General features: G+C 46.7%; 6 protein-coding genes and 1 non-coding gene across 12 annotated transcripts; 3 read left to right on the forward strand and 4 right to left on the reverse strand.

Annotated features, from left to right (window-relative positions):
* Positions 1-4,131: 4,131 nt before the first annotated feature.
* LOC119442724 (beta-arrestin-1) lies at positions 4,132-37,869 on the forward strand. 2 transcript variants are annotated; one of them, XM_037707707.2, is made up of 10 exons: positions 4,132-4,422; positions 28,062-28,169; positions 28,651-28,742; positions 29,126-29,498; positions 30,004-30,224; positions 31,739-31,811; positions 33,532-33,675; positions 34,475-34,561; positions 35,132-35,263; positions 36,366-37,869. In XM_037707707.2, the coding sequence occupies exons 2-10, from the start codon at positions 28,090-28,092 to the stop codon at positions 36,448-36,450; spliced, it is 1,287 nt and encodes a 428-aa protein (XP_037563635.1). In that variant the 5' UTR covers positions 4,132-4,422; positions 28,062-28,089; the 3' UTR covers positions 36,451-37,869. The 2 variants fall into 2 exon arrangements, with proteins under 2 accessions (XP_037563635.1, XP_037563634.1); XM_037707706.2 differs by lacking the exon at positions 4,132-4,422 and adding an exon at positions 4,885-5,103.
* LOC119442723 (pyridine nucleotide-disulfide oxidoreductase domain-containing protein 1) lies at positions 35,999-46,819 on the reverse strand. The gene is made up of 11 exons (XM_049662341.1): positions 46,551-46,819; positions 46,277-46,357; positions 45,948-46,071; positions 45,611-45,678; positions 45,471-45,527; positions 45,311-45,384; positions 43,609-43,799; positions 42,892-42,971; positions 41,516-41,731; positions 38,989-39,252; positions 35,999-37,789 (listed from the first exon to the last, which is right to left on the reverse strand). Exons 1-11 carry the CDS (start codon positions 46,659-46,661, stop codon positions 37,544-37,546), a joined length of 1,512 nt encoding a protein of 503 aa, XP_049518298.1. The 5' UTR covers positions 46,662-46,819; the 3' UTR covers positions 35,999-37,543.
* A 2,755-nt stretch (positions 46,820-49,574) lies between these two features.
* LOC119442725 (rho GTPase-activating protein 15-like) lies at positions 49,575-86,812 on the reverse strand. Of its 3 annotated transcripts, none has more exons than XM_037707708.2 (15): positions 86,511-86,812; positions 80,371-80,608; positions 79,478-79,777; positions 78,420-78,641; positions 77,786-78,166; positions 74,389-74,760; positions 72,082-72,222; positions 70,988-71,083; positions 70,242-70,340; positions 66,049-66,381; positions 63,286-63,388; positions 57,899-57,976; positions 56,688-56,816; positions 54,333-54,438; positions 49,575-51,874 (listed from the first exon to the last, which is right to left on the reverse strand). In XM_037707708.2, the coding sequence occupies exons 2-15, from the start codon at positions 80,563-80,565 to the stop codon at positions 51,703-51,705; spliced, it is 2,727 nt and encodes a 908-aa protein (XP_037563636.1). In that variant the 5' UTR covers positions 80,566-80,608; positions 86,511-86,812; the 3' UTR covers positions 49,575-51,702. The 3 variants fall into 3 exon arrangements, with proteins under 3 accessions (XP_037563636.1, XP_049518299.1, XP_037563639.1); XM_049662342.1 differs by lacking the exon at positions 86,511-86,812 and adding an exon at positions 85,098-86,436; XM_037707711.2 differs by lacking the exon at positions 86,511-86,812 and having other exon boundaries at positions 79,478-79,793; positions 80,371-80,496.
* A 1,983-nt stretch (positions 86,813-88,795) lies between these two features.
* Positions 88,796-91,457, reverse strand: LOC119442728 (60S ribosomal protein L7a). The gene is made up of 5 exons (XM_037707718.2): positions 91,308-91,457; positions 91,097-91,214; positions 89,732-89,881; positions 89,190-89,541; positions 88,796-89,010 (listed from the first exon to the last, which is right to left on the reverse strand). Exons 1-5 carry the CDS (start codon positions 91,320-91,322, stop codon positions 88,836-88,838), a joined length of 810 nt encoding a protein of 269 aa, XP_037563646.1. The 5' UTR covers positions 91,323-91,457; the 3' UTR covers positions 88,796-88,835.
* On the reverse strand, positions 89,623-89,693 carry LOC119443261 (small nucleolar RNA SNORD36). Its single transcript, XR_005190220.1, has one exon. It is a non-coding gene; the product is annotated as a small nucleolar RNA SNORD36 (small nucleolar RNA).
* Positions 91,458-91,546: 89 nt separating the features above from the next.
* Positions 91,547-129,038, forward strand: LOC119442727 (calpain-7). 2 transcript variants are annotated; one of them, XM_037707717.2, is made up of 19 exons: positions 91,547-91,639; positions 91,737-91,889; positions 94,021-94,129; positions 95,153-95,388; positions 102,210-102,277; positions 103,238-103,522; positions 109,027-109,240; positions 110,198-110,283; positions 112,695-112,788; positions 112,882-113,028; positions 113,658-113,888; positions 117,819-117,963; positions 119,383-119,482; positions 120,087-120,216; positions 120,285-120,360; positions 121,975-122,183; positions 123,926-124,068; positions 124,983-125,075; positions 128,572-129,038. In XM_037707717.2, the coding sequence occupies exons 2-19, from the start codon at positions 91,779-91,781 to the stop codon at positions 128,714-128,716; spliced, it is 2,622 nt and encodes an 873-aa protein (XP_037563645.2). In that variant the 5' UTR covers positions 91,547-91,639; positions 91,737-91,778; the 3' UTR covers positions 128,717-129,038. The 2 variants fall into 2 exon arrangements, with proteins under 2 accessions (XP_037563645.2, XP_037563644.1); XM_037707716.2 differs by having other exon boundaries at positions 91,548-91,639; positions 95,153-95,310.
* A 6,298-nt stretch (positions 129,039-135,336) lies between these two features.
* LOC119442729 (uncharacterized) lies at positions 135,337-241,581 on the forward strand. 2 transcript variants are annotated; one of them, XM_037707719.2, is made up of 12 exons: positions 135,337-135,681; positions 173,602-173,887; positions 178,806-178,885; positions 179,167-179,242; positions 180,182-180,340; positions 220,047-220,211; positions 220,824-220,973; positions 225,254-225,557; positions 227,277-227,633; positions 228,127-228,318; positions 229,374-229,656; positions 233,129-241,581. In XM_037707719.2, the coding sequence occupies exons 2-12, from the start codon at positions 173,683-173,685 to the stop codon at positions 233,423-233,425; spliced, it is 2,268 nt and encodes a 755-aa protein (XP_037563647.1). In that variant the 5' UTR covers positions 135,337-135,681; positions 173,602-173,682; the 3' UTR covers positions 233,426-241,581. The 2 variants fall into 2 exon arrangements, with proteins under 2 accessions (XP_037563647.1, XP_049518300.1); XM_049662343.1 differs by lacking the exon at positions 227,277-227,633 and having other exon boundaries at positions 135,338-135,681.
* Positions 241,582-264,742: the final 23,161 nt, after the last annotated feature.

The raw sequence follows: 264,742 nt of genomic DNA on the forward strand, positions 1-264,742 counted from the left end.
CCGAAGACGCCGCCAGAAAGCAAGGGCTGGCCGCCGTCTGAGGAAGGGGAGGCCTCGGGTTAGTCTCCCAACCCCCGCCGCCCCCAGACCCCATCATGGACAAAATAAAGTTTTATCTCTCTCTCTCCATGACTGCCGGTTATAGCTGCTTTCAGGGAGCACTGATAAATAGTCAAATGCTGCGATGCGGTTGTAACAGGTCACACAAGTACTGAAAGTTATGCTACATAAGACGGATAAGAAGAGACAAGACACCCGGCACTAATATACGCAAAACATCCAAGCATAACGTCGTCCAGCTCAGTGGAATGACTGGCCCGCCGGGCAGCGCTGTCTTTTTTTCAGAAATTAGGAATATTTGGCTCGCGTATATGAGATCTGTCTGCCTATACACTTACGTGGGAAGTGAAGCTCAACTGACGGGTTGAGGATTGTATAGAAACGAGCAAATTCAGTCACACCGAGCACGTGTTCCTCATCTCCCCTCCCCAAAATTTCTGTGTGCCAGAGAGGTAAAACGACGCGCACCAACACCCGTCTGTACCCCCCCCCCCCCCCTTTCCTTTATTTTGTAAGCCTTCTAAATGTGTACTTTCTTTCGATGACGCAGATACATTTGCATTTTAATTTATTTGAAATATATTAATCACGGCAGAGAGAGCTGCCAAAATACTTGTTAATGTATTTTAACAAGTATTGAGTTAATCATGTATATTAAGGAGAAGGATGTATACAGGGTATATGCTTCCATGACGCAACCATATCGGCTGTACCCCACTTCTACACTTTCGGTGAAACAAAACTGCAGCTGCTGTTGGGAGCCCGTGTTCGAAGACCTTACTTTGTGGCGACCGAAAGGTTTACATTGCTGTATGTGTTGCTGTATCGCCATCCATCTTGTGGCCAAAAATATTACAATCTCCATAGTAAACATTTCAGCACTTCAATTCATCAATCAGTAAACGCCCCAGAAATGGTCCATCTCCTGCGATTCCAAGGCACGCACGCACGCACGCACGCACGCACGCACGCACACACACGCACACGCACACACACACACACACACACACACACACACACACACACACACACACACACACACACACACACACACACACACACACACACACACACACACACACACACACACACACATACCGAGACTGAAAATTCATCTCAGTTCCGGCAAGCAGAATGTACATATACGTCCATCATGGCCCCCAGAAAAAAGATCTCGATCCACTTTGGGGTGATGACGCGCAGTTTGAGAAACACTATAGTATATAGGAACTCAACTCTCGCGGACATGTGTCAATCATAGACTATAATTAAGTAGCCGGACACCCTCAAAATGCTTAGCATAACATTGCTTCGCTGTTCGCGGGCCTTATTTATTTATTTATTTATTTATTTATTTATTTATTTATTTATTTATTTATTTATTTATTTATTTATTTATTTATTTATTATTTATCTATCTATCTATCTATCTATGTAGGCGATTTCGACGTGTATGGACGGTGATGATCCTAAACAAGAGAGTAGAGTAATGTTGCTTGCATGCGTGTCGAACGTTGCGCCGCATGTTTATACAGGATAGCAAAAAAAAAAAAAAAAAAGACTATTTACTGTTTTTATAACGCACCTACAGGCAGAACGCTGCAGCATGATCACACGTTACAGCGGACGCCGTTATACATAGATTGTCGGAGAATAACAACGCGTGTAGAAACGACTTCGCCAAAACGAAGTAAGTGGATGGACCAAACCTGCAAACCACATCTTGCGCACGCACATATTAAAAGATAGAGAGAGAACCAGCGATGGAGATAAAATGTACAAGTGGGCATGCTTTCATTTCACCGGTATCTCATGAAGCGCACTTAATTTTGTAGTTTATTTTTTGCCTATTTCCTTTTACGTAGCGCGCACGCGCGTGGCTACATGGAACGACTCGCACAATGAGACAAAGTAACCTGGATACCGGTATGCTTTGTGCGCAGAGGCACTTTTCCTCGCCATTATGCAAAGGAAGACACGTTCACGTTGCGCGCGATCGTGCTCGCGCCGTTCTCCGCCGCTCAGATCCGTATTGCGAGAGCAATAAGGAAGAGGAGGGGGAATCGTTATTCAAACAACTTGCGTCTGAGATGGAATGATCTGTCGCCAGCTAATATTAGTTGTTGTCTACGGCGCGCACAACGCCACATGCGAAGATCAGGCAGGATCAAAAACTGACACACATGCTTGTTAGTGCACGGGCGATGCCTGTCAGGTGGGACGCGTCCTTCGACGACGCGTGTAAATCGGTCTGGCGCGTTCTTTACGACGCGCTTTCTTTTCTCTGTGGCGTGTATTTACCCTTACCACCTTACCACCTTACCACCTTACCACACCTTACCAAAACCGATGTTTTGGTAAGGTGTGGTAAAACATGTACTAACCAGCCCAATTGTCACTTCTACTGAACGTAAATACCAATATGTGCGTTGGGTCAGCATATATATATATATATATATATATATATATATATATATATATATATATATATATATATATATATATTGTAAAGACGAAGTGAACTTGGCCGCGGGCGCTCGCAATGAGGGCGCTGGAAGAGAAAGACGACGAAAAAGCGAATAGAACAGCCGGCCCAGTGAACGGGTGCTGTCTCTCTTGTCTCCTGTTCTTTCCTTTACAATATATATATATATATATATATATTATTTTTACTTGCAGGCTTCTATCTATTAAGCTAAGATTGTTAAACCATCAAGCTAACCTAAAGCTATCAAGCTAAACTCGACTATTGGCAGTGGTATCAAAGAGCAAGAACTAATCAACTCTTAGAATTCCCGCTCTCCTGTGTAGCCACAGCAATAGCTGCGGTGCATTATGGAACCATCATTCATATGTATTCTGTAATAAAACTGCGACCACCACATGCGATTAATTAAGTTGTGTGAAAGTGTGAATTCTGTGCACTAAGACCATAACAGTTATCGCTAGTACATCTTATAGTATACTATAAACATGTTTCTAACGCTAGCTTCAGGTATGTGAATTCAGTCGTTGATTTCTTGCCATTTCAACAGTCTTCAAATTTTCCATCGCCTTAAAGGCAATGAATCAATCATGTCCACCAAGGCCTGTGAGAGAGCCTTTGCCCGCATTTTGTCCCATGACGCTGCGAAATATTACATAGCGATTGAGCCAGTAGCGCACACAGGATCTCTGCCAAAGGAGGGGGGGGGGGGGTTGACAGTTTGCTTAGTTTGCCAATACCATCCAAACAGCACTAATTTCAATTTCTTCACGGAAAATTGTCAAAAAAATGCGCTTTTTGCGCAAGTTTGCGAGTGTACAGGCGATTGCGCACCTTACATCTTAGTTGCAGTACTCAAAGGCGCAAGGAAAGAAAAGGGGTTAAACAAAAGAGGCGGGGAGGGGGGGGGGGGGGGTTACAACCCCCGAAACCCCCCGTCGGTGCGCCACTGGCTTGAGCTAACGAAAAATTTGCTTTCTTTCACAGAAGTTCCGCCATTGCGCAAAGCAAGATGCAAGCTTTGGTTATTCGCGCAAAAAAAAAAAAAAAAAATAAAGCACTGCAACATTCCAGTGCCTTTCGTGCACGCTACTACACCTCTAAGTGTTTGTTTCTAGCGAATACAAGTCAGCGAACAAAGTTTGCGTGTTTATTTGACAAGTACGAAATAAAACAAATACGTCATTCAAATAGTACAAGATCACAATAACATCAGCTTGTTTCATATGTTCGCGCCATGAAAAAGACCAACGTTCGCTGATAAGCCGTTCATTATTCCTGTTTCTGGCCGTTCATTTGATGGGTATCGTTGAATTTCAAAGAGTTCTATGTTCAAGTTTACGTGAATTGTCAAAAAATTATTGCAAGACATGTATTTAATGCAGCGATAAATTAGTACCTGCTTGGATAATCCCTGTTATTTTCTTCGAGCGCGCACGACGTTTGGCACGACGCGCAGCCAAAATTTACAAAGATGGCGAACTTGGTCACGCGACACAGCGTGGCCAATCGGCGCAAACAGCAGCGCGTCGCGCGAGTAGCCGTGCTCTCTCTCTATCCTGGTGTTTTCCGCAGCGCCCTCTGTCCGTCCGAGCGCCTGCGCGAGACTCCGTCCGCGCTTGATTTTTGCCGCTGGGAGTGTCGGATGCGCGAACGAGACGCCGCCCGAACCGTAGCGTGTGTTAACGTGCGCGTCGGGCGCGGCTCGCGGGCCCTGTGAGCAGCATTGATGCGGACCTCCGCCTGCGGGCATCCACACCCGAGGAGCCGGCAAAGCACGCCTCGCCCCGACTGACAAGCATCCGCCATTGCGCCGAGCCACTTTGCCGCTGCGGCGCCCACCTCGGAAGCCATCCGTCACCACCTGCGGATCTCGGGTACGACAGCTTGCTCTTCACTCTCCAGCACGCTCCGTCAGGTCATTGTTGCATGACGGCCCGAAGACAAGCGCGCGATTTGCACGGCGCTTCGGTTGCGAGCCGTGTGTGTGTGTATGTGAGCGCGCGCGCGCGCGCGTCATTTTTTTTTTCTCGGGAAGAGAGCAGACCGCGGCCCGGCGGCGGCGGTGGCTTTTGCTACGATTTCCTTTTTTTTTTTTTTTTTTTTTTTCCCGTTTCACTGCGCGCTGACCAAGTAGGTAGGCCCAAGGCCGGCGCTTTAAACGGATGTAACCTTCGACTCCTCTGCAACAACAACGTACCGCGAAACCGGCAATTTATGCCCCTCCTCCCTCGGCGGCTTTCGAGCGTTGCGGGCGAGGAAACGGCTCGGGACCGGAACCATTTGACGGCAGGGCGCGTGCGTCACTGACGACGAGCGAGTATTTTTCAAAGACATCGGGCCGCGCGTTAGTGCTGCAGTTGGTCTGGTGTCCCTGGAAGGCCTTCAGCGTGCCTTGCGACGCCTGCGGAGGATCCACTGGCGGAAAAGAAGCGATTAAAACGTCCGCTCGGCTCTGCAGAGAGAAAACGCAGCAAGCCGGTGAAGCCCCGGTGCTAGATATGTCAAAATGCCGTGGAAATGAATGGACAAGAAGCTTTGTTTGCTTCGCTCGCAAGGTAAACTCTCAGCGGTGCGCGCAATTTCCTCCTCCATTTGCTCGCGCTAGAGGCTCTTGAGCACGGCTTAGTGACTTGCCCGAGGCGAGAGCGTAAAAGCAATGACATATGCTTAGCGCACGGATTTTTTTTTTTTCGTTATGCATATTTATCCTGTATAAGTGCTCATACGTAGAAAGTCTGGTTATCTAAACCTATGCGTGAATGTGGAAGATCGAAACATATTCGCCCGCTGCTGTGTCGGGGCTGAGTTGTGCTTGTAACAAGTGCCACAGTCCGGTTCCCGAGATACGCGAAGTCTGCATTGCGGAGAAAGCGCTTTGGATCCCACGAACAAAAAAACGTAGCTTGAACCGTTTGCTTGCAGATTCCGAACGAAGTCCTTCATCAGGATCATCTTGGTCGTGCCTTGCACATTTTTCCATGTTGATAGGGGTAAAAAAAGGAAAGTTGCTTAATGTCCTTATACATTGCTGCTTACTCGATGGTTGCTAAAATTATGTAAGTACATTCGCTTCGACGGTAAGATAACTAAAGCTGTTGTGAGTCGTCAAAATATCGAGTCAATGCAGTCGAGCCATTTTGACAAATAATACAAGAAAAAAAGCATCGCGATTCCGCACGTAACGCTGTTTCGACCTGCTAATCTGTAGCCCGCTGTAAAATGTGGGCTCTATAAATGAATATATATATATATATATATATATATATATATATATATATATATATATATGCCGAGCCTAGTTTCGTAACAATCACGAAGGAGTTCAGCTGTGATGGGGCTCGTGGGAAGCAGAGGTATTTTGCGCAAGAGCCCGGTGGGGACGAAGCAGATGTTTGTTCCTTTCACTGCAATAAAATTACTATTGTCGCTTCTTGACTGATTGCAAAGGTTTATTGGATTTGCGCTCTCGACATCCTCACGCCGGATCGACTCTTTGGGATGATTACCGTGCCGTGACTTAGCGCCTCTTAGCAGGGAAAAAAAAAAAAAAAAAAAAAGCTTCGACGGCTTTGTAGCAAACTTTCAGAAGGCTGAGATTCGCTCGCAAAACACGCGCAACAACTTGGAGGAAGTCACCTGTCATTAATGTCGAAAAATTTATTGTTGGCATCCGAGCGATGTTTTTTTTTCTTTTTTTTTTTTTTTTTTTTTCTGCGCACTACGCACGAGAAATTGGATGACATTTGTTGAACACCCGTGGAATGCGCATAAACTCGGCCGAACCTGCAAAACAAGAAATTTCCTGTTCGTATTTCGCTCTATCGTTTCTTTTTTATGTTTTTCCTCGGTCATATATAGTCGTTTTTTCTTTTTGAGCTTGCCAGATTGTTTCACGTTCGGTCGCGCTTTGTGCACCGTCGCGCGCGCGTTGTGTTTCGGATTGGGTTCTGCTGCTGCTCTCCAGCTGCTGACGTCACTACCAGCCTTGAAACGCTGCCTGCACGTGCTACGAACGCGGAATGAAAACACTTGTGGAGTGCCAAGAATCTCGGCACCCCGTCAGTGTGCGGAGCTCATACCGGCACGTTCAGGTGTCAAGGCAGGTCACTAGGTTTGAAAAAGCCCTGGAAATGCGGTGCATAACGGACCGAGCGCTAACAAGGAGCGCACTTTTCTCACTGGCGCTCCCTTCGACTTATATACGGTTTTGTTGAAACCTTCGTTGCATTCGTTCCGAGTACGACCGGCCCGCAAGTGATAAGGCTATAAAGTGAGAATATGTAAATCCGCCGCGTACACGTTACATGCAAACATTGTCCGCATACGCCTTTGTTTTAGGGCTGCTACCGTATTGAACTGATAAGTATAATCGATGAGGCCATGTAAGTATACGGCGGTTCCCGCAGGATCACCGAAGCGATAAGCAGCACCTGTGCTCGGTTACGCTCAAAAAATTATTTACACGCTTTTGCACCCAAATAATAATTTCCATGTAAATCCTCCTAACACCCCTTGTACAATACATACATTGCACATTGCCTTCGAAAATTTTTCGAAATTCACTCCGAAGTTATTGCGCAAAATATTCATTCCGGGTATGAGGTATACGGTGCATGTATAACTGCAAAGAAGCTGTTTACTCATATTCTTATCATCCGCGTTCGAGAAATTTGACACTCAATCGATCTAGACCTCTGTGGCGTCGGAGACGGCCGAAAGCAACCTTGAGGTGTGTTTCGAAATCATGCGCGAAAGTACCGCTCGCTGCAGCAACATGGTCATGTACTACACGTAGTTCCATCATCTCTGCGTTTAAGCAATGAAATGCAGTTTTTACCTTAGGAAACATAAGTAGATGACGAAGATTTTTTTTTTTTTTTTTCACGTACATAGAGACGCAGCTTTTGGCATCTAACCGTGGTATTTAAATTTAAAAAAAAATGTTTTTCAAGCTCATAACAGCAGACAATGAAAACCACCTTGAGGAGCTATTATATCCCATAGTTGTGTTCGGGTCCCGAGAGGATATATCTAAAACTCTGGCTCGCTGCTTTCTTGTCAAGAACGCTGTGTCACGCTGATACGCGCATGCCTTTCGAGACCTGAAAGTATAGACCTGAAAGACACTCCGGATAGATGATTGTTGTTTGGGGACAAGATAAGCCCCAAAGGGCGCGAATTTTTCTTAGTGTAGTCGTTTCTATAGAAAAGCCGTCTGGAAACGTTGGTGGCGCCTCTTCATCTGCTGTGGGATAAAATACAGGTGGCTTGCCCCTGCATAAGCGAGACAGTGGTTGGGGATTCCCCCGCACCATTAGCAACCATTCCACTACGTATAGTACAATCCAAGAACCGTTGCGTTCGTGGCGAGGTTTTGTCGCAACACACGTCTTTGCGTTATCTCGTGAGCGCAACGTTTTGATGCGCATTTATAACGTTGGCGTGCCTCTGTTGTCACGAATGCGCCAATTCTTAAAAGGTACGCTTTATAGAGAGACACTAAATCACTCTGGACCACGGTGGTTTTAACTGACAGTCAGCTTTCAAAACTTCAGTTTTAGAGTTAATTTCGCAGCAATAGCGTCATTGTGACGTCACGGATTTCAAAGTACTCGTATATTCTCGTGTCTGGGGGCCGCGGTGGCACAGCAAATGTTCTCGAAACTTGCTACACTTAGTGTTTGGCTCTCTAAGGACACAGTGTAGCCAGTCTTTCACCGGTTACAAATTACCTATCTTTAACATTAACGAATTAACCGAGCAGACGACGTCAAAATTCATGACGTCATGGCGAGCTGGTGCGAAAACTTCACGGCGGCGACGTCACCACCACCAGTTTTTTCGTTTTTGCATCTTTTCTGGGGTCTTCTTTTATACTGTATATATACAAGGGTAATTTACTAATACAGCCTAATACAGCACGCCGTATTTTTTTATGTTTAATTTCCATTTAACATCCAAACATTTTCACAGACCTATGCGTAGGTGCACGTTAACGAACCCCAGCTAATCAAAATTAGTGCGCTATCCCCCACTATAACCCGTAGCATCGGGTCGAGGTTTCGAGTCAATCAATAAAATCAATCAGTTGGTCAGTCATTCATTCATTGGCTTTCAGAAGCTCTGGCCGTTCACAAGCTATGGCCGAAATGCGTCTTCGACACAAGTATTTTGTCGCTGTAGGCTGCCGTCGGTGGTGGTAATCTTGCTACGAGAGGATCTGGGCTTGGTATATTTTCTCAGAGTCGTTTTTAAATTTCTCCAATCGTTTGCCGCGGTTTTGGGCGCCTGGCTGTTGGCTGTCGGGTTATTGTAGTACCAGAAATTGTTGTATGTACGGAATCGCGATTAGTTTCGCATAGGCTGCATAGCCAAATTTTCAGGTAACTTGGATTATTTAAAAAGAGCAACCCCGAGACTCAGAGATACTATCAGCTATCAGCGTCTCTGCTTAGCGCACGGCCGCTATATATATATATATATATATATATATATATATATATATATATATATATATATATATATATATATATAAAGGTAGGGGCTCGCGCCAGCGGATACAGAGGGAGCCCGGGGCACCTTGCAGTATCGCTTTGGGACGTTAACACCCTTCGATCACCTCAATCATGGTGGGGGAAAAGTGTAGCGTTAAATCCCGTTGCCGAAACCGTCAAACCGACAGACAAAGAGAACACCGCTGTCGTGCATTGAAACGATTGTATGGTTAAAGCTTTAATTACTACGATATGCGTAACTTCGGTTTCCGAGTGGTTTGCTTGTGCACAGCATCACGAGGTGTTGCTAAATGTTCGCGCTAAATGCTTGGCGAATTGGTAACTGAAATGGTGAAACACATTAAAGCGCTAATTGAACAGTACAAGGAATTTGATACTATTAACTGGACGAAATCCCATTCTGCATATGCCTTGGAGTTCCTTGTCCCGTCGATTTAGGGCTATTAATATGTTGCCATGCAGGAGTATACTGCTGTCCCCGGCTACATTTCGGTGCCACCTTAGCGGTGGAACTTTAGCGGAAACACGCGTACGTCAGGCTTAAATGTAAAACTGGAGCTATGTATGCCCTCAGTTCATTCCTGTACTATAGAGCGGGTCTCGCCGATTTGTAGCAACAGGAGGGCTTAAACATATCGAGTTCTCCGTATTTAATGGTAATGCCCCGGAGCACACTATGCTCCGCACTTTTTAATCCCTTCTAGCATCCCACCTTCCCTTCCCTGCAACTGGGAGAGCTAGACCGCTCCACCGCAAGAGATGCCTTACACTATATGGTCGCTGCTGTTGGTCCACATCAAATACATCAACACTTCCATGACAAGCGCACTCACCACTGAGACCGGTGACTCAGCCGCGCTTCGACACCGAGGACTCGCACTAACCCCCGTATCCAGAAATGCATCTTAACTTGATGCTTGACTTGATATAAATGAGGTTTGTCGTGAACGCACCTAAGAAAACGCAGTGAGCGGCGCCCTACGCACGTTCACGCCAGGCGTCATTTAGATCCAGTCAAGCATGGGCTTCAAGTTGCATTTCTGAATACGGGGGTAAGAGTCGTTAATAGATTCTCTCTCTCTCTCTCTCTCTCTCTCTCTCTGAGGCATGACATGCAGAAATCGGTTTGTGAAATACGTGATGGAGACATACTATGAGTTCACAGAAGATGACTGCGAGGTTTGCGCGAGTCAGCTCAGTGTTGCTTCGTTTGTGAAGCAGGTGTCATATTGACGCTGAATCATGGTTTTTAGCGCCACAATTCAAATGCGGAAAAGGGAAAAAAAAAAAAAAAAAAAGAAACTAGACAGCAGAAGAGAAAGATCAAGCGCTAACATAACATGCCAGTATGACATGTTATGTTATATATGACATTTCATGTTCTTTTTATTTTGTTGATATGTTTGACCTGTTTTCCAATAAAGCGCGTATAGTTGCGAGGCAGTGCCGCTCTCGTTATGCGCGCGCACGAGATCAGTACGAGGGCGAGAGCATCGCAGTCGGGCAGCGACCCGTCGAAGCAGACACCTCGCACTCCACCCTCGGCTGTATTCGGCGGTGTCGGACGTCGTTCTAGCTGAGGGTTCCAGCGATGCCATTAGAGCGCGTTCCTTGGCCCGGTTTATTGGGAACCACGGGAAATGGGAGGAGGGAGGGATTCCGACCAACTGAACGCTGCCGCACCATCTGGTCTTCAGATTGCGACTGTCCCGAGTCTCGTAAAAGGCGATAGCCGACTCGGCGGGATCCAGAGTGATATCGGAGAGAAATGGGCCGCCGGCGGAAGAAAGGGTGCGAAGGCATCGTGTATAGCTCATACGAGGCGTCCAGGTTGCGCGCAGCAGCATTTCACGATGTGCCCCTCTGATGGTGTTGGCCGCACGTCTTTCTCTCCGGGAGAGTGCATCGATCCGGTGGAGCGCGTCGTTATTATCTTCGGAGTCCTGCGTCGGGAAGAGGGCGGGAAACAAAAAAAGAAAATCGAGGATGAGCCGGCTGTCTCTCTTTCTCTCTGTCGGTTCGTCACGTTTCTCATTGGCACAGTGCGCCGGTGACAACAGTCGCGGGAAAAAGGATAAATCGGGAAAAGACGGGGGAACGACGGGACCGCGCTCTGTGATCTTGATGACCGCGGCAAGCGGACGCTCTGTATATATAAGCGGCAGAGATATTTCAATCTGCACAATGGTTGGTGCGGACTGATTGAGAAGTTTTTGGGGGTCTGCCGTGTCATTCGGTTTACTGCGCTGGTATGTCGCGCGGGAGGCAATGAAAAGAACGGGAACTAAATTGGTCGTCCTTTCCATTGTCTTTTGTTCGAAATGCCAGCGCAGTAGACCGGTCGTACCGCAGTTGATAGCCCTACCGAAGGTTGTTTCTCGTGGGAACAACTTACCGTTTTCTTTGTATCCACGTTTTTTTTTTTATTATTTTGCCTCATCTTGTTAAACTCAAATTACAACCGCATGATTCCAACAGAAAATAATCCATGGAAAGCATGGGAGAAATTTGTCATCTCAATAAAAAAAGAATATTATTATTTTTTTAATTGAAGTATAGAAATAGTAAGGGAAAAAAGCAAATGAAAGTGGATTGAAAGACAACTCGCCGCAGGTGAGACCCGAACGCACATCTCCCGCATTCGGTATCCCTGTGCTTCTCACGGCTTCATTATCTGTTGTTTTCACGTGGTTGTAACTATAACTGAAACTTAAGAGAAAGCAAAAAGTGAATGTCAGGCTCAAGGAGGTTTAAAAATAAATGCGTGAGTCTGCAGAGTGAAGCCGGACCGCCGGCTTCTTACCATATAGGCAAGAGGCAACGCTAGCGAATAGCGGAAGATATACGAATCGCTCACTTCCCTCCTCGTGCTATCTAAGGCGGGTAATTCTGCAATACAGATATTGTTCGATGTCTTTCTTTCTGTTACTGGTTTAAAACAAAAGCCTAAACTCTGTCCTCAATTAAGTTTTAAGGCACATCATGGTATTACTACGCAGCCAAACCTAATATTTAGCGAGAAACCGCGAGATTTTATTTTCCTACTAGCCTAGCATTTATAATGGGTGGACAAAAGCAAGTGAGCTGTGAGCGGATTTCAGCTGTCGCAGCCCTCTCTGAGTACAAGTATAGGCAAACTCTCGCTTCACCTGTACTGGTAGAGCGGGGACTCCATCAATCTCTTTAAACCTCCTTGGTCAGGCACCCGTAGTGGGTACGAGCCACGTTATGAAGGCGCATGATCATCATCATCAACCAGGAGCGCGTGCGCACGTGAGCTGCTTCCGCGTGACCCGAGCTGTGGACCGAACGCCCTGTAGCTATACCAGCCCTCTTTGGCAACAGCACCACCGAAACATTCCTGCCCGAGACCGTCAGCTTCCGAAGCTCGAAAGCGTAGTCGAGGACGTGGAACAAGTAAACTGCGAGTCAGGCTAGACCCGGAAGCCTCTTCTCTTTTGTCGCCACAAAACGTCCGACGGCGTCTACCAAGACGGCAGACACCGCGCCACTGTCCAGCGACGAAGAGCTGGGAGTTTCTGCGCACTACACGTGTCACGCCTTTGGTTCCCCCGTCCGGCGTCCTCCCCATACGATGATGAAGAGGACAGAGAGACCGTGCGATGCTCTGCGTCCCTGCGAGCACATCTTCGGTGTGGAAGCCATGGCGGGCTCCTTCATGTCTGACTTCTTCCCTGAGGTCGTGGCCCCTGGCAGTACGGTTCGCCATGGTGCGGGCCCCGGAATTCCACGATGGTCGACGGCGGGGTGCCCATCGACATGATGTCCTCACCCACGGTATCCTTTAGGACTGTACCGGCAGATGCAGCTGCGCGAAATGAGGAATCATGGCGTACACTTCAGTGGGTGCCTGCCACGTCGCAAGAATAAACAAGATTCAACCGTCGGCGCTTTTTATTTCTGCTTTTTATTAGCTTTACCACTACTTCGCTGTATTATTTCTAACACAACCTCATCAACTGTCTGTCTCTGTTGTGTCCTTAACGGCGGTTGCGCGATCGATTCCTGTCGAACGTGCCGAGGCCGCGTTCCTCAAAGCCGCTCAGCTATGATAGTAGTAAGTGGTTCGTATGGAAAGGGAAAGGTTGGCGCTATCTTCTGCAGCTCTTGAGGGAGCACGGCTCAGCGCCAGCTAGAACGCTACTGCGCGTGCGCACAACCCTTATGCCGGCAGCGGAAGGCTTAACGTTGCCCTTGCGCTTCGCTGCAGATGTAGAGCAGATTGCGCGGAGCTTCATTATGCGACCAGTTGATTTTCTTTGTCGTTTTACAGGCAAGCGGCAAAGCCAGCACCACCTAGAGCTAGTCTAGAATTACCATGTGTTGCGTCGCAGAGCCAATTGAGCGCAGCACGACGATGCGTCTATTTGGCTTCGTCGCTTTTGCTGCCAAACGCACTGCGCGTCTGTCGTCTTTTCGTTCGCAGTGTTATTTAAGGTGTCTTTAGTACTTTTCTTTTTCTCTCTTTTTTTCAAGTAAGCGTTTGGCGGTGCTTTCCTTTGCCTGTCTATTCGTCTGTTCGCGCCGTATCGACATACAAAATTTTGGGGAATCGTTTTATTCTTTTCATAGGCCCATGGAGCGCAGCAAAAGCCGTTCTGCTTATATTTCTGCACGACTGTTCACTGATGAGTACGTCAGTCATGCAAAGACGATCCGGTGAAGCAGACGCATTTCCAATCCAGCCAAGCCCACTGAACGCTGAAAAAAATAGAACGAGACGCAAGTGAAACGCAGTTCGAACTTGCCTTTTCTTTTTCTTTTATTTCAGGCTGCGTATGCGCATGGTTTTCATTGCATCTTTCTTCTGCGCTGCCTTGGCACGATATCGCGTATTATTGAAGGAAACTTCAGAGGCCTTGAACGAGACAAGTCCCCTTGTCGGAACATCGACTCCCATCTGAGACACGCCTTGTTCGACCACCGTTGGGCTTCATCTTCCTGCGTATCTCGTGTCTTGTTCCAAAGTAAACAAACATTTATGAGCGGATTGACGAGGACACCAAAACGCGTAGATCAAAAGTCACTCTCGCAGACAGATGAGCGGGATCGCGGTAGCAGAAAATAGATGAACGAAAGTCCGATTTCGCAACAGGCAGTGGAGAGGCAAAATTCTCGGAGCGGAGCAAAGGTTGTTGCTCTAAACGAGAGCAACAGCGAACATTTTGTTGACATTTCCGCCGGCAAAGATCGGCGCAGTGAACCATGCATAGGACGAAACCATTGTGCTTGGTTTTCATTCCCCCCCCCCCCCCCCCCCCTTCTCAGCTCTTTCCTTTCTTTCGCTGTCGTAGACCCGTCAATATAAGTTTCCTCAGCAGCCTACGAGAATGAACGGAAAGGAAAATGATGCCAAGCACGTAGAAGACGGCGGGGAAACGCAGCCTATCGTCTTCGTATGTCGTCGTCTGCACGTACGTACATCATCAGAGGTGGAAGCTAAAGAGGAATATTAAGTTAAGCCGACTTGGTAAATTAAAGTACGCTTCTGGAATAACATAAAGGTTCGCCTTTGTTCCGGCTTGTGTAAAGCCAAGAAAGATGCAATATCTAAAGGCGATCGTGGCGAAGCATTCACGAAGTACTCTCGCTAGCTCTCCGTGACGTCACCGATTTTTTTTTTTTTTTTACAGCGTCTTGTCAAGACTAGGGAGCCTACATGCAACGTTGTTGCATGTAGGCTCCCTAGCCGAGACTAGATTATATTTAATTATCGACAAAAAGTAGTCGGTGTGTTTCAATTCTGGCCAGCAACGGAGACAGTCTACGTAGACAGCTAAGGAGACAGCCGAGACAGCTTCGTGGCCATGTAATGGAACGAGTTTCCAACCGTCTGGATGACGTATGGAAGACGCTTCTGCGACGTGACGCCACCTCGCGGCGACAAGGAAACGTTGAGAAAAGCACTCATTATTTCGATCTGTGTTTTAAGTCTTTGCTCCTGCGAACCTATGGGGAAAAAAACACGATGCGACTTGCATTAAGGGCACAGGAAAGCGGGTCTACGTTTTCTTGTGCGCCTTCCAGTTGAGTTTCCAAGCGTCCTGCTAAGCCGCCATCTTGTTTAGACAGGAAAGTATAGCCTACATCGTTTTTTACTTCGATGCTGTCCTCGCGAAGCTGGGCACTTTGACGTCTTCGTGAGAATTGGAACGAGACTTAAGCTGGCCGCTGTCCGCTTAGCCGTCTTCACGTCTACTTTGCCGCAAAACCTAAAGGCGATCGTGGCGAAGCAGCCACGAAGTTCTCTCGCCAGTTCTCCCTGACGTCACCGATTGTTCTACAGCGTCTTGTCGAGACTAGTTAATTATCGATAAAGGAGTGTTGCATTGAAAAAAGACTCGGGCTGGCAAGTCATTGTGGACTTTTTTTATGCGCGTAGACGGTCCGAGAAAATACATTGAAATCCGTGACGTCATACTGAAGGTAGCAGCTACGGTGCTGAGATTTAGCTGCGAAATAAAAAAAATTCTAATGAAAACAAAAGTTTTGTGCCACGCCTGAGCGAAGTCGCTCAGCTTATCATGAGGTCGCTATAGCATTCATTATAAGCCGCCATAGCGTTAGTCGAAGTACGACCTTCTAATTTACTAATGCTGCCTATGTGAGCTCTTGACGGCCTTTATCTGCTAACACTACCTACCTGCTCCTCACGACCTTATGATGCACTGATTCAGTCTACTCACGATGTATCAACTATGTCTCTACCACAGGGGTGTCACAGACCCCGTGAATGAGGCGCCAACGCCGGGCCAAATCCAAAGCCCACTTATCGGCTTCCGAAAATAACCCCACGAAAGCACGGACAATTAATTAATAAGAGGCCCTCTGGTGCGCCAGCGAACGCTGGTTTCACTTGCATGGCGCTCTTTGGCCAGACCTGGCCCTTGCGCCTCTAAACATCACATATCATCATCGAACGCTGGTGGTCGAAAGACCGAGTCAGAGCCCAGAGTTGTCAAAACTCAACAAAATATATTCTTCAAACAAGGCAGTTACATGCACATGTGTACACTAGGCACATCACAATGCAATTCAGATGGGTGTTAACAAAACATTGGAAAATAATTAACGACAAGCACTAAGAGTTCAACACGTACAATACAGAATGAATAGGAACACAGTGTTCGCTCGTATTCACCCGTGCTGGTCTTGAGCCGGACGACCTCGGCCTAGCTCGAGGCAAATCTCGAAGAAGGAACTTCCGGAAATGCAGACACTCGAGGAACTCGTCGACTAGCTTGCCGGGGAATCCCCTTCTTCTGCAGACGGTCAGTCTTCACGTCAAATCTCTTCAACGGCGCGTTTTGATCCCCCTTGCTGATTCCCGCACGGCGCTTTTTTTATTTAAAAACCTTACAGGCCCATTTAAGGGCATTGGGTCAGGGGGGACACAAAGTATTTCAACAGGAGTAATCAATGTAAATATTAATACAGGCAGGCACAAAATAAGTAAGCGAAAGGCGTCACGATTTGTTAAGCACGCAATGTTATCAGGAAGTCTGTTCCATACGGTTATGACACGTGGCAGTGCTGATGCGTTAAATGAGTGCATTGCCAAATATGGGCATGAAACTATGGCTATTGTTGAGGCGACGTGACGTGCGTGCTGGTACTTCAAGGGGCAACACATGAGGTAGATTACCGTGAACGTATCTATAGAAAAGGCAAAGAAGACATCGTGCGACGAGTTTCAAGTGGCTGGAGCGAAATATCTGCTTTAATCTTAGTTACGCTACCAGTTCTGTCGTAGTTACTCGTGATGAAGCGCTCTGCTCTATTTTGAATTGATTCCAGCATACAAACTAAATATACATGCGGTGACCGTACAGATGACGCAAATTCTAATTGTAGGCGTACAAAAGTCTGATATGCTAATTTACGAACTGTAGCAGGGGATTTACGCAAGTTCCGTCAGAGATAACCCAGAGTTTATGAAGCTTTTGCGCAGGTAGCTGTTTTGCGTGTGCTCCAGGAAAGATGAGTTGTAAGTTCAATGCCAAGGTACTTATAGGACGATGTCAGAGGGACGACGGTGTTATTTATGACCTAAGAAAAGCGAGAGTTTTAATGTTTTCGCGCGAAAGACATAACTTTAGATTTGTCTGAGTTCAGGGTCATCTGTCCACCACCATAAACCACTGCACCAGAAACTGACAAGGTTAATGTCATTCTGTAATAATCAATGGTCGTCGGATGTTGTTATCGTACGGTATAAAATACAATCGTCTGCGAAAATTCTTATCTGCGATGATATGTTTTGTGAAAGGTCATTAATGAAAATTAAGAAAAGAAGAGGACCAAGGACACTGCCTTGCGGTACGCCAGCAGTAACCTCAGAAGGAAGCGATGAGTGGTTATTAACAACAGTGAACTGCTGCCGCAAGAACAAAGTTTCGGAGCCAAGATAAAGTTACTGTATCCATGTCTGAGTGCGGATAATTTTGAGACGAGGCAACAATGACCGACACGATCAAATGCTTTCGAAAAATCTAAGAATACACAGTCAGTCTGCTGTTTGTTATTCATGCTGGAATGTAATTCTGTTGTATATTCGAGCAACTGAGTTTCACAAGATAAACCTTTTGTGAATCCATGCTGGTTAAAATAAAAGAAGGCGTTTGATTCTTTTATCAGTAGGACGTTCTGGTGGGCTAGTTGGTTCATAGCTTTTAGACGTTTATAAACTGCGCAAGAAAACGAAGACACAAGAAGGAAAACACACACGACACCACGAGTTGGCAGTTGGCAGTCTGCGCTCGTGGTGTCGTGTGTGTTTTCCTTCTTGTGTCTTCGTTTTCTTGCGCAGTTTATAAACGTCTAAAAGATTCTTTTATCGCCTTCGCCGGCGTTTCTCGAACTTTCTGGCGGAGTCAGGCTCCCATAGCATGAACAAAACCTGCGAATCTTCTAGACATTTCTCGCGTTTTCGACCGCGGCCGCCCAATCGCCTTCGAGGAGGGTGGTGACTCATCCGTTGGCGCACGCTCGGGCTGTCGCTCTCGTCTCTCTCCTCTCTCTCGACACCGTAGCCTTCGCGCATATTGCCTCAATCTCTACTACTACTACTATTGTCGAAGCTTCTAGTCTCCGTTGATCACGTCGTCTACCTGTGGCGTGTGGCGTAAGAAATATATATAATTTTTTTATGGAGCGCGCGATTTCACTTCTGCTCCGGCTGCGCACGGCTCGGCTGAACGCGGCCGCGCGCGTCCTGTCTTAGCGATAATGCGCGGCGGGTTCGAAGGTTAGCAGGCCTGAGGAAGCTGATGGCTTCGTGTGCGCTGCGTTCTCGCACGCCTAGTGCGCGCGTTGAAGCGAGAGGCAGCGCAAAGGGGAATTCGGCTCGCCGCTGCTGCCGCTCTTCATCACGCCAGCATTCTGACATCGAGTGTACACGCTCATCGAGTGAATTGTGTTCATGTTTGCCTGTGCGGCGCGTGACACCGTGCTTGTCAATTTAGTAAGAAAGCCAATGTTTACAGCAGTTGATGCAGATGATAAAACTACTAAACTTACTGCGTATAGCTGTCTAATAATTTGCTGTCGCGATCAATGCTTCGGCTTTCGGGCGAGACTGCGACTTTTTCCTCCAAATAAACGCAGATATATTCTCGAAACAATGATTCACCGTGGTTTCAACTGATTTACTGTCGCTCTTCAGTGTTCCTGTAAATAACAACAGAAGCGCGAGTCGTGGTGTGGAAGCTGTCAGAGCCGCGGTTCGTATGACGGACGCAGATGCGCGCAAGACGGACTGCGAGTAGCTGTGACAGTTACGTGTGGTTTAGGGATCGACGCCGCGTGGTGTGACGGCAGATGTTGTTGTATGCCCGGCTTTTCCGTGACGTGTGTGTGCCGCAAGTGCATCACTTTAGCACTCGCGCGCTGCTCTTTTTTTGGACTTCCCGGAGGTGGCGGGCACAGTGGGCCTGCGTGTGGCAACTCCTTTGACGTTGTGGCGGTGAATGTTGACTGCTCGATCGTCGCACGGCGCGGGGACAGATATGGCGTCAGAAAATGCGAGCTCCGTGTGTGTATGTGTGTCTGTGTGTGTGCGCGCGAGCAAGAGAGCGAGCGAGCGCGCATGCATTCGACCGGCGTTGCGCTGCCGTATAGGACAGCAGGTCCTTTGTTGGCGAGCATTTCGTACACGCGCGCTATGTATGGCAAACGGCGCGCTTGTCGCTTTGTTGTTGTTTGCACACAATGGCGTAAACTGCTATGAGGGATGGACCGAGCATCGGAAGGTGACCGAATGAATGAGAGAAAAAAATCGAAACAGGCACACAGAAAGGAAATGTCGGTGCTATATAGACTGCTTCCTTTCTTCCGTGCCCTTTTCGTCTGCTTCCTCACTGCCACTTTTTTTATTTAGTTTCGCGCTGATTTCGTGGCAAGAGTGGCGGCCGGGTATTCTTTATTTTGCTTCTTCTTACGCCCGCTGTTCACGTGTGATTGCACGTCTGCTGATTCTCCTTCTTCGTCGTCTGCTCAGTGGGACCGTTGGCTTTTCACTGGAGAAGCCGGCCGGCAGAGGAAGGAGTGAGGGCGTAAAGGCAGCGAGCAGTGTCGAAGGAATAACACCCTCGCAGGAAAGCCAGAACGAAAAAGCAAAAATCAGTGAAGCGCGCTTTCCGAAATCGCGATGTAAACAACTGCAGTGAATCTCGAGCTTGCTGAATGACAAGTGCGGCGCATAGTGCCGAGTGGGCACATCCTGCGCCGCCTTTTATGCAGCGGCGGGAAAAGGCTGGCAGCCTGAAAGGCGAGCGGGCATGGTGGTGGCAATGGAAAACGCTGGGAGGTGACTCCTATAGCGGCTGTGCGGTAATAATAGGAAGCGAGAGTGCCTCGAATACAACTCGGTAAACGCATAAAGAAGTTCCGCCGTGGCACAGTCAGGAGTGAGGGAGTAACTACGAAGAAAGCCGACGGCGGTCGAAGCCAGGAAAGGCCGCGGCTTCGATGTTTGCCGCGGACATCGCTGTGCGAAAAGTGGCGGTAACTCTAGTGAAGAATTTGCGGGTACGCGCATTGCGGGCGTTGTGCTTTCCTACTGGTCTGACCGCGAGACGAGATTTTTTTTTTTTTTTTTTTTCCCCGGAGAAGTATACTGTTTTTGTGAGTGAGACTGGGCTTGGGTGGAACACGGAAATATCGTTAACTTGACATGCGATGTGACATGACACTGGTCTTTCGGCGCGTCAATCTGTCAGCGAGTCGTCTGGCATCGCGCAGCTGCCGCTTTGAACTTTCCAAATTGCGTGCATGTGCTTTTCAGGACGTCACACAAACACACACATTTGTCGGTGAGCGCTGAAACAGTGGTGGGAGCTTTTTCACGCCTTTACGAAAGGCCTTTTTTTAGTATTTAGTTTTGCGCTGAGGTTTGGACAACGTGCCCCGTGCGGGCGGGCCACGTGGTTTTTATTTCAAGCTTTCCCCTCGTTTATACTCCATGCATGTACTGAGCTGTACGACATTGGTGTTGACTGATCCGTGCTACCACAAGTGCGTGAGGTCCCAAATCAACTTCCCAAGTCTGTACCGTCTGCAAGCCGCGCCTAAATAACCTTTCGCGTCAGCAGAAGTGGTACTTTGAAGACAGTGGAAAGGGAGAGTGATGTTTCCAGCGCGTGGACGCGACAAATGAATGAACCAGACGGTACAGCGCGCTCTAGTCTTGTCCTGTCTATATTCGTTTGTCGCGTCTTAGCACCGGATATCACAATGGTCATTCAACTAACCTAGCAGCATATTCTCTCTAATGGAAAGACGGGGGAGCGTTCCTTCTCTTTCGTCCTCGCTTGCTGGTTTAATAGACTGCATTTCAGAGTCGGCGTTTTTCGTGTGCATTTGCGAACGAGGTCTCCTTTTCACGTGTGCTAATGTATATTGTGCTACCTTTTACCAGGTACGCATACCCACATATTGACACAGACTTCCTTGTTTGTGTATATATATGCTGTCAACGTTGAACTCAACGTCACCAGATGGCGCCATCAACAGTGCTGCGCACGTCTACGTTTCCTTCCGGTAACCGCGTATTCCGCGAAAAGTGTAATACGTTTGTGGGCAATCTAAAACTTTAGCCGAAATACGTGTCACGCGGTTTCCGCTCGGAGTGGACTTCGGTCGACATCACTCCCGCGCCTCTGTCATTTGCTTGGCGTATAAACGCGCTCTGCATGAGACGCCGAAAATACGTCGGAAATGCGCTCCCTGTGGGTTTCCGCAAGTTACGTCCCTCGACAAATGTTGTTTCAGACCTGAAACGCGGAAAAAAAAAAAAAAAAAAGCTCTCTGCATGCCCTCTGCATCCTGGGGAGGGATCGAGGCGCTTGGTATATACGCGTGTTCTCTTAGCGCGGAGCGCACCGCCACCATTCTGCAGGCTGGCGAGTGAGCGACCTGCAGGCCTCGTCCTCTTGTTGACGCCGCGGAGCCCAGATGAGAGCCAGACGCCGGCAAACTGAATGTTTACGCCCGAGACGACGTAGCCGTAATGGAAACACGGCGCATCGGAAATAACGCGTCCTCTCAAGCGCTCACTCTGGACGCTGATTGAGAAGCGAAAGGTTGGAGGGGGGGGCGAGAAGGCCGCGCGCCGCTTCCGCACAGAGACCGCGTGATTGCTGGCACGCGCATGGTGTTGTGGCTTGTCTGTGAAGCAGTCCCCCTGGATGCGCTTTTACTTTGAGCTCTTATCTCGCAAATGTCAGATATCGGACCGTGTTAGCAGAAACATGGCGGGAGGCGGTGCCTCAAAGGTTGGGTACTCAGCTTATCGGGGGAAGCTTATCTCGGGACATTATTGGTGAGGTGATCCGACTTTTTTTTTTTTTTTTTGGTCTTCCCTTTTTCAACATATATGTGCTCTCTCAGCTACGACGCATTGCTTACAGTGCGAAGCTTCGCTTCTGCGGAATTTCAAGTCATCTGCACTGCGCTTGCTGCATGCAGTGACATTGCGGTATGCCTGAGTCGCGTACATCGAATTTCGCCATACATCGAACAAATTTTGAGACTGTGAGAAATGTGATCCAGCTAAGAGGAGAAAGTAAGGTGGGATATACGAACGCAAATGCGCCGCACGCGAGGTATGTATATAGAACGAACGGCACCACCGTATGACTGGCTTTTCCTTAAAAAAAAAAAAAAAAAAAAAAAAAAAAAAACATGGCGCTTCAGCGCGAGAATTCGATGTAAATGTTTAAGCTGGCGACCGTCTTTATGCCGTTTTTTTTTTTTTTTTCCCATATCGCGATCCCACTGAACACGTGTTCGCGGGCCTGGTGGCTTCGCATTTGCATCCATGAATTTGTCCTTCCTTGATTGCCTCCTGTAATTTAAGTTCCTTACCGTTTTCCACTGAGCGTCAAATAATCCACAGTGCGGAACAGGAAGCGTCTCCGCGTTACTGCGCCATGAGTTAAAGAACACGACTGTTCGCAGATTCCTCTTACTGCTATCTAGAGATGCGGCGGTTTCACTGTAGATAAAGTGCAGTGAATGGTCGGCTGCATAGCGAGTTTTTCTACGGCGGCTCTCATTTGCCAAATAACATGGCTTTCGCAAATCTATCGCACTTTTGAAATACCCAGATGTTCGATATCCAGAAACATTAATATCAGTGTTGGTAACTTTGCGAGCAGGTCGCTAAATTTAGGTAGTTTTTAGCCACGTAAACGACAAAATTGCCGTTTTGAAGTGTTAGCGACTTTTTTTAGTGACGTAAATGGCCAGTGAGTTGCCCTATAAATATTTCTCAGAGGACTTTGGATGTAATGCTTTGTCTCTAATTTGATATGCGCCTTCATTGGTCGCTGCTTCATATGCATAGCGAAGAGCTTATTAGTGAGCCATGTGGGTGCAGTAAAGCTGCTTTTCTGAGCAAACAACCATCTTATAAGATGCGACACCGTTGTAGAAAACCGGGGTTACTTTCCCTTTTCATACTCAAACCGTTGACTCGGCACCGCGGATGGTAATTTGAAATTATACAGCGCAAAATGTTGAGGACGTACGTCTAGGAACAATGAAACGCGGAACAAAATTTCAAGGAAGTCATCACCTAGCGACTTTTCGCTGAAAAGTGGAGTGTTTTGGACCGCGACCTCGCGACTTTCTGTTAAGAAAGGTTACCAACACTGATCCACATCAAGAGCAGTTTTGTCGAGTTCACTATGTCCATGTCAACTCAATACATGAATGGAATGGCATTATTAGCGATGTTACAGAAAATTCATTGACCTTACCTGCGTCGTGCTTGTTCTTTTCTTCTTCCTCATTTGTTTCCAGTAGAACGTGTTCAGTTCCTGCTTTGTAGCATGCAGTTTTGTACTTCTGTCAGCTTTGTAGCGTCTTCTCTTTGTGTGCACTAATCTACCGGAATCCCAAAAGAAGCAACAGCGGTATCAATTCATTATTTAAAAAAAAATAGTGCCGATTTAGCGATAAATGCGAGAAAAATCCGTTGGCATTACGTCGCACCTCTTCGAGGTCCCGGATCCATGATTTAAACTGCGTTCACCACATTGCAAAGTGTTGTTCAGGAGCTCACTCGATACGCGTCCTGCCTCTTCGAGGAGCGAAGTGCAACTGACGGTGATCCATAGCCGACCACCGTCATTCGCACCGTACGTACGTACACGCACACGCACACACACACACGCGCGCGCGCGCGCGCGCGCCGTTTTCTAAGTTCTTCCATCCCCCCCTCTACCGCGTGCCCGGCTTCCCACCCTTCACACACGTACACTTTTTTCCACTTTGACGCTCCTAATGCGAACGCATTAATGCTTCTGTGGCTTCACAGATACGGACGGCGATATATCCTAATCCCGACGTTCTGGACTGCACTCAGTTGAGCGCCTGTCTTAGTATATCGAAGGGGGCCATTTTCAAACTCGGGCTGATGCCCGTTTGTCAGTTTATTCACGGCGACGCTTACCGTTACCCTTGTGGCGTTCATAGCTGCACCTGTACATAAGTGTTAACAAGACAAAATTTACAAAATTTATCGCCCGTACAACGAAGTGAATGAGTGGAGCGGGCTTCTCCGCACAAAACGTCTTACTGCAGGAGAAGTCAGCTTTGACGAGCGTTCTTTGGCGGGTAAATTAAAACACCGCCTATAGGTGACTTGCCTGGTCTGCGCGTCATGTGACGTGGCGTATAAACTAGGCAGGCTAACGTTGCGATTGAAAACGATGTTTTGTAGAAAAGTTGAACGCGCCAAGCGTAGTCGGGGTGTCCAGCTTTAAGTGTATGGGCCGATGGCTTTGCGTGTACGTGTGCCGCCGCTGCTCAAAGCGTACTGGCCTCTTGCTATCTACGAAGGGATTCACTACGCACGCAGGCAAGGACCGACTTTGACGGCCGCTAGTACCACGTGCAGGCCTGGAATGTTAATGAAGCACGGGGGCTGTAAACAGCACAAAAAAGCGGATTAATGTCGCCCGGAATTAATATTCACTGCGGTAGTCGTACAATCACGTGAAGCTCAACATCTCACGTCTGCGTTGTGCGCCAAGATGGCTGTATATAATTAGACTTGCTTCAGACTCCACCTTTCGTTTAGCTGGTGTACTAGTGAGGTACTGTCATGCCCTTTGAGATCGCGCGTGCAGGTACGGACACGGTACGGCTTTTGAAGCAGTCTTTTTGCTTCTTCGACATATTTTCTCATACGCTTTCTTGTTATACGTACATTGCGCGGGATGGTATTCCTCTGAATCTTCACCTCATCCTGGCGCGCGCGTTTAATTCTACACCATACCGGTACCCCAGGTCTGGTAGAGGAGAGAGTCCGGTGCATGATCCTGTGTGGCGCCCGGCGGGGTAGAATTTTTTTTTTTTTTCTACGCATTACGGCTCCGTATATATTTTCTTTAGCGCAAAGTCCGTGGGCAGAAGAGCGCTCACTGCTGTCACAACAGAGAAAAAGAAATGCTAAATAAAGACTCCGTTTTCGCCAGGCGTCGTACATGGCGCCTCCGCCTTCGCCTTGTCTCTCTCCATAGCTGAGCAGTCATAGCCGATATCGAATTATCGACTTTCTTTGCAGACGTGTGGGCGCGGGCTGTCGTGTTTACTCCGTGCCTATCTGAAAGACAGCCAGCGGTCTCCAGGGGCTGTGGTAGGTCCGCGGGACTGAAACCGCCTGTCACATCGACGCGAACGTATCGCATACGCCAGCACACGCGTCTGTCCTCAAAATAGATTACGTATACGCCCGAGACACTGGCGATCCTGCGTAAGCTCTGTGGACGCGCGAACGGCGGATAAGCTTTAAGCGAAATATCTTTGCCTCGCTCGCATTCACTCATTTCACTCTCACCGCTGTCTGAAAGGAACGACAAGAAAGCTAATGCGAAGGCTCGCAGAAGATTGAACCCGCGCACGAGCCACAAGATTGAACCCGCACTGTAGCACATCACAGATTGGCACGGAAATGGCGTTTCCGCTTCGGGTTGCGTGTGCGCTGGATACGATGTGGGCGACGTGCTGACGCCCGAAGTGAAACGGGGGGCCGCGGACGAAGGGCTTAGTATTTACGAGACGCCTCCAAATGCAAGGACGTATGCGGCCACCGAGTGACGTGTCAGTCACGAACTGTAATCCGACTCAGTCGCAGGCGTTTTAGAAACAGAAAAAAAGAGTTGATCGTAGCGCTTGTCCTCGTCTGTTAATTCCATGTGTCTTTGCCAATTTATTCGCGCTTTTCCAGTCAACATGTCAGACCAACTAGCCCAACAGTTAGGCCTTCTGTAGAAACACCTATAGTCACTGCCCGAGTGCAGCAATATCGACGATCACACTGCAAGGTGTACACGAGCTTGAAGATATTTGATTCACGGCATCTGCATGGGAGCGATCGAGCTCGCCGCCCCCTGAGGTTCCAGCAACCGCGCAGTTGCTTCGGTGCTCGTGCAGTTTGGCATTTCAAGGGACTGCATGTATAACTTCGGTAAGATGTTGTAACGAGAGTCTGTCAGCCTGGATGTGGGATGTGCCACAGCCGGCTGTAAATCGCTGCTGCATGTTTTACATTGCCAGTGTTCAGTAGAGAGAGAGAGAGAGAGAGGGAAGGGGGGGGAGGTTATGTAGGCTTTGTACAGTTTGCTACCCTCCACGCGGGTAAAGGGAGGTCGGAGTGAAAGAGAGGACACGAGAGTTCAAATTAAGTACGTGCACTGGATGATTCCCAGCGGCTGATCGTCGGTTACCAAAGGCGCGAACAAGTCGCAAACATCACTGCGTTCCATTTCCAGGTTTGTCTGCACTTGTCACGGTGGCTTAGTTCAGATCTCTCCAAAGTCGTAGGAATACTACAACGAATACTCCTAAACCAGCCAAATAGAGATTACACATCCCGTTTTGATCAGTTGTTTCATGTTCGCGTTTCAATTTATGCGCTGATGGTACTACCGATGGTACTACTGTATGCCGCGAACTATGCCGTGCAGCCGGTGCTGCACGGCACATGGTTCGTGAGATGAGGCATTTCTGGTCAGCCAACTAGAAAAGAGAACCCAGTAGGAGCAGCTTTTCCAATGTCCGCCTCTGATTGGCCTTCGCCTGCCTCCGCGCGACGCCGTCCGGAAGACACAGCCGGTGTGGAGTACGCGCTTGCTAGCGCGCGCCGGCCGGCTGATCCGGTTCATAATGCGCGCAGACCACTGAGGAAGCGCGAAATGGCATCGCTACAAAATCGCGGCCCAGACCGGCAATGGCCGCACGTAATTCGGTACAAGCGAGCGTGTTTTCTGGTGGAATCAAAGATAGAGCGGAACTCTCGCAGCGGAAAAGGGACACCGCCACGCCAAGAATGCGTCGTCGATAGGTTCCATGTGCATGAAGCAGAGGAACCAGATCGCTGCTTTGTTGACATCCTCGTGATGTTCTTTTCGTGATGTCTCGCAGGGCAGCGTTGTATGGCGTTTTGTTGCTGTGCAACGAGGTCGAAGGTTCGGATCCCGACCTCGGTGGTTGGATTGTAAAGGGGGCGGAATACAAAAACGCTCGTCTGCCGTGCATTATGTGCACGTTATAACAGAGAACTCCAGCTGGTAGGCATTATTCCAGAGTCGTCCTCCCATTCCTTATTCTCTTGATACATGCTGCCACAAGCATAAAAATTGGCACATATGTATGTGCCCGATAGTATGGTGCGCGAGGCCTACTTGAGAAGTAATAGCATCAGAAGGCACCGGCGAACAATTTCCGTGATGATAGATGAAGTGGTTTTAATTTTTCTGGGCTGCAAAGTTTAAAAAGTACCACGTGGACTAGGCACTTGCATGCAGCGACATTAGTACCCTCAAACTTACTACCAATGAATGATTAATGCTGCATGCATACCAAAGGCATGAAGGCGCAAGCAGTTATGATAGGCAATAGCCACACCAGTCATCTCTGATAGGTTGCCATTCGCCGCCAAAATCTTCTTGCCCTTTACAGTGTTCGTCAACCTTCAACAGCAAGACTGCTGACAGAGCTTCAAGAATTTTCATGCATTACGTATAGCACTTCACCTGGCTCCATTTTCCTCATTGTTTCAACAGACATGAATTATTCTTAATTACCCTTGCTCATAGTTAAAAATACTTTGAGTTCCTCACGAGGACAGTGAACACTACTGAGTTGGTTTCATTCTTGTAATGCACATGTAGAATTTTCAAAGCTTGGTGTGAATTAGCTGAAACACCCTGTATAATGCAGTCAGGCATTTGCTTAACTTTGCAGCAGCATCTGTAGACAACTGCACTGTACTGTGGCTGTTGTCTGAATAAAAAAAATCAGCTCAGTTCATCGACTTCGCGCTTATTGTTCATTCTCACTATGGCCTTGTAGTCATGCATCTGTTTCAGCACATGCCAGAATGCATTTTCTGTTACAATGAATTTCAGCTTAGTGCAGCCAGTCTTGCTGTTGACAAATGGAGTTCTCAATGGCAGCATTATTTCCAGATTTCTCGCAACGGTCAGCTTTGTGAGCATGGACGACACACCGGCATGCACAACTGGAACGGAGGCTGCTGCTGCAGAAGAGTCAGCCAAGAGGCAAGGGGGCACACGGTATGTGCATGAAGCAGAACAAATTGCTCAAAAGTGACCGTGGTATTTACTACATTGCTTTTTGTAGCATGTGGTGCTCCCCTTTAAGGGATTGATAGTGAGTACTGGAATCTAGTTCAGGCAAATTATTTTGCTCTACTTATGGCTTAGCACAGAAAGTTACGACTGCGCAAATGGCCTATTTGGCTACATAGCAAGAACAACATAACCCAGTGATTTGTACTATGCATTATGCACAAAATCTGTCCAGAAATTTAATGAGACAATATAGCACTGTGTAGTCTCAAGGTTTAGTGATTTTGCTTGTAAACTTCATTGCCTACTTAGTTATGCAGTGAGGGTCATCACCAATACTGGGGCTACCAAACCATTACAGACATTGTCTGCTGCTCAGTGATTTGAATTTAACATGCATACAGTTTTCTCAGCTGCCTGTACCCATCTGGCTTATTTGGTGTATGGTAATTTTTTCTCTGTGAAGGGTATTCAAGAAGAGCTCACCAAATGGCAAGATTACGATGTACTTGGGAAAGAGGGACTTTGTGGACCACATCACCAGCGTTGATCCAATAGGTGAGTGCCCGTGGCACTTTGAGCTGCAGTAAATAACCTCAATGCAGGTTTTGTATTTGTTTGAATAATTCACACCTTTTGCTGTATAAAACAGCCTTGCAACGACCATCATCATTTTGAGATACTCATACTGCCTGCAGCAGTACTTGTTCTACAAATGTAGACACTGCACTTCAGAGGTGCTACTTTGGGACTGAGGACTTTGGAAAATTTTGCCTTGACTCATTGTGCCAGGCCCTTGTACTAAGTTCACACAATGGCCATATCCTGTACCAATTATTCTGCCGACTGTTAAATCAGTGGAGAAGTCATTTTGACTCAGCCATTTCACATCCTCAAACGCAGCGCTGGAGAAGGTACTGACAATGCCACTTGCATTTCAGATGGCGTAGTCCTGATTGACCCAGACTACGTGAAGGAACGAAAGGTATTTGGACACGTACTGGCAGCCTTCCGGTATGGCCGTGAGGACTTGGATGTGCTGGGACTGACGTTCCGCAAGGACCTCTACCTGGCCTCAGAGCAGATCTACCCACCTCTAGCAGAGACTGCAGGACGACCACTGACACGGCTGCAGGAGCGACTACTGCGCAAGCTGGGCCCCAATGCGTACCCCTTCTACTTTGAGCTGCCGCCACACTGTCCTGCTTCAGTAACCCTTCAGCCCGCTCCGGGGGACACAGGCAAGCCCTGCGGAGTCGACTATGAGCTCAAGGGCTATGTTGCAGACAGCCCCGAAGACAAGCCTCATAAGCGGTGAGCAGAGCTTGCATCAACGCCATGCCACCGTTCCACCAAGCATGCCATAACAATAACTGTGGCATTCTGCTTGTAATTCTAGGTGTGGATAATTGAGTGCCAGCTACAATCAAATGTGAAGCACAAAATTCACACTGTGTACCAAAATTTGACTACATGAAGGTGATACACGAACAGTTTATCTGGCACAAGGGTATTTTGTAGCTGAGGCTATGTGATGCCCAGCATGCAGCATATAATCTTTGTGCATGATGCCTTACTAATGATTGCACTGCTATTCATGGATCTATGTGACTGCACTCTGAATTCTTATTATGATGATTAAGATCAATGAGCTAAACATAATATATGGGTTCTTTCTTTTATGCTAGAAATAAGGGGGAACAAAAATCGACAGGTCTCTAAGGGTAGTGCACTTTCAATTTGTCATTGTGAGAGAAACACAACTTTGGCACAAGGTTACTTTTTTTTTTGTTCTAAATTTGGTAGTATGCTGGTGCAGGAACTCTGTGCGCTTGGCCATCCGCAAGATCATGTATGCACCCAGCCGGCAAGGAGAGCAACCCAGCGTGGAGGTGAGCAAGGAGTTTGTCATGTCACCCAACAAGCTGCACCTGGAGGCCTCCCTCGACAAGGAGCTCTACCATCACGGGGAGGACATTGCTGTCAATGTTCACATTGCAAACAACTCCAACCGCACTGTGAAGAAGGTCAAGGTCTCTGGTACGTTTCACATTCATTCCCCAGCAGGCGTCGGACAGTTCCACGTGTTCATTCCTCACATAGCTATAATATACCTAAGCTACGTATGCACCATGGTGAAAATGGCCCCTTTCAGCATAGCATCCGAGGTGTTGAGACAGTGTCATAACTCACTGCAGTCACTTGGTGGCTGTGATGTTGTGTGGCTGAGCATGAGAACACAAGTTCATCTCCCAGCATTCCAATGGGGGTCGAACGCAAAGACATACATCTACCGTGATTTGGGTACACGTTGAAGAATCCCAGGTGGCAAAGTTAATCCGGAGCCCTCTGCTACGGCATATCTCATAACCCACTGCTCAGTTTTGGGACTTTAAACATCAGTCTAATTTCAACATCATACACATTCAGCTACATGCCTTCATAAAAAGGGTACCTACAGGTGCATTGCTGATATAGCTCTCATAGTCGAGCAACCAAAACCTTCTGTGGTATACTTGCATGATGCAACGCCCTGCATGATGCCTCATCACAGTGAAAAGAGTATGTCGACAGCACCATGCTATTTTTACCTTGTTCTGCCACACACAACACATTGAACATGTATGTTTGAACTCTTGAGAGGTTTGATTTTCACTACAAAGTTGCTGTCTGATGCTTTTAAAACATGCGAATTGCCCCAGCAATTGGAGCATTAGCTGAAGCACTAAGGATGAGGCAAAGAAAAAAGAAAGACAACAGTTTATTCCCCCCCCCCCCCCATCTTATCCTTGGTGCTGCAAGTTACCGTGCGAACATGAAACTTGCCCTTCAGTATGTCACCATCAGATCCTCACATTCGTCAATGCGAACAACATGAAGCATTGACAGGGTTTGCAGGTTGTTTGCCTTCTAGGGTAAATTGCTGGAGAGTGTTCAGGCCCTCACACCCCTGTCAGTGCACTTTCTTGCACACCATCTTGTGTAAAACGAACACTTCATTGAAAAAATGCCCACCTACAAATTGCTTGCACAGATTGTTTTTCCCAAAGGCACTTTTGCACATTTGCCAATCGACAAGTTCTGAAACTGACATTGACGAAAATGATCATGTCAAAATACACCCAACGTCTCTTAATGTAAAATGTGAAGGCGACTAAAGTGGATTACAACCAGACTCCATTTTTTTTTTTTTTTTTTAAGAACAAGAATCTCGTGGCTGCGCTCCATCAAGAACAATTTTTTTTTCTTTTCCCCCCAATGAACATGTCAACTGTCAGTGCAGTGCAGCTAACATGAATCGGGGGTGTGGACTTTATTGCTGTGAGCCTGTGTTTGTGATCAGAAAGCTTGAATGAAGGCCATTCCAAGTAGATTAGGTGGCATCAATGTAAAATGCCTGGATGATGAGCCTCTTGTAGCTTGGAAGCCATGTGCATGTGATACAGAGAGAAGATGCATTCCATTAGTGTTCTGTAGCCTTGCAAGTCATGCAGATTGACAAAACAGCTTGAAAAGCAGCAGGTAAAAGGCTGTTGCTCTTCTTTCTGCTGCAGTGCGCCAGTTTGCGGACATCTGCCTCTTTTCAACGGCACAGTACAAGTGCACAGTGGCCGAAATCGACTCCGAGTGAGCATTCTCTTTGTTCTTGCACAAGGAATCAATGATGCATGTGTCTTGTCATTTCCTCACCATCCCCCCCCCCCCCCCCTTTTTTTTTTGCACTGTTCACGCCACAACAAAAACAGTGTCTTGCCATGCCCCTTTTCCCACTTCCTTCAACATAGTAGTGCACAAAGGAATTATGGCGCTAGTCCAATATAAAGCCATGATACCATAATTAATTACATCTAATTCTGCTCAGTTCTTGCCATCCATTACTTCGGACTAGTCGATTTTGATATAACATATAGGTTGGAACCAATGAGGAAGCGTGAAAAGGAATGGAATGGTATTGGAATCCAATCATTACATTTTTCCAGCTGTGACACGTTAATGAAAGTAAAATTCCATGTGCCAATGTCCCTCTGACATTGAAGCTGCACCTACAGCCATTCTTCCAGCTGTAAACTAAAGGTATTTATTTAAGATAAGCTTGTAGATTATGCTTCTACAGTACTAAATGCACGAATTTTACAATGTGGAAGCTTGATATGCCAGAGAAACAGGTGGTAACAGCACTTTGAAAATTCTGTGGACACTCCCAGTGCATTACAGACTGTGACAACATTCGGCCATAATTAGTTAGTGTTAAAAGAGAATTACGTTATTGCAAAAAAAAAAAAAAAATGTGGCAGTATGGAATAAATTTGTATAGGCTGTTTCTGCAGAAAAACACCTAAACATGTTAAAAGCTGTGAAGTAATTTGACCCTAAATTGATGTCATATGTGGTATAAAATTCAAAAGTAATGTCTGGCCTTCATTTTCTCTGCTAATATGCCTAATTTATCTGCTGGACAGATGTACAGAGGCTTCTGAATTAGTATCTGAGGACAGTGCCTGTTATGAGCCTCAACTCAAGACACTTGTGTTTGGAAGAATATTATATTACCAGCCTAGCCATCCAGGGCAATGACAGGCATTTACCATTTTGCAGTGCTGGAGACACACGCTCTTCTGGCTATGGCAGTCGCCATTGGGAGCCTCATGTGCGACAGCGTGTTTCCGTGCTATCAGCAAGCGCTTGCCAGAGTGTGGTTACGAAACTGCTGTGCCCATAAGCTTTTAAAGGAAAGCTTTCTTTTCAAAGTTAGGCAAGTTTTGATGCTGCTGAGGTCAGACTGTGAGACGAGATGGAATGTTGAGAGGAAGTTTTGTGGAAGGGGGAAGGTGTATGTAGGCACGGCGCTGAGTGATTGGTTGCATCACTGATGTCATTCCCGCCGCAGTGGATGCACACCTGCGCTCTGTCACAGCAGAACAGACACACCTCAGTGCCGTGCATTGCTGCGTCAGTGCGGTTGGCACATTCTGTAACACTACTGAGATGTCTCCAAATGGAGCAGGCCCATTGATCACCGACGAGTGAGGCAGCATGTAGAGCTGCTTTAGCCAGAAGACAAGAGCCTCGACAATGGCGAGATGACCAAGACAGTCGAACAATGAGAACCTTCACTCACTTCGACAATTATCTTCAATGGCTTCTGCATAATTTTGTGGAAAGTTGTATACCATAATGCTACTTGCTTTCTATAAAGTGTTTCCTTTTCCTTGAGCGCACCCTTCTAGAAGTTTTCTGTCCCCGACCCTCCTCTTCACGTGCAGTAGCATATGCACATAAGTGATCATGCACATAAGTGGCAAAATATGCCACACCAGTAAAAGAAATCCTCTCTCTCTTTTCCCAGGGAGGGGTGTCCAGTGAGTCCGGGCTTTACACTTTCCAAGGTGTACTACCTGCGGCCCCTGCTTGCTAACAACAAAGACAAGCGGGGTCTGGCGTTGGATGGGCAGCTGAAGCATGAAGATACCAACCTTGCTTCATCCACCATGTGAGCTCATTTTTGTTTCTTGAAATCAAAAACAGCCACTGCATCCTTTGTAAAATGTTGTCCTCCCCAAGATTTTTTCTCGTAAGCTTTGTGTAGGTATGTGTACAGGAATGACATGCATAAATATTATGTTCCAGGACAGTGCCTACATGTGTGTGGATTTGAAATTTTGAGGAAACTGCCAATTCAAAGATCTCGCAAACATGTTAATTTATCACAGCAGAAAAAGGTTTCCAGCAAAAAGCACTGTCAAGGACAGAAAGGGACGATGACACACACTGGACTGGCAGCTCATTTGCTAGCCCAGTATGTGTCGTCCTTTTCTGTCCTGGTCAGTGCTTTCTGCTGAAAACCAGTTCGTGCTATGTGCAGCCAACAAGCTGAGGCAAACACTATTCTGTAATTTATCACATTTACATGTGCACAACTTTTCCGCTACCCACAGTGCCACAAGCGGATGCTGGTAGAATGTGGATTCAAATATTGAAGGCATGCTGCTCAGTCGGAGAAAAATAGGTAAACTTGTCAAATGTGCGGACAAGGAACATGTGTCACATGTGTAGTTATGTACAAGAATAGGAGATACCGAGGGGCTCAATTTTTTGTTGGGTACAGCCACACGAAGCGGACATTTCATTTCTCCTATGCTTTCCTTGGCATCATTTGATTTTCAATAATGTACATAGTTAGAACTTTATACTAAAACTCTCGTCTTTCTTTTTTATGTCAAACTGACACCAGTTTTGCAATACGTGTTTGTAGCACAATCCAAACTGGTTGCACTGAAAATTGTGTGCAGAATCACAGACCCAGCACAGAAAGAGAACCTTGGCATCATCGTGCAGTACAAGGTCAAGGTGAAGCTCTGCCTGGGGCCACTTGGAGGGTCAGTTTTTACATTTTGTCTTTTCCTATTGCTTGTAAAGTTCTGGTGAAGGTTAGAGATTTACTTGAACAAAAGTGTGGTAGGTCAGTTTTATAAGGGCAACCTAAGTAACTTTCAAGCTCTTTCATTATCTCGTTAGGTCAGACAAAAATTAAATTTCGTGACATTTTGATCAGAAAGTACCATGCTTTATGACACTCAGGTTTACAATGTCAGCATTTTATCATTAACATATTTAATGGAACTAGTAGAGCGAGAACAAAGTGCAGCAGGTAGTCTGTGTCTCAACATAGGAGATAACAGAATGAGTACACGTTGCCTGTTCCTCATTGGTGCAAATAGTGGTTATAATAGCTGCAAAATGTCACAAGTGAGATTCCCCGCACCCCAATTGTCACGAATGAGGTAGTGAGCTTTCGCTTGGAGCACTGAGAAGAGGCCCACAAGAAATACTTGCGCATTGCTTGTGCTTGAAGCATGAGACTGGCTACGCTATGTCAAATGTGTGGAAAATACAACTTCTGGATTTTTGCATAAGGTCTTCTGCAAACTTTTCATTGTCTGCCCCAGGGACCTGGTAGCTGAGCTGCCTTTCATCCTGATGCACCCGAAACCCGAAGAGTCAAGCCCGATTCGAGTTGTCAGTGAACCCAAGGCTCCAGGCCCCATACCACTGGACACCAACTTGATTGAGCTGGACACGTGCGTTTCTTGTCAGTTCTATTTTAGAGTGCAGTGTGCCAGAACAAGATATGTCTGCACAGGTGGCGACTCATAGCTGTGATACCAATGCTTTGCTAATCAAGACAGAGAGCTCTGCGAAGACACGTTTTGGTTTTCAAGCTTTTGATCCGAACTAACCCAGAGCTAGCCACCATAGTTATTGTAGTTTTCTTGATGGGATTTCCCATGCAGCTTGTGCTGTCAAGATGGCATAAGTGATACTGGTAAAGGCACCTTTTACTTTCACAGATTCCTGAGACGGCTCTTGATAATATAATGCAATGACATTTCAGGGCTTGTAGTTCACTTTATGCGGATGAGCCTCTGTGATTTTTACTTATCTACATGACCTGTGTGTAGAAAACATGTACGTTAAACACAAACTTATAAAATACAAGAAATTTGTGATGCCCCTCATTTTTTAATTAGCCATCGTGCTTATGCACTTTTGTACAGTAAACTGATGGGAGTGCAATATGCAATCTGGTGCAGTAGCTATTTCAGTGAAGAAATGTTTACGAGTTGCTTTGTTGACAGAAGCAGGAAATAGCACATTGGTAAAATATGCACTCGCACAGGATACATCTTTCAAGTACTCATGGTAGAGAAAGTATGGGATAATATAGGCTATATCACCGAGCAGCTTTGCAGTGTCAGAAAACTGCATAGCTTTATTTACAACGGATTACCAAACATTGGCAAGCATAAAACATGTTTAGAACGAAATACAGAATATTCAGAATCCACATGTAAGCTTTTTCAGCAATGCATAATGTTGTAAGCAAAATGGCATAAGTTCACAAGATCCCATTTTCTCCAGTGTGCTAGTTTTGTTTGCCTGAAAAGGTTTCTTTTTGAGGAAACTGTATAGATTTCCTCTGTAGTCTTGTGCTACTTTCAGATAAATGCATAAAACTGTTGCCACCCTGCAGATTTCTCAATTCATTTGCTTACTCAGTGTTTTGCTCTGTGTCAGACCATGCTTGCAACATCCAGAATATCCCCATTGCCAGATTCACTGTTGTGCAGTTGGCTTTACTAACACTGCTCGTCTAAACAAGCTTTTTGTTCTGTTTTGCAGGGATGCTGCGGCCAGCCTAGATGATGATGACATCATCTTTGAAGACTTTGCACGGCTGCGGCTCCGCGGTGAGACGGACGCCTGAGGGGACTGCAGTCTGTGCGCTCCCTAAGTGCCAAACCGTCGACGAGCTTAGCTCCCGTCCCCCACCTGGACTGGCGGCTCCACTCCCTGGTGCACCGCCTCTGCAGGGTCTGTGCAAGAAGGCAAGGCTGCGGATCGACAGTCGCCCTCCCAATGTTCCCGTCCCTCATTGTGCATCTTGTCCGAGGCAGGTCACCAAGCACCTTCAGGCAGGCAGTTCCAACAGCCGAAGGCGTTTGCGACACCTCCCATTTGTGCTCCAGCTCCCTTCAGCAGTGTCCACTTATCCGAGGCACACACCTTCTGAGTGGACTCTTGCGATCATGCAAGCTATGGACGTCCATCCATCTATGTTTTGGTGTAGAGCTTACTGCAGTGCGGCTGGAGAGGGAAAGGTGCCGCTGGATGTACCGTTAAAGTGGCTGGCTCCTCTTTGACTGGAATAATACACACATCTCACATTTCGCTGAAGCACTTTGGCTGCATTAATATTCTTTGGCTAAGGAATTGGATAACACTCGATGCCATGCTTGAAAAAAAAAAAAAAAAGACTAGCTTTAATGTCCCGTCCTGTACACGTGCGACAGTGTTCAACGTCATTCAAAGTCTTATGGCGTATGCATGCTGCACGTGGTGTTCAGCAGCAGGCTTCCCTTCAGCTGCGCTGTAGGGAAATGTGTGGCTTGTGAATGTAAACTTTAGTCCCTTTTGCAAGTGGTCCTACGGCTGGTGGGCGAGAGCGCCACCTCTGCCTGCACTGGCACTTTCATACTGTATTTTAGCGGCCATGCTCAAGCTCACACCAGGTTCATCAGGGTCCTTATCACCGGCCGCTTGAGCGAAAAACCTGTGATGGAAAGCAGTGTAGCACTGCGTGCAACAGTAGTAGGCTCTTCAGCCGGCCATGCGTGGTGTCGTTGAGTGGTTTCTGAAAGCACAATCCTTGCTTGTCATGTTTTTCCAGCTGAAGACTGTGCTTCACTGTGGAACTGTTTTGGCGTCGTGCAAACTGGCCCTTTGTGAAAACAATTCTGTGAGTGATGAATGAGCATTTTCCAGTCATTTCAAGCAGACGTGGGTGTCTTGACAAGAGGTCAATCGAAGAAGTCTTCAATGTCCACTTCGGGGTCAAGCAGGTGATCAGCAAGTGGACCCAGGTCAAGTTGGTCAAGCAGGAGGTTCTCACAAGTTTCCTCCAGATCTGTATCGCCAATCAGCACGGCTCCCTTAAGCCTCCCATCATGGAGAAGCAGCTTGATGTACTCCTGGCCTGGGTTCACGCGCACAAGGGCTCGGCATTCAGCTAGGCCTTGGCCATTGAAGATGCCCAGAAGGACCACCTGCAAGACCATCTCTCTGAACCAACTGGCAGAGTGAGCTAACGGCAATGCTGCTGTGAATAAATGCCCACCATGGACAATATGCCTTCCTTAGTCTTTCTTTAAGGCTTTCATAGCTATGACTGCACCTATGGCAGTGAAATTGTATGCAAAAAGCAGAACTGGAAGCTACAGGGGACATACCCAACTTTATGATCCACTGGTTTGATTACAATGTTTACAGCAGTAATACATATACTATAAGGCTCAGAGCTTAATTTTCAGGAGTTACGATTGTAATTGCTAACAAAACCCATAGTTGCAAAATTATGAGGAAGCTTGGTCTCCCATTGTGTATTGCTGCAAGAGGGACCAAAGTGCACAATTGTGGAGCAGTGTTTCTTATCAAAAAGAAAAAAAAGTTATAAGACCATTACACCTGCACTTACATCGTGAACTTTTCTGAAAAATTGATAACCTTAGTATGAAAAAAAAAAGCAAAATTCAGAAATACAGCTTCTCAATGGTATTCTGCGAAAACATTAACCCCAGAAAACTCCTTAAAAGTAAGTCTTATGTAATGTAGAAACAATAGGAGGTTTTGTAAACACTGCTAAAATGACTTTCAAAACTGCACTATTTGTGCTTCACATATGTGGGGCCTTGTATTCTGCATTCTTTAGTCGTAATTGCATTGAGCTTTCAAGTCTTTGGCCACTATTGTGCACTCTTCAAAGCTTTTTTCCTAATTGTATGCTGTGTATTGGCATAATCATGACGGGAATCCACCATGTGCAGGGGCAATTATTGAGGGGGCCAAAGGTCCCTACAGTGCCGCTTTTCTACCCCTCTCCACTGTTCTCTCATACATTTAAAGTTTGCTCCATACCTGCTCTCTGCAAAACCTTTGAAACAGCCACATCTCATAAACATACTTTAGACACGCATAAATGTAAAGTGCATGTTTACTATTTTGCGCTCCTAAATTTACCAAGGTGTATGGCGTCCAAATTACGTGGCTTTCACAGCCATAAGTCTGTGTACTCTACAGGAAACAAAACACTGAGCCAACTAGTGCCTCCTGGTTATTAGGCCAGAAGGGTGTGGAATTGCCCCCTTCTCTGCACATGCCTATTGTTGCAGGCACAAGATAGTGCCTCCCGACTCATTTAAATGCAGTTTTCCTGCAGAAGAGCTTGCCAAAACAAACAGGTTCTCACCCGGTATCCAAAGAAGCGCGTCACATGGGAGAAAAGGTCGAAACGGGCATCTGCAAGGGGATCAGGCTCGGCTGACCAGTGGGCTGCCATGCAGGTGCCTGCCCAGTGGCCCATCTGCCGTGCTTGTGTCCATAGGCGCCGCTGGAACCATAGCTCCGCAAGCTCCCAGCCTGCCGTACAAACGTCACCTGCTGCATACACGCCTGCCAGTGAGGATCTCATCTGCCGGTCCACCAGGATGCCTCCATCTGTGGCTACTTCCAACTGGAGTGAAACATTAGAATGATTACAGCTGAATTCTCATTAGCTTGATTGCGGAACATCCAAACAAGCAGTGACTAAATGAAATAAATAGTTAAACTTCAGTATAACGAAGTCGATAAAATCGGCAATTTCCTTTGTTATATCGAAATATCTCTAAGAAATTCAACCATTTATAAAAATAAGTACCAGGGTGCCGATGAATTTTTCATACACAAAAGGGGCCACAAAATTTCCTGAATTATCGGGCAACGAAAAAAAACCTAATTCGAATGAGAAAAAATAATTTTGTTTAACTTGAGAGTCGGTCGAAAGAGACGCTTTCACTCCGTGTCGACAATATCTTGACATCTGCGGTGCGATGCTAGCTGCGCTTTCGTGTCCACTGCAGCCCCACAGCTAATAGTGTGGTGGGCACAGTGGGATGCCGCTATCGTGAAATGCGCTCGCAGTAGGGAACCAATGCTCCGTTTGCCTCTGGCTTCAATGCCTCTCCGAAACTCGAGATTATGCAACCTCCAGTACTAAATGCGGGGGAAGACGCCACATATGATGCCATGCCATCTTGGCACGCCCACTCTTTGCACACATGGCAGATTACCTCTAAAACAGGGCGCGTGGGCTGCGTATGCGCTCAGCCGCGCTGACAGCCATGTGGTGCCACTGCCACACTAGAAAAGGAGATGCGCACCAATCTGCCACCCACTCCCCTTGCGCAAGCTTGCTCCCCTCATTCCATTTCCCCTTGCTTGGGTGAGAAGGCGGCCATCCTTTTCGGCTCACCCTTGCACGCTTTAACTTGCACCTAAAGCATACAGTGTGCAGCGCACGATAAGATCTTATCACACTCGGACGTTATACGGAACATGGTGCTGCTTGGCTTCGGCAATCACTCTTGGTCGCGCGGCGTGCGATACCCCAAAGACAGCAAAGGTGTTTAAGCAAGTTCTCACATCCTTCGGAAGTACCAGGGTATGTGTGTGCTGGCTGTTCCTAGTGATGATTCATCACCGACACCCTGGTGATATGGCTGTGTCGGGGCTCCTATACAGACTGCGTCGCTGGTTGCTCTTTACCATCACAGCCGTACAATCTCCCAGTTGACCTTGCGGAGCAGCTAAAACAACACGTGAGAAACAACTTAGAGTATTGGCTAAAAAGAACGGACAGAAATGTGTTGTCAGTTCGTGTGTGGTAAACCAATGAGAGGAGGCACTGGGTGTTGTTGCGAAGTCCGAGGGGGTCCGTGCGGCCACGAAGGTTCCATGGATGGTGTCGTGCCAGGCGCCGGGAGAAGGAGAGGTCCAGTGAGATCAGAAAAGGGATTTATATACAAATGTACATTATTTCACAACAAGGGCTCCATGACATTTGGAGCCATCTACATGCTAATGTCTCTGCACGTCTTATCGTTTACATCTCCGAGCGTCCACAACACTGAAGTCCCGCTTGTTTATCCCTTTCGTTTCCCTCTTTCACTCGACAAGGGAATGCACTTTAGTTTTTCTTAGCCAATGACCATCTTCGACCAGTTCACCATAACCCGCCCATGTGTCCTCGTAACACCGGGCACCACCTCCAATGTTGCCTATCGCCCCCGCACACAAGGCAAACGGGTGACACCTTGAGAACCAAACGTTGACGTGTTTCCCACGGGAATGCTCGACGCTGGCCCCTTGCAGGAATTAGTCGCCTCTCGCTGACAGTCATTTCGCGGAAGCCACCAGGGCGGTGGCTGTTGTCTCAAAAGGGGCATCTGGTTGGCGCATCGCAGTGGGCGCCGGGCCTCGTCGTAGTTCGGGTGGGCGCTGGTGATTCACGGAAACACACCAAGAGCGACGTTGCTGTTTTAGCGACACACTAGGCCGATGACCCATTTCAGCCTGGGGACTAATTGCTCATCCATGAGTCTCAGGTGACGGTGACGCTACCCGGCCGCGAGAAACGACAAGCGCGAAGAGCACTCCGCAGCTTCACATCTGTCGGTGAGGCCTCCTTTGTCCCAAAGGACCGCCAGACACAACAGTGTATGCAAGGTGACATTTATTTTACAATCATTTATAATTTTATCTAAAAGCAAAAATTTGGAACTCTGACATAGGTTGCATTACTGATTGATACCGAGCATCCAGCCGCACACCAGTCCTCAGCACCGCATGAAAATGGCCGCTAAACTCCCCTTAACAGCTTCGCTGTAAAAACATAGTGGTTCATCAGAGCACTTCTTGAAGGCTGCACTAGTACATTTTAAGATGCAGTTTCCCACCTGAGGCGCAGTGATGGTGTCTACATTGGGTGTGACACCAGTTGCACTGACAATGAGGTCAACACCAAAGCACTTGTCATTGGTCAGGAGCACATAGATGGGCCAGTTAGAGCCACACTTGAAGTCGCAGCTGGCGTCGTTGAGACACTTCTGCTTGAATTCGGCAGGTGTCAGCAACAGACGTACCTCACAGCTGTACTCGATATGCACATTCTTCTGCAAAGAGGCATATTTTACAGAACCCGTAAGTGTCATCCAGGCATGCAGAAGTACATTGCTCATGGGATGAAACGGGACAGGGAAACTTAAGTAGAACACTCCACATGTGAACACTCCCAAGTGCCAGTGCATTAAAGACACCCCCTAAATTCGCTTAGTCATCCCCCTTACTCATCCTCTTAATTTGCTTACTCATAGTAGACGATGACGACGGTGACCCGCACTCCATCAAAATTGTTGGGTGAGCGTTTGCATATATGTAAGACACAATGCCAGGTTGGTATAGTAAGTCGCTGAGAAATCTGACGTCAATCTGAGCATTTTTTGACGTGTTTTTACTTTGCTTACTCATAGAAGACAATGACTCGCACGCCATCAAAATTGTTGCGTGAGCGTCTGCATATAGGTAAGACACGATGCCGGGCTGGTGTAGTAAGTACACCAACATGGCATCGTGTCTTTACTCTTATCGCCGTCGGCCATTTTTGTAACTTGCGTGTAGTCACTGCATTTTTCCTCAAGGACTTTGAAGGTCGACTGAACGATGAAATATAATATAAGGCTTTCGTCTTAATAACATTCTTAGAGCTGAAGCCTCGCAATCACAAATATAGATTAAGTGTTAGCAAGACAAATGCACGAAACATTTGGATAATAATGTGTTCAGCATAGTATTAAGAAAATTTTATTGTGGATTGCTCAGTTACACAATGAACTTGGTCTCAAGCACGTTTGTACAGATTTGCAAACTCTGGCTGCTTCTTAGTCTATGGCTGCTTGTTTACACAGGTAAGTACATGGATAGAAGAAAAGCTCAGTGGTGTATGTTCTTCACAAAGATTCAGAGTTCTTTTGTTGGCCCATTCAGTCCAATCGGCTTCTTTAATAAAGAAATCTTTAGTGCTGGATGGACACCTTGTCAGGTACTGCCATGTGTGAGCAGTGTAACGGATTAGCACATCTCAAGCTCTGAAAAATGAGATGCGCCTGTTACTGGCAGAGTCATGCTCCACTACTCATAAGAAAAACTGGATCAAGATCGCCTATGCTGTGTTCACAAAAATGCCAATCAAAGCACACTTGCTGACATATGCTACAATAAATGTTATAACCATAGTGCACTAATCAGAAGTCTTGTGAAATACTCAAGCTCTAACCTGAGTTCCACCTTGCAATACATGGCCTTTGGCCCAGTCTGGCCCCAAAGCACTCCCTGGAGGCAAGGAATCCTGGTTCGCTGCACAAAACAGGGCAGATGTTCTTGGTATATTTACCACAAAGTAGCTTGCCGTGAAGGAACTATATATTCTAGTAAGGTTTACACCAGGTTTTAAGCCTGCAATACTGCAGCTTTCAAGAGAAATTATAGTGCTTGTTATGTGTATGTATCATACACATTCTGCTAAAGCTACATCTCGTGTAGCACAAGTGTGAAAAATAGCTCATGCCAGTTGGGTTATTGATGAATAAAAATCGAAGAGGACTAGTGTAAGCGAGATACTGGTCTTTCTGGTCTCCCCTGGTGTTAACATTTGTGGTCTATCTGTTCAAAATTTAAGAATCTGCAAGGATTGACAGCACTTTCAACCTGCTCTGCAGACTTCTATACTGCTAATACTAGCACCACAATTACAAAGGCTAAAGAGGCTGTTAATGCACAAGGATGGGTCATGGTGAAGAATTTCTTGCTCTAAAAAGCAATTTCTACGGTCAGTTCCAAAAGTTTAAGGAATGTGGGTCCTGCGAAAATGTAGTTTTTTTTTTTTTTAGTATACTGGTGTGGAGTGGTGCTGGGCTGTGACAAGAAAAGGCTATTGATTTCCCTCGCGCACTGAGGGTTTGTAGAGGCGGAGCTGTGTATTTTGGGTACTAACCTTGTCTGGGACACTTGGAGTCTCCGCAGCCTGTGGCATCTTGCTCTGCTGTGACAGAGCTTGCGGTGCCTTCACTGTTCTCGGCACTCAGCTGTGGCAGAAAGAACTGTGCAGCTCCGGGGTCAAAGAAGGTAGCACCAATGCTGTTTTCTCGCACAACCCAAAGGACTTTGCAGCCACACAGTTCATGTCTGCACACAGTAAAATGCAAACATATTTTTTTCACTTCACATGCGAGAAGAGCTAGGGGACAACAGATGGAACCAGATTTCATGCTTGATCAAACAGTCAACATCGTGAAGCATTTAAAAAATATTTGGATTTTCGAGTGGTGACTATTCGATTCGAGGACCAAACCAAATATGTCAATATTCAATTCATTATTCGAAAGTTATGAATATTTGCTCACCCTGAACAGAAACTGATAGGTGTAACAGTAAGAGACAGGAATGGCAGTACATATTGCAGAGCAAACACAAATAGCTTATATTTTAAGGAGAGAAATGAGGAAGAAGTTTAATTGGGAAGGACGTGCAACATATAGTACAGATAACTGGTTCTCTATGGCATTAAATGCCATGGGAAGAGAAACATAATCGTGGGTGGCCAAGGATCACGAGACTAGAAAGAAGCAAACATAGAAGGAAGCTTGCTACCACAGCAAAGGATAACTCAGGATTGCCAAGCCTTCATCCTACTGTGACTGACGATGATGATAATGATTCAATAGACAACGACAGAAGTGCCTTTGCAATTTCTCTCCAGTCAGCCTGGCTCAGTAGCAGCATAAGGCTGTCTGGACATTAGGGCCAATAATCCCATTCCTGTGTACCTCTGCATTCCGCAACCACTCTGTGCCTTTTCTGTGAGCTAATTAGTCGGCCCATTTCATATGCCATGAACCATAAATGACCTACACGTCTCTAAGGACTGTAGCCGGCAGCAAATGAAATATGTTATGCCAGTCTATGCCACAGTACCTGCCCATATGGCTGATTGTTAATGTTTCAAATAAACAGCCACAATTAAAGCTGGCACCCATCTTTGTTGTTGCTCTGTGCTTTTCACTGTCCTCCTTTCACTTTGCACTATTCCAACACTCACACAACAATATTAACTACTCAATCTAGTCCCTAATGTATCAATTTGTGTTCAACCGTTATTTGAAAATTCAATTCACATGATAGCCGAGACATCTGGGAACGCAAATTATTTGCTTATCTAAAGCACAGCTACTGCAGTGTTTCCATTTTTCTTTCGAGGTATGATTTTGTTAAACCTACAGTGACTTGTATTCACGGTAGGCTTTTACATTTTTTTTTTTTTATAAAGGCTGCCCAGAAATGTTTTCTTCATAGTTTCATTGAAATACAGAGGAAGCAGAAGGGTCTGTTGCTGAGCCTGTTGGTACATACTTCTAGAAACGATGGAACCCAGCCTTTAAGACGCAAACACCAGGAGAGGAAGTGTTGATAACTGCTTTGGAATAAAAGTGTAACTTCAGTGGAGGAAAGCTGAAGAGCACCATGCAGGCCACATGATTGAGACCTCATAACCACAATGATGACCAGTACGGCCAGCCAGACATTGCAATAAAAGATGGCAGATATAAAAAGTTGTAATTATTTTTGCCATTTTGCTACATTCACAAAGCCACACAATGTGTGCACCTGTGAGCATGCTTATTTGTAACAGCGCTTACACCAATTCTGTGGCAATTCCACCATTGCCAATGACAGCTACAAGTCTGGCACCACCAAGTCGTTTCTGCAGCATCTGAAAAGAGAGAACAGAGCCCATGTTCTAGCGCTATGTGCTTCAAGCTGGAGGAGGGCCTTCCAAATGTGTAAATTTGCTGTTACCTGCACAGTCTCAGTGTCCCGAATGCCCAATACCAGTGGATTGTCCTTGGAAATTAACTGAAAGTGGACAGGAAAACAAAGTCATACATTAAGCAAGAAGAGCCACCACTAAATTTAAGGAAGTACTTAAACCGCTATACCTGAGGTCTTGCACCCATGCAAAGGCAGATCATCCCATAGCTGACCACACGACCACTCTTGAGCAATGCTTTCTGAAAAATACATCCGTGTTTAGCAGGAGTCTAAAATTCAAAGCAAATGGCACCAAGAACTCTACCTAAAGCAAATAAAAGTTGCCATGTATCATTTCCAGGTAAGGAAGAATAGCGAAAAACAGGCCAGAACAATAATTTTGAAAGCATGCAAATGAGAAGTTATGAATTATGAAGCGACAGTACTTCCGACTTACTGAAGTAAGAAATTAAGTCGACCAATGTTTTTCGAGAAAATACGAGCAACAATGAAGATGTGCAATACTTGCTCGTGCACTGGCATCCAGAGAGATGAGCACATCTTGAAGCACTCTGATGTTGCTGTACTGCTGCTCTAGGTAGCTCAAAGAGCGCTCTTCGATGTCGAAACTTTCCATGACTCTGCGAAGCTAGAAGTGGGCACAATTAACAGATGTATTAAGAACACGAAAATTTTTCCGTGAACTGAGCGCTCTGCAACCCAAGGGCGCTCACATCTATTTTGAATTAAACGATTTCTGGGGTCAGTGGCTTGGTAATCCTGCCACGAATGCTGGAGATATTCCTAGGTGCAAGCACTTTTGACAAAACCACTTCAACTAATTTACGACTTACCTTTACAACGTTCGTTGCGGCTTTTACAATAGGTGACGCCGTTATGAGTAGAATTGGCTCCTCAGGAGAATGAACAGCGAGCTGGAAAAGTGTGACAGAGAAATGAACACTTTAATTACTGCCCGTTTGGTATGCCGGCTTGGACAGCGAGCGAACAGCGCAACACGTATTCTACACTTGTGCGTAAGCGAAACGTTATCAACATTCTACAGCATGACAATTTTTTTTATTTTAGATGTCAGCCGATGCATCAATTATCAGGATCACCCATCACCTGCTCGGCGCACGACACGCCTGCAATGCCGCCACCGATGACAACAAACGTGCTTTTCAGATCCGATACTTGTCCTGTAATAACACCACTGACATTTTTTAAAGCTTCCATATTGCTGGCGTTTTGTTTCTCGCGCGTAACTCTATGACTCCTTACTCGTGGTTTTACAAGAGTAGTAAGTGTTGTCTAGGAACACGCGACAATCAAATTATCCAAGCGCTGAATGAACATATCCGAAACCGTCAAGCACACGAGCTTCGCACGCTTTGTTATTGGCTACGGCTGGCAGCGGATCCAAATGGATTTCGTTTGTCCCCTGAAGTGCCTGAAGTTCAATTCGCGTTTTCCCGGCTTTTTGGTTGGTTGGGGTTTTGGGGTCTTTGCGGTGTGTTATTTTTCTATCTAAAAATACAGACGACGAGTTTTGACAACGTGACTAACCGCCGTCTCAGAATGTCCACTTCTTTGCGCAGTGTAATGCCTTTGGCAAAGCATAAACCCTCTCTTTTTTTCTTTTTTCTTTTTTTCTTTTTTTTTTTGTCCCAGTTTGCCGTAACTAAATGCGTGCAGCCGCAGTCCCTACAATAATGGAAATGCATTGAATGCATTAATGCAGCGCAGCGCTGCATTAATGGAAAATAGCAGCATCATGTTCAAATCAGCAGACAGACTAACAAGGGAGATTGTTGAAGCCCTGGAAATAAAAAAGCTGGATGAGTCCTGTGTTAGCATATCAGATTCCTTACTAGAACCCCATTTCGCGCGGAGTAGGCTTGGCCATGTGATGCAAGTGACAGTTTCCTTTTTGTTTATTCATGTTCAGATATTCTGCGCTTTTTGTGAATAAACCTTCAGTTGTTAGTGCGCCCTGTGTCTGTCTCGTTACTCGTCGTTTGGTCCTGTGCATATTCTGGCGCTGTCTTTTACTTGATGATGAAGAACCAACTAGCCCAAAAACACGTCCTTACTAGAAACACACTGTTTTCCTAGGATGCACAGAAAATGTCTTTGAATAAATGTTTTTCTCTTTTATTTTTATTTTTGCTAAGAAGCAGGTGATGCCTTGAAGCATGCATCGATCATCTCTTTCGAATTTTGAATATGTCATTTGATAGTGTATTTAACCAGCAGATGGATGTTTAAAGTGTGAAATGACCGTTGTTGTGTTTAGGGACAGTATTCTTCATCAAGCCCACATCTCTATGAACAGCTGCTGTCCATGCATCCAGTGAAATCCAATTTTGCTTAATAAGTGAGGTTGTGGAAAAGCAGAATAAAAGCATCGACATACAGTCATCCAACAAAACAGTGCAATATTGAAAGTGCAGTAAGATGGATTGTGACTTGAGCCTGATTCTTGTACCTAGCTGACTCGAACACACACACTTAAAAATAGTGAAATCTCCTTCTTAGCAGCAATTTCTTGCAGCTAAGCAGCTGCCGAGTTCGGCATGCACTTCAAGCTCTTCAGGTGACTTTTCAAAGTTGATTTTCCCATTGTAATGATGTCAATCACCTCCTGACATGGTGGCTAGTAGTGTTCAGCTTGGTGCTCATTGTGTTAGAGCAAGTGGCAGAAACTTACTAAATAGAAACTTATTTTTCTGGGGCCTAGGGTCTCAGAGTCGCTCCTCAGGACCTTAATAAAGTTCATTGTCTGTCTGTCTAGGGCTCAAATATAGTGCCATGAAGGCTGCGATGTGAACGAACTAGCAAAACAACAAAATGCACCACTTAGTCACGTGATCTGGCCTTGTCTAGCCCTACAGAGGTCATGGCAATTTAAACAGGCCTGTTGTGGCTGTAGAAATGCCTTATTAAATGGTTTAATGGCACTCTCAAAAGAAACTACCTAGGATTGTTTCCCGATAGAGTTTCCCATGGCATAGCTCCTATGCGGAGTTGTGTATCTTCAGAAATAACCCTCAAACTCAGCTTTCAAGGAAATCAAGGAGCTCATTTATTTTCAAAGAGTTAAAAGGGCCCTTGAATCTCTTTTTCCAAATTCAAAGATTTAAAGGTGTATGAACCCTGCTGTAACCATGTCTATGCATGCTCATTGCTCCAATTGATGAGGCATTGCATTGAATGCCATTGCTATGTCATATGAAAGTAGAAGTATCCCTGAAACTGATTGACTGGGAATATAGCCACTGGGTAACGAATAGCAGCACATCAGCTGTTGCATGACAGGCAAAGTGTCCTTGGAGAAAAAAGTCAAAGGAGACCCAGCAGCTTGATTCTTAACCCTTGCAAATGCATTTTATATACTCCCAAGACCTGAAGACAGCTTCAAGACATAATTGCAGTTTTAAGTCTGGCTGGTATGTTACTAACATCAAAAACCAATTTTTTGTTTGTCACTGTTAAAAGTCAGAAGCACCATCTCCATGTGCATGGACATGTAACTGTCTCTCATGTTTCATATGGTAAAAATTAACTGCTTTCTTTTGCATCAACACAGAGATGAAGGCGAGACATCACACGGTGGGTCGCCATGCTGGCACTGCATCCCAGATTTGCACGTCACCTCGCAGTACTTGAAATGTACTTAACGGTTACTTTTTGTCATCTGTGAATACACTACAGCTTGTATCAAACTTATCAATTTTCTCGAAAGCTGTGGGCAGGAACATGATATAACCACTTTCAAGCAGTTCAGCATGCATCTGACATTGTATCAGGGATGAATATGTTATGTAATCACTTCCTAGTTAATTTTGAGGAGGATTGAAAGTACTAGTGTGCAATATAATGTACAAGGGGCTTCAGGACATCAGGAGGCTCCTTGTACCTGGTTTTTATGTTGGTGTACCACGTATACAAACACTTTCAATGACCATTGAAGTTAACAGTTGTTGTAAAACTCTATTTACAGTTGTGCGAGTTTCGGTGTATCTGTCACAAAGCTCACTCAACAGGGCCAATGGAGCTTCTGGATTTCACTGTTGGTTTCAAGCGTCATCTAAAGCACAGTGTGACAGGGATAATAACAAATGAAAACAGAACCTTCGTGTGTGACTCAAAAATCAACTTTATTTGCTATTAATTTATAATGCTCTCTAAATTCAACAACACAATGGCAAACCTGAAACACCTTCAAAAACTGCATATCATTGATTTTATCTTAAGGCACAGAGCATACCGTGAGGAATGTAAATAAATAAACCTGATACGTGCTCCTTTATTCACAAGCAATGGCATGCCTTTTTTTAAGTCAAAATTGTACACACACAAAAAGAGGCAGCACTGCTATACCTTTTCAACGGGCTGTAATACTGTCATAAAATATCACAGAATTAGCAACCACATTTGCATGCCTCATGAACCATGATGTTACACACAATTCCCAACATTCTCTTAAAGCAACAAGTATCAAACTAAACTACAAACACCTAACAAACGTGCCAGATCTCTTTTTACTGGATGCTCAAAAGTACCCCCAAAATTGTTGATTGTGGTGTCGCGCATTTACACAGAACAGCCTCCTTCGCGGAAGAGAACTAAAAGAGACAATGCAACTGGTTTCACGCTGACCAGCATCTTGCAATATTCATGGTACTCCTGCGTTCAACTGAAGAACAATAAATTACAAGGACTGCAATATGGGCACGTGACATTTGCACCTCTAACAAACAAAATATCTAAGAAAAAGAGAGAGTACTCCGTTTTGTACAGTGTATCATGACTTGCTTAAGGTTATTGCCACCACACTGCCAACACAACTTTCTGGCACATTTACCAACCTTTGTACACTTTGTTTTGTGCAGCTCTGTCTGAAATTTCACCGAGAAAACCAGCCAGCTCTCAACAATGGAGCAAGAAGGCAAAGGTGTGCGGGAAGGTGCAACAGAAACTCTGACTTCCGGTCAGGTTGTCATTTTTAAACACTCAGCTGACTATAACGGCCTAATTTGCCCACTGCTGCTCAAAAACCACAGGTACAAGACGCATTTTGCAGTCAAAGATATAGATAGAAACAACCTTCCAGCTGATTGCGCTCGAGTGCAACAAACAAGATGCTCGCCACAGTTGGCGCATTATCTTCAGCTAAAACGAGGAGCCCACTAGCCTTCCTAGAAAAATGAACAAGAGTTTCAGTACACAGTAACTGCAGTTGCTAATGCAATGGCTGGCTCAACACAACTCTGCATGTCAGCTGATATACTTCTCATATTATTAGGACATAAACATTGTGGAATTGCACACAACTTCTTTGTTGAAGACCTAATATGGGCTTCTATAGAATAGATGTCTTTACCTTGCATATTAAAAGTTTTTCTAGGCACACTAGCCCCATCTGTCGGCTTGCTTTCCCCTGGCTTCCTTTCACAAGGGCAGTGAATTATTCATGAGGGAAAATCCACTTTAGTATTCTGACGATGTTTGCAGAACCATGAATTCTGTTCAAGCTGAGCAGCAAGAGCTGCCACTTCCATTCGAGCACTGCTACGGCTACATCAAGGCAAAAAGAAAAAATAATAGTAATAATAATTAAAGGAGAACAGATACTTTCAGTGATCCACTACAGATGAGTTTGGGCACTTGGAATGATAACATTAATCTATTCTAGCTTAAAAGCAGGCCCAGAGAGTTCAACCTCTGGCCTCAAAATATTTCAAACACGGCTATCAGCTAAACCAGTCTCGAAAACATGGTGTCTCTTGATGGTGAGGCCAACCATGATGACGGCACCATGGCCGTAACGGCTGATGGATGATGGGCATGCATCCGGAGCGACCAAAGCACAGTCTTGCAGCAATTACTCGGAACCATGGCACCTAGTGGCAGGCACGAAGCAATGTCACCATTTATAGGGCACAGCATGAGCACAGTGTCTGCAACTTCTCCGAGATGTATTTTAGCAGGTCGACGTCCCGAATAAGCATGCAACTGTTCTGTTGTCATGCGGCAGGAGATGCCATCCACGTGGAAGGAATGGCTAGGAATTACCCGAGGGGGGGGGGTTAACAAGGGCACAACACTCTTCTTCTGCTTGCATGGTGCAAGCGGAATTCTGGACAACTTTAGTGGGTGCTCCGCGTGTCACGACCACAGTGCAGCAGTGCCACAGCAGTAGTAGCGGTAGGAACTGAAAACTGCAGGGGTAGATTTCCCTGCTCTTTGGGAGTATGAAGAAGAAGAACAGTGTTCAAGGAAACAGGAAGTTGAACTCGAGCAGGAGGAACTCGATGACCTGGTTCTGTTGCATCATGTCTAAAGCCAGGTTTCGGGGCTCCTCGCCTGACGACAGCAGTGTTGGCCCAAACACGATGGCCAGGTTTTGGATGTGCATGCGGTTTTTGTCGCTGTGCTCTGTCACCCTGCGCCATCATGTCAATGTCCCAGATTAAGAAACAGGAGAAGAAAAAACTAATTATAACTAACAATGATTCATTACATTTGCAGTTATAAAATGTGCAGTAGACTCCCAGTAAGAAGAGCATGGAGGGACCTTGGATATATGCCTGTACTAACAGAAGTACACTGTACGCAAACAGAACTAAAAAATGGTTTCTTGAGTTATGCTTACCAGGGAACTGATTTACGAGACTTTGTCTTAAAAAGAGTCGACTGTTCAATAGGCAAGGCCTGTGCAGGACATTCAATTGAAAGTTCAAGAAAGGTAAAACAGACTTTATTTGTATGTATGACTGGAGAGACCTTAATAGCGGCTTACTTCAAGAAGTTATTATTGTTATTACATATTGCTATTGCCTGCCCTGTCGGTTAAGGTGGAAGCACAGAGACATGAAAATAATGCTGAATGGCCATATGCTTGCTAACCGCAGGCTTGTCTGTTCACATGCATTACTGCTGGCTTAACCAATCATTGTGCACTAATCTGCATAGTAGACACTTTCAGTTTAGTGGGCTTAGCGGAATAGCAGGATCGAAATGCGCACACGTGGAATGCTAAACGACCCAAACCGTTTACCATACACACGCTATTACTCAGATTTAATGTTACCGTCTTTGCATGGTTTACATAGTTTCCATAAAACATGGCGGCGGTCCCGGCCACCTGCTTCAAACTCAATTTGGCGTGGCTTTTGTAAAATTCACTTCCTTCGTAGCAAATGACTGTGTAAATGGCTTTTGATAAGTCTCAGGCCGCTTCGACAACAGAGTATTATGGATAACCTTGAAGAGTTTTCGTGATCGCTGGAAGCCAGGAGCGCTCGAGTACAAATACAGCAGGCTCCTGGCTCCCACTGTGATGCCTCTCACACTTTCCGGACGCACACAGAGATAGTACGCGAAATTCAAGGCATAATGGAATAACGTCTGCACGTAAACTATGCCATCACGCTATACTAAACGTCTCTTTCTGCAAAGTTTGTTTGCGGAACGGTCAGGCTATTTCCCTTAACCCCGCTATTACGCTGATTTTAAACTAAAACTGTCTAGTGTTGGTGGTATTGGTGCTGGTTGTTTTAAAGGCACAGGCAAATCTGTCCCAGCAGAATGTTCCCGACAGGTGCCTTGGCCTAAAATAACTGCAGCAGACAACGCTATCATTGGCATATGAAACCAGTGCTGTCTAAAAATTGGAACAGCCTATGTGCCATTGAGTGTCTATCTATCCCAAAGAGAACATCGATTAGGATGCATTTTCAGAGCAGTACAGTAATCTCCTCGACACAATACACAAAAGAGCATATCTCGCTCAATGAGAGGCTGTGCAGTTAGTATGCTGATAAAATGAGCATAGTCCCCTCTAATACCACAGAGCAAGCAAATTGTCCCTTTGAATATGATCAACAGCAAATAGACCTGGTTGACTCCGAAACCCAGAACAGATCTACAGTTAAACCTGCTTATAACGAACCTCTATATAATGAATTCCTGGATATAATGAAGTTTTTCTATTCCCCGCCATTACTCCATAGAAGCACAGTGTATTTGAGACCTCTACGTAACGCAGCGGGAGACCCCCTCGAAATAACGAATTTTCCCCACCGACAGCCTAGAGATTTCACCCCAAATTTTGTCATTTTTGCGCGAGCAGCAACCGGAAGCACCTTCTCCGCCGCGACAGAATGCGAAGCGGCGGCTTCGCGCTTGGCGCGCCCAAATTCACTGCAACTGCGAGGCGAGAGCGAGTGCGAGGCGGGCCTGCATCCCTCGACCCAGCGATCTTGCCGCCGCGGGCGTGACCTTTCCCCCTCACTTCATTCAAACCTGATCCCGCCACTTGCTGCAGCTGGCCTAGCCCGCCAAGCCGGCACTCTCCTCTTCCAGTTGATGTTGCCGAAGAAAAAAAAAAAAATGTTTTTTCTTTTTTTTTTAACTCGCTGGCAGCACCACTCTTTGGTTACTGCACAAGTGTCTGCGCTTCACTTCACTAAGCTGGCACTAGGTGACACTATACGACGCCATCGTGTCGCTCGCTCTTCATTTCCGCCGCCTCGTGCTTGTGCGAAACGGCACGCGTCCACGCATCCAGTACCTGGTGTGACCTTCCAAGGATGAGTCCAGCTCCTTCTTCGCGGAGGTGCTGGACGATGACGGAGCAGCATTGTGTTCATTGATGTTGTACGAACGGTCAGTGCTGCCGTCCATCATGAACAAACAACAAAGCGAAATCACTCAGTTTTTTACCACGAAATAAATGTTTTGGGTGAGCTTTGCCGTCTGTTACACTTTTGCTTACTTAGGTAAGCGTTTCCTTTTCGAATTTTTGTGCCGAACCTGCATATAACGAAATCCTCCTTATGGCGAAGTTTTGCGGGAATTTGTCAATTTCGTTATATCCAGGTTTAACTGTATCTCCCTTACCTCAGGAGATGCCTAAGCAGGTACTTGAGTGTGTCATAGTTTGGTCGTGGCAGCTCAGACAGGAGATCTCGAAACATGGCCATCTTAGTCGTTCTTGTGGGCTGACCTGCAGTGACAAAAAATGCCTTCAACTGAAACAAGCAGCGCAAAATGAAAGCAAGGCCCCTTACAAAAATGAGTACAACTCTGCCTACTAATACATGAAGCTCAGTAAAGCCAGCACAGTCCAACTTTAGTCGTGTGGTAGAGCAACAGCTGTAAAATCGGCAGGCTTTTTAGAAATGCAAAACTATACAGTCGAGCCCGCTTATAACGAACCTGAGCGTCATGTGGCGTCTGTTCGTTATATTCCGAAGTTCGTAGCAAGTGGACCACAGCTAAAAAAAAAATAATGTGCTACACATTCTTTTTTTGCAAAAAAGTCCATGATGCTCGTCTGTTTCTGCAGTGCACATCCGATGAGGGTGATCTCTAGCTTAAAATATTTAAAGCGGAAGCGTGCTCTTCGCCGAGGCCCTTGGCGTAGACAAGTTACCTGAGACCCTCTATGTAGCCAATTGCTACAGGCGCGCTTATGAGTGCTGGCTCTGAACTTTCATCGTAATCCGATTCCTCTGCGTCGCTCTCGGCCCGCACTTCACGAACGATGCCTCGTCCGTGCATGGTTCCGCAATGTCAGTGTTTTTATCAGCAGGAATAAAATCATCTCAGCCAATGTCATGGCCCCCCAGGTCGGAGTCAACGACGCGCTGCCACAAATCGCTGCCGGACTGATCCTCTTCGGAAGCGTCAGGCTCGCCATCAGATACTACGTCGACGAAGCCGGCCTTGCGGAAAGAGTTCCGCACGCAAGCAGCAGTCACCTTCGCCCAGGCTGCCTTCACCATCTCAACGGCCGAATAGAGTGAAACTAGAAGCGGCAAGTTGGCGGCCGGGCGGTCAACAGCGATGAGCAAGCGCTCCACAATGCGGCACCTATACGATGCCTGAAAGGCATGTATTATGCCTAAATCAAGCCGCTGCACTTTCGAAGTTGTATTGGGCGACAGGAAAAGTCGAGTCACTGTTATCAGAGAAGTTAGAACGTGGTGCGCTGAGCAGTTGAGCACGAGCAGCATGCGCCTGCCTTGCCTCTGCATGTTGCAGTGGAACTCGCCCCCAGCCACTCTGTGAATAAATCGCGCATCATCCACGCCTTAGCAGTGTGCCTGTAATGCAAAGACACATAGTTCCGAAACCTACGCAGCCTCCCCCCCCCCCCCCCCCCGAAGCCTTGCTGCCCGGCGCGCGCGCGCAGTTGCACGGGCGGAGCAGAGACAGCGCTTGGCGGCTGGGAGAGGGCGCGTGGATGTGGGGAGAGGGTAGCTCGCTTGAGAGGGGCGCGAAACGGGTAGTTCACCCTGTTCGCCTGCGAGGAGGCTTGGGAAAACAGTCTGCATGTGCAAAGGGGTCAGAAGCCGTCATTATATCTCGCATTGCGGCACCGGGTTTACACCGTCCGTTCGCTGTAACCGATTGGCAGGGCTCAAAAACGTTCGCTGTACGTGCGATTTTGTGCCATTGAAATAATAGATATTTTGACGGTCGCATGGGTTTCGTTCGTTTTAAGCGAAAGTTCGTCTTAAGTGGGGCCGTAATATGTGGGCTCAACTGCATTATACTTCGTTTGGATGCAGTGAATGCGTAACTACAGTATTGTTTTCTAATCTAAGCTCTAGCAGCCACCGTCACTTTCCTCGGCCGCCTTTTATATTGCTACGTGTAACTGATGCCCAAGGCTATTTACACTTTATTTACAGGGAAGATAACGGAGGCCAAAATGGCGACGCTATCTCAAGCGGGAACCCGTCGTCTTCCTTCTCCACAGTGTAGCCACACTGTGGCGCCGGCTGTTCCGTATCATCACAGTGTGGCTCTTCAGTGTGGCTAGACTGAGGAGAAGGAAGACGACGGGTTCCCGCTTGAGATAGCGTCGCCATTTTGGCCTCCGTTATCCTCCCTGTAAATAAAGTGTAAATAGCCTTGGGCATCAGTTACACGTAACAACATATGGCTCACTCCGGCACGTGTGTCTCGTGCCTCGTGCTGCAAGCTGGGAGGTTAAAAGAAGAATAAAAAAAGAGCTTCCTTCTGCTCCTGCCATCGGTCTAAATGATTCTCAGGTCTTTTGCTTGCCGACTCACACATTGTTGTAGTGGGCCTAACCTCGGTCCCTATATAAGCCATTCTTTCTGATTCATGGATGGAATAGCCAAAAGAGAACTGGTGCAAATCAAACTGACAGTTATTATATTACAGGCAAATGCACTATTTTTGTGTGTGTGTGTGTGACATCATGAAAAACATCAGACGCACCAATTGCCTTGAGGAACTTGAGGAACAGATTGTAGGGGAAAAGAGGCTCTTTCATGTGCCGGAAGAACATCTTGAGTGCTCCTGTCAGCACATGGATGTCTTCTTCTTGTGCTAGGATGCTGTAATCATCTGCAGGTAACAAAACATAGCCATAATTACCTGCTCTGGCATCATGTGATCAGTGACCGCACTGCAACTATGTACACTCATGTCCATTTGCAGTGCACAGCACATCACTGCAAAGTCACCAAACCACACTGCCATGAACACCAAAGCCAAATACTACACCTCTATGTACAGTAGGGAAACAACAGCTTTTCTAAAAATGCAGTTTGTCCTGCCTGTCTCCAACAGCTTTTAAATTCCCACCATCATTGACACTACAGGGTGGTGTAAGCCAGTCATAAAATGGCTACTAATAGTAGCTGTATTTTCTTAGACGTCTTGATTTCATTGATGACGTTGAATTTGGCAGTGAAGAGAGAACAAGACATATAATTGATGCAAATGATACAATAGTTGTCTCTTCTCCATTTAAAGTAATTTTTAAGCAGATGTGTCTTAGGAACATATGTACTTGATACGAGAGTGTCGTTAACTCATGTGCATGCTTGTATGGAACGCTTATTTCTTTCCTTTTTGACTTGAACATAAAGAAGTTGTGAGTATCTATATGGTCTACAAATTATGATTGTCCAGTTTATGCTACTTAGAATTCTTTAGACATTTGTCTTCCCATGTGCATACACCTCTGTTCCCTACTCTGTCATTGAGGTGAACATCTAGCTTGCTGTACTTTCAACACCTGCACCTTGCGATGACTAAAACAATTGCATTGTCATTCGAGCAGGGTTCTTTAATGTGCGCCTAGATCTAACTAGCATTTTTGCATTTGGCCCCCATCGAAATGTGGCTGATGCAGCCGATACTTAACCTGCCACCGCGAGCTTAGCAGTGCAACGCCATTGACACTAAGCTACCACGGTGAGTCATTACTTTTGAGAACAAATGATTTTGAGTGCACATGTATATAAAGTGATAATGCTAAAAAAACAAATAATATTAAGGGCCTATGAATTTTACCCCGAATGATGCTGAAATGCACAGAGGCCGTACAGGTAAGGAACAAATTTTATTTTTCTAATCTGTGGCCTTGCACGCACAAAAGTGATATGCAGAAAACAAAAGTGTAAAAGGCCATGAAATCCTACCTTGATTGACATGGCACCGGACCTTCTGCACTTGAGAGAGGTTGCCACTGGCACGATAAAGACCATCAGCCGTCATGTCTGGAATAAAGAAGACACTTAGTTCACAAACATGCCATGTTTGTTCTTGCAGGAAGACTAAGAGATAGTGAAATATACTGTGGCAGCATAGCACTAACTGATGGATTGGTATATATCGTAGGGGCGTGAGAATAACGAATACTAGATTTTTATTCAAATACTGAATCAAGAAAAAAAAAAAAAGGCCAAATTAGAAATCAAACATTGAACATAAGAAAAATTTGCACAAAATTTAATGCTTAATGCAGCGGTGGCATCTGAGAGAGCACTGGTGCGTGTGCAGTCATGTGCAATCTCAGAAGCCACGACGGCAGCACCCTCGTTTTTGCAGTTCTTCGTGCGGCACCGGGTGCACTAAGCCTATTTGGACAATTTGGGCCATTTTGGAGAGAGTTGCTATCTTATTGTTGCTGTCGATATTCACGCGGCACGAGTCGGCATGAATGCGGCACAACGAGCCACTGCCATGCAAAGTTGCAAAGAGATGGTGGTTATGTGTGTTACTAATCGCCGTTATTGGGAGACCACAGTTCATCAGCGCTTCGTTTACGTTGTTGCCGATAACGGCTCGCAATGGCACTCTACCTTTCGAACTTCATACTTTTCCAGTCAAACTGACATAGAAAACGTACCTTGCGGCTCCTGGTGCGCACATGGCTGATGCTGCAGCTGTAACGGCAAGACCTTTACAAAATACCAGCATGCCGCAGTAGTTTCCGCTTCCAGCCAACTAGAACCGCTTCGCTAGTGTGCAGAATCCACTCGTATCCCGCTGATAGTAAAGTATATTACAAGCACTCGAAAAAAGGGCAGCGGCTGCCCTTGTAGTTTCGAAATGACAGGTGATTGGAACTGGCCTGGCGCCATTTTGAAAGAGCTACAACGACGCATTTCGTTATTTAGATTACATTTTTAACGGGAACTTGCAGATAGACACAGGAAAGTGCCGGGCGCATAAATATACTGAAAATCCAATTTGTGAACCCAGGTAGTGTCGAATCATAAGTGCAGATGCCAGCTTTAGTGTAATTAATTTTTTTTTGCGTTTTGAAGGGTGAGTTCACATGTAACGAACTACTGATACCACGATCACTTATTGTGGAACTACTGAGTTCATTATAAATGGGTTTGACTGTATGTGGACACAATGATACGCATGAAATTGATGTGATTTTACGCCCTAAAAAAGCCACAATTTGTCTATGAAGGGCGTCATAAGGAAGCACCCACCCCTGTGTAATAGGACGGCCCAGAGTTCTCATTGTGCACTTAGACCTACGCATGTTGACGTTTTTGCACCCTCCCCTTACTTTAAAGCACTCGCTGTGGTTGGGATCTCACAATAAGCAGCAGAATGCCAGAGAATGTAAAGTTCGTGCCAAAAGTTTTACAGACCATGGGATTTGAAGAAAAAGCTGAATACTTGCGCAGTCTGGCCATATAGCTTAGTATTCAGATTTCCAGTCAGTGCCAGCATATGCAATATACAGTAGGGGTATGCCAATACCAAATACCAAATAGTAAATTTCAAATGGAATGCCGAATCAAATCAAGAAAAAAAAGTCCAAATATCAAATCGAATATTGAATATCAGAAAATTTATCACAAAGTTTAATGCTTGCAAACCATGGGCAAGAAACAGGGTGCTGCGCATACTCTGGACTCTCATAGCATTACATAACAGTGTAGAAAGATATCAGTAACTTAGGTACATAGAAATCAAGATATACAGTCTACTCAAAAAGGGAGCTCCAAATTAGTACGCCAGCACTGACTACAGCTGAGCTCTAGTAAGTGAAGGCTGAAAATGTTATTTCCATCAATAGAATGTCAAATAGAACCAAGTGTTATATCCCCTTTGACGGTAAAAAATTAGTCGCATTTTGATGTACTGAATACCAATGAGGTTCTCAGTTACCTGCGTTTTGTGGTAATCTTTTATTGCATAGAACGTTTTGCTTTACAGTCTTCCTCCAAAATTTGCCACCTGTCAAAACTTCTGAAACCCGAAGGGCCACGGCTAATTCACCCTCTTCCCTCTATGGTCCCGTGTCACTTTTGCACGTGCCGTTTAAATCAAAAGCTAGTTTTGTGACAGGTAGCTCGAAGCTTCAAAAGAGACCACTGTCGTGTCGACTAATGGCATTGAGAACGAGAGGCCACCATACGGTGCGTCGCAATGATGATGGCAGTGAACATCATGTATTGCCTACCATAGACTTGCTTTCTTTTGTGAGGCAGTTTGTCCGCTTTCCGAGCATTGCACGGCTGCTGCGAATAGATCTGTATCGATTTGCCCCCAAACCATAATTTTAGTTGCTGACGTGCGATGAAGCAGGGACGATTAGGCCTAACGGCCTAGTCAGTGCCCTCTGTCCGCACCGCGTTATTGTCTCGATTGAACCTGTCGTCTGGACGAACCTAGCATGTAACTGACAAAGGCGGCCCCGGCTGATGTGGCACCGTTATGTGAATTGCGGCATTAGGGCACTTTGTGTGCAATACTCGCATCAGGCCGACGCTGAGGATCACATGCAGTAGGGCATGTGCTTGCAGAGACAAAGTTCGCAAACGCGTTAGCCGGAGCGTCTCATCCGCGGCATGCTCAGTGCTCCGCATGCGTTGAAAACAACGAAGTAAGGCACGGCATCGAGCACGAGAGCTCTGCGACACACGTGACATGTGGCACTGCGCGGTTTTCTATACCGAATATACTGAATACTTTAAAAAATCAAACAGATATTTGATTTGTCAATCGAATTATTTGAACGTTCATTATTCGATCTGATTCGGCGATAGTTTTCGAGTATTCACCCTAGCAAAAATTCGAATAGAAGTTTGTATTAGTCGAATACAGTTTTGTATTAGAAAAATAGAAAGTTCTATTAGTCGTACTGATTTACCTATAAGACCATGAGGCCCTGTGTATTAGACTTATTAGTCTTATACAAACAGTGTTGCGTGTCTACTAGTTTCTCTATTAGACTAATAGGTCCTATTGGCCTTATACAGAATGTTGCTGGTCTGATATAACATGCATTGCTGGATTCAGAAGTTCTTGTTTGCTGGTGAAACTTGATGAAAAAACTAGACTAGCGGATCGCTTGCTTGAAGGAAGAGGTGTTTCTAATTAATCACTGAATTATTAAAAATTCTGCTGTACAAGTGTGCAGTAGACTGCGTTCGCACGTTTGCATTAGTTTCAGCGCACTAAGCTAGTGAAACTGGCCATCTCTCAGCGACAAACACAAAAACGAAATGCTACATGGTCTTGCCAATTTTGCTTCAGTGAGCCTCGTCACGATGAGTCGTTGAGGAAAAGTTAGTGTTTACAGCACAGCAAATAATACCCCATGAAAAAAAAAAACTACCAACCAGCTGTAAGGTGCCCAATCAGCTTACGAACGACGATGCAATAGCACCAACCGTATTTGTTTGCCGCTGAAGTTTTGTCAGTGTCATATTTTCTGTTGACGTGCACATAAAGTAAATGGTAAACTTGTAACCTAAATTGCTAACTTGATACCGCATATAGAAGGCTGCAATATTTATTGACATCAAAGAGCAGTATTGCAGAGAAGAGAACAAGGCAGGTGGGAAGGTGGGAAGGACATAAAACTGCGACCATAGTCAGCCGTAGTTGCGCACAGCCCGTGTGCAGTGGCGGCTGCCATATCAAGGCGAGGCGTCATGCGAGGTGTGCGTGTTAGTGAATGAACAATGTTTTTTTTACCTGTAGTGTTAGCGCCTGCGCAATCTCATTCGTACAGTAGTATATTTGGATAGATTTATCTATAGCTGCTGTTGTGACTTCAAAACAACGCAAGGCAAATGTTTTACCCTTGTCCTTCGCGGCTTTGTGGATCTATCAGCGTGCATCGATGTGCAGCGTTTTCCCCGGCGCCGATTTACCATTTCGAGGTTATTATACTTATTGTTTATGCTTCTATAGTACAGTATGAAGTGTTTTCTTCCTCTTTTTTTTTTTTACCCTGACGATGGACGTAAGTACTCCTGTACAATGCCGTCAGGCTGATTGCTGTGTGCAGTTGCAGCAATGACATGCCTGTTTCCGACAACGCTGTGCAAGATTTCTGTCTAGAGTTCCTTATATCTGCCTACAGTTTCGATGAAACACACATCTTATGCTGATTTTGTGTGCTTTATAATTGTCCTGTCATGCCAGTACGTGGCGTCATTTTTTATTATGATAAACGTTTGAGCTAGCATATATTACATTGTCCTAAAATTAGTTTGGTAATTGCGGAGCCACATTGTTCTAATTTGGAAGCAAATATTGCCAGCTTAAACGTTTAGTGGTAGAACTAGCACCTCTGCTTTTAACTGTTTCTTCATGTGTGTATTTTTGTGCCCAGGTTCTTTTAACCACTATCCCAAAAAGACATCCTTTGGTCAAAGTCAACGAAAAGCCTTCAATCAAGATTGCTGACCTGACGATCTCGAAAGAGGAATCTGTAAAAATACATGCTGTGCTAATAAATGCTTCTAACAATTTTAGCAATTTTACCTGTTTTTCGTTCTGTATCTAGTGCATTGCACCATTTTCTTTCACACCAATAGACCTATTAGACTAACACTAATAAGCCTATTAGACTAATAGACCTATTAGACTAATATAGACCTATTAGACTAATAGACCTATTAGACCAATAGGCCTATTAGACTAAGACACCAATATCTATTAGGCTAATACACTAATAGACCTAATAGAATGTATTAGTGTGAATAACCTAATAGGCTATTAGTTTTTGAATTAGAATTTTTGCAAGGGCACACACCGTTAATATACAGTTTTACTAGGTATCACAAACTGCTTGGAAATTCTAATGTTTTCTCAGATCACATGGCCTGTAAACTTTTGACATCGACTGTATGTGTGCACAAGTAAGGAGATTGAGGTGCAAGTGGCTGGTGTAAGCAGCAAGAATTTTAGACAGCCCTGATGGCATGCAACAGTGTGCCAACATGTACAGCATGGTCATTTAGAAGCAGCCAGTTAGCGTTCCGCCACTGATTACACTTGAGATAATGCATAAAGGTGGGCAAACTATTTTGTGATGCATGGTGGTTGCTGAACACAAGGTATCACCCACTGTTGACACCAACAAAGTTGATGAAATGTCCAGTAATAATATCATAGGATTGATTAGCAGTAGGGTGTTCATTTTATGAGTGGACACAACGTCCATGCAGCCATGCTACTGAGACACATTGGTACATTTTTAAAGCTTGTATGACACCAGCCCCGGTACTCAAACTGATGCAATCCAAGTGGTAATGCTACGCACCTCTCCTCTCGATCTCGAGGATACATTCCTGGACAAACCGAGGCACGTTTGATCGGTCCTTCTCACACAAGTGTGCCAGTGTGCAACCAAACACAGGCTCATCCTGTTAAGAAAAAGAAGTGCACAATGTTTACAAGTGAACAATCAGGACATAGCAGATGAACAGTAAGTGTTACATAGCTACGACCACTCATAAGTGAAGAGCATTTATAGCTAAAGAAGTACTGACATATTTTCGAAGTTGTAAAAACCCTACCCCACACTTCTTGCATGTAAAGTATGACAATTAACAAGCATGAAGGTTAGGGAACACCACCATAAGGTATTTAAATTTAATAATAATAATGGGGCTGGAAATGCCGGACCTGGCATCATTGCCATTATCGCGACATGGCACAAAGCAAAATTTGCTGACTTCATGTAGCAGTAAGGCTAGACATTATGGTGTTCCTCATGAAAAAGTAGGTAAAGGCTTAGAGTGCTTAGACCTTCATGTAAAGGGACACTAAAGGCAAATATTAGGCAAAGCTAAAGCGATAGATTAATGCTCAAGAACGGCAACCACATGCACGCAATATTCGAGCGACGGGACAGGTCGCGGCATGGAGCAACCACATGGACGCAGCATTACAAAAAAAGTTGCGACAAATTTATATTGTTGTATGAATAAATGTAATCGTGCACCCTAAAGAAATTGAAAACGTACCACAAGGCCAATGTTTTAACCAAGGTGTATTAAATCCAGCTTTAACACGCTGTCATCGCCAGTGAAAATCCGTTCCATGTCGCCAGCGTGAAATGTCTAGCACCATCTCGTGAGCAAAGCTCAAAATACTTTAGCAGCTCTTCGTGGCATCTCAGGCCTAACAGCGTCAAAACAAGCAACCGATCTCAATGATATCGACAAGACAGCGATTTTGTCCTCGATACTTTGTCTTCAGCGTGAGATTATATTATTTATTTTTATCTTTAAAATACTTAAGCAGCTCTTGGTGGTATCTCAGGCCTAACAGTGCCAAAACAAACAACCGATCTCAATAATATCAACAATACAGCAATTTTGTCCTCGATACTTTGTCCTCAACATGAGATTTTACTATTTATTTTTTGCTGTCACGGCAGAGAGTAAGTTGCAAGAGCGAATTCAGATTGAAGCGGGCCGGCTGGTTGCTTCAATGTTGTGGTGCAATCATGCTGTCCCCGGCGCAAGTCGCCTTATGGACTTCCAGGCAACAAGTAAAATTTTCTGGCTGGCAAAAAACTGGCGACGCAACAAGCGAAAGCAACGGATTACCCTCCATGATGGCAAAACCTGTCGCTTGTCGTTGTCGCTTGAAAATCGCTTGCATGCGCTTGTGCCTTTATTTGTGGCAGCCGCACTGATCAACACGAACGGAGCCAGCCACTTTATCGTGACGTCATGACTCATGCACCTTCTGGGTACTGAAACTGCTTGGGAGAAATATATATTTTTGTAAATTATTCAGGATACGTGGCATTCCTCAGTGTTTTGCTTAAGGCTTAGAGTGCTTAGACCTTCATTTAATAGGGCACTAAAGGCAAATATTAGGTAGAGCTAAAGCGATAGGTTAATGCTCAAGAGCGTCTAAGGAGTCAATATAATTGCGAACAGAGCTTTAGTCGAGGAATTGAGATAAATGCAGGACACAATTTTGCAGGACACGATTTAAGACTCCCTTGCGACATTGAGGTATAGCCTGATGATGTAGACACTCATAATTTTGTCCCTAGTACTCAACCACTGGTAATAAAAAGATCATTGCATAAGGTGGAAGTAAATGCAACTTGTACAGTTTTATTCCATGTTTAGAAAAAAGAACTCATTGAAGTTACCCTTCACAACGACATGGGCGGTTGAAATGTTTCGTTTTCACTCGACTCTGCGCCGCCCGCGATTTCATGTTTCAGTATTTTCGTTAGTGCATAGTGCTACGCTAGTATTGTTGGCTCGCGCAACTCATACAAACTGCAAGTAGCAGAGAATGGCACGTCTACATGATGTTGTGGGATGCCAGAACGGTCCACCAATACTGTCTTGGTTCGGTTTCTTGGCTATTTTCTCAACTAAGTATTTTCTTGGCATGAAACAAGCACTTCGAGGTTTCTGGAATGGTATTTTAGCAGTTCACGTTGACTTAAAGGAGCCCTGAAATACTTTTTGAACATAGTAAAAAAACATAGCAAAAATGTTACATACTCAGTAATAGATAATTGCTCATTTTGAGTTAAATAAATTTAAAATGTATATGTCTGCGATCTCTGAGAGAGAAAAATCATTATTTCATTTTTGCACGGCGCGTAGCGGCGTCTGCTGCATGCGGCTTCCGAGATGGCAGCGGCGTTCTATGTAGTCTACCACGGTCGCCACGACGAGCCCTTTCCTTGCCACGACACTTAATTTTTGGCCGGGGCTTTGCCCTCCTGGCTTCTCCACGGCGTAGCTTCCAGCGTGGTAGCAGAGATGAAAAGAGAGAGAAAGCTGGGTATCGATGTAATAAAGCCGCTTATAGTTGAAGGATTTGACAAATTTTTGTGGCATGAGATTCATAGGACGACATGCTTTAATAGTGAGGCCATTCTATGATTAGCTAAAGAAGGGTTTAAGGGCGCCTTTAATATTTGCTTTTAGAGCCCCTTTAATGCAAAGAAATGAAAAAGTCAACTTTCATGTCAGTACTCCTTTAAGCAGGAGAGCAGTATTGCATATATTATTAGAGCATGCTTTCAAGACACTAAACAAACCTTAAAGATGCCTTTCTCCTGAAGGCTTTCCAGTGTTGGCCTTCGAACAAAAAACTGCCGAAGCTTGTTTCGAATGCGGTTCTTTCGCTCCTGGGGGCTCTGGCTTCCACAGGTGTCCACCACACTAGTAGCTTGTAACTGTGGCTGCTGTGCAACATCAGAAGTCGGTGCAGGCGGTGATGCTGGCTGGCGAATGGACTTGGATCGGCTAGCCTTCTTGCTACGCCGAGATGCAAAGCTGGATGAAGGTGGAGGTGCACTTTCCTCGGGAGGGGGAGGTGGAGCGGGAGGCTGTTCCGGCTGCCAGCCCATAACGAGGCCCAAACCGTTGGGCTGTAAAAGATGACAAAAACTGTAACTGACAAAAGTACTCCTATTTGTCCTATTTTTGTTTTACAGCAGTAGCTATTCTTTCAGTGCTGGATGTGTCTGTAGAACTATCTAAAGGCTGTTCCACAAGACTAGCTGCCCTTCATTACAGCATTAATTGCTTTGGGTGGCTGACTTGCAATTTCTATAAATGTTTCCTCAATATTCTTAATAGTTATAAACCACTAACAGTGGCAGTAATAGATTCCAGCACAAGCACGTTTATTTTAATTTAATATAGTATTACTATAACTGCAAAGCTGGGTTCTGTGTTTAATATTGTAAGCAGTGTCAGTTGTGGGGTCTCAAACGTGCTCTGGGGACAAAGAAATGACAACACAGTAGCGGAAACAACCAAAAGGGCATTTATTATGCCTTCTATACACCAATGTCTGCTAGCCGAATCACAACCAAAGGAACATGCTGATGGGTGCTAACAAATCGCGGAAGTCTGACACACCGTGACAGGATATCGAGCCAATATATTCACCCCAAGCCGGACACCAACCCCTAATAATTCGCGTGTAGTCACGCAGAGACACATTCGAACAATCGAGCTCGTCCATCCCAATGGCCCGCTCCGAAGCCTCTCGCAGGTTGGTCCCGCGAAGAGTGTCAGCGGGCATGCAAAACATCCGCACATGGCGCCGACCTCAAGCCAAAGAGGAAGAGACCACTTTCTTTTTTATGCCTGAGTAACCCCACCGTTACGTCGCGCAACACTCGTGCGATCTCTTGTACTATTCCACCATTATGTGTGCCGCTGGCGATTGGTATACCAATCGCCCACACAGCTACACGGTGAAGCAGGATCACAGGGGATGCGAGAGCCATGTGGGAAAAACATCGAGGGACACGTGACAGTCGAGCATCCCCACACAGTATGTTAAAAATAACCCTAAAAGTAACCCGAAAGGGGCACCAACGAGCGACTTCATGGTAATCAGAATTAAAAAACTATTTTAACAGAAGCAAATGCACACATACATCTTGTAAATAATGTGACTATACTGCAGCACACTAAAAGGGCACACTAACTACACCACATAAACCACATTTGTAGTTATAATAACAAGAAAAAGTGTTTGTAAACATATAGGCCTCCTCCTGTTTGGGCAAAATATGAGTGGTTTTTCATTAAAGCTGCTTAATGAAAGCTGCTAAAGGTTGAAAGTAAAACATAAGTTTGCACTCTACACATGTCAGTACAGGAACGTTTGCAACTGACAATGCAAGAAATGACCCAACACAGCCGCGCTTCTTTTTTACTGGTTATTACGTTCCTGAAAAACACAATCTTTTGTCAGGAATGTTCAGTGCATTGCCAAATTGCAATCATATGAAGCATTTTCCAGCCGCTAGATTTAATGTAAACAAGAAAAGGTGCGAGGCACGCGCGATCGAGAGCAGTAGGCGCCCACAATGACAGCTTTCTCATAGTACATGCCCGCCCATGTCACGTGATAATGCCGCCACGCATTTGGTTTTCTGTTCCGATACCAGAAAATCTCTTTGTACATCGTCATTTGCAGCTATCACCTCTAATGCAATACGATAAGCATCTTCTCCTATCCATTTCGCAGTGCGTATGGCATAGTGCCGTTGGAAGCGTACTGCACACTTTTAAAAGGTGATAGACGAAACGTTCGCGTCCCCTGCTACAGGCGGCACGAATTCAGCATAGAGATGTAAAGGAAACAGAAAGACTGGTAAAACAACTCTTCCCTTTTCTCTTTGTTTTTCAGCACAGAAAATGTGGGAAAAAGCCAATAAAATTTTAACATACAGTAATACGTGCTGTGCATTGCATACAATTCTAGAAGCGATGACGACAGCAAGAAAAATGCAGCACAGTTTACAAATGTTTTCGTTATATGCTTTCTGTTTCGTTTTGAAAAAGTAGCGTAGCATGCGTAAATACAGGATGCCCTCAGAATCCAGGACTGGCGTCTGGGACTCTGCAAGGCACATGGAACCGTCAACCTGGTGGCAAAGCCTTTGCGCTAATCAGCTGCAGATACCTTGGCCATCTGCCAGTTGTGAATGAAACTGGTCTTTGTTTGGAAATGTTCTTAACTAGGTTCGCAATAGACTCACAAGTAAACATGCTTGAAAGCTAGGCTATGTACAATCAAATTTGAATGTGGGAGCAGCGGTGATCGATTCTATGCGAGAGTGTGTCCAGTGAGAGTGACTCTGACACTGAGTGAACCTTATCTCAGTTATCAGATTAGAAATCTCTCATAGAAGAGAAGAAGGCTGTCATTCCGTTGCATTCACGTTCTCTGTATAATTATTGCATGTCCTGTGTAGAACATACGTGTAGCAGTAGCGCACCCAGGATTTCTGCCAGGGGGGGTTGACAGTTTGCCAATATCATCTAACCAGCACTAATTTCGATTTCTTCACTGGTAAATTGTCAAAAAAATGCGCTTTTTGCAAGTGTGCAGACGATTGCGCATCTTACATCTTAGTTGCAGTACTCAAATGCGTAAGGAAAGAAAAGGGGTTAAACAAAAGGGGGGGTTAAGTCGGCCTCAGGGGGGGGTTACAACCCCCGAATCCCCCCCCCGTCGGTGCGCCACTGACGTGTAGATATTGAAACTAGTCAGCAACTTTCGTGTAAGACCTATGCAGAATACGAAAAGCAGGGGGAGCTATTAAGCCACTGCAGGATGGAGCTCTTGCATAAGTGGGACATGGCAGTCAGGCCAACATAAAGTGATGGCGATATGGTGTAGCAGCATCCGAACAGCCAGTTCACCTTGCCAGCAAAAAACAAAGATTACACACATCAACGCAACTTCAAGCTGATATATTTGTGCCTCAGGACAGTTTGAGCTGGTGCTTGACAGGTTCAATCAAATTGACAAAGCAACCCAGAACATGCGGAACATGCGTGTACATGCCGACGTCTCAGCCACGCTACCGTAGCCACAAGTAGAAAGTGGCAGCGAACCCTTCTTTCTCCTTTATGCTTCCTCTACTTTCTAGTCACGTGTTGAGCTTGCACGCTGCAGCTACGGCGCAGAGGGAAGCAGCGGCGCTGTCCCAGGCTGGCCAACGAAACTGCCCCACGCCGGCAAACGCCCGCTTCCCGATAACGGCAGAAAACGAAACTTTGGGGGAGCTGGCGCTGGGCCAGCTGGGCGGCGGGCGCGCACTGTGACAGTCGAAAGTGAGGGAGCTACGAGGGAGGGCGAGGGGAGCCACCGAAGCGGCGGAGTTGCCGAGGCGAAATCCGCTTCCCTGCCGCCCTCCTCCCTCACATTCCACGGTCTCCGCGTGCACCCTTCGCCGTGATGTGCCGGCGCCGCCCGCTCCCTGAAGTTTCGTTTACTGCCGTTATCGTGAAGTGAGCGTTGGCCGGCGGCAGTTTCGTGGCGCTCGCTCGCTATGCGTGCCGTGATATTTCAAGACTCGCACTCAAGATTCTGGTTTCAGCCTCACTGGCTGTTCGTTTGCACCATGTGCCCTTCTCCTCCACTTCGTCTCTCCTTCTTTCTCGAGCACTCCTTGGGGTGCTCGTTTGAGGGGAGCGTTCGTCGTCTCCGCTGACTTCCGTACTCCCACGTAGCCGCACTGTAACTGGTATTTCGTTTCCTGCAACTGCACTATAAGTGATACGTATATACATGGAGTGCTATGGGAAAATTAACAGGAGTCTGAAAAGACCGCACTATATCCGGTCCTGCACTATAAGCGGTTACATTATAAGTGGTCTATACTGTACTATCCTGGCTTTGACCCTCTAATTGGAACAAAATCCACAGTGTGTTAGAGCAATGCGTATCAGATACAAGCTGGGAAGAAATCTCACATACCAGCCTCTTGATAGCTGCACTGATGGTGTCAAACCATTCCTTGCTCGTTTGGACATTGTCATCTTGGAGGAGCACCTTTTGCCCAGCTGTAGTGCTCAGCTGTAACGGAGACCCCAAAAAATATGTTCAGTGCATTATCGTGTGGGGAGCACACGCTGCCACCTTCTCCCGCGGGCTCTCGCCCGTCGCTTGCGAACGGAGCGCAGGAACTGTCAATACAATGGACAAGGCGAGCATCCTTCACAACATGTGCACAAATGAAAGCACTGACTTAGCACTGAAAGCGCTAATTAAAACAAATGAGTTCTGCAAAAACCGATAACATGGAGTTAGGTTCACAAAAGAGAAAACTGGATTCACTGAAGTTTCCTTTTACTTTTTAAAGGTGCTACAAATGCTGGGAGACCACTGCAACTTCAAGCTAAAGTGCCATTCAAGCTATACTTACTTAAAAACTTGGCTGAAACAATCAAGACAAATCCAGAAGTTGGCTTAATTAAACAGTAATGAATTCATGAAAAAAGAACGAAATAAAAGAAAGAAGGAACGAAGGAAGAAAGAAATTAATCAAAAACAGCAAACAACAGTACTTGTACAGTATTATTGTTGTACGCCATGTTGTGGCTGAAAGTTCAGCTGCTTTGATGAACAACAAACACTTCATAAGAATCACACCTTGATGCCTGCCAGTTGATAATACTGATCTAACTGAAATTTATTTTTACATTAAGGACAGACACCCTTACCTGAAAGACATTTCGACGTTTAGACTTGTCGGGGCACCAGTCAATGACTGCTCCAGCCAGGTTTATCTGAAGTTCAGCACTTTTCCCGGCTGGTTTCTGAGTGGAGATATATCACACTCAGAAAAATCAGCAGAGCTATGCGCACCTAAATACAAAATCCCAGGTGTAAATATTTAAACTCTCGCCTTACCTTACCTGAAGTCAACAATCCCAATCGGGAACATATTAGAATCTTAATTTCATGTGCAGCTTCTACCTGCCCTCTTGTAAATGTTTTCATGCTCGCTCTTCTTGCTGGTCCAGGAACCCAACAATTTGCGCTTTTAGTACACTGTTCTCATTATTCAACCAAATATTGCAAAACTACATGTTGAAACTCAACAAAAAGCTTGGAAGTGCAGTGGCTATTTAAATTTCTGAAGTTTCCTTCATTACCTCCTCATAAGCTGTTTGCAAAAAGCTTCAGAAACAATCACCATGGTACAGCTTCAAGTAAATGGAGAAACAATGAAGCCGGCTAACGCATAAGGGATATTAATTAGGTTTAATTGAAATTGTCTAAATAATGAGGTAAAGGGAAATGATGACTTCTGCAGGTAAACTCATAAACACTGTGTCACAACTTGGCTTTTATAAAGCACATGACAGGCCCTTGTCTGGACTAACATGGCTAATAACAACGACAAGTGACGACTAAGTGCAAATGCTACACAGGCTGAAGTGTGCAAGAACAATGGTCAAAACGCAAACAGGTACATTACAGAAATGGGGTAGACTGCAGGCTAAAGTGCAATGGTGTGATTGATTGTGTGACAGAAAGAGTTAAACAACTGAAATTAGCAATTGGGCTATTCGAGCTACAGCAATAAGAGGCTCCAGATTAATTCTGAACACCCAGTGTTATTCAATGCATACAATTGTACATGAGTGTTTCTGGATTCCACACCAACTAGAGAGCAGCCACTGTGGCTGGTAATCGAACAATGATCTCATTTTCATGCACTGTAATAAAAAAATATATTTGGGTTCTAAAGTAACTTTAACAACCATTGGCTTGATCTGCGACGGCAGCTTTGCCACTGGAAATGGCTTACCTCCTGTGCCGTATTGATGTCTTTGTAGAGGAACAGGTTTCGGTTGGTGAGTACCACGTATGCAGGTGACCAGCTTTTCTTCTGCTTCTTGCCTGCTCGTACCAACTCTGTCTTGTTCAGCGTACCCTGACGTGTCACCAACTGGCGAGGAGCAGAGAAAGAAGGGCTTTCAAAACAAATGCACACTGTCAGAACAAGCATATGCATGCAACAAGTCTAGGGAACATTCGTGAAGCATGTCTCAAGTTGATGGTGACATCCTTCAGATTGCGTAAACAGTAAGCAAGAAATAACAAAGAGCAGGCTCTACAGATATGAGCATGCATCAATATACAAAAAAAAAAGTGTTCAAAGCACATGATAAAAGAAAAAAAACTGAAAAAAATAATTGCATAGGCCAATGTATTTCACGCAGAATTAAAAGGTGCAGTGTATTTTCTCCCATGTGACCATCATACTGCACTATGAATTTTATGCTCTCAGTGATATACTATATGTATGTGTGTGCGTATGTGTGTATGTGCGTGTGCGCATGCGTGCGTGAGAGAGAGAGAGTTCCGTGCTTCAAAAACATGCGGTCAAGTGGTGATTGACATATGGGAAAAGGTTCGAGACAAATCCTGTTGACTCACTCAAGCACGATTGTCAGGTCTCTGTCTTTTTGTTGTTGAATTTTAATGTGAATTCTAGTGTATTATAGCTGTAATAAAGAGGTGGGGTTTGCAACTACTGTTGCGTGTGCTGGTATGTCTAAGTGTGCAAGGGAGGTTTATACAGTGTTTGTCAAAAGTTCTAAGACCACAGTACAAGTGATGATTTGTCACTGGGAAGCTTAGATCATTAGATGAACAGCAAATCAGGGCATGGATAAATGGTTCAGTGCTTCTAAACCGGATAGTGTGAACAAAAGCACAGACAAGAAGACCGGATGGGATGGGTGACAGGTGCTATCCCGTCGTTTGACAGTCACATTGTCCTTCTCTTGTCCGTTTCTTTATTTGCACTAGCAATGCCAGAGACTATGTGCGAACAAGTTCCAGATAATAGGCCCAGAATGTCATCATCTTTAGTGGGAATGCGCGCGCGTCCCCTGATGTTGTTTTCTCCGCATAGCTCGCGTCTCCTGTAGTCCGGCTTCTCCGCGTGGCTAAGCGTCGGAGGCGATCGTAGTGGTTGCGGCGCGTTACGAGAGATGGCACGAGTGTCGCGATGCTAACACCACCGAACGGCGGGGTGACTTGGAAGAAAAAGGTCGAAGGCGCTTCCTCTTTAGCTGGGGATCGGCGACCAACACGCACGAACGCTTCGCGCGTGCGGTCGCCCGCTTCGCGGGACCGTCTCGCGAGGCTAAGAGCAGGACACCGGTATGGACGAACACGGATCGTTCGAACGCGCCACCGTTCACGTGACCGTACACGTGAACGACTAGGCGATGGTGTCACAGCATGGGGCGAACATATTCGCTCGCTATCGGGTCGCGGTGAGTCGGACTTACTTGATTTGTCGCGCGCCCATGTGAATTTTCTTTGCATTGTAACTCGGCTAGTATGTATTAGTGTATGAAATGTGTAATAAATGCCCTTTTGATTGTTTACACTACTGTGTTGTCATTCCTTTGTCCCAAGAGCATGTGTGCGACCCCACACTTTCCAAAGAAACAGCTGAATAATATAGTTAGTCCTTTGGAATAACTAATTGTTCAGGTGGTCCCTTAAAATTGGGTTTTAGTCTAGTGCAACACACTTTTCAGAAGTATAAGAATGTTCAGTTCATGTGCTTTCAAGCTGTTCATGCGTGTCTGACCTGACACATTTTAGTGCTGCTTTTTTTCTATGTTTTCACCAGTGTTAAAATGGGTGAATGCCAGCAAATGCAGATAGGCTAAGTGCTTCTCTGCAGATTAATTATGGTGCTGTAATTCTGATGTGGGGAAAAAAACTTGAACACAGAATGTACAGCCTTTACTTGTGATATGCTTCACCAAGAGAGTTTTAAGCAGAGTGACTGACTGGTTAAGTGTCATAATGCTTCGCCTTTGGTGTCCCCTGCAAGTTACAAGTTGCAGTTGACCACAAAAGTTTACAAGACACAGGTTCTACGGCAAACATGAATTTCTGGTCTGTAAAGGTACAGCACTTCTAATTTAATGGAGAACTGTGCAGGTCGCAAACGACAATAAAACTTTGAATTCGAGGCTGTGTACACTAACTTCGCAGGAATGCAACTTTTTCCTAAACTCCATGCCGCGGAAACTTTTGTTGCCGACCGTACATACATGCACTAATATAAGTAAAGCGGCACACTTGCCTCTAGTGTGTCAAAGGTCTCTATGGCTTCCGCCACGGATGGACCATGCAGTGGGTAGTCCTCAGGCAGGATCATGGAACGCGTCCTCATGGCCCTGGCATGCTTTGCCTCAGAGAGGGATGAGGATAAGGGAAGCACCGGTGGAGGCGTGGGCTTCAACCGGTTCAGCTTCGGCGTCAACGTCGGCGCAACCCCTGTGTAATGGCCGCCGCGTGCGCCGCTGCTGCCCTCGGCCGCGGCTGGCAGTGCTCTGCGCTCCCATGGTGGCTGACTGTCGCAGCAGGAGTCGGTCTCCTCCTCAATAGAACTGGTTGGAAGCAGACGCGGTCTGTCACCAGTCACCTGGCTTGGGTCCTCTGCTGAGCTGTACCACTACAGGAAAAAAAAAAAACAAGTTTGAAGAGTTTCACCGAAATAAGACAGCACCAAGTGATATAAAATGAGTAAAGGACAAAAGTCTTTTGCACAAAGACACAGTCATAGTATCATGTGCCGTGGGAAGAGGAAGAGTTGGCTACTTGTTTAACTGTCAAGACAGAACGTTTGGCAATCACCTGAATGACTAGAAGTTGACATGATTACTCTCTCTACTACTGACTTCTCACACCCTGGAAAATAGAATGCCGGATACCTCAGGCCATTGATTTGTCCATCTGCACATGTTCTCAATGTGTGCTACTAAAGCCTACAGAGAATGACTGAATGCACTAAGCTCAGCAATGTAACTTTACCGACACTTTTCCTAAAGACTTGCAACAGCTCGAAAAATTCCTTAATCTGTATAAGGCTTGCTTATCAATGCAAGTCAAGAAACTTGGACTGGTTATGCTCAGACGTGGCAGTACCTGGCAGTATGATTCCCTGCTACACCTAACTGAATTGTGAAGTTCGGTAGGAAGGTAGGGTATCATACCATGACATAAGCAATAAAATCAGTGATTAAAATATGGCTGGAAATCACAGCAACGCAACAACCAGTCTTACACACACATAGGTTCTAATGAACACTATAATAAAACACTGTGCAACTGTACTGGAAACAAAATTATGTGAGCCTCCAAATTCAATGCTGTCATGCACTGCAAGCATAGAATGGGGCATGTAAATGCACATTAGGAGAAGTACGCTCTCTTGATATGGAAAATTTATCACTTGCTCTTCTATACCTCTAAAACAGAATATGACGGTGACAAAAAGTAGTCTGCAGATGCAAATGCACAAGAACAGGAACTTGCTGAATATGGTGGTGTAAGTAAACAGACAAACATGAGGCAGGAAAATGGGTGTTTCCCAACTGAGATACATTTAGGTGCAGGGCATACTAGGGCAACAACATCAGGACAAAATGTAACTTCACCAGTACTTCTTCCTCGGAAGATGTTAATGATGACAATGAGGTCACGTCAGAAGGTGGGAAGAAGCAGTCGGTCTCCGAGCCTGTGCTATATGGTGACTCCAAAGCCCTCGTAGCCTGGCACAATGAAGACGGGAGGCTCTCCAGTTCGTAAGAGAAAGCCCTGTTCAGCTTGTTCTTAAAGAATAGGTCCATTACGACGGAGGGCCTATCTTGGCTGTCGAAAAGGAACGACCGCTCGACATCTCATGAGACCCCCTGCCTCACGGGAAACCTAGCCGACACGACACAGGAAGTGAGAGTGGCAGCGTTTCCTCTCCAAGGAGAGAAAGAAGGAAGTTGCCAGGAAGTCTACAGGAGGTGCCAACAACAAACCCGCCCCAGTTGGAGCGAGGTGCACTTCGATTTCACCTCCTTTTTTTTTTCTCGCAATGTGCTACAATACACCGAATTGCTGCCATTGCAGTGATCCAAGTTTGATCTCCAAGGTGAGTCTTCATAAGTTGTGTTCTTCACTGACTTCAAATGCACAGTTATAAAATAGATAAAGTAATGTTGCCAGCATTATCAGAGCTTGAACTAACATAAAAGAAGAAAGCTAGTGGGGCTTACCAAGATTCTTTCTTTATAAAAACTATGGCCATCATTCAACGATAAAGATATGTCAAGTCTTCGCCTCTGCTTACTGTATTGAGCTAGTTCTACAGTCAGCTGACAAACTTTGTCTGTAACCTGATAAGGCTGCTCTCTTCAAGCTTTAAAAATAAAGAAAAAAAAATCTCTTGACATCATTATATGCAACATACATTATATCCAACAATGGCCTCCTCTTAAAAGGAGGGAATACCCATCTACCAGAAAATGACAATTGTTCCCTTCTCTCACTAAAATGGCATCACTCTCACCAGGGCAATCTATCACTCTGTACTCAACACAATTCACTTTCCCAGTATAATCTTCCACAATGACTGCTGTTGAATACTAATACCATGCAGCTTGTGGCACACTTGTCCCAATCACTGCTTTGTGTTGCTCTCAGCATGCCTGTAGCCAACCGGACTCTTGACTGGTTAACATCCCTGCCTTCCTTATATATATATATCCCTCCCCCCTCTCTCTCTCTCAGCAAGCCAATTTCAGTTAGCAAAATAGTGCCGATCTATAATAATTTTCATGTGTATGTATTAGTGTCACGCACAGTAGCACCACAAATGGCCTTGATGGCCCCAGTAAGAGCAACACCAGAAAAGGAGGAGGAAAAAGAAGGTCATTGCCCCATTTTCGTGCACCACAAATCATTGTGGCTAACACTGTGGACTACTGCATGAGGCTTAAGCCATTCTGGATTTGCAGCAATGAGCTAACGAGGTCACCGTGCTACTGTTTATAAGCGAGAAGTTTGAATGATGCAGTAGCACTCCATGAAAAAGCCGAGAGCACCCGCATTTTAGAAGCGCTTATCCCCCAGCCACAGAGCTTCAATTTAATTACTAAGAGAAAGATTTAGTGCTGGGATCGTACAGTCACTTTGGCAATCATTGCTAGCAAATGTATTTTTCTATAATTTGGCAAGGGTCCATTGAGAAAGCGAGCTGCAGCTTGTTTTTATTATTCCCTACTGTTCAACAGTGTTGCATCCTAGCATCACAACATTTCTTAAGAATAATTAAAATTTATTACATAGTTTTCAGCATATACGCTATATACATTGGTACACATCTCAGTAAAAAAAAAAAATATTATATCCTGATTAATTATTTTTGCTCGTGACAGTGAAAACTACTGAATGCCCAAAATTAAAGCCCCAACAAATTAATTGTGCCATACAACAAATTTTCTAGAAAGAACTAGCTTTAGGACGACCAATCAAAAATTCACAAGGTTGTTCGAAGCCAGAAGGTCAATGTTCAGGCAAGCACATGTACTGCACATTATTTCTACGCTGGCATAACAGCAATACTGGTGACGCATGCACACACTAACGCCGAGTTTGCCTTTAGTATTCTTAGCATGAAGCTCTACGATTCCAGCCTTATAACCTACCCTGTCTGTAGCAGACTGGTAAGCTGTTGCCAGCCGACTGCCACGAGCAAAGTAGAACTTGCTGTTGCCATTGTGCTGGACGGGTTCCTCACTAGTGTGCTCTCGTGGAAGGGAAGAAGAACCAGGATGGTTTAGAGCAGGACGGCTACGGCCAGTTGCACAGGACTGTGAAAGGCTATCTCGGCTGCTGGACAGGAGGTCCTCTCGACTAGAGGACAACAAGCTGTCTCGGCTGGATGACAGCAAACTGTCTTGGCTCGACGACAGTGGATTGCTTTGGCTGGGTGGCTTCTTTTTGGCTGGTGGAAGGGGAGGTGGACCCTTGCGTTGGGAAACCCGTGGCGAGTCCGACGGAGGAGCTAGGTTGGCATGATCTCGTTCCTGGAGAAGACATAAGTGTGCCATATTACACTATGCTTAGCAGCGGCAAGCCAAGAGTTCAGTTACAAGTCTTTAGAACATAGTCGTTTTTATATTTTCTGTTTTCGAGACCTAGTAGCCTGATATCTACAAACTAAAAGGCAGCTATTATAATTGTTTTATTACAGACGTGCTTTCTGCAACATTAAAATTAGCTGAAACGCACTTGACGACACTGTACAGAAAGCAAGTTACATTGGGCACTTCAACTAACATGAGCAGCAGGCAGCTCCCCTCGGCGCCTGGGAGGCTTCCACGAGCGCTGTCCCGTATGAAAGTTGTAATAGAACTTTCGGCCAACACCACGAGCATCAAATTCAGCCCAGTGGTCACTCAAAAAACGCAGCGGTTGCTCCTCAGGTGATGGGTGTGGTGGGCTCGGAGGACATGGTAGCGGTGGAAAGTTGGCGTAGATTGGTGACCCCCTGTCACGCCTCTGCAAAAGGAAAGGAAGAAAATGCCCATCACAAATAAAACACAGTGCTGGCTGTGTCTTTTTGTGTCTTTGTTTGTCCCTTTTCCTACGCATGCCATTCCTCTAGACCATTATGAACTACCAACAAGTCCATCTTGTTACACTGGCTGACGTAAGTGAAATTTGGATCAGCACATGCCAGACAGACTAACATGTGCCACTTCATTAAATGTGCACTATTTTACTGACAGTGAAATTATCATGACATGACGTAATTTAAGTTGACAACCTTTCCAACAACACTATTAGGACAAACTAGACTTCCCTAAACACTCTGAAGAGTCCTGGAGGGGGAGGGGGGTCAACAAATTACAGCCTGAGAAACATTACAGAGAACTAATAACTAATAATGAGGAAGCATATGCTAATTAAACTGGCTTTAAATGTTTAACTATGACAGTGCATTTACAGGATGTGTTCATGCACACACACTTGCCAGACACGAGACAACCCACTGCGCTGACCACCAATGTTTGGGCAAGAAGGATATTAATACACCTAGAGGAGCACCGTCACAGACCATGATGAACGAGAAAAGCGATAGTGAGAGAAAGAGGCCTTAACAGTGAAAAGGGTAAAATGGTTGGCCAGATGTGTATGTATACGTCTAACTTGCTCTCAACGCTGCGACATGGGGATGAGAGGAGACCTCACATTCTTCATGAGGTGACAATGCAATACTACATGCCACAAGGTGCCAGCATTGCTCTTTGCATATCCCATGAATTTCCTCAGCTTAATGACCTATGTCATCTCTTTCTAATTAACTGGAATGAGCGCTGGTAGGAATAACTCACGAAGTGATGGGATGACGGCTCATTGAAGGCGGTTTCTTTGGCAGCATCAGTACTGGAGGACTCCTCATTGTCCGAATAGTCAATCTCAGGCTCATCCAAAGACTCACACGAGCGTGAGATGGAACTTGCTGCATCTGCAGGCGAGTCCAAGGTGTCACTAGGCGAAGCATTCAGGCTACGCGACTGCCACTGGTCGTCTGCGTGGTTCAGGGACGAGTTTGACGCCCGCTGTCGCTGCCGCATATTAGACTGGATGCCCAAGGGCTCACCAGACAGCTCTGAAGGCACCGGCTTGTCAACCTGCATTGCGGGGCATCTTCAAGCGAATGAGAAAATACAGAGGCATGCAGTGAGGCAGGACATACATTCACACCTACCAACAGACACAAATTATGTAGCGCAGCTGAACATTTTGGAACTACTGACAAGTTGACCAAGAATGTACAAAATCTGAAGAAAAATACAAACAAAGGAAAGGACTAGGCCCTCGACCTTTACAATCAAAGTGGTATGAGCATTTAAGGCATAATAACTTTTCTTAACACAGTCATGCGACTCCTCTTTTTAACTCCTCAGTTTTGGTGCCCCATCTGAAATAACCATAACTGGGCAGATTTTCTCTATATTATTAAGCCTCATGATGAGATTGATTATTATTGGGGTTTACTGGCGCAAGAGATTATTAAGCCTCACAACTAAGGAGTGTGGTGAATAAGCCGACTTAATTCCTTTCTGTCAACAACCTTCTCTCCATATGTTTTCTGACATAAATTTGTTCTCATTCTTAAAGCCCTCCTTCTAGAACCCTTTACCAAAGTTCTATTTCCTTCCAAAAGGGGAGAAACCAGGGCTGGCCACTGGGTAGATAATAAAGTGATCCATCCAAGGCTTACATGAGGCAGGCTTTTGGCCAGTGGTTTGATAGATGCGTAGACACCCTCTGCAGTGCTGGCTTGGCGTGCCGCTGCGTGTCGGCTGGGGCCGGTCAGCCGCCACCACAGGCTGCTGCTCTTGTCCAGTGGGTCTGCACGCCGTCTGCTCGCCTGGCAGCCCCCAAACTCTGGCAGTACCCGGGTCTGCTCACACATGCTTCAGCTCGCATCATCTATGGCTGGCTTTGCCCATGCCACCCTGCAATGTTTACGCGAGGCACATGTGAATGCTGCGACTCAATTCAGTTGTTGGTGGCAGTGATGTTGGAAATAGGAAGGGAGAGAGGCAGTCCATCCTTCCTCATAGTGTGCATAGTGTGTCCTGCAAACATTTGGGTGCCTTAAAGGGACACTAAAGAAAAGGATTAGCCTAAGCTGTATTGGAATATTACCCTTCTGCACAAGCAAATCTTATTATTTTATTAAACTTATTACTGTGAGAGGAAGCTTGGTAAGCCGGAAAAGACGTAAAAAGAAATGCTGCCCTGAAGTTCCTGTGCCAGCTTGTTGTGACCCGTCATGGGTTTCAACAGCACCTACTCAGGCTTAGTTGCCATTTTATTGGTGAAGGTTGGCTACATTGCATTCTAATAAAACCAAACACATATTCTAGCAAATTTTGAAACCGTTCCTTGAGCTAAAACAGCCCGAATATGGGAAAATACTATGAAATTCATGATGTTGCTCTCATGTACAGAAGCTGAGGACTTGCCACGAAATTTTGGAGGAGTGGAAGTCCAGCCCTCATTTTCTTCCCTAATAAACTGATTTTTACAAAATGGATAAAAACACTGTTTATAAAGGATAATTTACTTGTCTAAACTGATTTAGTGCTGTTCCTTGGTGTCTTTTTAACATAGCTCAACTACATTACCATTTCGCTACACCATAATTATAAAAGAAGCTAAAAGTAACATTAAGTTAAGCTGGGTTATTAAATTACATTTCTAGAATTCCAGAAATGTCACTCTTACCATGAGTGGAGCCTTGGTAAGCCAGAAAAGATGCAACACAAGTGAACTGAAGTTCCCATGTTTGCATCTGAGCTTATTGAGTTTTGAGAACATTTCCTGAACAAAAGTGGCAGGAGAACACAAAAAAATACTGTGGATCTATAGATCCACAGTATTTTTTTGCACAGCACAGGTACAACTTCATAAAGTTGTACCTGTGCTGTGGTATAGGTGCAAATTTATAAAGAGGGCAATAGGTGCAAATTTATAAAGAGGGCAATTCGTTCTTCAGATCCTCCTTTATTCATAAACATTTTTCTGACAAATAGATGTCCGTCAATTCCACAACAACCATAATTCTTGAAGTGCACAGTAGACATAAGGAGCTTATTTTTCTTTTGTGACATTTCTTTCTCCGCGTCATGACATCCAGATAATGTTGATGATGCCAGGTCCAGCTTTTCGATGCTAACTTTGGTAAAGTGTTTGCTAACCTTCATAATTGCTCAGCGTCAGAGCCTTATAAGTGCAAGAAGCGTTTAGCAGAGTTTAGAGAACTTCCAAAACACGTGTCAGTAGAACTCCTTTAATAGAAAACCTGGGACTTGCACCATTTTTGAGATATCCGTCAAACCTGCATCAAAATGGACTGGACTCCCACTTAACATTTTCCCATAAAGCTTTCCCTAAGCAATGTGAAACAAAACAATGTGAAGCATTAGTGCATCTTGTCATCAACTTTTTTAGCTGTCTTGAAAGTGACGAGAGTGCCATGATTTGCCCTAAGTGAACATGCCCTGAGCACCAACCCGTTATATTCAGCACTTGCGATACATTCGTTGAAGTAAACAATTAGGAAGATCATTAGGAAAGTTCAGTCAATTAAAAACTGTGCTTGCAAATATTGCACACCTTTTGGCATCTGCCATTGCTATAAAGTTTTGTCTGCAAGAATTATTATAATAATCTCAAATTCCTTTTTCTTTTGAAACGACTGCAGATAGCCATCAATGAAGTACCCTGTACATTCTATATATGACTTTCACACACATATACTGCCCACTGCGTACCCAAACTCTAGTTCGGAGTCGTCCATGAACAGAAAAAGACTTCGAAGTCTCAACCAGCTGCTAATGTAGCATTTTTCCATTTCTTTATCGTGAAAAATACAGAATGAAAAGAATCTCAATACAAGCCAACATGCAACGAGATAGGGAAGGAGAGTTAAAGTATGTCAAAAACAGTAATGCATACATTAAAAAAAAAGGAAAAAAAAAAGGGAGGGTGACACAGAATGCAGACTACAGTGCCAGTGCTGAGCTTGCTGTAGGTGTATGTTTGACAGAATGATATGTAGCACTCGAAGGGCATGAGTCATGCAAGAGAATGCAAGAGGACACCACATCTGCTCATCTTGCACAGAAGCCGCAAGAAAGCTATACTTTGGCAAAGGCAATGATGAATACGTGAGCAAGGGTGAATCATATTAACAGCCATAAATTCTAGCTACAGGTTTTGTTTTTCTGTTTGTGCAAGTTATTAGCAAAAATTATTACTGGTTTTAAGAGCAGACATTAAATTTAGTTACTTTCAAAATGAACCCTTTTAAATCCCAAGTTCTTTCGAAAAGAAAGTTTACAAATGTTACCGATATTTTTTATTCCAGCAAATGATTGTGCATTGCATCCAAATTTTAAAAATACATTATTTGTGCGGTTTATATCTTATAACGACCCAAGATATGAATGAAAGACATCTGATAAGAGACTTTCCCATAGCATACATGTAAAATTCAAACGTATTTATCCAAACAGCTGATAACCAAAGGAATTGAATGCATTGAAGAAATTCATCTGAATTTCAATCGTTGAAATTCAAATGTGAACAGAGTTGATGAGCGCAGCTCATCTTCGACAAACAAAGCAAAATAAACTGTAGCCTGGACGAGCCTTGCTCATTTTTGGAGATAATGGTACAAACAGCTAGGACGAGTACAGCTCAGGCTTGGCAGTTAAGGGTTAATTCAAATTAGTAAGGGCCTATAGCCACTCATTAAAATAACCATAGGCCAAGATAAATGTAACAATTCTATTCAAATTCTTTTCTTTTTTTCCTGCTTAGCCAAATGTTGCAAATGGCAATCCGCTTACATTATCTCCAGGATCGGATGGTCATGAGTGGTGGATGATAAATGAAAACAATAGAACTGAGCGAAAGGAATCGCTATATCGGCCATGCATTTACATTCATACAATTACACTGAAAGATTAAACGCTTATTCAGCCTGTGAATGGCTACACGCAGAAAGCTTATAAATTATCCTTCACATGAGTGCAACTTTACTACATACAGATGTTAAAATGCTGATGAATAGCTTGTAGCAAAAGCCTATTCACTAGGCTATCTACAGGTGGCCGTATGCTCAAAAGAACTTTTTAAGTGTATTATATTTCTTGGTGTTTATTTTAAAGGACTTACATTCTGCTTATCCTATATGTTTTTTTCTAACGTTTATGTTTGTCAGCTCGTGGCAGCGAATGCAATTTCATTCTGGCAGGCAGTGACGAAGCAATAAGCTAAAATTAAGCAAATGTTCAAATGAAAATAACACTACCACGCGAGACGAAACAAGGAGGAGCACACAGGCACGGCACGTTTTCATCTGATCATGAACCAACTAGCTCAACAATCAATCGCCACTATGCAAATGTGACAATTTTTAAATGTCAACATTAGTTCTTCCTTATATGCAAGTTCTACTAGGTACATGTATCCAGAGAGCATGCGTTGAGTTTGCAAACTAAATAAAGCAGGAAAATAATAATGATGAAGCTCTGGCATGTTATGTTGCTTGGCTTAAGATGTGTCTCGGATTGGCTGCAAACTAAACTTATACACAGAAAATAAATCTCTGTCATGGCTTTAACAGGGAAATGTAATGTCACAAAACATTACTAGTGGCTGTTAACATGACCAAGTTTATCGCTTGCAGTGCTTCTTCCTTTACGCTGAACGTAATTATGTGCGGCATAAATAAAAATAAACAGGTGTTCTCTATGCCAAACAAGTAATTTTTCCACTAAAAGGAATAGCAGTTACTGTAGAGTCTAACAACACAACAACACAAGTTAAAACATGTCTTTTGTACATATTCAATTCAATGATAAAACAGTAGTTGATAAATGCACTGTCACACAGTGACAGCCATGAGAACTGGGGTCTTACTGGCTAGTCAGAATGTGCCTACCTACATAGCATTAAGAGAAGAGCTGTTCACCTATACATTCAAATGTGTCCGTAGTTCTGTTGATCAAAAGAACCAGCTTTCAAGAATTTTATAGTTGTTTCAGTCCTGAGAGGTCACTGAGAATGAAGTGCAATAATTCCTAAACACTCCATGCCGAGTATGCCAACTTCTTTAAATCAGCAGGGCCAACACCAGCAAAACAAAAAGCTACTGGCTCACATGCCTCCATACAATGCTCCTCAACCACACTCGTGCTTACCTTGTCAAGAATAGAGCCGCAAAGATGCTGCAAACATATCTCACAAGCTTCACTCCGTAAAACAATGGCGAGGTTCACTTTAGACAAAACTAGATCGACAAGCTGGGCCCTTTGTTTGTACAGAACGGCTGAACCTGTTCTATGTGGCAACTTGAAATGACTCAAACTTATGGCATGAAGACATACGTGTCAATCATAGAGAAAATAAAATCACAAAATGGTAACGTGCCTGTTCCCGTTGCTCTGCCTGGGGCATGTCACATGAGAGCCAACTCGTAAGAGCAATACTGCGTACGTCTGCAATATACATCACTGCACTGCGATAACAGCTGCAAAGTTCTGAACAAAATGCAGCATGGTGTGCATCGGCATCATAGCTACAAAGCAGAACATTGTGTGCAGTCTGTTTAAATGAGGAGCAAAGGAATGAGAAACTTAAACTTATAACTGCTTAATGGCCCTTTCGCATGCAGAACATGCATGCTGTAAGCAAAATTGTATGATGCCACAGCTAAAGCTACAGCTGTAAAGCACTTATGACACTACTACTGATATGACTTATGGCACTGTTGATACTACAATAAACAGTATGCTACTTGAACACGTTTATTAATCAAGGTCATTAGGATGGCAAGAGCAAGGACGTTTATATTTATTTTTGGCCTATGTGCAATAGCATCCTGTCCGACAGAAACAAACACTATAGGTCAAATTGTGTGCCTTTTGGGGCACGTTATGTTACAGAAAAGCCAGCACCATGCTCAGTAAATTTGCTCTGCCATTCCCACACACCCAATATGTCAACATACGTCCAATAAACTAACATCTGCGGGAACGTATCACGCGCGACTTATTATTCACTCTGCACGCGTGACGTTGCAAAAACGCAATTGTTTCTCGAGACTGGCACTCACGCCTAGCTTGCCAGTGCAGATCGCTCAGCTGCCTGCGGACGCCGTCACGGAATTCTTTTTCACGCAACCTTGGCAATGCACTCTTTTCGTCTCTTTTGAGCACTTTTGACACGCGTTTTCCGAGCGGCACGAATACAATTAACGTCGCCTCCGGCGTGCGAAACGCGGTTACACGCCGAGGCGAGCATGCACGCGCGTTCCACTTTCTACCTTGCTGCTTTTCGCTCATAGAACGATTTGAAATGAGCAACGAATAAAGGCTACCGCGACCGGGCAATGGTCAAGTGTTGAAGGCAAAGCGAAATAATGCGTGTCCAGCTTATTCCGACATGCACAGCGCGCGTGTCCTACTTGCAAAGTGATTCATCGACTTGGAATAAACGATGCACATGCATACAACGGCGTGTTAACGCCAAACGACAACGCAACGATAATGTAAATCACGATAATTGCCGATTCGACCTTCGCAGCTGGGATTAAGGGGATGGCCACAAAGTTCACCCAGGTACCAAATATATTCTTTTCCGGCGACGCCCGCAACGAAGCAAGTGGTTGCGCACACTGCTTCCCGCACTTTACGGACTTGTTGCACGATCCGAGCCTCCTAAACGAGACTCAATGTCACGAGCTTCCTCTTTTCAATCAAGCGGTCGCCCCGCCAGCTGCGGCAACGGCGAAGCGACACTCGACAGTATATGACACGAGAAGCGAAAGCAAAACAAATTCACCTCCTTCGTGGTAGCGAGGGGACGGGGTCAATCCACAACAAACGCGACACTTCGTCACGACGATACCACCACGGACGATAGGGAGCACACAACGTTCCCAAACCGCGAAGCACGGCCGCGATCAAGAGACACAGGAATGCAACACTGGCGTGGACACAGCTGGCATGCGTTCGTTTAGACAGCAACAGCGCTCGGCTGCGTTAATTGTCCAAGGCGTTCGCCATGAGAACCAAACAAGCGATGCAAACGTAATAAACGAAGAAAAAGGAAATGTTTACGCAGGACCGGAACTCTATCCCAAGTTGAAGGGTTAACGGTGAAAAATAAACCAGTTGGAAGCTCGATGGGTGGTGAGATGTAATCTATGTTATAAAAAGTTATTGCCTCCGAGATTCCATACCGTGCACTGCCGTTTCCATAACGGTGGTTTTCATATTACGGCAAAACAAATCACATTTTATGCTCATAATTGTTCAATATGACATTTGGCACGGTTACTTACGTGGCTTGTAAAAAAAACTGCGAATTTTTTTTTGTTCACGCCCCTGGCAGTGAGTTATATTTAAAACATCGGAACTATGTCCCTTTCAGGAACTACACTACGGCAACGTAAGGCCTTCGAGATTTGTTTTTGTCAACTGCTCGAAGGCGCATCAGAGAGGCGAAGGCAGTTTTTCTTGACAAACCAGGCAAGTAACAGTGCTGAGTGTTATATAGAACAATTGGAATCGTAGAATGCGATCTTGCTGGTAAACTTGAGCATAGCCTGAGGAGGCTATGACTTGAGGCTATGACTTTTTTTTTTTTTTTTTTTTTAACGAGCTAGGCTGATAACGGCTTGCTGCGCGCATCATGCACCGCTCGGAGTCCCAGACCGGACCACCCCGGATAGGGCGCCGGAATGAAATAAATGTTTATCTATAAGTGCCTAATCCCAGTTGCAAAAAACCAGCGTCTTCCAGTGCGAAACCAATGCGTTTTTTGATACTGGATCGCACGGGCGCTCGCTGGGAGTCACTGGGACAGACCGCTCGAGTCCCAGACCGGACCACCCCGGATAGGGCGCTGGAATGAAATAAATGTTTGTCTATGCTTATGTCACCGTTACGACTAGTAACGACCAAATACAATATTATATTATAGTGAGCTTTGTTGACCTGGCATACAAACAAAGTTTAACGGAACATGTCACATGCGACGGTTGGGCTAAAGTAGAACCCGTACGTGCCTAGAATATATTCTAGGCACTATAGTTGAACCATAAAGCTTCATAAAGGATTTTCCTACGGTAATTCTATGAAACATAAACGTAGATCTACTTTCCAGGCAGAAGTGTTTGGCACCTCAGTACGAAAAGATAGGTGCATGAACCCTAGCGAGAATTTCTAACAAGTTATATGGAGCTTGTTGGCACAAACCGATAGCCTGTTCAATAAAACGTTGGGATTTCCAATTGGACAGGTACGACTAATACAAACATTCTCTCTTTCAGCACAACCGGCGTGTCATCTCCTCTCCAGATCAGTTGTTCATGAACAGATGTGATTGCAGTAGTCATCAGCATCCCTCAAATCAACAAAACTTCCATCTAAACAGACTGCCTCAGCGGAATCAATTAAGGGAGTCACCGCTCCGCCCTCACTGCAGGATCTCCTTCCCTGGCTTTTATGCAATTCTGCCGCTAGGCAAGCCACGTGAGCCATGCTGACCATGTTTGACAGCGTCCAATATTAAAGGAGCCTCATCGTCTATGAGGTGGTTGACAAAGCCCAGTGAATAAGACGTTGGGATTTCCAATTGAACATGTAAGATACGAATTCGTTAAGCGTATGCGTGTACCAGATAACATATCGAACCCGTTTAAGATTTTTCGAGAAAACTTTTCGCAAAATTTCTTTTAGTCTCTTGGAATTGTCTCCTGCTCCACAGACACTGGCCTAGGTCGTTCATATACCAATATCGTTATCAGGTACAAGCACTCAAAGCGCCTGGTTTTGCTGACCAGCTCTGGAAATTCATACTCAATAGAAATACTCATATTCATAGAAATTAATTCACCCCACAAGTCGTATCAGTAACCGATTATGGACCCTTCTGCCCGTAATACAGGTTCCCTAACCCTTAAACTAGACAAGTTCTTGCTGTGCTAAGTGCAGTATATGTAAATTAATACATACCTCATGGCTAACGTGTGGCATGGATTCCAACAAGTGTGTTGCGTGTACACAAGTACCCAGAAAACAGTTCCGTATAGCATACAAATGAAGGCAGCTGAACACATTAAATACTGAGGGCAGACCAACTTTATTTGACACAGCAAGATGGTTAGGCCACCTTCTGGGCCAGCTCTTTAGCTCGTGCCCTCTCAAGCTTGGCAACACGAGCAGCAGATTTGTTGCCCATGACTCCACCTCCCCAGTGTTTGCGGATCTCCTCGTAGCGCTCATTGAAGTTGGTCTTGATGGCTTCCACAAGCTTGGAAAGATTGGATCGATCCTCCCTGCAAACACCAAGAGCAAGGTTAAGTAACAGTGCAGCTACCCCAGTGTGCAGTTGTTAATAAACATGGCTCAGAGTTAAAAAGCTCGTAAATAAAACACCCTCAGTTGTGATCAGGCAGTGATAGGAACTCATCACAGCAAAGCCCAGGAGACTAAATACTACCAAAAAGCCACTCACGGATTGGTCTGTGCCAGGGCAAGGCAAGTGCAAGTTTTGCGCCGTACGACACGCCCCAGTCGAGACTTGTTCTTCACAATGCAGTAGGGCACACCCATTTTCCGGCAGAGAGCTGGGAGGAACAGCACCAGCTCAATTGGATCCACATCATTGGCAATAACCACAAGCTGGGCTTTCTTCTGCTCCACGAGAGAGGTTACGGTGTTGGTACCCTGGCGAACCACAGGAAGACGCTTGGTGGGAACATCCTCCTTTCCTTTAGCCTTCTGCTCAGCACGCTGGAGCAGCCGCTGCTTTTTTGCGGCCTTAGACTCTGGCTTGTATTTGTCCAGAAGCTTGAACAAATTAGTGGCTGAAAAAAATGCACTACGATGAGTTCAACGGCACAATGAAACCGTCACACAAATGGGACTAGAATAGCACATTTATAGAGTTAGCTCAGAAAAAGTATGTTTTTCTACAAAAAACAATTCAGGTGAAGAAATTCAAAAACCATCACTGCAAAGCACCCTTGACAACTAGAAACAGCAGTAAAAACAAACCTGTTTGCCTGTCCAAGCATTGGGTGAACTGGTTGATGGGAGGTGGAACCTTGATACGCTGGTACAGGATAGCCCTCTGGCGTTGAATGCGTACGTACTTAGGCCATTTCACAAACCTGCTCAGATCACGTTTAGGCTGGATATCCTGGCCTACGGAAGGTAAATAGCAAACAGCATTAGTAATAGATGCATCACGCACATTTTGAAGTCTTATACTGAATATGGTTCACTACAAACACTTCTATACTCTTAACACCAACTTCGTGCAGCTAAGGCTAGGGGCGCATGCCTGTCTATCAGAAAAACCGGCTGCAATTAGAAGCAGACAATGGAGACATGACAACCCTCCTTTTAGTATTGTAATGGGGCCGTATTCTGAAACGTTTCCCTAGGCGAAATTTCTTTTTTCGCTTTCAGGCGTGCGCGCTGATTGGCTGGTTGAGCAAAATTAAATGACGTCGGGCTCAAACACCCAATCAGCTCACGCCTGAAACCGAAAAAAATTTCGCCTAGGGGAACGTTTCAGAATACGGCCCATACCTGTCGCTGCACGGTACGCCTCGCACTGCAGAATTAACGAATGTGCATGTTAAGCGTTTTCTTAAACATTTTCGCACGCAGATGTTAAGCTATGGGATTTAAATAATTTTGAATGAAAAGTGGCGTGCGTCCGGTACCACTGTCAGCAACACGGCATTAGGCATAAGACCGGTCGTAGGGCGTGTTTGATCACGATACGGAATACGTTAAAAAAGCATCCAAAAGGCACGTAGTACGAGACTAATAGAGCTTGCGCTGTGCACTCTCGTCCGTGTCTTATTTGTGCTCTTCAACTTACTCCACTAGGCATAACTTGCGCTTGATTATCAAGCGCACGTGCTCACGTGGCCTCCCAACAGTTGGGGGTGAGCAAATCAAGAGCGACGCTACGGGATTCTCGTTAAATTTTTTTTTGCATTTCTTCGCCATGCACCACTGGCTAAACGAAAAAAAAAAAAAAACCAATGAACCACGTATCAAGATCTTTCGAATGTCTGCAACGAGATCTGAACGTGATGGGAGTACAGGCCTAAAGGCTCATGGCATGCCTTGACTGCAAAACCTCAGATACAGAAAAACCTGGCTTTAGCACTGAGCCAATCAAGGTTCCGCGGTCAACTGTCTGCACATTACACAATACAGTACTGCGTGACCGAAAATATTTGTCTTTAACAAAGGAGGCATTGCGTTAACATAACAAAGAACATTCATCCATACCTGAAACGCCGGCTAGGGCCTAGCCTCTACCAGTGCGTTCCGAGGAACTCATGGTCTCCACGAGGCATCATAGGCCATATGCCACAGGCATTCTAGCAAGTGACTCACCGATGCTGAAATTTCTAGGACGCTTTTCAAAAAGCGGGTTTGTCACTTTCTTCTGTTCGGGTTTCTTCACAGACAGCGGAGCTGCTGCGATCTTCTTCTTGCCCTTCTTCCCTTTAATCTAAATATGATTAACAGAAAAAAGAACAATAAGCTTTGTCACTCTGCTAAAACACCTCACTAGTAGCAGAGTTAAAAGTAGGCACAAACTTACCTTCCTCTGCACCATCTTGAGCGAGTCGGGGGTAGCTCGCAGCCAAAAACTACGACAACTCGGCACGATGCCGTGCACGAAAAAGAACGCGGTCGGCAGGGAAAACGCTTATAAAGTGTTCGCGTTGCCAGACGTGAGCTATCTTTCTCTGCTAATGTCGATGGCGTAAGGCCCAAAAAGAGTTTCTATGCGCAAAACGGCACGAACAACCGACCGCGAATATGTTACGAAACGTATGCAGCCAAGTCGAAGCCAATCAAATCCAACTGGCCAGCTGCTCGCTCGCTCGGAGCGTCCGACGGTGAAGTAGAAGGGACCGAAGGAGTGCCGAGGTTTGTAACTTGCGTGACACCTTTTTTTCCATCACAAGAATATATAAAGCTCGTTGACAAGTCAGAGCTTGGGCGACGTCATTGTCACCTCTTCCAGGCACAATCCTGCATCGGCAGCCACTGGCATGAGTCAGTCGTCATGGGCGAAACCAGCAGAGCTCAGTTCGAACGTGATGCCGTGGAGTTTGCATCTCGGGCTGTCAAATTCGACCTGGAAGGAAACCCTGGCCCCGCTGCCTACTACTACAGGGTGTGTTTTCAGTCCTTCCTAACTGACATGACACCCAACGCACGCTTCTTGCTGTAGTGAATTGTGGGCTGAAACGAAATTGATCCACGGTATTGTCTATCGATGAATTCACGTACGAGTAGGGGAGCAAATTCGTGCGCTAATCAGTTACCGCGCGTTGTAGGCACACACAGCGTAATGCCGTTGTCTGTGAGATGCGGTTTAGTATTTCTGCTAGTGTGTGTCAGCGGCCATATCTACGAAAAAGTTATTGCGCTATAATAGTAAGAGCAGCTAGCTGCCAGCCACTCGTGATATCGTATATATCATTAGCGCAGGCGCCTGGGCCCCGGCCAGTGGCGAACAGCACTTGGCGAACGAAAACGGTTTGTGAATTACAAACGCACGCAGAACTGACGCCTGGAAAAATATATAAGTAATGAAAAATGATATCAGTGTGTACTGTGGTTTGGTGAATGAGCAGCTAACCGCTTAGGCACCTGGTGAACGGTATAAAATTTTGAAAATTCAGACGCCTATTGCCGGCTAAATGAAGCTACAGCTTAACTAAAGCTTAACTCTATTTTTATCGCTAGAAATGTGCGCACTTTCGGTGCTTTTATGTTTTAACCTTTTATTTCAAGATGTAGTAGTCGCATCTTATACCGGGATACATAAAATCATAGCTTGATCATTGGTGAACTTCGAACAAGCACCTCAAGGAAGATGAATGAAAGTAACAATTTGGCTGTTTTAGTAAAAGTACTGAGAGTAAAAAAAAAAAAAAAAGTAATATACAAAATATGCGCCTGGCTCCTAGTTCCCAACTTTTCTGTGCAAAAAAATTATGCAGATTTTTTGGTGTCAATACTAGCTCTATATAGTGATGCTGATGCTATGCAGGAAAGCAGTAGCTTCAAGAATGTGAAAACGGGTAAGTTCCTATTGTGCTGGGAACATTTGTTTTTACTCATTGCAGCAGGTCCCTGCTTCGTTTTTTACTGCATTGTTTAGGCTTGCGAAGCAATGGATGTGGGGTCGGGAAGCATGAAGAAGCCTCCTCAGGCTTGATTATTGTGCTTAATCAGCTTTTCTGTGCAGTCAAGCTGGTCTAGTGTGTATTGAACTGGCGCAGGAGCCTCCACGTGCTTTGTACAGTTCCTTCACAGTGCTGTAATGTGGAGTGTTGCACAACATGTAATGAATAAGGATACTTGCACAGGCAGTGTTCAAAATGTAAGAGATTAGACAGCTAGTCAATCTTCAGTCGAAGGTCAGTCTGAAATGGACTCTTAAGTTCTTCTGTGAGTGGAAATCCCACACAACGGGAAGGATTGCTTGTAATAATTTGTACTTATGCTGTGGAAACACTGAGTGGGAAAAGTAAATTTGCGCGTGATATTAGTCAAACACAATTATCATAATAATGCGCACTCATGAGCACCTACCATTGTTTGAGACATTGTTAAAACAGCCCAGATGTCAAATTGGAAAATTAGACAAACCGATAGAAGCTTCTGTGTCTTCACTGCTGCTCTCATTTAAAAATTTTGTTGCCGAGTTGATTAAAGCTTAAATTTTGCATAATTTTATTCAGGAAGTGCTAGGAGCACTGGAGACTAGTTTCGACAATACCTTCAGCAGAATTTTTATTTTTCCAGACTCCCCAATCTGCCAAAAATTGTAAAATCCGACCGATTGTTAAAGTTCGGTCGTCATTTCAGTAGGTGCAAGGTGTTGCTAGTAGAAAGATTCCAACGGAAATGTTTAACAATGTGTAGAAAGGCTGTCGATCACACTGAGCTACTTCCATGGGCCAGATAAGGAAAGAATTAATATATTTTCATCACTAGGAATATAAAGATCTTGCCTTTTAACTCGGGTATGATGACACACCAACTTTTGTGACGCTTTGGTAATTGCAACACCACACACATTTCATCAGTTACAAAGGCTTCTGAATGTGTCACTGGTGACTGAAACAGTCATTTCTTTTATAACTTACCATAGCCATGCCACTGTAGATTTAACGTGTTTCTATATGTTCTTTGTTGTAAAACACTTTGCAGTTATGAGATCCACACTTCTATGTTGTTGTTTCACTCCATTCCAGAACCCTGTTGGATGTGTTTGACCATTCCTTTCCTTTTAGGAAGCCGCTCAAGCATTGCAGTCGGCAATGCTCTCTGGGTCACAGGTAGCCTGCATTTCTGACAAGGCAAATGAATATCTCAACCGTGCTGAGGAACTTGTGAAGCTAAGTAAGTTTTGCCTCCATTTTATTAGGTCTTGTATGCTCAAACCCACATTTGTTGTTGAACTCTATTCACCATGAAAACATCTAGGATAGCCACATAGGAAACTGAATATTTTGAGAAATTGAATATAATTTTTTTAACACTCCAATTTGAAACATATTTGAAATTATGAATGTTTCCAACCCCTAATAATAATTTTAATTTAATTACAAATATTCTTACAGTAATGAATGTAGAATCAAAGGAAGAAATAACGTTTATTAGTCCCATAGAAACTAATGCCCCTGTCTGGGGCTCCTTGGTAGGCTCAGCCCTTCTGGCCCAACACATTCTTTATTCTGCATAAAATGTTGCCACCGTATATATATATATATATATATATATATATATATATATATATTTTTTACCATTTGCGGTAGGGTCATCCACTCCTTCCAGCTGCCACTGTGTTTAGTCGGTGGCAACTTTGAAAGTACTACAATCGAACCCTGATATATCGAATCTGAAGGGGATCACAAGAAAGTTTGTTATACAGGTAATTCAATATATAAAATCTAAATGTTATAGAAACATTTTCATGGGGATTTTACTGCTGTTCGTTATACACAATAATTCATTATATGTGGGTTCGATTTATCCTGGGTTCGACTGTAGTACATTTTTGAAAGAGGAGGTGGTGGGGCACTTCCACAAGGTTTGTTTTATAGATAGGCTCTACAGTGTTTGCAAGTTCAGGAGCCTGGGTCTCTGTTAATATATGTATAGTGGAGCGTCAGTAATGTGTGTTTATGCTTTTTGTAATAGTGAGGCTTCATGTCTTGTGTGCATATAAGAGGCTGTGTGGAGAAGTGTGAATGTGCGCACCACATTCGTGATGGAATAGGGAAAACATTTTTTTCTCTAGTCTGTACATGTAATCTGTTTACATGACCTACCTACAGTGGTGTTGACATCTCCACAAAAGCTTTTGCCTTTTCTTAAGCTGTCTTTCTCATAATGGGTGTTGTTCTTGTGTCGTGGCCACAGCATCAAGCACGCATATCCCCGTCACGAGCAATGCCCAGCAGCTCCAGCTGGACAGGGCCAAGTTCCTGCTGTCACAAGCGCTGGATGAGGATGAGGCTGACAACTACCAGGAGGCGCTGGAGCTCTACACGCTGGCAGTTGAGCTCTGTCTGCAGGCGGTGAGGGCACTTCGTTCCACGTGGGGGCGCCATCGCAGCCCCAAAGGACACTCCTCTTCCCCATCCCCTGTCGGCCAAGTACAGTACAGAGACAAGCCCTCTTTCTCGTAGCATAACTGCACTGTAGCTGTCCTAATTGAAACGCCATGAAACAGGAATGGGGAGGCACAGCAAAAGAAAAAACAAACAAACAATGCTGGCAGCGATAGCTATGTTCATTTCCTACCTTCTTTACTTGTCCCTCATCTCTGTTGTGCTGCTCTTCAGAATGAATTCAAAGCATTTAGCCTAACTTACTACAGTCTAGAAGGTAAACAGTTCGGCTGATTGCTTCTGATAACTTTAATGGTGCTGCTTACATTCGGCTGGTCAAAATCAAGCATTTGAAATATGTTTGCCTGATTCTTTCAGAGTGCCACACTCAAGCTCAAAGCACTTGGAAGCATTCTCCAGTTAGAGCTGGGAGTGTGATTGAGGTGTGACTCAATTCCTTTCACATGGCTGCTCCGACTGCTCTTGGAGCGGCTTAGCATTAGGTTTGGGCAGGCTTTCTCTGACTCCAATCTTGAGAGGGCTCCGTGTTGTTGCAAACATTTGGAGCATGGTAGGAACCAATTGAATGTGCCATAATTAAACAACCACCAGCCAAGTAGGTTTAATAAATTCTAAACTGGACATTTTGCAGTTCTGTTGACTCCTTCATTGGGGGTGACTTCAGGAACCTGCAGGTCCACTGGGACAATAAACTGATAGTTGGCACTGTTGTCACCCACTTATTTACAGGGCCTTTGCAAGGTCAGTCAGGTCATGAAAAAACAACAACCAGTGGTGCAACCTGTATCAATAAAGACCTGCTGCAGCTTTCTAATGTTGCTCCTAAAGGAGGAGTTGAAAGGACTCTGAAGCAATTGGTTAAATTAAAAAAATCCCCGTAGGGTCGGTGTTTGCTTAACTAGCATCCTATTAAAGTGCAGCTAGACATCCATTTATATTCAACAGCATTGTCATGAATTTTTAGTGCACATACTGTAGCCAGCTTTTTATTGCAGTAGCAAGTATATGGACACTCCAAGCGAACTTTTGCCGTCGCCGTGAGGTTCCGTATATATTTAGGTGTGTGTATGCTTTATGCCATGCCATACTATAGGACATGCGGCATATACGGGTTATATAGCCCCACCATGCTATCACTGCAGGTGCTCATAGGAGGCCTTACATTCTTGACAAAATTTATCCTCAGTATTTTGAGAATGGCAGCGCACAAGCAAATGTCGTGAAACAAAACACTGACAGTGCATGCTATTTATCTTAAATCTTCTCAGACTTAAATATTAAAGGTGCGAAACAATAACAGACCTCAAACCTGAAAATGATGTCATTTTATTGGCGGGGCTGTGCTCTGCCTCTGGGATCGTTGCAGGAAAGAGGTTTAAAACATACCCGATTTGGAAAAGTGGTGGTAAAGTCGCTGAGAAAGACGTTGGCTTTAAACAATAAACAAAAGTGAAATTGTGTGATGGCAGGATTCAAACAAAGGACCTCTAGCACAACAGCTCGTTTTTACCTAGTCAGCTTATTACGAGAAGACGAAACAGCGCTGAACAACAGGACGAAGGGAGAGCACAGACACGGGCGCTGACTAACAACCATATGTGTTTGTGCAGTCGTTGTACATAAGTAGACAGCCACTATCACAAGGAAATGACAGAAAAAACGAAATCAGCATGTGCAGAATCTAACTTCAAATTAGCAACTCAGGTACAATATCTCCTTCGAAAGAAGGGATATTGTGTAGGCTTACACATGCCTCTTATATGCACAACCATGCATGTGTAGGCTTACACATGCCTCTCCACTACTGTGGATGTGATAGGCGTCTGACACTAGACGAGCTCGTTCATCCCGTTACTTTGATAACAGGGTTCGCACAGCCCCTTGAAATCCTTGAATATCCTTGATATTGACAGTATAAGTTCAAGGGCCCTTGAAACTACTTGAATACCCGTGAGCTCCTTGTAATCCTTGAAAATCCCGTGCGATTTGTTCCGCTAGAGGAAATTAACAATGTACCTCCGCAAGTCATGCTGATATTTAGGGCCCTTTCGCTTACGAATGCCCATGAAAACAAGCTGTGTTGACTAAAGGGCAACATCAGGAAGTTTCGGTTTTAAATCTCGCAGCTCCTACGTCGTCTGGCAACTAATATGCATTGGAAATCCAATCCAATCCAATGCGAGGCATATCGCTCGCTCGGCTTGCGTATAGTGCCTAGAATATACTCTAGTGTGCCGTCCACCGAGCGTCTCCAATGGGGGACGGTGGCGCGGGCAGTGATGCCTGCCGCCGCAGGCCACCAGACGGCGATGCCTGTCGGCACCATGCCAAATCCTGCGGTGTTCTACTCGCGTTCGTTTGCGATGCGTTGATTGCTACGCGTCGATTGCAATGCGTAGTTCATCGCCTTGCTGCCGCTTTCGTTGCAGTCTTTTCTTCTTGTGAGTGAGTTTTTTGCATCTATGTGTGCACTCGTCTGTCTAAAGAAACTTTGAACAGGTCGCGAAACCGCGATTTCCCAGAGACGCAGAAAGAAACGGCTCATCTCATTACCCAGCGCGTCCTCAGACCCCGAACGTATTGCGGATTGGGACAAGAACATAAGAGGCAGATCGCCGGGCAAATGGGGAGACTCGCGTCGTGTCTTGCCTGAAGTCCGCCCATGTCTCAGCATGGTCCGGCACAGTCTCGAAGTGCAGCGCACCAAGCGGCCGGCGGCGGCAGGCATCACATTCGGTGCTACCACGACACCCGCTCTCGGCACACTAGTAAGTGTCTTTTAGGTACTATAGTCGGGCCGTTTGTCGGCCTCGTGCGCGCCATTTCAGTGAAGTTCGCGTTTGCGTTGTGTGTTTACTTTGACAAGATGCCAGGCGGGAAGTGCAAGTTTCAGCCTGCGTGGCTGCAACATACGGACTATGGTCACTGGGTGAGACTGGAACCAAGCGATCCTTATCGAGCAATGTGCACATTATGTCAGAAGACGGTCGACATTGCAACGATGGGGGAATCTGCCTTGAAGAGCCACCAGAAAGGCGCGAAGCACCGATCCAAAGCTGCAGCAGGTGAGGGCTGCTCATCCGTCGCAAGTTTCATGCAAGCGGCAAATCTGTCGTCCGAGGCTGTTTGTCAGCGTGAAAGCACGGCAACTTCCTCTCGGGCTGCGACACTTGACGAAGACTGCAGAAAGCATGATTCCGTGATCGAAGCCGAGATTTTGTGGACGATGAAAGTTGTGTCCTCGCACTACTCCTACAGCTCCAGTGGATCCATTTCCCAGCTATTCCAAAAGATGTTTCCGGATAGCGAGGTCGCAAGAAGCTTCACTTGCTCTGAGAAAAAGTGCGCGTACGTCGCGTGCCACGGTCTGCGCCCATTTTTCACTTCGCAAGTACAACAAATGATGGAGAAGTCTGACAATTTTGTTGTGCTTTTTGACGAAACCTTGAATGAATACCTGCAAAGAAAACAACTTGATGTTCACGTCAGATTGTGGAATAACTGTGAGGTGACAACCAGATATCTGACTTCGACATTCATGAGTCACAGCACAGTGGACGACCTTATGCAGAAGTTGGCGGAAACACTCGCGTCCTTTCCCCTGAGCAGGATTGTGCAGCTCTCGATGGACGGCCCGAATGTCAACTGGAGTCTTTTCAACAAGTTGCAGCAGCACATGAAGAATGACTTTCAAGTTCAGTGCTTGGATATTGGTTCATGTGGCTTGCACACAGTGCATAATGCTTACAAAGCAGGAATGCATGCGACAAGCTGACCAGTTGACACCTTTCTGTCGAGCTTATTCTCACTCTTCCATGATGCACCGGCCCGCCGTGAAGATTTTGTTGAAGAAACAGGGACCAAGCTGTTTCCACTTCCTTTCGTACCCCACCGTTGGGTCGAGAACGTGCCCGTACTGGAGAGAGCCCTGGCTATGTGGGAGCATTTGAGGCGCTACACCGAAGCAGTGAGCGACCATAGGCTACCCTTGCCGAAATGTAGAGCGTATGAGAACGTCAGTGCTTTTCTAAAGGACCAGCTTGCACTTGCGAAACTGAACTTTTCCCTAAACGTTGCAATGGTTGTGCAGCCTTTTTTGACTGTTTTTCAGAGTGATTCTCCAAAGACATTTTTTTTAGCAAAAGAGCTTGAAACTGTCTTGAGGAGCCTCCTTGCAAGGTTCGTGAAGCGCTCGGTATTGACAGAAGCCACGAGCATCACGAAACTGCTGCGAATTGATGTTCATGATACTGCCAATTACACGTCACTTGAGAAGGTGGACGTTGGACGTGCGGCTGAGAAGATCTTAAAAAGCGGAAAAGCGAGTACCAAGTGTGTTTTTGAATTTAGGGGCGAATGTCGTAAGTTCATTGTGAACATGATCCTGAAAATCATGGAGAGAAGTCCTCTTAGGTACGTACCCTCTGGTTCGAGGGTTGTCATGTTTCGACCCCAGAGAGATGGCGAAGACAGAAATGTGCCTTGGGAAGCTGAAAGTTGTTCATAACTGTTTAATTGACAGTAAGCTTCTTTCTGAGCACAAGAGAGATATTGTGTGTGCACAGTACATTCAGTTCTGCCAAGAAAAGCGGCATGAACTGCAAAACTATGAAAGAGACCATGAACGCCTTGACGTTCTCTTCGTGCGCCTTTTGAAGCGTGACCCGGCGTTCTCGATGTTATGGGAACTACTGAAGGTCCTTCTCTTGCTTAGCCATGGGCAGGCTTCAGTAGAAAGAGGTTTCAGTGTAAACAAGCAGATCGCGGTCGAAAATATGGCAGAGCTCTCGTATATCTCACAACGAGTCATCTGCGAGGCCGTGAAAACCCACGGTGGGCTGCTTAACGTTCCACTGTCGAAAGCACTGAAGTCATCAGTGCGTCAAGCCAGGCATAGGTATGCGCTATACATGGACGAACAGAAGAAGCAAGCTGTAGCTCAACAGGTAACCTTGAAGAGAAAAGCACTCGAGCTAGAGCTACAGAGCATGCAAGAGAAGAAGACAAAGCTCCAAAAAACTCTGAAGTGCTTGCAGGAGTCAGTGGATCGCTTTTCGGAAGACGCCGAAGCAAAAAACGACCTGACTTGTCAAGGCAAACAGTTTCCGTCGAACAGCCAAAGAAAAAGAAGCGGAGATAACAGCTCTTGAAAGAGAAATTAATGCGAAAATAGGGCTCCTTTCCTAAGTCATGTGAGGAAATAAAATTACGCTAACACTCCTTGAATTCTGCCTTTTTGCATCCTTGAAATCCTTGAAATGTCCTTGAATTTCCAGCCAAATATTGTGTACGAACCCTGTGATAAGAAAATCAGATCTCCGAAAAACGGCTCGCAGCCGCCTTCAATGAAATGCAGTGACATTTGACTATCAGTGGCCTTCTTTTTAACTTTGTTCACATGCTCGCCCATGCGTACATTAACGCATCGGCCAGTTTGCCCAATATAGAAACACCCACAAGACAAGAGGATCTTGTAAACAACGGATTCACACAATTTTTTTAATGCAGGCTTCCTATGTTTCCTGCAACTTATTGTGGTCTTGGTCTCGCGATTGACCTGTCGACACGTTGACCTGACCACTTTTTTGAGGTTATGGGCAACCTTATGTACATAAGGAATAACTGCAACCGTTTGCGGCGAGTCGACCTCATGCTGGGCTGCTGTCGGGAGCTTGTTTTTTAACCCCGTGACGAGGCTTTTGGCTATGCTAGACAATAGCATTTCAGGGAATCCCGCAAGCTTCAAACGCGATACTTGCTATTCAAAGCTAGCCTGTACTTGGTGATAACAAGACCTTACAAGTGCCGCCTTCATACAAGCTTTCGCAATACCGCGCTTCACAATCTTGAAGTGTGCAGAGGAAAAGGGAAGGAGACCCTTGCGCGACCGAAGAGCATAGCCCCAACAAACATGGTTATCTGAGAACGAGAGTTCCAAGTCTAAGAAGCGTAGTTTGTTGTCTGACGGATTCTCCGTGGTCAATTCCAAAGAACTTATTGCAGTGTGAAATATGTCAAAAATTATGGCAGCAGCATGCTGAGTGTCAGAAGGGTTGCAGCATGCTTCTGACTGAGTGTCACAAGCATGCTAGGCTTTCCCCAGCTCCGCTGGTCTCTGGTGTTTGCGATAGCAGAGCCATGCATAATTTTTGTTTTGATGTAATGTGCTTTTATGGAAGAATGTAGTACTTGCAAGTTAGTGTAAACAGTCACATTTTTACGGTGGAAGATCCACTGTAAAGCTCACTATATGTGCCTCTTCCCTCACCTCATGCAACTCAGTGCTCATCAGTATACAGCAGTGAAAAGGAGAATGTGAGATGTTTTGTGTGTTTATTTTGACCTCACCTTGCTTACATGCACAACATTTTAAACTGACAATAGGAAGATTAGTTAAAGGCAAAAAATGGCCATTTAGACAGAGAATGTATTTGCTCATTACAGACGCTGTAGAAAACATAACTTGTTTGTTGTTGAAGTTTGACTCTACTTCCCTCCAGAAAAGCAAAAATATTTTTGTTAGCTGCTATGATATCATTTTGCGTGAAAAGTGTAGAGCTAAGCGTTTGTGATATCTACCACTCTGGGTAGCTGCATTCATTTTGTCATATTAGTTTTTAAGACAGTAATAGGCAATGTGTTGCAGTTATAATGTCATGCTGTAGTGGCGTCTGGTATATTGGCAGTGTGAATTTTTATAAAAATTTCATTTAAGTTTACCTCACTGCAGATAACTTTTCACAAGTTAACTGTAATGTTAAGTAATTTGGTGTAGTTTGGCAGTTTATTTGTGCATGACAATTATGGCACTTCTTTCTTTTTTTTTTCTTCTTTGGTTGGGACAGAGAGCTGCTACAGATGACAAGGCCCTTCATGAGAAGCTAACAAGCATTGCATCTCAAGGACTTGAGAGGTTGGTTAACTGTGGCTTATCCTTTGATTGTAACATTACGATACTATCGCGATCATCAGTATGAGCTACAAAGTGAAACAGCGTGGCTAAGCATGATAGTACATCCAATTCCTAGACCGTGGGGAAGCAAAACCCTTGCTTTTCGTGTGCAAATTTGGTTTATTTATTTATTAGTATGAGTATTTTCTGACTGAACAGTTAGCTTCGAAGTACTTTGTGTGTTGTCCTGTTTCAGACCTTAACACGAGGCAGTGGGCTTGGTCTACATCCATAATGACCTCGTTCCAATGGGGATGGAATACAAAAATTCTCATGCACTGAAATTTACGATGCATTCGACTGGTCACTTTCGAGCACTCAGGGGCATGCTTTACATTCGGCTAACCAAAATGAACTGCTCAGCACACATTCATGTGCTTCATGCAGGTCGCTGCACTTCAGCTCAAAATGCCTGTGGGCATTGTCACCTTCAAGCTGGGAGTGCAATGAGATCCAACATAATTCTTGTCGGGTGGCTCCTCTGATTGTTCTGGAAGCAGCTGAACTTTCAGCACAGTCAGTCTTTCTCTGGATCCAGTCTTGTGACGGCTCTTAATCACTGCCAACAAGAAGCTCGGTCGGAGTCAGTTGAGTCTACCATTAGCTGCAGGTGGTTAAGTTGAGCCCTCAATCAAGGCATCTCTCATAACCCACTGTGCAGCTTCCAGATGGTATGCATTTAGGCCGGTTGTTGGTGCATAACATTTGACTGCGCAGCACATTGACCTGTTGTTTTTATTGTGTCCTATCTTTGCACTGTTTTCAATGCATTGTGCTGTTCCTCTTGCTGTGTCCCATCCTTGTGCTTTTCACCCACATGTAGCTGTGCACCAAATGGCCCAATTGCATACAGTCCTGAAGTTCCTCATCAGTTATTGTCTGTTTTCACTGCAACATGACATTGTCGCTATGCGTGTGCAGGGCGGAAAGCCTGAAGGCCAAGCTGGCAAGCAGTTGCGGCAGTGGCAGCACAATCATTCGGCCTGCCCCGTCAGCACCCATGCTCGAAGGGGCCAGAGCACCACCCTATGGCAGCAGCAAGGCCTCCAGTACGTCACTGACCACCAGGCTCAGCTCTGAGGCATCCACCACGTCATCTTCGCTCAGTTGCCCCGGAGCTGACGGGGAGCATGTGCGAGATGCAGGGAACAAGCTGCTCATCAGCGGCAACGACGGGTACACACGCGATGAGATTGAGGTCCTCAGGTGAGCCTCGTTTGAGGGCTAGGCACCACCAACCAGTGACAGCCCCTGTGAAGCATTCGCAAAACCCACATAAACACTAAAATAGCAAATGCAGAGTGTGCATGCACGAATGCTAAAGGAAGCTTTACAAATAGTGCATGGGCATGACCATTTATATTTGGCACACAGGCTTTGCACAACTTGCACAGATGGTGTGACAATGTCGCAGTTTCCTGTGCTTCAGATAATATCACTGTGGCTCTGGTGCCGTTTGTCACATTCACGTGCACACAGAAAGAAAGAATGTGGTAAAATTTACTTTTATTCAGTCTTCATCTTCAGTGATCTATATTAATGATGACATTTTTACAAAATACGTTGATTCCTCTCTACCAGATGTCTGCACAGCATTTAGTGTTGGCGATGCGTTGACAACAGGGAACACTATACTAAATGCCTCTGTTCCGCTGCCACGCACCACCCATGTAACATATACAGTTGCCGATGGATTTTTCGGACTCCAAAAATTCGGACTTCTTGGATATTCCGAACTTCATAAATGCACTGTCAGGGTTCCCATAGAGCTAATGCATTTTCTTGACCGATTTTTCGGACAAATTTAGGCCCCGAAGTTCGATTTTCCGGGATAAATAGCTCGTTCTGAGCCACGCTGCCTGAGCCGCTATTCTGGACATTCCGCCATTTTCTTCGAAGCGTGACGCACGCGCGACGCTTACAAAATGGCGCCGATAGCCCCGATTTGCTTTCGTAACGTGACGCAAATTTGACGTTTCGCCTAAGAAACTGTAATGTAGGCACTGAACATAGCGTGGTTGATAAAGCAAAACAGTTTTCCTCCCCAGTGAAAATAAAGCAGCTAGCTCAAAGCGTACGATTATTCGATCAAAATCGTTTCTCGCTTCCGTCGTCTGCATGAGCGCAGGCTGTCGTCTGCTTCATTAGCTAGGATGGGTGTCCTCGGGAAACGGAATGAGTCATCGTATATTGGTGCCCACGCGCTTGCTTTCTACCTTGAGACAATATACGCGACCTGCCAGTGATGATCAGCGCACGCTCTAGGCCGCGTTATCGCTATCTCGTGATCCGCAAGTGACTCAGCCCGACTCGTCTGGCTGAGAAGCGACCGAATATCATCGATAGCGTTGCGCGCGCCACAGGTATCCGCTTGAGTGACGCAAACGCTGGCACTGCCATCTCTTGTACACTTCGCTGCTTACTCGCACCGCGAGAGGAAACTTCAAGGCGCCGTCTTGCGTACATTTCTTTTTGTAAATTGAAAAGTCACCGTTGTCATAGCCTTTGATGACGCGAAAAGTCATTAATATTGATTACAATACAAACACAATAGTGAAAAGTGCAAAATGTCGCAGAAAGTTTGCTAGTTTCCACCAATATTATTTCAAATAAACGTGTTTTAATAGAAATGATGGTTTAAAACACAAATGCCAACACCACCCGAGAGCGATGCAAATGCTATGAGCACGCGTTGTGAACAAAAAATTTTCATGGCCCCAAATGACAGGGAAAATGCGGCGATACGCATGCCTCTCGACTGACACTGCATATGGCCGCTCATTACCATAATTCGCGCGGCTCGTCGCACCAGAAATTATGGCAGAAAATCTGTGCAATGGCGGCCCAGCGCAACGTCGCGCAACGTCAAATTGACGTTTACGAAACGGCCCTTCCTGTGACGCTCTTCACAGGATATTCTTTCAGCCAATCAACAACTGACATGCCGGCTATCTTGGAATGCCACCACATATTTGCGAAATTGCAGATGCATTCCACGGGCTTCTGCACGCTACCGTACACTTTCTTTTTAAAGCGCTAAAGTCGCAATATAGGTGCCAAGGACCACACAAAAGTATTAGTCGATAAAATTTGCAGCTCCACGTCACGCTTCGTCATTCTGACGAAAACGCAAAATTGCATTTTGCAAAACTTCCGTTTCCCGGCACAAATTTCAAAACACGTGACCTCTGGACAGCCAATGAGACAGCCAAGATGGCGGATAATGGCGGCCGTGCAGCCGCCATGCGTGTCCAGAATAGAGCCTCTGGTCTTGGAGGCCGCCATACTGGATTTTGCACTGGCTTGGCCAATCTTGGCTTCTAGTGGTCCGCTCTATAGCCTTCAAGATTGGGAGGCGCACGGTATCAATAGAGAGCGTGCGTCATTCCCCAATCTCGGAGGCCATACCCGCTCTTACTTAGCTGACAAAATGCCTGGGGACGGCGGGCGCGTGGGCCCCGTATCTGTGTGGCGGGCATTTTACTCCGGTGGCGGCTGTGTGGGTGCCGTATCCTGAAAGCGATCTGCGAGGTGTAAAAAGTGCATGCCCGTGTGGGCCTCATCTTCAAAGTGATCTGCAGTGTGAACAAAATGCAACTAGTGCCGATAGCTCCGTATGCGCTGTGCTTTCGACGTTTTGTTCACATTGAAGCGAGAGACAGCACGAAGGTCAATTCGTTCGATGCTGCTGCCGTGCCTCATCATCCCAGCGTTTTGACAGCGAGTTTCCACGGTCATCGAGCGTGATGTGTTTATGTTTACTTGTGCACGCGTGACACCATGCTTGTTAATTTAGTTAGTAAGTGAATGTTTACAAATTTATACGCCCGATAAAACTACAATCCTTAGTTCGTATAATTGTCTGCTAATTTGCTATCGCAATCTATGCTTTGCCTTTCGGGTGAAATTGCTACAATTCTCTTTTTCTTTTCTTTTTTTGTTTTTTTTTCTTTTTTAAAGTCTCGGTTGCTATTTTGTGTGTGATGTGCCCACAGCGCAGGTGTGTCTCAGAGACGTGTCGCATCTTTGTGTGCGCTTGTGTGGCTTCGCATTTGTCTGTTCGGCGCCACCTCCTAAGCCTTCGCGAGAGCCAAGTGGTGCAAAGTAACAGGGCTCGTTTCTTCGATCTCCATGGCGATCTCCACCAACGGAGATTGCCAACACGGTGACGCTCTTGCCGGCTGTATACGGAGACATCAGTTTTGCGCGCATCCAAGCAAATATGATCGCCTCCAAGCGTAATATGAGGCAGGGCATTACTAGAGATTTTTTATGCTACTCTAAGCCTAGGAGGAGGAGGAACAAACTTTTATTGAAACCAGGACGTTGAGGTCTTGCCTCTTCGCCGCCTCGCAGGCCTAATAAATTTTGTTTTTGGGGGTGAACAACTTTTTCGGACTGTTTGATTTTCAGTACTATTTTTCGGTCCCACGCAAGGTCCAGAAAATCGGTCAGCGACTGTAGTAACAGTGGCGTGCGCAGAAGAAACAATGACACCTACAAAACCACCGATAAGTAGTGAGGTCCGTGTCACCTCCAAGGCGCATTGCTCTTTTTCTATTTTTTTCTCACATCCTTGCCGCGGACACCAGAATTGTCTTGCTTGAGGCGGACACCTGAACTATTTCAAAACGCAAGCGGTTGTAAATGACACCGTCTGGAAAGGGCAAGCCATGTGGCATCCCCACAAGCACAGAGGTTACATTTCTCTGCCTGCGTAACAGCTCCAAAAAGAAGCACAAAAGAACGAAGAGGCTAGTGCGGAAAGAAGGAAGAGACGCGCCTCAGTTGCTAGGTGACACTTGTCTAGGCGGAGCATGTGCTCGCAAAACCTGATGCATGGTTGCCTCGTAAACAGAAAAAAAAAAAAAAAAATCCACCCCCACCATAGAGTTTTTCATAGTATTACCTAGAGGGAAATCTGGTACTATGGCTTTTACGGGAGTTTCCAAACGAGGGCTGTGCCATTATGGGAATGATGGTATATGAGTATGCGAGGCTTGTGTTGACTGGCATTGTGTTGTGTTGACTGGCGTTATGTGAGGCTTCGTCTAAAACAGGGATATGGCTGCGCAGATAATGCATTCTTAAAATAAAATCTTCATTGAAGATTTTTGTTCACTCCTATTACATCTTTCAATGAAGTTTGCTCACCTGCAGTGCATAATCAAGCGAAGAAAAGCAAGAACAGATGACAAACTGTTCCAAAGCAAGCGCAAGCTTTGTCATCCGTCCTCCAACTTTAGTAGCCCGCTGATACTTTTTACGTTTCATATAGTTGTACATCCAGTCGCAAGTCCTCTAGATTGAATAAAACATGTTTTTGGGTAATAATGATGTTAGAACAGCTCTTTACATGCTGTTTTAGTATGAAATTAACTATTGTGAAAGATGGAACGGTGCTAACCAGGCGCGTCTTCAAGGTGTTCTGGCACTCATAGATCAATGCTAATCCAAAGCCTCCATATCTCGGCATTCCCATGCATACAGCAATGCAACAGCAGCAGATTTCCCTCTAGATAACATAGTGAGAAACTCTATGACTCTGGCCTCCCACGTTTTTCTCCTCCCATGCCCTCTCAAGATTTCCGAACCCACGTGCCATGGCATGTGCTTTCTGCACCGTGTTGTCTGCTAGCCTACTGCTCTGGCTGCCATGAAGGATGCACTGAAATCTAAGAATCCTTGAATTTCGGAATATGAATTCGTAGTACCGAGGCATTGTTAACATGACATGTAAACTGAATAACAATCATTATTCTGAAAAGTTCCTTATTCTGAAGTTCACAGTACTGAAATACTTTCACATTGAAACTATAAGTAGTCAACAGGGGATTCTCGAAATGTTCGCTAATCTGAAAAATTAGTTAATGTAGTGTTTAGTGTAACAAAGTTTCATTGTAGTTGCTTTGTTTGAAATAATAATCACTAGTGAATACTACAACAGCAGGTTTCTCAGTGTGTACATTCAATTTACCTGCTCATAAACAGGAAAATCTCAACACTGTAAACGCGTCAGCAGCAATTTTATGAGCAGCCAGGGTATCTTAGCGGTGTGCATTGTTGGGCAAGTTTGTACTTGCTCAGGTGGTGGGAATGAGCACAAAGTTTTGTGCTCCTTCCCATCCTCTAAATATCCAGAGTATTCCCTGCTTTTTCCTTTTAAAAAAAGTGATGCAACACAAGAACATTTATGATGTGTTGTAGTTGAGCACAGCTTTGCAAGATGGTCACCATGAATGCTCTGCACCTGGATTCGTCTTTCAGCATTCTGGTATTCACTCTTTTATTCCTCTGCTGTGCCTGATGCTCTGATATAATTGTCAAATTGAGGAACAAACCATCTGTGCAACAGAACACAAGCTGCGAGAAAGCTTCTCAGTGCATGCATGTTACATACAGAAAGACAAGTTTTCCGTGGCTGTGGGACATTTCAGCCTTCTATTGAAAAATGAGACTGTGACTATGCTTGTGGCCTTTCCTTCACCATTTTTTTTTCTATCAGATACAATAAATTACTGCTACGCAGGAACTACAAGGGCTACAGAATTTAATTGATTTTGCCCTAGTAGTTGTTATAAAATCTGGCATTTTATGCTAGAAGAGAAGGAGAAACATGGGAATGGTTGCAGAATTCGATAATATGCGAGTGGTGGTGCACAGTGATGTGCCAATGCTGTGCCATGTTGTGAGCCTCGCACCCGGCCCAGGAAGACATCTGTGATCAACGGGCGAGAGTACGTCCCTTTCCTGGAAACGGACAAGCGGGACCGCTTTGCCTTCAAGCTGCCATTCTGTGATCCAGACGGCAAGCTGTCCCTGTCACCCAAGCAGCGTGCTTCATTTAGCCACTGGGCACGCCTTGAGGAGCTGTCACACGACCCCAAGATCATTGAGGTGGTGGACTGCTTCAGCATCCGCCAGGTACGACTGCTCACGTTAGAGGGGCATGCTGTAGTAGAATGCACTGTTTGTGTAAAATAGGTAAAGGAAGTAGGCTAGGATAATGCGACTTGGATCCTTAGGAGTGCAGTAGTAAACTAAAGACAGCCTACCAAAATATTGGCAAGAGTGATGCCATCACTAGTGCATTTAGATATTTTTCTGCAGAAAGTGAGCAGCAATGGTGGTGATCGGCTATGTCTTCCAGAGACGCCATGCTACATCGCTACTTATAATGTATGCCATATATTGTTGTAGAAACACATTGCATAATTGGCAAGTCCTAACCATATTCGATGTTCCTCATTATCCACAAGCAAGAGTGCTGCACGGCACACAATGTCCTTGACTCACTGGATTGGAGTTTGAGTTCTTATACATCTATGCTCATTTCGATTTATTACCCTTTTTGTTACTTGTAATCGGTACCAGCCCTATGTACCTCATAGCTTCAGAGTAGGGCTGCCCATTTAATGTTAATAAATGAGCTTTATGTGCAAGGTGGGGTATGGCTTGGTGAGAAAAAAAAGAATGGGGACACAGAGGGAATAGAACAGTTACAGCTTCTGCACAGTGTATTTTTAATGAGACGGAGCACAATGGGCTAGCTGTAAGCCTGTGGACAGATTTGAGTATGTTGCATCCACATTCAGTTTTGGACCCATTCAGTGTACGATCATTCACTGACTCTTCTGGTTTTTCTCTTGATTAAAGCTAATGGCTTGAAAGTCTAGAGTAGGTGCTTTACATCTGGTCTCGTATCTAGCCAGCATAACAGGCAATGTGAAATTGCACTGGATATAAATGTGTTACCATCAAATGTATCTTGTGTCTTCCTCTAGAAGTTTGAACATGATTCTTGATCATGACTTGGCCTTTGCCAGCTTGTGTTTTAAATTGCTGTTGGCCATCTAATTTAGTTTTTTGTTCTCTCCACAGACAGTTGTTTCGGACTGCTCATTTGTGGCATCATTGGCTGTGAGCGGCCTCTATGAAAAGCGGTTCAAGAAAAAGATTATTACAAGGTGAGGGCATGGATATTCTTTAGGGATGTTTAGTGCATAGGTTTGACCACTGCTAGGGGGTACTTTGTTAGTATATTTCAGAAGTTAGTGAATTAAATTTTACGTTCAAGGCTCATCAACAACATTTCTGTTTTAGAAGTTTGCTTAACAGATAATATTAGCAAGTGTTTCCTATAAGTTTGACGGCTTGTTACATTTGCACTATTTGTTTTAGTATTAATGAAGCTATATACATAACTGTGGAATACTGTGTGCATAATGAGTCATGATTTTAGCTGCAAAGTCAAATAGCAAAACTATGATCAAAATGCAGAGAACTGTTGTGACCATACCATCTGTCAAGGACTTTGTGCACATTGAATCAAGTACACCTAGAAGGGCAGTGTAGTGTATTTATACACTTTTATTTGTTTGAACTCAAACTGCAATGTGCAGTCCATATTGGAAAAAAGTGTTTAATCCTTTAAATTTTTTTATTTATTTAAAAATACCACTTGCTTAACATCAGACAAGAGATCAGACTGAAGCTGCATACTAAAAAAGTTGTAGGACTTCTTTTATAAGAGAAACCACTCCTGGCTTCTTAGCCACTGCACATCGCTAAGTCTGGCAACTGTATCAGCACCAAGTTTTATTTTCATAACGATTTGTGGGCTTGTCCCACCATCCAGTTTTCAAACCACATCTGTCAGCACTCTAAGCTTTCTGTGCTGAAAAATGGTGGTGCTATCCCTGTGCTTTGGTCAGGGCTGTTACACTGTGCACTTGCCAGCTTTGCATTGTTAGTGAGCATTTCACATTAATAAATAAAAACTTAGTGCCCTTCCACTCTGTGAAAAAGGACGACCAGCGAAGCTGTTATGTGTTCTTTTAAAATGACAAAATTGCAATTAAAGCATCAAGACAAAGACACCCTAATCCACATTAATCCTCTTTCATCCACTTTTATCAACCTTAATGCTCGTTAATCCACCTTAATGCACCCTAATAAACTCTAATCCTACTCCATCCACCTTAACCCACCTTAGTTGACCTTAATCCACCTTAATGCACCCTAATCTGCCTTAATTAACCCTAATCCTCCTTAATGCACCTTAATCAGCCTTAATCCATCTTCATCCACCTTAATTGGTGGACTGGTGGGTAGACTGACATATTGGTCATCCATCACTGGATTTGACACTTATGTTAAGGAACCTACAAAAGCTACTGTGGATTGAATTTTGTCGACGTTACTTTTTTCTACATGCCTTGTTGATGCACGCACTTTTAGTGAGCACCTAGCCATATATAGCCTCGTTGTAAAAATATATATAGCCTCGTTGTAAAAATAACGCCTGTTACTGGATGTGCACTTAAATGTTTTGCTTCTCTGCATTTAGGATAAGGTGTACCAGCTGGGAGTATCTCTTTGTGGCAGTAAATCTAATGATCAACTCATGCTGGACAAATTAAGAAACAGTTTCTGCAACAATTCTCTATGTTTGCCTGGTAGTATAGTAGACTTCCATTAAGTCGACTCCGGATAATTCGATTTTTCTTTTTTTTCGATCCCAACCGAAGATCCCTCCCAGCACCCATGCATTTCTATGGGCCCAAACTTTCTTTATTTCGATCCTAAAATTGGCCTTTGCCGAACTGGACCAGTCAGCACATATGCACCTGACCCCTATGGTGACCTCAATCTAAAACGTCCACTTTTGGCCTGCCCTAGGAAGATCTTCAAGCAATAACTATGGCCCACAATGTCTTATTACACTATTTACCCAATTATGATGCTTGCCTTTCTTGTTTCTTTTTTTTTTTTTTGTTAAAAAAATTGGTCTGTAAATTGCCTGCGCGGTGCAATCGGATACAAAACCAAAACCACCTTTGCGGTGTCCTATGCTAATGTAAACACTGATGTATTGCGGCTAAGTTGGCTTTATGAAACCGGCTGTCATTCTGCAACACATATTGGACGCCTGTCCATTTTTCTTACTACAAAATCGGGTGCATGTTTGATTTCTGCTTTGTTTAGGAGCTTTAATGTAATTTCTATGCTAGTTTTCCACTTTGGACACATAGAGAGTGAGCGCGCGTTTGATTCAGAGGTGTGTTATGTATAATCAGGCAAATGCTACCAAATGAATCCAGGGAGTGTTTTGCATATTTTTTTCTGCCTCTTGCTTAATTCAAGCCGCTGGATAACTTGATCAGTTTCGTCGGTCCTGTCAGGATTGAATTAGCGGAAGTCAACTGTATAATGTTAAATAACCGAGAGAGTGCTAGAGTAACTTTGCCTTTTGTTTGTATGCTTGTATTGCTTTTATTCAGTTGTATTTCATTGTTTTTGTTATTACCACATTATTTATTTGCATTTAGTGTATCACTTGGTGGCATCGTGTTTAGGCCTTTTCCCTTTGTTTCAGCATAATTTTCCCTCAGAACCGCCAAGGGCAGCCGGTGTACAATCCTTGTGGCAAATACACTGTCAAGCTTAACATTAATGGTGTTCCGAGAAAGGTAATATATATATTTTTTAATTTTCTTCGCACCCTTTACTTATTAATTAATTTTACTCTTTTAATTAACTTTCATGGGTGCAACCCCTGTCAGGTGGTCATTGATGATTACTTGCCAATGGGCAAGAACTCAGAGATGCTGTGCTCGTACTCAAACAACAAGAACGAGTTTTGGGTCTCACTGCTAGAGAAGGCTTACATAAAGGTCATGGGTGGCTACGACTTCCCTGGCTCAAACTCTGTGAGTACTGATGTTTTTTGATACTCTTTATTGGTAGTTTTCTTCGGTGTTGTGCAAACTAGAGGCAATTTTTATTCAAGTTGAACATCAACACTGTAACGAACTATCGGAAAGAATGAAGTGAATCTAAAATTTGGTTGGCCACGCTTTATTTCACTGAGTATTCTGCAGTAATGACAAGACAGAATATGTAAGATCTAAGACATTATCAGTTACAGTGAAGTGAATATTGGTTGTCTTGGCACAGTATGTATTCTGGTCAAAAATATGTAAAATGCTTGGCAAGAGCAACCCAAGAGGGCAAATTCTGGATGCGCTTGTGCTTTTTGGCCTATGGCTTGGCTTGGCTGGCGTGGCAGCTTTGGCAAGGCAACATGCCGATCCCATGTGCTTACACTGATCGTATGGCTGCGAACCTTGTATGGCTAGTGTTTCTTTTTTTTTTTTTTCCCGTGTGTGTGTGTGCGTGAACGCACATGTGCTGAAATTTACATTAGTGTCAGTTTCTGGCAATGAAATCAATTGGAAATTGGCATCTGTGCTGTCCTTCTTGTACAACATTTTATTTGGGGCTATGCTTAATTTTGAGCCACCCTGAACATTTGTACGGCAACATTTGCCTGTTGCAGAACATCGACCTGCACGCACTCACTGGCTGGATCCCCGAGCGTGTGAGCCTTCATGGAAATGCGGACGCACCTTTTGACGCAGACGCATTGTTCAACAAGTTGCTTGAACGGCACCAACGTGGGGATGTGCTGGTCACACTTGCCACTGGGGAGTTGAGTGAAGCTGAGGCAGAACGGTCAGGTCTGGTGCCTTCACATGCCTACGCAATGCTCGACGTGCGCCATGTGCAGGTGAGTTCAAAACACTGAAGTGAACAAATGCAGCTTGGACTGCTCCGGACTGTCATAAGAGATAGCATTCTGTGATAAACAGTTAAACCTTGATTTAGCATAGTTGATTGGACCTGTGAATTATTTCATTAAATATAGAAGTTTCAATCAAAAGCACTTCGTTAAATCGAGAATTTCATAAAATTGGGTTTCACTAAGTAGAGGTTTGACTGTACTAACGAAGCAGATACTGCATTTACTACCTTAATTTCTGCCCTCACATAATTTGCACACCCATACTTTATTGCACACCCCTACAAGAATTCAGGATTGCCAGTCAGCCTCTGAAGTCTGGAAAGGAGTACATTTATCTAGGTCAATTACTCACAGGGGACCCTGATCATGAGAAGGAAATTTACAGAAGAATAAAATTGAGTTGGAGTGCATACGGCAGGCATGACCAAATCCTTACTGGGAGCTTACCACTGTCGTTGAAAAGAAAAGTTTACAATCATTGCATTCTACCAGTGCTAACATATGGAGCAGAAACTTGGAAGTTGCCAAAGAAGCTCGAGAACAAGTTAAGGACCGCACAAAGAGCGATGGAACAAAAAATGTTAGGCCTAACGTTAAGAGATGGGAAGATAACGGTGTGGATCAGAGAGCAAATGGGGATAGACAATATTCTAGTAGACATTAAGAAGAAAAAATGGAGCTGGGCAGGCCATATAATGCGTAGGATGGATAACCGGTGGACCATTAGAGTTACAGAATGAATACCAAGAGAAGGGAAGTGCAGTCAAGGACGGCAGCAAACCAGGTGGGGTGATGAAGTTAGGAAATTTGCAGGCGCATGTTGGAATCGGCTAGCGCAAGACAGGGGTAATTGGAGATCGCAGGGAGAGGGCTTCGTCCTGCAGCGGACATAAAATATAGGCTGATGATGACGGTGATAACTTTATTACCCAGTTTTATGAAAAACACATTTACTCGCATATTTTGTTTTCCACGGGCTGCCTTGCGTCAGTGCGGCACGTAAGGCAGGCTTGGTGTGTTTGGCCAAACAGCAAGAAATAACACTAGAAAAAAAAAAAAAAGAAGGTGGGTGGTGGAGGCGTGGAGTGGAAGTGATTACAACTACGTATTTTCTCCATCGAAGGCATGTGAAGGTGTAGCTTCTCTGAACACGGGATGCTCCTCTGTGGCCATTGTGTCATGCTGTATTGGTCAGTGATGTTTTCGTCTTTTGGTTGGGGATTCAGTGGTTGTTCTTGTGATGGCTTACTTTAACTACACGTATAAGTTCAAGCCTTGGGTCACACAATATGCCGAAGAAAATAGAAACTGTTCAACTCTTGCAGTACACTGAAGAGCATAGGTCCTCCAGTTTTGTCATGTCATCTGGTATTCTGGAAATCCAGGCAAGGAAGATAACACAGGAAAAACGGGTCCCTGCAGCAGTCTTATAGACGAGCGGAAGGAGGGTGACATGCTTTATGATATCAGATAGTCTGTCTCTGATGTGTAGGATGAACCTGTGCCAGCATTTGCCCGAGCACTATAAAGATAAGGTGGCTGCATTTCACCGTTTTGTGATAAGCATTGCACAAGATTGAAAACTTCATCACGTCCCAAGTCTGGAATGCAGACAAAACGCCACTGATGCCTCATGTGCCTTTGAACACTGCATTGAGCGAAAAGGACATCTCAGTAGTCATGATAAGAACAGCCAGCAGTAAAAAACACCGGTGCATGGTGGTGCTGGCCATGAACACTGATGAGCACAAGCTCCCACTGTTTGTTATACAGTTAAACCTGCTTATAACGAACCTCCATGTAACGAATTCCTGGATATAATGAAGTTTTTCTATTCCCCGCCGTTACTCCATAGAAGCACATGTATTTGAGACCTCTACGTAACGAAGTGGCAGCGGGAGACCCCCTCGAAATAACGAATTTTCCCCGCCGACAACCTAGAGATTTCGCCCCAAATTTTGTCATTTTTGCGCGAGCAGCAACCGGAAGCACCTTCTCCGCCACGACGGAATGCGAAGCGGCGGCATCGCGCTTGGTGCGCTCGAATTCACGGCGACTTTGAGGCGGGAGCACGTGTGCGTGCATGCGAGCATGTGCAAGGCGGGCCTGCCCGCATGCGTGACCTTTCCCGCTCCCTTCATTCAAACCTGATCCCGCCGCTTGCTGCAGCTGGCCTAGCCCGCCAAGCCGGCACTCTCCTTTTGAGTTGATGTTGCTGAAGAAAAAAAAACATTCTTTTTTTTTTCAACGTGCTGGCAGCGCCACTCTTTGGTTACTGCGCAAGTCTCTGCACTTCACCTGACTAACCTGACGCTAAGGGCCATTTATAGTCCGACGTAACGCGAGTGCGTGCGCGCATGCTACGTCACGTTGGCGAAAACGACCCCCTCTATAGTTGAGCACACCGGCGCAGCCAACGTAACCGGCGGCTTCCGACGCGCCCTGACGGGCCCTGCGCCAAATTGGCTCCTGACCCATTCGCGCGTTGGTCGCGCCGACTGCGCCGACCCACAATGCCATTTCGCGCGAAGAAATAAAGGCGCCCACGCCGCTTCGCCGACTGTCGCAGACAGCCGTTCAAAGCAGCGCGTGGGCTTGGGATCATTCTGCGCATGCTCTGAAGATAACAGCCGACGGCGCGCGCCTCGGAGTATAGAGGAGATGGCGTTTCGGCTGGCGCAGCGCAACTGGCGTAGCGTGACTGGCCACAAATGACGCTGGCCCGCGCGACGATAACGTTGGACTATAAACGGGCCTATAATATACGATGCTAAGACGCCATCAGTAAGCGGTAAGAATCGTGTGAATACGGTAAGCGTTTCTTTTTCGAATTTTCGTGCCGAACCTGCATATAACGAAATCCTCTTTATAACGAAGTTTTCGGGAATTTGTCAATTTCGTTATATCAAGATTCAACTGTATTCAAATAAAAAACATTGTTGAAATTGAAGGTATAAGGATGCAACCATATCTGTGTCCTTGAAAAAAATGGGTGAATGAAGCATTTATACATGATTGGCTCAACACTGTTTGGGAAAGACGACCGAGTGCCCTTTTGTGGCTGCCATCTTTTCTGGTCTCGAACAGCTTCAAGAGTCACCTCGTCGACGGCGTGAAACAAAAGCTGCAGGATATGAAAACGAACTTCGTTGTCATCCCAGGAGGCCTACATCAGTCCTGCAGCCCTTGAATGTTTCTGTTAACAAGCCTTTTAAAGACTGTGCGCAAGCTGTGCATGGAGTGGGTGGTCAGTGAAGAACAGTCTCTCACTCGCACTGGGAGAATAAGAAGGCTTTCTGTGTAGATGCTGTCTGAGTGGATTCTAGTAGTGTGGGACGTGGATTCTAGTAGTGTGGGACGTGGTCTCCCCCAAGATCTTGGTGTCCAGCTTGAAAAAAAAAAAAATTGCAAATGCTCCTAATCGAACTGAGGACAATGTCGTTACGACGCCATTAATGATGAAGATGGCTCAGAGTCTGCCATGTCCCTGGCCTGATTTCGTCTGGATGAAGTAGGTGTTTTGTAAAATAAAGACGCTTTGTCCTTGTGTTACACATGCTTTCTTTTTCTGCATATGTTGCAGATTGTGGCCTCTTAGGCATGTTATCAGGAACAAGTACGGGAAAACCCAGTGTAATTTGCACACACCATGCCCAAAGCCCCAAACTGAAGAAAAAAATTTCACATATTATGCAAATACAGTAGCCGTTAATCGCAGTGTGATTTTCCTGTTTGTTTTGACTTCGCCTCTGCATATGTTTTTATGTGTTGATGGAACATGCATTGCAAAGTTCCTCTGCTAATTGTCGTAATTCTTGCTTGGGAGTTTTAATTATCAATGGAAACCACATTGATGGCATTGTGGCTTGCAGTACAAGCAAAATCGCTTTGGTATCTTGCTATGTCAATTTCCAGGGTCGGCGTCTGTTCCTGCTCAAGAACCCCTGGAGCCACCTCCGCTGGAAGGGCCGCTTCTCAGAGCGTGACACCACCAGCTGGACACCTGCCCTGGCACAGGCATTAAAATATGACCCACACAATGCTGCCATGTTTGATAATGGTATGGCCATGCAGGTGTGCATACACAACATGCATCGCTGCACTCTTTACACTGCTTTTACTTATTGTCTAAAATTTATTTTCGAATTATGGTGTGGAACGTTGCTAAGGTGAGAACAGACATTTGATTGCTGTTTTGATCTGTGATCATGGGGCTGTATTATACAGTGGAACCTCATTGATACGATCTTCACTGGAACCAGAAAATAAACCATATTATCCGAAAATCGTATCATCGTATTACCAAATGCAACCAAATCCAACCAAATTGCATTATAAGGAAAAGAAAAAGAAATGTATTATCCCGAAAAACGTATTATGCAGAATCGTATCAATGAGGTTCCACTGTATAAGGTTTATTTTATTTGATTGTATTAATTTCTTGTCACCTGCCACATTGAGTGACTGATACTAGTGATAACTAAGGCCTCCCATTGTGCCAGCCATTAAAGAAGGGCAAGAAGAATAGAAGATTAAAAGCATCATTACATAATATGGCTCCTGAATTAGTGTGTGAGTAGGTCATAGGTGGAAACAGTAGAGGGTGGCAGTTTGAATCCATGTCATTTGTCTGGATGAAGGAGCTAAAATATTACTTCTGCAGTTCAGCATGTGCTGTCATTTAGGCATTAGCCTAGTAAGGTATATTTTTAAATATAAAACAAAAATGGAATTTTTATTGATGTAAGAAATTTCTGGAATATTTACATGCTGGAGAAATGGTGTCATAAAGGTAGATCAGAAGGGTTTATTGTTCTGTATGTGAAGCTCTAGCTAAATGTAAGTAATTATAAGAGCAAGCCAACTGCCCAGTCCTTTCATGTAGGACTGGGCAGTCCCACCAACAGTATCAGTCCAACAGTCTCAGTTCCACCAACAAACGAAATACTGAAACCATTGGTAGAATAATGTGCTAAAGAGCTTTTGTATGTGTGTCTAAACAAATTGATTCAATTTCTGCACTTTTCATTGAGCAGTCGTAACAAAAGTATGTATCATATGAAAACAGTGGATAAATACCACAGACTTTAGGACGAGTTGTGCATGCTGAACTTGATAGCATCTGGTGGTGTGTTGTTGTGACAGAGCTCAGTGCACATGTGTGTAATAGATAAGTACAATTCAGTGGAAAGACTCGAACATTGTTATCTAGACAAGCATAAAACATACAATTTCACACCTTTTTTCTGCAATCATATGCATTGAACTTCAAATAGGCATTCCATTCAAGTGGGCTTTTATCTGTTTAGGCTTAAGCTTGCTTCTTGGCCAGCTTTCCGACCCTCTTTCGACTACCTTACATCAATGGCACTATTACTTTACGCTCGTTTTCTTTGTGCTGATAAAACAAAGTTCATTGTTGAACTAGTTCATGTGAAATGTGTGCATTTATAAAGTGCTCTGAATTTTCATGCTACAGGAGTGTTCTGGATCGATTACGACTCTGTGTGCCACTTCTTCGACGTCGCCTACCTTAATTGGAACCCGGGCTTGTTCCAGTACACCTACTGCACTCATAGGCAAGGGTCCTCATAGAGCTCTACTTGTAGGCTGTGCTTAGTCCTTTTAATAGGCATACAGTGGGACTTGCAACTTAATTCTTTGACAGGGCTGTCTAAAGATGACACTAAAGTTGATGCTATGGGTTGTTTTTAAGTGCCGTCTTTTGGTATTTCCATCTCCTGAATTACTGTTTTATGTGTAAGTGTAAAAACATTTTGAACTTGTTTTGTACCCGGCACTTGAGCGTAAATCTGGCAGTAGTGAAAGAACTGCAACTCCACATAGAAATAGGAAGTAACTGATAGATAAAAGAAGTGAAAGAACATGCAGGTTACCCAGAACGTTCTCCAAAATGTTTCAGGTGGAGAGATAAGTGAAAATGTATTTACAAATAATTTACAAAGTATAGCTCAATAATCAAGATGGCTGATAGTCTGTCCTAAGAACTTTGTGTTATCTTTTCCCTAAAAGTGTCACCAGTGTCATCATTGTCATAATGTAATTCTTGCGACATCATGACACTAAAAGGAGGAAATAGAAAATGCACGATGAAAGTTGCACAGCATTGTCTAAGAAATGTTAATCATTACTGTCATTGTTTGCATTGGATCCACTCTGCAGGGCATGGAATGCTGGGACTGGCCCGGTCAAAGATTTGTACAACATTGGTGAGAACCCACAGTTTTCACTCGAACTAAGCAAATCGGGCTGCGCTGTCTGGATCCTGCTGACACGGCACATCACAGACAGGGTCAGTGTTCCTTCTTCGTTGATTGTGTAGGCCTCGTGTGGATTACGCATTGTGTATGGCCCCTGCAGGAGGACTTTGCGAACAACCGCGAGTACATCTGCCTGCTTGTGTACAAAAACAACGGGAAAAAGGTGTACCTGCCATGTAAGTCTATCTTACTTGCCTTTGCTCATACTGAAATCGATTCATCGAATTGACATGACGAAGCCTGCTCTACCGAGAACAACATTTTAATGTTTGTTGGCTGTATTAACTGAGTTAATTACAATTTGCGCCTTCTTTGAGAGTAAAATAATCAGCAGCCTCATTCTCTGCAGACTGTGCCCTGCCGTTTTTTTTCTTCTTTTTCCCTTTTTTCTTTTCCACTTGTGCGCACAGAATAAAATTGCGACTCAATGTAGAAGTGATTTGAAATACGTATGTCATACTCATTTGAGGTCTTACGAAAACACTAGCTGCATGTGTCTGCCAGTGTGTTCTCTCCATAAAGACAGGCATTTCATTTATGTATTAAAGAGCAGAATAAACAACATGTCAGCAGCACATGCAAGTCTATATAAATTTTCTGTGAATAAAACAGTGCGAACCGTCGGCAGTGTCGTTCTGTTAAAAAGCAGGTCTCTCTATTCTTCTTTGCTTCTGAAAGAATGTCGTTACCAACAATCTCTGAATGAAAATTGCACTGCAGTTTACAATGGCAACCTTTTGATGAACATCGCGAATGTGCCTCGGCATCTCTCTAGCAAATACCGTATTTACTCGCATTATGAACAAACTTGTTTTCCTCAAAAATATGTGCAAAGTTGGGGGGTGCGTTCATTATGCGAGGTAATATTTTGAGCTATATTTTTTCCACGGCCACCCTAAGCAAGTCGCAGTTTCACCCGAAAGGCGAACCATCGATTGCGATAGCAAATGCATAGACGGCTGCATGAAGTAAGGATAATAGCTTTATCGGCCGTTTAAACTTGCAAACATTCGCTAACTATGTAAATTAACAAGCATGGTAGCGCTTAGGCAAACATGGACACATCACACTTAATGACCGTGGACACCCGCTGTCAAAACGTTGACGTGAGCTTCGCGGCAGCAACAGTGAGCAAAGTGACCTTTGTGCTTTGTATCACTTCAACGCAAACTGAGCGGTGAGAACGGAGCACGTGCAAAGGTATCAGCCGCCGTCGCACCTAGACTGGGCCTTCGACGCAGATTGCTTTCAAGCTAAGGCGCGCATAGCTGCTCAATGCGCAGTTGATGCACCGCCCCCTCCCTCCCCTCCCCTCGGAGCCATGCGCGCAATGGAATACGGTGCGTTTCCTCCCCGCTTTCTTCCCTCGAACACAGGAGATAGAGGCGCGATCGTCGGCACCGACGGCAAAAATGCGCCTGGAGTGACCATATAATTGCTATCGCAATAAATGTAGGAGACACACGGTATGATTCGGCATCCGATGTGGCGTCCGATACAATCCTACCTGCCGGACACCATATCAGACGCCGAATTGTACCGTGTCTCTCCTACTTTATGGCAGCAAGTTCAGGGTGCGTTCATTAGACAAGGGAAAAAAAAAAAAACTGCTTGATTGGAAAAGTGGGGGGTGCGTTCATTACGTGAGTAAATACGGTGTGTAATAATATCTTTTCAGTGCAAGAGTAGTGGCTTCTTATCATAGGGAACTGTTTTGCAGAACAGTGAAGCATTGAACGTCTTTAACAAGTCTTCCTTTTGTATCTTTTTAAAATTATTCACACATGCAGTTGATCCTCCACCGTATCTGGATGGTGTGCGGATCAACAGCCCGCACTACTTGTGCAAGATGGTGGTTCCCAAGGGTGGGGACACCCGCTACACCCTCGTGGTGTCGCAGTACGAGAAGAACAACACCATTCTCTACACACTGCGGGCTTACAGCAGCTGCCCATTCCACCTAGCACCCATTGGGAACCCTTACAAATATGTTCGTGAGGTAGGGCTGCCACCAACTCAGTGATGTCCATCAAGTTGCCACAAAGTGGCAAAATGTATTTGATGTCCGCATAGCACTTTTGCTAATAATTGTTGGGTGCAGAGTTGAAGAAGCAAGATATAGATTGAGAAGGATACTTTTTCCATTTACAGTTTTTTAGTGGCTAGTGATTTAGTGATTGAGGGTTATTGCAAGGCTTTTGGGTTTTCTGTACGTGTGCATGAATCACTTTTGCCGACATCACTGGCCTCGGGATCAGTTTGGCGCAGTACCTGCAGGAGCGCACATGACGGGAAGATATTAGAATATAGGCTGATGGCCACCCCCAAAATTTTCAGTTCTTAAAACTGTTTTTAAAATGCTGAAAAAAAAAGGAAGTGTTTCGGCAAATCCATGTAGGAAAACGGAACAGCAACAGCCATGTTTATAGTACCATTGTAGCTTATTGGAGCACAGTGCCTTTAGCTCTGCACATGGCTGCGCAGAATTGGGTATGTTTTGCACACGATTGGGAGGTAAAACATCTGTTCACTGTGAGTGACTGATCACTGATACATGCTGTGGTCTCAAACGTGCTCTTGAGAGAAAGGAACGTTTTGGACAACACAGTAGTGAAACAGTCAAATGGCCATTTATTGTGCCTTTCATACACCAATGCCAGCTAGCCGAATTACTACCAATAGAACATGCAGATGGGCGCTGACGAATCGAGGAAGTCCGACTCACCGCGACAGGATATCGAGCGAATATGTTCACCCCCATGCTGGACACCAACCCCTAATCGTTCCCGTGTACAGTCACACGAACGGTGGTGCGTTCGAATGATCATGTTTGTCCATCCCGGTGCCCCGCTTCGAAGCATTACTCGGGACGGTCCCGCGAAGCGTGCCGGCCAATGTGCGAGACGTGTAAACACCGCTGACCCCAATCCAAAGAGGAAGAGGCTACTCCCGTTTGCGCCCGAGTGATTCCGCTGTTAGGTGGCGTTAGCAGCGCACAGCTCGCGTCATCTCTCGTACTATTCTGCAACTACACAGACAGAGCTACACGGAGAAGCCGGATTACAGGACACGTGTGAGAGTCAAGCATCCCCACAATGCACAGATATAAAGAGGTGCTTTCATTAGTCTGATTTTTTTGAAGGAACAAACCATAGAGGAGAGCAATGTGTTTTCGGCTGATAAGGGCCTTCCCCTTTGCTGTGGAAGAATTCGCATCAACAGCAATGCGACCAGCAGCATTTGTGCACTTCCTTGCACAACACCAAAACTTATGGTGCAAGAAATGTAGCACCACAGCCAAAGAGTGCTTCGGTGTGCTTGCATGTTTTGCACCATGCACTCAACCCGTATTGCTTGGAAAAGTAACAGTTCATTAGTTTTGCTGCATAGTATTTAGTAGTGATGATAAGGTCTAGGAAATCATTAAATATGTAAACACAATGAAAGGCACTGCGATATTCTCAAGCTGGGTTGGCTCCACAACTGTGCTGACTGTTGGGAGTCAGATGCACTGACCTCAAAGCATTTTGATGTAAGACAATAGGTGGCACTAGTGTTGTGTTGGGAGACAGCGTGAAGCAAGGCCATTATGCTAGCTTGGAAGCGATAGCTTTAAAAAATGAAAATATGTACTTCGTTGTGGGACATTACTTCATTTGGGATGCATTCACAGTTTATTGACTTTTAATTAAGGGTGACCCGGCCTGCAGTTGTAACCAGTTCTGCTTACCTGTTGTGCAGGAGAAGCACGGGTCATGGACAGCAGCAACGGCCGGTGGCTGTGGCAATCACCCAGAGACCTATGGCCGCAATCCAGTGTACCAGGTGTCTCTGCAGAGTAGCCATGACAACAATCAAATGCTTGTCAGCCTGAAGGGGCCGAAGTGAGACTCCACCCATCATATTTGGGTTCAGGGGGATGTTGAAGTGCTTTGCATCTTATGTGATCGGTAGACAGGTTGGCAGGCACGTTGTGATTAGTATCTGTGGCAAGAAGTTGCACTGAGAAGGTATTTGTTAATGCATATGTCTGTGGCATCACTACATTCTCTTTATGTACACAGTCATGATTTTTAATTGATCGTGTGTAAGGTCTGACATTTGTTCCATGCAAAGCTTGACTTGATGGCTTGCTCATTACCTAAAGGTTTGTAGTCTTCTAGTGAGATTTGTATAATACACGTCAAGCCTGTGCCTCTGTTTTGTTTAATAAACAGATGGGCTCCTATTCTAATCCACCTGCTAGCTCTAGCTGATGTAAAATCAGCTGTTCTATTAGGAGAGTGTGCTGTGCTTGAAATGTGTGAAGCATAAATGCAATACATATTCGCAGTAATGAAATTCATATAAGTTGGTCTTGCCTGCTGTTTTAATCAGTGCCCTTAGACATAACAAACATCCGCACCTGCTCTCGTGCTTAGTTTAATTCTCCACTATTAAGAGAACCAGGTCGTAACGAGACTTGATGGAAAAAAATTCACATGCAAGCTCACAAGTTTTTCTGTTTTTTCTTCACATAATGGAATGCTGGAAGCATTGAATGTTGTCCTTCCTAACTAAAGAAGGCGCTGCAAAGTAACTGGAGGTTTTTCAGACTTTTGCTTTTTTTTATATTCTGGTAGCATATTGGCATTTATTTCTTTTGGTCTAGTTGACAAATAGTAGTTTATAAAACGTAACCAGCTGAGTAGTCAGTACATTTAGCTCCACTACTTTAGTACATACTATATGCATACTATGCATTTAAACTAGTGCCTAATTGAGTCATGGCTGTTGTTGGATTTTTTTTTTTCTTCAGGCAATACCAAATTGGCTTTGATATTGTGACTGTCACTGTGAACAACCCATCATGTTCAGACTTCTTCGCTCGGAAAGGATCTGGAATGTTCAAGTGAGTGCTGCCTTTTATTGGCTATGTAATTAGTGGCCAGCTATTTCTGCATAAACAAGCAAGGTGTCTTTTGTTGTTGTACATTAAGAATAGTCCTATAAAAAAAACTTTAGGCGACCTTAATGTTCCCTTTAAGTGTCTTTAATGGTGCTAGCCCCTAGACCTTAGGTTAATGCACGTCCTTCTCCTACCACACCCAGAGGAGCAACTGACGACGTGTCCTAACGCACCGGCGGAGCGCACTTGTGGACACGAACAATGAATGGCTCATACCTCCTTAAGCAATGGCTCATAACTCCGTAAATGCGGCCTCCCCATTAGGACGACGGAAGAGAAGTGAAATTCTACGCTGGAATGATGAGTGGCAACGGAGCCAGCTGTAGAAGAAGACGACGATGACGAACGCGTGAGCAGTGGCATGAGCACGGTCGTGCGTTGCCAACGAGCCAGCTGTGGAAGAAGACGATGACGCTCGAGCCATTGCTGATGATAGTTAATCATCATAATGATGAGAAAGACCTGACAGTTCATTGGCCTGTTCCTTAACTAAACTTATGCTCCTATATCATATCTATCCTATACAACTCTTAACTTGAACCATAACCTCCTTTTAGATGGGTTTTTATTATTCTGACGGTTTTGGAGACACCTCAACTTCCGGTTGCCTGAGGCTGACTTCCAGTGTGCTCGTTGAGAAACATAATGTCGCTAGGTGCTAGTGCTATAATATGTGCTAAGCTGCACATTTGGTTTGCTTCTGCCTGCACCGTCTTCAAGAAGTGGAGCTTCAATGGAGCTAATTTTAATTGGAGCCTAGTCAAAGAAGTACTGCAAACTAGAGATACACTGCCGATAGTGTGAATGTGAGTTTTACCTTTTGCTTTTATACTGACATGATAATTTGGACTATTCATTTTATTGCTTTAAATGACTGTCTTAGATCTCTAAACCCTAAAAAACAACTGTCAAGCCTCACAGCACCCTAAATAATTTAATATGATAGATTTCCAATGACCATTTTTTGTTTCATTTCTACTATGTTGTGACAACACGGCATAATATGTGGTCATGTGGGAGCAGGATATTGCGACGCTTTGACACTCACTCTGGCTCGCTTGGTCACCTCCTCTATTGATAACGCTTATTGAGGACCAATGTAGCAGCATAGCAGACAACTGTGCGAGCTGGAGCAAGTGTCAAGACGTCCCAATGTCTCCCACACAACCGCTTTCTGCACCATGACATCACGACACATGTTGAGTTGAATCAGTGGTCACTTCATCTCCAGCGATCATAAAGCAGTTTTACATATTATCTGAGAATACATGCGAACATTGAACATCCTTCTTATTCAATCATGAACGACATGACCGCTGCCACACTCTTCCATAATCGACCTGCAGCGAGGAAACCGTTCTCTTTATGTGTAAAGAATCTTAGTGAGGAAATGGGTGTTCCCGTATTTGAACATCGTCCTATGGCTCCAGTGAAACTGTTACCGCCGTGGCAGTGGCAGATCATAGAGTGTGACACATCGTTTGTAGAGATGACTAAACATATCAAAATGCATTTCCTAGAACTCCAGTCCAAGTACTCGTGCACAGAGTTTTACACAGATGCTTCTAAATCACATGCTGGGGTATCTTATGCAGCCGTCGGCCCATCCTTCTCGGAATCCGGTGTACTTCATCCGGAAACAAGTATCTTTACGGCTGAGGCCTATGCACTATTGTCGGCTGTGAATCATATTACGAAATCAAAACTTCAAAAATCAATTATATTTACAGACTCCCTAGGCGTCGTAAAAGCCCTGATGTCACTCTGCAAACACAAAAATCCTGTACTTATTGAGCTCTATTCCACTCTATGCAGAGCGTATATATCTAACCAGTATTTCATCATATTCTGTGTGCCTGGCTATAGAGGCATCGAGAACAATGTGCTAGCAGACCAGTTGGCCACATCAACTACTACATCACAAGCTATTAATCCTGCCGCTGCTATCCCTTCCACAGATCTGAAACCTTTTTTGCGAAAGAAACTGCGAAGCCACTGGCAACGCTTGTGGAATGCTGAAAGCTTCACTTGATTAAACCACAGTTAGATTTCTGGCCCCCCATAATGAAAACACGACGAACTGATGTCCTATTCTGTCGTTTCAGAATAGGACATACATATGGCACCCACAGTTTTTTGCTGACTGGTGATGAACCACCAACCTGTTTTAGATATGGTGAGAAGTTGACCGTCCTCCACGTTCTCCTGGAGTGTCGGGAAACCGAAACAGAGAGAAAGAAGCATTTTCCTCTAGCATACCGCTATCATGTCCCTCTCTATCCCGTTATGTTTCTTGGTGAAGAACCGCTTTTTAACACCAAAGCAGTCAAAGGTTTCTTGAACGATGTTGTGCTAAACGTTATTAGCCCAATAAATTAGTAGCACATGCTCTCTCCAAAGGATGCTGCTGTAATAGTAGTTTTGTATAGCCCATGTTTTCAGGCCCTTGTGTTTCAAGGGCTCTGTTTAGGCAGTTGTGCTTCTTGCCAATTTTTTGTATCTGACATAATTTGTGTATTGTAGCATTATTTTGCAGTACATTTTTCATGGTCATAGTACACCTCATTACTCATTGCCATGATCTTATGAACATGGAATGTTCGTAAGATCTTATTACATGTAGATCTTACGCATTTTGCAGCAACTAAATTTAGGCCCCTTTACAGCCACGTCTCATGTACTTCTCAAAAGTCATCACTCCACTACGAACTCACTAACACTGGCATGGCACTCTTTGGCCATACCTGGCCCTTGCGCCACTAAACTCCCACGATCATCATCGCATCACGACACAGTAAAAATTAAACTGAAACTAGCTGTACAAAAGGTATTACAGTAGACTTCCGTTATTTAGACTCCGGTTAATTCGATCCTGACCGAATGTTCCGACCGGCACCCATTCATTCCTATGGTCCCAAACTTCCATTATTTCGATCTTAAAATTGGCTTTCTCCGGATAATTCGAACTTGACCAGTCAGCTTCGCCACAATGCAACCGTGTTATATGGTGAAGCATATGCAATTTATTGCGGTCAAGCATACCAAGAATGGAACGGGGCCACTGTCACTGGACGTAGTACACATTTCTTGATTATACAGGTGCGCACGCACAGTCTCCAATCACAGTACGAACACCTAGATGCCTAATAAGCATAATGGCAGTCATTCATTGTTCAATTTTGTATCATATGTCATGGAGATGTGACAAATTCTAGTCACAATTGGTGAGGTGCTCCGATGAAGCCAACTAACACAGATAAGGAGTGCTGGAGAGTTTTTTTTTTTTTTCAAGGTTATCCCACATATCATTTTACAGATTACAGAAAATCGCCAATTTCCTTGTTAAAGGTTCCTGGCTGTGCACCTTACTGTGTTCTGTACAGGTTGTGATGAAGCTACACCTAATTCATGATTGTGCTTGATCATCTTTGTGTTTCAGATCTGGCTTCACAGTTCTTGAGCTGGAACGTGTGCCAGCCGGTGTGTACAATGTGATCCCGTCCACGTTCAAGCCATTCCAAGAAGGGCCTTTCTTCCTCACCATCTCAGCCACCTGTCCCCTCAAGATGTCACGCATACAGTAGCAGTTGTTCTGGCACGATGGTCATCATACCAGGTCATCACTAAATTCCTTGCCTGCGATCGGCAGGCTCATCAGACTTCTCATGCCAAGATCTTAACAGTGTACAAGATTTGGAACTCCTCTCGACACAGCCAACTCTACAGACCCATTGGTTGCAGAGCATAAGATAAAACAAAAGTTGTTCATCTCAGATTGCCAACCTCAGATTGCCCACTCCGGCAGAGCATGATTTTGATGGACAGGCGGGGATATTCAAAAGTAATTAAATTATCTCCTAGATAACTTCACAATGCGTAACACTGCTGGTGAAATAGTGTGTCTGCTTGTGGTGTTGTGACACCTGCTTGTGGTGTATTGAATGTCTCTGATCTTTGCAGTCACATTATTGTCAGGTGCTTTATTATGCCAGATGTCTGACGTGATGTCAACAGCCAGTAATGAGAAGAAAAGAGCTGTCATGCATGTCCATGTTGCTCGTGTGAAATGTTTATAGATTTCTTCACTTCTCTCCTTGCTTTCTTTTTTTCCCTTCCTGTGGAAATTAATGTTGTGCTGCAAGAAATCAAACATAAATTATAATTCTGCCACTCTTTAATCTTTATTAGATGGAAAGCATTAGTGTGTGGGGAGTTTTTGAACAACCTTCATTGGTGCTGCATTGTTCAAGCTAAATTGTCATTTGCCACATCCACATTGGTTATGGGCCTGTGACAGAGGAGCTGCTGAAGGCAGCTTTACGTATCGAATATGTTGTGGCTCTCACCAAGAGCTTCGTATGTAAACCAGCTGTTTATTGCTGGCCTTGTATAATATATGATGTTTATGAAACTCAGGGCATAGACTTCATCGGGATACTGCATTGGCTTGACATGTACTTGCCTGCAAAATGCCTTACTAGCCACTGTTCTAATCTTTCACATCGCATCCACTTCAAGGTTCACTTAGGTACATGATCCAAATTTTTTCTTTCAGTTTCATACAATATCATGTTAGTTTACGGTATGTGTTTGTATAATTAATGTTGGAAGTAGTGTGCCATAAGCTTGTGTCCTTGTGTGTATCAAATTGTGCTCATGGAGGTGCATTTCTTCTAGTACAGTCGCTGACCAATAATTTGGACTCGACACGGGCTGCCAAAATCTCCGATTAATTGGGATTTTGAAATACCGGATTCACAGAAAATAATTTATATTATTGCACAACTGGCCAAAAAAGGTGTGCCACGTCGGCGCCTATGAGCGACAGCTTTCTTGGCACAGTGGCAAGCATGCTGTCTTATCACAGTGCCAGGAACACTGTTGCCCGTCGATGCATTTGGTGCTAGACACGTGAAATATAGTGAATGTGAAAGTACCTACTTATCTGCGAAAGTGGTCGTCCGAGAATATGGCCAAAGTTTCTAAATGTGTTGCTGCACGCATACACTTGGCTTTGACCTAGACACTCCGTATCTTGACCATTGTCATGCTGTCGCTACAGATCGATGAAAGTACGCTCAATGCATGCAGCCGAATCTTCATCTCTTGGCAACATAACAAATGTCAACTGCGCTGTGATAGCTGAATGATGGTGGGTCTCTTCGCAACAGTCATTGTCCAGTGCTTCCATCGCCGCCCTCGTCGGGGCCGACATGAAAGGCCGAGTTGGCGCCACTTGAAGCTACTCAACAAAGTTGCCTGGGACCGTGTCGCTATTTAGCACGTAAATTAGTAACAAATGCTGGACGCACAGAACTTGCATGACAAATTGCAGATGCTACCTTTACAACTTATCGGCTTGGCTTGTCCTGAGACTTAGGCATGGTTGGCGACTACTGGATCGACTAGGTGAGGAGGTGCCAGCGACGTGGCTGATGGCCATGTTGGTGACTTATCAAAACCGAAATGTAGATATTTCTGCTCAACTCGGTAGCCAAATTAGAACAAGTCGTGCATTAGGAGTTCAAATTATTGCTGTCAGGTGTTCGAAATTTCGGTTATTCTTATACAGTATAGACCACTTATAACGTAACCGCTTATAGTGCAGGACCGGATATAGTGCGGTCTTTTCAGACTCCCAGTTATTTTTCCCATAGCACTCTATGTATACACGTATCGCTTATAGTGCAGTTGCGGGAAATTAAATACCGGTTACAGTGCGGCTGCCTGGGAGTACGGAAGTCAGCTGAGACAGCGAACGCTCCCCTCAAACGGGCGCCCCAAGGAGTGCTCGAGGAAGAAAGAGAGACGAAGTGGAGTAAGGGCACGTGGTGCGAACGAACAGCCAGTGAGGCTGAAACCAGAATCTTGAGTGCGAGTCTTGAAATATCACGCGAGGGCCACGAAACTGCCAAGGCCGGCCAACGCTCCCGCTTCACTGATAATGGCAGTAAACGAAACTTCAGCAAGCGAGCGAGCAAGCGGCGCCGGCACGGCACGGTGAAGGGCGCACGCAGAGACCGTGGAATGTGAGGGAGGAGGGCGGTAGAGAAGCGGATTTCGCCTCGCCAACTCCGCCGCTTCGGTGGCTCTCCTCGCCCTCCCTCGTACCTCCCTCACTTTCGACTGTCGCCATGTGTGCCCGCCGCCGTGCAGGCGCCGCCGCTACAGCCGGCCCGGCAGCCGCTCCCCGAAGTTTCGTTTTCTGCCGTTATCGGGAAGCGGGCGTTGGCCGGCCTGGGACAGCGCCGCTGCTTCCCTCTGCGCCGTAGTCCGCAGCGTGCAAGGTCAACGCGTGATTAGAAAGAGGAAACATAAAGGAGAAAGAAGGGTTCACTGCCATTTTCTATGCGTGGCTGAGACGTCGGTACATACACGCATGTTCCGGCGCAACGCAGAATCGGCGACCTTGCCATTTGAGAGAGGGTGAAATTTCCGCTGCGTTTTTTTTTTTGTCTTTCTTTTTCTTGTTTTGTTTGCATGCGACATTGAGGGGTCTCTCCTAAGCTTTTACTCTATGGTGGTGCCGGCACAATGCCGGTCGGAGGCGCCGCCGCGTGATTTGGTTCAAATTAAACGAGATTCGACTGTAAATTGAATGCAAACTTTCTAGCCGCATTCCTCGACTGTCGCATATGCGTGGCGGCTCAGTGGACATGTTTTGCATATGTGCGGGCCTTGAAAATTGTTGCTTTGGTTATAGTGCGGTACCGCTTATAGTGCGGATATTCGCGACTCCGGCGACTTACGTTATAAGCGGTCTACACTGTACATTACGTCTATGGGGTCCGTGGCGGTGCCGCGAAGCTGTTCGAATAATCGTGCATGTCCGAAATAATGGTTGGTGACTATAGTCAAGTGTTTGTTTTTCTGACCTGCTTAGCACACTACCTGTATGCTTTTACCTCTCTGTGTTTTCTGCAATTTGCGTGAAAAATAACAGGAGTCTCAAATGCGAACATCAATGCTACATGTTTCAGTACGTTTGGTTTAGTATTGTACTTACAAAAAGATAACAATATCCACAAACAGCAATTCCTGTCTCTGCAAGCAGTTCTGTGTATGTATTTCAGATTTGTTGTTACATCCGATGGTTTCTTGTGACCTTATGTTGTGTTTCAGTTGCCCATAGGAGATTGCCACAAGATGACAGAATGTTACCTTGCCATGGTACCTGTGTTACCTTGCATTGGCTTTCAAAGTTTTCCAATATCTATTATCAAGAAATTTGCTTCTTGATCCTCACCTTGTTTCTGCACTTTTATTAAAGAATATTTTAGTTTTTGATTGTGACAGTTTTGTTAAGCAGCCAACATCTGTCAATGGCTTTTGAGAGTCCTGCTTCACATTTTAAATACTAAGCAAGTGAAATGTGTGTGCTGTGTTTTTCTTTTAAAATTCAGATTGTATTTAAGAGCCAAGCTTTTAAAGGTACGTTCGATTCGCCTGCACCGCCTGAACCAGTTCACGAGGTGCTGCATCCTGCCATTCGTTTCAGCGGTGCAGCAATGGCACCTGCTGAACCACACCGTTCGTTTCAAAAGGTGCAGGAAAGGTGCAGGGCTGGTTCATGATTTTGCTGCACCCACTCCACTGTCGGTGCCGGTTTGGTGCAGGCGTATAGGTACGCGGCAGCAGCGCAGCAGACAACACAGCACACGGGCGCGAGCGCCGTTAAAACCCCGCTTATGCACGTCTGGTGTATCTACGCAAGTGTGGTGTGTATTTACGCCCCAGAATTCGATCATATCTGCAGTTCAGGACCTCTCAAACTTACGCACTCCGTGCACATTAGTCGGACATAACATAACGCCTGCACCGCGTTTGCACCTTGGCATTCGTTTCGAGTGTCGCGCTGTGCCTGCACCACAGAAATCGAGCTGCGCAATTTCTAAACTTCTCGTGAACCGCCGTGAACTGGTTCATAGTGGTGCAGGCGAATCGAACGGACATTACGTGTGCACCTGTACGTGCATTCTTGCACAAATCTGTACATATATATTTTTATGGCAGGTTATGAAATAGAAATGATAAAGAAAAAAAAATGAATGTCATGTTTATTTTTAAAGATGTAAAATGTTTATTTGCTGTACGCTATGCAGATATAATGTATTCGTAATGCTCAATTTGGGGACTGTTTATTATTAAGCTGGACTTGTTTTTCTGGTGTTTATAACATATGCAAAGAAAACTGTGGTTATAAGGAAGTGATATTAAGTTATTATTGAGAGTTTGCTTTTGGCACCAGTTGGCAGGCTTGCATTGATTGATAAGAACAATTGTTAAAGCTATAGAAATATTGACGTATGACAAATCATGTTGAGCTCATATATTTGTTTTGTTGAACAATAAACATGAAATTCCACCACCTGTGTGCATATTGTCCTGTTAACACACTAACTTAAAGAAAGCTATTTGTTGTTGCAGATAAAGCTTGTGCCTATATTCACTGTTGTATTTTTCAAGGGGCTGTACTGTTATGATTCCAAATTTAAAGACATATTGGCTATGTGCAGCTGTGAAATACGCACATATTTATTCCCATGAGTCATTTAAAGTTATATTTAGCATTAATTGTTTATCCTACCATTCAAACATTTTTATGTCCTCTATGTTGAAAACTTCCATTTGTAGAGTTTCAAAGGTACACTCATTGAACAATGCATGTGTGAAGTCCAGCAGTGCAATTTTAGTAAAGGCCGTATATTATTTTGCATTTGATACTGTAGTTTTCATATCCTCATTTGAAAAACTGCAGCTGTTAGGTGCTTTCAAGCAGAAACAACTACGATTCTATGCCCTGTAGAGTGTCTGTGCACGATTAAACGCATGGAAACTGTGCTTGCCAACCTCAGGCAATACAGTAAAATGAAGTTAGTCTAAAAATTATGGGTATGATTTTTCCATTTCTTTTCGACGTTTTTTAAGCTGCCTGCTTGTGTGGCTCCCCTGCCATTGCTTATGCTTCTAGGCATGAAAATGTAATAAAAAGTTCACATCTACCTCTACGTACCACGCAGCTACAACGAAGCTTGTGCATTTTTTTCTGAGTGAAAAAAAAAATTGGTGGATCAGTGATGTACTAATTGAATTGTATGACAGCCTGTTCCATGCTGCTAGCAGTTGATGTATGACTGATTTTTAGATATATGAGTTGATAACCTGTCAGACGTAAACTAATTGTAATAATACAGATAGATTAGTGCGGCCAATTTCATCAGTTTTGCCTCGGCTGCATTTTGGCATACTAAAAATTCAGGCCTTTTGCTCTTAGTTCTGAAGCACTGCAGGATGCCCCCCCCCCCCCTGCACTAGGTGCAGGGGGGGGGGGGGGGGGGCGGACCGCCCCGTGTGCAGCGCTCAGGAAGGGTGCAGTTGGGCTGTGAAAAGGAAAAAAAGGGGTGTGGTGAAATGGCATAAAGAAGCGAAAAGGCATTGGGTGCCTTTTGCTAAGTGGAATAATGACACCATGCGCCGACTACAGAAAAAAAAAAAAGAATGCAAATTGGTAGGAGCGTGCTTTAGCAAAACATAATGATTTAGGGTGCCTTAGAAAGTGGAGTTCAAATATTCGTTAGAGACGTCGCCATTGAGAGGTGCATAATATGTTTCGTAGATACACCCCCGTAGCGCTCGTTGCGACTGCTGTATGAATGGCCGGTGGACTCCATGCTGCTAGCAGTTGATGTATCGCTGAATTTTAGAGATATGAGCTGACAACCTGTCAAATACAACTTTGCTGCACTTCAGGAAACTAAAGATTCAGGACCTTCGCTCCTAGTTCTGGAACGCTTCAGGCTTCGCGCTAAGCTTAAATGAGGCACATAACATGCTTGATTATGTCTGACATGCTTTTGATTCTTGTTTTCGGTCTAAAGCTAACGAAGATGACAACGTAGCAAAAGAATTTAGCGCCACTAACGTTTGGTCAGCGCCTCCTCTGGTTTGGTATACATAAATAAAGTAGACGTACGCAATAATACAGATGGCCTGAAGCACATTTGAGGGCGACACTTGACATTCAAGTTACGGTATTACAGAAGTCTACGACATATTATAACTGTCTGCATGGACAAATATCTTGCTATTTATCCTTGAAGCAGAATGATGGGGCACGCTTATAGTATCTCTAGTGGTGGGAAGAGCGCTAAACAAGAGTGTACAGCAACGCCACATCGCGTCGACTCAGCGCGGCTTCTTATTGATTGGACATCCTCGGCAGTTGTCGTCTGGTAACGGCGACGGCGTTGTGGGCGTGTGTGTACGAGTGCTAGCGCTGGCGCGTAGCACTCCTGAGTGGTGTTGATTTCTACTCCCGCAATTTCCCCATACCTCGCGTAGAATTTATCAGCGAAAATTTCATCAGTCTACATTGCTTGTGCTCACAACAACTCCTGTGTGTGCCAAAGGGACGTGAGAACTCCTGCATTTACCCTTACTTGTGCAATGATCGAGGCTCAAGCGGCTCAAGGTTGACTGCATCAAGCATCAGACAACATCGAAGAAGTGCAGAGAAGCTCGCCGAAGTGCCAAACGATGCACAAGTGAGGTGAGGACCGTTTCGTGTGTCTCCGGGAGCACCGGTCTGATCAGCTGAGACGGAACAACTTATCCGTTAATTCAGTTTCGAGCTATAGGCTGCCAGCTGAGTGCTACTGTTGTTTTCTAAATAGATCAGCGCACACGCAGTTGGAGCGATGATTTGATTTCAAGCGATGCGGATGTCCCGGTGCAGTATTGATGCGGTATGTTTGGGCAGTGACGTTTTGTTTTGGTTCGATCGGACGCAGCCTCTAACGCTCGAGCAACTATTTCTGACGAAATGAATAATTGTGTGTGTGTGTGTGTGTGTGTGTGTGTGTGTGTGAGAGAGAGAGAGAGAGAGAGAACAGCTTTATTTAAAAATAGACCGAATTATATAACTTGCCGGCGTTATGTTTATTCCGTGCCTATTGCTTATTTTGATCATTTTCAAATGGATGCACGCGTACGTTGTCGCAGCTGTATACTTAATTATAACAATTCGGTCAACGTTTACCATTGGTTGCGATAGTCGATCCGATATTGCTCCGGGTGAAAAGTGGGTCATGTGCTCTGCGCACTGCTCATTTACAGCGCGGCGCCTGCTGCTTTGCTGTTTCGTCGTTCAACCACGGAACATCGCGCCTTTCCACTTTCAGATCGCAGGACGAAACCTGCAACTTAATTCCAACCGTCAAAATATATGTAGCTAATGCGACACTGCTGCCGTGCGCGCTAGCCAGGCAGTGACGACCCGACCGTCTGCGGGAGCCATCCTCCGCTGGCCCCCCGCATGTACTACGTGCCACTCAGTGCTGTTCTATCGTGATGCGGAAGTGGTATAAACTGACCCGTCTTGAGGCCGGTCTCTTGGTTTTCACTCGTCCCACGTCTCGCCTACAAAGGTCAACGTGAAACGGCGTATGGTCCAGCGATCGAACTCGGCAAACGTTGGGATGCGGGCGCTATAGCTGAGGAGATATAATGACACATCTGTGTTTCTGGAGAGGAAAGCAAAGTCCACGAAAAAGATTAAAAACAGGGTACACGAATGGCAGTATAGATGCAGCTGATGGACCATGCAGATGACGGACATTTTCAGATTCCACAAATCAATTTTCAGTGCGTAAACTGAAACACGGCGGTTCGTATCAACCCGCCGCGGCGGCTCACGGCGTTCACGAGCTTGACGGTTCGATTCCCGTTCATGGAGGCCGCATTCCGATGCCGTGCTGATTGGGTTTACGTTAAGAAACCCTAGGGGGTCAAAATTAATCCGGAGCCCTCCTCCACGGCGTCCTTCACAACCCATCACCGTGCACTTTCGGGCCGTTGAACCTGGCCCGTAATTTAATGTAAACAGTTCATATCCGTGCCAGCCGTTCTGTCTGTGTCAGACGAGATGCTGTGAAAGACCTTAGCATAAAAGCACCACCGCTTTAGAGCTTTAAAGAGGAGAGAAAGAGGAAGCACCAGGATTCTCTCGTTGTCTGGTCATGCAACCAGGGACAGAGTAAAACACATACTTGCCCGAGAATAAGTTATTTTAAGGTGCAGTGAACGTTATTTCCATACTAATTCTGAAATCGCAGCTGCAGGGTGCTGTAATTCGGTGTTACCGGCAGTGCTGGACAGTATCGAAGATGCATGTATCTTAATTAGATACTCTCTGGGTATTTTGTATCTGCATCTTGATACGTCTGGCAAGACGTGTATCAGTATTTCAGTGGCAGTATCAGAAGTGGCCGTGGGCCAACCGGCCCAAGTTAGCATTCTTTTGCAGAAAAAGTCGGCGACGTTCTCCTGGGAGCACGATTTCTAATGCGGAAGTGGGCGGAGAGTAATAATTGGAGGAGGAAGGAAAGTGTATTGGGGTAGAGAGAGAAAGGGAGACAGAGTATATATAGATGAAACGTAGAGAAATTGACCAGAGGTGTAGAGGCATGGTGGCATATGGGGGCCCTCAACTCTATGGCACGTCCCCGTTTGTGATAGACCAAGGATCGGGTGGCAGAGAGACAGAAGAAGAGGCGCTATTTACTTCTGCCTTTTAGGGAGCGCTGCTCAGCACCTTTGGGATTGGGCAAAATACAATTGGATTATACTTTCTTTAAGCGGGAGGAAAAATGCACAAAGAAGAGACAATTACTTCGTCAATACTTCTTCGCCTTTGTGTCTTCCGATTTACTGTTTTTCGCATTAAAACCTTGCCTATCCCTCCTCTTGCATATATATGCGTGCCAAAGTTTCCGAGGGAACAACTATTGTGGCGGTTGCGACACACAATAGCTCTCCGCCACGGACGGTCAGGAGGCAGACAGACAGACGCCGCCGCCAACTATAGCAATGTAGTACATGTAGCTTTATGCTACCGCCTTTGCACAAGACGTAAATAAAAAGTAAGGACAAAGGGCAGTCAGACTTGACGTACTTCTTGTAATGGGAGCAACGTTGCGAAACTGGAGCAGTGCTTTCAATTGGAGCCGAATGCTGGCAGCGCCGAACACCCGCATATATATATATATTTTTCCCGAAGGACCCTGGCTGCGTTTATGCCGCGTATTGCGGCTCCGAAGAGACGACTGAGCACCCATTGTTCTGCTGTCCCCGATTTGACGTGTGCCAAGACGATCGCTTTCCAATGTACCGGATGACCGGGCAACCGATCGCCGGTTAAGAAGACACTGGAACAGTAGCTCTGCCTCGGGGCTGACAAAGTTGCTAGTATGTTCCTTGAGATCGGCAGGCCTGTGCGAGCCCGTTCGCGCCGAGTCTTTTTCTTATCTTCGTTTTTTTTTTTTTCTCTCTCTTGCCCGGCTAAGCCGAAGTGCTTACATTGGCACTTCTCTCTTGCGCTAGAAGCGCAGGAATGCTGGAGTCGAGGGTGGCACGCACGCGCACGCACGCGCACGCGCACGCACGCACGCGCGCGCACACACACACACACACACACACACACACACACACACACACACACACACGCACGCACGCACGCACGCACGCACGCACGCACGCACGCACGCACGCACGCGCACGCGCACGCACACGCACGCACGCACGCGCACGCGCACGCACACGCACACGCACACACACACACACACACACACACACACACACACACACACACACACACACACACACACACGTGTATATATATGTTAACTATAACAACGACGAACGACGGCACAATGACGGCATGACGTACTGGCCTCAAAAACTCCTGTGGTGATAAGCCGCCCCTCCTCACTTGGAATGGGATCCCGGGTAGGTGTCTCACGATTTCGAGCTGAGTAGGCAATGGAATCGCCAACCACAAGGATTATAGCAGAGCAGCCTTACTCACGCATGCCGGGTGTTTAAGTTAACACTTTCAAAAATTTTTAAAGGCTGCCTGTGGCAGAAAGCACAGTTCTAGTTCATGAGCTGGTCTACTCGAAAAGGCGGACATTACTTGCACAAAAACTTGAAATGCATAATCGACTAATTAACAATCGTTAATTACGTTTTTAACTCATTACTTTATGGCCCATATTGAAATTTACAAATTCTAGCCATGGAGTTTGCAAGGCGGATCCACTCGGAACGAATTCTCAGGATGAGACGAGTTTCGAGATATATTGATTCCCGAACTTTGCGGAGAAATGCATTTGCATTCCAGTTCCTTAACACAACGTCGTTTTATGCATTCAAGCACAAAACTAACTGAAACGCCAATGCATTTCTACGCAAAGTTCGGGAATTTAAATCTCGAGACTGGTGTCACCCTGAGAATTCGTTCCAAGTGGGAACTCCACAGCTAGAATTTATAATTTGCATTATGGGCTATAAGGTAATTAGTTAAAAACTTAATGAGTGAATTTTTGTTATTAGTCGATTATGCATTTAATTTTTTTGTGCAGGTAATGTCCGCCTCTTCGAGTAGACCAGCTGATGAGCTAGGATTGTGCTATCTGCCACAGGCAGCCTTTAAAAATTTTTGAAAGTGTTCGCTGAAACACCCTTCATATACCTACCTAGCCAGATACTCGCGACCCTGCTATCCCGCTGCCTATCTCCTGTGCAGTGCGAAGATTTCAGAGCTAGAGCTTGCACAATAAGGACGCTTTTAATCGGTCACTCAATCATTGCCAGGGAAACAGGGTTATTATATCTGCAAACAGACTCTTGAGTGCACTCTGTGAAACTTATGTTCAATACTTACGTTTGGTATACGTGAATATTTGTTCACGTGCAACATACCTATAGCAGCTATAGTTGTGCGAGCGAGCGCAACTGCGTCGTTTCTCTCGCTTTGTCTGGTCTTGGCGCACCCCTGCTCGTATACATTCGGAGGCCGGCCGCAGCATCGTAAAAATCTCGCGGTGCGGCCGCTCGCTGCCTTAATTAGCGGAGAGTCTCATTTGGGAAGACGAGAGCTAGACCGCCGTCCGGACGAACGACTTCGTCCTCCCCATTACTGTTTCCGCCGTCTCTCGCACGCATTGCACGGTGTCTTTCTCTCTCTCGCCGTTATTGTTATTGTTGCTTTTGACAAAGCGGTATTCGAATGACTGTACGGATGCTTGTTCCCAAGGAAAAGCTCCAGGGTGAAATTCCTACTCATTCCGGGGGAAAAAAGAAGAAAAAACAAACAAAGGAAAGAGAAACAACGATAATAAGGAAAGATACTACGCCCCTGCAGTGGCGTCGTCGGAAGCGAAGGAGGGTCGGGTTCAGTGCGGTTGCCCTCCCCTCTCTCTCCCTCGCCCAACGTTTCAAGGTAACTGCCACTGCAGATATCGAGCGAGAAAGTTCAGTGGTGGGGCAAATGGTTCCTCCTCGCCTGCAGTTCTTTGCAACCAGCGCCTCCTCCCTCTCCCAGCCATCTCCGATGGCTCTGACAACTCGTCGTTGTACTGGATGGGGTCCACTATTTACTATTTTTCCTCCCTGTTATTCACCTGCTCGAAGTACAAGCGGAAGGCCAGAACAAAACCGCGCGGTCAAATGAGGGTCGGCAAATCCGACGAAATGGGTTCGACCTCCCGCGTCCCAATCAACGCGACTACCCAATCAACCTGTATCGACTCTGCGGGCGTTCCAGGCGTGCCCCGGAAGAAAGCCGAGCCGTTGAGCTCGTTAGGGCGTCTTTCGCTCATCGGCAGCCCGGGCAGTAGCCACTTGGAAGGCGCATCCGCGAAGCGAGACGTGATTGGCATTTGACCGGTGGCTCGCCTGCCCGTCGTAGTCGACCCTCTTGCGCGGCTGTTAGTCTAATTGCGGGAAAACGAGCGTCAGTCTCTATATTGGATTGCGTTGCAGCTTTCGGCGCCCGGTAATGCTGCCGTTAGGATGGATGAATATATTAATTGAATGGCTCAGCGGAATTAGTGCAAACTTGTCGCCGTGAACTGGTCGGCGATCTGTGTCAGAATTCCTACTTGGTGGGGACGACCTTCGCGTCTTTAAGTGTACGGCTGCCTCCAGAAGTCTTTTGTTGTTTCATAATGCATAAGCTATTTATTTTCCCGCCGGAACCAATGCGCTTTCTTATTTATTTCGCCTCCGTCTTTTGTTGGATCGTCGATATCCTGGCACGGTCCAGTGTTTCAGTGTACATGCCATGTCTCCGGTGCTGCATCCAACTTATTCAAACCTGTATACTCTGATTTACAATAACGTGGTACTGTTGTAGGAAGCTGCGAGACATGCTATAGCGCTTCAGACTGCTCTTGAAACTTTGTTCTAGACAGACGACTTTGTGGCATGTGTGGCGCGGTGCATTCCTGTGATCACGCGGCTGATTGGTGGACGCCATCTGCAGGTTCCACTCGAATGTCCCATCATTGAAACAATGAATGACTGGCCGTCTCCTATCCTTTATCCTTGGCCCAGAGTCACGTGGACCAATTTAGGCTGTGGTGCACAGTGTCTCCATGAGATGACCAGCTTTGTAAATTCAGTAGCATCGGCATTTCGGCGGAACGATGTGGGTTGGCGTTGCCGTGGAGGCAGGGTGGTATCGGAGTCGGAGGAAGATGCCGGCGAGAGATTCATCGTCTGCTGAGTGGCTGAGAAATATTTCCGCGAGTACACGCACCTAAACCGTGTTTGCGATGCTGACGTACTCTTGCGATCTTAATGAAGCCTGAGAGTGATCGCTGGAGGAAAGCGGCACGTCGTTCGGAGGACACGAGGCAAGCAAAAGTGCAATCGCTGACCGATAACTGCAGCGGCCAGAAGTAAGCTGGGCTAATCTAGGAGATTGTACAATCAAAGCATGCGCTGGTCCCGGGGGCAGCATAATCAAAGATGGTGGCTGTATAGTGGGCCGACCCTGATACCAGAGCACGGCATGCGTCCTCGCGAGGGTTTTAATGTGGTTTGCAACGCGAGCTGACAATGGAGGCAGTACAACGACACAGCAACTACACGCCTCTTATAGCATTAACCAATATAATTCATCAATAAGTGTCCCCACCAGCATATCTCGCCAGGTTCTTTTATTCTTCCTTCTTTGTCCTTCCCCGCAGTGATGTCTTGTCACTCGGCCGTGACCGAAGAACTAGTTCAGATCACCATGCACAGATTACGACCTCTGCCTGTGGAGCGACGACTGGTCTCTGGAGCGCTGAAATCCGACGTCGCTGCCATATATGGGTAAAGCGAGATGTACTCAGATGCCTCGGGTGGAAGTGCGTCCAGTATATCAGACGCGCGTGGCTGCTGGTATCGCGCCGGTTCCCTCGGGAGAGAGCCGCGCGGCAAAGCGCGCCGACAGAGTGCCCCGATGATTGCTGGCCGGCGCGGTCGGCGGAGGCCCATCAACAGCTGACGAGGGGTGTGCGCCCGCGGGCCCTATTTGCGCGACCGCCCCCCTTGATGCGAGATGCACTCCCCACGTAGGCGGCGACGGAATGCCGGTCACGTACGTTCTGCGTCGCGTCATCTCCCTCGCAGCCCAATCTTTCTCGCGCGGAGCTTCTATTGCTGAAGGGGCGCGCGTGAATGGGACATCTTCATTGCCGGGATTCTTTGTTACGCGCAACACCCTCGCGAATGCTAAGAGCGCCGTCGATCCCCTTCCACATATGTATAGCATAGTCCCTTTGCTTCTTAAGCTCAGAGGCATCGCCATTCGTTCGCAGCGTTTCGTTAGGTCTGTGGCACGCGGTGATAGAGAGCAGCGCACCCACCTCTCTGCGCGGAAGCTCAGCAACACGCGGACACGCGCCACGACTTAGAAGTTCCCGCTGTTTACAGACGCCATAACATATAGTGTACTCGTGGCGATGACTCACTGGTTGCTGCTGAGTACCAAGCACCCCCCTCCCTCTCTATGCACCTGCCCCCTCCCCACGGCGTCCCTCGTAACGCGCTGTGCAACGTAGGGATGTGAAATCCCATAATTAAAAAAAATTGTTACGAATAGATGCGAACTCGCATCTTCGTCGACGAGAACTCTATAAATCCGATGCCGCAAACGTCTTGTCGAGAAGGGGGTCTTCACTGCGTGGATTGGTTACTGGTGGCGAAGCGCGCTTTTAGGAGCCAAGCCACTGCTGCTCATCTCATCCTCAACTCATCTTTACAAGATTATATCTCGTTATCAGACGACGTTCATCACCAAAATGTTTATTCTCGACAGCCAGCAGCACAATGTCAACAAAAGTTGTCGTTCTTTGTAAAATATTAGTGTAACATATTGGCACTGGCACAGGGAGCATTCGCGTCCGTGACAGCCACATGGAGCGTGTTCGTGATATAGCTTCTGCCTCTTATATAGTCTTGATATTTTGTATACAACGCTTCGTTTTATGCGATTCGACGTAGTAAGTGAAATCTGGCGCATTCATTACAGCGTCGGCACTCTGCACCGCGCGGCGCGAAATAAGCGCTCTGACGCTGACGCTGGAAATACGACGGAAATGCGTCTCGTGCTATTGGCAATCACACAGCTAGAAGGTTCCTCGACGTCCAAAAAGTTGTGCGGCTTTCCACGCTGCATGACCATTTCAGTTTGAATTCAAACATCAGATCATTCGAGTATCCAGACAGTCAAATTTAAGTGCTAGAACGAGCAGCGGAAATTGAGACACCTGTTTCCTGTGCCTGTGGCTTTAAAAAAAGAAAAAAAAATCGATGTTCCATTGACCCGGCACCTATGCGTACTCCAGCTGACTGGGCAAATTCAATGCGGTGTAGAACCGCTCAGTCAGCCCAGAAGAGTTGTAGCAGCGCTCAGGCGGCTTTCATTGGAAAAACAAATCTATATATAAGGTCTGTTAAATCCATCGATGTAGTATGCCTATGGACAGTGTACTACAGCCAGGTCGTACACTGTACTACAGGACAGTGTACGACCATGTCACTTCATAAGTACACCGTCTGTGAAAGTATGTGCAGTCGCACATGTAGCCAACTATTGTATGCAGGATGCCTATAATCGGTGGGGGCAGGATGTTTACAACTGTAGGTCTCGTGGAATCCTGTCCTGTTGGCGTATTTGCTGAGCGCCCCCCTTTTCTTATTTTGTTTTTTAATTTGATAAGGGAACGGTAGATGGATGACTGGTTTCTTTTTTTTTTTTGTCTGCCTTTTCTTCATACATTCTTTTTTCGTCCTTCCTTTTCAACATTTTTTCCCTTCTTTTCATCTTTCGCTGTAATCATCTGAAGCATCACGCCAGGCATCTGGCTATAGGTAAACCTCTACAGCTCCCATTAAAGTCTCTCTCTCTCTCTCGATTTGCATATAGATTATAGATCGCAAGGAGGCAAAGCATGGTCTATAAGTATGTCTGTAGACTGATCCACTCTATTTGACTGCCGCCAGAACGGTCGCTATAGCGACTCCTCAACGCGGAAACCCGGCCGCGCATTGCGGGCAGGTACGGCTTCTCCGTTAACAGCCGCCGCTTACAGTATAGTTGCAGCTTGCCGTTTGTATCCTGCTCCTCTTCTCCGCATGATGATGGTCGTCCGGCGCCCCGAGCCAGCCAGGCTGCGCCAGCCAGCGGTGGCCTCGGAGGCCAGACGGTTGCCAAGGCAACTGCGGCGACCCCGAAACCCCGTCGCTGACCTTTACGGAAACAGTTCGATGCTCCGATTGGCTGCGCCGCCGGCTGCCCCTGTTCACGACAAGGCCGCGCTCTTCATCGACGATCCCGCCGCTCCCGATTGTGATACGCGCATACGCGCTGTCGACCGGTAGTGGGAAGAGTTCCTTGAAAGGTTCCTTTTTTTGTGTGTGTGTGCCGGCTATATGAGCTGCTCCTTGATTCTTTGCTTTTTGCACACACGTTTTACACGCCCGAGTTGTCGCCGTCTTGCTCGTAGACTTTTGCGTGAAGTCCTTTTCAGCGATAGATGCTACGCACTGTTAAAGAAGAAAAAGAAAATATCCTGTATAAGTATGGCACTTGGGTATGCTAAAGTTGCTGTCATGACGGTATTTGTACCACAGTACTGCAAAACACTTTCCCTAATTGCTTAGCTAGATCGATTTCACGATACCACCGCTTCCACAGAAGATGTCGATCATAGAAGTAGTCCTTAGCGGACTGAACTGGGGTTCGAAACGAGTAGTTCTCTCTTAACTTTCACCTTCATATTCCTGCCCTCGCACGTTTGCTCGAATTTTGTGCTTAATCGCGCACAGTTGGCGCTTATAAACATTCGAAAAATATTTGAAAAATACTTGTATTTGTGAATAGTGACTGTTTGATTCGAAGATCGAAACAGATAGCGCAATATTTGATTTGCTATTCCAATTTTTTGAATATTCTTACACCCATAGTTGTTTTTAACACTTTATCATCCACGAGGGAAAATATCACTCAAGTTCACATGAGTCACCGTAGTTATCGCCGTCGCCATCAGGCCAGCTGTCGCGCTGTTCTTGGGCGGCACTTTATAGTACTCCCTTGAGTGGACCTTTGCGTTCTGTTTCGTTCTATTTCTGACTGGCAATAACTAAAGTCTATATGGACTTTTCGGAGATGCAGTGGAACAGCGTTGCCTGGGCGTCGTGCACTGTCCGAAATCGCTATAATATTTTCCGTCGGAACGTCGTCTGAAGCAAACGCCTGTACTAATCAGCTTTGAGCGAATCGTTTGTGTTAGTTCACGTCGCCTCGTGTGTCACGTCTGGTGCAGCGGGCTGGGCTATCGCTCCAGGCAGATTTCTGCAGCTTTAATTAAAAAAAGGTCCCTCTCCTTTCGGATTTCCGCCACTGTCCATTTGTCTTTAGATTACCTTAGCGCGTTATAGCTGAGCTGCTGCGCGCGGACTTCCATATTTTTTCATCAGCCTTTTTTTTGTCACATATTTCTTGCTTATAATTTCACGATTTCGCTTACAAATATCTTAATCAATGAAAATGTCTCTGTGCTCACCAAATACATCGACGTTGCGCAGTCGCGTGGCAGTATGTCCCAGATATAAAGCAGGCCGTAATCTGTAAAGTGTCCGAATCACTGTTCCTACTAAGCCTAGAAGGGGCGCATAAAGGGTAGTGGCTAAAGCCGAAGCGTCCCCTGCTCACTAATGCGATTTGTGGCGCTGTTCTCTTTGTTGTACCTTAAAAAATAAGAAAGAAAAAGGTAAGACGTTCGGCAAAATAAGGAAAAGAGCTTGGTGGCGCAACCCACCGCCCCGTTTCAAAGGGGACGCCTATAACAACCGTCCATCCATACATCCAATTACGCACAAGCGGCTCCGCTGAGTTTATTATCACAAAGCGAAGCTTTCTTCGGCGAGCCCTCTTGGACTTTGCTGACCGTGTTTGCTGAGTGCTGCTGGGTTTCTTGCCGAATATTTCATGCACAGGACAGCGCTACCACGTCTACTACCCTTACAGGTGTCCCGGTTGCTGGCCTTGTTTTCTACGGAACTACGCAGTGATAAAAGAAATGATACCCAAACATCATCATCGCAACAAATATACGTCATCAAGAGCACATTTCCTTTAATAAAGCAAGCTTTTCTATGCCCAACTTTCCTAGGGTTTGGGGTTTAGCGCATGTGCTTGGTCGATCTTTCGCCGAGTAAAGGGCACTTCACTGTTGCACCGACTCCGGGATCGGCCCGATCTAGGTCGGTGCGCCGACTCTGGATACACAGCGTTTTAGCAAAGGGGTCCAATCGCGGAGGCACTTTAATGTGCGGTCACGGGATGGGGAGATCTCCGAGGCTTTACATCTTCACTGACAGGCCGTATACTGCTGAATCTCGTTGATAAGATTCTGCATAATACGTTCTTTTTCTTATATATCATTATTTTCGGATGATACGTTTTATTCTCCCGTTCCCGTGAAGATCGTATTAACGTGACTCCACTGTAATCGCTGTGGCGCAAGGCGCCGTGCAGAATATAATCATCCGCATGTCATTATTTCATTCATTCTCAGATTCCAACGTGCGAGTTGGACCTGCATAATTTTTTGTGATTTTAATTTTACTTTATTTTTGTCAATCATTAAAGCGTATTGAAACACCTGCGAACCGGAATGTATAGGCGTCCACTGCAGAGAGCCAAAGTATTGGGGCTGGTTCAGAGCTAAATCTTCCTTTTTGAAAAATAAATAAATAAATAAATAAATAAATAAATAAATAAATAAATAAATAAATAAATAAATAAATAAATAAATAAATAAATAAATAAATAAATAAATAAATAAATAAATAAATAAATAAATAAATAAATAAATAAATAAATAAATAAATAAATAAATAAATAAATAAATTTCAGTAATCCTCAGTATGGGCTACCTGGCTCGCAACAGAGGAACGCAGTTCCAAGACTAAGCTCGATACTGCGAAATTTGAGTCCTGTCGTGCTTAGCCGCCTCATCATCCGGCAGTCGCCGTGTGAAATCCCGTTCTATCGCTGACGTGCACAGCAGGAATGACAGCTTGGCGATGATAGCAGCTTATGTGGCGCGACGCACTGCCGGGACCTGTCACCGTTCTCGATGAGGATCTCTGTGTTGACATGTGTTTGACAGTACAATGGTGGTGTTGACCGTAAATGCGGTGGGAGAAACAAAATGCTTTCTCGCAGCTGCGCAGCTCAGATCGTGTTACCGCGCCGGTGTTAATGGATCCCCAGTGTCCTTTAAACGGATTTCCTGCATGCAATTTTCTTTCTTTTTTTTTTGCGTTGTGGAACACTGTCTAACGCATGTGATGGTCACACACCTACGTACATATCTTGATACGTATATACTTTAAGGAGACGGGGGCTGACGTGAAGGGCTGGATGAGATCTTGTGCACCGCGCTCCCAAACCTCCCTAAATGAATTGACCGGCGGGAAGGAAAAGGCGCCTTGTTTGGAAGCAGAACGAAGGCCAAGCTTTCTCATTTAAATTTAGCACTCAAACCGGGGGAGGACATCTCGTGTAATAAAGGAGGTTGCGGATTTGCGGCGTCTTCGTAAACACGATATTTTCTTTTGTCTTTGTTGTTCTTGCAGGGAATCGCCACAAAAGTAACTTAACTAACTTCTCATTAATGTTAGAACAACGCGCATACTTCTTTCTACCGTATGTATGGATCGACAGCTTGCCTTCGACGACGAAGTCCAGCGTGGGTCGCAGCAGGAAGGTCGCGCGCACTGTCGGTCACGGCGTGCCCACCTACGTTTTTTTTTTTTTTTCCACGTCCTGTTATGGAAAGTGTCCTGTTCTACTGTCTACGTAGTTGTCGTTTGTGCATGATGTGGACGAGTATGATCATCGAGCTCGCAATAAGACCATGCGTTTATACATTAGCTTCCTGTGGTCTCGATCTCACGTTCATTGACTGCGGGTGCGGAAACGATTGCCTGAATCTTCCTTTCTCCTGTTTCCATTCGCACTCGTCACTAACTCGAACCCTGTGTCAATATATGGTTTTGGACCGTGTAAGGAGAGAGTGAGTTTTTTTTTGTCATTTTATCAGCAGTTTATCATCACTTTATTTCCATACATTGTTGCAGAACGTTGCGGAGGTTTATTATGATTAAAAGGCTTTGAGGTCGGCCTGAATCGAAATTCTAACCAGCAGTGTATTCAAGCAAGAGAAAAGGGGCTTGGGAGTGAATTAAGGAGAAAAGGAAGTCTGGGCTATGACATTATGCGTCTAAACACGAGATAAAAAGAGAAATGAGATGGAAAACGCAGGGAGGTTAACCGGAAGAGAAGCTTCTGGTTTGCCACCCTAAAAGGGTAAGGGGGGGGGGGGGGATGTAGAAATTATTCCTATAGTGCATTAGTCCATCAGCGCAGCTTCGGGACGTTAGAACCACGTCAATTGAGCACCTTATTATCCCGGCTCGAATGGCAATAGCAACTGAAGTGTTAATTAAAAGAACAGACAAGAGAGAGAGAGAGAAAGAAACGTGGCGCCTCAAAACTCGCAAAATTCGCACAATCGCTGCGGTATTCCTTGCGAGGCAGGAGAGAAACGCCAAGTGCTGCATTATACTGGACATTTCGGAGAATTAGCTCCGCCTGAAAGGCGGGTGAAGCTCAATAACCACAGCACCTAAGCACCGTTTCCGTTATTTAGGGTAAAGAGCGCCGCTTACCTATAAGGAAGTCAAAGGTCCCCATATGCATCTGAGCGACTGTATAACGCGATATCATTGGCAGGACTCGCACCTTTCGCTGTACACTATACCTCCGGGATCTGACCGTGCTACAACCACATTAAATCGCGTGCGAAGACACACAAATCGTGCGCTGGTGTCAGCATTGGCCCACACACCCTGTCGATTACACTTCATTCGTGATGGGACCGCTTTATTGTGCGTCGACGCCGACAACGAAGGGTCGGTGAGTGCCCTGCATAATGCCGTCGCATTAAATGTTGGGCTTCGCGCACCATGGACGCAAGTGAGAGAGTGAAGTGGAAGCGCTGGATACTGGCGCCTGCATTCTCATATGTATAGGACTCGTGACAGTGTTGGCGCAATATGTGTGCGGGCCATGCTTATGCAGCGGGTGGGGAGCAACGCGGCGAAGCGCTGCCGATCAATTTCTGCCACCTTCCCGTATTGTCGGCGCACTGCGGGTTGTGTGTGCCGGCGGGCGTGTGTAGGGGCGCGTTGAGACACCGTAATTGAATTCAAGGTGCGCGTATATAGTGCATATAGCAAACGTTGCTTTCTCTCGCGCGTCCCAACGCACTCGTCGTCTCCGGCAGCCGCGTCTATGCGGATGATACGCTTTGAGTAGAGGCGGGGAAAGGGTTTATAAAAAGCATAAACCGAAACATAAAATAAAAGTAAAGTAAAAAGCTAACTTTACTGATTCATATCTGGCTCTGAAAGCATTTGCTGCGACAGCGGCAGGCTTCCCTAGCGTACACTGTCATCTTCTCAAGAATCACTTTTCGATGCGTAGAACGTCGTTTTCGTCCGATATACGGTATTGCTATTACCTGCTGTGGCCTCCGAAATGCGTACGCTGACGTATATACGCCGCCACTCTCAGAGTCTGCATGTCGCGTAATACCCCGCACGAATTGTCAAGCGCGAAAATATCTCTATAACTCAGTCAGTTGGTTATCTCGTCCACCTCAGTGTACCACATCCCACCACACGCCATTGGGAGGCAGTACTGTCCAGGTCTGACTGGACAGGTCGACAGGCCAACTTAGGGCAGCTAAGGGCAAAATTTTGTGACGGGCAAAGTTTGGTTGCCCTTCAGCTTGCGCTTCAAGCTTTGCCCTGGCGAATGGCAAAGTTTTGTTTTGATTTGCCATATGGCAAGGGTGAAGCTGATGATGGTTAAATGGCCTGGCAATGACGACAGCGCAACGGAAAAACCAACTGAACTGCCGGACGGACACAGCACACACAGATTTGAGCTTTTGACTCTATATATTACATGATACGTCGCATATGACATACGAAAGAAGGTTCTGGCAACAGCGTTTGGTCCTGTACGTATTTAATGGAAGATTTTGCAGCTCTCCGTCGCCCTTTGTGTTGACTCGGTGCACTCCCCATAGCAAAAATTCATTTGCTGTTTGATTGATGCATCAATCTGCGTTTGTCCCCTTCGGCTCTCCTCCTGTGTTTTCTGCGCCAATTCAATATCGTCCAGTTGGTACCGACTCGCCGAGCCTTTCGGCTCTGTCTTCTGGTTCCTTATATAGGCCGACTCGAAAGGTGCCAGCTCACGTTGGCGTTTCCTGTAGTCCCTCGTAGCCACTGAACCCTCAAGTGCCCCGTACACCGAGATTAGGGCATCGCATGCCGATTCTTTTCTGCCTCAGTGTCCTTTGTTGTTCGGCTAGAACTGCTCTTCTTCGACGCTGCGTAGCGATGGATCGTGCCACGAGTTATTTCTTCCATTCTCTGACAGTTACTTGGGAAGCGTGAGTTTGCCGACTTCGGAGGCAGTGCGCGGATATACCTGCCACGCTTTCGTCAAGGCATCATGTCTCACTACATGGATGTCGCCAGTAAATCTGGAGGACTCTCCCGTCGTATCTGTTGCTGGTTCTTGCAGAGAACGCGTGACCAGCCTATACTGGTGTTGCTGTTCTATAAGAACCGATAAAAAAAAAAAACTATATAGCAAGTGATACGGTTTCCCGATTTACGCACTCATCAAAGCGCTCGTGCGTTGACATGACGTTTTGTACACGGTAGTTAATTCGTTTATAATCACGCAGTCCGATGTTGTGAAGAGATAAAAAAGTAAGCTGGGTGCGATGGTTGTGTGAACAATTAGGAACTGAAGGTAGGTAGGTAGGTAGTAAAATTTATGGAGGTCCGGAAGAATCTTAAAAAAAGGAAAAAAAAAAAAAAAAAAAGAAGAGCGTGTGTTTCGAGCTTCTGCGAAAGCACTCGCAACTAAACATTCTTGAAATATTTGACCCAACAGCGCAATAAATGGACATTAGCCTATATACGATCACCTTATTTGAACCCCTTTATGTTTTGAGAATTGCACCGACACTTGCGTGCATTCGACGTTCCATTTGCTCCTGCTTCGAAGCACTGCAGAAAACAAACGGGCCCTCGCGCTTGGTGTAGCCAAGCTGCATCTTTGGCTCGCGCATCTATCGTTCTGCACGCAACGCCCATGTCGTCAGCGCAGAGCGTTGAAGCACATGCGGCGCCGCGGGGTTGTACGGACGATCTTTGGTAGGCGCGCACTTCCCGCGTCGGCCGGGGAGTAATTAAATGGGGCGCCCCGAAGGAGGCGGTACCCTCGTGGTACCCGCGGGCAGCAGGGCGGGGGGTGGGGAAGCTGTGCCGAGCGATCGAAAGGCCACTGCTTTCGCATTAGGCTCCGGCTGCTTGCAGAAACCCTTCTTCCCGGGGCTTCCGAAGCAGGCGTAGTGCCCGCGCCGCGCGCTCCTGGGCCTCGATCCCCCACGCCAGCAGGCCGCCGCGCTGGTGGGATGTTAGCAGGGATAGTGGGGGAAAAAAAAAGAAAAAAAAAGCGAGGAGAATGGTTGCTGGCCGAGGAGGCTAATGCAAAGCGCTCAGCCGCAGCGACGACTGTTGGCAAGTTAACGAAAGCCTTACCATCTTTCCCTCGACCCTCCTTTGCTTCCGGCGCCGACAGCATGCTTCTTATACCACCGGGCCGGCGCAGGCCTCGGTTAGGGATGCTATAGGGGGTCGGGGTTGAGTGTTGCTGTTGTGAGGGGCCAGCTGCAAGACGTTCAGCCAGCGCGATGGCCGTTGGCGAGAGAGCGGAAGCTTTTTCCTCTCTCCTCCTCCGCCGACAACTTCTTATTAGTGCGAGATGGGCGCCAAGAAGGCTCACGGGGTGCGGCGCTTCCCTTTTGCGGATTCTGCTTTCATCCTCCTAGTCGAGGAGCTCGAGGATCGGTGTTCGGTGTTGCAGGACACGCGTGGATACTATGTACAGTTGAGCGCGCGTTACCCCGTTCCGCAACACCGCGCTGATTGTAGCAGCATTTCGCGGATGAACGCCGTTGGATAGCAGCTGTCTGAGTGGCGCTTGACAACTTACTCGTGAGCGCCACCGTTGTGTGGTGACCGTTGTTACACGTAGGTGTCGGTGGTATTGGTGCATGGCAGTTCTGTGAGTGCGCTGACTCGTCAGCTGCAAATACGAATATAACCCATGCGTATATGCACACTTGTTTGTGCGCGTGTATTTACTCTGCATTGAGTGGGAATATGCCCTCCGGCCGGGGGCACTGTTCCTTTCGAGAAGTTGCAAGAAAAATCTCAGTTGCCTGTAATTATATCACACTTTAAAACGTTGCCCATATATTACTGTTGCGTTTGAAACCTAGGCCGCATGTAGCGCTTCCGAGCACTTAAAGGAATGTTTACAAATGTAGTAAGTCATCCACAAACATTTTACTTCGACAGAACATTGGCCATAGTCTCCATCCCCCTCCTTATCTCTCTCTCTCTCTCCCTGTCGTTTAGGAACATCAACAATGCTTAGATCGTGTGTCCGTATAAGCATGCCCTGCCACAAAAGGACCTAGTGTGATGTCGTGGCCGATAGTAGGCTGCATATCAGTAATACATACGTCATGTGCCCCAGATGGCCGTACTGTGGACTTAAGGCATGCATGTAGTAGGCTAAAAAAAAAAAAAAACAAAAAAAAAAAACGAATGAACAGAAAAGCTGAGATCAGACTAAGCAATTACTTCGCAAATATCCTTAAGCCGTATAAACATTTTAAATACACGTTTCGTGCTCACAGACGCATTGCCAGCGGGTTTTTTCTGTAAGGAAGGACAACGAAGAAGAATTAAGGCCTGCAGCGCCCGCTGTGTTGAGTTTTTTAGTAGACACTATAACACGTACACACGTATACTAGACTTTCGAGCAAGCTCGGACGTGACGCGTTTAATTTTCCGGTCTTACCAACGCGCCGGTATTCTTGCGTCTGGTCGCGCGGCGGCGAGGCACGCTTCGATGCCCCCGAAAGCGATTTTAATTCCGCGCCTGCCAAAAACAGGGCGGCTTTTGTTTCCTCTTTATTTATGTCGGACCTATGGCGCGGGCGACGACGGCGTTTGGCCCTGTCGCGGTCCGGCGGCGCCATGCATGCGAACCGCAGCGCAGCTTCGTAGTTTGTTCATTGCCTTTTCTTTCTTTTCTTTTTTTTTTGCCTCAGTTTGTCCGTCGAACTAATGCCTCCCCGTGCCCCGCCTCAGCTTACGGGAAAGCCATAAGCGCTTTACATCGGCAGCACAAACTTCTGCGATAGGCGGCCGGCTGCGCAAAGCTGCTGTACCACGGTCTGCCTTGCGTTGCGAGCTAAGCCGCATGCAGGGAAAGCGAAATCTGCACGCGCGGTGTCTTTGTGCACGTACTTTTTTGCTACAACTTCTGCTCGTCTTCCAACGCTTCCTTTTAAGAAACCTTTGTTTCGGTTTGCTGCCACTTGCTCCCTTCCTATATTCCGGCTTCAATTTTTTTGCAATATTCCGCGCGAACCTCTTCGCTTTCGCCTTCCGGTTTGCACGTGCCGTATCTACTCGCACAAAGTCCGACCTTGTTGCGCGACGTTGCTGTCCTTCGAGGATAGAAACGTTTCGACACCTTGTGCCCGGCGAATATCGGGTGGGCTTCTCTCGGTGACCTTGCGCCTGAATTGGTGGCGCCGCGGTCTCAAAACCATCTAATGCGCACAGATTTGTATACACCAGACAAGAACTGATAGTGGTTGTGTTGGTGAACTGTAGCAACAGGCGGGTTTAGCCTGTCGATTGAGGCCCGCATTAGCTCCGACTCACCGTCTCTTTCAGCGTCACTGCGGTATACGCTACCACATGTCTAGCAGAACAGCGTCTCTGAGGAAATGCAAGAAGTATGAAAGACGAGGGCCGATTTTTGCCGCTCTTGCTGATGACCCTCCGATCGGCTGTTGCCGGTAGAAAAGTGCGAGCCCTTACGTGAGAAATACGGTATAACTCACGCGCGAAGCTGCGATCCTTCTCCGTGCTCAGTGGCGCATTCGGAGAGGTTCGTCCGAGCGGAACCGGTAGCGGAGAAGCGCCGCGAGAGACTTTGAGGATGGTTTAGAACGGCTGGCGCGTTGGTTTAGAAAAAAGATATGGCATGTATAGATGTAAAAAGGGCGAATGGGCGTTTCGCGTTCGTGTGGTCGCGACGTAGGCGGCTATGCCGAGAAGAATGGCCCGCGCAGGAACAGAGGAGTCCGTGGGGTAGGCCTGCGATGCGGGTTTCTCAGCAGGGGTGTTTCTGCCGGATCGGAAGAAAAAGAGAAGTGCCCGATCGCGGACGCCTTTGTTCTGCGTCGTGCCCTCGTGTTTGAACCACTTTGCGAGGTCATTGCCCTCCCGCCTTTGCGTATTCCTATAAAGGATGGGAAGCTTTCCTGCATGGTTCCCAAAGAAGCGCCAATCGTTTGGAGATGCCTGGCAAACTGTACCTTTCTGTCACTGTCTTTGTGCGCGCCTGTGTTTTTTCAAACGGGATTCCGGGTAGGACAGTACGTGCTGTTAAAAAAACAAAACAAAACAAAAAAAAAAGACAAGACGTGCAAACATTGTGACGAACGATATTTCTGTTTTATGGGGCAGTGATGTTTCTTCTTTTGAAATCTGTGTCAGCAACAAGCGCTCGCCGTCGAGTGAGGAGGAGCCTTCATTTTTCTAACACGATACGCATGAAACTGAAGGTGACAGAAATCTACGGGAGTCACTGATTAAAAAAAAAAATACATGACACTAAATTAAATTGGCGTGAGGTTTGATCAAAGTCGAACTTAATAATTTCATAAATTTCTGTCGGAAAGTCTGAAAAAGAGAAGGTATGTTTTTAATGGGTTGCTTAATGCTACGCTCTCGAAACTACAGTTGTGCAAGCTCCTCTCATTTTAATCGATCCCGGCACGAGCGTTCTTGCATCACTCAGTGGTACGAGCATTTCCGTTTGTTTTATTTTTCGAGCATATATTCTTTCTTTTTTCGCATGGAAGAGGTCCAAACTGCCAAACTCGTACGCGCGGCTACATGCTTAGCTGGCTTAGCCCATACGCGTACAAGATGATGTAAGAGGAGGCTGAATAAGAAGCTGAAGATGACAGCAGTCTTGAGTATAATGCACGCTTCGCTGTTTATACTGCACAGGGAGGTTGAACTCGGTTTGCGACTGCATAAACCTTTCACGCGTAGCTGTATTAAACATATACGATCGCCAGGGATGTGCCAGAAGTGGTTATATTTGCCTCAACGGTCGAGAGTTCGGCCGTCCTTCGATGAAGGCGACGGTCGATTCACTCGAGGCACGTCGTGCAACGCTCGCGCCTTTTGAAGCGAAGGCGAGCCCCGAGTACTTGCACCCTTTCAAGGGGTGCCGAGCGGGACTTCCTTAGCCGCCGCTAAGTGTGTTTGGGCTTCGGCGTTGTCCTGACGGGCCAAAGATCGCTCGTCGTGTTTTCGTGCCTCCAAGTATAAGTAAACAAGTCTGTCGAGGCGTTCCGGAGCACTTGTCTAATGCTACAGGCGTGCCTGTACGACTACTTCGATTTTTCGCTTTGAGTGCAATATTCATCTTAAGCGAAACCGTGAACATTTGGGTCCGGCGTCTCGTCAGCTGTTAATGCTAGTGACGGAGAGAAAAATAACGTGCGTTTGAATTTTAAAGTTGCAGTTATTTTGTGTGTATCGAGCGAAGGCTTCAAGCCATGGGTGCTTAACGTGGTGCGTCTGGCGCCGTATTGACGAGGGCCCGGCGCATAAGCAGCCTGACAGCATGCGTAGCAATGCACATTGAAGTGGCGCTCTTTGCCTGAACGAAGATGACGTGCGAGCTTCTTTTTTTTTTTTTTTTTTGCATGACGTTATGAGTTTGAAAGCAACGTTGGGCGCATCGCTGGAACAGTTCTTTTGGCGTTCCGATTTTGAGATCGGGACCGGGGGTTTGATGCCTAGCCGCTGCAGCGCCGCATTTGATGGGGGTGGAATGCAAATTTTCTCGCGTTACAATTCTTGAAGTTAAGCCGGAGCTCTCCACGACAGCGTCTCTCATAACCCCCGAGTTCCTTCGGGACGTTAAAGCTCATAAATTAATTTTTTAACGTAACTATTCAAGTGTTTTCACAAGTGTTTTCACAGCCCACCATATGATGACACCTATTTACCCGTCCTGGCATTCTTCAGTGTACGACAAGCACGTACAGGGTGTTCATTTTTAAGTTTTACGGAATTAAAAAACAAATCGCCTGTGGCAGGTATAGCATAATTCTTATCGTTGAGCTATGTTATTCGAAGAGGCGGACATTAGTAGCACGAGAAATTGAAACACATATTCAACTAATTAACAAAAATTGACTAGTTATACATCTTAGTTGATTACTTTACGACACATCATGCAATTTACGAATTGTAGTCGGTGAGCTTGCAAGACGCATCCACTTGAAATCAATTTCCAGGATGGCATCATTTTCGAGATATTATTTTCCAAAGTGTGGGACGAAATACATAGGCGTTCCATTTACTTTTGTGCTTTACGGTGAGTTTGATGGCGCATATCTCCAAACTGGTGTCATTCTGGAAATTCATTCCAAGTGGATGCGCCTGACAAGCTCGCCGGCTACAATTCGTAAATTGCAATATGTGTCGCAAAGCAATTAACTAATAAGTTAATTATTGGTTTTTTTTGTTAATTAGCTGAATATGGTGTTTTGATATCTCGTGCTACTAATGTCCGCCTCATCGAATAACCCAGCTCAATGATAAGAATTATGCTACCTGCCACAGGCGATTTCTAAAAATTCCATAAAACTTAAAAATGAACACCCTGCATATCACAGGGCTACCATCGGGACCTACGGACGAATTTCGTTTCAACTGTTTCATAGCGCCACAGGGGCCTGTGTCTCGTCATAGTGGAGAGGAGTCTGGCATGTAATACGGCAGTCAACACTGCATAGTGCACCCTGTGTGTCCTATTTGAGATGCCGGCAGCCGGCCCTGGCAACGTATGCGGTGCCGCTTCCATCACTATATACCAGTCTGTATAGTATACGATGCTACGGCGAGCCCCACTGCATGTGGCAACGGCGTCTGTGCTGGTTGCGTCGCAACTTCCGTATCTGTCTCTCTCTCCCCCTCGCTCTCTCCGGCTTTTCTCGAGCCATTTACCACCCCTCCCTGCGAGCATGCCTCGGTGCATCCTCTAATCTCAGCGCGGGATCTCCTCCCGCTCCATACTCCACCTTAGCCCTGCCCGGCCAAGGGGCAAGTCGTATAGGGGGTTCTCGCAATCGGAGGGTCCGGTTTCGATTTCCACTGTATATACGTTGGGAACTTCCCCACTCTGAAAGTTACTCGACGATTACTCGACACCTTGCTAACTGACTTTAAACTCGGACGCAGCGCCGGCTTTCAAATTAGCTTCGCTGGACTTCTCTCAGTAATCTCCAGCAAATTTCGCTCGGAGCTTCTAGGGAAATCTGCGTACAGACCTGCTTACGGTATCCGCAAGGCCGAACATGCGGGGGGGGGGGGGGGGGGGGGATGAAGTTGTAGCTCTGAGTCATCATTTGAGCTGGGAGTGCAAAAAAAAAAAAAAATAGAGTGAGGGCTGGTGGGAGGCGTGCAACAGACGGTCAAGGGCTTTAATACATTGGCTCTGTACCAGTGATGACTTTAGTCAGCGAATCAGTGGTGCTTACGAAGACTCTACGAAGGTTCCCAGACAGTGCCGATTGAAGCATGCTGCAGAATAGCATCGCACTTTTCAGACAAACTCAAGAGCGTGACATCACGAATAAGCGATGGCATGCCGCCAGTTTCAGTGCAAGCGTAAGTAGCGGTCATCCCCTTTGAGCGACGTGCACGACTGAGCTTATAGTCGAGATTAGAATGACTTAGAGGAGTTATAATGACTGGCGTTTTCGCGAAGGGCAGGGCGAATGTGTTGAAATAAGTTTGCGGTGGTTTCCCTTCGTAGGATGTTAAGAGCGGTGGTTAGGGGGGCGAAGACGAAGCGTTTGCTAAGTATGTACTTACATCGGTCTGCTCTTCTTGTTTACTTTCGAAATATAATGCGGTACTATCGAGTTCAGCTGTCGTGGTAGACTTGAGGATGACGAAAGCGCTGTTGAGCAACAAATTTGCGCAGATGGCTTTAGCGCTGACTCATGTTGGCGTTGATTCCTTCCATCGTAGCACTACTCACGAGTGGTATTTACCACACAACGACAGAATAAATGTGTAGCTATTAACAATAACATTTGGAAGAAGCAAGAAAATAAATGTATTTGATGAACAGTTATGCCGCAGTTAAAAAACATAACAGTTAAAATACCATGTGATACGAATCGCAGCAGAGGTGGCAACCCGACGAACGTCACCTGATCGATACTTCTATAAACTTAAGCGTAATGAAAATCGCCCTGCGGCCAAACTCTACAAATTGGAATGATGATAAGTTTGGAACACTCACCGAAAACGCAAGATGGCGAAGTGGAGTTCGAGGAATATTTTGCGTTTGGAGGCGAAACCGCGGCAAGAAAGTAGGAAATAGTCAATTGTTTTATTCTTCATCACAAAATAAGCAATGGTTCGAAATCGAGATGTCGTAACCGATTGCGGTAACATTTTAAGGATGGGACTCTACGTCGAAAGCTCGTCAACGCAAACTCGCACTGACGGGAGAGGAATTGATCCGCGTGCCTTGGGTAACGCGAATGTTGAATATAGACCAACGGTGAGGCAGAGTGAATGATCTAAAACACTTTAATGCGTAATTGTATTAACGGATGTACTCGCGCATATGCGCTGCTGCGTTTTCTATGCTCCCTTTTTATTTTAATTTTTATGGACTGAGGATGCCGTCCACCAGGGGACGACCATCATCGTCTGCTCTTTAAATAAAGTTTATGTCTCTCTCCTCTTCCGCCCTTGTAGTGTAGGGTAGCAAACCTGATTATACGTTATGGTTTACCTGTATTTTTTTGCTTTCGCGTTCTTGCCTCGCTGCATTGTGAGGTGACACCTTTGTCTACAAACGCGAAGTTTGTTGGCCGCCGGAAAGGTGTCTTGAGCCAAATTACTCAAAGGCGTTTCAAGCTTACGTAAAGGGCGTCCACTTGATTGCTTCCCTCCTTGCCACTCGAAGATTACGTCGACACACCGGAATTGCACTCATAATGTTTCTTGGGTTCATTTGTGATTGTTGCACGTTCGAAACTTGTAATAAGTAAAGACGTACCGATTACTGCGGTGCTATAGAAAACGCCTCCATCCCCAGCTCCTGTGATCATCCGTGTCTCCTCAGTCATAAATAATTTTTTCTTCCACACTCAGCCTCGGCACTTGCGGGAACTCAGTGGAATGAAAGCTTCTAACCTCTTAACTGCGATGTCTGTGACTTTAACTTAACGCCGCGTACGCACTGTAAGTTCGACGCTGTCATACCGCGTTCTGAACGTCAAAGACGACAGTGACAGAAGGCAACAAATCGATTAGAGAGACTCTAACTTCGCACCTACTCGTGTCTCCGTAAGAAAAGTACGTAGGCGGCATATCACTGCAGCACGAATATTCCATACGGAAAATAAGCAAGAAAGCTCATTTTAAACCCGCCACTCTTCGTCGACAAAATATTAAATATTGAATTGCCAAGCGTTCTCCCTTTTCACTTTTCGCCGTGCCTCTGCCGCTTTCTTATGACAAGATTGTAATCTGTTTCGACAGAGGGAACAAGACGCGAAAGAACAGCCCCAGAAAAATAAAGAAGAAGAAGAAAGCGCGTTTTTCTCGCAGCTATGGATTTACGGTGAAAAGAAAGGAAGTCAGGAGAAAAAGCCGAGTCGAGCGTACAAATGCGAGCCGGCATGCGCACTATACTTCCTTCGCCTCCGGCCGCTTCGCGAATCAGACTTGCAGAAAAGAACAAGGAAAGACGTGCTTTCCGGTGCGGCTTCCGCGTCGGGTGGCGAAGGTGGCAGGAGGGGGTGTGCTGGGGGGAAGCGGCCGTAGAGGATTCACGCGTCTCGGGGCGGCACACAGCTGTCTGCTTGTGTAGTAGTAGTACAGCACGTCGCACGGGCGTATACAGAGCACCTGGTGGGCTTCGTATGTCTTCATCTCCCCGTCACGCTTCCGCCGCCGCTGTCTGCTGAACGAAATCAATCGCAGCGCCGTATTTCCTGATTTACGTTCATTTATTCACTTCTTTCTTTCTTTCTTTCTTTCTTTCTTTCTTTCTTTCTTTCTTTCTTTCTTCGCTACGGCAGTGTTGGGTCCCAACGGCGAGTGGTGGGGTGTGCGCCGCACGTGTAAGGACAAGGAACCGCGGATTTGCGGCCGGCGGCAAGAACCCCGGCAGGAGAGACGTGCGCGGTGGCTTGCTTCGAAAGAGTGAGCCGTGTGCGGCAGCGCCTCCAAGACGCAAGACAAATCATGTATCGCCTGGCAGTGGGGGCGAGGTGGGAGTTGCGGGAGCTGGAGGAGATTTGGGACAACGGGAGTAGGGGGGGGGGGGGGGGTTGTAGTGGCCATTGGAGACGCAGCTGCTGAGACAGGCGGCAGGGCGTGCGCGCGTGTGTAGCGCCGTGGCGCCGCGAAAGAAAGTGAAACATCGAGAACCGAAGAAGAGGTGTATGAACAACAAGGAAAAAAAAAAAAAAGAGCGAGAATAAGTTGCGAGGGGTTCAATAATCCAGTGCTCCGCTGCCGCCGCCACGGGTTTCCGAATCGCGGAAGATGTTGCCGGCTAGGTCCGGAGCTCAATCGATTCCACGTGCGTGCCTCAGCGGCTCGCGAGCCCTCCAGCCGCTGTGTCCGAGATATCGTCGCTTGTTCGAGGAACAGCCTCATCGTCTGGGGCTCTCTTCTCAGCACTCCCCCCCGCCTACCCCTCACCACCCACGCGAGCTCTCCTCTTCTAACCCACTTTTTGCTGTCGCCCCTCTTAGCCACGCTTTCTCTCGTGGCTTTCTTGCTGCTTGTGCCGATTCGGCGCGCACAGTGCCACTGCATAGCACTCATTCGCACTGCGTGACCAGTGCATTGTGCCAGCTGGTGCGTTCGCACTGCTTTCCTTTGGGGATCCTGTCGTTCCGCAGTGCTGCAAACCGATACATTTAATTATGTATAGTTCTTGTTTTTGTCTCAGCCTTTTTACTGCACTTACAGCTTTCAACGAAACTTGGTATATCGTTTGATTTAGTACATCCGAAGGGACTAGGGAGTGTATGCCACTGAAAGCTACCATAAGACAAGGTTAGTCCAGCGAGCTACAGTGGAGAGCGGCCTCCACTGTAGCTAGCTCAAACTTTAGGCTTTAAGACTGTAGCGGTCTTAAAGGCATGCATTAGAGATTATAGCGTGTGCACATCGCGAGCCACAACGCTGTATGCTTAAAGTTGTGTGATCCGGTGGAAGCATTCCGTGCACCTTCTCGTGTTAAAAAAAAAAAAAAAACGAATAAAAAAAGGTCGAGTGATTGTTGACTGTGATGATGTTGACATTGGTCTGTTTATGTAATTGCTTCCTTTCCTTATTGAATTCAACCTTGTGTTGTGATTAAATATGCTGCTGCGCTGAATTTTATGCCCGGGAAACTTGTAGCTTGTGAAAGGCGCGATAGTCAGTTCCGTGAATGATCGAAGTGTAGCCCTGTTCGCGTAACTTACTGCTAGCTGCAGTCCGATAAAACGCGACGTGGGTGTCGTTTAGTTTTGCGCTGTAAGGGGTCGAGTGTAAAGTCAGAGGGCTCTTGGATCTGAGGCCAAAATTTCAATCCTCTCGGAGACCACGTGTTTCAAACAGAATGTGACAAGCGAGATGCGAATGAGAGGGCACGAGACACAGGCTTCGCATCGATCGATTACCCACCGTGGTAGCCAAGCTCGAGGTCGCATGTTCGATCCCAGCCGCGGAGGCCGCATTTCAATTGGAACAGAATGCAAAAAAAAAAAAATCGTGTGGACCGTGTATTGGGTGCACGTTAAAGAGCCCCAGGTGCTCAAAATTAATCCGGAGGCTTCATAATCAGATCGTGGTTTGGGCACGTCAAACCTCAAGAATAATTTTTTTTCTTACTTCAATCGCGGTGCGTTTCATCCGTTGGTTTTGCTTTGTGTTGCAATGCGTCCAGTTAGCCCAGTTTACTGGTTAGTTTCACTGAAATGCTTCGTACATTTTATGTTCGTGTACGCCGTTGTGCACATGTACTACGTGTACTGTCTGTAACGTTATACCCTCATGAGCGTATTACTTATGCAGCGAGTAATTCTCTGTGCGCAGAAGCGGTTATATGCTGTCAGCCTCTTAATGAAAATGTAGCCTTTATCGCAATGGAAATAGAGAGACCAAAGTAAAAGGCAGAAAGGGTTGACTAGTTAGATACAAGTTTGAAACCCGGATCGGGGTAGAAGTAAAAGAGCCTAGAAAGATCCTACCGTGAACTTTAAAACTTGCAACGCGCTGCAAGCAAGCAAGATCACGTTTTGAAACTTTGAATCATGCGCGCTGATGAGATTGGCCTTCCTTCGCCTGCTCCTTTGCTTCATTTCGCGCAGTATTGCGCACGCATTAGCAATGACTCGTTCCCTTAATGCGAGCCCATGCTACAATTCCACATCGGCGAACTCCTATTTTTTCGGTCGTGGGGCTTCAATTTCTCTTCGCATGCACGACTACTCTTGGAAGAAACACCCTTTTGGTTCACCGCCTCGTGGACGAGGCAAAAAAAAAAAAAAAAGTAAAGATCAGTGGAGGAAGATGATCCCTCTCTTCCCTTTTTTTCTTCTTTTTTGTCTCTTTGGGAGGAGCAATCGGGTCGCAGCCCTGTTTATTGCGAGAAAGGAACAGAATGAGGAAGAAAGTGAAACAATCGCCCGAAGAAAAAAAATAATAAAAAACGCAGAACCTCCACCGTCGCAGAGCTTGCAATGTATACGGATCCGTATATCCTTAGCACTTGACATCTGTTTTTATTTGGCTGTGAATTCCCTGTGCGCTGGCTCGTTTTCAGTCTGCTTGTTGCGTTGTTCGGTTTCTCTCTTTCTTTTCCTCTCGGGGGAACGACGGCTGCAGGACAGAAAGAAGATATATATATATATATATATATATATATATATATATATATATATATATATACGTCCGTTGTGGGCGACGGCTTGCTCCTATTAGGAGGGCGCATATGACTGACGCCGATCTCCCCCCTCCTGTGTGTGTCCTGCATCCTGCGCCGCGTCCCGGTCCTATTGCTTTCCTCCGCTCGTTGGTGGATGGTCGCATTTCTCGCGCTCTATCCGCAGCTCCGCTGCCACGGCACGTGGACGGGCATCGCGTTTATGTGTCAGAAGGGAGGATTACGACTACGGTTCCTTCTTGGCCCTCCCGCTCATCGCGGGATGAGGCGCCGTAAGCCGACTCGCTTGGGCCCTCTCTACTCCCTTGGGGAGTCAACTGCATGCGAGGGGCGCGCGCACTGCGAGCGAGCGGGCAGGAAAAGGAGGCCCCGCGCGGGCTCAGCGTGGGGATAAAGAAGCCAGACGCGGTCAGGGGAGCAGCAACGTCTTTCCCTCGGCGCCTTCCTTTTTTTCCCCGCACCGATGGGGAGTCGGGGATGACGCGGAGTTGAGAGGCAGCGAAAGTGGGGAGAGGAGGACCGGCGGCGGTAGCTTTTCGGGAGCGATGAGTCGTTGTCGTCGGGCGGCGCCCTTCTTTCTTGGTCGTCCGGCGACGTCTCGTGTCATCAGCAGCACGCCGCCGCCGTGTTGTGCGGCTTCCCTTTCTTTTCTTTTTTCTCGGGGCCCCTGCCGCGACTTTTCTCCTTCGCACCGCGTGTGTCCTTCTCTCGTCGTATGCCGGCTCGTTCGCGCCTGCGCTCGCCGCCGAGATGGTGCTTCGGTTGAGAAGAATTGGGGATGCTTTCCCTTCCTTTTATCTTTCGCGTATAGTAGCCCACTTTTTTTTTATTTCTCTGGCTTCGTCTACACGCCATTGTCGAAACGTCGGTGGCTGGGGGAGACACGTTGCTCCGACCGCTCTTGTCTCCACCTCTCGCGCTGAGGCGCGCCGGCGCGCCCAGTGGTTCCCGCTGCATTGCGCAACACTCGCGCCAAGAATAGACAAGAAAAAATTGGGAAAGTCTGACCGTGCTAGCTCTGTCAGTGAGACGGCGTTACTTTTCTTTCCCCGATGGATCTGGCTTAAAGGGGACATTTGAATGCAATATTGCTATTATTTTACGACGTCGGGCAGAGACAGCAGGGAGAGTTGGGCTTAATGTGGACGCGATGGAAGTCGTCCTGGTACCGGGCTTTGTTCTGGCGTGCCATCACAACGTCACGCACACGAGGGCTAACGCACTAGTACAGCGTTATAATTATTTGTGAGTGAAACATTCCTGAGTAATTTTTTTTTCAGTTTAATGTGTCACAGTTAACCACTCCTTTCTCACTCTCTGTTTCTCTCTCGTCTCATAAATTGATGTACGCGAATCTGAGGGAAGCTGCAGAAATTGAATGTTAAGTTCAGTCTGCAATGCAGTGTTCGTCACTATCCCTCTCGGTGTTTGGTTTCTTTACCTTGGCAGTCTATAAGGCCTCTCGAATGTGACTCGACGCCACTTGACAGTTAACATTGCATTTAATGGCGTAACCTCGACAGCGATGCTGCAAGATCATGTTTTCATCACATTATACTGGCGTCTTTCATCACATTATACTGGCGTATGTGCATATAAACGAAGGTACCTTGTGTTTTTCGGGGTCATTGAAGCTAGTTACGTGGCTGGCTTTGCTCCGAGGCTTTGCCACGCGGCTCCCCATTTCCATCGCTGCTACGGTCGCGATGGAAAGAAGAAGCGGTGGGAGAAGACCCAATATAAGCGCCTGCAACTCTGGTTCGCACAGTTTCTCCAGCCGCGCTTTCAAGACGGACGGGAACATGCCAAAGACCTTCATGGTGGGGTGTGTGGAGCGAGAGATAAATTCGTGTGATTCCACGACTCCTGCCCGTTCGGTTATTATTGCGCTCAGTTATTACGGTACGGGGGGAGGGGGACACGGGATCATGCGCGCCGTATTACGGGGATCAGCAGTAGCCAGGAGGAGTACCAGCGGAATTGGTCGCCGGTATTCTGACGCCAGCCATCTCTTTCCAGCAAAATAATAAGACGATGAACGCGGTAGGGGAGCGCCTGTATATTTCTCTTTCCCTATTCTCCCTCTCTCCTCTTTCTCTTCCCGTGTCGTGCGGTGATGCAGCCGGGTATGGTGCTCGGTGGGCCTCTACGAAGGCGCACAACGTTTCGGATCTGGTCGCACCCGAGGAGAGGATTGGAGCGGTGGCTCCGAGCCCGGACTGCTATCCTAGCTAGGCCGTGGGGATAACCGGGGCAGAGAGTCCCGACAGCGCGGCGGCGGCACCATTCATCTCAGCTCCTGAGAATGCTGCTGCTGCTGCTTCTGCTGCTGCTGCTTCTGGCCGCAGTGCGCTCTTGCGAGAAGGGCACACTATACTTGGAGGGCGCCTTGCCCTCACCCTCCGTGTCTGTCTGTCTCTCTCACTCAGACTGGGAGAAGACCTCAGAGTGAGCGATGAGCGTCGCTATGAGCAATGTTCGCGCCGCCGATACGGGGTCTACTGCCAAAAAGGACGTCGTAGCGTTTCGCTTTCTTCTGCTTCTGATATCCCTCCATCAATCAGAAGCATGCCCGAAGCGAGCGCGGGCGTTGCTTTCGAAATGGCCAAAGGGACGGGGACAAAAGCGGATAAATGTCAAGCAAGACGTACGGAGTCGAATGCGATAAACGAAACGTAAGTAGAGCGGAGAAACCGAAAGGATGCCTTCGTGCGATGCGATTGTACAATACGACGGAACGAATCGAATGGATACGTGCGGACACGTCGTCTGCGTCTTTTCTGACCGCTTCGCGGTCGTGCGACTCCGATTCGCGATATCAATGATTTCCAGTAATTCTAAAATGTCGACAAATCCGATTTCAACCGCCCACGCGCTGAAACTTGATTAGTTTTGTCGAATCGAGGCGCGTCCGGGAGACTGCCTCGTGCGACCAGAATGCGGAATTCGCGCAATTTTGGTTACTGTGCTTTGACTGCGTGGCTGATTGCTTTCACTAAAAGGGTCAATACCGTTCGACGCAGGTGGTACAACGAATTCGTTAAGAAGACAAGTCTAACGCTGCGTTTCCAATAAGCATCGCAAACAGGGATAAGCGGAAACGTCTGCGGCGGAAATTGGGCTCTGCGTATAAACTTGTCAGCAGAAAGGGAAACAAAATCGAATTCACTTTTTTTGGAAGGTTGCCGCGGTGTCGTCTGTTTTCACTACACACATCTTGATCGTGTATCACTCTCGTTTGACGCGTTTCCTCATTTGCACTGTAGCATTCATTCCATCCCCGTATAGAAAGGCCACACATATCTTCCTACACTTGTGGTATGATATGCGGCGCCTGCCGGACCAGGAGAGCGGGTGTTGTTTCGCTTTGCTTCGTCGTTTGCTTACTTTAGCCGCAGCTTCGCACGTGATACACGACGTCGCAAGTGTCGTGAACCTCGCGCTTGGCACAGAGGGCGTCGTCCTCACCTCCCCGCCCGCTTCCGCTGGCGAGTCACTTAACGCCGATTGCTTTTTCGGTTCGACTCTGTGTTGCCTTCGTTTCTGCTGCAGCGGCCGTTTTGTGCTCCCCCCGTGCTGTTGGAACAGACGACGCTAAAGGTAGTGGCGAGTGCATGCGTGTGGTGTTGGGGAGTACCGTATTTACTCGTGTACGCCCCGCACATTTTTGTTCCTTTTCGAGATGTTGTCAAGTTGCAGGTGTTAGACGAGCCGGGCTTACTACCTATGGAGACAGCGCCTGCAGTAATTTCTGCACTGAATGATGCGACCAGTAGTGACCTGCTAGGGAATTCTTTATTCAGTATCCTTCTTCGCTGAACTTTGTGTACAAGCGCTAATGCGAATGCTATTTCTTAGTTTCCTTTTTTTTCTACCTTTTTTATATAGGTGTCGATACTTTCCACTTTCTGCCCGTGTCTTCATCCCTCGCCCACTTTACCGTACGCAGAGAATGTGTGCAGAACCGAACTAGCCGAGCGGTGTCACGGTGCACGAGACATTCTTACATAAGCCAGAAACGAATTGGCAGAAGCTAAGGCATACTAGGAACTGTTCCGTGTCCACCTAGTGCACTAGCTGCTAAATGCTGCGAAAGTCGGAGATCTTACACGAAAGCGGCTCATACGCGAGTAAATGTGATAGTCACCGAAGAAATGCGCAGCCGTCAGTTGGTATGTATACTTGACATCACTCGAGAGTCCACTGCGCCTGTCCGATTCTGGCTCTTTGCGGGACACAATATATATACGGCGATGCGGGTTCCTCGTCATTATTTCCTTCGGAACCACGGCGCCTCTGCGGGCGGCGCATTTATTCCCCGCTTCTCGGGCATCGTTTGTTCTTTTCGGGGAGGCGGGCACGGCCGTGAAATAAACGAGGCCTCGTTTATCCGAGCCACGCAGCGCAGCGAGATACGGCCAGCTCTGCGCGTGACTTTATTCGCGTCCGACGTCTTGTTGTACGCTCTTGGCGTGTTGGAAACGGCTGTGTGTGGGACAAAGAAGCACAAGCGCCGAAGAAGCCAGCACGCTTGTTATCGACCACAAAGGCGTGATGCCGAAAAGGTGGCCTGCTGCGAGGCGTGGTTCTCGGCACCGACACGCGAAGTGCGAGCTTGCTTTCCGCATCGAGAAAAAATAGGCGCGGTGCGCCGCGAACGTTGAGCGCGGAATCGAGCAACTTGCCACTTTCGTCATTAGATTACGGCACTTCTGTTGATAGACAAGGAAAATGAGGACTAAGGTTTGCAAAAGCTAGATGGGAAAGTTTGCTTGGGGGACAGTGGACGTGAACTTTTATTGAACGCGGATGCATGTGGGACGCTCCTCCTATTTTTTTGCGCTTCTCCTACATTTGCGTTTTACAGCCTTAGTGCTTGCTTGTGGTTTCTGTGTGGCGTATTTATGGGTAAATGTGTAGCTTCAGTTTTCTCATTTTTCTGGTATAGCCGGTTCTAATGTGGCCCATCTTCTCATTTGTCTGCAGTTATTAAACAACACCAGAAAGAAAATTCTCTCAGAAGTCGCCACGGTGGCGGTTGTTCAGGTTGGCCATCATTTCTATGAGACATCATTGTGCTTAATTCAATATTTAACATATTTGCACTATTTAACTTATAATTGATTACTTCACGGCACATACTTCAATCTACGAATTGTAGGTAGTGAGTTCGCAAGGCATAGCCACTTGGAACGAATTCTGAAGATGGCACCGGTTTCGAGATATGCGCCGTAAAACTGCACTACTGTTCGACTTACTTTTTAAAGGAAACGATGTCCTATGCATTTGAAGCACAAAAGTAACTGGAACGCCAATGCATTTCATCGGACGCTTTGAAAGTTAATATCTCCAAAGTCCTGAGAATTCGTTCCAAGTGGATACGCCTTGCGAACTCACCGGCTACAGTTCGTAAATGGACATTTGTGCCGTAAAGTAGTTAAGTAAAAGTTAATTAGTGTAATTAGTTTATTTATTCAATTAAGCATTTTCATTTCTAGTAGAAGTAATGACCGTCTCATTCAGTAATTTAACTCGAAGGTTAGAATAGTGTTTTGCCACAGGTAAAAAAAAATAATGCAGCTATATTAAAAAAAAAAACATCTGGTATATTCGTTGTGCAAACATCTAGAAGTCAGTTTACCCTGGTGAAAGTTTATTCTGCCGAATCCAGCCTGCAGTTTCAGCATTTTTTAAAACATTATTCTGTAAAGCGTGCTTTTCTGTATGAAGACTTGTATTGCGGGAAAAACAATTTGATGAAGAAGTCGTATCTTATTTGAACTGCCTAACTGTCCGAAAACTTCCCGATGTAGTAAAACAAAATAATCCGCTAAATTTCGCCTATTAGGTTCTGCTAATAGATAAAATGGGAGAGTGCGGAATGTTCCTTCTCTTATCCTAAATAGCAGATTTTATAATGCAGAATGCATTTTTCTGCGTGCACACTTTGCTGCGGGTGAGAAAGGTTTGACAGGGAGAACGCAATTGAGTCACATTTACAGTTTATTGAATATTGTTGCTTTCTTATATACCGCAAGCGCTGGCACTGTAAGCAGGAACTTGCGGTTTCTGATTGTTTCATTATTACACTTAACTGGGCGGGCGAGACATGGAGGGAGGAGAGGAAGGACTCAAGTTTAATTTTAGCGCGATAGCGTTTAGGACCCAGTGTCGCAGAAAATCCGGCGTCGGCGTCGGCATTGGCGCCGGCGGCCGAGAAAATCGTCCCCAGCCACGTTTAGGTATGTCACACCATTCTATCATTAATGTTGCTCACACCTTGTCTTGCACTCTTGACAAAGCTATTCCTCCGAATTTTGAGAATGGCAATCCACAAACAAATGTAATGAAAAAAAAAAAAACACCCACAGCGTGTGCCTTTTATGTTAAATCTTCTCAGATTGAAATATTAAAACTGCGAAACAAATACGGAAACCTGAAAATTGTGCAATATTTTTGGCGCGGCTGGTGCAATATCTCCGGGATCGACCCACGCAAGAGGCCGCGTTTCCACCAGAAAGCTCACCTACGTGCATAGCGTTCGCCGCCAGCGTTTTCCAGTAACCATTACGGTTGCATAAGCTGCAGTCGTCGGGAACCATGAATAGCAGTCAGGGATCTTTGAATGCTATCGCGTTCCACTCTTAAAAGTGAAGCTTAAGCGTCCTCCCAATTTTTATTTCATTTCGCTTCATTTATTCTAGCCTGAAAGGCCCGTAGACATTACGTAACAGGGAACAGCTACGTCTATCTTCTTTCGCTTCTTTTCTTTTTAGCATCCTTTTCTCTTATTTTTCTTTTTTCGTCTGACACCTTCGTCTGAGATGCCTTGCTTGCCAGAGAATCTGGCCTAGCTAAGTAAAATCGAATTAAATCAAAGTTTATTTTCATTCTGTACCAGATACAGATTGAAAGATTGTGAAACAGGTCTGTATTAGAACAACTTGAATGGTACGCAGCACCTTAATAAATTTCGGAGAGGTAACCGCACCTCGTGAAACAAGGTAGCAATAGACTGATGCCAAATTACTACAATGTAAGAACAGCAGACAACAAGAACCTTCGAATAAGAATTAAAAACATAACAAATAATACAATCACTAAGGTGCAGTAAATGTAGTAAAAGACAGACGCTTCTCGCAAAACAGGAAACTTAGATATAACCAAGATACAAGCGGGATACAATACCAGTGATGTATCAGTGACTAAATGGTAGATCCTATGGAAGGGGAGGGGGGGGGGGGGGGGACGACGACGACGACTAATAAAATCTAACGAAATTGTATTTCTTTCCTGTAGAGTGTATAAAGCCTTTATTTTGATATAATCACTTGTTCAAAGAAAAAGAAATATCTATTGAGTTCAAGATTGCTTGAAAAGCGATTGAGTGTCCATCTAAAGCTTCAATACACTAAGAAAGACGTGAGCTCGTCGAGGCTGCATTACTAGTTCGGCCCATTTATTTTATTCGTGTAAGACCTCTCTTTTTCCCGGTCTATCTCCTTTTCTCTCTGTTACCTTTTGCAGTTGGATGTCGATGCGAGGAAGCAAGCTTCGGCGTATCGAAGAAAGTTTTATAGTGAGGCTCGGCTGAATATAATGCCATATCGGCCGCAGGCAAAACAAGCAACATGTAATGTTCGCGTGCCTCCCACAAAACTCAAGAAACCTTTACGAATCGCGTTTCACATGGCAGAGTTCCCTCTCTAGCGAGGCTAACAAAGAACTAAACTAAATGAAACATAAGAAAAAGCAGGTGCTGCCAGGCACAACACAAAGACATCATTAACGGAAACGAAGTTGTGAGTTTGCGATTCTCCCATTTGCTGCCTCTCCAACTTAAATGAACAACCAGGACGGCGGTGTCGACGCAGTGGAACGACGTAAAAATAATAATAAACGATGCAGAACTTAGAGAAGGAAAAAAAAAAAGAGTTCGCGAGGAAAACGTTTCCGCCAGATTAGCCCGCGAAACACTTTGGCGCCAAATTACCATTTTATGGGACTCGGTGCTCGCCGCAGCAGTGGCAGAACAAGCCTGCGCCCCCGTCTTACCTGAAGACAGGCCGCCAAATGGGAAACGGGAAAGTGAGAAGATGGGGAAAGAAGGTAGGGGAAAAGGCCGTGCCCGACGGTGAAGGGGAGAGGCAATGGCCGGCTCCTTCGATCCCGTTTTCCTTTGCTCCTTTTTGCCTTTCCTGCAGATCTGCCGTTTCACGGGGTGTTTCGTTGGTCCTCCTTTGGCTACCACATATCGAGAATCGTCTCTTTTCTTTATTCCCCCCCCCCCCCCCCCCCCCTCTTCTGCTGTCTTCTTCTACACTGAGGGCCGCGCGGCTAAGAAAGACCGATGTGTCCCAGGACAACTCTTGCTGCTCCTTTCTCGATGGCAATCGCACGCACGCACAGAAACTAACTCGCACAAGAGTACGTACGTACGCACACGCACGCACGCCTGCACGCACACAGAACACACGTACGTACGCAGAGAGAGAGAGAGAGAGAGAGAGAGAGAGACGCGCACATGCAGGCACTGCTCGCACAAGGAAAGAAATGCGGAAGGCAAGGACGGAACAGGAAGAGATTTGTAACCCCCGGAAGGAACACGAAGAACTGGTGGCTATCGAGCAGGTAGTATAGGCGTCCCACCTGCCCGCCATTGGCTTCCTTGCGCCGTCGCTTTCTGCCATGCGTGTTTCATTTAGGCGCGCCCGCGCTTACTTTCGTGTGCCCCTGTCCGGTTCGTGTAGGCGCGGGGGAGCGATATGCGGCGGCTAATGAGCGTTGGCTGTCGGCCTTCTCGGGCGCCAATGAGAGATGAAAGCCGGGGAGGACTCGTGGCGTCCGGGTCTCGGGCACTGGTGTTGCCGTCGGAATGACGTAATTGCGTTTCTGCCAGTGGCGCCAGCGGGGCCGTGGAGAGGGTGGAGGAGGAGAAGGTAGGGGAGGGGGGGGGTTATACTAGACAGGCCGATGTTTGTTGAGCGTCTTTTTTTCGCGTGCGTGGCTGTGAGCGGTGTGATTGTTTGTTTGCGTTCCGCTTGTATTAATCTGTGTTCCGCGTGCAACGCTCCGCTGCGCGACCCCGAGGGCACTTTCTTTTCGTATACCCGGCTGGCCTGTTCTCCGAGCCATGGCGGGACATATCCGCTGCCTCGCGTGGTTTGTGCCCTAGGCGTGGTTTGTGCAGCCAGAACGGTGGGGCGTTTTCATGTTGGATGACCACCGTGTTGGCCTGGTCGCTCTTACCTGACCATTAGTATACGCGCGTCTGCGATGCTGTTGCTTGATGACGTGGGCTGCAGCGCGCACTCGTTTGTTCACGAATATCCGGCTATTTTAGGATGCGGGAAACTGACTTTGCGCGAGAGCTGAAACCCTAGTGGCTTTGGCACAGCGCTATGCCAGCCCGTCGCACGTCGAGCGGATTCCTTACTTTGTTGTCGCACGCTTTGCAGCGGCTTGGAAACGAGCTATGCCGTATCTCCATTTGGATTATCATGCCCTTCTCTGAAGTGGGAACCTTCGAAGTGTGAGAAGGGGATAGAAACGAGCGCAGCGCAATTAAATTGAGTAAATTACTCTCCTTCTCTCAAATACGGTCTATCTAAACACGTAAATCGATGTGCATCGCGGAGCCACTAAATTCCCGTCGGCACGGCGGTACAGAGCAGTCAACTGATAACGGTGACGCTAGAGTAACAAAACCGTATGGTCAGACTCACCCGGTATCGTTATAAATGCGTTCAGCATGCCATATAGTAGAAGATGCCTATCGTTGTGACCGGGTAGTTTTTTATAAATGGGTCGGATTGAAACGGTGTATGGTCTGTTGAACTTTGTGAACTCTTGCTCGTTTCCCGCTGATTCATCCCGGTATTTCTTCTCTCGCAGCAACCGTCCGTGTCGTCCTCCCGGCGGGCGGGAGACATCCGGGCCACGACGACGTCGTCGACGCGTGACCTCGTGGTCAGCATGTGGGCGCAGGTGCAGCTCTCCAGCGCGGCCGCCACCGACGGCGGCGACGCTGCCAACGGCTCGGCGCCTGACGCCAAGGAGTCACCCGCGCCAAGCTCGCGTTCCAAGCACGCCATGTGCATCTCGCAAGACGGCTGCTTCTACCTGCTAGCCGGTCGCTCGGCAAACCTGCCACTCAAGGACCTCTGGAGGTTCGACCCCGGTACGTTTCCCACGGCATCTGTGCGCGCGCGCGCACGCACAAAGTCCGAGTTGTGCCCGAGTTGCTTTGTATGCAATACCTGAAGCGTCCGTTAACTTTAGGTGCGCCTGTTCCTTAAGCTCTCTATTCCCTCTTTCCCGTCCCCCAGAGTAGGGTAGCCAACCAGACGCATTTCTGGTTAACGTACCTGCCTTCTCTCCTCCTCCTCCTCCTCCTACTCCCCCTCCATTCTGTGACACTGTCTATCGATCAATGAAGTCTGTGCCGGGCGTACACACACAGGACGCATTCGATCTACGTTATCATATTCGTGTGGAGTACCTAGTTTTGTTGTCATCTTAAGCTGAGACAACGCATCTTTACGTTGTGCACTTCCTTCGAGTGAGCGGCTCCGTCCGCATGTACGCAGGTGGAGGGTGCTGGCGTCGCTTCTGGACACTGTACAGGAGAGCGAGACGTTATTGCTCTCTGCTATACGGGCAGATCATTTTCAAGTTATCCGGAATTTTAAAAAATCTCCTGTTGCAGATAGGATAATTTTAGTCCTTGAGCGGAATTATTTAGAGAGGTGGACATTACTTGCACGAGAAATCGAAACACATATTGAACATACTAGAATATTTCACTAGCTAACTTTTTGGTTAATTACTTTACGGCACATATTGCGATTTACAAATCGTAGGCGGTGAGTTTGCAATGTGTAGCCACTTGGAATTAATTTCCAGAATGGCACAAGTTGGGAGACATGTGCCATCAAACCTACGGTAAAAATGTACTGTTGTCGCACCTAATTTTTGTAATAGAATGATCTTTTTGTCTATTGCATCCCAAAAGTAACTGTAACGCCCATGTATTTCGTCCCACACGTAGAAAAGATTGCAACATGTGTCGTAAAGTAATTATTAAGAAGTGAATTTGGGACTTTTTTGTTAATTAGGTGAATATTAATTAGTTGAAAATATACTAGTAATTGTCAGTCTCTTCGAATAATTCTACTCAAGGACATGAAATGTGCTATCTGCCACAGGCGATATTTAAAAATTCCGGAAAACTAGAAAAACGATCACCCCGTGTATAAATATATGCAACTTGACTGCACAAGAAAGTCGCCTGGTCGGGCTAGATGGAGGAAACAACAACAACAACAACAACAACAACAACAACAACAACAACAACAACAACAACAACAACAACAACAACAACAACAACAACAACAACAACAAACAGACGAAAAGAAGAGAAGAGAGAAGGAAATGAGCTATAACTATTTCCTGTACCGCTCGGCGCTTGCGCGACTGGTGCGGAGCGCACCGAGTGTACAGAGTATGTCGTTGGTCGAAACCTACGGAGTTGTGCGAGAAAAAGAGAAGAAACAATGGCCGCCGTTTGCGACTCTCGCCGGGGTCAGCGTAACACCGACATCATTAACGGGAGCGTAATGTTCTCAGTCGCTTAGCGGGCTGGCGCGTTTCGTTGTCGCGTCCCGCGGGCCGACGACTGCGCTGTCCAATGACCGCGTACGCAGCTGCGCACCAGGCCGCACGCGAGACCGCAAGCACCGCCACTATCACGCGCTGCACGCGAGCAATCGGCTCGCGCGGGTCGATTGACCGCGACGACCGATGGCGCGACGCTGCCGTATGCTACATACTAATGTAGTACTCGTATCTCACTGCGACGACTCGCTGCTGATGACACAGGCAGGTCTGGGATTGGGCCACTTTCCCCACCCCTGAAATAAAGCAGTCGCGCTGGCCTACGCTTAACACACGTCTCGGCGTATAATATCTTGCGGCAAGTGCACCGAGCGAGAAGCGAAGCGCGTGAAGTGATGAGGCACGCGCAGATTGATGGCGTCGTAACAGCGAATCGGAGTGCAGGAGAGAAAAATCAACGTGTTCGCGTGCGTACAGGGAGCTTATCATCATGCTCGCCATGAGGACAGCGAAAAATAAGGAATTTATTTATTTGTTTTTTGCATAGACAACTGTGTTTTGTTACTGTGACAGTAGCGTGTACTCTATAAGTCATCTTTCCAGCGTGCCTCTCATTAACGCATTGAGAGAACGGAATCGTCTGCATTGCCGTGCGAATCATTTGGTCTCTATTCGGTTACTTTTCTGGAAACCTTTTTTTTTCTTTTATATCGGCCAAAAGTCGTTAGCTTTTAGCCGCTTTTGGGTATTTTATGGCTGATTTTCTCGTTTGGGACCTATCAACCCTGGTGCCAGGTACGAGCTTGACCGCGGACGGCTTCGCTCTACGCAGAGCAAATAAGAAAAAAAAAATGTAATGCGGTACCATTATGGGATCCCGTCATTCGATGATTATCTATGCGTCGACAGACGCGTGAATTTTTATTTTATGTCATAATCATCTGCAATTCATTTTGTTCGTGTGTGTGTGTGTGTAACGTTAGTTGCCCTTCGGCATCACACATTTTCTGCACCTGATTGCGAAGCCCAGTTGGCCGTGTCTCTGGCATAATGTTCAAGAAAGACCGAAAGTGTGGTCCATGAGTGGAGTCCTATAATCAACCGAAGCAGAACAGCACAACGACTGCTTAAGAATCCTTGCGAAGGCATATCCTGCGCAGGCATAGGGATTGGCCCAATCACCTTATACACTGGCTACGGTAGCGGGCCATGTTACAACCGCGGGTACAACGCCGACGGCCCAGTTTTGATCTGTATGATGCTATCGCATCAATATAATAGTATTAACAACAATTATTTGCATCGTGCGCAACGCTACGCGTATACAGTCTGGATATTTCGTCTCCACTGTCCGCATCTCCGTTCCCACTAAACGCTTACCGAAGTTCACAAAGTCGATGCGCGTCGTGCAACAACCGTAACCAGAAAGCAAAGACTGCAAGCTGCTGTACAAAGAGAGCGAGCGCATGACTCCCACAGGCAGACCGCAGTAAATTCTCCGTTTGCTCTAAAATGCGACGCACTGCGAAAGGTCTCCCGGCTGACAGCTTCCGCAAGCGGGAAAAGGAAGAGGCAGCAGATAAGGGAACTCCTTCGGGACTCCATCGCGGGAGTCCCAAAGGACGAGCTCCCGTGGCCGCAGAAATATATTGCCTGGCGCTGGGCCAATAAAACAGAGTTTGCGTTCCACGCTAGGCAACACAGCGAAGCGGGCGCGGAAGGCTAGGGCGGAAAGCCCGGGGTACCGCGCGAGAAAGTTGCAGGCCGCCAGCGGCTCAGAAGCGACGAAGCGAGCGCGCTGGATAAACCGAGCGAGCCCTGGAGAGCCGTGGCCCGAGCGCGGATAAAAAGCTGGAGTGAAACCGTGGTTCGCGAAAAGAGAGATAAATATACAGAGGGGCCGGTTAGCCGAGAATAAAACTGAAGACAAGAATGAGCCGAAAGCTGTATGAAAAATGAAATCGGGAAAAATGAGAGGGAGTAGCCAGAATCCTAAAGACAAAGCCGACGACGCTCTTTAGCAGACGGCGTGACGACGCGAACGCGTGATGACGCGCATTTTTGTTCTTATGAAGTGGTTTGTTAGCTTTCTTTAAAAAAAAATGGGATAACTGGCATGGCAGGTAGGTACGTACACAGTGTGTTTCACTGATAAGAAGGCATCTGGCATTTGTAAAGGGGCGTCGCATCGGCACTCTAACGTGTGGCTCTCAATTTGCTGGCCCCCTAGCTTCAAGCGCCAGCTGAATCTATGTTGATGTACTGTGCAAAGCTTTAGAAAGATGCCAGCGCCGCCAACCACAAGTCACCTGCTGCAAATCCTGGTGATCGTGCGCTTGACAGAAGGAAGAAATCGCAGGTGTTCTTTACTCGTGTGTTCCCTTTAACAGTAGACCGCACTGCATCGTTGCCAAACCAATCTATGCTGGCTAGCGCACAGAGATTCCCGAGAGGATCTTTCAAGAGAACCGTCAAACGCCGCCCACTGCAACGCTAGGTGTGCCGAATCAGTTGCTTTTTCGTGTTACCTCTCTGATCCACACAGCTCACTTGCTGTCTCTTAAGATTACGCCTTACATATTTCGTTCCATCGCTCATTGCGCGGTCCTTCACTTGTAACTTCTTTGTTAACCTCCAAGTTTCTGCCCCATATGGTAGCACGGGTAGAATGCAATGCTTGTACACTTTTCTTTTCAACGACAGTGGTAAGCTTCCAGTCAGGATTTAGTACTATGCGTGTACCGGTGTGAATTTGTATTTGTGTAGCGAAACCGCTGATTTCGTATTTTCGACAAACCCGTGTGACGTGCCACAACAGATGGCGACCACTCCCGACTCTCCCAGGTCTTAGCAGATATCGCCTTTAAAAAAAATGAAAGGTGACTACCGGTTGGACATTAGAGGCAGGCTTCGCAAAGGCTTAGACCGACCTTTGTGAATAATTGCTTAGAACGCAGTGCCACGGGGGCGGAAGACAAGAGAACACAAGTATACAGGACAGACACTGAAAAAACTTTTCTGTTCCCTTGTCTTCGTCCCAGTGGCGCTCCGCACAAAGCAAATATGAATCAACTCGCCCAAATGAAGGTTTAACTTTGTGAATACATTTTTTTCCTCCCTCCTTTCACGCTGCCGAGGCGGTGGACACTGAAATATTATTCAATTTAAAGGAGCAGAATGGCGTGTCCTACAGAGTTAGAGCTCACGCCGAACACACAAACGTTACGAAACCTTTGATCTTGAATGAAAGCGTTGTAAAGCTTTCCTCGGTTGCCCCCGGGGGCTTTCACTTTTCCCGGGCTTATGTAAATCGCGCCGGGCGAGCTTGGTGCTGTTACCAGTGGCTTTTGTCGCCGAAAAATACATGTACAGTGGTCGGAGACTTGTATCTCTATAGCTCGCGAGTCTTGCCTTTCTACGACAATCGTTGTGCGCCCTCCCCATGTCTGAAACTTCCTTTCTCTCTCTCTCTCCCCTCTCAGTGCAAAGCCGTTGGGAGGAGGTTCGTTGCCGTGGATGCCGACCGCCCTGCCTGCAGGAACACACCGTCGTCTCCTGGAAGGTGCGCTCTCCTGCAGCCTCTTCTTTATCCGAGACGTCTTGAAAAGCTCGTTGGCTTATAGTGCAGGGCAACACTTACTCGTGAATGGACAGAAGGGACACCGCCACGCAAGAGCTGTCCTCTCATTTTCCTTGTATAGTTCATTTTTTAATCTTCATTTCTTTCTTTCGTTTTTTTTGAATAGCATTTCCGAGCGGAAGAGACGACAAACACGCGCCTAAAATGCGAGTTCGCGTCATTTACGTTTGAAAGAGATTCGCAGTGACCCTCTCTTCCCGCAGGGCAAGTTGTACGTGTTCGGCGGCGAAGTTGGCTTCGCGTCGACGGGCGAGACACCGCTGTGGATATTCGATACAGGTGAGTAACAGCCGACTACCGCGGAAGGAGACTTAGAGGCGCTGGGAAAAACTTCTAGGGGAAAACAATGGGCTCTGCAACAACGTGTCGCTGCTTCGGCGCTCCTCGATGATGCACGATTACAGTGTCTTTACTGCCGGACAGGCGTGGCACTATGATATTTTGGACAGCCAATATAGCGCCAACAAGGATGTGCGTTCATCTAGGATCGAGTGGGAGTATTCTTACATCATTTGGTGGACTGTGGCGATACAAGCGCATGGAGATACACGTGTGTAGAGGTACACGTGTGTGGAGATACACGCATGTAGATACGCGTGTGTGGATATAACTGGTGTTTCAAAAGGACGTCTCAAGGTGCACCTGTCAAAGGGGGACCTCCTACTATATATATCTTACCGTATCATCATAAGGAACGGGCGTCGAGGATAAGGATACTTGCAATAAATACAGTAGTTAAGAAAGAGATAATGAAAGGAATAGATGAACTTAAAATAGATCACGCTGGGTGCAGTCAGTAGTTAATACGTCAGTTAGTGATAACTTCATTTTATATTCTAGGACCTTCAATTACTGAGTTCAAGTTTACAACGTTATTGTACTGCACCAGAGGTGTTTAAAAAAAGGCAGCGTATCGAAATTCTCGAGTTAAAGCAGCGTACTTCCAAAATATCATAATGAAACATTGACACAGAATGATAAGGACAGACGCGAGGTGCACAGCTATGCCGGCGCTCGCCTTGTGTCCGCCCTCGTCTTGCGTCCGTTATTGGTTTTCCCGTGCGCTGCTTTAACAAAGTCACGAGTAACCGACTATCCCACAAGCTGCCATCGAGATTTTGCGCGGTACTAAGTCACCGGCAAAGGCAAAGCCGAGCTCTGTTATACTACATGTAGCGATGTCGAGCGCCTTGTGCTCCCATGTCCTCGCTGGCGCAGGTAGCTGCACGTGGCGCAAGCACCCGGGGGGCGGCGAGCGCCAGCGCCCCACTGGCCGCCGGGGCCACACGAGCGTGGTGTACAACGGCGCCATGCACGTGTTCGGCGGATACCAGGACCTGCGAGGATCTTCCTCCCAGTTGTGGGCCTTTCGATTCGGCAAGTTGCACGCTTCCTCTATAGTCTGGTTGTCTACAATCCGTATAGTGACCTGCTAAAATACCAGAAAAAAAAAGAAAGAAGAAAAAGAAGGATGCAGAAGCAAAGCGTGTGAAACTGTGGTCACCGACCGCGTTATAAAGCATAGTAACGTAAGTACGGAAACCACATGGCATTGATGCAAACGGGAGACAGGACCTTGTTGGCCTCAAAGGATTTTTACAGGTTTCGGAAACGCGTTGATTAAATAATCAACGCGTGCTGAAATATTTCACCACTTTCTAATGTCGCCCTAAGAACATAATGTGCGCAGAATACTTCGTTTGCGGAACTAACGGCTTGTTTCCTATTTAACTGCAATTTCGAGAACCGTTTAACATTCCAGCTGAGCGCGTTTGCTCGGCTTATAGCCTATAAAACGTGAACATATTGTTTTCGTTAGTCTATATCTACCTCTCGTCACTTGGGGATGTGAGGGTTTTCGAGAATGGACTTAAGTGTGAGAGAAGCTGTTCCTCCTGCCAGTGAAGTTCGTTGCCAGCACTGCCGCTGGTTCTTACAAAGAAAGTGGGGAAAAGTATATCAGACTCTTAGGAACTAGCCTGGGTTTGTCACCGAGGAACCCGACTTGTTGCCGAAACGCCTCATGTTACCTTCTGACGTGGCGAGTGACCGCTACGTCGTGTTGTGCGCGGTTCCGGTCACGTTTTGCGTGCTCCCGTTGTCTCGCCGGATCGCACCATTGACCGCGACCGTGTTGTCGTCCTTGCCGGCAGCTTCCAAAATATTGATCACCAGCCGGTGGCCAGCTTTTGAAGTGGAGGTTCGCAAACGGTGCCATAAATAAATAAATGAGTGGTATCCCGTTACAGGTCACCACTTTCTCGTGGAAGACTAAAGAAAATGGTGCGAGAAAGTGTACCTTGCGATAGCTTATGCATAGGTCAAACAATTTTAGAATTCCCAACAACCGGTTTATTCTTTCTAACTACAGACGTAATTTTAGTGATTCCTGAATAAGGAAAAAAACTCTTGATTGACATGACCTGGAAATTTCTTTCGACGGCGCTATTATATTTATTAATATCTATGTGGAATATCTTATTCCAATCAGACCCTTAAGGACGAGTGGCTCGACCTTGCACGGATCGTATCGTATCGCTCATTACCGCAGTGTTGGTGTAATCTCATGTCGCACCAATTTATTCACTATGGTTCATTTATGCCAAGAACATCAGAAGGCGGGAACCGCTGCGCCACGTCCATGAATGTTGCATCCAATGCCCAGACCTTGAAGGCAGCCACTAACACTAATGTCTGTTTTTGTACCTCTTCTTTTCAAAGCCTTCGAGAGACGGAGAATGTGAAATTAGGTAAACAAGCGTTTCCGAGATCCCGTGTTAAAAAAAGACGCGGCGCGTACAGTACCTCTTCAGCGTCGCCATAGAGGCCTCGCCGAGCGCTGTTTATTCGGCGAGGCAACATCTGACGCCTTTCCCGCAACCAACATAACGCCTCTTTCATTCTTGCAATATTAATTTCATCATTTTTATCTGTGTTTCATTTATTCTTCTTCCTTCTGACGTACTATCCAGTTTTCTCTCTTTCTTTATTTTGTTTCCAGCACGAGTAGTTCTTTTTTCAAGTTGAGAGCTCTCATAAAACGGCGGCGAGCACTCCACAAAGTTCTTTCGCAGCGCTAGCGTGCATGGCCATTAAGGCTCGCTCACATTCGAGGTTTACCGCACGGAACCGCGTTATGGATTCTTGAGAGTAAACACAGGATAAATAAAAGAGGAATAAAGAAAAAAGATCAATAACTGCTGCGGTTTATCTCCCGGTGCCGTTATTTACTTTCACCCGCGAACACCAACTTGTTGTGTGTACCACTCGCATTGCTCGCGTAACTCGACAAACGTATACACTCGGCGCAATTAGACGTCGAGAAACCGCGCTCCGCTCCGCAGAGTTCTTGGTCTTCCCCCATATCCGCTGTTTCGCAGTTGAGACTCTCCGAACCCCCAGTTCGCGAATGGGCCCCCGAGTCGTACGATTCGCGATGCAATAAAAGTTAATCACCTGGACGAGTAAGTATATATAAGGTCGCGCAAAAGGCTGCAGCCCACACCCTCCATCCCGACTGGGGTTCGTCGCCAGTTGCATGTGCGCCTCGCCCTACGCGCTCGAGCGCGCATAGCTCATCATTCTTATTCTTTATTATAATCTTCTTGCTCTGTTCATGTCGAGGCTCCTCCTAGAAAAGAGAGAGAGATAGCGAGAGAGAGAGAGAAAAAAAAAGGAAAAACCTTCGATGCGCGCACTGCTCCTACGCATCGTCTCTCTCTCTCTCTCTTTACCGCTCTATTGCACGTTTAATCCGTTGCTTACGCTCTTAATTTTCACTTCCTTCCGCAGTACTGGCTGGTGTGCACGTTTTTTGTATACGCGTGTATTTCTTCAACTTTCGCATATTTTTCATTTCGCCCCGTACTCTCCGGCTTGCTCGTTATAAATTCGTTCTTCTTCGCTATCTTTATTCTTTAAAACCCAGCGTTGGAGCGACGTCTGAGCAGCTCATATTGGGGGTTCAGGAATCTCATCTATCTTCCGCTGCGGAGAGTCCTTAAAGAACACCTTTCTCCGACGATTGTCGTAGTCGCGCTCCTTTCACGCGAAATTCAGTGTCTTTAATAACTCTGCGATGAGCCTCGTTCGTGGCAGCTTCCGCGCACTCTACTGGAAATTTAAGCCGCTGTTTTCTTTTCCGCGTTCGCGGCGGGCCTGTTTTCCTTTTATTGCTTCCTTTAGTTTATTTTATTCCGCGTTATGTTAGCAGGCGCGATGCAATATCGCTGGCCTCGGGCCATGCGATGAAAATTATGAGCGCTTTCTGTGGCGTGTATGAAATCGGTATCTTTATAATTTATAACGTTATTCTTAGAATATCTTGTGAATGGCTTCACTGTACTGTTGCGCAAGCTGCCGTGCCGATGGCAGCTTGCGACGTGGGGAGTGACGTCACTAGCCTTTCGTATACAAAAATAACCAGCGTAGCAACTGATTTCAATGTTGTTGCAGCGCCGCCATATAGGCGGCGGCGTGCTGTCAAAATTACCATTACCCCCATTACTACAATTACTCCAAAGTACGAGCAGCATTACTACCATTACACCAAAGCCATAAAGCATTGCATACCCCCCTCAGTAATTGTCAGTAATTGTAGTGGTGGTTTTCAACAGGGCCGGGATGGCGAGCAATTTTTTTTTCTTTCTGCCTTTCACTCATCACTTCAATCACTCAGTCAGTCAACAAATCAATCAATCAATCAATCAATCAATCAATCAATCTCGCGTTAGGCTAACAGGCAAATAGGCGAATATTGGCCTGATTGTTTTAGTTTCATCGGACCCCGCATCTAACAGAAGTACGTAGGTGGCATATCGCAACGTTTGCTATGCCGAAGCGAGAAATGTGCGGCCAGGAACAATACCGTCTCCCCCCCCCCCCCCCTTTTTTTTTTTTTGAGAGTTGGAAAGAAAGAAATCACGGAAGCTCGAATTCGCCAAGACCAGAAAGAAAGAAGGAAAGGAAATGAAAAAAAAGAAAGAAGGGAAGAGAAAGTCAAACATTGCCGTGACTTTGCTGCTGTAATTCGTCCAATTTTCTGGAAAGACGTACGGGCGGAAATGGATCGGCTAAACAGCCCCTTCCGTGAACCCTAGTCGGACGAGCTTCTAAAAAAGAAGCGAGGCGGAAGCAAACGGAGGGGGTTAAGAGCACGCGCTGAAATTGAATCCGGCCCGCCTCGTTTACCGTCGAGCTTTGCGTGAAAAACTTGAATGATCCTAGTAGGATAAATCTGACATTTCTCTCTTTTTTTTCTTTATTTATCTTTCCTTCTTTCTCTTTCTTTCTCGCTGACACTGCTTTATACGAATCGTTCGGGCACTGTCTGCGCAGTAGCCACTTTGTATATGCAAAAGGTCCCATAGTTCGCGTACCTGCCGCATTATCGTGTTGCAGCGCTAGCCGACGTGCTTCTAGGTGTACTGCAGGTGCACCCAAGGTAATAGGCGTACGAACTATAGTCTCGCGCGCCCGGTTGGTTGATAGGTTTGTTGCAGAAAACAGGTAGGGCTCTTTATATGCAGCTTTGCGCGCGTATCGCCCGCATTTGCGCCGTCGGAGCCCGTCGCGTCCCGCTCACGCGATGTGTGAAGAGGTTTGCACGACCAAACGCGCCAAACTTGCTCTTCCTCCCCTCTCGCGCCTTTGATTTACGCCGCTCATTCGCAGAGAGCGACCGTAACGGGCTCTCATTCGCGCATAATCGCTTCCCTCGCGCGCTCGATATTTATCCATTAACGACGGCGGCGCACGCAACCGCGGACGCACATTGCGTCGTCGCAGAAATGCCCGCGGTCTCCCACCCTTTTCCCTGCCTGCTGAGCTGTAACCCCGCGTGCCTTCGCGACCGCGTCCGAATGCGCCCGCCGGTCTGCAAATTTCGACGCGCCCGTCTGGCTGCCTCGAGATATCCGTTTCCTCGGTTTTCGGCGACGCACGCGCAATTTGCTCCTCGTCGCGGCCCTGGAATAAGCGCGAGCCCTGTGGCGAGCTGCTGCTGCACGATTACTATTCACGGCGCATTCGTGCCAGAATGGTGTGTACGTGTGGCGCCCGTTTTTACGGCCAGTCGTAAACACGGCATGATAGGGAGAGCGAGAAACGGAGAGATGGGGGTCGTGGTACGTGTCCTGCTGTACCCGGCTGTGGGCGCACAACGCGCAGAACTCGCGGTCACAACTCGCACGTGGTCCCCAGCCGAAACGGGCCCGCCACCGCTATATGCCAGACAGACGTGTTTTGCGCCGAGCGACTGACGAAGTTTGGGTACCGCGGTATACATGGCTGCGGTCAAGATTGAACGCCGCGAGCTCTGGTGTAGTGCGGATTGAACGGAGAGCACAAGGCCTATACGCGGATGCTCTGCTAGATAAAGCGGGGCTGTTGTTAGCTTGATCGAGCATGCGCAGTTCGGGTTGTTGACCATGCCTCTCGGAGCGTGAAGCGTTACCGGGGGTGATGCCCTCGCGGGTTCGTTCCATTCTTTATTTCTTTTCTTTTCATTTCTCGTGATCTCTCTGCGCCCTTGTCGGCGCCTTTGACTCCTTTTATTTTTTTCGTTTCTGTCTCGTCGCTCAGTAATGGCTCGGGGCGACACTGCGTCGAGACGCGTTCGGCTCAAACTGAAGCGACGCGCGTTGATTGGAAGTGGGGCTTGGCTCTGGCTTAATGGCTTCTCTCGTGCGTGGTCGAGAGCTTTGAGCAACGGTCGACTGGATCTCATTTGGTTCGGCGTCCATTTTACCGCAGGGCCGGCTGCTGGGTTTTTGTTTTTTTTTTTCGCCAAACGGGGTATATACGGGGCCAGGTGCTTTCATGCGCTGTTGCGAACTTCGCGGAATGAGATGGCGGTCCCTTTGTGCGATAAACGAGTGGTAATTTGCTTAGTGTAAGGAGATCGATCATACAACCTAGAGATAGTCTCGGGCGTGCATTCATTTTCGTGATCACGCGCTCGCCGGCTTCGTTTCCTACCGCGTCCCTTTTTTGGGCTGTCTTCCCTTATTACACTGTTCCTGAAGCATCTAATGGAGCTCTTTCCTCGTTTCGTTTCGTTCTACGTTTTGTGTGATCGATGTGATCTCACGCACTTTTATTTAATTTTCGTGCGGAGTCTTTTCGCTTTGATGTATGTGTGATATACGTCTTAGAATATACGATGCGGCTGTTTCTTACAACGTCTCGCGGCAAACCTTATCACCGCCTCGACTTCCTGGAAAGCACTCGGCATTTCAATGATGCACTGGGAACATTCAGTAAAGATCGCAGTGGCCGTTAAAAATAGATTGATACTTTTTTCGTATGTAACGGAGATCTTCTTTTGCATATCGAAGACAGCTAGGGCTGCAGTTATAGCGAAAAAGAAAGGGAGGAGGGTACTGCAGACGCTTAGAACACTTAAGTATACTAATAACTTTGTCAGGGTGGGTGGAGAACGCGTATATAACAAGGATTTAAGTCTAACTTGAGGCTTAGGGTGGTGGAGTGACTGAGAGAGTATTGTTCTCACGTTGGACCGTTATTAGGAGTGCCCACGTGTTCATATTTACTTACACACACAAATTAGAAATTCAATGCAGCAATTGTTTTGCTTCGTGTAAACGTTGCTCACAAAAAAAAAAAAAAAAAACGAAAGCTTCCGATGTTTAAAAGCAGTGCTCTTTAAGGTCTATCCTAAAGGTTACTGCACAGTGTGATGTGAAAAATAATGCACTTCTGCAAAAGTGACCGCCCTAAGAGTACACACAGGGTCACATTGGCCGTGGGCATGAGTTCAGCGGCCTGCATGTTTGAGACGTGTGATATAAAAGTTCAAAAGTAATTGTAGTACGCGGCTCTGTTATTATTTTTTTTTCTGCGCAAGAGATTGTTTCTGTCTTTCTCTTTAACCGATTGTTCTATCTCGGACATATTCTATCAAGAAATCACGGTTCCTTCGCCAAGTGCCCTTTCATCCATTGTCGGCTCGATGCTGTACCTCAAACCAAAAATACGATGACAGGTGCCGCCTCGTTCCAAGCTTACTCTTTTTTGTTTCTTTTTTTCTTTTTCTTTTTTTTTACAGCACACCGAAACCTGCGACACATAACGCTTCGCATCGCGGCAAAATACGTGCTGTCGCTTCGGCTCAATAAAGAGAGGACAGGTATATATCAGAGCGGGGCGAAAAATAAAGAAGGCGTTGAAGCGCGCAACACCAGGTCCGATCTCAATCGCGCTCCCGTCGTCCATTCTAAAGTGACGTGGACCTGTCTTCTTGTCGATGGGCCCCTTAGCAGCGCAAACCCACTGGTACGCGAACAATAAACTCGGCAAAAAATTGGCCGCTAGCGAGGAACACGAGGGAGCGTCGAGGAGAAGGGGTGGGGCCCAACAGCTCCCTAATAACCTGTCCTCAGCGGTATCGCCAATGAACTACGGCGGTGGACGTGGTTCACGTGGGCTTCACGTTCACTGCTGCTGCTGCTGCCGCCGCTGCTGTATCTCGATGGCCCCCTTCTACTGCCCGTGTACCCTTCTTTAGCGCAGTTATACGTCAACAGAGAAACTGCGCCTTTCCTTTATTTTCTTTTTTTTTCCTCCGTCTTTTTTGGCTTCTTCGCTTGCGCGGAAGAACCCTCTGCGCAAAAACGCCGCCGGCCATAGCTGCGGTTTCTGTTCGTTTCTCCGACCAGCCGCTCGGCAGCTTCTGTTAAAACTGACGCTTGTTCTTTTTGCTCTAGTTTTTCGTCTGCTCTTACATCCGTCTGCTTTTGCCCTGTACGGCTTCTTTTTTTTTTTTTTTGTGCACGCTTCTTGGCCAGCCCCTGTCGAGACGCGCGGGCACTCGGAAAATCGCGCACTCCGTTGCTCTCGCTCTGCGGGCCGATCCGCACGAACAACCTTTTCTCTATGTCTATATAAATTTCGTTTATTGCATTTTTTTCCCGCCGTCGAAATAGACTGTATTGCGGGAACGGACTACTACTACCCGCCTTCCCTGAGCGAATGTGTTTCTCTTCTGAAGAAAACTCGGTCTTGTTCCCTCTGTATTTTTTTTATCGAGATTTCTTATAGTTTTCTTGTTCCTTCGAATACAGTGAAGGGGCACGGAATTCCTTCTTCGCCTCTCGTATTTTTGCTTTTCGCTTGCTGCGGGCCGGTGATTCCCTCGGGTCTTGAGCGTGTTCCTTCTTTAGGCGCCGTTTAAGAGGCTGCCTCTGAAATTCCCCTTGCGGCGATTTTCGCAAGGAAGAGAAGAAGGATGAGGGCCGCGTTTGAAAGTAAAGTGGGATGAAAAGTGGGATGCTTTCGCTAAATTTAATAACTCGCATTGAAATTGGCGCGGCGGTCACCAAAGGATAGCGCTTTCACGCTTCGGTCTCTCCGCTTGCAGAGTCACAACTACTCGCTAAAACCACTTTTCGTTTCCTTCCTCATAAAATCTGGGAACGTTCGCAGCTGTCATCCTGCTGTCTACGCTCCTCGCTAAATCTTATTTCGCTTATAAGTCTTCCGCAACGAGAAATAACGTTTTGTTGACCATTCTGGAAGTTTTGGTTATTTATTTTATTTATTTCGTCACTTCTTGAGCGTGCGTTTTGCACTTAGAATGAATTTCAGCCGGAAGAAATGCTGTACGTACACTTGCGACGTTGTAAGTGGTCGCAGCAATAGCAGAGTTGATAATTTTGCGTTTTAGCTTTCCTTTTAGTTCTTGTTGGGCCCGATGCTTAGAGGTAAATCAATTCGTCTTAGCGTGAGTCGCGTTTGAACCTTAACTTTGAAGAACTGGAGTCGTGCCGCGCAGAATTATGGGTGGTTGGTGCGCAGCCGCCTTCTAGCCTCTCAAGAAAGAAAGAAAGAAAGAAAAAAAACCGCTTTTGTGACTATTCAGCTGAGGATCTTCCAGGGTGGTTTCTATTATTTCTTTTCCGTGTTTTGCCAGTTCGCAGTGATAAATCCAGATTCACGTGCACGCAGTGTGATTGGTACCGTAAGCTGGCTTTCTCTCATTGACAGGCTGTGTGCAGAGAAGCACGCTTGCCGTTACAAAGCGAACATTTTGATACTCCTTTAGACAGACGGCGTGATTGGTCCCGGAAGATAGATTTGTCGCATTGACTTTATTTATGCAGATAATCAGAAGCATGCTTTGCCGTTCGAAATATGATATGTCTCACTTTGCCTATACGCAGATAGCGTGATGGTTTCGCAAGCTTACTTTGTCTCATTGACAGTCGCCATGCAGTGAAGCACGCTTGCCGTTTGAAGTGCCCCTATATTTTCCTTTTCCTTCTCTTCTCAAGCAAGGACCCATCTTTTTGCGCATGCAGGCAATATAAGTTTTTACTAAGGAGCCTTGTTATCAGACTTAGCGTACATGCAAGAATAAACATTTTGCTTACCTGACTGCATCACTCTATATGTAAGACAGAAATAGATTTGTTCTTTATTGCTTCTCGAGTTGCTATCAATTCTGAACTGAGTATACTTGTACTGATAAACGCACAATTATACTACGCGGCGCTTATCGTTCTTTTTTTGGGTGGATTAACTTTCAGGCTGACAGCTTCACGACCACACCCGCTTTTGTGTGTTGTGAGTGAGCGCTCAAGTGAGGGATCGAATCTTATCTCGCTAATGAGGTCCGATAAATAATGCAAATCCTTCAATTCTGCCACCCAAAAGCTTCGTTTGAGTGAGTTCAACGGAAGATGTTAAATGCATTCCCAAAAGCTGACGACTCATTTAGCCAGGTTTCGTTTTTCTCTCGCGCCGTCTTTCTTTCTTTCTTTCTTTCTTTCTTTCTTTCTTTCTTTCTTTCTTTCTTTCTTTCTTTCTTTCTTTCTTTCTTTCTTTCTTTCTTTCTTTCTTTCTTTCTTTCTCTTATAGTGAAGTGTGTTCATTCTCGCGCGTCTGCGTCTGTGATAAGTTAGCTCGTGCTTTCGCTTCTTTTTACTGTGTCTCGCCATATACGACTCCCTGCCCTCTCGCATGCGCTGTTTCGTCCCAGCCTACTGATGAACCCATTCGCGAAACGGGAATGATTAAGCGGGCTTGCTTATCGCTCCCTCCCGAGAGAGACTTCTGACACATTTTTTTTGTTGTTTAGTTTTCTAGTGTGTGTCTGCCGCTTTCGGTCATTTTATGCTGACCAGTTTGTGCGCTTCGTTCTAATGAAATGTTTTGCATGACACCGAAAGCGCTCGGCGACCGCTAATGACAGGAGCGTAGGCGTCTCCCAGCCCTATGCACGTCTTCTCTTTTATTTTTGTGCCGTTCTAACACTTGTTCTTATTACGTGGATTGGCTCGCTGTCTTCTATGCGTAAGGTTTGCGACACAGCGCTTGCGTAAGACGGTACGAGGCAGTCTTTTTCTCCCGCACCGATTTCTTGTGCTTAGGCGTCACTTCACGCCTATACGTCTACATTTGATAATCGCCATAACGGAGTTAGTTTGGTGAAAATCTGCGAAGCGTGAGAAAAATCATGGAGGGGATACTTGATCCACCTGTTTAATTGTAGCCTAAATGTCACTACACGGGAAACACGTACGCGTAGTTCATGAAGAAACTTCGCAGTGTTAAGGACATTTCTTTTTTCTGCTTTGTGGATCGAACTCGGCACCGTTGCATCGTCGGGACTGTCGCTTTACCGAGTGAGCTACGCTGAAAGCTAGCAGTTGGTAGCCTGAAGACGGTATAATGGCCAACTTGGTCCACTGGAAGCTGGAACCATGATTCACCAAATGATTTCTGCGGATGTCCGGATAATCACCTTTAGGGCTTTCATTTTCAATGGAACGCTACCTTTCGCTAATCGGCTAATCGGCTAATCACTTTCTCGTTATTAGCCGCGTCCGTACGCAACAATGGCGTATCGCTTCTCCCTTGATGCGATGCGCCAGAGTTTACATGCACCGCGTGATTCGACTTGCCGGTTTCAATCTACCCTCTCTTGGTGCATAAATACGATTCGTCTTCTTCGCGCATTACTCCCGCTTGTATGGATGGAGGCGATGTGCTAGAAATGTGATGCGATGCCCCACTGTTCGGAGCGCCCTGAGTTCTGAGCGCTGAGGCCGTCACCCCCTCTCCCTCCCGGAAAAAAGAAGCTGAAAAAAAAAAAGAAAGAAAGGAAAAAGAACTTCCATGAAAATATAGTTGTGAGCTTACGCGTGTTATCGGATAAAACAGAAGAGCGTTGCCTTGCTTTATATTTTTTCGTAGATTCCTGTATCCAGCGGATGTAATATTCTCTGCAGTGGAAGCACACACACTTGAAGTTGAGAACTTGCCCATTTCTTCACTGTTGGCTGCTTCTTGTACAATGGGAGTGGTCTAGTCGTGCGTATATATATATATATATATTGTAATGTTTTTAGAGGATCACAAGTCTCAACAACGACCTGATGCTCGCAGCTCCGAAAGGACTCAGCCCAAAGTGCTCACGAAGGTCGTTTTCTTTCGCTTTTTTTAATCTCTTCTTTTTAGCACTGAATTCCGGAAGGACTATTTCCGGGTTGCAATGCTCTGCTGTTATTGCGGCGACAAAAACGGATTTCTCGCGCGCGGCTATTGGCAGAGAGAAACTACCGCTGTGTCGCACACTTAATTTAGCAGTGACCACTAATAACGAAGGTTTCTGTTAATTGGACCATTGTAGTCGTGTGTAGCTTTTCAAATCGGTTGCCGTAGCTTGCGCTGTTCGTTACGTGCCCCCAAATGCATTCGGGCTAGAACTTAGCCGAAGGTATACGTTCCTAGTCGCGCCCTGGGCATCCACCTGCGTAGTAATTGCTCTACGACGTACGGTCGTGACCTGTGCGACAAAGTGTTTTAATCTAATCTGATCATCTTCGATTGCTAAGAAAATGGCAGAAATTAATGTTTTTCCTTCCCTAGCTTTCTCATGCAGCGTGCCAGAGAGAGAGAGAGAAACAGAAGAGCGGAAAGGCAGGGAGGTTAACCAGACGCACGTCCGGTTTGCTACCCTGCACTTGGAAAAGGAGGTATAGGGCTGAAAAGAGAGAAAAAGTAGATAAGAGCACAGTTTCGCGCACATTTGAAGCTTCGCACGAAGTCTACGCACTGTCGCGAAGACCTGTCGACTTGAGGTAGTGCAACAACGCCTTCGTGGCTTTCTGTCCCACATTTTTCATATATATGAATGCTTACAATGATTAATTCAGTGAATAAGCTAAAGAGGGAGCTAAGCGTCATTTTTTTTCCTTTGTTACCTCGGTAACGCTGTGAATCTTGATCAAGGTGTGGCTGCAGCTTCTTATTGTTTCATACTTTGAATTTCCTCTTTGCAGCTTTATGCATGTCGGCGTATGCTCAAACCTCACCTCAGGCGATCTGCGGTCCAACGTTGTAGATGTCCTTACTCCCCCCCTTCTTTTTCTTTTTAGTATTTTGTTATGAAGCCTAGCACCCTTCCAATTGCATAGGAAGATCACCTACACCAAGAATAAGCTTAAAAAAAGAAAGGGGCTAGTCCTTCAGTGGTCTACCGTAACTCGCCTTGTTATTTTCTTTTCGTCGTCCTCTCTTCGTCCAACAACCTTACCGGCCGTTTCCAGGCGCCGTTATACTTTCAGAAGCACATTTTTAGACCGCCCTCGGCGTAAACGGCGCCAGCCGTCCCCTCCAATACCCCGCCCTTGACGCTTGGTTCCCTGCGGGAATTTCTCGTATACGCGTGCCGCTATGCTGCTGCTGCTCCTAGTCGGAAACTCGGCCACCTTCGCAGGGCTGCCCTTAAGAACTACGCGTTCAAGCCAGAAACTCCCAACTTTCATAGACGCCCTCTCTCTCGCTTTCGCTTCACAACTCTCGCGAACCGTTTTTCGGGCTCAATATTTCAGCGACACGCCCTGGGCAGAACTTCCCTGCCGGCAAAAAAGAAGAGTGAAGATGGGTGAAGGGAGAGATAGAGAAAGAGAGGAGACGGGCAGTAAGTGCTTTCAAGACGTGACGCTATTGAAAGCCGCATCACTCTGCTGTGTGTGCGTGCGCGTTTTCTTTTTTTTTTTTTTTCTTTTCCGGCGCTCGCTTCGACTTCGGCACGTGTCTGGGACGTACCCGTCGAGACTCCCCCGGGGGGCTGACAGGATGGGTAGCCCAGTGGCCCTGCGTAGGGGCGCGCCGTCCAGAGACGGGGGCCACTTCATAGCCAACCCCCCCCCCCCCCCCCTTACCCTTAACCCACCGTTTCTCCGCACATTGCCGCTCAAATTGGCAAAATTGCGGGCCGTACCGGGAACGCCCGGGGTGATGGTGCTTCCTTCTCCCATCTTTCTCGTGGCCAAGTATTTCGCCGTCGTTCGGTGTGGTTATTATTTTCTTTCGTGGTCGAGAAGTTTCGATCGGGGGGCCGCTGTAAGTGGCCCTGCGCGAACGCCGTGGCAATATCCGTGTTACACATGAGACGTGTGTGTGTGCTCGTCTTGAGTCGCTGTGTGCTGCTCGCGTTGTTGGATTTGTTCGAACGCAGCGCTTTGGGGTGTAGTGCGATTCCAGCCGTTCGAGAGGCCGTGGTAGGCGACATTGACGTCACGAGAGGCAAACAGATTTTTCGAAGTATTTTGGTGATGTATTTGGGAAAGCGGTGTTTCGTTCGTGTTGGTTACTCCAAGGTATCGTGGAATAATTGAACGGTGTGACTTCGTCTTGAAGCAACAACGCTTCAATGTTAGACGCTTTTGTCTGGTGTGCTTGTGGTTATATCCGCGGATACGAGGGTTGCACTTGCGTAAGAGAAGTCCTCGGCGCTGTCCACTTTCCTCAAAATAACATCTGTAATAGTATTTGATGCCGCGTTTTTAGGCACACATTTTCTCTCACACGCGGATAAAAATGACCACGTGTGCATGTGCACATCTCGCAGGTGTTAAAAATGGAAGCTAGCACGGACTTCGGAAGAGACGGGCAGATAATATTTTAACATTCACGTAAAAGCTGTGTCGTCGGTAATTTTGTACCTGTCTACCGTGTTTAAAGGAGAGTGAGCTATAAACAAGGATATTGAATACTATGTAACATAAGCAGTACGTCTAGCTCTGTTTTTTGTGCATATTTTTTTTTTAATTCGGGGTAAGTTAGTGACTAGAAAATTGAGTTGAGTTAGCGCTTCCTCACAACGCCGACAATCTTGGTAAGGACCAGTCCGCAAAACCAGCTTCGCTGCGTTTGGTTTGTTTACAATAACGGACAAGAAAACGCAGAGACATGAAAGTAATATCTGTGGTTTCATTTAATTTTTTAGGCTCTCGTGAATTTTAAGAGAACGGCTGTATATTCAGCAGCATGCTCCCAAATATACAGGCGAGAACACTGCAGGGTTCTCGAGCATGATTTTGACGCGAACGTGAGATAGCACGGTGGTCGGAACTGGTCCCTGGTCGGCAAATACACCTGTTTAGGCTGGGGTGCCTATAATGGTTACTCCGCCCGCCGCATTGCCGTCTTGACATCTGTCACTGTAAAGAGCACATGGCCCAGTCGCTTTTGGCTCCTTCCGGCCAAAAGTCTGTCCGCTACTTTGGGTACAACGCGCGTCGCACTTCCGAATATGTATAACTTCCGTGCCACCGTGTCCACTTACTGTATTCTGTAGCGTGAGAGGTATGATTTCATGCGGGACCTTTCGTAAATGAAGGCGTACAGTCACCACTTTCTGGCGTAAGAGCCTCCCGACCAGTGTGGCCTCGTTTCGTCCTAATCTGCGGTGCTAAAGATAAATTCGGTGCTCATTGTCAACGATCTCTTCGTTGTTGGTATGCCTCGCTACGTGGTACTGCGAACTTGAATGTGCCTGACTTGCCTTGGCTCTTCTTATCTGTTCACTATCGTAATTGATCTGAATAATATGGGCAGCCCTTGCCTCAGTTAGTATATATTGTGCTGATAGTGGCAGGTCGCGGCCGCATTCTTGATGCGTTTCCTTTCTGCCGGTGGCATGTACGCGTGCAAAAGAATGACTGATTCGGGTTTGCGTGCCGATAAAGAAAGGAAGCTTATTGATAAGAAGGACAGGGAAAGTCAAACTTAGCTACATTCTTCGAGCCAGCTACTCTACGCTGCAGAAAGGTGAATACGGAAAGAGACACGAGTATGGTGCGGGACAATGCGGATAGATGAGAGAGGCGAAGAATGTGACGAGCAAGAGCAAGTGAGTTCGGGATTAGTTTTGACCTCCCGGAATCATTTGGCCTGCGACCGCCGTCTCCGGTAATCGAACCTGTGACCTCTTTCCTGCAGCAGCAGAGCACCATGGTCACTGAACCAACCGCTACGCGGGTCGCGTCCGGGAACGCGCGAACCCCCTGCCGACAAGGCACGTGCTCTCGAGGATTAAGGGATCCACTTTCTTTTGTCTTAATCCACGGTGCCGGAGATAAATGCGGAGTGCCGCGTGAGCGAATTTCGTCCCCGTTGTGTGAGGCAAGGGGGGACAGCGAAAGGAAGGGAACGCGAGGGGCGGCTTGACGTCGGGGTTGGAGATTAGCGCGCGCGGCAAAACGAAACGAGGCACTCCTGCGGCGCGGCGACGCCATTCGGCCATTAATGAAAGAAGGGCGACACTGGGGCAGACGTAAAGCTGAGTGTAACAAAGGAATGGCAAGGGCTGACACTTGCTGCTAGGACTCTCTCGGCGAGGGTCGTTCTTCGGGATGCATGTAGGGGGCACCCGTCTGCGGGATTAGCGTCGCCATTGCAAGGGTGAAATCGCACACACGCAACAAAATGGCGTGGTTGGGTCGAGGGATGTACGCAGGCTCTTTCCAAGGTGCACTCACAATTTAGGAGCTGCTTAGGAGGCTGTCGATGAGTCAACGTTATTATTGAAGAAGACGAGAGCCGAGAGAGGCGTGGTTTATGTGCGTGGCGGAAGGGCAGAGACTGAGTCAAAGGCACGTTCACTTGTCTCTCTCTTTGCTTGTTTTATAAATCAGTCATGGATTGCCACGCAGCGGTGATGGACGTCGTTTGAATCAAATCCGAGCATCCCTGCAAAGCCGCGAGTTTGTAACACAGTCAAGCTTATCCATTTGTAATGTCTAATGCCGAGCTAGCACTAGCATATCGGTCTGTACTTTCTTCAAAGAGGTATGATACGTAGTCTCATTTTCCGCAATGGCGAAATCACGAAATATTGAACTTTTGTCGTGCTTAATACTCGTAGTAAGCTTTAGTGATCCTCTAGGCTCAACCTTTCCAACCGCTCCCGAAGTTTGATGTACTGCTTTCACGTTGGACTGGGGCAGGCAGCGGTCCGTCGCAGTTAAATGAGGCTGTTTCATACATTTTACTACACTTGCAGAACGAACCACTCGAGCCAGATTTAGACGTGCGTAAAACTATCAGTGGCTTCTTTTGAATCCTATGTTCACGAGAAAACTGTACGCAGGCTTTCAATAGCAGCTTCCCCATGGGGACGAAATACGAAAACACCCGTGTATTTAGATTTAGGTGCACGTTAAAGAACCTCAGGTGGTCCAAATTTCCGTAGTCCCCCACTACGGCGTGCCTCATAATCAGCTCGTGGTTTTGCACGTAAAACCCCATAATTTTTTTAGCTTCCCCTAAGAGTTAGTATTAATGCAGAGAAGCCGGACTTCAGTATACGAAAGCTAAGACGACCTTTGGGGAGTGGTAACGCTAACTGTGTTGCCATCGATAGGAACAATAATGCCTTTTGGACAAAGAAAAAAAAAAGAAGAAAAGCAGGAAAGTTACTGAGTGGGTGCGGTACGTCACAGGCGTTACCGCAGCATATAATGCAAAAAGTAGTAGACGTCGTTGGCTTAGACCTGTTTGTGAGTTCGAGCACGAAACTGCTTAATGTAAAACGACAATTAAAAAAAATATGTTTACCCTGTTGATTGATCTATCGATTGATTGATAACTGTAGAGGCGTGCACATGGTGATTTTTGAAACCGAATCGAATACGAATCGAATAGTGCCTAGTGCCAAAAGCGAATCGAGTATCGAATAATTTTCGAATAGCTTTCGAATACTGAACAGGCCGTTATCACAAAGTTCACATCCTAGTAGTCTTAAAGTTAGTAAGTTGATGTCATTACATAGTACATTATGAAGCGTTGTTTATTAAAATCACAAATGGAGCATTAGGAGCAAACGTGTAGTTTCTTCGGATGCACAGGACTCTTCAGAGAGCGCGAATAATCGCTGTATAGCGTTCATTTAAGGCTACTTAGGGTCACTGAAGGCTATTTAAGTCAGGTAACCTGCTGCTCCACCACGCAAGTTGTTTTTATATCTATACTATGCCTGCGAGGGTGAAAAGTTGCCGTGCTTTTGTTGCAATTTTATGTTTACTTGGGTGCAGTTGACGTTTCGAAATGTTCGAAAGTATTAGAAAAATATTCGCATTTACGAGTATACTGACTATTCAATTCGAATAACGAATAGAGTAAGACACTATTCCATTCGTTATTCGAAAGGTGCGAACATTCGCCCCCCCCCCCCTCCACCCCCCTCCCTCCAGCAATAAGTGAGGGAGTGAGCGAGCAGGCAGTCGATCGATTTATCGAATCTGTCATTTGGTTGGTCGATCGATTTTTACTACTGACGAATATCGATCAATGTCGCGTTTGGAGCGGCCAGCACATTTGACTATAGGATTGCGATATACATGTGGGCTTTGCGCTAACTTCAATGTCTTCTGTCTCGTGTTGATTCTTTGTCTCATCTCCCGTCCATGCGCCGTTGACCACCGTGAAAATCCTCGCGGGCTTTTTTTTTTTTCTCTCTACATTGGCGCTCTGCGTTCTCTGATCTCTGAATTCTCTGCGTGCTCTGGCCGTGCTAAATCGAGAGTCGTTGGGCGTGCGTCTGTCTCCTCTGTCGCGTCGTGCTTCGGCGGTCCACGCTCCATTGCAGGCGTTTGTCGAGGCGCCGCCTCGTGTAGTGCCCACAAGGACACGCCTTCTTGTTTCCCCCTGCAACCAGCCTGCAGTCACGTAATGCGCCCTCTACATATTTGAACGAGCCGTTTTTCTTTCGCGCCGCCTTTCGTGCGCACTTCGTCATTCCGCTTATTCGTTCATCCTCCTCCTCCTCCTCCCTTTCCTCCTCTGTATATCGCAGCACTGGTCCAGTCCCTCTTATTTCGTTTTATCGTATATACGCGCGAGCTCCGCGTGTTGTTTGCGTTTAATCTCATATACTGTTTTATAGAGTTTATTTCTTTACTTTTGCTGTCTAGCGAGACAAGAGAAACAACATTTCACCAAACCTATTAGGTACACGGTCCCCCCCAGTTTTTGCTCTTACCACCTTTTCGGTACACGGTCCCCCCCCCCAGTTTTTGCTCTTACCACCTTTTCTGGGATCGAGCATTTTTTTTTTTTTTTTTTTTTTTACTCTTCTTGACTGTTTTTGTTCTTTTCGGTGGAAGCCGCACTTACACAAGCCGCCCGGGTGTCTCGTTGCACGCCCTTTTTGTTAGCGCCTTTCCTGTCTCCTTCCTTATCGGTTGTTGTAACACATACTCTACTTTAGACAACACGGTTCGGCAGGACTCGGTGTCTTAATTAATGCGTTATGTCGTTCGTCTTCTAAACACACGATATCGTTCCGCGGCGCAAGAACACAGCTTCAGTTTTCGTCGTTCGCAGACGTGGCCTTCTTAACAACAGCTACGAGTATTGGATGCACAAGCACGGTATAAGCGGGTAGCAAAGAGCATTGTTGGTGCAATACAGAGAATCTACCTTGCTTTCTCATATATGAACGTTGACTGGTTATGTCTGCTTTTAGTTTTTGTTCTTTCTCGTTTTAGCTCTGTTAGCAACAGACATTTCGATTGTGATCACGTGTTCGAGTATGCCTAGATACATATATGCTCTTTTTAATAAACCCGTTTCAGTTACATGCAAGTCAGCGCTTGTGTTCGTTGATTACTTCTTTCTGTCCTCCGTCCGCTGTTGCGCTGTTCTTATAATGACAAATGAGACAAAAGGGTTAGAATATCATCATCATCATCATCATCATCATCATCATTTTATGTCCACTGCAGGACAAAGGCCTCTCCAAGCGATCTCCAATTACTCCTGTCTTGCGCTCGCTCATTCCAACTTTCGCCTGCAAATTTCTTAATTTCATCACTCCACCAAATTTTCTGCCGACCTCGTATGCGCTTTCTTTACCTTGGCACCCATTCTGTAACTCTAATGGTTCACCGGTTATCTACCCTGCGCATTACATAGCCTGCCCAGCTCCATTTATTTCTCTTAATGTCAACTAGAATACCGACTATGCCCGTTTGCTGTCTGATCCACGTCGCTCTCTTGCTGTCTTTTAACGTTACGCCTAACATTTTTCATGCCATCGGTCTTTCTGCGGTCCTTAACTTGTTCTCGAGCTTTTTTGTTTACCTCCAAGTTTCTGCCCCATATGTTAGCACCGGTAGAATGCAATGATAACATACCAGGTGGCAAAAGCATACCAGGTGGCAAAAGCATACCAGGTGGCAAAAGCATACCAGGTGGCAAAAGCATACCCGGTGGCAAAAGCATACCAGGTGGCAAAAGCATACCAGGTGGCAAAAGCATACCAGGTGGCAAAAGCATACCAGGTGGCAAAAGCATACCAGGTGGCAAAAGCATACCAGGTGGCAAAAGCATACCAAGTGGCAAAAGCATACCAGGTGGCAAAAGCGCACGTACGTGGTCAGAAGTGATCGTTTTTCACTAGGAGGTATCTTTCATTACTCGGGAAGTGGTTTTTGCTTTTATTTGGTTATAGCAACAGGAAAAAAAAAAGAGAAACACACTGGGTAGTTCTTTTACAATTCGCGGAACGGCGACTCGACCAACTCTCACGACTAGGCGCTTCAACATTCGTTTTATGCTGGAAATAAACGGCCGGAAGGAGCCATTGAAAACACACCCACACACACATACACTATATTGCCGGACTTTCTGTGAATTCAACGTCGTTTTCTCGCTGTCCGTTTCCAACTAGCGCCAACGCAAGCCTCAACTGGTTGATTAATGTAGAAAGTCAAATGAGGGACCTGTTTTTACGAACGAATTCAAGTGCCCCAACGTCACTCGCATACTCTGCCATGCAAATGTAGGCCGCACACTCTCGAGACGCGATTTGCATATTGGCGACCGCACTTTGGACTTCCGCTCCAATGACTCTCCCGGTGGCCTGTCTGACTTCGGGCGTGAAGCCGGTCGATTTCGGCCGAAGGCGTCAGCTGGGACGCGATCGGCCTTGGAGTGCCAGTTGGCTGACCTATTGGCTCGCGCTTGTGGTGTCCAGTACAGAGAAGGGCGCCTCATGCGGGACTGAAATACCACTAGTGGTACGCGTCTTGGGGTGTCATTGCGAGTTGGTAAAGTTTACGGATCTAGTTTGGCCTGTTGTATTGGACAGCTATAGATGCCTCGAGGAACCTGGAATTGTTGCTTGCGTATGCAGGTTTTTCGAAGGTTTTTAATTAACGGCCGCCAGCATTGGACGTCGGATTGTGGGAAGCAGGTGTGCTAATAGTTAAAATATAAGTACGGGAATAAGGCGTGTACGTGTGACAACGCCGGTCACCGCGGTCGATGCTGTCATGTGCTAATTTAGTTCACGCGTTATTAAGGGAGGATTATGCATGAATCAACTTCACTTCTTAGGTGAGTTTAAGATGGAGGGGTAATGCGTAGAACTGATAACGGATTCTATATTAGAGTGACGTGACGGGGGCCAAAAAAAAGCAAAAAAAAAAAGCAGTAGAGCGCGGCAGATTAGATAGAGCAATATGTGATTAGGAAAATTTCAGGAATACAGCGCGTTCGGCTGGCGCATGACTGAGTAAGCTAGTGACCTCCATGAAAAGCATTCGTCTTGCAGAAGGCTTAAATTGACTGTTGATAATAAATCAGAGGAGCTGCGAACGGTACTGCTTTAGCACGAATGCTTTCCTTCCGCCATTTAATGCGTCATTCGCCACATTCCTTAGAATGCTTGTAATAGGCATTTTGTAATAGGCATTGAAAGGGTGTGATCCTGGAGCAGAAGTCTCCTCTCTCTCTCACTGCGTTTCGAATTTCTTCGTACTGTAACCAGCCGGTACATTGTTTGTTGTTATGGTGTTATTTGGTAACAGCTTTGCGTTGCAAGACCAACAAAACCAATGAAAATAGTATTTTTACTGTGCCGTAACATAGTTGATGACGGCGGAAGTAGGCATTTTAACTTCTTACAGCGCACCAATACAAGGGATGGTTAAAAAGAAAGAAAGATATAGAAAGAAAGAAAAGAAAGAAAGAAAGAAAGAAAGAAAGAAAAAGAAAGAAAGAAAGAAAGAAAGAAAGAAAGAAAGAAAGAAAGAAAGAAAGAAAGAAAGAAAGAAAGAAAGAAAGAAAGAAAGAAAGAAAGAAAGAAAGAAAGAAAGAAAGAAAGAAAGAAAGAGACTCCTGTGCAACGTTGCAGAAGCATAACCAGATTTCCAAAGCTGTTCCATCTGAGCAGCTTGATTGAGAATACCAGTTGCCTGTAAATAAACTACACACTTTAAAACGTTCTGCGCATATGACTCATCCGTTTGAAACGTTGCCTGCGTATAACGCTTTCAAGCAGTTGTCAACGAAATGTTTAGCAACACACTTTTAACTTCCCATGCACGTCAGCCATAATGTTGCCCCCATCTCTTCCCTCCATATTTTTACCAAATTTGATTTCGCTAGCTGTTGACAGTTCTTCCAGTACGTCTAGCTAAATTCGGCGTCCTGTTTCCTGGAAATATCAGTGAAATACTTCAAGACATTGGGCAAACACCCTATACGCCGTTCGCAAAGTACGCGTAAATCACTGGAATTTTTGTATGAGTAATCTTCTGCGAAGACTGTAATTGACCTACACAGTATAAACGTTAGGTCCATCGCCCATGACGTACTTCCTGTTTAACGAATAAACTGCAGCGTGCATCGTATACTTCACCAAGGAGACCGGGAAACTGAACTATGCGCCTCGCATAACGCATGAACATATATAGGGGAAAACGAGTATCCATTATCTTTTTTTTTTCAAAGCCACATAATTAACCTGCACACTTCAAACTTTCAGTTCACGTCACCCGCAACGTGGCACCCTTGTCCGCAAATGTGAAATTTATACCGCCTTTGGTTACGACATTGCAGTGGAGAAACTTTGTAAACATTTCGTATATAACGTCTCTAAACAGGCAGAATACGAAGGTTTAGCAATTTTCATTTAGCCCCCAATGAACGTAGACACTTCAAATGTTACCGGCACATCACACCTAGCACGTCACCGGCTTCCTTTAAATATAAACTCAGGTGAATGACGTTTTTCTCAGTACTCCGTGAAAACACGGTTATAACATTTCCGGACGCTTCCAGTCGCACTAACAGCTTCGCTTTAATGTATGTGCAGTTGTCTTAAGTGATCTTAGGCTAATCACCTTGACTATTGCCGTTGAATGAGTTCTTTTTCCTTGTTTTTTTTTTTTTTCCGACACGGCAGTAGCCTGCCGGGAAAAAAGGAGAAAGATGCAATCGATGTCTCGTGTTTGGCTTCTCACATTTCAGTTGTTGCCTGCTTTAAAACATTAACTGTTGTTCCAGAAACACAGCACCTATGAAATGAAAGGTTAACAAGGAAATTTAATTGTCTTTCCGTCGCTCCGCGAAACCTGGAACTGAGACATGCGTTCGCCACGCTTTGGCACATGCGGCCAGTTTCTGTGTGCCATCTCAATTCCGAGTGATAACCTGCGTGTCGGTTTATTACGGTCACAAAACTTAGCACCAAGGACGGTAGAGAGACGCTGCGTGCTACGCGTTCCTCTCGTTCCGGACAGGGAAGGCGCACGTACTTCCAGCCCGGTTTATTACGGCGCGACGTGATTACCGGCCACATTGCGACAGGCGAGTGAATCTGCGTGTTCTTGCTCGTTTCTTTATACCTTCGTGTCTTCTAGAGAGGACCCAGTGTTTGTGCAGCGCTCGCGTGACAGTAATAAACCGGATAAATCGTGCCATATTCTAGGTCTGTGTCGTGCCTCGTCTGGCCGCTCGTGTGCCTGGTTCTCGTACACCCTGCGACTGCAGCGATCTTCGATCTGATTGCACTTTATTTGTCAGGAAAACGTAGATTGTGCCGCGGCGATCAATACGAAAGTGTTCTAATTTTCCTTGTTTTTGCGGTGATGTGTGTGCTGTGCCGCGTACGTTGCTTTTTCTTTTTCTTTTTTTTTGCTTCTTTGCCTTTCTGCCTGCGAGTTTTCTAAATATCACACTATTTGTATATCGCTGTCTTAAGTACTCTTTTCTTTCCTTTTTTTCGTATTCGGTCAGAGAGCCATTCTTTGAACGATATAGAACATTTCTTGAATCAATCAAGTTGCTACGGTTATTCGCCAGCCGGGATTGCTTCTCCGGTGTCATAGCTATAGCGCTTTTAGGAGTATGTTGAGTACTAAGAAACTGGCAAACTAACTAATAAATCAGGAAAGTACCGAGAGAAGGATTCTTCATCTACAGAGCCGTTCAGCGAGCACTTCTGCCGTAATCGTAGATGGGCTACCGACCACGCGTTTCCTTTCATAACGGACCAGCCTGTTCGCCTCGGTGAAGTCCCATGCTGAGCCGACCGAAACTAATCTGTCTTCGAAAATCCTTGCGTGTCAGTGGCAGCTCCAGAACGTGCTCCGCGTAAGGCGTGCGGGACTTCATTATTTGCGGACGCGGAGTATCAGCGCCGAGGCTCTTCTCGCTTGCCGAAGCTTCTTTGTCACGCATAGAACGGACGCTGGGCTGTGCACGCGTGGACTTAGAAGGCGTCGACGCGACAGCGTGTGCTCGATAAATCTTGCCTGGCTTCCGTCACAGCAAGCGCTGGTTCATTGTCTGTACCTCCACGGTCGCGTTAACTGTGAGCGGGTCTTGATCGAAGCCAGGCGAGAGTTCGCTCGTGGCAGAGCTCGTACCCCCCGGTCTTCATCACATAATCACGCGCCCTCAGCCAGCGTCTCAGCGCGTAATCGAAGGCGTAGAGTGTCATACAAAATTTACTAGAATGAATTTTGGCGCTGTTGTCTACGCGAGCGGCAAGCGGGGTGCGTTCAGCCAGTACGGGGAATGATGGTTGTTACATGCATTTGCCTAAAGTTCGCACTTATGGCTTCGAACGACTTTGGGACTTTGCACGTAGATAATGTTCAACCAAATATGAAATTCAACGATTTCCAATGATTATGCATGCGTGCAGAAACTAATTTTTATAGCCCTTTACAGTTACTGAAGTTCTCAATAAACGTTAAAACGTAGAAAAAGGCAAAATCAATATTTCTCTGGAAGTTTATAAAGATAAAGTGTAATAGATATCGTCACGATAAAGTCCGAAGCCACCAGCACAAATATTAGACAAATCCATGTATTGCCCATCATTCTAATGCCAGTTAAACGATCGCAGCTCCGGAGTTTCCTGTAGTGAAATTTGTTGGAAACTCTTGGCTTAAGTGCACTGGATTGAAGAGGTTTTTCTCGAGGAACTCAAAGACGAAAGAATCGCCAAGAAGCGTCTGTGAGCGCAGCCTCTACTTAAGGAGAGGAAGGAGTGACGCTTCCTTAAGTTCTGTTGAGAGACAGATTAACTTTATTTCAACGACCCTTAGACCGAGTCAACGGTCGTTGCTCGCATCCGCTGTAGCCCCAGCGAGCGGTGGTGTCAAGGTTGGCCCCCTTTGTTTCGTTCTTGGTGGGTGCCTGCGAGAAGTGGGGCCTCAAGGTTTAGTTACGCGAAGCTGTGGAGAAGTTTCAAGTAGTGGAGAAGGCGAGCGTCGTTCGAGTCACTGAAAAAGGAGGGAGTTGCAGTTTGCAATTCGAGCACCTATTTAGGCTGTCGTTCTTTCAACAGAAAGAGTGTACGACACACAGCTTTTTTCACTGCCGAATGCGTTTGGAGATACAAGTCTTGCTAGTATGAAGGGGGAAGGGGTGTCAATACTGGCTCACCGTTTCACAGTTTTTGACCGTGTTCCCGGATAGCGCTGGTTCTATTGAGGTGTTATCTTGCGCAAATAAAAACGGTCCGTAAAAAAAAAAAAGAAGCATTACGTACTGAAGTTTCGCGACTGAAGCATGGCAGCCGCTGTCGGACGTTCTTTGGTTACTCTGGTTACTCTCCTCACCCGTTCAGTCTCCGAACGCTAGGAGCGTTCTTCTGTTCGCGGCCTTTTGCTTTTGCAAAGTTGGGCTAAAAGCTGTTCCGTAGCAGCAATACCAAACAGAAGCCTTTATTTACGTCAGATTGAACCGAACCCTACACCGTACAACATGCCTGAAGAAGAAGAAAAAGGAAGGAACCATTTGATTTGGTTCGTCGTGATCAGGAACTTTACGGTGTCGCATGTGAATGCGTTTTAGCATCGTTTTCGAACCGGCTCCTGTGACTCGGCTACTGCAGTGTACTAGAGAAAACAGGTTCGAATCGTGAGTCGGGTTCAAAATGTTTTCCCTTAGAAACTATGCTTGTTCGGAAACTTTCTCGCTTTTATTATTTTTTATTTCGTTTTTACGAGAGAGTCACAATAAAGTGGGAGAAAACAGGACCTGTCTAATATATCAGCTTCCTCCCAACCTTCGTTTTCTTCTTCTTTCGTTGCGTACTTTAGCGCATACTTGCGTGTGCAGCAGCGGAACGTGCGTATGCAGTCGACGTCGCTTCCAAAGCAGTCTTCTTTCGTTCTGTCTCTCTCTGTCTATCGCTGTGTGCGCGTGCGTCATCCCATGGTTTCCTTTTCCTGCGCGGGATCGGGCGCGCACAAAATTGGAGGGCAAACACGCGCACGCTCTCTGTCGGATCTCGTAATAATGAAAAGCGTATGAAGTGGGAAGTCTCCCCGTGAGACTGCAGTGGTGTGCGCTGGCCCCCTCCATTCGCAAGGTGCTCCCGATCTTCCCTGAGGGTCCAGGGCGATCCTCGTAGAAGGTAGAGGGTTGTGCGCAAGAGGGAAAGAAGGTGAGGGCTTTCGCAAAAGGGCAGTATGGGATAAGGGGCTGAGGGGCAAGGGGAGGGGTACTGCGTAGCACATATTGAGCCGCCTTTCTTCTTGTCGCTTTCTTTTCCTTTTCTTTCTTTATTTTTCTTTTTTGTTTTGTTTTGTATCCGTAAAGCACAGAAGCCGCCTTATGGGATGAGAGGCAGAGGGCGCACTTTGACTCTGGCCGCCTTCTCTTACATCCTCTGGAAAGCCGCATCCGCGCTGTCCCGGTAAAATTGAGATATTGCCCGGTGTATTAGAGATCTCCAAACATCCGGGTAGCTATACATTTGTGCTAGTTTCTTTTCCTTCTTTTCTTTTGGCGCTGAGGGTGGCAGTGAGGGGGGGGGGGGGGGGGGGTGTTGCTTTGAAATTCTAAAGATGCTTCACTGAATAAACGAAATAACATAGGTTTGTTGTCGCTTGAGGACAGCTGAAAGAAAAAGTAAAGTAAAAACGAGGGATGGGGAATCTCACTCTCGCGATCCATAACTTGTAATCCGACACCGATCTTTCACTGCATTTGCTCACGGAGGTCGCGCTTCGTATACTGCCAAGTTTGCGCATCAGCGCTAATGAGTGTAGGTTTAAAAGCGCGAGAAATCCTTAAAGAAAGGCAGAACGCCGACGAAGCTCCGTTTCGTGCAATGAACCAGCGTAATATTTGCGTATATACCTTTGACACGACGTGGAGAAAATTGTACAGGGGACGGACGAACCGGACACAGACCACACAGAAAAAAAAAGAAGGAAAAAAAAGTAATAATAAAATAGCGCGACGTCTGTCTTTTCTGTCCGTGCGTAATCTCTTTTCGTTGTTTTCATCCGGCCGTATCGACACCAACACCCCTTCGGTTTATTCCCCCCCCCCCCCCCCTCCGGATATATAGACCGAATTCTCCGATGTGCGTGAACATTTGCTTGGTTTTCCGTCGACTCACCAAGCCCAGCGAGCCGCTCGTGCCAGTGGAGTCCTGGACTAGGGGCCCCAACCACGGGACCTCAAATTTCATTTTATCCATTAAAGTTTCTCTCTAACCAACAAGGACGGGTAAACCGAATTCTCCGTTGTGCGTGAACATTTACTTGGTTTTCTGTTGACTCACCGACAAGGACGTGTGGCCAGTCCATCGTGTGCGTCTTGCGGTTGCTGCGAGACACTTCAGCACCTGATATTGGAGTGTCCCGCTTTCACTGCGCAGCGCACGTCGCTAGTGAGGGACTATCATCTCCGTGGTCTGCGGTGTATGACACTCGACGAATGTTTGTACCCCATTGGTTGTGCGTCTCAACGCGACCTGGCTCATCGCGCTCTCCTTACTTTTCTAGAAGTAACTAACTTAGGTTCACGTTTGTAGTTTATTTCCGTTTTCAAATGACAAGACCTCGGACACAATTTTTTTTTCTATTTTAACATTCTTTACTAGCGCGACATATTGTTCGTGAGCTGTAGTGTGTCTGTTCTGCTTTATTCCTTGAGATTTGTCATCTCGCTCTTTCTTTCCTCTTTCCTCCCCTTCTTCCTATCTTCCATTTCTATGTTTGTGTCTCCTCCTTTCTTAAGAGTAGGCAGGCGTTGGGGCCCTTTCGGTGACAGTTACCATCCTGCCCTCGCTATCCTTTTCCTGTGAAGTGTATATATGTCGTCAAATCTAACAATAATAATAACAGTAATGCAAGAGGAATCCGCTTTTAACACGTGTCGCTAATTCGGTCGGGAGAAAGATCCAGAAAGAACTTATATAACCATGCACTTGTCTTGCGCGTTCGCTGCGGTGACACAAGTTTCATGAAGCCACGGTACCGAAGAGAACCTCGATGCGGATACTCGGCCGCATACTGATGTATACATCATGCCCTTATACTAGAGGGAAAACTGCAGGCGCTGCTGCGCTTGGTATCCATGGGAATGCCGGTATATTGTGGGATTGGCATCGTTCTTGGAGAGCCAGAACGGGACGGCCTGGGCACCGTTTCGTTTGGATTTATTTCCTGCTAAAACAGGGGCTTTAGGGAGGTCTTACTATTGGGGGAAACGTAAAAAGAGCTGGCCGCTAAAGTTGGAGGGCAGACGACAAGATTACGCCGTGGAACACTTGTCGTCTGTTCTTGCTTTTTTCGCTTGATGCATTGTAGATGAGTAAACTTTATTGAGAAATGGGGGACTCGAAAGTTGACGCCGTCATGATGCCTGACGGTACCGAAGAGAACTCGGTTTTCGAAACAGCGGATACTCGGCCGCATATTGAGTGTATACATTGAATACGTTCACGGTCGCGTCCAACGCGGAACTTTGCACTGTAGAGTCGTGCCTGTCTTATACATACATTCGAGTGACGTCATGACCGGGTTTCTTAATTCGCCTGTGCATCTTTTTCACTCTTAAAACCGCGGATGCGACCTTATGCGACTGTGGTCTGAACATAGTCGCGAACGAGAGAGCGCGGTTCCTAGCCCAACCTGCTCGTATACTGGTGAAGCAGACAGCAGATGACAACCGCGTTATGTGGCGCGGTCGTCTCCTTCTGTTTATTTTGGCCTCGTTGCGTTTGTGATGTGGCGTCTACGTGGTATGGCTCAGGGTAACCGTTCAGGGCTACATTAGTCTGTCCCTAGACGGGGGAAAAGATGGGGGGTATCAAAGAGTACAGATAACAGGATGGCAGGGCCCCGCCCTCTGGATGCGCCAGTGATATGGCTTCTATATGTAATATGTCTTATACGTATGAATAGCCCGTTCTCAGCAATACTGGCGCAGGCTGAAGAAGCTTCACTTTGGTGTTTTATTTTCGTTCAACGATATTAGCCTTACAAACCGCGGGGAACCACGTCTTGTCGGCGGGCAGCCATTCCTCGGCGACTCACTCAAGTGAGGCAGCCCGCGGCAGGGGTTCCGCGATGAGTCGGTGCGTTCTGCACGAGACGGGTTCCCATTGTCCTTTCGCACTCCGCACCGCCAACGCATGCCCGCAGGAACCCGTCCTCTTTGTCTCCAGTGAGCGCCTGCGTGTAGTATTGTCCTTTCCTCGGCACATTTGTCTGGCTTTCATTGTGCGAACATTCACTGCGGAGGGTGTGCGTTCTTTCCAACTGCACCGTGCCTCGTTCCGAGAGTCTGTATTAGAGCGCGGTCATTGGCGGTCTATATATATATATACATAGCTTTTTTTGTCAAGACTTTAGATGGGCGGCAATTTTGTTCGATCATGCCGACGCGTGAGGCAGGCAGCGTCCTGACCCCGTGTTTGTACCCGCGAGCTCTTGATGATTGCGACTTTTCCAGATCTTGAGGTTAGGATGATGGGCGTCACCATGGGAACGCCTCGAAAGTTCGCGCCCGCTCAGCTGTCAATGGTTCCGACTTCTTTATCATTATTTTTTGCCTCATACTTAATTGTTTATAGGTGTTATCGCAAACGTCTTTGTTTGATGTACTCGCTTTGTATAATTTGCGTTTGGATTCGCAAGCCTGAAGTTCTTGTTGGGGCCGAGCGCGCAGAGCAGTTCGTCAGGCTCAAGACGAAGTAGCTTGTGTGCATTCCACAGGCTGACCGTTGTAGCAACTATTAACATTCGCTTATCAAACCACTGAATACTCTCGTCGTGAGGCAGCTCGGACAGCGGCTCTCAGGCGAAGCAATTGGAGACAGCTTGACCTTCTAGGCTGACACCTCCTGTGTATAGCAACACCACCGCCTGCACCACAACCTCCACAAAAGAACCGAGAAGCTGCCGTCTATTTCGATGTGACATGCGGGAAGCGCCACCACTGCTGCTGCTGCTGCTGTTTTTTATGATGCGCTCTCGGAACTAAAGAAAAATGCAATAAAGGGTAAAACAAAGCGAAAGTGGTTTCACGACAGCTATGCATGCGAATTTCTTCCTACTCCGCCGCTCAGGAGACATCTGTTAGATCTGCCCACAATTGCTTCATGGGGTGACGCGAATCTGGTACTTCTGTTCAACTTGAACCATGTATATACTATATATAGTGTGTTGGTTCGACCGCCGTGAAGCCAATTCGCCGTTAACCAGCGATACTGACTGACCTTTTGCGCTGGTATTAGCAATTTTCTTCGTCGTCCATGGATAAAAGGGAGATCTTATGAAACTACATACAAACTATGAGCAAAACGAGAACAAGATGAAATCGGGAGCCAACGTTTCGACAAGAACGTTTCGACAAGTGGACTTGTCGAAACGTTGGCTCCCGCTTTTATCTTGTTCTCGTTTTGCTCATCGTCTTGAATTTTCGTCTCCCGCCTTCCCCGTGTTTTCCCTAGATACAAACTAGTAGTATAAGATTTAGCAGCAGGAAAACAGTTTATGTTACGAAGAACAACAACACCGTGAGGTGGTGCCCTGTTGCTGTCCTGGAGGTGAAGAGCGGATTTGCGACTTTCGCGCGCAGATGTATCACAGTATCCCAAAGAAATACTAACTGCTGACTCGTGTTTATATCAGTATATTGTTGCGTGTTTACTTTATTTGTTTGTTTGTTTGTTTGTTTGTTTGTTTGTTTGTTTGTTTGTTTGTTTGTTTGTTTGTTTGTTTGTTTGTTTGTTTGTTTGTTTGTTTGTTTGTTTGTTTGTTTTCTGGTTCAGGAGAAACTGAATGTCAGCTCACGTGTGGCCGTCATAAAATCTCACGACACCTTTATACTTTTCCGTCGAGCCAGGACTGTTTGCCGAACAGCGGCTGACCCACAGCTGCGCGCGACTGCTCTATATACCGATGACTGCTCACGGGGTCTTTTCGTTTGTATTACCTCGCGTTGACAGGAAAGAGGCGTTTGCACAACGGCTTCACTCGCCGTTTTGTCGCACTTTCCGTCTACGCGCACCCGTCGCAGCGAAAAAGCTGGTGGTGTGGTCACATCCATGTGTGTCCCCACTCAACCAGCTGCCCGAACGACGCCGCGACAAGTGGACCCCAAGCGTTCCGTCTACAGAACGAAAGACGCGCGCGCTATGTAGAGAGAGAGAGAGCGAGAACCCGAGGTTAGCGCTCTAGAGTGCTTACGCGCGTCATCGTCTTGTGCCCCTCTTTAAGCGTCGTTAGCAGCGAAGGGCCCGCTCGCTGTAGCTGCCCGACTCCGAAGCAGCTCGTTGCTAGCGCCTATACCGCACGCTTACTTCTTACCCGGCATCTGCAGCGGCGTTTGGCCGAGCCATCGTTGCCCGGGCATTGCCTCCAACCCCCCTCATCCCACTTGCTATCCCCCTCCCCACGCAGCCCCGGTTCCGTTTGTTTCCTAGCTGCCCCACTCCACTCCCCCTTCGCCTCTCCGGGTATGACTCACCCTCATCGACGTTCCTTCGGCCCGCAGCCGTGGCCTGGGCGCGCCTCTCTGTAGTACAGCCTGCTTTTCAAACGTGCGCGCGCGCGCGCGCGCCTTGGCTGTTGCGGCCCCTGTTGGGAGAGAAGGAGGGACTAGAGGAGGTGTATGAGGAGAGAAGGGAAAGGCAAGGGGGCTGACGCCCGGTGCCGCTTCTCTGAACTTAAATAGCGCGTTCTCCCCCGCTCCCGTTTTTTCCGGCTTCCCCGCGCGCGCACTCGAAATCATCTCAAACGCAGCCGCTGCATCGCCAACCTCCTCCTACATCCCTCCATCCCTTCGCATTTCTTGCCTTTTTTCCTTCTTGCCAGAGATGCACGTAGCCGGGAACAGACCCTTTCTCTTGGAGGTGGCTGGGAGCTCTTGGCTCCCTGTGTGTTGCGGGCGAACAAGCTTGTCGGGTTTCGCTTGTTCCTGCGGCGTCTCGCTATACTTCAGTCCTATTTTTTCCCCCATCTCAACTTTCGGGTGTTGCTGTTTGTGGCTCATACTTCCTTTTAGCTTTCGAGAACGCAACCGCCCCTCTGAAGTTAGTTTGGGTCTTTAGGGAGAAAAAGAAGTCCCTGTGTGGTATGAATCGCTTAGCGGGCTATTAATATTAATGGGCATATTGCAATGCAGTGGCCTTTTGGACCACCACCTGAATGTCGAGCACTGACTACGTTGGTAGTTTAGCTCGGGGTTTAGCTATTTGTATTTATGCGTTGATCATGAGAACGAAATTTACAGAAGAATAAAATTGGGTTGGAGTGCATACGGTAGGCATTACCAAATCCTGACTGGGATGGGAGCTTAGCACTGTCGTTTAAAAGAAAATGTACAATCATTGCATTCTACCGGTGCTAACATATGGGGCAGAAACTTGCGGGTTAACAAAGAATCTCGAGAACAAGTTAAGGTCCGCACAAAGGGCGATGGAACGAAAAGTGTTAGGCCTAACGTTAAGAGACGGGAAGAGAGCGGTGTGGATCAGAGAGCAAACGGGGATAGCTGATATTCTAGTTGACATAAAGAGAAAAAAATGGGGCTGGGCAGGCCATGTAATACGTAGGATGGATAACCGGTGGACTATTAGAGTTACAGAATGGATACCACGAGAAGGGAAGTGCAGTAGAGGACGGCGGAAAACTAGGTGGGGTGATAAAGTTAGAAAATTTGCAGGCGCAAGTTGGAATCAGCTAGCGCAAGATAGGGGGGTAATTGGAGATCGCATGGATCGGCCTTCGTCCTGCAGTGGACATAAATATAGGCTGATGATGACGATGATGATTTATGCGTTGTACTTCGATGGTGAAGTGTGTTGGCGGACTGTTGAATGCAGTTACGTCTTCCTCTTTCTTTCCTCTAGCCACGAATTATGAGCTATATAGTAATCAGCCTGGTATAGATGCGTCATTCGTGCATACTTCTTTCGCGTCGCCTCTTGCACAGAGCCGGGAAAGTCGAAATCTCCGTCGGGGTGGCTTTGTTGCTTCGCCGTTCTGCTGCTGAGCACGGGGTCACAGCTTCGATTCCCGACCGCGGCGGCCACATTTCGATGGCGGCAAAAATGCAAAAACGCTCGTGTATTTAGTTTGAAGTGAACGTCGTAAAACCACATCTGGTCAAGTCAAAACTAAACTATAGATAGATAGATAGATAGATAGATAGATAGATAGATAGATAGATAGATAGATAGATAGATAGATAGATAGATAGATAGATAGATAGATAGATAGATAGATAGATAGATAGATAGATAGATAGATAGAGATGGATTGTGCCAAAGTAGGGGAGACGCCGGATAGGAGGACTGCGGGTTAGTTTTGACTTGACCAGATGTGGAGGTATAGATATATCTATCTATAGATAGATATATAGATATAGATAGATAGATAGATAGATAGATAGATAGTTAGATAGATAGATAGATAGATAGATAGATAGATAGATAGATAGATAGATAGATAGATAGATAGATAGATAGATAGATAGATAGATATCAATTGGATTATCTGTCCTGGTTTCCAGATTAAAGACCAGCAGCTTTCAACCTGGCCACTGGCTATACATGCCCAGCAATTCCGTCACAAGAGATATTTCCTCCTCCTCCTCCTCCCTCGTCCTGTCCCTTCCCACTTTCTCTCTCTCTCTTTCTCTCTCACTATACGCGCAGGCACATCGCGCAGACGAATCGTCGTGGCGTTCGTCTCCCATCCTTTTGACACCGAGCAAAAAGCCAGCAACTCTGGAGATACGGGGTATGTGGGGAATGAAATGGCGCTGGTGGTGCCTTTTGTTCAGCACCCGCCGAAATTAACGATCACTGCCTCCTCCTGTTAGCCATTGCGCGGGGAAGAGCGCACTTCCTTCCTGTCCCCGCCCTGACACGAGCAAAGTCTTTCCCGCTCCTACGTGGCCTTCTCTCACTTTCTTTCCTTGCGAGAGAAATGGAAAGAAAAGCGTGGGTTCGCCCGACCATCCCTCGCCTTCGATTGCTGCCTCGGGATGATTCCATTTTGAGGCGAACACTATTAGTCGTCCCCTCGTTTCGTTTTAAAACTACGCTTCGCCGGCTCTTCGTTTCTCTTATTTTCTTCCTCTGTTCTTTCTTTCTATACATCTTGTTATTTTATGGCTCTAGATGTTCTGTTTCGGCTGTGAACGGCCGCTGCAAACTGCGTCCGTCTTTGGAGGGCAGAGGGCCCGCTCTGTTGGTCCCTCCGCTTTCCGCATTTTCCATTCTCCCCTAACCCGCCCGCACCCATCCGTGGTCCTAAAGGCACGCGTAATCGCGTTGCAGATCACTGGTGCATCCTCCGTTGGAAGCTGTGCGGGAATCAGTTTTTGATAGCGTTTCGTTCCGTGGTGACCTTTCACGTATATATGGACGGCCGAGGACGCTGCGTACCGGTATACGCCGAGCTCGTGCGTTAAATGTTACATTCAATATTGCATAAATACTTTTGAATGTAACTGTTGTCTGCGTCAATTTCATGAACCAGAATTTACTACATATACTCTGATCTGAGCGCATTACGTCGGGAGCTCGTATTCGTTTAGTAAATTAGCCGTAAGCTGAATTTCTTTTTGGAATTGACAACGTCTGCGATGTAGAAATAAAATAAGCAGGCCCCCAAGCGCCTGCCGCTGTCATACGTTGCAGCGTGTCTTCGCGGGAAATTTCGTGGAGGGGCGGATGGACGTAACAGCGCTGCAGCTCCAGCATCATTGGCAATGTGAGTGCTGGCAGAGCCGCCCGTGAGGCAGATCAAGAATGTGAAAGCACCTCGATTCCCATTGTCGAGAACGGATGCAGCGCAGCGCCTACGCAGTCTTGCCCGTATTATGACTTTAGCAAAATGGAATATACCGGAGCTCGCCAACCAGCCTCTATATGCCATGGACCCACGTATGAAATCACGACCTCTACCTGGTTTTACGCGACAGGATGAAATGTTTAACTGTGCCGGCTGCGACTAGGAGTTTCTTTCACCTACGTTTCTTCATTCCTAATTGGAATGGCGGACAGTGCCAATAGCAACACATTTGGCGCAGAAGAAACGATGAAACATCTCCTGTTTGACTGCCTATACATACGAAGCTGAAAGGATTGCCCCTTCGGATAGCTTTGGGGCACTTAGTTGACAGACCTTTAACAAAGGAGAAGATCTCGTGCGTCTGCGACATATAAATCCACAAAAGCGCCTGCTGCGATTCTTGAAATTCACCGGCCTCTGTGAACGCTTGTGATTAACTCAACGTTGAACGCTTAATTGTATGGGAACAGTGCACAGTGTGAATTTTGTGGGGGTTCATCCGGGAGTCCAAAGGGTCCCCACACCTTTTCCCTTCCTTCTCATCTTTCAGTCTTCTTTCCCAGTGTAGGGTAGCCTACCGGGTTCAATCTGGTTAACCTCCCTGTCTTTCCCTTAATAAATTCCTCTCTCGCTCTTCCCCTCTCTAATAAGCGCTGGCCGGGCACCGTGGAATTTTACGAACACACCTTGCTGCACTTGTCAGATTTTGACTTGACTGGCAACGAACCTGTGTAGTTTCAGAAATTCCTACACGGACGCGAAACTTTCAACGACGCTCGTAATCAGGGTTAACTCGGCAAAAAACTTTTTCCAAAGTAATCATCCCATTTCAATGCATGCCGCGAAGACCGCCATGCAACAACGCCGAAAGGACAGCATGTATAGGGACGTTCTGCTAAATCTCGCGCGTATAATTCGCGCGTCGCTGTGCGCCGTGAAGGGCGGCGATGCGACTTCTTCGCAGATAAACCCCATGGGCAGAGCCTGCCAAGTCTGACGAGCGCAACTGCTGGAGTTACATAATTACATTAGTGACCAGGCGGCAATTGCACGCGCAACCTCTCGTTGTACGGTATACTGCTAGGCTTGTACGATGCCGCCCCCAGTTCGTCGCAGCAGTGCGGGAAAAGTGAGGATAGGAGGGCCGTGCTCTCTGCTCTACGTGTAGCCCCCCCCCCCCCCCCCCCTCCCTTTTTTTTTTTTCCCCAGCCTTCGTTCCGCGTAGGAAACTCCGGAAGATGATCTGCGCGGTGGCGCGTTCGTCGACCGGTATGCATATGCCATCTCCGCACGCTGCCACGTCGAGCCATGCCTGCGGGCTCGCGAAGCGCGCTGCAAAGCGTCTCACTTCAGCGCGCGGGCGCGCTCGCGTGATTGCGTACATATAGTAAGTAGTACGCGCGCACCCATCGCGCGGTCTCTTCCTCTACCGTCGTTTGTTTTAGCCCGCAATTTAATTAACGCTAACGTGCGTGCGTGCGTGCGCGCGCACGCGCACGAGCCCGCGGCCTCCGGGCTTGAAACCGGAGCGATCGTATCTGCAGAGGCCGTATATGGCGAATCCGCTGCGTGGGGCGCGCGTTTCTGGTTCCGGCGACAGCCTGCCTGCCTGCTTTCCCGGCTTTGTTTTCGGGAGGAGCCATTATCTTCAACATCCGCTTCCCCCTCCCTCTTTCCTCTACGTCCACCGTCTCTTCCCGCGTTTTTTGGCTTTCTTTTCTTCTTTTACTTTCCCCGCGTTCGCGCACAGCGTTACGCCTAGATCGTCGAACGGGCTGAGTCATACAGCTCCGGTGGCCTTTCCTCTCTCTCCCTCTCTCTCAGCCGCCCCGGGGCCCCAGCCACCGTGCATCGTTGCTGGTATAGCGTGCGCGCGGCCGTGTGCTTGAACGCCTCGCGGTATCCGAAGCATCGCTCGTCGCGGGTTCTTTATCGTATACGAAACTCTACGATGGGTTCACGTCCGTTCTTCGCCCCTCTCGACGATCTCGGTGTAGGGAAGACGTTGAGCGATGGCTCGATCGCGCGTCGCCGCATTGGAGGAGAATGCCGCTGCTCGGGACGTCAAATACGTCGCTTTATTTTGCCGTATAGCATTCGCCATTTTTCTTTCTCCCGGTGTTGCCTTTTCTCGTTATTGTTTTTTATCCGCTTCGCGCAACGGCGGGTTTGGCTTCCGATGCGTCTCGAACGGAGCAGAATGTTTCGCAATACGGCGCAGCCAAGCTGAAATGAATGAACGGAACGGTGCAGCAACATTACGCTCAAGATACCGTAAGAGTGCGTCGAGTGCTATGTGCGGTGTACATGCACCTACACAAACATCAACAACTAAAAAAAAAACAGTAAACAAAAGAAACAGATGAAAGCGCTCATAAGTAATCTATGCGAATAAGGCCAACATGCGAGCTGTGACAGGGCTTCCAGTTTTGTGCTACTAGCTGAAGATGCTATGAGACAACAGTATTGATTAGACAGCAAGCGAGGGTAGTTGATTTCCGCAGTTTAGATTAAAAGAAAGAAGTGAAGTTGGTCAGGTCGTTTAGAGGCATGTAACGAGTAATCGGTTAGTTCACCGAACAGATGCCAAGGAAAAGGAAAATACGGCCGATTGCGGCCGAAAAGTGAGAGTTGTGCAATTAGGAAATTAGCAGGCACAGCATGAAGTCTGCTGACACAGCACAAAAGTAGCGGAGATCTCTGGGATTAGTCCTTTGTCCTGTAGTCGACTTGAATTGGCTGGTGATAGCGATGACGACAATGAAGGTGGCGAAAAAGAATGCAACTTTCAGACGGGAAGTAGGGACAACTATAAGGCGTTTGACACATATACACAAATTATTTACTCAACGGAAGAATTGAATTTTTTTTTCTCTTCGCTCGTCTTCACTGTACACTGGGGGACCATCCCAACATGCAAGGTGTTACTTGTCACACTTTGAGCTTAATTGGTCGCAGACGAAGCAAACTATAACAACCACACTAGCTATCCTTTGCCTTCCGCGTCCACGAATTTCCAACCGGCATGAATAAGTAACGTTGACACAACCTGCACATAGCCTGGATACAACCCTTGTTCAAGGTCCCAAGAGGCTCCGCGCAGACGCTCCCTGGCCGAAAGACACGTGCATTAAGTAGACATATGCGTAATGCGACAGCCGGAATACACGCTAATTGATGGTCGTCCGACTTGGGAAGGGACAACCGCGGTAGCAACGCTTGTTGTGCTCCTCCCGTAAATATTTAATAAAGCTGCTCCCCTCGAAACCAACATATCAATGGTGCTCAAATTTAAATATATATTGTATTCTATTTTGTCCAGTGGTGGCGTATAACGGTGGTGCTTCTTGAATCTCTGTCTCCTCCTCGATGAATCGGGGAGAGGAAAATGAGAGACGATCCTAATCCTTGACTTGGGTGTCTGCTAGTGGCACTCGCACCGCGGCGTTGGTGTATCCTGGTGTAGGGGCGGGAAACCGAACTCGGAGGTGCGAGCGAACGGAACTGGCGGGAAACCGCCCCGCACAGAGGAGAGGGCAAGGGAGCGAAGGAGCAGGTGTGCGCCGGGAGTAATGTAGCTCTAATTAGCTTGTTTTTATTTTAATTAGTAATAAGCGGGTACCCCTGGTTTAGGTGTGGCGTCACTGATGACGTCACTTCTGGTCTTGGAGTTTCACGGGAACCTGTACTGATGTGGGTATCTAAAATGTGCGATTGTGTGCTTTGGTGTGTGACAGTTAGACTTTCCTTAATTATTTCTAATTATTCCTGACAGTTACCTCTTTACTGTACTAAACCTGTGCTCTGATGTCATATGTATCATCAACCAAATGTACATCGAACCATTGAATTCTACCGGTTTTTATTTTTATTATTTTTTATTTCGTCCCCCCTCTGTGACAAACCGGAAGTTGGCCCCTAACCGGAAGTTGCTGCTCAAGAAACAAATAGTGTCACTCGGTGCTCGTGCCACTAAAGAGCGCCTCGGAGCGCGGACGTTACAAGACGCAGGAGAGATCACGTGCTTTCTCAAACGCGTGCCAACGTCCCGCGACACGTTCACTGTGTCTGTCTAGCCGCGTTTACGTAAATGCGACATTAGCGTTTCGCATTCCTTAGCGCCATCGCGGCAATACCATGTACTTGGCAGCGTTTACATGTTTACAGATGCTCTTTAGTCCCAAACAAGACAGGAACTGTTATCGGCGAGTGTGTTTTGCCGATGAGTGGAGGAGAGCACAGCTGTTTCGTTTTATTGTGATAGCAATTATATGGACACTCCAAGCGGATTTCTGCCGTCGCCGTCGCCGTGAGGTTTTGTATAAAGTCCAAGGTCGATAAAACCGTCGCGGCGCGCCGTATGCTTGATGTGCGAGTGAAAGCGCGCGAGGGACGCACGCTTTCACGGAGAGCGAACGCACGGCGGAGAGCAAACGCGACGTCTCCGTCGCGCAAAAGGCCGTGGGGGGATGGAAGTGAGGGAGGGGTGGCGCCGTTGTGCTCTGGAACCAACTGCGCATTTAGCGACCCGGCCCAAGGGGATCTGGCGATTAAATCTCGCGCGCGAAATGAGGAAAGTGGAAAGGCAGCCCGGGAGGGAGGGGGTGCGGTTTCTACTCTGCCTACAACTGCGTACTTGTACTTTGCACTGTTGCGAGCGGTCGCGCGCACCGTATCTTGAAAGTGATCTCTACACGGCTCTGACCTCTGTATGCACAGTGCTTTCGCCGCTCAGTTTCCGTTGAAGCGATAGACCGCACGAGCCTTCGCTCGCTGCTGCTGTCGCGCTTGCTCACGCCAGCGTTTTGACAGCGGTTGTCTGCGGTCATCGAGTGTGATCCGTTCATGTTTGCTTGTGCGCGCTGACACCATGCTTGTAAATTCAGTTAGTAAGCGAATGTGTCCAAGTTTATACAGCCGATGTAGCTACTATCCTTACTACCTATAGCGCTCTACTAATTTGCTATCGCAATTGATGCATCGCCTTTCAGGCGAAACCGCAACTTCCTCTCTCCCTGGATTTGATACGCCAGCATTGATTAACATGCACCGCGTGAGTTGACTTTGCCGTCTCGATATATACCCTCTCCTGGTACAATAATGCGATCCGCCTTCCTAGCGCGTTATCGCAGTTTACATGGATGCGATCCGCTAGAAAACGCGGTGTTACAAAGACGCTTGTAAGAGAGAAGGCAAGCGGAGGATAATAACACCGATACATTAGCTGAACGCGCCAAACGCATTGCAAGAGAGCGGAATCAACGCTTCTCTTTGTCTTTTTGGATCAAGAGTTCATGAGAGTATTCGCTATCGAGTGGGTGTAGATTCACTAATAAAGTCTGCAAAAGATTCCATGGTTTCTTTAAGACGATACCGCTCTGTGGCAGCTGAGAATGAACGAGGGTTTCGCACTTTCTCTGCAGACACTGAGCAGTGGGAGCTGACGTGTGGTGAAGGAGGCAACGGTGCCGGCGACCACCCCCCTGCGAGGCACAACCATTCGTGCGTGGTGCACCAGGGCGCCATGTGGGTCTACGGAGGACTCACGGACCTGCAGGAACGGGCCGACTTCTGGACCTACCACTTCGGTATGGAGGCCGTTTTGATCTCGGTGAAATTACGGCGGGTTTTTAATTACATAGTTTCGTATTAAATGCTTGATTCTTGGGGTTACGATTAGTAACCACCGTTTTACACCTGTTTCTCATCGCCCTCCGTTATCTTTTTGTCATAGTCAGCTCAATTTTCTAAGATCGCATTGCTCCTAATTCTTGGCAGCAGTAATGATACCCGGCCAGTGGCTAAGAAGCTGAGCTGCTGATCGAGCTGGAGCTCGTGGGTTCAATCACAGCCGCAGTGGTCGCATTTCGATGGGGGCAAATGTGAAAACGCCCGTGTGCTTAGATTTAAGGGCACGTTAGACAACCCCAAGGGGTCAGGATTCATCGGGAATCCCTCACTAGCCACGGCGTGCCTCATAATCATACCGTGGTTTTGTCACGTAAAACGCCAGAATTTAATTCATTTTAATTTAGTATGTTTAACTCATATTTAGTTTTTTCAAATCTAATCTAAACAGACCAAGCGTTTTCTTTTTGTGTGCTTTGTTGTAACCGTATAAAATATTTGTATCACTTGATCAGCTGATCCTGTGTGGAGCGTGTGTTGAACCCTGGTTCACGTCTAATCTGCGTGTGCAGACACCGGTCGCTGGAGCCGAATACGGCAGCCCAAGGGCGGCCCCGCCGAACTGCACGGGCACGCAGCGGTGCAGGCCCAGGGCTTCATGTACCTCTTCGGTGGAGAGCGGGCGGGCGCTGCCAACAACGACCTCTGGAGGTTCCACTTTGGTACGTGTTACGTGCGCCACGCTCGCAGACAGCAAATATACCAACGCGTGCAAAGTCTTCGCTGTCTGAAGGAGTTAACCGCGTTGCAATATTTTCTGCGTTGTAACTGCAAACGGTCATTTTCTGGTGGCTCTCTAAGAGGTCTTCTCTCACATAGCGACCTAAATCCTGAGCATCCTGACAAAATATACGCCTCTTTTCAAACAAAGCGGGTCAGATTAGAATAATATCGGTACACCGCATCGGGACCTACATGGCTAAATAGAAGGGGGCGAAAGTGGTTGGGCGGGGGTGGGGGTGGAGGGGGTGGACGGTAGGGGGGCTCACTACAGAAACATCGCGTGCGAAGCTACGCTCTTCGTTGATGAGTGTCTTTTTATCGTCGGTACCGTGGCCACACACAGTCCTCGTAACACGTCACTGCGTTGAGTCAATGCTTATCGCGAGACGTCTTCACTCTTGCGAATTCACTCGAAGGCATGCGGGGTCGGCGTTTCTGAATTAGGCGCACTTGCATAGCACTACTTACAGCCTGAGCGGAGCTCCACACGCTCGAGGTGCCTCAATAAGTTCATCTGATCGTGATTAAAACGGTGCCCTGGAAGCGACAGATATGCTGGAAGATCCCGTAGACAAGACCCCGTTAACTCTAAGCTGTAAGAAAACCGGGAAGAAATTCGAGATAAGCGGAGCTTCGAGATAAACTAAATCACGAAAATAGAAGCCCGCTGGACGCGCATAGACCGCGTGGAGCGTTTCCAAAATGGAAGGTCACTGTCGCATGTGTTGGCACCGTATATACACGTCGGCTTACCACTGTCGTTGAAAAGAAAAGTGTACAACCATTGCACTCTACCGGTGCTAACATATGGGGCAGAAACTTGGAGGTTAACAAAGAAGCTCGAGAACAAGTTAAGGACCGCACAAAGAGCGATGGAACGAAATGTTAGGCATAACGTTAAGAGACAGGAAGAGAGAAGTCCCTGTGTGGTATGAATCGCTTAGCGGGCTATTAATATTAATGGGCATATTGCAGTGCGGTGCTCTTTTGGGGCACCATCTGAATGTCGAGCACTGCGTTGGCAGTTTAGCTCGGGGTTTAGCTTTTTGTATTTATGCGTTGATCATGAGAACGAAATTTACAGAAGAATAAAATTGGGTTGGAGTGCATACGGTAGGCATTACCAAATCCTGACTGGAAGCTTACCACTGTCGTTGAAAAGAAAAGTGTACGATCATTGCATTCTATCGGTGCTAACAGATGGGGCAGAAACTTGGAGGTTAACAAAGAAGCTAGAGAACAAGTTAAGGACCGCGAAAAGAGCGATGTAACGAAAAATGTTAGGCGCATCGTTAAGAAACATGAACAGAACGGTGTGGATCAGAGAGCAAACGCGGATAGCCGATATTCTAGTTGACATTAAGAGGAAAAAATGGAGCTGGGCAGGCCATGTAATGCGTATAGGATGGATAACAGGTGGACCATTAGAGTTACAAAATGGATACCAAGAGAAGGGAAGCGCAGTCGAGGACGGCAGGAAAGTAGGTGGTGTGATGAAGTTAGGAAATTTGCAGGCGCAAGTTTGAATCAGCTAGCGCAAGACAGGCGTAATTGGAGATCACAGGGAGAGGCCTTCGTCCTGCAGTGGACATAAATATAGGCTGTTGATGATACACGTCGGCGTCTACGGGCAAACGACGTTACTGGCACTGTTCCAAGTTACGCACCGTGCGTGCGTGGCCGAGACAATTGATCCTAATGCAATATTTGGAGCCAGTCATCTTAGCATAACTGGTTCCAGACATCCAAAAAGCCGACGCTGCTGCTTTCTGCATCGTAATTAATTCCGGACAATTTAACTTCGAAAACCGAAACTGAACTACGACAGAGAGCAACTGTCGCGCTTTTAGCAGAGGCTCCCGAGTGACGCGGCGTTTATATGCCTCACGGTCGCGCTAGCATAAAGCGAGCGTCCTGATCAAGCCGCGATCTCGCTGAAACGTTGTGGGCTCGCATTCTGGCTTCTTTCGGGCGCAGCTCGTGGGCTGATCGCGCCTGCTCAGAAGTGCTGATCATCTTGCTCAAGGTCACGATTAATTGATAAGTTGTGACCACATTGACGCGTAAATGAAAGCGTCCTAAATGAGAGGAAAAAGAAGTCGCAGTTTCACCCGAAAGGCGAAGCATCTATTGCGATAGCAAATTAGTAGACAGCTATACGAAGTAAGGGTAATAGTTTTATCGGCCGCATGCACTTGTAAACATTCGCTTGCTAACTAAATCTACAAGCATGCAGTTACGCTCGCACAAGCAAACATGAACACATCTCACTCGATGACCGTGCACACTCGCTGTCAAAACGCTGGAGTGAGAAAGCTGCCGCGCTTTCTCACTCCATCTGCAGACCTTCGTGCTGCCTCTCGCTTCAACACGAACTAAGCGGCGAGAACATAGCGCACACGAAGCTATCAGCACTCGGCGCACTCTGACCTCATCGCAGATCGCCATCAAGATGGGGCCCGCGCGCGCCATACGCAGCCGCCGCCAGAGTAACCCCCCCCTCCCTCCCTCCTTCCCCCCGGTGCCTTGCGCGCGACGGAAGACGGCGCGCTTCCTCCCCGCTTTCCTCCCTCGCGCGCGCGAGATTGAGCCACCATCGTCGGCTCACCCTCGCAAGCCCTCGCTCGCACGTACAGCATATGGCGCGTGGCGAAGATGTTATCGCCCTTGGACCTTATAAGGAACATCACAGCGACGGTGAGATGTTCTCCTCCCCATCTTTCATTCCCCTCATCCCGCTCCCATGTGTAGGGTAGCAAACCGGTTGTGCTGAACTGGTTAACCTCCCTGCCTTTCCTTCTCCACTCTTTCCTTCACAGCGACGGTGACGACGACGGCAAAAATGCGCCTGGAGTGTCCATATAATTGTTATCGCAATAAAAAAATGGCACAGTTTCGCCCTAAGGGCGAAGCAATGAATGCGATAGCAACACAGCAATGTCATACGAAGTAAGGTGAGCGGCTTTGGTAGCAATATGAATTGTAGTAAACATGAGCTGATTAAGTAAGCAGGTGTGCTGCGGCGTAAGTAGACCGACATGAAGAGAGACTCGATGACCACGAGAAGGCGCGTGTGAAACGGTGGTGTTGATGAGAAGCGCTTCCCGTGGGCAGCGCGTGCGAAGGGACACACCTGTAGTGCTGCACTGCCGATCCGGGCAGCATTGCATGTGTAGCGTGCGTTGGAAAATGTGGCCCGACTATTACTAACTGAATGAACGAACGTTGTGTGAGCGCGCACAAACAAACATGAATAGATCACACTGAATGACTGCAGATAACGACTGTCAAAACGCTGGCAGCGAGCGCATACGCCGCCGCGGGCGAAGGTACGTGCGGTCTATCGCTGCAACGGAAACTGAGCGGCGAATGCACGGCGCATAAAGGTCAGAGCCGTGTGGAGATAAGAGACGGTGCGAACGAGCGAGCGACGAGCGCGGTTGTTGGCAGAGTAGAAGTGCGCCCCCCCCCCCCCCCCCCACCCCACCCTAGCTCCGCGCTCCCTCCGGCGCTGGCTTCCCGCTTCCTTGCTTGCGCGTGGGTGATTGAGTGCGTTCGCTCTCCGTGATAGCGCGCGTCCCCGCACGCTTCCGCTCGGGCATACGGCGCGCGGCGAAGATTTTATCTATAGGGAACCTCACGGCGACGACGACGGCGACGGCAGAAATCCGGTTGAAGTGTCCATATAATTGCTATCGCAATAAAACGATTCCCCACTCACCGCTGCTGTGTGAGGCCACATCAAAGTAACAGTGACCGGTCGAGCAACTGCGCGCGAGCGGTGATAGACATAAAGAGGGAAAGATAGGCGGGGAGCGCGGCCCGGCGCGGGGTATGGCTCGGTTACCGATCTGCCGCCGGTTGAAAAGCGAGTGCAAGCGATCCTTATCCCCGCGAGATTTCAAGGTATCCGAAGTACGGCGCAAAAGCGTTTCGAGATAAGGAGTGAAAAGCACATGGGTTGACACAACGGCCGGGAAAAAATTTCGACTTTACCGATATTTCGAGATATCAGAGTTCGAGTTAACGAGGGTTTATTGTACAAACAAAGCATTATGCTTGGGCGCATTTTTAGCCCGTGTCTCGTTCTGAGCGCGGTTTTTTTCACGGTCGATATTACCTGTGCACGAACCAACCCGCCACTTACACTGCCACACTGAACTTACGAGTGAACCAGCTCGCCGTTTTTCAACATGTTCATCTCGTCATTGGCGCGCAGCGAACGAGACGTGGGAGAAGGTGGCGGTGGAGGGCGTCGTGCCGACGCCCCGGTGCCGTCACGTGGCCCTCGTCAACCCGGGACTGGCCACGTGGGCCGACCGCGTGTCCGCCGCCAAGGAGGACGAGGAAGGCGGCACGGCGCTGCACCAGCACCGGCCGCGCCACGGCCGGGCCGCCTCGCTGCGCTTCAAGGTGCACCCGGTGTCCCGACTATGCAGCAAGAGCACGGGCTCCCAGGACGACGACGAGGACGATGACGCCGGCTGCGCGTACGGCGGCTGCGGCGCCCAGGTCAACCTCAGGTACGGGCTCCTCTCGCCGTCCTTTGCCGCTCCTTTGAGTCCTTTTCCATCCGCTTGTGTGTGTTGATGTACTATAGCTTGCAAATACAGTAGTTAGTTAGTGAGTTAGTTAGTTAGTTAGTTAGTAGTTAGTTAGTTAGTTAGTTAGTTAGTTAGTTAGTTAGTTAGTTAGTTAGTTAGTTAGTTAGTTAGTTAGTTAGTTAGTTAGTTAGTTAGTTAGTTAGTTAGTTAGTTAGTTAGTTAGTTTGCAAAGTGTCTCACAGCCGCAGGCGTGTGCAGTACATCAGCAGCAGCACTGGCGACACATGCTAAATTTGTGGATAGACAAACCTCTTCGCGTTTGAGTCATCGCATGAGTGGTACAAGACGACGTTACCTTATTTACTGCGGCGTGTATCACGTGGTCTTCTGTGATCCTTGGGCTTAAAGGCTGATTTATGCTTCAGCCGCATGCCGCACCACTCGCCTGCCGCACGTGTGCGGTCGTGCTAAAAACTACATATGTTGCACTCTGGTGCACAAATTCTGATTTACACTGCATGTGCGGACACAGTGTAAACAGAAATTTGTCCACAAGTGTTCGACATGTGCAATCTTTCGCACGACCGCACGTGTGCGGCAAGCAGGCGGTGCGGCGTACAGCTCAAGCGTAAATCAGTCTTAACGGTGTGGACCCGAGGAGGGTGGCCTGCGAAAACACATGTCCGAAACGCTTCCCCGTATAACACTGTTCAGCTCTGTGGTTAAAGTTTGGTCACTTGGAATGTGACGTATACAGCACCGATTTTCAAGTCAAGAAAGTGGACATAGCAGCACATTTTGCGGCACCGATTTACTCTAGTCTTCACGCGTTCGGTAGGTATGCATCTGTAGGCAGTTTGATAGAATTGCACGCATCATGACCCGCACGTAATACGGTGTGTATGTTGCATGTCGAGTGCAAGCGACGTGAGTATACTAGTAGCCGTTAAAATTTTGTAACGTACGCGCTAACGGCGCCACCAAAGCCTTAGTTAAACCGAATCAGTGGCACATCAGTTAAGAAACGAACGCATTGGTTCGCGAATTTGGAAATTCCGGCTGTTTTGAACGCACTTGTATTATACAAATATACCAATGATTTGTTGTTTTGCTTGTTTGTACTGAAGAATATCGGCACCAGCACAGCCACCATGCAGAGCGAACACGGTGGACTCGTGGGAGGCGCACGCGCGACCTCAGCTTAGACTGAGCCGTCCAAGCGATCCTTTCTAATGCGCCATCCAAACATTTCGATAAAAATAACCTCTCCGTTTACACTCTGTGCTGCCAGGAAACTTTGTTTGTTTGTTGTTTGTTTGTTTGTTTGTTTGTTTGTTTGTTTGTTTGTTTGTTTGTTTGTTTGTTTGTTTGTTTGTTTGCGTTTTTTGTACTGTTTTCTACTCATCGTGCTTCCAAGAATAATTTCCTGTTATATTCGAAAGAGATTCGAAAGAGTTGGTTGCGAGCTCGCGCTTGTCCTTTCCTCTTTGCTGTGCGGTGTGTTCTTGTGTGCTTCCAGCTTCCAAGTTTGAATCGACCAACCCTGCCGCATTGTGCGTTGTTAATTGCTATAGCCGTATCTTAGACCGCGCAGAAAGGCTCGCGTTGCACCTCCCCGCGACCCTTGCCCCCGTCCCCATGCCCCCGTCGTCACTTTCGCGTGCACTACAGACAGGCGAACACAATCGCGGGGCGCAGGTCCCTGAAGGAGAAACTATCCAGCAGCCGGCTGGTGCGCAGCATCTCCAGCGGCAGCTACTCCGTGGGCAGCGGCTTGCGCCGAGACGAGACCGAGAAGCTGCTTGAAGGAGTGGACCCGGCGTCCGGCGTGCCCACGCCGCAGGCCATCCAGAAGTCCGCGAGCACCGACGCCGTGCTCGAGGCGTCCGACAGCAGCGGGGAGTCCACGCCCCAGCACCAGCGCAAGCGGCAGCTGAGCGTGCGCGTGCGGCCCCTGTCGGAGATACTGCCGCGCAACAGGGACTGCTCGGTGCCCGTGCCTCCGGGAATGCTGAGCCCGCCGCCGCAGGGTGGCAGATCCCGGCGCATCACCAGGTGCGGCCCCGCGTCCCATAGCCTCTCATCCTCACCCCCCCCCCCCCTCACCTGCCTTCCGGTTGGCACACCTAACCGTTGCATAACGTTGTCTGTCGTAGCGATCGTAGCATCACTTCGGTCTGAAAGAACTTCTGGATCGTATTTATAGTGAGCGCACGGGATAACAGACAGTAGAGACACGCCAGGACTTGCATAATGTCTGTCGCAGGTATACAGTGGAAGTAGTTGTGTAAGGCGTGCTTACGATATCTTAACAGGACTGCAGAAGAGAACACCGAGAGAAGAAACAAAACACCGAGCAAACTGCTCCAACCTGCTTACATGTGTACCGCAACGCTTAAGGCTTTCTCTACTTTTCCAGTGACTCCTATGTTTCGCTTTCCCGCAGAATCCCTCTTTCTTCATTGTCTACCTATGTTGATCGTTCTTTCCGCGTCTGCCGATGGCTTTCAAAGCGTGAAGTGCCGCTCCTACGCGTTTCGTGTCTCAGTTCGCAGAGCTTGAACACCTTCAACGTCTCTTCCTCGGCGGTCGCGGCTGCCCCCGCGCGGTCCGGGGCCAGTTGCTGCTGCACGCCCACCGCAACCACCGGAGGGAGCAGCGACCAACAGCACACGCCCTGCGAGAACGCCACCGACCCCCGCGCGGACTTGCTCATCGACCTCGACCAGAGCAACGTCAGGTATATATACGAGAGATTAGAGGGTGTGTGCAATGAGAGCTCGAAGGGGCCCCAAGTTATGTTACGGCCTCAATAGTAGGGCCTGGTTGCGAGTCTTACGAATGTATTCCTTTCTGCGGCCAATTTACATTGCTTTCTTACACTTCACTCGGCTGCATGTTGTTGTATAACTACGTCATTTTAATTCCTGCATGTGTCACTCCACTCGACACTTCACTTCGACTCCAGAAACTGAAGGGCAGCGCCGCCGCTTGACCGATGTGGTCACAGCTCTAGAATAACACTCCTAGGTCATTTTCGAGGCAGAACTTCGTTACTTCATAACTATGCACCCTCAGCATCTACTCTAATGCGCTGAAGTGGGGTTTCCTCACACAACTCCTCGTTGTAAGAATGGCCGAGAAGATTTATTGAAGTGCGGTCTCCTTCACAGTCGATTCACGGTGCCATGTTCCCCTGAGCTTCGAGCGCACCCATTTTGTGATCCCAGGTACAAATATTCCATTGTGCCGGGGCATGAAGGATCGAGCAATACTAATGGTGGGAATCTTCTACAGGAATGCCGATATGTTTCTGTTTATGTTCCTCACGTTCTTAAAAAGTGTCGCCAACTTTCGAATAAGTATTGACACGTGTATACTTGTTTACCTTTCTCGGGTGACCGCGTTTCACCGTCTAACAGGTGTTATCGCTCAGCGCAGGACGCGCCTGCATGTATCGGACGTTTCTCGAATGTTATCGGTGGTTCTATCCGCTCTCTGTTTTATTAGTATTAGATTTATTAGTATTAGGCAGTAGTAATAAAATTCTGGCTGCCACTTTCCCTGTGTCTTCTTTATTTTTCAATTATTCGTTCGCGTTGGGTTGATTCCAGGTTAGCTACAAGTCTTTCATTCTGCACCAAGGAGCGAAGTGTGAAAGCAGCGCATTGAGTTACTATATTTTCATTTTTATATATTTTGGAAGTCATATTCAGTAACCCTAGCAGTGAATAGTGCAGCGCAGCCAATCTTTGATATTCCGCCGCACCCGTTTCCTACTCTTTGTGCGCGTAGGTACCGCGTGGGTGGGCCCCGACGCTCTACCAGCAGCTACACGTGGTTCTCGGACGCCAGCAGCTCCGGGGCTCCGGCCAGCTCGCCCCTGCAGCTGTCGCACAGCGCGTCCCACTGCTCGGGCTACTACTCGTTCGCCGAGGACGACCCCGAGTTACAGCGCGACATTATGAACTTCCTCACGGGTCACGGACCGAGATCGCGGCCCTCGTCGCTCAACGCCGCCACGGCCGCCGCCATCGAGCTGAGCACGTTCAGCGCAGCCGCCCAGCCAGGAATACAGGTCGGTGGCGGCTTCGCGACACCGTGTGTGCGGGGAGAGGCACAGGCCGAACGAATGCACAAGAAGTACCCCGATGGGGATATGTCGCTGAAGTGTCGAAAGGGGATACGCACCTGCAAAGACGACAGAAGTACAAAGCTCTCGATTAAAGCGGTTTTAATGCGTTCGCATTCTTGGGGTACATCACGCATTTTTCGGAGGCTATGTGTATGTTTGTCTCTAACCGTTTTCCCGCTTGCTTGGTTCACTGGGTAGTCCTCGTTCAAATGGGTAGCACACCGGGCTACTGTGCTGAGGGAACACGGTGCGAAACCAATCGTCGGACCAGCATAGGTCACTGAGTATGTCGTAATGTGTACATATGTGCACATTGCCACATACTTCAACGATACTCTTTTATTCCGACATTGATCACTGGGTATGTGCCTTTCTTCAATGAACGTCTTTGATGCCAATCTGGGTAACTATGTATGCGCTACTGGAATGTGCCGCTAACACCTTATGTATCTGGCCGCTGCTCGGCACTATGCTTATGTGTTTGAGTGTAGTTTACGCTCAGTTAGCGCTCATCTCATTCAAGTTAACATGTTGTAGTGCTTATTTTTCCGATGCTGGGCGGAATCGAATCCACGTCGCAAGTGTTCCTCAAGGACAGAAACCCGACGCTTTAGCAGGCTGGGCCACTGAGTATGTGCCACTGTGTGTGCGGCAAGCGAGGACACAATTCTCAGCGTTCGCACGCACCGGCGCGCCACGCTTCTAGTCTCGGAGGCCACTCGCGGATGTCTCGGAAGCGCCACTAGGTGGCGCTGCGTCTCCAGAAAGAAACGCGAGAGAGGAGTCCAGCTGCCGCGTGGCGCGTTTTTCAGCATTCGCAGGCACCGGTGCGCCATGCATTTCGGAGGCTTCGCGGCGGCGCATGGCCTCCATGGGAAGCGCATGGCTTTCGTGGGAAGCGCGAACGAGGAGTCCCGCTGCAGTACACGCCTCGTACATAACTCCTTTCGACGGTGGCAAATACGTTGTGTCGCTATATTGATTCAATGCTAAACGCATTACCGTCGACAGTGATCGGGGGATGGGTTCTGCCGATTCTTTAGACATAAGGAGAAACAGAGATTGATAGCAATGCAGGTCTGTATTTATTTATTTAGTTAGTTAGTTAGTTAGTTAGTTAGTTAGTTAGTTAGTTAGTTAGTTAGTTAGTTAGTTAGTTCCGGGTTTATTGATGCAAAAACGAATGCAGCTGTCTTGCGCTTAAGAAAAAGATGTCGCTGTTTCGCCCGAAAGGCGAAGCATCAATTGCGATAGCAAATTAGTAGAGAGCTATTCGGAGTAGAGATAGTAGTTTTATCGGCTGCATAAACTTGGCCACATTCGCTTACTAATTGAATTAACAAGCGTGGTGTCAGCGCGCACAAGCAAACATGAATAGATCACACTGAATGACCGCAGACAACGACTGTCAAAACGCTGGCAGCAAGCGCAGGCGCCGCAGCGGGCGAAGGTTCGTGCGGTCTATCGCTTCAACGGAAACTGAGCGGCGAATGCACAGCGCATGCAAAGGTCAGAGCCGTGTGGAGATAAGAGACGGTGCGGGCGACTGCCACAAGCGGGCAAAGTACAAGCCCAGTTGTTGGCAGAGTAGAAGCTGACAAGCTGTCCCCCCTCTCTCCCGCGCTGCCTTCCCGCTTTCTTGCTTTCGCGTTGGAAATTGAGTGGCCAGTTCCCCTTGCGCTCGGTTACAAGATACGCATTTGGTGCCTCAGCACAGCGTCGCCCCGCCTCCCTGCCTCCCTCCCATACCCCTACGGCCTTTCGCACGACGGTCGCGTTTGCTTTCCGCCGTGCGTTCGCTCTCCGTGATAGTGCGCGTCCCCCGCGCGCTTTCACTCGCGCATACGGCTCGCGGTGGCGATTTTATCGCCCTTGGACTTTATACGGAACCTCACGCGCGACGCCGACGGCAGAAATCCGGTTGAAGTGTCCATATAATTGCTATCGCAATAAAATAAGTCTCGCTGAGATGCCCGAAGTCCCTTTGTCTATTCTGTACGTCTGTAGTCTTTCAAGTAAGCCTGCATGTTCTATACTATGTAGCAAACGCCTTGAAAGCTGGCTTCTCCACAATAAGGGTTTTCATGCTGGGAAGCCCGCTTTTGTGAATCTTTGTTTTACAGGGACATTCGGTGTTTTTATATATTTTTGTAGGCGTGTAACATAGCCAGGTAAAGTATTTAAGCATGCCTGTAACATAGTCAGTTACTGTGTAAACTGTAAGCGCAGTTATACATTGTTAATAGAAACACGTCAACTATAATGTAACTCGTGTAATATCTATTCTGATCATGTCGCTCTTCTGATTGGACCACTAGGACATCGGGTACCTGAATGCTCTAAGGGAGCCGACGCGTCGTAACGCAAAGTTCGGTACTCTCGACGCTGAATGAATTCTCATCATTACTGCAAGCAGGTTAGTGGTGTGTCAAACAGCGCGCATTGAAGACATGGCGGTAGTACGGAGGTGCTTGTGAACGTGGTAGGAAGTTGAAAGGTGACTCCCGGGCATATCGAAAGCGACCAAAGTTGTCAAAGGCGGGCCGGCCCATGTGCATTCAAAGGCGAATAGAAGGTTACGAAAGGCTCCTGATCGGCCGCTATAGTCGGTAAGCGTAACGTGAGTGTCTCATGCGAGGCTCCTGCAAGAGGCATATCTGCGTCGTCCGGTACTCTTACTCAGTTAGCAGAACAGTGGCAATGGCGTGAACCTACAGTCACCTAGCTACCTTCCACCTAACTGCCTGCCATTGTTGGAAAAGTCGTATTGCGGTTGATCTCTTCTGAAATCTGCTAGCGTGTCTATAGATGAAAATAACGTACGATCTTCACTGCATAGATAGTATTGCTTTTGGTGTCGATGGGCTTTGCCCTATTGGAAATTTTGCTCTGAGCTGCTAACACTAATAATGTTTTCTTATAGCTCCGTGGGATAATGGTGAGTTAAAGCGCTTGTTGAACGTTGTACGTGTCCCCGCGATTACGACCGCGCCTTTACGTCAAATGCCCGTGGCACGACTGTATCGTCGCTTGCTGAACGTTCGCCCCAGTAGCTCGAGTTGGGTAGCGCAGTTTTAAATCGTCTCTACACACTACCCTAAATTTGCCCAGCCGAAACACCTCATGTATCTGGCCGCTGCTCGGCACTATAGTTATGTGTTTGACCGCAGTGTACGCTCAGTTAGCGCTCATCTCATTCAAGTTAGCATGTTGTAGTACGCTGTACGTGCTTTTATTTTTCTTCTGTCTTTGTTTCGTCTATCCTTTTCTTCAATACTCTATCTGCTAGTGCTGTGAGCTGGTCCAGGCTTGTCACGGTAACTTGGCCAAAGCAAATGCCAGCAAATGTCGGCAGAAACGATGCGTTGCCGCTGCCGCCGCGACTGGGACTGACCTACCCTTGCGATGTTGGCAGGTGGTGAAGGAGCGCGCGCGCTCCTGGGACCGCGTGTCGCAGCGCACGCCCACCGTGTGCAGCCAGGCGGCCGTGGTGGTGTCCAAGCGGACACCCATCCAGGCCATCAAGGAGGAGAGCTGCCAAAGCACGCCCGTGCGCCTGCGCAGCGCCGGCCGAGCGGCGCACGGCAGCCCGCCCGGCGGGCGCACCGAGCTGCACCAGTGGCGCCTCTGCTTCTACGTGTTCGGAGGGCGCGAGCAGGGCGCCCCGGGACTCTACCGGCAGCCCATCTCCATCTGGAAGCTATACGTCTGAGAAACCCACACTACCACCGCCGGATTACGTGCTGCACCACTCGTCGTGTGCGCGTCTCAACGTCCGTCGGTCACTGGGAAGCAACCGGGCCATCTTGCCCGTAACAATTAGGGGACCCAACGTCTGCAGTGGACTTGGCCTCGCTGACCTAGAAGAAAATGCCGAGAAAAGAGCTGCTGCCTCTCGCACTCCGATAACTGTCGCAGTGGGGGCATAAAAATGGACATGTTCTCCCTATTATGATATTGAAAGTGAAGTAATTTTGCGCTGATATGGTTTCGCGGCGCCCTGGTGAGCATTTTGCCTCCTGGCACTCTTTGGTGGGTGGGTGTGTGTGTGTACGCCTCTTGTTGACCTCACAGCCCTTGCAGCGCATTTACCTGTGGGAACAACGAACGCAGCACGTTCAGGTCTGGAGAAACGTTACCTGTCCTTAGCTGCGGCGTCGAATGAGTGTCCGGGTTTTGCGACTTTTGGTCAATGGTATGAGCGCTTCTGTGCTCCCTAGCGTGTTGCTTTTTTGGTATGTCGTTCACCTCGGGAGGGACAGCGCAGTTTCCCGCGCGAGTGTCCAGGAGCCGGCCTGACTCGAATACGACCATTCATGAAGTATCTAAATATAGCTTTAGTGCTATGGGAATAAGGTAATCCGAGGGGCTCGATTTTAATTAGGTCTAGGACATAGGAGAGCTAAATAGCAAAACTTTGCCATCCACTGGCAAAAAAAGAAAGAAGAAACCCAACATTTTCAGATTTTACAACGTGTGCAGTGGTTTTCTCTCTTTCATGTTTTTACTCAAGTATCTTGCTTGGAAAATTTCAATTTTGCTATTCATTCAGGGCAGGTATTTGGGTACTAGGAATGTGTGTGAAGCTATCTGAACGTGTAAGCACTTGCCAGACACTTTGCTTGCCTACTTGTCTCCGTCGATTCAACTGTTTGCTGATAGTGACAACCTGCTGATGCTTCGGCAGTGAAATTTATTTTTCCCCTTTATGCATGAAATGTCCATTTAACGTCATGAACGCACAAGAGGCGTGACGTAGCTGCTCGACTTTGTCTTCCAATTCTCTCCTAAGATTGTCTTCCTCCTTATTTCTGTTCCTCTTTTATTCTAACCACAAATTCTATCTTTCCCCACACACGCAATTGACTCACGCTTGAAGTTCACTGTCATTTCCGATACCACAGATGGTTTTGTCAGAAGCTTCTGGGGAGCTACCATAATCCTGTCTCGGCCGTCCGTATAAATTCATTGTAGTTGTACCCTCGAGAGGAATCAATCGCAGCACAGCAACTTTTGAAAAACAGCCAAGCAAACAGCTGCACCATAATTTGGCGATTCAATGTTCAGCTTTATGATGAGAGTGATCATAGACACGGGCTGTGCAATACTCTTTGCTTGAATACTCTCTCCATCACCTTTCGGAAGTAAATTCTTTTGGTGATTTGGCTTGCTAGTATTAAGGTTTCCTCTGCATGCACTGCATAATCAATGGGACGATCTCAATCATACATGAAAATGTCCAAGGCAGGCTCTACTTGTGATCTTGTCCTGAAATGATAGCAGATCATGATTCTAGATATATTGATCTCAGTTTGTTTCAATTAACGTCTGTTCTCGCTTCTTTGTTTTGGTTGTGGTATTTTTGGCATAACCGACTGGTTTAAAATGGTGAAGTGTTGAACCTCAAAGTTGAGCCATCAAGACTGAGAATATGTTGGATCTGTCTTGAGGCTTTCACATAATGTGCAATATGGGACATTGGGTACAACGAACTCAAACACACCTTCGCTGAAACGGAGTGAAGTTGTACCATGGTTTAGTCTGCAATGCCAGATGCCATTGAGTACAATATTATGTTCTTACTCAAAGCATTGACATTACGCTGAGCTGTGTTTTAGCTTGCCAGAGAACGGGCACTGACATCTCCTTGTTTGTGCATGTCCACCATCTCGCGTCTGCAGCTTGCTGAACGGTAGATTCAACTATGGCCTCCAGTTGCTGTGCTACCAGTTGCAGAGCAAATGTCTCGAATGCCTTATCAAGACTGGCCCGCCATCTGGCATTGCGGATTACCACACTTTTGCATTTCTCACTTGGTTTATTTTCTTATATATGTATATATAAATTCTTGTACCTGGTTGTTTTATTCTAATGGGCTCGAAGCAGAGGTCACAGTGTCCAAGAGTATTTATGTGAAGTGCGGAGTTTGGCACTTCTCTCAGCCTCTGGTGTTTAAACAAGGAATTGTATTTTTATTATGCGCTCATAGATAAGTGCTATGAATAATAATGTATATACACATTCATGTATACACAGGCAAGAAATATTCATATTTTTAATGACTTTATCGTTTTTCTCGTACAGCAAAAGGTGAAAATTAGCTGAAGGCAGCAGTGTGTATCTTTTATGGGTCCTTTATTTATTTTTTTCCATGTACATGCATCTGAACTGAAGCCAGGAGTGCAGAATGAAAGCATGGAAGAGGTAACTGTCTCAAATCATTATTAATATTTGGAGGCTGCCCTTATCATTTGGTGACTTAAAACAGGGTTATTTATATTGGATACTCACTGCCCTCCAAAACATTATGTACTCTGTCAACCCAATTTAACATGAACAGCTTGTCCTAGTATAATTTAGAGATCTGTACAAATTCGAAGCTTCATCCCAACCATGTCCTGCTGAATCCCCTTGCCCAACCATGAATTCATTTTTAGTCTGCAAAGATGTACAGAACAGTCACACTGCAGGGAATGTAAGTGCATGACTGAGGACTAGAATTGTCGTCAAAATATATTTTCTGCACTCTGTGATGCTAAGATGTTCGTAAAGTTTCTGGTGTAACAAGCGGCTACGTTTTTTTTCTTTTTTGGCAGGGTTAATACGCACATAATTTCCTTGAAGGTGTGTGAGATTTGGTCAGCAATGCTGAGACTGTGGTGAGGAATCGTGGAGAGCAGCGTTTGCAACTTCTTGATCTAAGCTCGTGCACATTGCCCTGTGTGGGTACTTTGAATGGTGACCACTTGCATGCACCATAGAGTGTTCTCTCGGATTGGTTCAACTGGTGTGGCATGGATTCTACCAGGACGATGGTGTGAAATTTTTCAAGAATTCTCAACAGGCTTTTCAATTCTGTAACAAATTGAACGCACCAAGCAAGGCATTGAATGTGACCATGAAAACACAGCATCCTGAAGTTAGTAGTACTCAGGTTCTCACAGAAAAATATTCATGTGGTGAACTCTCGCTCATATTACCTCTTTCGATGGACATTGTTGTTTATTTTGTATGTGCTTTTGTTTTTCGTTGTTTTTAACCTCGTGTGCCAGTGTTCTACAATGCACAAGAGCTACAGCGAAAATCATGTGCCAATGGGACTCTAAATGTAGCTTTCTTGCAAGCAACGACATCTGAAGAGTGGGATACTGTTCCGGTGGATCACACGAACCTTTGACCACCGAGGTGCTTCAGAAGACCTGGTTGCTAGTGGCATGGAGGACTGACATTCTATCAAAAATCGCAGTGGGGAACTGTGGCGTGGTTTACAATCGGAAGCCATGCAGCGCTAATTGCCACTGCGGCAAACGAAGCATACAGTATATGGGACAAGAGCAGAGGTTGCCTGACGCTGTTGCACTGCCACCAAATAGTGTGTTATCCTGTACCGGCTCCTTGTGTGTGTACGGCACTGAATGCCTGTGTGAACTGCTGTGTGTGCTCGCTTTTATTGACTGACATTGTGTGGGTCAAGGCTGTGGCAGCAGGGAATGGTCATTCCTGTATTTCTTTACACTCCTCAACACGAAATTTGTGCTGCGCGCTTTGTCGGCACGCAACGCACAGATAGCGTGCAGCACTATGCCAAAAGTGATTTTCTTCCAGTAAACAAACGTTAAACTGCGCTCAATATTATTCGGTTTCGCTCATGCAAGCTTCATCGTACAACTCAGTAACTACGTCCGGTCCACGTGACACAGCCATACGCTTAAGCATACAAGTTTTCGTCCTCATTACGTTTCATGGAAAGCTTGTCTAACAAGCTCGTCCAGCAGCACGTCCAACAAAGCTTGAACGAGCTGCCCTCGCAGCTGTGTCTAAGAGGTCCTAGACAGGCTTGCATACTTCGAATTTCCCTCCCGCGCATGCGCTCTTGTGCATGTTCCTTTCTACGAACAACGCGAGACGAAAACGGAAAAGCAGACGACACGAGCAATTCTTTTTTCGTGCTGTTGCAACACCACCACCTAGATAGCACAAGGCACTAGATCCATGACGCCATGCTAACTGGCCCGACTACCATAGAATCTAATGGGGATGCTCCCGAGTAAGCAGCGGTGATTTCGACGTCGCCGCTTTCGTCACGCCGGGTTTGTCAATGTAAATTTAGGGCCAGGTAGCAGGACGTCATGGATCGGAGTGAACAGGCCTCGTGCTACGTAGGTGGTGTTGGCTGTTGACATATCCCACGTGCAAGCGCCTGGACGCCCGACGACGTCATCGTGGCTGTGACATCGTAGCGGCTTAACGTTGGTCGCAACTAACACCGCGAGACCTGCCGCGCGGAACTGTTGTGATCGAGGCTGTGTGAGGACGAGGAGGAAAATTTTTTACTGCTTCACAAGCCTGCATCTCGTCCAGATACTGTTTATGGGTGGTACAAATCTGTCTAGGGCCTTTTGAACACCAACATGAAATGTAGCTCATCGCGATGCTCATAAGACACCGCAAAGATTAAAGTGCGCCGCGTCGGAATTCGTACGGAACACCATTTCTTTCTTCCAACCGTCCTGGATGGGTTGCTACTGCAGCAGCCGTGATGGAAATCGCCCGCCGTTGTAATTGTCTCAACAAGGGCGATAAATTCGAGGTTACTTTAGTATTATGCATTAAGTTATATTCGTAGCCGGATACGTTTGGTTAATCCGCCCGCTCACTGCCGTGCGCGGCATTTCGCCTGCGTGTTGAAATAGCGTTTACAACCGGTTGTTCTTCTTCCGGTTCTTCGTAACCTGCCTTAGTCTTGACTCGTGTTGTTGTTTTGGTTTTTTAGAGAACGTTTCAAATTTTCGAATAATGGAGAGCGTAGAATGACGTCACTGCCATGATTGACAAGCTTTACGCGAACCGAGCATCAGGCCTAGCCGCCTAGGTGCGCCACTTCCCTCATTTGAATCGGCCGATTCATGATTTCGCTTGAAAAACTACGAGTGGGGTAAATTGTACAACGGACAGGCTAACCTGTACAGCTTTACCGTTTTTACCTTCTGTGACTGTGACGCATGGAAGGTGGGAGGGAAGCGTGCGTGAAAACGGACTCTCTCTTATTGCAGCATGCAGCATGCCGTGTTGCCCGATGTGTCACTGAATTTGTATGCCGCTTGACTGAAGGTAAAGTAACATTATCGGGGCACAGGAGCTGTGCGCATTACTACAGTATAGGAAGGAAAATGAAAGCTGAATTATTGTCGACAGCTCAGCTGAATGTTCTTCGCCGTTGCGTTACCCCTTTCACGCACCGCCTTTTATTATTTTCTTTTTTATTCGCGTTTTTTTTTTTTTCTACACATGCGTCATTCCTGTGACTGTTGTCTGTAGTGCGCCTACGTTCTCCCGTTACGCGCCTCAAGTGACTTTGTTGTCCGGGCATAGTGCAATTTCGTTCACATCCGTTCCGCAGCGTAACAACGGATAAAAATAAAGTTCAGCGTATACTGCTGCATGCTGCCATGCGCACGTCATCGCCATCGCCATAGATAGATGTTTTGCGCAGAAGAAAGGGCAGAGGAGAGAGGTCAGCCTAGGTCGTGAGTTCCAAACCCGCTTCTACCGGTTGCCCACTGCTATAGGATTCGATACCAGTATCATCTGGCCAGAGCTAGCTGTGTTCCCTCCCCAAAAATACGTCTTACGATAAAGTTGTTCTTAAGAGCAAGTTGCAGCCAATCATGGCGATGAGCATATTATTATAGCGATGGCCGCCGGCGAATGGCAAAGAGAACTTACGAATTAAAAGCATTGTGAGCCAGGTTCTCTGCTTTCTTTGTTGGCGGCACTTAGGTGGAAGTGAAATTTTTTTTTTCGACACTTCAAGTTTCTTTTGGAAACACTGCGAGCATAAACAAGCATAACTGTCGAAACAACTTAAAGAACAAACAGCCAAACCCTGCTTTCTTGACGTTGTATGTCAAAGGGCGAGTCGGTGTCTGACCAAAAGTATATCTTGAAGCTATACTAAGAAGACCCAGCGGATTACTCAGAAAGACAGCTATGCAGTTAAGAACTGTGCTGGTATAGGGATCGAGCGCGGTACCACCACAATTCCGGCGCATTCGCTTTGTGCCAACAGAAATAATCAGGATGCTAGCCGTTGGCGTGGGAGGGCAAACTAACCGATAGCTGGAAGCGCTCGATTAACTCCTAAAACTGCAAAGATTTCTTTCGAGTGGCCAGTTAGTTAGCCAGAAGTGTATATCAATGTTTGCGTTCATTAATCTTCCTCTATCTCGCAGATCACTGAGGAATCTCTGGAGATTGTTTGCGCCCACAAAGTTGTTTTGCCGGGAATTCAAAGTTGTGCATGATCTTTCCTCGAGTCGTTAAGCGATAAACCACTCGAACCACAAGAACAGCTAATGAAAGTCTAGACCGTTACCGAAACATTGCAACGTCTAAACCAATTAACTCTCAGATTATATGTTATCTAGATGCATACTTCTAGACAACGTCCTGTGGCTTGCTAACCGTCCACGCGGTCAGTTTTCTATAATTTTCCATAATTAAAGTCGCCTATCGCGCCTTTTGCAGTCATTTCAAGAAGCATTTCTGCAGGTTTTGTGTTTCGTGGAAAGCCGAGCTATGCGAGCCGCTTGTATCCATTTCTACCCGTTGACGCTGATAGCGGAGTTTTGAGCCGACGAACACCCACAACCGAGGCAGCTCTCGTTCAAGTACAAGAGACTCTGCGACGATGCTTACATGATAGGCGCCGTGCCGAGAAAGCCTTCAAGCATGCCGACGAGCCGTTTGTCTCGTGTTGCTTTCGCGATCTTGCACGACATACAGGATTACGCGAATGCCCGAACGCGCCGAGCACGTGGCTAAGTGTCCGCCCAGTTGCTCTTGCATTCCCGGCGTGATGATTCACAGTATTCTGTTTCATTTTTATATTTATTTATTTTTTTAATTCCGTCGCTATGTGGACCGTGCTTTCCGGTGTGTTAAAGAGACGTCTCGCTATCCAAACTATAGACGACGGAAAGACAGTACGATATATGTATTGCTGCGCTCACTGCCAAGCTGTGACGCTTTCAAGTGGCTCGTTGCAAGCAGTTTGATCGCTAGTTTGGTCATTCAAAGTGATTTTGTATTCAAAAGAATATTGGACACTATTTGCTTTATTAAGAAAGACAACAAAAAATTAAGAAAGGTTAACGCTCATGTTGGAGTTTATGTGAAGCAAAGCTTTCGTTAAGTGGTTAATTAAATGTCGTACAACTAAACGTGGCGCGTACAACTGTCATTTTCATCCTATGCAACGTGTAATTTCCTGGCCCCAGATATCAAAAACGCGACCAACAGGTTTCTAGTAAGAACATCTCGTTTAAGTTATCGTTAAAAGAAAGGAAAGCTACTACACCCTCAAAAAAGTGCAAGTTCTTATGACTGGTCCAAATGCAGATCCTTCATTATAAGAACTTATGCGACAGGTATACCTAACACCCGCGAACGCAATGCTAATTCCCAAGGTCGCGAGAGAATTGACAAAGTGGCCTTTCCTGAAACGGTGACGTTCAAAGTTTAATGGCCAATCTCGGCGCAAGTGGATTGAAAGACTGATCGCGTAATTCAGGCGCATACCGACCTTTTGCGAAGTAAACAGTAGTAAATAGGCGTAATGCCAACGGTACTTGGAGGTACACTGTCCGAGAAAGTGTATACCTTCAAAAAACGTAGAACGAGCCGGAGCGTTTAGCAGTTCGTACATGTAGCTGTTTTTCTTTTCTTTTTTTGCATCATCGCGCGCATATAGGGTGCACATTCTGAATGAAGCAGCGCGTGAGTGGCTGGCGTTTTCGTGATAGGGCGCTTCATAATTAACGAGCTCTAGAGTCGCTTACACTTTCGGGTATCCAGTGCGTTACGAAAGTAGGAACCATGTAGTATATGCTAGCAGTACCGTATGACGTCATCGTGACGGTAGCATGTGTGGCAAAGACCTTAGGCGACGAGTTTATAGCCATGGCCGTAATCTCATAACCACGTGTAAACAAATACGTAAATGTGTTCACTAGCCAAAGTTTAAATTTGTGGTTGTTGACGACGTTAGCGCGCGTAGTGGCGTAGATAGCATGCAGCGACACTTCGATGGAACGAACTTTAAGAGACCTCAAGAAACTTCGTTGAATTGAAAGTCTTGTATTAGTAGAACGAAATTACGTGTGCTTGCTATGAGGGCTGGAATTTCGTAATTGTTCGTTGATATAAATATAGTTCGTTGAAGAGGTGTTTCAATATATATAGGCCAGACATGAGGCGAAAGCTTATTCAAGTGACGTGCTGTGAGAGATACGGGACAAAAAGAAAAAAAAAATAGGGGGGGGGGGGGGGGGGGAGGGACACGGTACTAACTTTTACCGCGACGCGCCAATTATTGTGCAGTGTCTTAATACGGTGAGTAAGGCGCCTCGTGGCCTGTGTATGTTTCTGTCGATCATATATACACATATACAGATACTATATATACTGAGAAGTGGCTCGTACAAGCATTTATTTTCCAGACGGATGTGTGTACATAGTGCGTAAACGCGGAAGCAGCTATGTACAATAGAGTCCATCTTTGCGTGGTACAGAGTTGGACCTCACGAGTCATCCTTATTTTCAACGTCCTGAAAGAGGTGTACATATAATATATTCGCCAAAACACACTTTAGTCGTCTTTATAAATTTTGTTCGCCTTGTTTTGTCTTTGTGTGTGCGTGTGTGTAGCATATATGCCGGCTGTGTCGAAAGGAGCGAGAACGAAAGGACAATAAAGACAATTGTGACATTTATTTAGCGGTGCGTGAATTGAATGTGTTCGCGAGCTGCGTTGACGCTTTTTTAATGCGAGAGCATTACTTGGCTCGTTGTGCCACCCCGCCGTCACCAGAAAGCCGCGGCAGAAAAACGGCACACAAATTACGTCACCTTCATCCAACTAAAAACAAAAGTGGACGCGGTGCGGATTCGATCCTTTGCCCGATCCTCGGTTATCCGAGCGCGCTAAACATTGCGCCACCGTTGCATTGCGCCACCGTTGCAAAAGGCGACAGTACTGAATATCTCTCAGCCTGTGCACGTGATTGGGCTCTGCCTGGCGGGCAATTCACTAGATGGCAGAGCGATCGGCTACTGCGGAGCGAGCACGGCGAGCTGCAGCCAATCGCGCTGCCTTTCGTGTTGTCGGGGGCCTGCAGACGCCATCGCCGGAGCCCATGGTCGACGAAGAAGATGCAACGCGCTTCATATACCCGTCGGACGGAGACTACGACATCCCACCAGAGTATGAGGTGGAACCTACGCCCACGAACCCGATGAAGAAATTTAATGTCAACACCGTGGTGCCGCTCGGCAAAGTGGTGTCACCGTGCTGAAAAGTGGTGTCATGGAGAAAGAACACTCAACGCGATGTGCGTGAAACACTGCTTTAATGAGAACTCCGCAACTAAAACTCATCTGAGAGATGGCAATGTGGCCGGTTTGTCGTCTTTTTATTTATTTATTTATTTATTTATTTATTTATTTATTTATTTATTTATTTATTTATTTATTTATTTATTTATTTATTTATTTATTTATTTATTTATTTTATTTATTGCAGCGAATAGCCGTTAATGGTTGCAATCCACGCCAAAGATGCCCAGCTGTGTCCCGTTCACAACGAGGTAACCGCAACAAGAAATTGTTGTTGTCATCACAACGACAAGAAAAACAACAACATTCATAATAATCAATCAGTCAGTCAATCAATCAATCAATCTACAATTTATTTAACGTTCCCAGAAACAACACTGATGTCTAAGTACTGGTGTACTGAGAAACAAAAACAAGAAAGGAAGAAATGTAAACAACTACAACGAAAGCTATGGAAAAAAAAGCTTGATGAAAAAGAATAACAAATATAACAATAGTAATAGTCGTGTAGTCAGGATTATGAAGAAGCTAGTTCGCTAGCACATAATGCACTCCGTATCAAATGTGCCTAGCTTTAATATAGATGTTTCAATAAGCGAGTTTAATGCCGCACGGAACGCTGAACTAAATTTAGCGTGTTCTTTTTTCTTTTTTCATCGTCCTTTTTTTTTTCTTTCATTCAGCTCTCTGCCACTTTGTATCTATGCTAGTTCGCGTTATATTGTGTTTTTTACAATCCAAGAAAAGATGGACAGTATGAAAAAAAAATTAGAACATAATTCAGAAAAAAATTAGCGTAGCTTGCACTGGAGGCGCAATGCTAAAGAGACAGCGGAGCTGATGGGCACCTAGCTATAGTCCTGGCTTTTGGGCTAGGCTAAGCACTGCCAAGTCATCCCCACCATTTCCCGAAATTTATTGTTTACTGATTGATTATTGATTAGCTATTGATTGGCTATCGATGACTGACTAAGCTTAAGTAGTCCCAACCAGGGATAGGATAGGAATAAACTTTATTTGTCCAACGGTTATTGCTGTTGGTGCCAGGGCTAAGCTGCCAGGGGTCCATCGCCGGAGGAAAATCTTCCGAGGTCCCCGGCAATGGCCCTGGCCCGCTGGACGGCCCACTCTTGTTCAACCATGCTTAGCTATACTTAGCCAAGATCAGCTTCGCTAGTTCACAGGAGTATGTGCCATTGCGCTTGGACCCTTTCTGCACTACCGCCAGGATCGACCCACATTGTCTGTTCGCACGTTACGGACTAACGCTCGGCTTAAAGAGCTCCGCTGTTTAAACTTGTGTTGGGCCTAGTTACTGCTTAAAAGGGACATGTGTTCCACCCGTATCGCCGATTTCATTCCCACCAGGCCCGTAGCCGGGAATTTTTTTCGGGGGGGGGGGGGGGGGGGCACTTGTCGAATGCCTTGACTATTTGAAGAAAGCGCCCATTTTTCAGTAATTAGTTTCGGTAAAGCACGGAAAGATCAAAATTTTTGGTGTGCCCCACCCCCCTGGCTACGGGCCTGGTTCCCACTTTGCTTTTTTGGTGATGAACATGATCGTTATATCATAGTTCACAATAGTGCATTAGTCACGCAATAGCTAGCAGCTGACAACTAAATATGAGGTGTGATAAAGTAGAGAAATGAAGCATAGATGCTCCCCTCCTAAAGGTTACTGTACCTCTAATGGAATTGTGCTATGGCACGCGATAACGCTGATATATGGTTCCAAGAGGCGCGTGCCTACTGTGTAAGTGGCGTGAAATACGAGATAAGACTTTCGCATCACCGGCACGGTTTTCCCGGCAGATGGGGCTATATATAATGTTTATGCCAACGCCTTCTCGCTACAGTACATGGCCCCGCGGCCGCGAGTCTGGCAAAAAGATCGCGACCGTAAGAAGGGAGCGTTATCATACGATAAGGGAAAAGGGCGACCTGATCCGGACCTATTCGAAACCGTGTATGCACGCTTTCAAAGAGAGGAAGAACAAAGCAGGTCCGTTAGCAGTGGGCGTGTGCAGGCCTGCTGCCCGTCTTGTCAGCCGAATGCCATTTGAGATAACAGACTTGTGTGGACGGCGACCGCTAAACGACGTGACGCCGGACGTGTTGACTCCCTCCTCGCTATCGCGGGAAAAGCAGCTTCTAAACGTGACCGTCTGTGGTTGTCTCGCACGCCTCGACGACGGGGACAAGAAGAGCAGTGTCTCGCTGTGTGTACCAAGGACGACCTCTGCATGGATTGCCTCGGCAGTGCGCAATCGTACAAATTGCGGCGTGACTTCCGCGGATTTTCCCCGAAGGTATACGTTACCGAAACAGCGTGCGAAATAAATATAACGGTAATGGTATTCTCCGAGGTCGCCCTTTATGGTCTGTTCTTGCTTGCAAGTTGCATTTTACCTCTTCCGTCCGACAAGAAATAGGAAACGCAAAATTCCTTTCCGTGAGTCTCTACATGATACATGTGCGTCACCGTCATTCGAGTCGCGTAGGCGCGCGAGCTCCACGTCGCAAGTGAAGTGGTAGGTTGCGTATCGGGCATTAAAAAAAATGAAAAAAAAAAAACATTGACAAATTCTGGGGTTTTAGGGTACCAAAACCACCATCTGCTTTTGACGCACGCCGTGGCCTTGAGTGGCTCCGGAGTAATGTTGACCACCTGGGATTCGTGAAGGTGCACCCAATGCACAGATGAACATTTTTTGCCTTTCGCTCCCATCGTAATGCGGCCGCCGCAGCCGGGGTCCAACCCGCGACCTCGAGCTCAGGGCCAGTATTTTGTAGCGATGCCTTTCCGATGCTAATGCCTTTTCGCGCTTGGTCAGTGGTCAGAGCGACGGTCCGCTCACGTTACCAACGGGATCAGCCGGCCGTGAGCGGTGGATGATAAGACTAGTATAGAATAAGGCATAACGCATCGCTACAAAATACCGGCCCAGCAGCGCTATGCCATGGCCACTGGGCTATCCGCGGCGGGGAAAAAAAAACATACATTTTAGTGAAAGCTAGAAAGCGTTCCCTTGCTTCGCGCCTGGCGCGCGATACTCCAATTGAGGATGACAAGTGAAATAAAAGGGAAAAAAATGTAATTGAAAGTGAGAAAAGGAATTGAGCCTCACAGACATCGACCGCAGACGCACAAGCAACGTTCCCTGCATACCAGTCAAAAATAGGAGCAATTTCAGAAGGATATATAAGCCCTCTTGATGTTCTATATAAACTGTGTACCATGTTTAAGAAGCATACTAAGGCGGCGTATTAAATTAAATTAGTAAATTACGCATCATGGCACAGCAACTAGGTCACTGTTACCGTGATAAGGAACCTGGCTGGACAGAAAGGACGCAAAAATTAAATATTGGTGGTGGCGCTTGCCTGATGTTCTCGCATCGTGCTCGCCATTGCGTCATCTAGTTTGACAGCACCGACTCGGGTCTAGTTGATTGTTCATCGGTAAAGAAGGACCAAATTTCATTCTAAAGGTACCATACAGTCGCCCTATACAGCAACGGTTCAAAACGTTTCCTGCTGATAATTAAGAGTGGCCCAAATGCTACGCTTATAGGTTCCGCAACGAAGTGTTAAAAATACGAGTAATGCGGGTTCGTCCTTCATTTTCTCCAACATCTAAGAACCGCTTTGCAGTCCAACGAATGAAAACAGCGTTTTCAACAAATACTTTACCAGCCTTTAGGCTTTGTTCGAAGCATCATACGCAACGTGTTTGCAGTGACCGTAAGGCGTTCAGTATACGCATTTTCATGGACAAGTACCTGCCTAAAGCGCTGACGTCCGTCGAGGACTCCGGTCACGGGCAAATGTGAAATGTGAATGGAAACACGATGAAGCCATGGCAGCGCAAATAAAATAGTCACAAAGAACACAGTGCCGGCCATCACGGGGGCTACACTCCCAAATGATTCATTAGTCGCCCTAGAAGAACAGAGGAAACAATAAAATGCGCATGCATACATGTTCAGGACGGGAAATTAACACACACCTCTCGCTTCCAAATAGGCACAAAGAAGTATTGCTGGCGCAATTATTTCGTGCCTCTTTTCGTGATATGAAGGGCTTCCAAAAGTTCACGTGCAGTAGTTTCTGTGCTAATTTGTGAAAGAGGCACTTCACTGTTTCACTTGCCGATGGCCTTCTACGGCATTCAAGTAGCGCAGCATTCAGGGTACGGTGTGATTCAGGCGCAAGGAAAACGCGGGACGTCGACAGCCGAAGCTGGACAAAGGTTACGGAACACGTCATTGGTTCTCCGGCTCTAAAGCTCTCTCTCTTTCGTGGAACAGAGACAGAGACAGCGCGGCTCGTAGCCGCAGTGACGTTGTCGTAGAAGAACGATGAAAACGCAGCTGCGTGCTGACATGACTGACGCATCGCTGACTGGGCAGTTTGGTCAGCGCTGCGTTTGTCATTTCCCTCCGCGTCCTGACCTGGCGTGGCTGTCGCCTGTGCAAGCTCTTTTTTGTTTGTTTGTTTGTTTGTTTGTTTGTTTGTTTGTTTGTTTGTTTGTTTGTTTGTTTGTTTGTTTGTTTGTTTGTTTATACCGTCAGCCCAAGAAAGGGCCTTTACAGGAATGGATGAAAATACAAGATACAAAATTTTGCTACATGACGAGCGAAAGACGACAAAGCAGTACAATGGCAGTATCTATAAAAAGTTACATGCGGTGAACAAAGACAAAATACACTTGGGGCGCGATCTTGTACGCGTTCCAAAATGGAACGGAGGCGTTCCGTTCCATCGAGCCGCACACGATTGGTCAATTTGAACCGCGACGTTCAAATTGACCAATCGTGTGCGGCTCGATGGAACGGAACGCCTCCGTTCCATTTTGGAACGCGTACAAGATCGCGCCCTTGTTTTGTGCGCATCAGAAACGGAAGTGCATGCTAAGACGCATTCATATCAGAGGAGTCTTTAAACCAGCACTAAAAAGCACTGGCGGAGGAAGATATAAGACTGGATTTTGGCAAATTCATTCCATATTTTAATCGCCCTCAGGAAAAGCTATGTTCGAATGTATCATTCCGTGTAACTGACGGATGTGTATATAGACTCTGCCTGTGTCTGAAGCGTTGATCTGGTGAACTTACACAGAATTCAAATAAATTCATTTTAATCTGCCTTTTAAATAATTATAAATGCAAATTTTATTCGGTCAAACTTAGTCCTTTGTTCTAAAGCGAAAATGTTTGCACGACTGCGTAGTTCAGTAGGAGACTGCACGCGCTGATATTTATTAAATATGAATCTAGAAGCCAGTCGTTGAACTCTGTCCCATTTATGACAGTTAGTATATACGTGTGTGAGTCCCATACTATCTTATCATATTCAATAATTGGCCGTGTTAATTAGCATCTTATACACCAGGCTTTTCACTTCAGGAGTTGCGCTGTACAATCTTCGCTAGAGGCCTCGCAGAACTTTGTTTGCCCTGCCACAGACTTCATTGATGTGCGTGTTTCACCGCAAGTCTGAGGTAAATATTAATCCTAAATATTTGCATTCTGTTACTCTATTTAGTTCGTGTTGACCGATGCTGTATTTATACCTCAGGGACGCCTTTTTCCTTGTTACAGTCATACAAACTGATTTTACTGGGATCAGTGACATTTTCCATTCGTTACACCATTCTAGGATTTTTTTTTTTGTAAATTGTTGCTGAGGTTTAACTGGTCACTTAAAGATTATATCCTATTATATATGACGCAGTAGTCTGCAAACAATCTTAGTGGGACGGTTATATCAGAAGGCAAATCCTTAATAAAGATAAGAAATAAAATAGGCCCTAAAACACTGCCTTGAGGCACTCCAGACAAAACCAGTTTGGACCTAAATTTAAAAATATGCAAATGCCACGTAGCTGGGCAGAACCAAGGTAATGTTGTTTGCCGTCGCTTGGAGATTGATTGATTGATTGACTGATTGATTGATTGATTGAATAACCTTTATTTTTTCAGTCCTGCAGAACGCGTATTAGCACGTCGCGGGCCGCTTTCACGCCGACAGGTCTAGCCTGCCAGCCGCATCGTGGGCCTGCTGGACAGCCCAACGTTGCTCAGCCAGGAGTGGGTTGCCGAGGGCCGCCTCCCACCTAGCTGAGCTGAGGTCAGGGCTTGCTATAAAAATACATGTCCCCAGAGCATGTGTGAAAGTGTCGATCTATTCCCCGCAAGCAGGCCACGCGTCATCAGTGTGAATCTCCGGATATATCGCATGTAACGTGAACAGATTGGGATATGTCTGCAAGAGAGAGAGAATAAACTTTTATTCACTAAGGCAAGGTAATTCTTCCTCGTTGGGTGGGGAAGTCTGAATGTCAGTGCCTGTGGCCTGGCGAGCTGAGCAGGTGGCCATTGCCTTGGCGATGCTTGATGACAACAGCGACTATAGTACCGCTGTCAAAACGCTGGCGTCAGAGGCTGCACAGGCGGCGGAAGCCGGCAAGGCTGCGCGCCTGCGCCGCAGTGGGAGAACGGGCATGCACACGCACAGTCTAGCATGGAGGAATGCAGTCTAGGGTGCCTCGATGCCCTCCTCGCCCACCGCTCCCCTTCCACTGAGAAGTCGCGTTTGCTCTCCGCCGTGCGTTCGCTCCCCGTGAAAGCGCGCGTCCCTCGCCCTCGCGTGCTTTCACTCGCACATACAGCATATGGCCAATGAGAGTTTTTTTTTTATTGCGATAGCAATTATATGGACACTTCAACCGGATTTCTGCCGTCGCCGTCGCCGTGAGGTTCCCTATAGATAAAATCTTCGGCGCGCGCCGTATGCCCGAGCGGAAGCGTGCGGGGACGCGCGCTATCACGGAGAGCGGACGCACTCAATCTCCCAAGCGCAAGCAAGGAAGCGGGAAGCCAGCGCCGGAGGGAGCAGGGGGGGGGGGGGGGGGGGCGCACTTCTACTCTGCCAACAACCGCGCTCGTCGCTCGCTCGCACTGTCGCTTATCTCCACACGGCTCTGACCTTTATGCGCCGTGCATTCGCCGCACAGTTTCCGTTGAAGCGATAGACCGCACGTACCTTCGCCCGCTGCTGCGGCGTATGAGCTTGCTGCCAGCGTTTTGACAGTCGTTGTCTGCAGTCATTCAGTGTGATCTATTCATGTTTGTTTGTGCGCGCTCACACCACGCTTGTTCAATCAGTTAGTAATAGTCGGGCCACATTTTGCAACGCACGCTACACATGCAATGCTGCACGGTTCGGCAGTGCAGCGCTACAGGTGTGTCCCTTCGCACGCGCTGCCCACGGGAAGCGCTTCTCATCAACACCACCGTTTCACACGCGCCTTCTCGTGGTCATCGAGTCTCTCTTCATGTCGGTCTACTTACGCCGCAGCACACCTGCTTACTTAATCAGCTCATGTTTACTACAATTCATATTGCTACCAAAGCCGCTCACCTTACTTCGCATGACATTGCTGTGTTGCTATCGCATTCATTGCTTCGCCCTTAGGGCGAAACTGTGACATTTATTTTCTATTGCCGGACGAGAGCATTGAAGAGTGAGCCTTTAACAGCTTCGCTGTAAAACATCCGGTAGAAAACATCCGTAATAAATGCCAAGGACAGCGTTCGATTCTTTGAAATCAGCTGGAAGTCATTTGAGCTACATTTTGCATAAACCACCTAAAGGACGAAGCAAGGGCAAATGCGTTCACATTCGGGAAGATCGAGAGTGGCGTGATGCAGTGACTCCACCACGTGGCTCCACCACGTGACCCACGAGACGGCGGATTGCACTGTCTCCGAGATAGGCCCAGTTTTGATTATACCATCTTTGGGATCAGCCATGTTTACTATTAAACTCTGTCTCTGGGATCGATTGTTCACCTTACTCGGTGAGAAACTGACTGAGCAGACACGCAAGACGCCGGCTAGGGAAGGCAAGAAAAGCTTCGCTTTAAGAAAGGCATTATGCACTTGAAGGCGTATATTTGTTGCAGTGAGGGTATTTAGGTATCTTTAGTTGTTTAATTGCAAACTTCCGTAGAGAACAGAGCCTGTCATTGGCACATTTGCACATTTGATCCATTATATGCGTCCCACATGCCGCCTCCTATATATAGTGTTCGCAGTCAGAGACCAACCAACCACCCATTGATTGAAGGATCCCAGTATCTTACACATGTGATAATTTTCTGGGGAAAACGGCCAATGTCGTAATGCTAACAGAGACACAAAGGATCTTTAATGGTCTCCTCGCATCCGCAACTGTTGCATGCAAATGTGTACACGTACAGTGGTGAGCACTGTTAGGGTGAACACCTCATTAGTATTCAAGTTGGTATAACTTCAACATACCTTCTACTTCAGGGGGGAAATGTGCCGAATACAACGCCTAATGATGATGCCGATAAAATAAATAACAGTTTTCTTTATTTTGTGCTAAACATCAACTGCTATAGGCTCGTGAATACTAATGAGGTGTTCATCCTAACAGTGCTCACCACTGTACCCATACTAGCGCCTGCTTGTAAAAGCTACTCGCGGTGCGACAATCTAATGTAACAGCAGGATATATGCGTGGTGGTGCTTGCCACTTTAACAAGGGTTCAATGATACGCAGTTCGAAGTCCAAATTAAGCTTGTACGTCTCCAAAATGACACGCGAAGAAAGCGGGTTAAAAGAAGATGTCGCAGTTCCGCCCGAAAGACGAAGCATCAATTGCAATAGCAAATTAGTAGAGAGCTACTCGGAGTAGGGATAGTAGCTTTATCGGCTGCATAAACTTGGGCACATTCGCTTACTAACTGAATTAACAAGCATGGTGTCAGCGCGCACAAGCAAACATGAATCGATCACACTGAATGACCGCAGACGACTGTCAAAACGCTGGCAGCAAGCGCAGCCGCCGCAGCGGGCGAAGGTTCGTGCGGTCTATCGCTTCAACGGAAACTGAGCGGCGAATGCACAGGACATACAAAGGCCAGAGCCGTGTGGAGATAAGAGACAATGCGGGCGACCGCCACAGCCGGGCAAAGTACAAGCGCTGTTGTTGGCAGGGTAGAAGCTGCCCCCCCCCCCTCCCATCCCTCCCGCGCTGCCTTCAGACGGCGCGCGGCGACGATTTTATCGCCCTTGGACTTTATACGGAACCTCACGGCGACGCCGACGGCAGAAATCCGGTTGAAGTGTCCATATAATTGCTATCGCAATAAAACGTCACGCGAAGAAAGAGGGTTAAAAAGATGGTCTTAAGGGGGGTTTTAAAGGTGTGTGGACGACAGCAACGATGGCGTCAGCGGCATCGCTGAGAGTCGTACAACGTGTCTCAATGCGCCGTTGTTCGCGCCTTTGCTGACCGCTGTAGCTGACTCAGCGGGCACCGTTCCTCGCACCCCAACCGAGGCTCGACCGGTCGAGGCGTTTTACCCTTGCATGTGCATGACGGGCTGTGTGTTATACAGTATATACGGTGCAGTCCTTTTCCAACTCATAACGAACTTCTTTCGCGCGACCGCAGCGTATTTCAGCATAAGCAATATTTGGGTAAACGGAGGCATAACCGTTTCTGCGTTGCACAGTCGACCAAAAAGGAAGTGCAGATATGACTGCAAGCCACCTGCTGTTTCGCGCACGTAATATCTGTACTGCTGATACGAGGTGGCTGGCGTGGTTCGCGCTGCCTGGTAAACAGATGTGGCCACATGTGTTTAGGTGCTGGCGTTCCACCGCAGAGTCAAGCGATGGCGCGATTTCTGAGAACTATAACGTGCGTCTCGATGGTCGTGCACATGTTTCGTCTTTGATTGAATATGCTGTTGATACGCAAGCAGTATCACTAAATGACTCCACGACTTTTCTTCTTTTATGTACTAGTGTACTGTGCAAGTAAATGGAAACACAATGGTACGATGGGCAAATCAGGAAACACCAAACGGGCGTTGAGGATCCAGCTTCCATTCATTCATTCATTCATTCACAGTACTCAGCATAAAACTGCAATAGACACCAAGTGGAAGATCAGTGTTTTCTCACTATCACGTAGTTTCTAAACATCACTGTTACATTAATAACAAATTAAAACAAGAAAAGTTCATCAGTGCGCTGTCTAACAGCGTGGTTGATTATATATAAAGCCTGCGTCCCAGATCCCTGACAAACAGTATTTTTGAAAGAGCATGTAGACGACTCAAGTGGGCGGAAATCGAGATTTAGTTTTGACCTCGACGGTCGTGAGAAAGCGAATTCATCATCGACGAATGGTAGCGATCGACCGCTCAAGTGTGATGACTCATTCGTCACTGCTACTAGACGTAGAAAGCTCTGAAGATTCGCTTTGGACTCTGTTCGTAAAGTATGCGCCTCCTAAAATTGATTCTCTTTCGCGATATTTACGACGGTCATCAAAGTGCTATATGGAGCCAATTGACTCTGATAGGTCGCGCTCGCGCACTTACGATTCTCTGCCTTTCCACGGAAGCATATCGACCGGTCTGGCCTGTAGTACTTACATAGACGCTCTAGTGTGTACGCATCTACATCGTAGGGCGGCTCCTTGCAGGCTACACGTTCCCGGAATTTTGAGTGCCTCAAGACATGCAATGTCGCGCTTCTTGCCGGGATTTCCCGTCAACGTTTCCGTGTACGTCGCTCAAGAGCACAAATATTGACTCCTTCATCTGAGAGAACATGCACAACCGGTGGCGTATGTACTAGTTACGTGTCCCAGCCACAATGGATCGTGTTAAAGAAGATAAGAAAGAAAAGCAGTCCGATGCACATGAAAACAACTGTATAACTGTGGTTAGCAACCTCCATGGAGAATCCTCCAGTATTTTTTGTTGTGCTCTTATTAACAGAGGAAGTAATACCGATAAATAACAAACCTTGTATTGACGTTGTGGCTGTATAGTTAATCATTAAAAAAGTGTTAATCAAGCTAAACTCATCACCCTATCAATAAGAACACAAACAAATACTTGAAGGTTCGCCAGGAGTTTGCTAAAAACGTACAGTTTGTTTTATCCGCACAGAAGGCTTCGGAACACAACCATCCCCTCCTTCCATCCCATGATATACTTGAAAAAACAGGCCGGGGTGGCTCAGTCAGCTAAGGCGTTGCGCTGCTGAGCATGAGATCGCAGGATCGAATCCCGGCCGCGGCGGCCGCATTTCGATGGAGGCGAAATGCAAAAACGCCCGTGTGCTTGCGTTGTAGTGTACGTTAAAGAACCCCAGGTGGTCAAAACTATTCCGGACCCCCCCCCCCCCCCCCTCTACGGCGTGCCTCATAATCAGAACTGGTTTTGGCACGTAAAACCCCAGAAAGAAGAATGCTTTTGTCAAAAGAAACTAGCTATATAAGAGCGTGAGTGTCACCGATTCCTGGCAGCGCCTCAGAGGGATGAACTTACGACCCAATGTGCAAGTTTCACCATATCGTAGAGCCTTGACTGGCGAGATTGGACACGCCTATACCGTGTTTGGCTAAATGGCACCGATACAAAATATATTTCCGATTTAAAGTTGAAGATAAAATCGCAACTGTTCCCTGCGTGCAACGTAATGAAAGATATAAGTATATAACTTAATTTGCTCTTGCTGCGTATTGTCATGAAAATAACCGCCCTGATGTGCGCACTGAATATACAGCAAAGACTATACCATGTCTTTTGATCCGACATGGGCTAGCTCTTCCGATACCGATAACCAGCGAGCACGGAAAACCGCTTCAAGCGATAGAGCGAAAGCAGCAAGTTCAAATCCGCTTATAATAGCAGAATTGGTCAACCTGCTATGACGTGGCACTTCCATGCATGGGGACCCTCGAACTAGGAAACTCCATATATACTCTGGATATCAACAGAAGAGTTCGCGTTCCTGTACTGCGTTATCAGTGTGTGCTGAAGAAACGGGAAGCCGACCAGACTTCCCGCGGAGTCAGCTGCGGTCATGCGCGCGTTGACTTCGTTTCATTCGGCAGAAACTGTACCTATCGACTGTACACGACTACATGCATCGACTGTATGTATACTGCTGAGACTGTATACGTATCTTTGGCTGAATACGGTTAGTAAACCCTCACGTTGACGAGCCTATAACGCGGACATTGCTTGGAGTAACAACAACGACCGCAGCATATTTGTCTTCGATACCCAATTATACTTTTGTGTATTTGTGTGTTCTTTCCACAAGCTGAGCGTCGAAGGTAAGGTCATACCTTTAGCCAACTTTTCTCTTGCTTACGATTCAACTTTTCCTCTCTCGCATGTTCGCGCCGAACACCCATTTGAGAATATTTCTTGATGTGTTCCCGCTTCGCGATAAATGCACGCGGAATCCGCGCGCATGTTCGCATGTGGTAGACACTATTAATCCCATTATAGATGTAGCGCATGTCACATGGTCCGGCTATTCTTCGATCTTGCCTAAAGGCAGCTGTTACATATACTGCGCGCTCTGACGTAACACGTAGAAACGTCCGGTTATTCTTCGAGCTTGCCTAAAGGCAGCTGTTACATATACTGCGCGCTCTGACGTAACGCGTAGAAACGAATAGATAAAAATAACCGGCTGTTACCAAGGGGGCGCGGGACGACGATTGCTGTGCGCGCGCACAGTTGATATTTCACAACGACCTTCATTTCGGCACATGAAACGCTTCCGCGATTCGTTCGCTGTGTGCATCTCCGAATGCCAAGCGCGCCAACATGGCGCACTGCACGAGACATTCAGGTGCACCTGCATTTGTTTGCGCCAGCAGCGCATTCGCAAAGCAAACACTAAATCTTGATCGTACACGCCACGTGCAAGCGCAGCCGGTGCGCAGTTTCTTTAGGTGGCCCTGCACACGCCATGTGTGTAGCGAGCATGCACACCATAGAACTGAGCGGAGGAGAAACGCACAGCGTTTGCTTATGGAGGCGTAGACGTGAGTACGCATATTATGAGGCCTGGCCACGTGGTTCAGAAAAATAAAGGGAAAAAAAGAAGAAAAGGTATTCTGCCACCGTGGAGAGGCATCTCGTTTCTATTCCACTGCGGTGACACACGTTTCTTTTTTTTTTTTTTTTAATGGCGACCTTCTCCCGAGCTCGAGGTTACGGGTGCTATTTCCGGCCACGGCGGCCGCACTGCAGCGCATGCAGTTTTTGTAAAAGTGCACGTTAAATAACCTCACATGGTGAAAGTTACTATAGCATAAGCACCGCCAGGAGCGTAGCCCTGCAAGGGCGATGGGGAGGGGGAGTTGAGGGGAGGCCCACCAGGCACGTGCCAACACATTCATATGCTGCCTGGAGGCGAGGCAAGCTTATTTAATGACTGAAATTAGGTTGGTGTTCAGAAGTTGTCTGTTCCATGCGTTCTCTGAGAAACTATAATGCCTCTCAGCAGTGTCAGCAGCTGTCTGGCAGCAGAATCGTTCGGAACAGTCTCGGATTGCTTGGTATCTTTTAGAGCGCAGCTCTTCGGCGCCCATTAGTGCGTTGAGCGTCGGCGTCGTCGGCGTCCCTCGGTGTAACCGAGTGAACGAGCACAGCGAAGGATGAAAGAGCGCACGCGGAGCGCAGCGGGGGATGACTGAGGGAGCGAAGAGAGCGCGAGGAGGAACGCGGAGGAGGAAAGTATGACGAAGGGGTAAGGAGGAAAGCGGAGTGCCGCCCGAGACCTGCTTCACGGCGGCAGCCAGGCATGCGGCGAGCGCGTCTACCGATACCATGATCATCATCATCATCATCATTAGCCTATATTTTATGTCCACTGCAGGACGAAGGCCTCTCCCTGCGATCTCCAATTACCCCTGTCTTGCGCTAGCGTATTCCAACTTGCGCCTGCGAATTTCCTAACTTCCTCACCCCATCTGGTTTTCTGTCGACCTCGACTGCTTCCCTTCTCTTGGTATCCATTCTGTAACCCTAATGGTCCATCGGTTATCCATCCTACGCATTACATGGCCTGCCCAGCTCCATTTCTTCTGCTTAATGTCAACTAGAATATCGGCTATCCCCATTTGTTCTCTGATCCCCACCGCCCTCTTCCTGTCTCTTAACGTTACTCCTAAGATTTTTCGTTCCATCGCTCTTTGTGTAGTCCTTAACTTGTTCTCGAGCTTCTTTGTTAAGCTCCAAGTTTCTGCCCCATATGTTAGCACCGGTAGAATTCAATGATTGTACACTTTTCTTTTCAACGACAGTGGTAAGCTCCCAGTCAGGATTTGGCAATGCCTGCCGTATGCACTCCAACCCAATTTTATTCTTCTGTGAATTTCTTTCTCATGATCAGGGTCCCCTGTGAGTAATTGACCTAGATAAACGTGCTCCTTTACAGGCTGACTGGCGATCCTGAATTCTTGTTCCCTTGCCAGGCTATTGAATATTATCTTTGTCTTCTGCATATTCATCTTCAACCCAATTCTTACACTTTCTCGATTAAGGTCCTCAATCATTTGCTGTAATTCGTCTCCAGTGTTGCTGAATAGGACAATGTCATCTGCAAACCGAAGATTACTGAGATTTTCGCCGTTGATCCTCACTCCTAATCCTTCCCAGTCTAAGAGCTTGAATACTTCTAAGCATGCAGTGAATAGCATTGGAGAGATTGTGTCTCCTTGCCTGACCCCTTTCTTGATAGGTAACTTTCTACTTTTCTTGTGGATAATCAAGGTAGCTGTGGAATCCTTGTAGATATTTGCTAAGATATTCACGTATGCCTCCTGTACTCCATGATTACGCAATGCCTCTATGACTGCTGGTATCTCTACTGAATCAAATGCCTTTTCATAATCTATGAAAGCAATATAGAGAGGTTGACTGTACTCCGCAGATTTCTCGATTACCTGATTGATGACATGGATATGAGCCATCGTAGAATATCCCTTCCTGAAGCCAGCCTGCTCTCTTGGTTGGCTGAAGTCAAGTGTTGCCCTGATTCTATTGGAAATTATCTTGGTGAATATTTTATACAATACTGAAAGCAAGCTAATGGGTCTATAATTCTTCAATTCTTTGCTATACTAGTTCAGGTGCAACCAAACTAGGCAGGCCCACTAAGCTTCATCAAAATCACTCGCTCACCAGAACAGGAATTGGCCTCCCTGGTGCAGTATTCGGCCACTACCTCCCTCATGACTCCGAAAAATTAACACCGATACCATATATGGAAACAAAGCGCTGGCGTGGACTTCGAACCCAATGCGCATGCGCTACTTCGCCTGCATCATAACCGCTAGAGAATGCGCTCCGCGAGAGCCACGCGTTCCCGTGTTCACGCTTTCTTTCTTAACAATGAGCCACGCAACCGGTGGAAATGCTTCGCCTGCCGCTGCTGCTAAACGAGCTGCCCGAGCGGAGGCTCAGAGCCGCCAGCGAGGACCCTGTCGTTCAGAATTAAATTCTTTGCCACAATATATCGCGAATTCAAAAGACCTATACAGCTTTGCTCAAAATTCGCATTAGGGAGTATCGTAATCGTCGGGGATCTTTTTTTACAGCCAACCTGTATACCTCTACCAGCCAAGAAAATTTTCGTGTCGTTGGCGTAAGCAAAAAACGTCCGGCAAAAGATCCCCAGCCGCGCCGTAGCCATGGCAACCAGTAACCACCTCGCGGAGTGTTGCGCGCTATGCTTGGGAGAGAGAAAGAGAAAATGAGAGCGAGAGAGAAAGAGAGAAAGAAATTTTAGCAGCAACAACGAGGCAACGCACATTTATGTGTGGTGTCCATGTAATTGCTATCACAATAAAAATTTAAAGGAATGGACAGGTAAGTACTTGAGCAAGATTGTGGGCTCCCATTTGCCTGCTCAGATGTTATTGCCTAGTGACTGAGCATACTCATGTTACCATGTGAAAGCCTCTAAAGTCTTTTAACAGCGGAGCTGTTTCAGCCGGCCGTAATGTGTACCGCCTACCACTGTGTTGCCTAGCAACCACCTCGCGGAGCGTCGCGCGCTATGCTCGGGAGAGAGAAAGAGTAAATGAGAGCGAGAGAGAGAGAGAAACAAATTGTAGCAGTACTCTAGCCACTGTAGCAGTACCAACGAGGCAACGCGCAGAGGTCGACGCCATCCGCGCTTCTCCGTTTCCCCGCATTAGCGCCGAACGCTCGCGGTGTCCTTGACTGCAGCAGGCGCCTCTAGCGGCGGCTCGGCCGAGCTCACACCAGCTGTGCGCTACTGCACATGCGCCGTGACGTCATCCTGGCGTGTCGTCTGCTGCGCACCGCCCGTACGCTGTGCATAGCTTTCGCCCCACTTTCCTTATGTGTGCTAGGACTGCAAGTGCTTCGCGAGGCATTCCCCGATCACACGGATCACGAAGAAACGCTTATACACCCGTATAACTTAGCATCACTTGGCATTACTTCGTATAACTTAACATCACTTCGTATAGCCATGACCAGCTAGGAACCGATCAGCTCCGCTGTGTCTTTAGCCTTGCGCCACTAGTACAAGCTACCCCGATCTCCTTTGAAATCAGGCATACAGCATACAGCTCAGCACTCGTTTTCAAAAGAAAAACCACAAAACAAGCATCAAAATCACATGATGGATGATAAGGCACATGTGAACAATGGGAACACCCTCCGACGCGTTCCGGTAAAGATTAGGTTTGCAGCTGCTTCGAAAGGGGTTGACGTCATTCAAAACTCTCATGTGAAGTGCAAACCGTATAATCTATGCTAATGACGTCTGCGAATAATGCGAAGCACGTTCCTTCTCCCGCGTGTGTTTCCCGGTAAAAATTATGGTTGCGTAAGCTACTCCGAGTGGAAAAGTACCCAACAGCATAGAAATCACGTAGTGACGTCACCACGGTCTAGCCACTCATTCAGCTCATTCCAGGCTACCATGGATAGACCACGGAAAGTAAAGACGCCAGAAGAACAGCGTGAATATAATGTCGTTGTGAAGTAATAAAGGGTGTGGTTTATTTCACATTTCACTTGTCTCTGGTTTCACTCTTTGTAGAGCCACATGTGTGAATTCAAGTGACGTCACAATGGGTAATCGTTGTGGGTGTCGTTTACAGCTTCGCTGTCCAACCACCTCCACAGCGTGGATTGGAGCCACTGTTTTTTTTTCCCGAGACTCAATAACTGTTACAGCTAATATTCGAACAAAAACGAATATTCTCACAATTTCAAAGAGGTAGTACATTCTCTTATCAAATGCGAATCGAGTAGCAAATGCTATTCGATCTACGTATATTCAAAATATGGAATACTCGCACAACTCTAACTTTTCACATATCTCCACTAAACTCTCGATGTATGGTGCACGTCGCGACGTGTCAAACTTTGACATTTGGGAGCCTACGGTATTTTTGATGGGCTCGCGGGACCAAGCTTTAGTCACGCTATATCCGGGAAAACATATCAACGGGAAACACGCCGGGGCGGCTCGAGCACGAGGATGCCTGTTTGTGTCTTGGCAGTAACGGCCGCATTCGGGCGGAGAGCATTACTGCACTGAGCATTACTGTGCTTTACACAGTAATTCCCTTTGGTGTCTCTCAATGTCCCGGTATTGATTTGGTTCGATGCACTCACACACTCACTCACTCACTTAAATAATCAATCCATATAGAACGCGATAGGGACGGTGTACTGCATGTAGTATATACGTATATCATTAATTCGTGTGAATGTCAAAACGTCTAGCAGGAATGGTGTGGCCGATTGTGCTATGAGAAACGCACTCATGAGCACCCTCACGAGGGCGCGTTCTAACCCTCATTTGCCCTCAACCTCACGGAGTGAGGTGAGGATCGGAGTTGGAGAATTTGTGTGGTCGAGGGTGACGTACAGGACAGACCTCGTGAGGCGAGGGAGAGGCGGCTTAGTCGAAGTGAGGCTAAATGTGGAAGCCATGATTCAAGCCGCTATGGTTATCTCATCTGCATTACACGTTCCTTCACAAACGCTTACCCGCCGTGGTAGCTTAGCGGATATATGGTGTTGCGCTGCTAAGCATGAGGTCGCGGGATCAAATCCCGGCCGCGGCGGCCGCATTTCGATGGGGGCGAAATCCAACATCGCCCGTGCCCCGTGCGTTGGGGGCACGTTAGAGATCCCCTGGTGGTCAAAATTAATCTGGAGACCCCCACTACGACGTGCCTCGTAATGAAATCGTGGTTTTGGCACGTAAATCCCCAGAATTCATTCAATTGACAAGCGCTTTTCATTTAATTGCAAAGGCGTGGTCACAACAGGGCGACAACCCACCTATTTCTATCTGCCGGCTTCCGGCTACAGTATGTGCTTGCTGTTCGGCTAGTTTATGCATGTCGAACAATAATGAATTTAGCGCCAAGAACAGGATCACAGAGAGGGAAGGGTCATGTCTTTATGTCCTCCCCTCTCTGTGATCGTATTTTTGGCGCTAAATTCATTATTATTCGGACTACAGTGGTCTCCATGATGTGGGCGCGCCTTTCACGATTGTCAACGCCACCAGCCTGCAGACTCCGCCAATGGTCGTGTCGCCGTCGCGGCATACAGAACGGCCTATAATAACATGAAAGCTTTCGTTCGTTCGTTCGCTCGTTCGTTCTGGCTATTCGCTTATATTGACAATCATCGTCGTCGATGATGTTGCGCAATTTTTCCCTTACACGCATTTTACAGCGGAGCTGTATATGTCTACCCTCCCATATATTTTTCAATGTCCGTGCCTCAAAACTCACGCGCCCTCTATGAGGAGGCAAAGCAACCCAGTAAGGCATGTGTTGACACCTGGCGTAGCAAGAGGAAAGCTAGAAAACGGGTGGCGAGTAGCACCGAAGATCGTGCCTGAGAGGATAACCGTAAGCGGCGGGCTCGACAGGAAGACGGGTGCCGCGAATCGGAGAATGCGACGAAGCGACGCAGCTATACCACGGCAGTAAATTGGACGAGCACGAGGGTGCGTATGCGAAATTTCAGAAGGAATTTCTGGACAGACATTTCGGATTCAGTTTTGTGGTGTGCGACAGACTGTGGTTCGAGAACGATTTGATGGTGATGGGTAACGTTCGAGATGTTGCGAAGCGTGAACGTGATGCGGTTTTGACAGCTACCCCAGCTCCTGACTTAACCAGCTGCTCGGTATGGCTGCGCCGAGGGAGCGCTAATGGCCGTAGCGCGCATCTATCATTTGGTGAGACAAGTGGTTGCTAACAAGCTACCTGCTGCATTTCTGCGCCTGCGCAAAGAACCGAATAGGCAGTTAGTATGTTGCGTGCGCTGGTATGGGGAGGCCGCGTGGTAGTCCGTACTGCCGAAGAACAGCTCCGCTGGTAGCCGACATTCACAGAGTGGAATGACTGCGCTTCTCTTTTCCTTTTTTTTTTATGGAATGCCAACTCGCCCAAAGATACATCCTATATCATACTGGTAAACCGCCCAAGTATGCAGATTTTTGTCAGTTTTCATGTGTGTGCAACGTGAAATAGCTGGGTATAGCTTGAGCTTTGTGATTGTTCACTGTTGCATGCTTCCTTGCCCTGTTTACACAAGCATCGGTGAAACGCACTCTTTATCGCAATAGTTCAAGAAACTCGTATTAACACAGGAACATGGCCAAGTTGCTAATCAGCTGTCCTGTATCTTGAGCAGCAAAGCAACTCTGGCTTAAATATCATTTGAGATAACCTCTGGTTAACCTCCCTAGCTCTCTTAACTTTTATCTAATCTAGCGAAGAGAAGAGCGCAGCCGGTTCATAGCCAGTTCGTAGATCATCTCTATGCTCTATATCCTGATGCTAAAAGAAAGTTCAATTACGTATATAACGTATATTGTCATGCAGTTCTCACTCGCGGGAGAAACAAACTGATAATCTAAACGCAAGAAATGGCCTTTAGATTGTCAGTATTAGATTATTTATACAGTTCTCTGTTGGTTACTTTTGTTCTTTGTTGTGAAGGATACCTTGCGTGGTTTATTGCCATCTTATGTTGGCTGCAGTGTCTAATGCAGGTCAGCGTGTGACAATATTTTAAAGTTACCAAACAAAAAACTAATAAAACAAATCAATTATGTTGGCCACAGCTAGGCTTTGAGACAGAGTCCTGTAGCTGTGAATGACAATGTCACTTTTTCTTCTGTATTTTATGGCTTTTTAAACGCTAGACAACGCCACGGAGGTAATCGCGCTTCAAATACTAGGTCTATGTTTGTCACATGTAATGAAATGGTAGCAGGTCCCGTGAATTTTTACGATTGTGACAACCGAGCACCTGTTTAGAAGAAGAAAACAAAAACAAAGATAGGGTCAACAACTCTAATATTTTTTTCTAAACTTTTCTAATCCATTTTTTCCAAACCACCCAATTCTTGGCCGATCCCCCAAGGTGGGTATGTGCCATTTCTACAGAGGATCATCATCATCATCATCATCATCATCATCATCAACTGCATTTTTGTATGACGATGTGGAAAGATTCTTTCTCGACGACAAAGACGCAGAATAAGCACAGCGGTGACAAACCTGAACAGGAAAAAGAGGACGAAATATTCGTACGGCGCCCCATTTCACAAACGTCTCTTGAAGCAAGAAGCGAAGCAGAGTAAAGAATATATGAAGAATTTACAAGCATGTGGTACTGCGATGTTGTGTTACCTCGATCAGTCATACCTGCTATAAACACCTTAGTGCATGGACACCAACGTTTTTAGATTACGTTTTTAACCTAACCTAACATATAATCTCAAAACGTTGATGGACACTTATGTATAGTACGCCTGCGGGATACTCGACGAGACTCTACGAATAGGGAGTTTTAGAGGCGTATTGAAGCGTCTTTGCGTATGCCCAACGCCTACATTCTTTTGTACTCCTTTTTTACACCCCCTAACTTTGAGTGCGCATAGCTATATAACTCCAGCAAGAGCATGCGATAATTTTCTTTTTTTTTTTTTTTTCAGATATCGAAGGTTATATATATGGTTGGCTTTTTTTCATACAAGAATGCTACGGTGAAGATATGCAATCTATTTAGACACAAGGTATCTGTTGGCTTTGCCTGCCAAGTCGCAAACTAAACACCTTGACTGCCGCAGGGATGCGCGCAAAATCCTGTTGCTGAAAAAGCTGCTGCGTAAGAAGCTCTCAGGTGTATGTCTCCTCTTCGAAACAAAAATAAGCAAGTCATCGTGCGTCTCGTGGCAAAAATTTTTTTTAATGAAGGCAGAAATTATGCGAGGCAAAAAGTTGTTCCACGACCAACAAAGTCAAAACTTTCCTTCAAATTTCCACACTGAGCACTTTGTGCGGTGCAATTGAGAAACCGGTAAATGTGCGACACGTGTCGTAGACATTTTTTTTTTAATGATTATGTGAGGTGACTTAAATTTAAGTGAGCTGCAGCAGCGTGAGCTAGAACCCTAGATGTTCTAGATCAATATATTTCGAGTGATGTTGCTCTCAGCTAGAGCGTACTCTTCTTTCAGCCAACGATGATTGTCTAAGACATAGAGTTTCTCACATTTTTTTTCTTTTTTTTTTCTTTTTTTTTTTTTTTTTTTTTTATTGTAGGTAGGAAACTGTAGGCCAAGCCATGGGGACTATGGGAGGAACGCACGTTAGACCGAAAGAGTCAGAAAGCCTGAAAGAGTCCCAAGCATTTGTGGCGCGAAGCAGCTGATTTTGTACCGGAGCGACCCAAGTCATACGTCACAGATCGCA

The sequence above is a fragment of the Dermacentor silvarum genome, chromosome 2, assembly GCF_013339745.2.
Source record: "Dermacentor silvarum isolate Dsil-2018 chromosome 2, BIME_Dsil_1.4, whole genome shotgun sequence".
NCBI classification, from domain to species: Eukaryota; Metazoa; Arthropoda; class Arachnida; order Ixodida; family Ixodidae; genus Dermacentor; species Dermacentor silvarum.

Excerpts from the sequence above, each read along its gene's own strand:
- LOC119442728 (XM_037707718.2), bottom strand. Across the intron at positions 89,882-91,096 it reads TCCTAGAAATTTCAGCATCG|GCCAGGATATCCAGCCTAAA; the intron begins GTGAGTCACTTG and ends TACCTTCCGTAG. Across the intron at positions 89,011-89,189 it reads GCCCTGGCACAGACCAATCC|GGAGGATCGATCCAATCTTT; the intron begins GTGAGTGGCTTT and ends TGGTGTTTGCAG.
- LOC119442724 (XM_037707706.2), top strand. The coding sequence starts at position 5,066 with ATGAATGGACAAGAAGCTTTGTTTGCTTCGCTCGCAAG. Across the intron at positions 28,170-28,650 it reads AAGAGGCAAGGGGGCACACG|GGTATTCAAGAAGAGCTCAC; the intron begins GTATGTGCATGA and ends TTCTCTGTGAAG. Across the intron at positions 31,812-33,531 it reads GTGGCCGAAATCGACTCCGA|GGAGGGGTGTCCAGTGAGTC; the intron begins GTGAGCATTCTC and ends CTCTTTTCCCAG.
- LOC119442723 (XM_049662341.1), bottom strand. The coding sequence starts at position 46,661 with ATGGAAGCTTTAAAAAATGTCAGTGGTGTTATTACAGGACAAGTATCG. Across the intron at positions 45,679-45,947 it reads GGATGCCAGTGCACGAGCAA|CATTGCTCAAGAGTGGTCGT; the intron begins GTATTGCACATC and ends TTTTTCAGAAAG. Across the intron at positions 43,800-45,310 it reads GGAATTGCCACAGAATTGGT|ACATGAACTGTGTGGCTGCA; the intron begins GTAAGCGCTGTT and ends TACTGTGTGCAG.
- LOC119442725 (XM_037707708.2), bottom strand. The coding sequence starts at position 80,565 with ATGTGTGAGCAGACCCGGGTACTGCCAGAGTTTGGGGGCTGCCAGGCG. Across the intron at positions 78,642-79,477 it reads AGCCGTCATCCCATCACTTC|AGGCGTGACAGGGGGTCACC; the intron begins GTGAGTTATTCC and ends TTCCTTTTGCAG. Across the intron at positions 54,439-56,687 it reads CAAGTTCCTCAAGGCAATTG|GTCAGCCCACAAGAACGACT; the intron begins GTGCGTCTGATG and ends TTGTCACTGCAG.
- LOC119442727 (XM_037707717.2), top strand. The coding sequence starts at position 91,779 with ATGGGCGAAACCAGCAGAGCTCAGTTCGAACGTGATGCCGTGGAGTTT. Across the intron at positions 110,284-112,694 it reads AAGAAAAAGATTATTACAAG|CATAATTTTCCCTCAGAACC; the intron begins GTGAGGGCATGG and ends CCTTTGTTTCAG. Across the intron at positions 112,789-112,881 it reads TTAATGGTGTTCCGAGAAAG|GTGGTCATTGATGATTACTT; the intron begins GTAATATATATA and ends AACCCCTGTCAG.
- LOC119442729 (XM_037707719.2), top strand. The coding sequence starts at position 173,683 with ATGTGGGCGCAGGTGCAGCTCTCCAGCGCGGCCGCCACCGACGGCGGC. Across the intron at positions 179,243-180,181 it reads GCTGTGGATATTCGATACAG|GTAGCTGCACGTGGCGCAAG; the intron begins GTGAGTAACAGC and ends TCGCTGGCGCAG. Across the intron at positions 227,634-228,126 it reads AGATCCCGGCGCATCACCAG|TTCGCAGAGCTTGAACACCT; the intron begins GTGCGGCCCCGC and ends TTCGTGTCTCAG.